Genomic DNA, 288,358 nt, shown 5'->3' on the forward strand with positions numbered 1-288,358 from the left:
TGCACATGTAAAAAACAGGAGTATTTGAAACGCTATAGAACAGTGAGGGTTTAGTGGTGGTATTTTTAAGAGAAAGTGCATGCCAGACACTCTAAATAGTCTATTGGCATCATTCCATGCCGACTCTTGATGTTAAGTTGGGAAGTTCCTTGGAAAGGTATTTTCAGAGCATTTCTGCAGAAGCAGGCAGCTGCCTGGCATGGGGCATAGACTCTGCCAGGCATGGGCTGGCACAGCATGGGGCTGGGAGCTCAGGATGTTGGCAGGATGCCTGCAGGGATGTGGGTGCTGCTAGCCCAAACTCAGGTTAGCTTTTCATCAGGGATCAGCCAAGACTGAAGGCTGGATGTGGATGTGGCAGAAGTGGAAGGCCTGGGGTCTCCAAGGGAGAAATAGGGAGATGGAAAGAACTTGGGGAAGGAGCAGGGGCTTGCAGGGTGTGGAGCTGGAGGATGGTCAGGAGGAGAGCTTGGTGGCTGTCTCAGTTTCAGAGCCCCATGGAAGTTTGTAAACACAGTGTGAGTGTAAGGGCCATGTCTGTCTCTGTGTCCCAGTAAGCTGGTGGAGATCAAGGAGCACCGTGGAACTCTCCACCAACCATGGGCAGCTCTGCAGATGGCTCCCCATCACTGGGCAGGTATCATTGCCCTGACTCCCACTCTACCACCGGAATCCAGATCTGTCCTGCATTCTCCATGGACCCTAAGAGTGCAGACTGTCTGTACTGTAACTTTTACCTCCACAGAGAGTTGCTGTAAATTGATGGACTTAAACTGACTTCAGAGCTTCTGTCTTGGATGAATGTGGCTTTATCCAGACCCCTTTTACTGCAAAATCCTTGGTTTGGTAGCTTACGGATGCCTGTGCCATGCTGCCCTACCAGTTGCATTTGTGCTGGTGAAGGGTCATTCAGTTATTTCCTCTCTGATGGGTGGTAAGTGGCCCTCAGCATCACTGCTCATCTGCTGCAGCCTTGATGGCTCAGGACAGAGCATCAGCCACTTTTTAAGGCTGAGTCTGTAGTGGATACTTCAAATCCAAAGCACATAGTATTATGTGTGTTTGGATAAAGCCTAAATTCCCTTTTTTGTTACAGTGTAAATTGAGAGTAGTATCCACATTGGCTTCAAGGACAGCAGGACGGCTTGAAAAGTTCTCAAAATATAAACATTTCCAGTGACAGCTGTCAATGATTTGTAAGCCATTCTCCATCCACATTGACAACTAGCACATGCATAATAAAATATAAACTTAAGACAAACCATTTTGTACAATTGCTGCTTGCTCAGATGGTCATATTATGTTACCCAGAAATGTAGTCTATTCTGTTGTTTAACTCTGCTCTTGTGTTAACACAAATGACTGCTGTTGCCACCAGTTGGCTAAACTAATGCAGAGCTTGGAAAACACATTTCCTGAGCTAATGGCAGGAACAAATAGCCACAAAAGAGTGAATCATTTACACGTTTCTCCTTTGGGATGCAAAGTCCAGCATAATTACCACAAACACAAAAGATGCTGTACTAGAGTTTTAATTAAAAACAAAAACAAAATAAAAGATACACGATTATTCTGAGTTTGGGAAACAGAAACAAGTTCTATTCTTCTTTGCCACATGGGCTAATAACTGGTTTTAATATACTGCATTTGTGTCACTGAAGCCATTTACCTCAACCTTTTTCAGTAAAAAACTTTAACTTTGATGGAAAAACATTCATAGGCCATTTTATATAGTCTTTCAAGTATTCCTTTGCAGTTTAAAGGGAGTTAAATAAATAAACTAAGTATTTCATGTCATAATTTCATTCATTTAATAAATAAAATTATAATATTCTGCAAAACCCCCAAATTTTACAGTTATATTAAAAATACTGTTTAACCCTGGATTTTGGGCAGAGCATATCCTGGCCAGCTGCCTGAACTTGTGCCTGCACACAGTTTTTAAATCATCTTAATGTCATTTGAGAGCATGTTTTGCAATCACATTAGGGTGAAGGATCACCAGCAAGCTCTGTGGTACCTGCTGAGTAACCCTGATTTTGGATAGGAGGTACATTGCCATTGGATAACCCAGGAAGACCTTGTCTGCACACTCAAACACACCTTAGGGCACTCTCATTAGTGTGTGACATCCACACCTTGGTATCCACCATGTATGATCAGCTGAAGAGGTGCTTTGCTGTTCTTATTCCTTATAACACTCTGACAAGTGGATAGAGTCTTATGTTTCTTTGGACACACACCCCCACACAGGCACACCCTGCCACTCTGAAACTGAAAACCAACCCATTAAATGCAAAGACTATGAGAGCGCCATCAAAGAGGAGCCCAGAAGGGTAGGTAGCTATTTTACTGACAAAAGGTCAAGTAAACTTTGAGTGGGCATAGAGTTATTATACAGCTTTACACATGGGTGAGGTAAAATCCTCTGAACCATCCCTTGAAAGACAGGTCTGCATTCCTAGCACAAGCCCAGATGTTGATAGCCAAGGCAGCCTGAGACTTTTAAAAAACAACAAAAATAAACAAACAAAACAAACAAAAACATTCCCAACAACACAAAGAATCAAAAAACCCACTGCCAAAAACAACCAACCAAAAAAAAAAACAAAACCAAAAACCCAACAACACGCACAAAAACCCAAAAGAAAAAACAAACCTCCCAAAAAATATACAAAAAAACCCCAAAATCCAAGGAAGAGAGGGAGTGACCATGGTCCTTCCTTCCTTCCCCCCCTCCCTTTTGGCTAGAAGTAGAAAGGGCAACATCTGTGATGAATCTGAAGTCCAGGTGGTCCTCTACTGCCTGTAACAGCTCTGACCCTGTAGCAGGAAATGTGCTACCATGGCAGATCTGGCCTGGATCATTTCACATTTAGAAATGTTTATTAGAAATGTTAACACAGTTTGTATGACTATGAGACATCATGTGTCTTAATCAAAAGCTAGATTTTCTGCTTGAATGGAGGACTAGAGCTGTAGGGAAAGTTCCAAGGTGGACTTTTTGCCAAAAAGAGGACAAACCAATTGACTCAAACCAACTACATCTTACAAAAATTTCACTGACGTCAACTAGGTCTTTTCTCTTGGTAAGGACACTGAGGCTGTGACACTTAGGAAAAAAAGTCTCTCCATTAAAAACATGAAAGGAGTTAATTGTATTTTAAGTGAATGAACATTTAGCAAGCTATAGGAAATATAGAGTTAATACATAGTCTTCAGTAGTTGTTTGTTATACTGGAGCGAGATTAAAGTTTCTATGGCATTGATATTCTGAATAAATGGTATCAAATCAATTTGACTAAAGCTATGACAAGGTTTTTTTCTTTCCAGTAACTTAAATATAAATCTTCTTATGAAACATTAGTGAAACAAGGAGGAAATTCACTGTTACTGAGAAGACTTGGTTGCATTTCCTTTTACAGTCATTTCACCTCATTCATATTTAAAGAGTCTCCATAGATAGGATATAGAAATAAACTAAAAGCTTTCAGTATAATTGTGATGAAGTGGGAAGATCCATTGAGAACTGGTAAATCGAGAAAAAGGAAAAGTAATTACAGTGTATTGAGCATCTTCCTTTATTCCCATCCAATTGATTCAAACATTTACAGCATGCCAGAAGCAAAGGAAATGTAATAATTCTGTCATAGCACTGATATTTTCTTTGAGAATATTGAAAAGTACAAAATAGGGCATTTTCCAGTTAGGAGCAAGTTTTTCAGCAAGCTTTATTGATTTTAATTATCATATGGTAGAGCTTTTAAAATATAGTATAACCTACATTTCAGATTTTGAGCACATCCCGGGCTAATTCTCTCTTCAGGCTCTTTACTGCCACAGGTTCTCACAGTAGATGGAGGAACCAGGCTCTCTTCCTGTCCTGCTTCCAGAAGGTTTGGCTGCTGTGTCTAAACAATCCTTATTAGTGTCATAGCTATTACTGAGCTCTTTCAGCACAGTGTAATTGAGCCCATTAGTAATTACAGTTCAACACAAATGTGTCCTCAGGACAGCTACCCTTCCTATAAATCTTTTGGTTAAAATCAGTTTTCAACCATGCTTTCCTGGTGTTGATATATGATCTGTGCTGTTTGAGTACAGGCTCTGGCTGTCTAACTTCAGCTGGAAAGTTGTCTTCCTCAAAGCCTCCTCACACCCTTGTTTTCTGTCAAACGCCCTATTACCTGAGAAATCTTTCATACTGCAACCTGTTTCCTCTGATTTTTGCCATATTTACAGAAAGTTTTATAGTTCCAAAGTGGCTTATCTCATCTTGAACACAATCATTGCCTGATTGCAGGAAAAGAAGTGGCTGATAAGCTGTTTCCTTCCTAACAAAGTACAAATGTTGACAAATGATAATTGAAGTTGTAATTACTGAAGAAAGGATAACTTACTGGAAACCCGAATTTTGCTTTTCATAGAAATGCAGAAGGAAGTACATCTGTTAGAACAGAAACTCCTTTTCTTATAAATCATATACTTTACCATTTAGTGTTGGTTTTTATATTTTGCTTCATTAGTTGCATGCTGTGTTCACCCTCAACAACTTAAATAATAAGTTATACCAGACCTACTTCAGAACTTATAATGAATCATTTTAAGATTTTTTTAAAAAAATATATAACCACAGAAAATTTCTTTCGTTTTTCACTCGTTGCACACAAATAGTGGTATTGTACTGTGATTGCTATCACCAATAAGAAAATGCTTTTCTTTTACTTTTGCACTAACCAGATTTCTTTGAAAATGTCATACAGCTAATCCTCTGATTTTATTCATGAATGTTGGGGGCAAAAAATTTCTGTCTAGGTCAGAAGAAAAGCAGGATCCAATCTTTCCATTTTTAACACTGGGAGCTCTCTTTTTACTAATGTTATAAAATTATTTATAAATAAACATTTAACTTCTCCATATTTGAGTTATCTTCTTCCTTCTGACCAGAACTGTCATGGGCTGCAACTTCCAGTTGGTAGACTGTGTAATCTCTCTTTGCTTGTTTCCACAAAGAATAGTTTATTTAAAACTGACAGAGGGCAGATTTAGGTTAGCTATTAGGAAGAAAATCTTCCCCATGAGGATGGTGAGGCACTGGAACAGGTTGCCCAGAGAAGTTGTGAATGCCTCATCCCTGGAAGTGTTTAAGGCCAGGTTGGATGGGGCTTTGATCAGCCTGGTCTAGTGGAAGGTGTCCCTGCCCATGGCAGAAGACATGGAACTAAATGGTCTTTCGTGTGCCTTCCAACCCAAACCATTCTATGATTCCATGATTATAATTTACTTCAGTCAGACAAGCCAAATAAACTAAACAAAAAACCCACCACCACAACTACAAAAACACAAAACCAACAAAAAATCCCCACAAAAATAAAACACACAAAAAATTTCCTTACAGAAGTTATAATGTGCTGGTATGAACCTTTCCATCTCTCCAATCTCACTTTGTCATCATCCTTAGTCTGGGTCCTTCCTAGGATAGCTCAGCTTATAATCATCTTCTCTCTGTGCCCTTGGATATCCTGCAATTCAGGGCCCTACTGAGAAAGAAAGAAAGAGGAGCATTATTTTAATGGTGATACTGCTTGGGAGTACTCTCCTTGCAGAGGTTCCCAGGAATCTACTGGCAGAGAAGAATTATCACGGGGGGGGTCAGACTTAATTTTTCAGACCATGTATACCCTTTCCTGTTCTTTCTCTTTTCTTTCTTCTTCTTGCAAAACAAGGAGGGCCACTACCCCTTTCCACATCCATGCATAACTACAGCTTTTTGCCCTAACTAGCTGGGATAGATAGGCTGCTGGATAATGCATGTTCTCAGTTCCTAAGAGGTTAAGGCTCAAAACTTCTTTTCTTTTACACCTCCAAGGAGATGAACTATGCAGTTAACCATCTAATAGGTAGAGAACTGCCAATGTTTTTGTAGCTAATATGGGCTATGGCTGTCTGGGAAGGTAGCATGTCCTGTAAAGTTACAGGGCAGATGGGAACCCATAACACTGCATATTAATGTCTCATGAAATTCTATTTCCATAATTCTACAAACACGTGTGTTGAGGTTTGTTTTACAATGCTCTGTGGGTTTCATTCTGTGCCTTCCCCTTTGTTTTACTACTTCTTCTTCCTCAAAACACTCTATTTCTGTACTGGTTTTTGTATAATATACTTGCTATGCACAAGAACTAACTTTGTTGCATTAACCACTTCCCCCCTCATAATTTCTTTTAATTTAAAGAAGGCATTCTTTAGTTAAACCATGTGAAAGTAGAAAACAGAGGACAGAAAATTCAGTCTTTCGTAAGAAGTAGGCAACATAAAGGCTTTGTAAAGAACTTTGGCAAGTATTGTCTTGTAAACCTCAGGCTGCATTATTTTTTCTTCTTCTTTTTCTTTTTTTTCCCCCCTTTTTTGTCAGAAGGAACTTTCTTATTAATCATTAACAGTTCCCAAGGATCCAAGACTGGAAAATAATACTTTACTGTAAGTTTCAATCAAATAAGCACAGTTATAAACTCCTTCAAAGTAACTGAGGGGTACAGATGGAAATGCCGGACTTATGTTATATGCTTTGATAGATGCATTATAAATCCTACTTCCATTATTCTAAGATAAGATTGCTATCCAGTTGCTGTTCCTTGGCTACATTATTTTTTTCCTTATCTCCCTGATTCTATCATAGCATACAGTAAGAAATTTTTTAGTAATGTATCAGATTTCCTGGTAAGATATGGTCCAGCAAATGCTGTTATTATGTTTTTTCTTTTTTTTTTTTTTTTCCATGTAACCTTTTTCCTTTATCACTTTGTCAGTCTTTGCTGTTTGAGCATCTTCACTGAAGCAATGCTGGCTCCAGTTATCTGGAATAGCATATATTATGGAAAAATTAGGTTGGAATTGTTTGATATTTCATTATGGTGTAACTATTTGGGGCAAAACCTTTTTGTGGCACATTCTATTTGTTTTTCATTTCCTTGGACTCTTTTAAAAGAGTCAATTCTTATGTCCAGTGTATTTTTGCTTTGCTGAAAAAGATAATAGGATATTGAGTGAATATTTCGATGAAAACACAAAGGAAAAAAAGGAATGAAAATCAGTTACCAATGCACAAATAGCTTGGGTTCACTTTAAGCTGAAAATTATCTGGAACCCACTTCTGGGAAATGTGCCTTGTGAATATCCCCAGGTGTTCTCCTCACCTGCTGTGAGTGTACACAGCATCTTCAGCCTGAGAACTTGCTGTGCTCTTCCCAGCCCATTCCCATAGTTGTGGCTCAGCAGAGAATATTTCCCCTCTCAGTTTTTCTGGAATAGCCTCTTGTACAATCTCTAGCCAGTCTAAGAGTGTCAAAGTGATACCACATATCTCAGGGGGTTTTAATAGTACATTTTTTCTAAGCAGCATGATTTTGAAATGAGTTAGAGCAGGAATAGATGAGCAGCTGGAGGGTGGGAATGCTCAAATCAGGGACTAACATCAGTCCAAAACAAGGTACATGACTGCACCAGGCAAAACTCCAGCCCAAAAATGTGTCCATGAATCTGCTCCTCAGTTCAGGCTGTGGAGTGAAGAGCAGGAATCCCACAGGCAGCCATGAGCCCACAAGCATTTATTTCCAAATAAGGTTGTTGTTACAGATCTCTTAATTCAGGATCTCACAGAGGCTGCATCCTGCTTTTTAGAAGAGCTAGTTGGGCAGGTGCAGCTCCTCATTATACTGGCGAAACTGCTTTTTTAAACTTTGATTTTATGTTCCTTTTGAAATGCCTATTCTCTGTGCATTTGGAGGTAGCAGCTGTAGCTGGCTGCATAATTTGTTGGAAGTGCCATCTCCTACATGGAAGAGGTTATGAAACATAAACAAAGTAAAGTACCTTATAATAGTGAAGAGAGGCATTTCCAGCTTTCTATTGAAAGAAGGATGTGATAAATCTGTGCCTTGGGTAGTCACTTTTGATATCTGTTAGGCACTCAATCAAAACTCCATAGAGAGATATAAAGATCTCATTTTCTTGGGACCAAGTCAGAAGCATTTATGTAGCCATCAATGGAAATTATTCAGCTGAAAGTTCCTCTCTAAACTGCTTTCCTGGAGACTTTTTGGAACCTTCCCCAGCTCAACTTACAGGAATAGTTCTCTAGAACAAACATCCCGTAAGTATTTTCATAAAACTCAAACAAAACCTTTGTATCATATAAAGATTAGTTTCAGCTGCCAGCACTACATACAACCTTTACCCAAGCTCAGCAGTGTTTGGATTGGGTTTTTCACTGAGGCCCCTAAGAACCGAGGTTCTGCAACCCTGATTCAGTATGAGAACCTTTTACTCATAGCTGCTGTGTTGCTGGCTCCAGACATACTGCCCATCCAGTGGAGCTCTGCTCACTGGGAGTAACAACCCACTGTCATTATTTCATTTCCTCAGATACTTAGAAAATAAAATGCAATTGTCTTATTTTAATCTAAATTTCTGCTGTAGCAGTAAACCAGAAATAATAACTAAAGCCATGACTCAAAAACAAGGGCAAAAATATTTACAAATGCTGATCTTTGTTTCTTTCGTGCCTCTCTGGAAGCCAACCACAAGGAAGGACTTTAGTTGCTAACAGGTCTTCCTTAGGCAGGAGCAGGCAAAGCAGAATACTGAGCGATTTCAATGCGACACGGGGCTCAGAGCTATGAACTTGCTTTGTTCTTGCCACACACAGATGCCACAAAAGGAAGCAACTTTCAGTATGCTAAAGAAAAACCCAAAGAAACATGCATCCAGCGTGCATGTTACAGTAGTTGAAGCACAGTGTTACGCAAACTGCATTAATCTCAGCATCATTATATGTTGAAATGCATTAAGGAACTAACAGAACAGGAGGATCTCAAGCAGTGACATTTTTAATACTTTTTATGTGCAAGCAAGTTTTGCTAGTCATTCTGTAGGGATTAAGGAAAATGGGAAGAGAGGTCAGAAATGCACTAATTTTGAAACCATCCTTACTTTTCCAGTGCAGGCGGAGGCATCTGTACAGCACTGGCAGACAGCAGAAGAAAGAAACAATAGCCATTACTGTACTGTTGTTCAAATATGTAAACTGTCAGTTCCTCCCATTTCACAGTGGCCAGTAGATGACAACAACAGCAGGGAAATCCAGGAACTAGGCAGCCCCAGCAGCTGGTATTAGCTAGAGGTAATATTCCCCCAACAGAGGCTTGTGCTATAGTTTGTGACCCTGTGGCCTCGGCCACCATCAGCCAGCACGCATCCACCTTGGTCCCAGAAAATGTGATTGAACAGTTGTACTGACACAACAGTTTAAAAGAGTGTGCTATGAGGGGGTCACTAAAATATTCTGCTCTAAAAGAACTGCCCCAAACCCCCCATTGACACCAGCACAAGTGGTTGCAGATAGTCTGATTGTATACAGATGGGGACAGGAAAGCCAAAGCTCACTTGGAGCTGAATCAGGTGAGGCAGGTGAAAACCAGCACAAAGGTCTGTCAACAGCAAAAGAAAGACATGAGGAAATGTAGGTCCACTGTGAATGGCAGAAGGGGTCCTGGTGGTGACAAAGGACACAGAAAAAGTCCAAAAAACTAAATATCATCTTCAGTTCTGACTAGTCTTCAGGAATCCCAAGCCTTTGAGACAAGAGCAAGTCTGGAGCAAGGAAGACTTACCCTTGGTGGAGATGGATCAGGTTAGGGAACATTTAACCAAGTAAGGGATGTGATGGGTTTAACATTTAACCAACCCATGGGATGTGATGGGAGGCACACAGGGGTGCTGAGGGTGCTGGCTGATGTCGCTGTGAAACCACTCTTGATTGTCCTTGAAATGTCATGGGGCCTGGGAAAGGTTCCTGAAGAGTGGAAGAAAGCAAATGTTATTCCCGTCTTCAACAAAACTAAGGAGGAGGATCCAGGGAACTGGTCAGCCTCACTTTGATCCCTGGGAAGGTGACAAAGAAACCAATCCTATAAACCATTTGCAGTGAGTATTCAGCATGTATTTACAGAGGGAAATTCATTCTTACTCAATGTGACAGCCTACAATGAGGTGACTAGCTTGACGGATGAGGGGAGAGCAGTGGATGCTGTTTACCTCGCCTTCAGAAAGGCTTTCCACTCTGTCGCTGGTAATATTCTCATAGACAAGCTGACAAACTGTGGGGTAGATATATGGACAAGGAGGTAGATTGGAAACTGGATGGACTACTGGGCCTGGGGATCAGCAACACAAAGTTCAGCTATACGGAGTTCACTAGTGGTGTGTCCCAGGGATTGCTGCTGGGGCCAGTCCTGTATAACATCTTCATTAATGACCTGCGAAGAGTGTACCCTCAGGAGCTTTGCAGATGATAGTAACCTAGGAGGAGTGTCTGATACTCCACATAGTTGGGCTGCCATTCAGATTGGCCTCAGAGGTTGGAGAAATGAAAATAGGAATCTCAACTGTCGCGGAATGGTTGAGGTCAGAAGGGACCTCTGGAGGTCATCTGCTCTGGAGGCTTGGTCTAACTTAATATGCGCTTACCTGCATCCCTTTACAGAAATTTCCCTTATTTAATAAGATGAAGGATATGTTCTGCTAAAAAATCATTTCATCCATTCCTCCTATACTAGTCAGAGACTTTTTCCCGTTATTGATGGTTCACTGTATCTAATTATACCCTTACATTATGCATAATTTAGATGCTATGAACTTTGTGCTATGTTCCTCTTTCTGTCTGCCAGCTTTCTGAATTTGTTCAGTAGCTGCTTTTGAAAGAGCAGGATTATGGCTGCTCTGTGGAAGCAAAACCTGGTCTTAGCAGTGAGTCAGTGAGACCTGCTACTTCAGTGCTATCAGTACCTGCTGGAAAACCAGCTGTCTGGAAAATTACATGCAGGGACATTTCAACCAAGGGCAGATAATGCGTGTGCCAGCACTCCAGTAGTTGCTGATTGGACTCTACAAATGTAGAGTCCAAGGGCAGAGCTGAGACTGGTGTACAGCTCTGGATCTTCGAAATCAGAGTCTAAATGAAAGTCAGCCTCCAATTTAGAATTTCTTAGGTGTAGTAGGTAGCATCTCTGCAATGGACCCTACCACCTATGACATTTCTGAGAAAAGCAATAGATACATTTTATTCCAAAAATGGATCTGGAAGGTTAAACATAAACAGTAAAACCATAATTGCGATTTAGTTCTGAAAGTGCATGAAAAGAGGCAGTTTTTCATGAAGGATATTATTGAAAAGGTATCATAGGTGTGTAACACTCCTCATACTCTTTTTGTTGCTGTTGTCCCTGTGAAGCTGTGTATCAGCATTTAATTCCCTTTGAGTCTGTTGTCCTCTTTATCGGATGATCCTGATGACAACTGAATAAAAGGACTGATTGCTTCAATGGATCAATCCAATAATTGGCAGGATGTATGTGACCCATTTCAAGTAGGGAGTATGGGTGTCCAAAATTATCTTTCTCCTCTGTACACAAAAATATGCATGCAAACTGTACTCTCTGCAGAAACAAAGAGTTGATTAAAAATAAAATTTTAAGTGCCAAAGTTAAAGCAAAAGGTCTTCCACATAACAGTTCTACCCTCCTGTATATCAGTTATTTTTACTGTACATAATTTGAGTGTCTTTGTTGTATATTTAAGGTGGGTCTTATTCTAAGGGCCATATTCTGACAGATTGTTTAAAAAAATATTTTTACAGATCTCAGTAGGAACATTTGATAGGTTAAAAATGATTAAAGCTTTAAATTTATTTGGGTACTGAATTGCTGCTAGTTTGAATGGGAAGTACCAAAATAGCTAAAATGTTCTAGACCTAAGGCATTATTCAACATAAAATTAAATCTTTGAAATTTGGGTCCTGAACTCATTTGCTGATATCTATTACTCTGCCAGAAAAAAAGGTGGAAAGTGGCACTTGCAAATTATATACTATTTTGGTCTTTTGCATAAGTTACTTCCTCATGAATCTTTGTCAAACCCAGAACAATTTCAAAATTGTAGTGTGACTGACTCACTGAGGGAGGGTATGGGAAACAAATTACTCATGTGAATTTTTTTACTAGTGCCCATCTTGTTTCCTAGTCAAGAGACACACAGCGCTGTAAAGAACCTTCAAATGCTTTACAAGAGTGCCTGTAAGTAACACTTTAAGGTTAATATCAAGGAACTTGGGATAGTAATCATGTACTAAGTTAGCTGTTCTAAGGTAAAAGGACTTGCTTTATGTTAATTATTGTCACCTGGAGGGTGTATTCTTAAAGTTCATGAAACAATTTAGTCCTGAGCTCTTCCAAAACTATGACTATGCAAAGTTATTCTGTGTAGGAAAAGGGACTGTGTAGTCTCTCATGTTCCCATCCACCCCTCGCACTGGAATTTTGTGTTTTGTAGAGTTGTTTTTGGCAGTAGGGGAACTACCATTTGGGTTTCCCAAACTGTGCCTCCATTCCTGCTGGTGCTTTAAGGAAAGAATATGCCTGTGAGTTTGTTGCATCACAGCTTTCTAACACAGCCCATAGTGATGTGAGAAAATTTGATTTCTTGTTCTTTGTCCCTTCCATAACTATCCATTTTCTACAGATGCCCATAACACATTTTCCGTGTCTTGCTCTTAGTGCCCAGCTTAGACAAATATAACCTGCTAACAACGAAGGAACAAAGGAAGAGCTTCATCTCACATGGTTTTGGATAGCTTTGTCTGAGTAATCCAGACACTTTTCATAGTTGAGCTAGAGAAAAAGGTCTTCTAGAATGCAATCCATCCTCTGTGGGGGTGGACTTCTAAAACAGGTCTGAAATATGATTCTGGGGGACTGCCCTTTTCTCCTCATTGACATATAGACAGCTCAGATGTGGACATCACAGAATGGCTTGGGTTGGAAGAGCCTTTTAAAGATCATCTTGTCCAACCTCCAGTGCTATAGACATCTGATATTAGATGACATCTAATCAATTTGTAGCATCCTAAAGACTTGTTAATATTACAGTGTTCACAGTTTTCCTGAGCCATCTATTTTCAATACATGAAGAAAAAGAGGTCTCAATCTGTTGCTATTTTTCCTTGTTTGGTTGGGTTTTCCCGTGTATAAATTGTTGTTTTGTTTGCGTTGTTGTGTTATTTAGTATTTCAAGTCCCTATGGATACATATATGATTAGACATTTTAGCCATTGCTTCTGTTTAATGTGTTTAGTACCATTTACTTTTCTTCATCCTGCAGTTAAAAGCAAATAATGTGAACATGAGAAATGATGAGGGGATAGTTACAGTAACATTGATGGATTTTTGGTTGGGCTTTTATTTCTCTGTTGAATGTCCTGCATTGACCAAAGGAAACAATATAAGACTCCCTCCTGTATTTTTCCTCTTACTAAACTGTAGTTCAGCATTGGATTTTTTGACGGTATCCAAAAAAGGGAAGTAATTCTCTTACATTTCAATGTAACTGATCCAGGCTAGAAAAGAAGACTGCTGAAACTGCCAAAAAAGGAAATACTTGTTTTTGTATTCTTATTGTGTGCTTTCGCTTCTTTAATTCCTGTATAAAATCCCAGCAGGATTTATGAGGCAAAGATCATTGAAGCTTTAGCATCAATGGCATATAAGTTTCCAATTTAACCTAAAGTCTCTCTTAATAAGACTTTATTTTTATATATAAGAATCCTGCACAACATGGAGGGCCAAGGACCTGCCAAACTGCCATACTCCTCCTGAGATCATCTGTGCAGAGAAAAGTTGTGTCAGACTTTGTGCAAGGGCACAAAAACTGGATGGTACTACTCAGTCCTAATTCAATGGCTTGTAGTCCTACAGCTTTGTCTGAGTCAGGTCTGTGTCAAAATAGAAAGTAGACTTAGGTATCTGACTCTGTTTATCATGCTTTGTGAAATCAGCTGTGCCTCTATTAAAAAGAAGTTAATTATTTAGTAAATCCCATTCTTTTACTCACTATACACTTTTAGGACCCACCTGCTTCTTCCATTAATATTAAAAATTGGCGAGGTGTTTGCATGGGTGACTAATTCATACACCAGAAGTGTAGGCCTGCTGATCATGTCTAAGCAAGCAGTAGCCTGGGTAGAGAATGTTTCACAGATACTTCCCATAAATGTTAGGCCTTTTGATCTATCGCAGTTGGACCAGATGATCGCTGTTGGCCCCTTCCAACTCAATTATTCTATTCTATTCTATTCTATTCTATTCTATTCTATTCTATTCTATTCTATTCTATTCTATTCTATTCTATTCTAATGTAGCAAGCCATCAGCAGCTGCAGATGTACATATACTGTATAAAAATTACATAGCTCTAGCACAGAGCTCATGGCTGAGCTGGAAAGACATTTTCTAGGGACTCCTGATCTTATGCAGTTATATTCCACTTACTCAAATCTATAGCCACATCTGACATATCACAAGCAGGATCATAAAAGTGCTTTTAAATTGTTCTCTTTTATTTCAAAATGAAAATAGAAAAATACCTCTTAATTATGTTACTTTACCTTCAGTACATCACAAGCCTTAAGAATTATGGCCCGATCTCCTTGCTGAAGAGGCTCTTTTTGAGAATTTGTTTTTATAATTACTGCTGCCAGCATGCCATATGGTAGATTAATACCATGCTTCCAGAGTGGCGTAAGTATTTCCTAGAGAGGGAAACTAAGGCATAGAGAGGTTCTCCTTGGACCTTACAAAAAGTCAGATTCAGAAGCAGAACTAGAGCAAAGAGTTTCCAGCTCCCCTCTGTGGGAGTTTCTCATCATGAGAAACTATGGTGGAAAGAAAGTGGTACTTGAGAGCAAGAAACTGCTTTCCAAGAATAATTCTTTCCTTATGCTACATAAATAATGGTAACAGCCCCCACATTAGTTCATGTTTCAGGACAGAAGAAAATGTACCTTGCTTCAGACTGCAATTGAAATGAAGGTTTTGTTCTTGTCAACCTCCTGTTAGAATTTATAACTGCACCTAACAGCTTCAGGAGAGCTTTTGTGATTTATGTTTTTAAGAAGGATCATTCCAGAAAGCTCTCAAGGTTTACTATTTCTTTAAGCACTGAATTAGCCTCCTTAGTGGAGCCAAAGATTTATTTCTACCTTTGAGCCACAGTGTCATTTTCCTTTCCCAAGCATTCGCAGCTGTTTAAGTGCCTGCTAATACAAGAAGTTTCAGCCTCTACATTTTTTGTATGTTTAGAGTTTTCATCCTTTGAGTGATTCTCCTTTGCTGAATGCTGAATATCTATGCCTGTTGCTGATGTCTTATGTGGGAAAACCTGGGTGTCAGACAAGCCACCGAGATGCACACTTTTATCTGGGAAAGTCTGAGCTCAGAGATGGGCTCTGGAGGGGATGGGAATACTTCCTTCCCAATCTTCAGTGAACATACAGAGACACCTGAGTATCCATGCCACAGGCTTGGAAGTCCACTGGGTCCTTAGAATGTCTTTTCTGCTTTAAAGCTCTGGGTTAGTGCCGGTTAGGGACAAACCTACCGTGTATGTTCTGAGTACTGCAGAGATCTCGTGTAACAGCATTGAGTCTGCCCAGTAAATGGCACTTCTTGATTCTTTTCAAGTTCTGTCCATATTTTGCAAGTCTCCAGCCTCCCAGTCCAGAAGTATGGCTTTTGTTAATTTTAAGGCTTTGTTCTTGACTCTCTCCGATTCTTAGATTCAGTCATGCCAAACTCCCAGTCACATATTGCAGCCATTTACTGAATGCCTATAAGCATTAACCCCAATACACTATACCCATACATAGAAATGCAAAAACTCTGCTTGATAACAACTGCAAAATCGGTGCTGATCAAGAAAACTCAAAATGTGTTATTTTCCCACACGGATGTTTTTGCATAGTATTACAGAAATGCTACCCTTTCTGCATTTTACTCTTTTATGGCTTAAATCAAGAACAGAATGCCAGACATATTCACTGTACAAAGCAATTTTTCTTAGATCTAGAAAGAAGTTGTGGTGGCACATGCTGTTTAGCGACCCAATCTAGGAACTACAAGATTTGCTGACAGGGTTTGCTGGCTGTTAGATCTGGTTCTGCTTGACTCCAGGATCATGAATATCTCCTTTTTGATTATGTTTCCTAAAAATGTGTTTTACGAGAAAGAGGACAAAGCAGACCATCCACATAAGCAGAGGATATCTCATGGCAAAACCACCAATGACAAAACTAGTAGCTAATTACAATGAGTAGAAGGGGAAAATGGTGCCGTGAATGCTAGTAGAATTCATAAAGTTAGTAAAATACAATGTATGTACAAAATCATAGTTTAGTTTCTGGCTATCTGCTGTGTTCAAGCTAAGCAAAATTCAAAGTAATATCTTCAGGAGGTATCTTGTGAAGACAACTGTTCTGTATTGAAGATAAACTTACAGCTGTTTATTTTATTTAATTAACATCTTATTTGTTCTACTATGTTAAAAGGTTGATATGCATATAAATTGAATCTTTGGATAAATAGCACTATTAATATTATACTGTAAAAGAAGAAGGAAAGATGTGAGCACTGGACTGTCTTCAATCAAACTGAATTGAATCACAGAAATATCCTGTAGTTTACATAACGGGCATGTTGGTAGTCAGGTGAGATGGTGACAAACATAAGCTATTAGGGTTAAAAAGGGTTAAAAGTGTATATGACATAAAATTACAGAATGTGTAAGATTGGAAGGAACCATAGTGAGTCATCATCTGGTCCAACCTCTCTGTTGAAGCAGGGTCATCCTAGACACATTGCACAGGACTGCATCCAGATGGTTCTTGAGTATCTCCAGTGAGGGAGACCCCACAACCTCTCTGGGCAATCTGTTCCAGCGTATGGGCACCCACACAGTAAAGAATGAATGATTCCTGAGGCACACTTTCTTCCCTCTGTACTAACCTACCTCCATCTGAAAAAGCAGAGCTTCACTCCCCATCCCCAGGCAGTGTGCACAGGCTGCTTCACCCATTCTTTCCTCCCTGGCAGCTGCTCTGCCTGCTCCCCATGAATCAAGCCATGTTCTCCTTATTGGGGTACCAATGGGAAGTTTCCATGCTTCCCTCTTTCCCTTCCTGGTGCCCCTACAAGGCAGGGAGCACTGGGTGCTACAGGAGACTTGCATCCCTCTCAAACACACACACGCGCACACGTAAATATGAACCATTATGTCTATGTAGCTAATCGAAGTGTGCAAAATACAAAAGAAAAAAGAAAACCATTTAGAGTCATCTCTTTAGTGTTTGTATGTGTGATATCGAGGACAAATATTTGGATTTCACGTGTGGAGGTTCAGTCCCACATAAGTCAAACCTGCATTTTTTGCAGGTGGAGAAGTACAGTTAAAACTGTGAAGCCAGTTAAAAGCACATTATTGTCAATAGCATGATCCTGTAACTAACAGTATTTTTCTTCTTCTTTCCTTTTAGTTTGAGCTATCGCAGTGTCAGCAACAATCAGGAGAAAATGCGAACATTTGCCTCAATAGCCCAGAACACATGGGAAATTTTTATATCTGAAAGGAAGCCTGGCTGGAAGTCTTGGATGAAGCTTTTTGGAGTTTGCTTTGCAGTTGGCTTCCTCTCCAGCTTTCTTTTTTTCCTTGGCATGCACTTCTCCCTGGCACACCACTCTTTGGGTCCCTTACTGATTTCTGGATTCATCTGGATCTTGTTTTCTGTCATGCTCTTCTGTTTCAAGCACCTGCGCTGTTTTAGTGTCCTGTTCCTTTTTTCCTGTGGACTGAAAAATGGCAGGAACGCTCTTATTACTGCTGGCACAGGTGTCATGGTGGCCAACAACATCCAAAATATTTTTCACAACCTAAAGGTTCTGGCAGACACCATAACCTGTCATTTGAAGCATGAGCAATTTGCCTTGATAAAATATTATGTTGAGGCAGTGAAATGGATTTACGAGTCAGCCAAGCTTTCCACTGTACTACCTAAAGATATAGTGATCTTAAAGCATGAATTCACACCATCTTATTCGATTTCAGATGATGCATTAAAACAAGAGCTAAATGACACAAAGCAAGAAATCCAGAGAGTTGCTAACCAGATATATTTTATGCTGACTATACTGCCCTACATAGGCCAGAAAGTGTTGCCGGTCACTGGGATTTTTCTAGTTTCTTTTGGAACTGGCCTTTTTATCAAAAAATTTTTGGGTTCTCACAGTACCAAATTTAAAAATACTTATATCACAAAAGAGTTCATTGCATTTGATGAGCACCAAAAGCAACAGCAAAAACCATGTCTTTTGCCACTTAACAGAAAAGAAAGAAAAGATTATGTGACAATCCCATCTTTCTGCTTCACAAGAAAAGACAGGAAAAAAATACTGTATTTTTTTCTCCCTGTAATTATTCATCTTTGCATCTGGCTTCTGTTTGCTGCAGTAGACTATTTGTTTTATTGGTTAATTATTTCGGTGAATAAATATCTCCAAGAAGTACCGGATCTAGAGATTCAACTCAGCCTCTCTCAGAATGTAAGTACTTATCAGTACTGTACATTTCTTAGTTTAGTGTTGAAAAATTTCCCTTCATCTTCAGCAGCTGCAAGAGCAGACACATAGCCAATGAGCCATCAGCTCTTTCATGGAATATCATTCATTTCAAAAAGGGACATTGCCGTTACAGATACATATGTTGGATAGAACCAGACAGTTTTCTGCACTTTCCAGAGCATCATCAATTTTCTAGAGAATGGTAAATATTAGAAGGACTTTCCTTCTTCCATTTATATATATGAAGAAAACCAGAAGCTTAAAATGGGACACTCGCAATGCTGACATTTGTGAAGCACCACTTTTATAGTCAAAAGTCACTGTGACACTGATGCAATAGATGCCTACCTTTCTTTAGCTGAGTAGTGTGAGGAACTAGTCAGTTGTATGCGTGGTGCATGCACACAAAATAATAGCACATTACTGGAATCTCAAGGTTCATCTAGCAGGAGCAGCAGTGGCATAGAGAATCATAGAGTAATTAGGTTGTAAGGTAAGTCTGGAGGCCATCTAGACCAACCTCTTGCTCAAAACAAGGACAATTTCAGAGGCAGATCAGGTTGCTCAGGGTCTTGTCTGAATGCTCCTAAAGGTGGAGATTCCGCCACTGGAATGTGTGACCCATGTGGTGCTTTTAGTGCAAAGGACAGCTGTCCAGTTCGATAGCTTGCAAGATCAGGCTTAAAACACTTTCTGAAGGTATATAACCCTTTGATACTTTCAAGATAAAAAGGTTTCAAGGAAATGCTTGACTGTTAGTACAATATGGTATATTCTCTTTCTTCTATAATTTTTTCTTACTCAGCATTTTCTGTTACCTCTTAGATCTCATAATAATGAGTATTCATTCCCATTTTTCTCCATCCCCTAAAAACTAATCAGTTTCACAGAGTAAGATTATTAAGGTGAACAATGCAATAGGTGCATTGCTTGAAATCACAAGCATACAGAACAGGATGTACAATATTTGGCAGAGAGATTCTTTGTCACTTTTCCATATGTAACATATTGAACCTCTGAGCTTCTTCAGCCAGGCCACATTTTCTATGACACACTGCTAAACCACTGCAGGTTCAGCTTAGACAGTGTTGTGGCAGATTGGTTGTCCCAGTGTGTCATGGGATGTTCATCTGGTTGGGACTGTGTCATGAAGGGGAGAAGAGATATAGTGCACAGCATCCTCGAGGAAGGAGAGCACTTCCAGCAAATGTGAGCTACAAATGAAACCAGCTGGAATGAAGTCAAGCTGCTGGTGAAATTCTGTCAATATTTTGTATTGTATATCAAAATATCAAACTCTTCCATGGGATAAAAATTAAATTATTGACTAGTTTTACCTTAGCAAAGAACAGAAAAATTTGGTATCTGTATGGCAGTCATAAGCCAAATGTTCACAGATTGTTTCAGTGAAAAAACATCTTTCCTAGGGGACGGAGGCCACAAACTTCTAATTATTACCTTTCTAATTGTTACCTGAACCTTCTTTAAGGAAGGTAGATGTAAAAGCCATTGGATTCACTGTAACTGTGCAATCCGCACACATATAACAAATCAGATCCATCCTGCAGATTTCAGATTCTTGTGCAAAAGCAAAGAGGATTTAATCATCTGGTCAGTCTGTCTAATGTGAAATATGTTGAGGAGATGGATTGTTACATGTGCTAAGGGAGTTTTATACTTCATGTGAACCCTACTGCTGCACAGCAGCTGTGATCTAAGATCAGCAGCCCAGCTTGTGATATGGTTCTGGTCCCCTGGGGGTCCTTGAGAGAGTAAGGGTTCAGAAGAGCTAGCTGATATTAAAAAATCACCTACTCCAATCTCAAGAATTATTCATCCCAACTAAATCAAGCAAAGGCAGTGGGATGCCAGCATGGGTGAGCAAGGAGCTCCTGAAAAAAGCTCAAACATTAAAAAAGAAGCATAGAGGAGGTGAAAGAAGGGACAGCTGTTCCAGGAGGAATATAGATACACTTTCTATTGCAGAAGGATGGGGGCAGGAGAGCCAAAGCTCACCTGGAGCTGAATCAGGTGAGGCAGGTGAAAGGCAGCACAGAGGGCTTCTACAGGTCCATTAGCAGCAAAAGAAAGACATGGGGAAATGTAGGTCCACTGTGAATAGCAGGAGGAGTCCTGATGGCAATAAAAGACACAGAAAAGCCTAAGGCATCTTCTGTTCTTCCTTTACTTGAAATCCCAGGCCTTTGAGATAAAAGCAAATCTGGAGCAAGGAAGACTTACCCTTGGCTGAGAAGGATCAGGTTAGGGAACATTTAACCAAGTAAATGCATGGGACGTGATGGGAAACACCCATGGGTGCTGAGGATGCTGGATGATATCACTGTGAGACCACTCTTGATTGTCTTTGAAATGTCATGGGGCCTGAGAAAGGTTCCTGAAAAGTGGAAGAAAGCAAATGTTATTCCCACCTTCAGCAAGAGTAAGAAGGAGGATTCAGGAAACTACAATTGGGTCAACCTCACCTTGATACCTGGGAAGGTAACAGAATATAATCATGGAAGCCATTTGCATACACGTGAAGGTTAGGGAACATATTAAGAGTATTAAGAATGGATTTATAAAGGCTAAATCTTCTTGACCAATCTAACAACCTATGATACAAACACTGGGTTGCTGGATGAAGGGAGAACAGTGGATACTGATTGTGCATTTATGAAGTTTTCCTGTGCTGGAACACTGGAAGACAACATCCTTATTGACAAACTGATGAAGTGTGGGATAGGTAAATGGAGAGTGATGTGAACTGAAAATTGGCTGACCTGTTGGACTCAAAAGGTTCTGACTAGTGGTACAAAGTCACTTCTGATGTCCTCCAGGAGTAGACATGGGATCCTGTGTTGTTTAACCTCTTCATTAAAGGTCTGCACAGAGGAACAGATTGTAGTCACACAAGCTTGCAGACAATATAAAACTGGGAAGAGTGTCTGAAACACCAGTGGATTATGCTGTCATTCAGGGCGACTTGAAAAGGCTATAGAACTGGGCCAAGAGGAACCTCACAATGTTCAGCAAAGCAACATGCCATGTCTTACAGTCCTTAGAGAGAAATAACTCCATGCACTATACATATTGGGGACTAACTGGCTAAGAGGCGGCCTTGCAGAAAAAGGCCCTGAAAGTTCTGATGGACACCAAGTTGCCCAGAAGTCTGCAATGTGCCCTTATGGCAAAGAAAGTACTGCCTTGGGCTGCATTGGGCAGAGCATTGCCAGCAAGCTCTGGGAGGTGATCCTTCCCTGCTGCTTAGCACTGGTGCAACCCAGTAAAAGAAGGGCATATACTGGAGCGAGAAGTCAAAGAAAGGGTCAAAAAGATGATTAAAGGACTGAAGTATCTGTCACATGATTTGAGGCTGGGGCTGCTCAGTCTGAAGGAGAGGTGGCTCAGGGAGATCTCAGTGTACAAAAATATCTGATGGGGGGTTGGGTGTAAGGAAGAGGAGTCAGACTATGGAAGAATTTCCTCACTGAAAGAGTTGTCAAGAACTGGACCAGGCTGCCCAGGGAAGTAATGGAGTCCCCATCCGTTCGAGAAACAACTTGATGTGACATTTAGTGCTATGGTCTAGTTGATATGCTGGTGTTCGGTCACGTTGGACTCAGTGATCTTGGAGGTCTTTTCCAACCTTAATGATTCTATGATTCTGTGACCCTTCTCATGTGCTGGGAGAAGAGGAAATTGGCAGAAAATAAAGGAAATAATTTTTTTATTTACTCTTCAGGTGATCAAACAATAGAACAAGTTTCTGAGACAGGGTGTGAAGGCTCTGTCCCTGGAGATATTAAAAACCCAATTGAGCACAACCCTAAGCAACCAGTTGTAACCTCACTATTCACTGTGTACTGCTGTGTGTGGTTTTGCCTGTGTTTCTATCCTTCGTACCTTGAGGGCAGCCTCTTATCATGGCCTGCCTTGGGTGTGACCTCAGACAGGGCAAAGAAGGAGCTTAGTCCCACTACCCATGGACATAAGGCCTGAGCCTGACCATGTCATGGGTCTTGTACTATGAATTTGCTCTCTTTGTGTTCACTGTTCACTCCCGTGGAAAGCTGGTTGACTCCTCAAAAACAGAAAATGATGCTATCATCAGACTTTTTCTAGTTCCCCAAGGAAGGCTAGTTACATTAAAATGTAAAATTCAATCTCAACAGATTTGTCATAACAAGCCTCAGGGCTGCTGATCTCAGGGAGTCAAGGAAGCTGGATCAGCAGGACAGACTGAACAACTTCCTGAGATGTTTATTAATTAGCATGAACAACAACGTTCTTTGTGCACTGGTACCCCTCTTTCATATTGAGTCCCTAATGCAGTTGGTTCAGTTTAGGAATAAAAGGTACTGAGATAGATTCGAACAGGGTAATGTTCAGGAAAGTCTAACAGGCTGAAAATGGGTAGCATGCTTTGGGAACCTTATTTTTGCAATGAGCATCTAGTAGAAGTGCCTGGCCTCTGTAGGGTGATTAGAAGAGCTACAAGGCAGAGCTAAACATCTCCCTGACATGGTCAGAAAAGAGGGCTGGGTGACTCAGTGTCCCAGCAGTGTTCCTACAGGCAGAGCAGAAAGTTGCCTGCTGGTATGAAATACTGGTCCCAGCAGCATATCTAATTTACTCTCTCTCATTCAGCATTTCAGTCCACAAGCAGTGAAAGTCATCAGGTCTTCTAAGCAAAGGTACCTACTGGAGGAAGAGAGGTGGCTTTGTTTGCCTGATAACCTTGTGGTCAGAGCACCTGCCTGGGTTGGTGTGGAAACGCTGCTGATCACATGCTGAGACACAACCAAAGGATGGTAACACTCTGCTCTGCAGTTTTACCCTGGAGGAAGGACCCTCCAGCAGAGGATCTGAGCAGGGTCGTGAGAGTCGGAAAATATTAAACCATTATAACCAGATTAGTTAAATATTTCTCTATCAGAGCCACTGAGAAGATAAGTTCTTAACAGTCCAAAATATGTGACAGTCTCCCAAGAGAAATGGTGAAAATACAGTCTGAAACATTTCTAAATAGCTAATAAATATACTGTTTTGAGCACACCATATACAGACGCTAGATGGACTAGATGACTTATGTTCCTTTGTAAATCTGAATGTCCAGTAGCAGAAATATTAAGAAAGGAGGCAATCAGTACCATAATCAACTTTTTTTCCCCCTTTTCTTGTGCAGAGGAATGAGATTATTATTCATATCGCAAAGCATATTGCAAAGACTGATTCTTTCAAGATCCCTTTGTTTAAGCGTGACTGCATCCCTCATCCAGAGCTTGCTCTCTCCACGGCATGGATCCACCTCGGGGTCATCATCTTCTTCTTAATAACTTTTGGATTATTCTCTGGCCTCCTGACCCAACTTAAAATACTTGTGTCAACTTCTTTTTATCCTGATGTTGCAATGAAACGGATACATCATTTGCATGCGAAATTACTCAAGAAAAGAGCAAAAGTACAAGAAAAAACTGTGAAGAACATGTTTGCTAGAAGGGTAAGCCATCAGCTCTAGGGAAAAAATAAATCTTTCTCTTGCAGGGTGGTAGCCAGACCCAGGAAATACTTAAACACTTGTTAACTTCAATTATTTATTAGCACATAATTGACTTTCCCCAGTGGTGTCCTGCTCAGGGGGCAGAGACAAGTTACCTAATACTGAGATTAGATCATCTAATTGTTTTGTTCTGTCGTTCAACACACATGCCTCAGACATGACATCAGTACACGCAAATGACTGTGTGCTGGTAAGAAAATACTTCTCAGTTTCAGAGTTCTCCAGAGAAGAAACGTCATTTTCATGAACATATGAAAAGCACAAAGAGTATTCCTGTGACACAGATAGCAAGTGTTAGGCAGTAAGAGCAGCCTCTAAATGTTGAGAAAGATGTTCACTTAATGCTTAGAAAAACAGAAGGTGATATGTTTCTTTTTAAAACACAATATGATTGCAAATACCATTGGAAAACAGAACTTTTCTGCCTGCAAGAACATTTATCTTGTATCTATATGTATATATAGACTAATGGAAATAACAAACACACATTTACCTATGGCAAGTCCAGATAGATAGCTGCAGATACATATAGTTTGTTTAGGTTTCGTTTTTTTACAGCCTTCAATACTGACTATACAAGATATTAGTGTTTGGGTGATCTCTAACTCAGTAACACTATGATCATATTTCTTTCTTTTCAGGTCAGTTTTTGGTTTCCAATACTCAAGGCAACAGAGGTAGTGAGGAAGAAAGAAAGGAGTGTGGCAAAATGACAACATGGTGTGAAAAAGACCAAGTGAATCTTTGGATATGGCTGAAATGCTTTAGCTCCACAGGGACCCGCATTTTGCACCATCTTTCCTATGGAATGTCAATTTTAAAATGTAAAAATATCAAACTCAAAGGCTGAGCATCAGTATTTTTGAAAAGTGTTAAAAAGAAGCCATTGTAGATACTGTGCAGTTCATCACAGATTGCTCTGGATTACATTAACACTCGTTTTTCAACCTTGGGTTTGCATTATCTGGTACTTTACGAATTCATTCTGTTCTATCTAAAAGCAATCAAACAGTTTGGACCTTTTAGAACTACAGAACCTCTTTGGGTTGAGCTAACAGAAGATGTAATGACAGCAGCAGGTTTGTCTTCTTTACTTTGCCAGAGACTGAAGATAGCAGACACAGCAGAGGCTGTCTATTTCCTTCTGGCATGGACAAGAACCAGGCCTTAGGTGTTTCTGGTAATTTCTATCTATTTCTCAACCCTCAACTGCCACAAATCCTTCAGCCTGGTTCTTTGCCATCCCTAGCTCCCAGTCTCCTACCTAGTCTCCTACCCAGAATTCCTCACTTGGTCTTAGTCTCCTACTTCCACATGTCCATAGACTGTATCACTAATTCAGATTGTACCATGTCTGATGATCATGAGAGAGGTGATGTAACATGTAGAAGCGAGAATGCTCACTCACGAGAGCTAGAATACAGAGGAATCAGGTGGTGTGGGTGCAGATGAGATGGTTTTGAAGTGTAGGAGATATAAGCAAAGGTGAATGTTTCGAATCTTGAAATCTGAGGAAGCTTGCATAAGTGGCAAAAATGGGCTTAATTACATTGCCTAATTCACCATTGCCTTCAGTGAAATAAAACTGAGCCAATACTGAAGTGCGATATTCAGTGCTTCACCTGTTCAACTGACATTGGTGATGTGACCTTCATATGACACAGGAGCAAATATAAAAACCCTAAAGACACAGGAACGACTGACAAAGTACTAGAGATTTAATGTAGAGCTAAATTTAATGTAGAGCTAAAAATCTATCCAGCAGGCAGTGTACTCTTGATTTTCAGCCACAGCCAGTTCCTTTTTTTAGGTTACATAACAGGAAATTCTACTCTGTTCCTCTATAATACATGCGTGGTGGCAGGACAGCCATTGATCAATGTCTCTGTTATCTGAATGAATAAAGACTGACTTAAAACTGTCTAGCAAGTGTCAGAAGTTATTTTCCACCTAAAAAACTGAAAAACACCACGTCTGTTTTTCTTTGGGCCTTCCAAAGCTTCACTCTTCCATGGATACAGGTGGTTCAGGTTGCTGGTGTGACAACAGTTTGTCTCTAGAAAATGGTGCTCAATCAAAGCATTACTGAGGGTTGTGCTGAATGTCTCCGAGAGGCTTGAGTATATCCTTTTTTGCTGAAGTGGGACAGCCCTGGATAGTAGCAGGGTGTCTGTTTGTATCTCAGGTACTACTGTCAAGGACCAGTAGCAAGAAGCATTCTGGCGAAAGACAAGCAATTAGAAGGTTGCCCTAAATTTGGATCTACAGACTAGCTATCCAGGTACTGTTGACAAGAGGATACACTCTTGTCATTGCAGATTAAAGGGGAAGAGTTAAATGTCAGCAAGAACTGAGCATTTTAGTCAGAGTTCTGGCAAGTTCATTGCTGGCAGGAGTTAGATGTGCTCCTTTCAGTCCCAAAGGACAGGCTGGTGAGAAGCCCAAATCTCCTACTGAACACTATGCCCAAAGGTTGGGGCAAGTCTGGATAAAAACACTACTACAAAACACCACCTGCTTCACTTGGCATCAGGAGGCAAAATTTGTTTTAGAGTCTCTTGCCTTTCCTGTTTGATGGTGTTGCCACCCAGCATACCTTTTCTCTCTATTGTTCTGCAAGGAGCAATCAAAAACTTTACAGCCCATGAGAATGGTTTATCAAAATTACTCAGATAACAGTCAATAGTTTAGATGCCTAAATCTGTCAGGACTTTGAATCTTGGAGAATACACTCAGGACAATGTCATGTCTGCACTTTTTTGTTTACTTAAGGAAATTCAGCCTATTCTTCTATGAAGAAGAGCCTTGCAGGATCACAGAACAATGTTGTGTGAATTCTGTGGCTCCCACCACTACCTGACAGGGCAGTTAACTAAGTACTGCTTAGTTTGCCCTTCAAATTGGCAAGACTCATGACAGTGACAAAAGACAATCCTTCTTGGTAAGCTAATTGTAATTCTGTACAATATGTTCAGTTCTGGTAAACATTTTACCTAGATGATTGATCACACTACAAGTGATAGAAGACATGGAAAAACCCAAGGTTTTTCTTGGTCTTAGTCTTTACAGGTAGTACTGGTTTTTAGCCATACCAGGCCCCTCAGACCAGAGGGAAAGGCTGGAGCAAGGAAGACTTACTCCCCATGAAGGATGATATGGCTAGAGAGCAATTAAACAAACAGCTCATACTTAAATCCATACGACATGATTGGAGGTACCCATGGGTGTTGAGGGTGCTGGATGATGTCACTGTGAGGCAACTCTCAATTATCTGTAAAAGGTCATGGTGATCAGGAGAGGTTACTGAGGACTGGAAGAAAACGAATGACCCTCTCACCTTCTAGCTGGGCAAGAAGGAAGATCTTCTAACTAACAGGTTTGTCAGCCTCATCTCAATCTGTGGGAAGGTGATGGAGCAATTTCCCCTGGAAGCTATTTCCAAACATAAGGGCCAGTAAATTGACAGGTATATCACTGAAACACAAGAAAAACGTTTTTACTGTGAGGGTGGTCAAACGCAGGAACAGGATGCCCAGAGAGGTAATGGAATCTCCATCCTTGGAGATACTCAAAGACATGACTTTGAGTAACTCAGAAGAGCAGGGCTGGAGCAAATATCTCTAGAGGTGTCTGACAGCTGCAGCCATTCTGTGATTTAGTAACTTTTACACAAAGCTTTGTAGATAAAATATTGAACATTCACAGTAAAACCTTGTTTTAATTTGTGAATATGCTGTGCCAGCAGCAAGGTGCCACCGGACAAATATTGTTACCATTACACTCATACTAGAGACACATACTTGAGTGGACTAATGCACTCTGTTTGTGTGACCATGCATGTGCATACCTGCGTGCCAGAGATGAGCTGAATGGCAGACAAAGGAGATAAATTTGCTCTTCCCCATCTCCCTCAACCTGGATTATCGGGGAAAGTGGCATATTCTGCACTTTTTTTTAAAAAATTCTAAATCAAATTCACCTTCTATGTCTCAAAGACATTGAGTTTTATCTCAGTGGTAGGAAAATTCTTACCCTTACCTACAGTACTAGTCCTATTTCTTCAGCTGCCCAGTGGTCCTCTTTAGTTGTACAGATGAAAAGGTAGGTCTATCTCTCCCTTGGCATTACACAGAGACATACTTTTCATTCTCTGCAGACCTTTTTGGCTTTTTGTTTTCTCCCATTTTTTTCTGTCTTATGAGCAGGGGAAGTCTGGGGATTTGTTTATCTTCAGCTGTCTCCTCTGCAAGTTGTTCAGCTATTTCTTTGGCCTCTCCATTTACCATAACCCTCAACCTCAGGATTACATTGTTCCTTTTTCTTTAAAAAAAAAAAAAAAGTCTACGAGTTACAAAAAACCCCCAGCATTCCATTCACAATTATTTCTGTTCCTCTTCTTGTCTACCATCTCCTCAGATTTCTTACATTTTATTTTGGCTCTTTTCCTCTGTCTTTGTCATTCATGGTCTTCTTTCCTCTTTTAGTATGTTTTCTTCAGGCCCAATAGAAAATTATTCTCCATACATAAAAGCATGTATTTCTTTTCTTTCTGCTGAACTAAAGGTGCAGTTGAAATTAGGGACTTTATTTATTCATTTGTTCGTATAATAGAAATTTTTAATATCTTTCATGTTACTGGACATTTTCTCTAAATGCCTCTGCAGAATTTGTCAGAAATGCACTCTGCACTCAGAAGAGTCTGAGGAGAAGTCTGAATTTGGGTTTTGACTCATTCCTCCCTCTCCTTCCCTCAGTTCACAGCAGAGCTCAACTTCCTTTTTAAATGTCCTTCACTAGTGCAGAAGCTGTTTGATTTACTGTGAAAAATCCTCCAATTGGATCAAATCTAGTTTGTAAAATTAATGAAAGGCTGACCTAATTGTCTTGTGAAGATAATTCAGAGAGACATGCTAGTGCTCCTGACCCTTCTGGAGCACAATACAAACAAGGACATTTCCTTTCAGCAACCTTGTTTATGGAACTCTCCTTATCACCACTGCATACCCCCAAACCTGGCTGGCTTCACAGCCAAGCTAAAGGCTTCTTTTCCTTCATGCTAGTTTTGTTGCAGCATTTTGTGAGAGCAGCTGGGTGTGCAAAGTCAGAGGATGCTGGATTTACAACTGCTTTCTCCCTGATTCCTGCTCTGTCAATATTATCACACTGACTCACTCTGTTTTCATCACAGTTTAAATAGCTCAGAGGTGCAATTAAAGAAGAAATGAATAAGCAAAGCCTTTCCTCTGTTCGGCTTTACATTGCAAAAGTGAAAAGTAAGGATGAAAAGATCACTCTCTGATGATCATGAAATAAAGCCTGAAAATAGGGATGTTATTGTCGACTTTAGGGGCACAGATTCCAAAACACGTAAACATGTTTCACGGGTGCTGCTGTGCATGAGAGCATCTCCTTCTCGTTTCATACCTGATACATTGTACCTGCCCTGCCCTCCAGTGGCTCAGTACTGCCACATGTCCCAGTACCGCTGCTCTGCAGAGATCCATCCCCTGTACTTTAGGCTGAGGAGAGAAGCACTGCAGATGTAGCTGCACCACAGCCATGAGCTTTCACAGGCAGTGAACTGATAGCTAACAACTGGGCAATAAACACATGCTGTCTATATGAGGCTTTCTCTGGCAAATGATGAGGATGAAAGCAGTATTATGTGTGTAGGGATCAGATCTCCCAAATTCCTTTTCTGCTCCTTCCCCTGGAATCCACATCACCAGAGAGAATGGAGTACTAAAGATCCCAAATTTCTGTCTGGCAGCTGTGGAGAGTGATAAAAATACGGTTAACAGAGTTTTTTCCTTACTGTAACAATGCGTCTGAATCCTTAACCTTTCCAAACAAGAAATAGGAGGAAACCAGTAGGATCCCAAAGGGAAGACTAAGCAAGGAAAGGCTGTTCTGTGTTTTATGCTTGACAAAACAGGTCCTTGCCTCCTCTATATGGACATGTATTGCTCCAGAGAAAAAGGGGTTTAATGCACCAGTGTCACCTCTCAAAGCAATCAGAGATAGTCTACTCCAGCTGAGCGACCAATAGATTAAAAGAACAATCAAAGAAAGCAAACATTTTTCTCAGTAGGCAGTGGAGAAGCCTGAGGATAATGGCTGAATGAGATAATATTCAAACATCTGGGAAACAATTACTGTCTTACTTCCCCATGGAAGGCTCTAGACAACTGTGTGGGTTGCAGAAGTCATCCCTAAGTCACTTTTTCAACCTAGTATGTGGCATCAGTTGTTTTAGCACAACAGTTATAGCACAGACCCATCAAGAACTTGAGAATGTAATGAGCAAGTGATAGCTGGGATGAGGCTGCAGGATGAATTCAGAAGTCTTGTCAGGTTCTAGAGACTGAGGTAGGACTGAAAGACCACTCGTGCTCCTTCCAGTGCTCCAGTTCAGGACCTGTGCTGACACAACTGTAATCCCATTGCATCCCAAACTATATGCCTGCTAAAATAAACCATTCTACTGTATTTGGCTCTGCTGTCATTCACTACTGGTGTTTTGGAATAGGGACCCAGGCGGCCCCAACATTACATCCCTGTGAAGATCCCACCATTACAGCATACCCCATGTAAGTGCAAAAAGAACAAGGACAACAGAGATTTGCAGTCTAACAGTCTCAACTTTAGTAGGAGTGCCTGAATAGCACCACTGAAATGTTTTCAATGTCACACCGTTCCTCAAGGGCTGTTACTTGGCACGGTGTGGCTAAAGGCAGGATTCAGGTACTAGGGCCAGCATGTGTCGAGGCAAAGTGAATATTCATGAATATCACAAACCTGATAGGCTCAATAAATTGTTGCACTAAGGATGTAAAAATACCACAAATGATTTTGTGTAAATCCCAGTTCACAATATACAGGTGATTTCTTTCATGACATCTGCACAATAGTTAAAGAGACATTGGAATTAAAAACATTGGTATTTGTTAAGAACAAAACCAAAGGATAACTCCTACTGGGAGAACTGTCCATAATACAGAGCAGTAAGTACCAACATAGGGATCAGGAATCCTTTGTTAATTATACAGAAAGATGCTTACTCATTTCTAATCCAATAAAAATCAGTAGGAAACCTAAAGACATCATACATTTTTCCATAGACAACACACATTCATACTTTGGAGATTTCAATTTACAAAATGGGTGTTTATATAACTGACAAAACTACTTGCTGCTAGCACACTGTGAAAACACCTGTTTGTAGAAAAATCACTTTGTTCCTTTCATTATCTGGAATCTTTTGTATCATTTTGATCTTAGTAGATATCACAAGAGCCCAAAGGACATTTGAAAGGCTCAGGCATACCCACGGTATCCAAAGGACTGTCATCCTTTACTCTAGGGTATCATTGTCATAACTGAGTCATTTTGGCCTTGAGCAACTGACTTAAGCCAACACTGGATGTTGAACATAAGGCAACAACATATATTCAACCACTTGAGTGATTTCAGGTCCTTGAGTATCCATAATTCTCACAACTGTAAACTTCTACTAATTATATTTACTTGTCTCACAGGTATGTGATGCACTTGCAAGGTTCTAATAATTGTTAAAACCTGAAGTCTCAGATGGAAGACTCCACACAAATATGAATTATTGCTAAAGGTAGAAATGTATCCTTTCTTCTACCCATTTTCCCCCTTACTCTTACCAGATTTCTCCTCTGCTTCCAAGGTGGCAAAAGATTAATTAGAAAGAATGGATTCATGGTTGACTTGCACTCTTGATGAGACAAAACATTAAAAAGACAGGCATCCTTCACACAAGAAAGTTACAGTCCTGAGAGGCAAAGGTGGGCTAGGTGGAAGGCAGCTGCAAAGGAGACAGCTGCACCATTGGTAGATATGCTATGCAGTTTTTATAGTCAAAGGAGACAAAGTCACATTGCAAGAAAACTACCCATCTCATCCCAAAGGAGAACAACTCCAGATAGATTCATCTAACCTGTGTTAGATCTTGATGCAGAGATGAATAAAATTCCGGAAGCACCTCTTTCTCTGTTGATTGCAGAGGGACACTGGACAATAAACTGAGATGCAGAACATAGCAGTACAGAAGTCTATACTGAACAGTGAACTGCTTCCTTATAATAGTCATTGTAATAGCACTGGATTCCTGGTTCTGCTGTTCTGCAACCCCAAAGACAACCTGAGAAACAGGAACCTGTGCTAGATCTTCTGACCATCCCCATGACTATCTTCAATCATCTTAGAGAGAAAATCCACCTTTGTTATTTAGAGACACAAGAACTACCGGCCTAGTAGGACTTTGTTTCTCATACAAACTCATACATCGCTGGATGCCTATGAATATAGTAGGAACCGCAAATCTGCTTTCCACTATCAAATTAAAAGTTATAGTAATTAGCATATGTTTAATGTGTCTGTCTTAAAATATGCAACACTTTCCGTGTCTGTTTGCTCTGTGAGTTGCACAGTACAGGTTATACTTTTTCCACACATAAGACAATAAACTCATTTCTTTTTGTGCTGGTTTTGGTTGGGGTAATTTTCTATGTGGTGGTTGGTATGCGTTGGATTTGTGCTGGAAACAGTGTTGATAATTCAAGGATACTTTTGTTATTGCTGAGCAGTGCTTAGGCTGCTTCAAGGCCTTTTCTGCGTCTTATACTGCCCCATCAGAGAAGGGGTTGGAGATGCACAAAAAGTTGGGAGGGTACACAGCTGGGATAGGTGATCCCAACTGACCCCAGGGATAATCCACACCATGCTCAGGACATAAAGCTGGGGGAAGAAGTAAGGGGGGACATTCAGAGTGCTTTCCTGGGGATGGCTAAACACCTGCCTGCCAGTGGGCAGTGGAGAATGAATTCCTTTTTTGCTTTACTTGTGTGCACAGCTTTTGCTTTACCTATTAAACCAGTTTTGTCTCAAATCACGAGTTGTCTCTCTTTTACTCTTTCAATGCTCTTCCCCATCTCACTGAGGGGGATTGAGCAATTGGCTGTGTGGTACTTAGCTGTCAGCTGGGATTAAACCATGACACTCTCTTAAATATTCTCCAGTGCCAGCTGCTTAAAAAGAACAGCTATTACATATGAAAATGCAACTTTAAACAACATTCAAGTTCTCCAAGACAAAACTTGTCTAGACATGGTAACAGAATCATGCTTCTAAAAACACAATTACGTCTCAAAAGGGAAATCAAATAAATTGAGCAAATGAGATTTTTTTTTCATCAGGAATTCTATCCTACAAACACCCAAAGTATGAGTTACATTGGGAAAAAACTCGCATTTTCAAAAAAAAAAAAGGGTTTTGACATTAATGCATTATGTTTTTGCTCTGGTGATCCCACTTCATAAGCCTTCAAGTGATGGGTGTATGTCTCTCCATAGAGCCAGAACACAAAACAGTATTGTAGGTTTATGAGTATGATTAGCATAGGTTTGCCTAGGGTGCAACAAAGGGAATACTTGAACACACCAAGAAATGCTTTGTGGTGTAGTTGGCAGGGAAAAAATATATAAAGTTCTTTAAAGACAGTGACATGGAGATGTGGCACCAGCTCTAAAATAATGAGTATTCTCCTGAATCAGCATTTCTCTGTACCTGACCCCTTCCAGGAAGGGAAAATTAAAAACTAAAATTCAGCATCTGCTAACAGAATTCACCACATTGTCAAGCACAACAGAGATCTTCCTAACACATGAAAGTAGAGAATTAGGATTCATGTCCTGTGACCCAACAGAGCAATAATTTAGAAAATGCTTAAAGACCATTGTTCATTGCTTTTACTTTACTGGGTAGCTGATACCTTCTAAAGATAAACAGTAAGAAATATCATCCCCAAACTTACTTACTTTTAAGAATGTACAGAGCTGTTGCCACACTATAATTGTAGTTATTATTTTATTATTACTCCATTTTCTAAAAAGAATTTTCCAGTTCTTATAACAAAATTACTTTTACAGAGAAATTGCAATGACAACTTTTATGTAGGAAGCCAAGCATAATGCTTATTGGTTACTGTTGTTTCATCTTGGCTCTTGAGAAGTTGATTGTAGATTGACTGTTGGACCCAGAAGGCACTGCTTTGTTGAGGACAGCAGGGTCATTTTCATTTGCTTTTATCTACAGAGAAAAAAATACAATATGATATAATCTTTCGAAAGAAAATCTCTTCTTTGCAATTTGTCACTCAGAGAGGTAATAATGGAGAAACAGTGCTAGGAGCTAGAAAAAACGATTATTGCTCCCTCACTCTATTGAAGCTTTAGCCTTTAGTCCTCTCTATTAGAAAACCTTTCTCCCTTATGACAGAGAAAACAAATGGGATGCTGCACTCTGTTGCTGCTACTGATGCCCTGGATGAGGTTTAAAGGAATGATACAATGAAATGTGGAAAAGCTAACTTTACCCTCCCACTATAGCAGATTTGTTCCTGTGCCCATATTAATTAACACTAAGAACAGGCTCATTTTATGTGAGGTGCAAGCTGGGGCTTTATATTTGTCTGTTGGAAAATCATCCCTCAAACTAGCTGGTGTCATTGCTGGTACACACACGCACCCAAAACCGCAGCCTGGATTTTGTCATGCTTACTGCCACTCACTGTTCCCCCAAAACATATTAATCAACTCCTCTGCTGTAGCAGAAAACATTAAAGCTGCAGTTGGCATACAGCAACATCATGGCTCAACTGTGCTTGCTGAAGGTCTTACCTAGTTCTTTTACCTCTTCCTGAAGCATTTCCTCTTCTTGTTGAACTGTTAAAGAGTTAAGTGTTGTCACCTAGTCTTTGCCCCCAGCTGCCTTATCCCATCCATATGCTGCACTGTGTTGATCTCTGCTAGGTTCTTCTAGGAGACACTTCAACTCATCAAGGCAACCAAAAACTAACCCAGAAGAAAGAAGCTAGTTGGTTTCTGCTCACTTAGCAAGGAAGTCAGCTCAAAGGTCTGCCGAGCACCAGGGCATATACAGGTGAGAGACTGTCATTAACCGAGTTACACACTGTGAACACTGGAGAGGAGGGAAGGGGAGATGCCAGGTGCTATTGCCTTGTTAGCAGAGATGAGCTTACACTAACTCAGCCAGCCATTAGACCACTGCTGTCATTGACTGCAGCACCACTATTCATGGAATTGTAGAACAGCTTGGCTTGGAAGGAACTTAAAAGATCATCTGGTTCCAACCCACCTGACATGGGAATGGACACCTTCCACTAGACCAGGTTGCTCAGAGTCCCATCTAACTTAGCCTTAAACACTTCCAGGGATGGAACATCCACAAGTTCTCTGGGCAACATGTGCCAGGGCCTCACCAACCTCATGGTAAAGAATTTCTTCCTAATATCTAACCTAAACCTACTCTCTGTGTAAAGCCGTTCTCTCTTGTCCTACTACTACATGCCCTTGTAAAAAAAATCTCTCTCCAGCTCTCTCATAGGCTCCCTTTAGGTACCGAAAGGCTGTTCTAAGGTCTCTCTGGAGCCCTCTCTTTTCATGAAGACAGCTTTTGTCCTTGCAAAACAAATCTATCAGTTTAACCCAAACAGCACATTTGTTGGAGGGTTATTGTCTGTAACACAGGGACACCAACAAATTTCTTTTTTTGCATCAAGTTGTTTTTGTTGGTGGTTCTGGTTTTTTTCTGTAAATTTGCACCCAAACATTCATGCTTTGTTTGTACTCCCGTTTATAACTGAACTCAGGTTTTCTATGGGCCTTTATACCCACGGCTCAGTCTAGCAGTTAAACTCCATCTGTTTCTTTCAGCTTAACTTTTTAAATGATGCTCCAGTCAGAAAGATGCTCTCCATACCTGGACTGCCACACTTTTTCATCAAATTTACAGATACCGGGACAACTCAGCTTCTGAGAGGGCTTATTTCAGACAAGCCTGTCACTGCCTAGGCAGCCTGCTACACTTTTGATTTCTTGAAGTTTCAGAGTAGCATTAAATAAAGTAGTTTTCACTAACCAAAAGATATGGTTACCTGCAAGAGCCAGAACTGGTGAATGAGCACATTATTTTTGCATGATGGATATTCCTGAGACCACGCCTGTATATGGTGCTCTCTTGACAGGAGCAGGCTGACAGACCTGCAATAAAATATTTTAAATTTTTTGTTACTTTGTCTTCCCCTTGAAATTGTTAATTGGACACAATTAAAATAGCAGTCCTATGATGACCCAGGTTTTTATGTAATGCATCCCAATACTTTCACCAAACTTCTCTCTGAAAAAGATCCCTTGCACTGGAATTAAACTGTTCAGTTCTCAGCTTTCATCAGGAGCTGGGTGGTTAGATCTGTTCGACATTGTAACAATGCAATTCTAAATCCATTTTTTTAAAGAAGCAAATGACCGTGTTCCACCTCATTTTGTGGATGCTTCTCTTTGTTAAAGTATTCACATTTTCCAGTGACGATTTTAATACAGGTAAGAGATGTTAATAAATATCAATGAAACAAAGCAAATTCTGCCTTGTGTGGATATTTACCATCCACTATTCCAGTCGCTGGCTACAGGAGGCCGAGCTAGTTGAAAAATCACTTCTGAAGACATGCTGCAATTGATGTTTGGGTTGAGGAAAAATTCTCCTACCTTTGATGGGAAATGGAAACCGCTATGTTAATGGAATTCTTACGAATTGTGTAATTATCAGATTTCTTATAAATTTTAGTTTAGTTTTGATACTAGTTATCTAGTAATTATGTGTATGAACTTGTAGGCAGCTCATTACCTCCTGAGAAATTGTAGTCTTTAGAGGAAAGCCTCATTCAGCCACTTTTGCATGCTCTTCTCAGTCCATAAAGACAATAGCAGAAAGAAAGATACAGAATTATCTTGGAAGCTTTTCACTAGGTCATATCTCACATGGATGTTAATCTGATTCAACTTTTAGATCCTGCAGTGAATTCCACTGATTAGGTACATTTTAAAATTTACTTACTCTGGGTGCTTTTGAAAATCCTATTCACAGTAAGTAACGCTAAGGACACAAAAGCATCATGAATGCTTGCACAGTAAATAGGCACTGAAAATTCAACCTTCAGGTATTTGCAATATTTCTCTTAAAAAAAAATAAATAACAAGAGCTTGAACACAGCTATCTTGCTTGGTCCATCAGTGTGCTTTGTACGTGTTCAGTTTTTAACACACTCTTGCTGTAACACAGCAAAGTGTTTAATATTCTACAGGGTTTAGCTCCAAAGATCCGATCCATGAAAGAATTAGAAAATTATTGATTTCTTCCTTGGTGCAAGACTTCTTGCCACAGATTTTAAGGTTCTCTGATTTTCACTGAAATTAGTGATGAAATGCAGCAGTTGGTCAGATTACTCAGGAGCAAAACTTTGTCCACTTTTATTGCAAGTGGGACATGTCTATTTTAGAAAGTACTGAGGCTTATTTCACGAGTTGTACAGACTACCATAAGAGCAGGAACTAGTCTATGATATTTTTGTGTAGATAAAGAGCAATAAACACTGAGTTCTCTAGTTTCATTTCCTCCCACCTTGGCATATTTTGATTAGTAAGGAAAATTACCATTGAATCCCCAAACCTCTCTTCCCAAGAGCTAGTTATCCTCATGTTGTACAAGGCATTACAGAGATTTATTAGTTTAATTAACCTGCTCCCGCTGCCTGACTCGTTTGTAGACATATGGAGGGAACGGTGGACGGGAGACATATTTGCCTTCTCCTGCTGTGACATTGAAAACTCCACCTTCATAAACCACTTTGCCTCTAGAAACTGTCGCAACTGGGACTCCATGGCAGACCATTCCTTCAAATATATTGAAGTTATTTGCCTGGTGGTGCGTCTTTGCAGATATTGTCCTGCGTTTAGAAAACAATACTCAAAATTACTATGATCCTTGCATTTCACTTCATTATAAGCTTTTGATAAATTTATACAGGAAGAAAATTTAGCAACATTATTAAACTATGACACTGCGCAGTACATCATGAACAGCTTTAAAAATAGGATAGAGAAATAACATTTCATTGAACAGTAATTGCATTTCTAAAGAATAAAGAAGGAGTCAAAAAGACAGAACTTTGCAGCCTTGAAATGCAAAATTTTCCAATAGAAAAGAGATTAGTGGAAAAAAAAATCAGGCTGCAACATTTTCTTTGGATAACATGATTTCATTTTGCCTTGTCAAGCAAATATCTATGCGCAATTCAGTCAATCTGACCTTTTAGCTGGAATGACTTGCAATTTCAAATTTGAAAAGCATGGCTGCAATATTTCATGTGTTGAGACTCACAAATAGCATAAAGAACATTCCACTGGAAAATCAGCAGATGATAATGATTTTTTGGTAACTCTTAGTGTGAGTTGGATTGACTCGATGATTGACAGCTCAAATATTTCAATGCTGCTAAATAATAATGACAACATCACACTTCTACATACCTTTCCTTCAAGGGTATTAAGCAAATTATAGTTTCAGACCTCAACAGTACTCATTTGAGTGATGACATTATTGCTTTTGTATATATAGACCTCATTCTATATGATTACCATTTTTCTATACAACTTCTCCAACCCTAAGTGGGTACATTAAAGGCAGAGTCAGTGCTAGAGCTGACATTAGCATCTGGAGGCGCAGGCTGTGTATACTTCCTTTATTATCTATTCTCCTTACTGAGCTAATGACTGTGTACTGTATCTACAACAGTTCAAACAATTTTGAATTTTAGTTAATTATTTTATTAACTTCCTGTATCCAATCTACAGAGTTTTTCTATATATATAGTTTGGAGAGTTTATATTTTTATTATTTGTCATTTCTGAAAAGAAGAAAGCTTCATGCTTTTGGCTACCAGTCAGACTTTTTCCGGTATAGGTGCTCACACAATCAAAAACTTATCATGCCTATATTATAATACATATATATGGATTCATATTATTCCAGAGACTACATCTTTTGCAAAGGAATTATCAAAGTCAAAAGCAATATGAAATATTAATAGATTAAAGTATTTATCTATTTGGAGAAGAATTTTCTAAAACCTTATTTTGCTTAACAAAATGAGAAAACCACAAAAAAATTCTATATCTTACTTGAATTATAGCAATTTTCAAAAGTTATCACATATTAAATATTTCAAATTATTATTTATACAGAGGAAAAAAAGAATTTGTGGAAGGATACCTAGTTTTCCTTTCATATCATTCTGTTGACCTAAGAGAAATTGGTTTGCTAAAGGCTACATTTAAATCTTATGGCAACTGACTTTTCAAAGGCTGTGTATGTAGAAATACTCTCTATGACCAATCTGCCCATAGGAATAAAAACTTTTCCTTATTCAACACACCTTGGACAGAAAGCTTATGCATGCCTGCTCACCAGTATCAGCATCACCTTGTAGATTCTTAGTGGAAAGAGTTAAACATCTCATTTTCAATTTCAGTCCTATGAATACTGTCAAATAACATTATCCATGGGTGTTATAATAGCCCTACAAGGCTATTATATGTGAACATATGTGAATATGTTCCCATATTCCTCCAGCTTATTGCATTACCCTTATGGGTCCAATTGCTAGAACAGTAAATAAGAACAACTGTAGTATAATTATCTTTATAATTCTCTAGGTATACATCATATCTATTTGCATAATAGCACTGGGACACGAAAAGAAAGATCCAAAAGGTAATTTCAGCAAACAAACATAAAAATAAGTGAGACCCTTCAACTCAACATGTGAGCTGTTTAAATGTTCTAGGGCAGGATCACTAGAGATAAACAGACCTCAGAGATAAGTACATCCTTCATTTAAGGATACAAAATGAATGGAAGTTGGCACATTTAAAAGTAATATCCATTTGTACAGCTAAACCTTACAATATTAAAAGATACATTTCCAGAGCTTGTCTCAACAACAAACCTGGATAGAACTAATTTTTAACTCTTCTGTTGAAACAAGCCTTAGGTCAAGTTGCATTTTCTGGAGATCAAGTTGCCTGCTGGAGATCACCAAAATCTATCTGTGATTTAACCCTTTGACATTATCAATGGGAGGGAAAGTTTCAGGTAGCAAGTGGGCAATCAAATAAAACAGAACTAGACTGTGTGCTTGAGTTTGAAGCCTACAACTCAGCAACCTTATGCAACAAACTGTTTACTGCTGTGTCACCAATTTCAGTAGCAGGCAGCTTAGCAACATGCTAAAGTTTGCTCTCAGCTAATGGCAAGAGCAGTTGTAACCTATTAATAATCCAAAAAATCAAGACTGCCACCATAGTGGAGTACAATTTAACAGCTGTCTCTAGCATCCTAAATGATGTCTGACATAAAGGATTACTCAGTGTGAGAGAGCAGATTCTGACCCCAGGCTTAAAAATATGTATTTTATTTTTTTAAATAAAATTTGTAAAAATCTCTATTTCTGGTTCTAATTTACAGTGGCTCTTGTTTCAAACAACTCCCAAATTGAGACTGAGAACAGAATGATTATTTCATAATTTAAAAGAACATTCTCCTCTAGAAAGAGGATACTGCAAAGACATCAGGTCCTTTATTTTTCCTACTCACATCAGTGTTTCTGTGCAGTTCACTTCAGCAGCTTTTGATATAGCTGGCTTGCAAAGATATTTGAAGCTATTAATATAAATATTGATATTCCTCTAGTACCAAAGAGGAAGACATGCTTCTGAAGTTGTCTTTTTCTCAACAGAGTGCTTCTGTCAAACTAATTTAGAGTCAAAGAGTAATTTAGTCTAACAGTAATTACCAGATTTTCTCTGTGGCTAGTAATACTGTCCTTATTTATACTTTAAGTGATAAAGGGCTTTACAGACACTCCTAGAATATTATAACTAAATAAACTACAAACTGCAGCTTGAAAATTTGGAAAAGAGTAGCAGATTAGACTAATGCAGCAATATGTAGAATGAAATTCAAGACTCTACAGGTAGTAAGCTCAAAAGTTATGACCTAAAGCTTTGTTAAGGAGTTAGAGGTACCAGTTTTCATCTCAACAAACAGCAATGTCTAATGATTTCCCTTCATCCAGGTCCCCCTCCTGCCCAGTTGTAACTCACTATTTAGCATTTCGGTCTCTGACTGAGACATAGAAGTGATCTTCTACCTTTCATAATGCATAGATGATGTAGGAAGCTACATCATCTCTAGAACCTAAACTTTGACTGTCATGAGGATTATGCCTTTATTTTTCAAGATGACACAAGCAAATGAAGAATTTCATTACTTTCAATAGAAACTAAATATATACCTCACCCAGTTTTCTTTAAAATTTCAGGTACTGGAATATGAAGAAAAGCTGTAGATGACAACCCTTAAGGAAGAACAGAGGCTCAATGCCTCAGTAAAGGAGGACACCTATTTTATAATTAATTAAATAATTCATTTAAAACACAGTAATAAAGTCGGCTAAAATTACATGAGTCCATTATTGAAAACAACTGCTTTGTTGACAGTTGCCTTAGAAAAGCAGCTTATATAAGAGTGACTATTTGAGCTGTAAGCAACTTCTCTCAGTGCTTACAGTGCAATAACTCTAAGCTTTTCAGAGCTGGGGGTAGGTGAGAAATGCCAGTTTGCTAAGGGTAGTACCAGCCTTTGCGAGTTGCCTTTTCACACCACTTTCCAATGCCTTTGAACTCTCTCTCCTGTTAACCTGCTTCTCTAAAATCTAGAAAAAAATAAATAGATCTTTCATTTTCTGTGCTTTCTGAGTCATCAGTTATTTATAATGATAATTAAGACTAAGTTTTATTAAAAAGAAAGGCATAGAACAGGGAAAAAAAGACAAAAATAAGAAAGTCTTAAAATCTGTGCGCAAAACCACTGGCTATAAGCCTATATGAGGATTAAAAACTCATTTTCTACTTTATATTAAGGAATTGCAATAACTGCACATGCAAATATATTCAGGTAACTATTTGCAAAGTTGTATTCTTAGCCTCTTAGAAAACACCTTCAATAAACATTGCTTTTGAGTAACCAAATGAATTAAGAATTGTGGATAAAACAACAGATGCAAGAAAATGCAGGAAGTTAATTTTAGGAGCTTCAAGTCAAAGTGATTTATCTGAGGAATAAGATCTTGATTTCACGTGAGCATATCTTCTAAAATTTGTTATTTTAAGGGAGGTAGAGAATGATAACAATTTTATTTTTTTTTAATTATGGTAAGTAACTCATTTGTCAACAAAATTATCAGTCTGGTCCTACCAATCACTCCAAGCTGATATCAAACTGTGGGCAGAAGAAAAACAGCATTGAGAAATTAAGCTTGTAGAAAATCATACAAAGAGAGGAAAACACAGATTAGTCTACTCAATGACTAAAGAAGATCTTGGAGACCAGGGAGAAAAAATCAAAATTATAGAAGAGAAATATAAGAAAGATTTAATTTTTTTTCATAACATTTCTCAGATTCAGTTCCCTAAAGAGAACAACTGACATTTTGGAGACAGCAAGTTACTAGGGAGACGTACATCATGTATTCTCAGAGAGGCTTATCTTGTTACAATTCACAGAACCAGAGAGTCACTGAGGTTAGAAAGCATCTCTGGAGATCATCTATTCCAAACCCTCTGCTCTGATCAGGGTCAGCCAAAGTAGGTTTTTCAGGGCCATGTTAAATCGAGGTTTAAGTGCCTTCAAAGATGGAGATCCACAATCACTTTGGGCAACCTGTGCCAGTGTTTGATCACCCCCACAGCAAAAAAAATATTTCTTATGTTTAAATGGAATTTCCTACATTTTAATTTCTGTCTATTGTTTCTTTCTCTGTGTTTTCTCAGTTTGAGATAGAGGCCTTTGGCAGGAACTCTAATTCTACTGAATTAGTGTACATTCACGCATACACAAAGTTTCACTTGTGCAAAAGAATATGGGACTATTGAAAACGCCAGAACATACTTGAGCTACGCATAGATATTTGTATGCCACAGTATTTCATTTTGCCTCATTGTGACTAGATGCAGTTATCCACACACTCAGTATTCAAAATTATGCTCATTCATCAAAAGACAGTCGCAGAATTATTTATTCTAATCTTTTGCTAACATCTTGGTTTCTTCCTCTCTCATGTTACTAAAAATTACAGGCAGTTGGTTGGTAGAGTGCTTAAATGTTGTAACTCGTCCCTACTTAAGCCTCTGAGGCTGAAGACTTGACTACAAATGAGGCAGACATAGGCTGCAGATTTTGGTTCTGATAAATGCAGAAGATTTATCCATGAACATATCTACATGCAAACAAAGGCACTGAGGAAACATATGCCAGCAGACTGGGGAACTCTGACTTCTCACTGATTCACATCCAGTCGCTATTTCCCCCAAAATGCATAAACACTGGAATCAGGGTAGAAAACACAGCTTCCTATTATTTCATAGCAGGTAGATTACAGAGTAACCTGTCCTTTTCCTTCCTCCTATCCTTACCTCAGGACTCCTGTATCCCTGCTGACCAGGGACCCTGCTCCAGCAGCTGTTTAGTTGGGGTGCAGCCACCACTGCTGTGCTCAGGGCCTGAGCCCATCTCCACCAGCACACGTGAGGCACACACTGGGCCTGCCAAAGAGGGACACTCCAGCAAAGTTGAAAGAGGATGGTGCTACCTGCACAACCAGCTCAGCTTCCTCAGTCAGAAGTATCTAACTTTTCAGCTATATTTAATGGGGGGGAAAAAAACTGGTGAGTGAGGCTTCCCAAACTGCATATTGTTATAATGAAGTGGCTGGACTTAGAAAGTTAAACTCTGTTTGAGACAAGATTTTTATCTTGCCATTTGATCTTGCCTTTGGGGCTTGATCCAGAATTTATTTGCAAGGCTCCAACAGGCTACAGTGAATTTATTGAGCCCTAATATCTGCTGGGGGCTGAACGTCTCTTATGAGATTTTTGGGATCTTCTGCCCCTACTTTACAAGGGATGCTCAGCTCTTTTCACTGCCTGAATTGGGTACTGCAGTATTCAGATTCCTTGCTGAGCATTTCTGAAACAAGCCCTGGAGATTTTGTACTCTTGTTTGCTTTCAAATAGCTAAAGGCATCAGCTATAGAGGACATTGACTTGCTGACAGGTGATATTCCCTTTTCCTTGCTTACTCTGCTCTCTCCTCCTGGAAAAGCCTTTAGAGTTGCTTTTGTTTCACAGACATGGGGCTGTTACATTATTTGTGTGCAGTTGAAAGAAGCCAATGAACAATTCTTGATCAAAGCACAGATTAAAATAAGATGGTACAGGGAGTACGCATTTGCTGCCTACATGCATTTTCCCAAGGAGTTTTCACAGAACAATCCTGTGTGCACAGGCTGTACTTTGGATGCTGAGGGTGTTGAGGTCTGCAAGATGATGTTTGGTGGGACATGGCTTGCAATAAGCCAACAGGTCCGTTTGGTATTTGTGTGATCTTTTATGAATGCAATGAGTATAAGGAAAGTAAGAAATAGACCTCATCTGGCAGGATCCACAACCTGTCTTTTGAAATGCAGTTTCTAACCAACTTGTACATTTAATGTTTCTTACCAATAATGCTTGCTGTCATGTAGACCTGCTAAAACCATTATTTAGATGCTTTTAAATAGAGTAATGAATGTCATAATCGTTCACGTAGTCTTTTCTCTAGAAATTACCAGAAACTGCTACAGAAACAGACCAGTCAGTGAAGCTGACCCTTAAAAGGAAAACCTCAGCTGAAGTGGCAGAGTGCTGGAAGCAGAACCTTGAATTGCAATTGCTCCCAGCTTGTGTAGCTGTCACATTGAATTCACTAGGTTTTTGCAACCTAGAAAGAGAAAATTCTGAATACCCAAATAGCACCCAACATGCTGTTATTGTGCAATGATGTGGGAGGTGAAATGCAGTCAATTTTGTAGGGATACAAGTGTTTGTATTTTGAAGAGATTCACTACCTTTCTGAATTACTCTAGAATTTTCCCTATAGAATTCCTCTGATTGTGATAATATCAGTTCCTCACAGAAATACTCCAGTAATTATCTAATTCTTTAGGCTAGTATCAGTCAGTATTTTAAGACTATAGCAGCACAACATCAAACCAGAACTGGAAAATTACATTTTTCTCTTACAAGATTTAGATTTGCAAACAAGAAAAAAAGGCATGCACAAAAGAGGAAGGACTAAGCAAGAAAGAGGAACAAGTCTATTGTGAAACTGAAAATCACTCCCCAGAGTCAACAAAGCACATGAAGCTGCACCTTGTGTAACATCTTAAATGGCTGAAGTCCATTAGTGAGATCTCTTTTTTTTCTGCTGGGCTGTTTATGCCCTCTTCAGGATTTGTGGTGAAATGAATAGACAAGCACCAGTGAGATTTATTTATACTTACTCATGTAGTTCACACAATTGTACGAAGCCAAATGGATAAACGATGGGAACAGCACCAGATTAGGGGAAAAAAAAAACCCTGTCTGAACATAAAACCAGTTTGCTCAGTAAGAAAATACAGTTTAATGTTAAAAAAAATACTTGCATTAAAACTGCACCTTCACAGCTGCAGTGGGCAAAAAGGTATTTAGAGTACTCAGGAGAGTGAAGAGAAGCAGAAGGAATGTTTGGGAGGCAAAAAAGATAACTACAGGAGCTGACAAAGCACCTTGAGAACATTGTCAGAACTCTGCTATCCTTCTAGATTTATTTGTCCCCAGGCAGAGCAGAAGTGAGGTCAGAAAACAATCCTTCAGGGGTTTTTTTAGTCAGAGTTCATAGCTCCAGTCTCCTGAAATATCTCATTGCTGGTATCTCAAAATATGCTTGCTCAACATGCCAGAGGGCATAATGCACACGAAAATCTCCCTGACCCAGCACTGGGCAGGCCTCTATGTTTATTTGGGTTGTTGAGACTCCTGCAACTTCTTTTGCTGGTGCTGCCAGTTTTTTGTGGGACTTCTGAATAGCAACCTCCACGTGTTCAAACATTGCAGCTTAAGGCAAAGAACACTTTTCTTCACATTCTCACATGTTTTTGGTACTCATTAGTATACTGACATGAGAATTGCTTTATCAAAAATTAAAAAATTAGGAAATTGGTCAAGAAATTTTTGTTTTTGTAAGGTAAATCTAGGATTAGGGTTTTTTTTTAATCTATTTGGCCACCAAAATTAGATATGCCCAGTTAGTTTCAAAACTTTCCTCAACCATGAGCAGAGTCTTCAACTTTTTTTTTCAAAAAATGTGGCTGGAAAGCACCATTGGATGCTCACACTGCTTCCTGAAGTTGACCCCATGACAAAAGCACCAGCCCAGCACATCTCCTGACCTGCTGCTGCTGCTCTGTGCATGAGTGGTCAGAGGTAAGAGTCAGTTGTTAAAGTGCCTGCAGGTTTAAGTTATCCTGCTCAGCGCTGGAACAGTGGAGATGCACTCACACAGCCCACAGGCACCTCAGCTAAGAGGGACAACTCCCCAGGTGCTCTGACTCTGTGACATCCAGCTGCCAGACCATGTCCAGGCAGTTTAAACAAGACCAGAATGGGCACAAGAGCCAGAGCAAAACTCAAGACATGTAATTCCTGAAATATTTATAGTATCCTGAGCAAGGAGCTGGCTGATGCTGTGAATGTACCTTAAGACAGGAATCAGCTATAATGCACAGTACACTGTGTGAATTAAGGCTCTTAGAAAGACACTGTTCTTTCTAGCAAAAATGTACCATGGCATCAAGTCATGCAGGGTGAGACAAAAGGACACCTTTTGTGCATCTGTTCTTGGTGTGACAAACTCTGTTTTAGCAGAATTACTGTGCACACAATCAGAAAACTTAAATAAAAGCATAAGCATGCACAGACTGAGCTTCAGAAATGTTTCCCAGATTTAAATATGTCTGAAGTAGTTGTAAATTCAAACCGCAAGCTTTTAATGGGTCATCCTGCAGCAACACAAGCTCTTCTCCCTGCTCTTTGTAGTGGGAGGAAGACAAACATATTCCAGCACTGAACAGAGTTACTCTAAAATCTCAAAATGATTATTTTTACTCTGAGGATATCAAGCCCTGGTTGCATAATGTACAGACTTTTTAATTTTTGCACTTAGTCAGCAATCTAGGAGAATACTTTTTAATCCATTTGGGGATTAAAGATCTCTCCTTACATACACTATTGTAGGAGACAAAAAACTTATAATTAATTCCTGTGAGGTGCTGTTGAAAGACATCATAACCTCACTGAAAGGCTTGTTGTTTTACAAAGGCTTTGAGATATTTTTTCCTGCAGAAAGGCTGGATAGGGGGAAAATAATTTCCCATACATACCTTGTAGCTTTAGGATCCCAAATTACAATGTCAGCATCAGAACCTACAGCAATTCTCCCCTTTCTTGGGTAAAGGTTAAAGATTTTTGCTGCATTTGTGCTGGTAACAGCTACAAATCTGTTTTCATCCATTTTTCCACTGTACTGTAAAAGAGTACACAAAAACAAACTCATTACTTTTTTAAACAAGGAATGAAAAAACTGTTCCTCTTATTGAAAAAGCTAGAATGAGTGACATCACATCAATTTTTTTTTGATGTCATACTGAAGATTTTAAAAGAAGTAAAAATAACAATTTGTCTCAGATGCCCATACTGCAATGTACTTTCACTGAATACCATAACTTTATCTTACTTTATCCCACAGTAAAGAGGAAAAAAAAAAAAAAGACAACTTTAAAGCCAAATGCTCTGTGGATCCAGTCATATGTCAGCTGAAATCAAATGTTTTAGCTGGCTTTAAATCCATACTCCTGTTCAGTAGTTTCCTCAGGAAACATATCCTAGGTATCTAGGTTTTGGAAAATAGTGAGACAGGATAAAGGAGAGTCTAGATGATGATGAAGAAGAGGCGAGGTACAATGTGTAATATAGGAAAACTGATTTGCAAATTTCTTCAGCAATAACAGAGAGGATAGTACTGTTCAGTAAATGTTGAAATCAAGTAGTATAAGAAACAGATTTGCTGATGTGACACATCAGTAAAATGGAAAATCATAACGGATGTATATGTGTCTTGGGACTGTCCAGTGCTATGTAATTAATTTAATCCAGTCTCCATGACTGCTGTTTGCTTGGAAAGTCAGCTACACTGGCAGTAATACTGTGCACAGTCAGAATGTCTAGGAATCAGAATGTCACAAAAACATGTTTGTATGTCTGTGAGCAGTCATCTGAGAAGAAAAGCATAATGAAAATGCTGAACACTACTCTTCTAAATAATGGTGTGTGAGAAGGGAGGAAGCTCTCAGACAAACATTACACAGCTGTGTAATATTTTACCAGTGAAAAAAGGGAGGATAATACCAATTGAAGAACTTCTTTAAAAATTGTCTTGCCCAACAGGATACACTGTTCAAAAGCCACACTGATGTACATATTCATGTCTCACTTTCCTACAAAGCTAAATTTCAGTTTACGTCGTAAAAAATCACACTAGAGCTATGCCACACCTGAACATAGGCATAAATGTGTGTCCTTTGAATAAAACATCCCAAAAACAATAAACAAGAGAGATCATGGAGCAAATGCTTACCAATGTGTGGGGTAGATAATTCTACTGTGACCAGTGTAATATGCTTCACAGTGCATTATCAACACGACTTCATTACCACAAGAGAACTTAATATTGAATAGAACTAGAGCCTCCAGAACTGAACAGGTTTTTTTTAGCCAGAACAATCATAACACCCAGTATGCAGCAGATCCCTCAATAGATTGCCTCACGTCCCCCAAATCAAACATGGTCCTGAAAAGCACTGAGCATTCTTGTGTTGATGCTGAGAATCTGAAATCAGTGAGATCTGAAAGTGCTCATTTCATCATATCACACAGCTGAGGCACACATTAAAGAAGCATTTCTTAAAACCCAAATTAGAAGTTGAGAGGCACATACCCAGTGAAGAAACTCCTCCAACAGCTAAGTTTGAGAGAGATCAAAGAGGAAAAAATACAGAGCTGATCAAATTGAAACTGTGGGTATCTCTTTCTTTTTATTTTCATTTCATCAGTTGAAAAAAATGCTGCAAGGAATTGTACTGTGCACTACCACGGAAACAATAGCAATGCCTTACTGCTGAATGATAGAAATGATTCTTTAGTGATATATTTTAAGCACCAAGACTCTTCTTCCATCTTCCAGGACCATAAAATGAGAGTTAGTAATGACTCTGTTACAGTCTTCAATAAAATGAGTTAACCTATGATAAACAAACTTGATAAAAATGGACAGATAAAAACTGCTGAGAGATTATATTTTTTTGGAGAAATCGGCTACCTCCAGGTTCTGACATTTTGATATACTTACAACGCCTTTTTCCCATATGACTGACATTCTGTCTTCCACACCATTCACTCCATTAGGGATTTTTGTGAAGTCATCTTTTCCCAGAGCTTTCTGGCACGTGTCAAAGGTGCAATTGTCAGTCCCTGTCGCAGATAGGTCATCACTACAGAGAAACAAAGTTCATTATGAATCAAAGCATGTACCAGACAGTGGCATATAGGAAAGTATCCTTCAAGGAAAAAACAATGTGCCCTGCCAGCCTGTCTTCAGTTCCATCCTCCAAGAGCAGCTCCACAGTAACAGACAGTTCCCCTAAGAAGTTTCCTCTTCAGAAACCCCTTGGAAGAAACCAAGCACCAACACTAACATTTTTACTCTGGATATGTCAAAGGTGTCCCACAAGTGGAGTACTGTTCCACTTTGCCCAGAGCAAGCAGCTTAGTTTCATCCTCATTTTGGGCAGTTTTAGTCTGTGCCACTCCATATGCCCTGTGAAATTACTACAGATCCACACAACAATCACTGAGTGTTCAGACACACCTTCACAGGCTCTTTGGTCAAATTCAACCCTTTTGTGGAGTTAATATTTATTGTTAATGAAATACCAGCAAACCACACATCTTATTAACTGCAGGTGTCTGAAAGATATTTCTTCTTTTACTTCCTTCTGACAGAGATGTTATGAAGTGCATAACTTATATGTACTTTCAGAAGTTAGCAGGCTTATTTTTTGTGCAACATTCAAATTTCAAGTGAAAAAGGCAGCTGACAACAAAACCCAGAAAACTTAGATGTGACCTCACTTTTTACACATTTCCCACTGACTTACAGCCTTACTGTCCTCCTGGGTATGTTGCAATTTTTGCTGCAGTATTAGCAAGGCAAGGTTTATTGAATACAATCACATGGGGACAGAAGGCCACAAGAGTTCAGAGAAATAAAATCTGGAAACTGAAATGTTTTTCTTCTATGGTTTCACCTTCTATTTCTCCTTCCTGATAAGGTAACATTCTGTACTTAGAAGATCTCCAGAGCATCAACCAGCTATTATATAATCCAGACAGAATTTGTTGTGCACTTGGGTATCAGCTGTCACTGTTCATCTGCTTACTTGGCCAGTAAGTTCATGAGGAAACCAGGAGTAGATGGATCAGGTCTCAGTGGAGGTCCCATCACATATGCTGCAGCATGAGCCCAGTCTTTATTCCAGTAGTTGGTGCCATCGGTGCCAAGACTAGCAGCAATAGGCTCCCCATAAACCACCTTTCCTGAAAAATGTAAAGCAATGGGGTCATCGTCAAACAACATAAAAATGCACACCTTGTATTTTTTCTGTTGAGGATCTTTTTGGTGGCAATGAATTTAAATTTGAATGAGTGTTTCAAATTAAACACCATCATATGGAAGGACATAATAAACTAAGCTATAACACAGAATCTTTGTTCTGAATATTCTGCTGGTGATCTTACAGTATATTTCCTTATAAGAACATTGCTTGGGCAAGTTTTTTAATTAAATTGTTGACATATATATTATAATGGGTTCTACACATTGTTTACAAGACATGTGATTGAGATTTCAAAAGGAACACCATCCTCAGTTGCATTAATTATGTTCAAGATTCATATACTTGGTAGCACCTATTTGGTGCTCTGAAATTACTGACAATATAACAATGTAAGTTAATGCATACAACATATAGACTTTGCAAGGTGTTACTTTTAATCGTCAGGCTACAATTGTGCCAGGAAGAACAATATGGCACTAGACATAAACTGAAAAGTATAAAAACATTTCCCAAATAAAAAATCATAAATAATTTAATTTTAAAAGTTATGTCCCAAATTTTAATCTTTAATCCTTTGCTGCACCGTATTTTAGTTTCCTAGGAAGAGGACACCAACCCAGACTGGCTGTTAGCCCTTGGACAGAGTTAACATATTTTAACTATTTTTTCCTCCTGGGTAAAATGAGTTTGAAACTCGTCAGAACAAGATGTTTCACTCCCTGAGGAAGTTGTCCAGCCACTTTGCCGTTCTGTAGCTGGCAGGTGGCAATGCCCCCAACTGCAATGGTCACTACAGAACCAGAGTGAGCTGGGACCTTCCACACCCACTCATAGGCTGCTTGGTTCTGGTTAAAGGCAGCCTGTGCTGGATCCCCACAAGAGTCTTCTCCCTCCCTTGTTTCCTGCAGACTGTGGGCATTTTGCTATGGATCCCAGATTTCACTCCAGGCTCAGTTTTTATTAAAACTATCACTGCATTACCACAGCAAGGCCTCAGCTGGTAATTGCTTGGTAAGACAGCGACCTTTCTCTATCTTTCTGTGCCTAAGTCACACATTCATGGTACTGCTGGAAAGTGACAAAGCAAACCTTTGCAGATTGTACATTGGACTCTCTTTTAGACTTGAAATCATGATTTAGGCAGTGATTTACTGGTTTTGCATCTTATGTTCAGGTCTTAAAGCACTGACTATGAAGCCAGGTGTGGAAGTGATATGACCACTCATTCAATGAGGAGGTTTGAGTCAGATCAGTGTTTTCCTAATGCAGAGCTCCTGCAGGAGATCTTGGCCTTCCCTGGGCAACTCCAAGCACTGTATTTGAGGGCAGGCTGCCACAAATGGAGGTATAGAGAGAAAAATTCTGGTATATGTAATTAATCTATCATATTTACATATTAGACTTTTGGCAGATTTTTTATGATCAAAGCCAGGAGAAAGGGAAGGGGGGGGGAAGTGTGTGTGTGTCTCTCCTACTGCATCTAAACAAGCTGAAGAAACTTCTATTCAAAGTAAACCTGTACTATGAATCATTAGGATATATCTATAAATGATTAAAGTTGAAATGGCAGTAAAAGACTGAGTTTTTAGCTTCCATAAATGATTTTCTTATCTCAGTTTCACAACATCAAAGCGAAAGGAAGTTTCCAATCTCCCCGTTGGATATGCTTAGTTGATTCTAACTCATGTACCACAGCTGATTTCTGCAGTCAGAATTTGACTTGACCAGATTCCTTTGTTCCCATGAGTGGGAAAAGTAGAGTTTTTTCCACAAGTGATTTTGAGTCTGAACATTGTAGTTTCAATAGACTACCTCTGGACAGTTCTGCTGGCTGAGAAATTTCTCACATTTAATTTGGACTGTGACTAGCCAGACTGAAGGATAAAATAATATCAAGACTCTGCTTTAATCCAAATAACAAGGAAATTCCGCACTGAGACTCTTTTAGCTCGATTGGCAACAAGGATATTCTGCATTAAGGTTATTCAAGCTTGACTGACTTCTGCCTATAGGCATAAAAGTAGAGTAATGCAGTAATAAATCGGGTCTTTCCACTTGTTACGTTTTCCTGCATTAAAAAAAAAAAAAATAACTGGAAAGTGTTCTGCTGTTTGGTCTTGCTGACATTTCTGAGATGCTGAGAAATAGCTCTGGATGTGGTGACTTCTTCATCAGATGCCCAAACTGGTTAGCAAGATTTATTTTCACATAGATTACTATATAAAAGAGAACATTCAACTGCAATTTATTTTACCACCTATCAGAACTCACAAAGAGCTACAATATTGATAAACACCAAAAAACATTTAAAAGCTTGAAAATCTGGTCTGTATGTTCTTAGACCAGTAGAAATTTTAGAAGCACTTAAAGTCATATGGGGCAAGGATACTTACTTACAAGCTATGCTCTGAAAGGCGCAGCACTGCAAGGCAGGGTTTATTAAATCAGGCACAGCATTGCACCAGTTAGGCTTTATACAGTCTGGACCTGAGATGTCCTGCATGAGACAGCTAAAAAGTTGGCATTTTCAGTTGCACTCCTGTGCTCAGAATCAGCTTCAGAGTCTGTATACCCTCAAGTATGGAGATGCCCTTCCTCTCACTAAGAGGAGACCTAATCTGTGACTGATGGTAGGAACTGACCTTGTAAATCTAAGCAAACTTCTTGGAATCTGGCCAAGTACATATTTTTGTATGCAGTTTTTAGAAAAGGAAAAACATTTTTAAAGGTCGACTTTTTTAGCAAGATTTTGCTCTCCACTTCTGATCTTCACTAGAAATTCTCACTTCCCTGGCTGTAACAGCACAGCTAAATGAGCAAAGGGATATAATCTTTAATCATTATACTAGATGATCTTTAAGGTCCCTTCCAACACAAACCATTCTGTGATTCCATGGTCTCCAGCCTTTCATGCACTTAAGACTGAAAGCATTTTTTAGGAGGAGACAGTCTAAATCCTCTATCCCTAAATCATATTTGATTAGCCTTCCTTCCTGCATAGGCAGTTCTGGTGGAAGGAACGGGTGACAGGGTCCCATTAAGTTTACCTCACCTAGTCCAAAGAAGAGAAGGAGCTGCACTGCCTGACAAGTGCTCTACAGCCCTCTCTTCTCATTGTAGTGAAGATTTTATACAATAGCAGGATGATGATCCTTTTTGTTTTCCGCTTAAGAGAATAAGATTGTCATGCATACAGATATATCAGACTGCCCTTCTGTAAAAGAATACAGTTCCTCTACCTATTCTATCAGGATTCAAGATCATGTTTCACACACGGATGAAGAAACAGCCCACTGACACAAGCAAGGACAGTTCTCACAGGGAGGTGCTGTCTTTGCCCTCTCAGTGGAGAACTGATGAACCATTGCTTTTACAAACAGTCTGGTAGGGTACCCAAGAAAGAACAGGATGGGGTCAGGAGTTAGCCTGTCCCTCTCCAACATAGTCACAGTGTGGGAATTTTGGATTTCCAGTTGAATATTCAGCAGCTACTACTGACGTACATGAAAAACTTGCTGCTACAATCTGGAGGTTTCCTTCAGTGAGTGGTGTTGCGTGAGATCAGAGCAGACATAGATAGTGAAGTTTGGCATGGAGAGGAGAAGGAAAGACTTTCACTCATCACTCATCTGATTCTCTTGAAGTTTGCTTAATCTAGAATAAGAACTACTATCCCTTTACAGTCTGTATAACTGATTTTAGCCTTTAAGATCTGAACTATAGATCATAGAAGACAACAGAACTATGCCTACTGTGTTTAGCAAGCTCTATCAGGCCTTTGGTCTCTAAAATTATTTCTCATCTTGTGTGTCTAAATGAGAGACAAAGAATTGGGCTCTGACTTACATTTTTGACTAGGAGAATCACCACTCATAGAACTTGAGAAGCAATGCTTCAGTTCTGGTATCACACTGTCACTCAGAAAATAGATTTCACTGACTGAAGACCCTCCTTCTGAGGTCAGTGATGGAATTGGAAAGGGATAGCAATCTTCCTCCAACAAGGGAGGGGATGAATATGCACACACATATTGTTCTTCATATTAAGTGCTTGGAAAGGACCAAGAAAAATGTCACAATTGTAAATAGCAGTGAGCTAGCATCAAGACATGGAGAAATAATCTTGAAAAGATGAATAAACTCTATTAGAGTTATTTTTTTCAAATGCTTGAGAGCCTTCCAGTATTTTAAGAGTTTACACAGTTTTCACATTCCTGTGGTTTTTAATCTGTCCCAGTTGAATGTCTTTCATCAAAATATTTGAGTTTTATTTATGTCATTCATATAATAGTTTGAGAATTTTTTTTTTTTTTTGTCTGGAACTCGTTGTTTTCTACTATCACTTTTCACCGAAGAATGGAAAATAACTTCTATTGAAACCAACAATAATGAACTTCTAATTGCCAAAATTTATACAGATCAGTCTCATTAAAAACTATCATTCTTGTAACTACCTTTATTTACCTTTTGAAATTTCTGTTTTTGAGATTTCTGTTTTCTAAACAATACACTTCTATGCAAATAGATATTAACTATGAAGAAATGTTATATGTTACTGTGCACAAAGGTAAGCATTAATGATTGTGACTACATCAGCCCAGGAAGTTACAAAATACAATTTGCACCACAATAAGCATAAGTTGTCCCAATTTCATCTTCTTACATATCAAAGAATCATATATCTATCATCAGTTATCAAACTGGCACTGCAGGCTATTCTTATAACACATGCTTAACAGTATTTTACAGTATTTACTGTCAGCATAAAATTCTGTACTTGAATAATGTATTATCTTATCCCTTTTGTGTTCACAACCAGTGTTTCATCTTTAAGCTGGGTATTTTAACTGTTGTAACAGCTTCTTGTAGTTAATGTTCACACCATGCCTGTGAACATACAAATAACCATGCACTGATGGATATAATCCACAATCCCAGCAGCACTGTCATCTAGTGGAGGAATCTAATATAGCACAGTACTAAAAAATGTGCTTGTAAAATACATTCTGACGAGTTCTTTTATAAACTTGAATTACTTCTAAGTCTTAGTAGAAGTCATAATTAACACATATTCTGCATAAACATATCCATCTATATTAACACAATGACATCACACTGGCTTTGATTCGCCAAGCTCTCATACTCTACATTTTAATATTAATAATCTATCCCCCCTGTGAAGGCACTATCTAAAGTCAAGAAATAAGGAAAATGAGGTCTGTATGCAATTCATGCTAGGTCAGGTGAAAACAAGCTGTAAATGCAAAAGATGTAAAAATGAAGCAAAAAAGACGTAAAAAGATTATGAGGACAGATATTCCATAAAGTTTTAGGTTTTCCAAATCACGGGCTTCTTTCCTCTTCCTTCCACCTAGATAATGTCTCCTCATAGTGCTGTAGTTCCACAGGCTGCTCTGGATGAACTTACAGATAAGGAGATAAAACATCCTAAACATTTACAGCCTTCAGGCCGCTTCTACTCTGTCCAACAGATGGTCAAAAAGGTCAGGCTCCCTTGACTGACCAGACCTATTTATGAATGCTGCAATGCAAACCTGAGAAACCCTGCACTACAGGCAATTGAGGCTTTCAGGCATTGTCATCATCACCATAACTTCTAAATGACCAGTGAATAGGAGTTGTAGTCATGTCATGGCACTGTCTGTAAAAATATGGTGTGGTCACTGTTGTAGAATGTCTCAACTAAATAGTGGATAAAGTCTTGCAGACTCAATGGGGGGCAATAGCAGAGCATTTATTGCCTTGGACTGGTGACATAATTTCTAATGCAATAATGCTGTCCTGGCCCTCACTTTGACCTGGAAGGTACAGTATGAAGAGAAAACAGTTTGCTCTGGGGAGAAAGGAAAGTCTTAATTCCAGTTGCTGTTATTCCACACTGCTCCCCTTGAGCCCAAGAACACACACACAGTTTCGACATCCCACACTGAGAAATTCACCCATGTTCTGAGGCTTATGGCACTCATGACAAGTAGGACACCAATGCTGTGTTTGGTTTTCCATGACCCCTTCTCCAGTGTCACTGTCCAAGCATAAAAGGATTAGGACTTTTACCTTCTCTTCGTGCATTACTTATCACCCTTGCTGAAGATTTACTCATTACATGGACTACATAAAGGGGGCAGTTTACAGCATTTGCTATGGTAATTGCTCTTTGTGTAGCTTCAGCCTCCACCTCTTCAGGACGAGACAGCTCGTGACCCTCAGGGCCAGTTATTCCCATTGCCAGCATCTTCTTTGCACCCTGAACACCACACAAAAACATGTAAGAGTCAAATAAAGTGTAGCCATGCATTCACGAACGTGCTGCCAGTCAAATGGATTCTAAACCACCCATTGCAGTCAGTTCAAGGAAAAAAAAAACAAGGCAGTTACAATTTTTTCCTAGCTAAATTATTGTTGTTTTATCTGAAATCCAATATATCTCAATAAACGCAGGTCTCAGAATAGCTAAGTAAATTCAGAGAACACACTTCACTAGCTTGCAGGGGTAAATCACCACTTTTGAAAACCCAACTCCTCTCTCAGTATGTGCTCTTAAATGATCACAACCAGTAACTGTGTTACAGTACTAACCCCCACAGGTAAAAAAAGAAAAAAAAAAGAAAAAGGAAAGGTCTTTACTAAACACAAAGATACATATTCAGAGCCTCTGAAAACTCCTAGGTTTTAAGAGGCATAAGATTTTGTCCCTACTATATTTCAGTAGCCCAAGATTTGCTGATTTGAGATTATTTAGCAATAACTTAATTTTCATTTTGGGGTCTGGGGCAGAGTCAAAGCACTGTTGACAAGAATAGTTCAAGTAACTATTCTAGTATAGCCACTATAGTTATAACTGGTATGTAGACCAGGACAGTTATACTCTCAGTGCCTCCACGTAGCACTGACAGTGGTAAGTGTGAAGTGAGGCTAATTACACATAGAGAGATGCTGAGACTTTCATGCCCTGTCAGAGAAACTTTATCCTTACTTCTGGATTTGTTCCTGTTAGATAAGCTGACTATGTTTGGAGAGACCTAGGGTTGGGACCATCTATGTTCCTGACTTCAACGAAAAAAATGTCATATGTGCACCTGTGCAATTAGCTCCCCATTCTCGGCATGGACTTGAGCAACTGCTCCAAGCTCCTTGCAGCAGGAAAAGGCTGCAAATAACTCCTCATCATTGACCATGTATATGTCTTTATAGGCCATAAACATCTTGAAGGAGTTGACTCCTTTGTTTTGAACAAGATGTTTCATTTCTTCCTTCACCTGAAAAACAGTCAGCAATTTTCAGAATACAGCAATTATCTTTTACATGTTAGTAACCTTGTATAAAGAAATTGTAAGTGTGAAGGGTGAGCCTTCACTCACTCATCAAACATATGTTCAGTATAAGCAGCCCAAGTCACATATGTAAAGACTGACTTCTACTATTCTTCTTATAATAAATTAATTCTCAAAGTATATAAATGAGTAGCATGGCAGTGCAGATATTGGAGGCACAAGCAAATAGCATGAAGGGAATGCTTTTTGCAAAAGATACTGAAGCAGAATTTTATTCCAAATAAACCCCCTGATGTTGAAAACACCCAGTCCAATATTACAGTCAATGTATCCAACTCACACAACATATACATTTGTGCAAAACTGATTTTGAAAATTGGATTGTAGTAGGCTTCAGCTTCTGGCAAACAACAGAATGACAGAAAAGATCTCATCTCTTAGAGCTTTGTCCTAACTCTAAACAACACACAGCCTTTTGATATTTTGTTGTCAAACAAAATGGTTCCAAAATGCTAAATGCAAGCCTGTTTTGTTTGTTTGTTTTGTTTTTCCTGGAGAGTGTGTGTGTGTTTGTTTGTTTGTTTGTGGGTTTTGGTTTTTGGTTTTTTTTTTCTTGTATGCAGTCCTTGATAATATGCCCTGCTTCTGCCAGGGTCTATGAAGCCCAGTAAAACATTATGTCCCAAAGAAAGAAAGACACAGATTTTAGTCCAAAGGCTTCTTCCTCAGCTGGTTAGCTGTAACATACATTATGTAACTTTGGCTCTCCCTTCCCAGTAAAATGATGGTGACAGTAATTGACATGAATCTGTAATGCTATTACAATTTCCATGGGATTAATTCCTTTCAAAAAGTACTTTTTTTTTTTTTTTGTTACTTTTCATCTGCTCTTTAATGATAATGATAATGGCCAGTCTTCGCGAGCGAAGATTTTGGGAAAGGTCATTAACCCTTCCAGCCTGCGCAGTGGATTTTTAGGTGAGACACAGCGTGCGCTGAACTGAGCCCACCCTTTAGTCCTGAGGTTCATCTGCCGGGGCCGAGCAAAGCTTGGACAGTGGCAGTGAGGTTCCCAGGATGTAGGTTTGTTTAGAGTGACCTTCTCTTAGGTGGATTGCCTACCAAGGCTGACGAGCTCCACCTGCCCAGGGGGCCGGGAATCGAACCCGGGTTGCAGAGGTGAGAGTCAGGCACTCTAACCACTAGACCACCAGAGCTCTTTAATAATCTGGTTGGATCTGCCCAAGAAAGGAGAGATTTATATAAAACTCAAGGAATTTTTTTTAATTTATCCAGAGAAGGAATAAGAGCATATTTTAAGTGGGAATTATCAAATAAAGGCCCTGCTCTGGCTCAAATATAGAGGTATGTCATTTGTTCTCTTCTTCCCTATTTACTATAAAAAAGGGAAGGCATTGTAAAGAATGTATGCTTTTAATCAATACTTTAAATCCTCAGGAGATGAGAGCTAATCAGAAGGGCATGAAATATTAGTCTTCTTCACCCAGGTCCTTTACAGCTACAAAATATTAGACCTTTCTATTTCTTTCAATCATGGCCTTTAAAAACATTTAAATTCTTAATATAGACCAGAACATTTAATTGATTTACACTTCTCTAGTTTTATTGGATTTTTCAGTACTTCACTGTTCTCTACCAAGGCTGTTTCAAATGCACATTACTCAAACTTCACTGGAATTTATTTTATGTCTTTGCTTTAAGCTAGAAGTTGTGGTCAGCCTATTTTAGCGCTCAGCATACAGAATATCAAAGATGTGTTGTTTGCAGAGTGAAGACTTTGGTACTCTTATTTAAAAATGGAAATGACTTAATATATCTGTGTACTGATGCATAGTTCTCTGAGAATCCAAAGTGATCTTGTAAAACATGGGGCACATTCAGATAGATATCAAGCACCTGAAAAATTAATTAATTCAGTAAAGCTTCCAGGTTATTAGCAAACATTCACTCAACAGGAATGAATGATTCTCCCATATATAAATTCCAAAAAGGTTTTTTAGATAATCTCACATTCAATTTACTATTTTCTCCAGTCCTGCTTTACTTTAAGGGGATGTTACTGCAGTTACCCAGGAATAGAAATCTTCCTTTACAAATGAAGTAAAGTACCATATTTTTCAGATATACCTTATTAAAAAAACCCCAAATACAAACTACCAAGACTCAACAGGAACATAAAATTTCAAGTGTTCAAGTGAAAAAAGGCAAAATTATTGCAGAAACCTCTTTTCCCCTCTGGTCTGCCTAGTCTTGGTCTTGCACAACTGCTACCTTTACCTTTGCACAGTATTATCCAAAAATATAGACTATCTGCAGACTTTCTTTAGTTTTTTAAATATGTGTACTTTTAGAATGGTGTGGGCTATTTCAAATGCTGTTTTTACTCACAAAAATGCTAACCATTACACTGCCAGCAAGCTATATTTAGCACGTGAGGACTAATTCAAAGCAGGTGTGACACCAATTCATGGAATTGATAATCAGCTCTAGTTTCTACCTTGTTGCTCCACCATGTAACCGCCACGTGCAGCGAATAATCACAGCAGACTTTAGGGTCTGCCCAGCTTTTCCATGTATCAAAGGCCTCAGTAAGAGAACAGCCTTTCTGAGGGATGGCAAAGTCGATGATCATAGTGGTCCCTCCTGCTATAGCAGCCTGAAAAGGAGAAAGTCAATATTTAGCAATCAAGAGAATGCAAATTTCCTCCCTCCCTCTCCAACTCCCTGTGCAGCAATTAATCTTGATACACTGGAAAGCCAAAAGCCACTGAAGAGTTTCCCTGAGTGAAGTCTGAACTTGCAAAATGATTGTGGAGATTAATTTCATCTGCTTTGAGAAAGATGTTCTCAAAAGGTATTCAGGAGAATCACAGTGAAATTCTCAGACTGAAAGGAAAAGCTTTTGCACATGTACAAAAACTTATCCTAGATTTGGAGATGAGCCTGTAGCATTCGTGCATCACTGAGTTTCCTTAAGTGTGTGGAATCACAGAGAAAGAAGAGCACCAGAAGACCGAGGTCAACTTGAGAAATGCTTCCTCAGAACCTATATAGGCCATAAAGCAAGCCTGTGTGACAGGGAAGTATTAAAGGGCAGATACACAATCAATAAACCAAAACCAATTCAGTTTGAACATACACTGTGAAAATTCCCAAACTCTTGTCTAACACCAACAGGATTGTAAAAGTGTTTTACAGTTATTTTTATTAGTGGCAGGATATAATTTAGTGAAACTGTATAGCAGATTTTTAAATAGAATGAGGTAGTTACATATTTCATATAAATATTTTCAAGTAATTAAATAAATAACCCCCCTTACTTTATGAATGCATGAGAATAAAAAATTGCTTTTAACTAATAATTTTTTACTCTCCTTAATGGAAAATTGAATTATTACTTTTTTTTTTTTTACTTTGAAGGATTTTTATCAATTACTCAGAGAAATCAGATTCTTGAATAACAGAAATTGATTCAATATAGAAATTACTTTTCTGAAATTTTTGCTCTCTTCCAAATTAGCAAGGGAAGTCCTCTCTATTACTCTGAACAATACTCCTTTGCACAATCACTTCAGATCAAAATATACATAGTTCAAATTCATGCTATATTACTCTTTCTAGATCAATCAGTCTCTTCCCTCCTGCAGTTCAATTAGCACTCAGAAGCAAAACTGTAAATATGTCAACATATTTTGCAAAATGAGAGGTTGGGAGAGTGACATAAGTGTTTGAAAATCTGTGATGAATTCAGTAAAACATTTTCTCCAAGAAAAGTTCTTCAAACTGTCAAATATTTTTCAACAAGACCATCTAATTTGTTAAACAGGATTTAGAATTAAAGAATATTTATAGACTTCAAGAAAAAAAAGATGTCATGGGTTCCACAACTCCACTAAAAATCTTTTATCCCCAATATCTTTTCTCCTCTCTTTGTAAAGAGAGGTGCCTTTACTTATTTAACTGAATGAGTAAATCTTAGCTAATCATTGTAGCATATTTTGCAATAGTTTTAACACAACTCTGTCTCCCTGAATTTCTTGCCAAAATATTTGTCAGATAATGACCTTCAGTGAATAGCTCTGAACGCTTTCCACACTTTGACCTGGATTAAGAAGGTCCACAATATCTAACTAGATATCTGATTACTAAGGTGGCTCTAGAATCTTCTTCTTGTAGGCACCAAAGAGACTATCTGGACACTGTTTTGTATATGTAGTCTCTTTTTCACAGCTTCCCTGTCCAGTATCTCAAAAAGTTATTCAAAAAACAATTACTTTCTGCTTTTTAGCAAACCCCAGTTCTGCTGTGAGAGGAACAGGATATAAAAGCCCTCTAAAGGTGCTGGCTACCAGACAAGCCAAGCAGGGCAATGTGATCCCTTCTGTGAGCAAAGATTTCAACCTTCACAGCAAAGCTTTTAGAAAAGTGCCTTAAAAATTTTGGGGAGCTCTGTATTTTAACTGTATGGAGATGATGCATAATACTGTTAATGTGAGGAATTGATACTCTATTCACATGCAGGGAATATAACGAGATCAGCTAAAAAGCTAAAAAAAAACTCAACATGCCAAGGGTAAAACTGAGAGAAATTAGGTAACTCCAGAAAGTTTATTTGAACTGGACTTGCACTGAGAGACACACTAAGCTCCGAAGAGAATGACAGAAGAAAAGCGTGCATTCCCCTATGCTAACAGAGGAGAAACAACAGATTACCAGAGAAGTGCTCCAATGATGGTGGGGAATTAAACTGTTGCTTCAGTTAATCTTTGCTCAGAAAAGTATAAAGCTTGATGCATGTACCAATGCACGTTGAGGGTAAATGCCTGCCTTTAACACTTTTCACCCTCAGCCAGATTAGTTTCTAAAGGAACCTAAGTAACATACTAGTTGAAGGTGGACCTCTGAGTACTCCAACTTCTTATGACAATATCCTGGTCAAGGGACAGTAACAATTGCCTGTGCTTGATTCACACTCTCCTTTCTCATTTAGAAGTAATACCAAATAACCAGCAGACAGATCTGAGAAAGCCCAAATGCATGCACAGACACACGTATGTGCACCCACCTTGGTTCCAGTATAGAAGTCATCTTTTGACCTGCTACCCATAAAAGGGAACTCCATGTGTGTGTGAGTATCGATGCCCCCAGGGATCACCAGCTTGTTGGTTGCATCCAGCACAATGAGTCCAGTCGAGGGCTCTGGGTTTAAGTTTGGTCCCACCTGCTGCACCACTCCATCTTCCACAAACACATCAGCCACCACGGAGAGGTCATCATTCACGACTTTTCCCCCCTTGATCAAAAGTTTCTGCTGAGTCTGTTTTTGGGGTGGCATGCCAGCCTAGAAGGTGAGAGTGAGGCCTCAATGCAGCAAGTTGCTCTTGCCTGAGAGTATTTCCCTGCCCCCCCTGCTTCCAGAGCACCATTTATCTCCAAATGGCCCTAAACACACACCACAACGTGCTCTTTAAACGGACACTGGAACTGCCCTCAGTGCCCCTGGCTGCTCCACCTCCCACCTCTCCTGTGGCTCAGTGAGCTGGATGGGGGCAGAGCACTGGCATCAGGCCCTTTCTGCTCTGGACTCTGCCCAGGGAAAGCGGAGCCAGGCTTACAGGGGGATCTGGCAGGGTTCTCATGGCACTTGCTCCAGGCTGGCCTATGCACCCGGGGGTTTGCAACATGCTGGGATGCTTTGAAAATGTGGCCCTTCGTTGCCTTGTGATACCCAAAGGTAACCCAAGCTCTTTGCACCTGCATTTGAGGAAACCAAGTGTGCCCTGAGCTCTCCACAGAAGAGGCTGGGGAGCCCAAGGGTGACCTGAGCTCCCTACAGCCATGTCCAGGGAGCCTGAGAGTCCTGCCTGTGCAGAGTGGCTGTCAGAGTGCAGCACTGTGGTGGTTCAAGTGTCACACTTTCCTCAGTCGAGACAGCAGGGTCAACTCTGGGGCCATGGGATTGAGCCACCACCGGAGGACACTGTCCATCAGGAACTGTGCCCGAGTTGTTTCTCAGAATACGATTTGGACACACAGCCCTTAGGATCGAAACAGAACTTCCCCCACCCCAACAACACCACTTGGAGAGCACTCTGGCCTGAGGAGGAAGCCATGGGTGTGTGTCAAGGTCCATGTGAAGATTTTGGTAGCAGATGCCTTGCTCCATCTGCCCCACTAGGCCTGTGCTCCCACACCTCCGGTACCACTGCCTGCACAACTGCCTTTGGCCCCATCCAGCCCTGGCAGCAGCCCCCAGGCTGTGCTGGCCCCTCATGCCTCCCTGCCCCATAGGGGCCCTTCTGAGGGCCAGGAGAAAGGGAAAGTAGGGCCTTCTGCAGTGAGTTTCACACAGGGCTGGTGTGACCTCAGCGAGGAGATGCGCCTTTTGTGTTTCAGGATATAGACCCGGAAAGAGAGGTGGGAAAGTAAAATGAAGATAACTGGAAAATTAGCTAAAAGCTTGGTGCAGAGGAAGAGAAAAGACCTGCTCTGTACCATCTCAGAGACACAGTCTCTATGGAATTTTCCCACTTCCCCCATAACTCTATGTGTGCATACTCAGCAGTGACATTGCTCAAGCGTGTCCCTAAATCTGCTGAGCACCTGCAACTTCATTCCCTCACCTCTTCCAGCTCAGTGGCAACGGCATCAGCAGGCAGAACATTGTCTCTGAGGGCTGTGAGAGAGTGCACATATATGCTACCAAAAAGCCACTTTGACAAATGACATGAGATTTGGAAAAAATTCACCTTCCCATCAGCGTGTCACCTTTGTTCCTTGCCTCATGATGGGTAGGAAAGCAGTACCATATATTTGCCTTTCTATCTGCTCATGCCAAAGTATCTTGTCTTATACCTCACCTCTGTGTGGTGGGACAAAGACCCACTAGGACTCATCACACCACACAGCAACAGCAAAGGTCAAAACTCATTTGGAAAAGCAGAGGAGAGAATGAGCAAAATGCCTCAATGCTACTGAGGCAGCTGTGCAGTGCTGAACAGGCAGGAAATGGCAACGTGCACCTACCATGTCTGCTGCATTTAAAACTGTTAAACAGACAAGGGTCGAGGTACTGTGATGGAAATTCAGGCAGGAACTCTGGCTCGCTAATTGCAATGGCATTGATGAGCCAGGAACAGCTGAGTTTCAACAATATGATTACTCAGATGAAGAGCTGGGGAATAAAGATGCAAGAGGGAAGTCAAAGTAAGAGAGCAATTGCAACCATTAGAGAGTGAGGACAGAAGAGGTCCAGGTGGGCACCAGAATGGGACTATAATCTGAATCTCTGCTGCTGCTAAGGCAGTGAACCCACTTTTCCCAACATGCAGATAGGCACCTGAATAGCTGGGCTGCCAGGGATCTGAACATGTCTCAGGTGCAGAAGTTTCACTTTGTATAAATGAAGTGACCTTTGTTAAGTGAGGAAAGCGGGTAGCGAAGTCAGAGGTTCATTTGATCGTGTGCAGTCATGGGGGGTACAGCAGTCAAGTTCACATGCCTACTTCAATGGATATTTAATGATTTGATGTGGAACAGCCTCAACAAAATTTTCAGTATATGTTGACAAAGAGACTTCACTCTGAAGCTGAAGTTTCGGCACCACCTCACTGCCTAAACTGCCAACCTAAAATAGTCACTTTCCTACCGTTTCTCTCTGGTCAATGAATACTTATTATTTTCTGTGAAAGGAGTTTCTACATGACAGACTTAGTCACCTCCGAGTATGCTCTTGGGCTAGTGGCAGCAGTAAACTGTTCCTGATCAAATCCTTCTGCCAAATTGGGCAGAGGGAGATTTGAAGGCAGGCCAGCCACATCACAGCAGATCATGGTACGTACATACCAGGATATTCAATTCCCTTTTTGTGTATGTTGCACAGGAAAGAGCTGACACGACTTTGATACTTAAATGCATGAAGACTAGCACAGCTCAAAAACCTTCCTATCTGAAACTTCATGCCCAACTCAGATCTGCAGAGCTGCCAACAAATGGGCAATGTAACTGAGTGTCAGGTCTTACAATGCTGTGCCTAGAAAAACTAAATTTATCCCACAGGTGGTTTTGAACACCTGTATTAGCACATAACATTCTGTCTAAGCAGTCCATTTATTTAATCTATTGGCACCAGCAAGATAATCTCACATCAGTTGCATTTCCATATATTTGGTAAATATTTAATATTTCGCAGCTCAGCTATCCCTTGAAAAAATGGCCTGAAATACCACAGGTGGGACAGAAACAATTCTCTTAACACTGTGAGAAGACAACTGGCCCCATATTCTTAATGCTCACTGAATACGTATTGCTGCTGCAACAAGGCTTCTGGCTCCTAATTCACTCCATTTCCATGAGATAAAACTAACATAAAGGATACCAACAATTTTCAGTAATGCTGAATGGATAAAGCACTTGGTTTTGGAGAATTGGTGCAAAGATGTGTCAGCTTGAGGTGAACTCTGGATTTGCAGATGGGAAAGAATAGTTATCTTTTCCCATATTCAGAAAGTCAAAAGGACTGTGAATACTCAAGTAGGCATTTCTCTGCAACTTCTATAAAGAATCCATAATGCCATCTCACCTGGGATTTACTTTCACACTCCTTAGCGTGCATTTAATACTCATTCAATAAAACCAGATGGTCTACACATAACTGCACCTGCAAAGTCTTCATAATTGTGAGACCAGTCAAGGTGCCCCCTGTCAAAACCTCTCAACTATTTTTCAGAACAATCTGGTGCTGACTACTTTCATGATTGATTTGCAGACACAAATGAGTGGTGATTTTTAAAATCTAATCTCTAAAGCCTTCTTCAGCTGTAAATGTTTTCCAAAACTAGAAAGTACACTCTATTTTTTTTCTATTAAAAAACAAGGCTAAAAAAATGTTATGAAAGGAATTCAATCCTGTAGTTTCACATAAGTGGTACAATTATAAATATGCTCCCCTTAGTACAAGTACTGGGCCACATCCAAGATCCTAATGCCAGTCTTTCCTCAAATACATTGGAAGTGATGGTGCAGCCCATTAGCACTCAGTCTCAGGCTCCACATGTGTGACACAAAGGAAGGCAGCCAAAGCTGTGCATGTGCTGAAGACCATCCTACTTTCTAAAGCAAGAGTAGGTAGTAACTGTTCCCTCTCATTTTCATAAGGCCTAGTGCCTCTTCCTCCTTGAACTTGCTCAACACCAATGATGGACCACAGACAGCAGAACCAACAAAGAGAAAAGAATGACCAGGAACCCAGGAGAGGAACATCTAAGGAACCCTAGTATTGTGCTCTTTGTTCTTTTTACTAATCCTTGGCTCAACAAGGGTCAATAAAATGTCCACTTTCTAAATATCTGTGAGGCAGTTCAACTCAGGCATTTAAGTTCTAAGTTTCAGGATGTTCTGTGAAAAAAAAACTCATCATATCTGTCAGTTACTTACTGGTGGACGATATCAAAGAAAGAGTTCATAGGTGGGATTTTTCCAACTCCAAGAAACATAACGACAAAAGCAGAAATCAGCTATGTTTGGAAACAGAACTATAACTGCTGGCCAACATACTAGGCAAAATAAAGCAAAACCGAACATCTCTGTTCCTTGCCATACCACTGCAGAAAAAAAATGTCTGTTTATGACAGTCCTCACTATCCTGTATATTGCTCCAGACTGTTTTTCCTCTGGTGCACCAGAACCACTTCCTCCAACTGTGGCTGTCAAAGGTGGTTGTTAAATAACCACAGGAAAGATGACAAGTTTTAAAAAAATAAATATTACTAATTGTTTTTCCTCAGTTTTATACACCTGGAGAGGTGCTAAAATGTTTTCTTAATTTCTGTTGGCTTACCTTTAGATGCACAACTATTTGATTGCAAAGGTATGAATGCAATTCTACTAAACCATGAGTCAACAATGCTTAGACAAAATCTGAGATTTCTGCTCTGAATTCAGACACCTGCCTCTGGTAGGTAACATCTACAATGTATGCTTATTTTGGGGTCAGTTCCTTGTTCCTTAAAATAATTTTATTCCTTTGTCCTTTACATTTTCCATAAGAAATTATTATTTGTTAGAAAGTGCACAGTGAACCAGAACTCCTTTCTTTCTCCAATACATTCCTGATTTTACATGCCCTACATTCTTGGGATGCCATCCTACAATTGCTTACCTAAAAAAAAATAAAAATAATCCTTTGTGCAATGTAACAGATTATAATTATATTCCTTTAGAGTTTCTAGTCCGTTTTATTACAACCCTTTCATCAGACAAGTACAAAATTCAGTGACTCATCCTTTCATCTTAGTTGGTTTTGCCTCCTGTGTTCCATCCCTTTCTTTCCTGCAGAAGCAGCATACAAGGTAACTGTAATCTGAAAAAAAAAAAAATCTTCCAAATTGAATGCAAGTATTTCAGATTGTATCTTTTCTTTTGTTCTTTGATAGTATGATGCCACTTGCTCACAAGGAGGAATTAATGCTGAAAGCTAAACTCTTCTGCTAGATTTCAGTGTGTGTCTGTGGAAATACCACAAACATTAATTTGTACCTGGATATTCACAACGATTAGCTAAGTTTTGTTAATGCCAAATGCCTTTTCACAAAGCATGACTAGGAATCAGTAACCCAGACTGCTTATAGAGCGACATCTCCCATTAACTCCATCACCGATGTGGGAGTCTTGTCGTTCTGAATTCTCAGATGATACATCAGTTTAGTGAATACTACATTCTCTTCCCTCAAGTTACTATTCACCAGATAGACCACAGTGAGGTACTGAATGTGAGTGGATGCCTGAACCAGACACACTGACTTGAATGTTCTGCTATAAAACTTCTCCATTTCAAGTCCAGTAATTATGGACTTTAATTTACTTTGATGAGGGAAAGCTAACTACAGTAGTGAAATCCCAATGGAGGATAGAAGGGAAAGAGTTGTAACCATCAGACTGCTTACCTCTCCATACTTTCGGTGAGTTGGCAAAGGGACGAGACAGACTCCTCCCTTGTCCTTTCAGAACATATCCCATTTTGGGCAACTGAGCTGTAGCTGATGTCCTCCTGCAGGAGTTCAGTTATCAATTGCTTATTTTCAGAAACCCACAAGGGAAGAAGGAAAGAGATACAGTCAAAAAACCCCTGCAAACCAACAGAACACACTCCACAAAAAGGTTCATCCCAATTACAGGAAGATTAAAGCTGTTGACTTAAGATTTATGGGAAATGTGCAGCACTTCCTCAGGACAACTGTCACAGTCAAACAGCTGCAGGAGAATGAAACATTCACTTTTCAGAAAGGAAGCAAAAACTCATCTCAAAAGTAAAAGTCGTGATTTGATCTGCTGCGAGTCTTTAAAATAAAGACTCACTGACAAAGTATTTGTGTCCTAACTTGAACTGTGACTTTCTCAGACTGAATGCAAGTTTTGACACAAGTTCTTGCTTTGGCATTTGGATGGGAAGTGGAACACATGATACTGTAACTAATTCCAGCATCCTCTCCAGGAACCTGTTTTGAAAGAAGAGTTATCAGCAATACTTGCTGAACTTGTACTGAAAATGGACTTTACTTTGGAAAAAAACCAAACCCTCAGAAACTTAGCCCTAAATGTTTCAGTGCAAATCAAATGACAAAAAAAGTGTGATATGTGAAAAGGAACAACGACAAACTCTTTCCACGCTTAAAAAGCTTTACATGAGGAGAAAACTTGCCTCACAATAACCTGCATTCTTCAAAGCTTTCAGATGAAAGTGATTTATTACAGAAAACAAGGTAATTCCACAGTAAATAATTCTGACTTTTGTTCAAAATGCTCTAGCATTGTAGCACAGCTAAATCAAGAATCAATTAAACAAAACACTAATTCAAGCTCTCCAGAATGAAAAGAAATGGGGTAATAATGACCTATTAGAAGCCTTCATAAAAGCAAACTAAACAAATACAACTCCAACCACTAATACATTACTCAAAGGAAAAAATGATCACTCCTTTTAATATCACCAAGAAAAAAATCACTGCAACAAATTTGCCTCATACAAATATGAATTTTATTTACAATTTTCCAAATTCTCAATCAAATCCAACTTCTCAGTTAAATGTGTAGCATTTCTCCTTTAAAACAAATTAAACATTGTGTTCTTTTTACATCTGCAATATGGAGTCCATAGGTACATGCTATTTGGGGTATCTAATGGAACAAATTTAGATCACTATGTGTGTTTAACGCCAAAGGTATTCTGTGAAGACTTTCTTCAAAATTTATCTGCCTCAGGGACAAGCATTTCTGTATCCAGTTTCTAATGACAACTAGTTAGGAAGGTTTAAAAACCCAGTATTTTATACCAGGACATACCGTTCACATATATTTCAGGGTGCGTTACCATGTTCCTATTGCAAAGTTGCCTGCTCTAAAAGCAATGCTACTGAAATCAGACTAAAAAGATTGCCCACAGATTTAGATATTATTCAATGTGAATAAAAATGGCCATTGATGACTTTTACTCGAGTATGTGTAATTATGGGCCAACCTGTACCTGATCTGGTACCAGTGTGATGTGATCTGTTCTGAAACTTGAAACCGCATGGGTCATTATAATAATAAAATTTTTTACAACTGTATTGCACATAACATTCCTCAAAAGCACAAATCTACATAATTGTGTCCTGAACTCAGAATTTACCTGCTAACTGTCATGAAAAAATCAACCAGATGTTAAAATTGCTTATTTTTCTCATCCCAGTGTCTGTGAATGAAGAGAAGAGGGAGAAGATATGTACACTTTGGAATCCGTTCAATTGTTTGTTTCTTCTGCATGTGATTTGTACTTCAGAGATGAGGATTTAAAAAAATAAAAAGCCAGACAGACCTTGGATTTATCTTTAAAAGTACCTCAGAAACATAACAAAAATTCAATTTAATTTTGATACATATTAAAATTTTAGTCAGTTCTGCCCGACAGCATAACACGACAGAAATGCACAAGACTTTAAACATGCTTTAAAATGACATTCAACAAAGTATTTAAAATTTAATAAATAGCATACAATCACACACAAATACATTTCATACTGGATCTTTAAGCCTACTGAAAACAGACTGGCAAAGAATAAATAAAACAGTAGTTGACATTTTTGTTTTTAAAAGTGTAGTTTCTTGTTGTCACACTAGTAGCCACATATTAACCTGCTTATCACAAAATTGGAAGTTATGAGCTTTTTTTCTCACTGATCTGTTTTGCTCCAACATGTAACATCATAAAAAAATACACTAAAAGGGGTTTATTTTTTTTTTAAACAACCAGTCTGCAACCAAGTAAACCAGTTTTTAAATACAACGAATAAATAGGGAATTAGTAAAGCAAATTCAATTGCAACAAAAATGCAACACCCCAAGAAAAGAGCCATGGAAATATATAGCCATTGCAATATTAGACAATAATAGTACTTAAAGTGATAGTGCTTGTGCACTAAGCTCATTAGAGACCTTAATATGATTTTAGTGCAAATCCCTTGAGTCCAAACAAGCTTTATACCCTACAGTATTAGGGAAAGATCTATTACCAGTTGGAACTTATTCTGTAGTGTATTTGTACATATCAGATGTTTAAAGAACTAACGTATATTGTAATATCTTCGGCCCTTTTTTACTTCAAATCGAAAAGACTAATGACTGGGGATTTTACATACAATTTGGCTGTACCATATTAGACTGCAGTTTAGGAAAGTCAGTGCTATAAAAGCTTTTGCCATCAGTTTATCTATTATGTCTAAATTTCATATATCATTGCATTTTGTACTTCTGAAAGAAAAAGAATGCTCCTGGAGAAAGTTTCTCCTCCCTTTAAATAAGTTCACATTATGATGAAATTTAAGAATATTTAGACAAAGTGTTGTATAAACTTAAAGAAAAGTACATATTTTACATTAACAATCCTTACCAGTACTTAGTATATTAAGTTACAAGTATGTTGGCAATAATACAACAGAGTCAATTCCTAAATGAAAAGAATTCTGTACAAATTCACCTGTTAATATGGGGTTAAACAGGCAGCCAAACGAGTCTTGAGCAGCCGTGTTTCTGGTTTGAACTACAGTACCAGGATAAACTAAATTTGAAACTAACTGGGAAAACTTCGGTTTAAGGAGTAATCTGATTATACTGGATACACACTGTATATTCAGAGCCATTAAAATGTTCACTCTAATAGTTCCATAATGTCATCCAGTATAAGAAAAGTTTAATCAACCACACAGGCTAAAGTAGTTTTAACATACTGTTGTCCTGGATTTTTTAAAACTAAAAACTAGTTTTAACTGTGAAGTACAAAACAATGACAGATATTGCTCCAACTTGTACACAATCTTTCCTAAACAATCCGTACCTAGCAGAGTAATAATGCCTCATCGTCACTAGTTTCATTTTTCACTGTTGCCTCTAAGCAAGTGTCAGGTATCTGGGCAGTGTGTACGATGCCACAGCTCTCACAGGGGCCATCTCGACTGCATGACCTTACACTGTGATGCGTTGCACTGTAAGGCTGTCTAAGCCCTGGTCCTTGATCTGAGCTGAGATCAAGTAGGGGTCTTGAACAGTCATTCACGTCAAAGTCTGATGCTACATCAGAGACTGGAATTAGCATTTCAACATCATCATCCTCTTCTCTTCCACTTACCCCATTATCAAGCTGTCTCAAAGGACTTTGGTTCTGATTCACTGAGCTTGATCTCCCTAAAGTGAAGCGCACCCAGCGCAAGCCTTGAGTCATACGACTGAGTGCGCTCGTGAGCTGGTGACGTGCAGGACTTGTGCTCGGGGGCTCTACACTCGTCACTTCTCTTCCACCATCCGTGTTACTGCCATTGCCACTCTGAGCAGAGGAACTCCCACACGCTCCCACTGTTGCCTCTATTGCTGTTGCAGGAGGGACTTTTTGAGGCAAGGTGGCAGCAACACCACCAACTGCTCCTGCTGTGTCTCTTCTTTCATTTTCTGTGTCTGTATCATCAGATTCAACTGAAAATAAACTTCTGTGAGTATTATTTCTTTCAGTTTCTCTACTAGTACTTTGGTTGGCAACATCATCTCCATCTGCTGAGACCAATGCCAACGATCCAGAATGGCGTGACCTTGCAAAATTAAAAATTCGATTCCAAATATTACTTGATCTGCCAGCAATAGGAAGTCTGATTGAGGTAAATCCAAGCTGAGATCGTACTGCCAGCCTCAGGTTTTCCAGAACTGAAGCCTAAATGGGAAGATAAGCAACAAGCAAGTGTTAATAGTATGTTGGTACTGTTCTAACAAAGAAAGAATGATAATGATTGTGCAAAACAGCCTATAACCACGAAGTAAAATGTAGAGCCTTAGATATTAAAACATGTTGCATCTTTAATAATAAGGATCTGGCAAACATAGCAATATGCTATTTTAAAAATAAAGTCGGCATGACAAAAGTCTAGATTTTCTAGAGAAAAAAATATTATGAACAAGGAAATTAAGTGGAAATACATATGGAAGGGGAATAAAAAAGCAATGAGGTATATATAAGGTACATTTCTGCCCAAAACAAGGATCTTTAAATAACAGCAAAGTGAAAAGCAAGGCACTATAATCAGGATATGGTACAACCACAGACCCAATACAGCAGGCATACAAGATCTGTTACAAATAGTCTTACAAGGAAGGTAAAGTAGTCACTGTAAATTTTAAAGAAAAGCACATAAAAACATGACTCAAAAAGTTTAGGATTTGAAAACAAAATCTTTCAGAAAGATTTAACAGAGATGACTACCTTTCCTTAGCCACTACTATAGGGCTGCCTCAAAGGGACTAAATTAAATATCTTCTCCAGCAGAGCCTTGTAGTTTGATTTTTTTCCCATTTTGGCATAATCAGTTAATTCCGGTTTCAAAATGTTTTAATGCCTCTGTTTAAATAAAATTATCTTATGTGTTCTAAATCATACATTTTCCAAATTCAGTACGTATTTTCCAGCCATTCAGTTATAGAGGAATGCATGCCTGAATTTTCCTCTTTAAAACTTTGTATAACTTTTCAACTGTAAAGTAACACAAACACATTAACACCTTTGACTTGCAGATCCCTTAGTCAAACTTACACAGAAAACACTGCCTCAGCTAAGTAGCTCAATTCTCAAATAGGGTAGAAGATCTGCCATATGCCCACGATTCTAAAGATATTCATGAATGTGTTTAATTACAGGATAATATTCACAATTTTAATGAAGATTACAGCAAAAATAAAGAATATTCTTCAGAACAGCCATTTTCCCCCAATTAAACCCTTAACATATATGCACATATTTCCCTTTGTTTACAAACACTTCAGTTGTCTCATGCTGTCACCATCAGCTCCCTACCACCACCCCTCAGACAATACAACACAGTATCCAAACAATACCTCATGCACAACCTACCTCTTCCCTTCCAATAGTTCACAAGATGGCATTTGAATTCAAGCATATAAATACATGTGTTCAGCAGCCTTACTTTCAAAAGCTACTGAACAGATTGCTACTCATCCTCAAAAATCCAGCTCTGAAGGCGCGTATCAGATTTAGACGGAAAAGCATTACATACAATTTAGAGCACTCAAGATTCCTCTAGATTGAGACTTCAAGAAAACTTGAACTACCTTCAGTCCTACTGAGATTTGCAATCTTAAATGTATATATTGCTCAAAACAAAGTTGAACACAACTTGACTTAACATTGACTCCCCCAATACTTAACTGTATGAAAAACTAGAGTTTTATAATTTATAGAATTCCATTTACATTGCCTTGAGCTTTTACTTTTACTGATGTTCTCAGCTCTGAAAAACCAAATTTTTAAATCGTGCAACTTCACTGGTTAAGTAGAGGTTTTTATCATGGAAGCATCAATGACTCCAGAATGACTTTTTATTACTTTTGAAGATGATGGCATGCTCACTACTACTCCTTATTTTTATGCTAGTTAATTGCCCAGTATAGCTACTTCAGTTTTCAAGGCCACAAGTCTTATCTGAAACACTGGTCTTCATAGTGAGAGTTCAGAAACACTCTTTCATTGTTGAAAACTATTGTATGGGCATCAATATTTTTATGGTGTGTTAAATCATAGTTACAGAGAAAGACAATGAATCTTTTGTTGTGTTTAATTACAAAAGATTGCCATATGATTCCATTATACCGTAATTCTGAAAAATAATTTAAAATATATCCAAAGCAACAGTGGTTAATTCAAAGTCAAACTAAAGAAAATTTTAATAATTGCACAGCTTTTTAACAGATCCAGTACCAAACTCTGACTGCCACTACATGTCCGGATTTTCCAGAAAAATTCTATGAGGAGATTTCATCTTAGTAAAAAACAAGATCTTAGGTCACCTTTGTGAGGTTTCATGATGAAAAATGGATCTGAGCTAGCCAGGTTTTTCCTGCAAATCTTAATTACTACACATGTTCATGTACATCAAACCTGAAGTGTCCCACACAGGGTAGGGATCTGCAGGAGTTTGTTCCAAGTTACCTGTACTAAAGGACTTGCACACCTGGGCATGACAACTGCACTGTCTTAATAGACTTCCTTCAGCCAACCCTTCCTAAAGAGACTCGTGAGCACAGATCCGTCACAAACTGGTGAAGCCTAATTTTGGAGAAGAGGACAGCAAGCCAAATTTGAAAAGTACAGAACCATTTTGAAACAGAAACTTATTGATCTTTATTATAACCACAACTACTCATCCAACAAGAATGAGGGATTCTACGGTGTTCATTTTAGGCATTTATTACTAAGTTTGTGAATGAAGTTTAGTGCTAATTTAGCTCCTGAAAAATCTTTACAGTATCTTCTTTCTGACACATTTGCAAAGCCTCTCATGCAAACTTTTCCTCTCCCGAATCCTCTGTGGCAGATCACAGCTGCTTGTGAACATGTATGCATGAAAGAACATGTAATGGTCTTGTAACTATTTTTCTTACATGTTCAGCAATATCTGCTAACAGTAAACTTTGCTGTATTAATTGCAACACATAATACAAGTTAATCCCAACTCTAATACTGCACAGCAGGATTCTTAGACTAGGACTTTTCTTCTATTTCTCAGAGGAGCTTTGTAACTTTAGTTAATTGAAAATGTCTTTCAAAGTTGTTATGATAGAAACCTCATTCATTAACCAAGTTAAGAATTGTGCTAATCATATATATGAGGATCTGGATGACTAGACACTATTAGTTGCTATTTACCGGCTTTTACTTTGTTACTTGTTCATGTTAATTTTATATGATATTACAGCCTTGCCTTTTCCATCATCTTTTCTATGGGCATGGTTGTACCCAAGCACATGTGGATATCAACTAGCAGTCTGCATTAGAAGTTTTAATTCTTCTTTCACAAATTTCCAAGTGCTATCCTGCAGTCTTAACTTACACAATGTTAATAGAGAACATACAATTAGATCTACCAATCTATTACTTTTCATGCAAGAGGGGTTCTATAGTGTGCATTACTGGCATTCATTATCAGCAGAAAGGCCTGCAAAAAAACCTGAGTGGTGTTACTGTATTGTGATTTTGTCCAATGGCTAATCATTAGTGTAATGTTATTGACTTGAAAGGAAGAAAAGGAAATGCTGTAGAACAAAAGAATGCAGATGAAAGTTAAAAAATCTTTATTTCAGTCTCCTTAAAATTTAAGTCATCTGCCTGCTATTTTGAAAGTTTACCTGATTTGGTGAACAAACAGGAAAATCTTCAACCGGTGGAATTAAACCCTGGGCAATTAATTGTCCATAGGATGGAGGAGCTTCTCTTCTTAACAGCTCAGCCTCGACCCTTGACAAATGAGTTTCAAATGATCTTTCGAAGAGAAAAGAAATTTCAGAATATATAAGACACTGATTTATACATATTTTAAAGATTAAAAGTATATCAGACCATTATAATCTGAAGTAATAAATTTCAGCAGCAGAAGTTTTGCTAATTTAATTGAAATTTAATTGACAAAGAATATACAATATGTCCTTTCAGTCCTATGGGTCTGTCCATGGGTCCCATGTCCCATTGCTATGGGTCTGTCCAGATGAAATAAGAACAAAAAAATCAACCCAAAAATAAATTCCTTAAAAAACAAACAAAAAAACCAGCCCAAAAATACGGGCTAAACATAAAAAGCACCATGAGAGATGTTCACATTATTTTATAAAAACTGAAGAATGCATAATCCTGGTATGAGCTAGTCTACAATAGAAGAAAAGAAACATGCTGTCAAATACAGAACTGAAACATTAATTGCAATTTAATTAATTGCAGTTTGTCCCACACTTTCTTTTTGGTAACAACACCTGAAAGCTTAACCCTCAATAAATCAGAATATATCCTCTTTTCTTCACTGAGAGAGTGGTCAGTCACTGGAACAAGCTCCCCAGGGAACTGGGTCATGGCACCAAGCTCGTCAGGGTTCAACAAGCATCTGGATGATGCTGAGCCACAGGTCTCAGCAAGGTTTAGTTTTAGATGTCCTGCCAGGAGCAGGGAGTCAGATTCTAGGTTCCAACTTGAGATACTCTTATGATTAACTGACCTCTTCTTACTCTCAAAGAAAAAGGAACAATGTCTTTAGAAATCACGCACAACAATGTCTGTATGGTAATAAAACTGCTTCAAGTACAAACAAAAAAGACACAAAACCATTTAATACATTTGAACTCTCAAGACCATCTGTTCTACTTACCTTCGCTCAAACATCCTGAGTGAGTACAATTTACAAGTACATCCCAGTGCAATGACAAGCAGCAATCCACAAATAAGACTCCCAATGACAGCTGCAGTAATCACTCTAGTGGGCACAATGACTGGGCAATTCTCTTCATCGCTGCCATCGCCACAGTCATCTTGAGAATCACAAACCCAGCTCTCAAACACACAGCGGTTATTTTTGCAGTGAAAATTTCCTGGCTGACAGAAGAAACAATTCTTTTCATCCGAACCATTAGGGCAATGGTTCTGGTAGTTGCAGCGATCTGAACGAGGGTAGCAAACACCATTTCGAGAGCAGGGAAACTCATCTCTTTGGCACATGGTGCAGTTGGTTTCATCTCTTCCATTTGGACAGTGCCAGTAGCCATCACAACGTTGCTGCTCTGTGTAGCAACCCCAATTTCCACCGCATGGGATTTCCCAGGGCAAACAGAAGCCATCTACTTGATACGTTGCATTGAATCCTCTTGCAGCATTCACTTTGTCAGCACAAAAATGCACTCTTATCTGTCCTGAGGATGAAACAACTGTGAGGGGAGCATGAGAGTCAAATGCTGTTAGTACACGCAACAGCCTCCGTGGATTCTCCTCTAATCCATCATATATTTTAACATAGTCTCCATAACCTGTACCATCAAGTTTAAAATCAGTGAATCGCAAGATTACTTTGCGATGATCACCAGTGTCTATCAGCCAGGTGCAGTTGCTGCCAGGTGGGTAGAAGTCAGGATAGTTGGGAGAACTGAAAGTACCATAAAAGTATTTTAACCACTGCCCACATGTTGGCACAGCACAGTCTATTTCATCTCCTAGGTCAAGACAATCAATGTTACCATCACATTTTAAAGACTCTGGAAGGCAAGTGTAAAGCTTGGTGAAGCGGGAAAGACACTGGAACTGATTGGAAGCACAAGATTGAAAGGAAGTAGCTGTCGGAGGATTAGCTTTGGCACAGATTTCTTCGTCCGAGTTGTCTCCACATTCATCCATATTATTACATTTCCAGCTTTCTGGAATACACTTCCCATTAGCACAATGAAACTGGTCACAATCACAACTTGGTTCATCAGATTTCCCTGAAAGAAAAAAAAAAATATCTTAAGAGTTTAGCACTTCCATGGTTTGTGTTGCATATGCATTTGCTGCAGCAGGTACTCCAGAATGGTAAACCAGCTACTTGAAGGCTCTGTAAAAAACAGCAACTTTCAGTAAATTTCAGGATAGAACAGTTTTTTCAAGTCGAATTTCCATCAGCAAATCTGCATGAACCTTACCCTTAGCTGCTTCCAGTCAATTAACTTTAATCCAATCAAGGAAACAATGCTCATTTATAGCTATTGAGAAATCTGACTTCTAAAGTGCTAAAAATAAGTGAGAAAAATACTGTTTCTCTTCTCTATCACTCAAAATACAGAAACATTTTGTGCTGCAGTACTGGTAACCTCCTCAAATTCCTTTCCATTAAAAGCTTTCTCTCTTCTGCTTTCATAGGTTTCTATTTGGTACCAAAGAATCTACGGCAAGAGAAAAGCTGACAGTTGAAGATTACATATTACTGCAACCAAAGAGGAACCTCTGGCCTTAAGTCCTCCCACTGTTTGCTCCTGCCTCTCCTCCGGTAACTGAGAGCGCAGCAAATGCAGATACGTGCTTGCCTGAACAAAAAACGGTACTTTAAAAGTTAAGAACCCAGGTAACAGTCCAGAAAATGTGGAGGTGAGGGTTTTGTGGGGTTTTCTGGTATGGTCTCTCTTTTTTTTTTTTTTTTTAATTATTACAGGGAGAAGAAAATGACAAGAGACACCTTTATTGAAGAAAATGTGGTCTACTGGTTACTACCACACTTATAACATCAAAGATATTTTTCAGGCCTTCACTTATTAAAGTTCCAACCATGTGAAACACAGAAACATACCTGAGAACCAACATTTAAGCTGAGTCAAATACCACGGTATCATTTTAAATCACTATTATTGCTAAAAACCACAGTACAGACTGTAAAATTTGCTATAAAACAAACTGTCATGGTCAATCCCCCCAAAAATTTAAGAAACCACCTGCAATGCACATGGTCCTACACAGCAGTGATTCGGAAAATAAATTAGACAAATATATACCCATTCTAAGTAACACTCTACTTGCCATATTTATCATACTCAGAAGTCTATCTAACTAATTTAATCAACTAATTTTAGTCTGATGAAAACATTTCAAATCTCAAACTATGTTAAAAAAAACCTTCCAGGTGCCTAGTAGAAACAGCTAACTTTTTTCTTCCCCAAATCATTCACTCTGCTTATTGCTATCATTGATTCCCACTTTGAATATTCAAGTTGTGCATGGGATCAAAATACCTTAACTAACATATATTTTCCCTAATTTCAATAAACCTTGAAGTGACTACAGGTATTTCCTGTAAAGGGAATTATCCTCCTACATAGAAATACTTCTTGAAAGATGAAACAAAAAGTGAAACCATTAAATTATACTAGGTATCATTTGAAACATACCTGCAAAGTAGGCTAATCTGAAGCCTTTTCTGGAGATGCTATCATCTGAATGAAACCTGATCCAAACATGATCCTGTGAAGAGATGTATGGGGAGGGAATGGAAGAGCCGCATGCTCTGTAGCCTTCAACGTTCTTGTAGCTTCCAATTGTTAACCAGTCTGAGCTGCACCGCCGAGATCCCTGAACATCAAAATCTTGAAAGCTGAAAAACAGAAAAGGTCAAAATTGCTACTGAACTGGATGTTACACAACCGAGCTGATGAATTACTACACATAAAAATGGAAATTAGTTGTATATTTTTTTAGCACGAAATAAAAGAGCAGCTTCTCTATCCCTGTAAGAATAGGACTTAACCTTGTGGTGATACTTTTATATTATGAGGACAACAAGAACCCATTTAGTTAAACAAAATATTGCATACACTACTTAAAGAAGCACAGTTTTTCTACAAAAAACAAACATTAAGTCTTCATATAAAAATAAATTCTGTTATTGAAATTGCTCGTCTGTGTCTCCTTTAATTACTTTTATATATTAGTAAGTGGTTCTGTTTAACCCAAATTCCATCAGAATTTTAGCTGATTCTACACTTATGACAACGATATGATTTGACATTAAAAATACAGTTAAATTGGTCAAAATTATATTTTCAGGTAAGACTTTCTCCCAGTTGCACTACTCAGCTCCCCAAATATTGTATTATGGAATGTCATGGTATGGCTACTATATCAAGACAGGCTGTCATGGTAATGAGGTGTGAAGGGGAGACAATCTGGGCAAAACAGGTCTGTACAGACAACAGAGAAGTTTATCAGAACTGAAATGTGATATGAGTGGAAGACAACAATGTGAAAGGGAAAAGATTAGTTTTATTAAAAATAAACAGTATGAAAAAGTTTAGAAAGTGTTCTAGTAGCTAAACAGTTTTACCCACTTTATATTGCATTTATGCCAGTTGAACATTTAGTAGAAAGATGGTTTAAATTAAGAAGCAATACTTCAAATGAATAACTGATGTCACAGCAAGTCTGTACTGGAAATCGAAGTAAATCTGCAGGTAATGCAGTTTCAAGATCAAGTCTATGAAACGGTATTAACTTGCACCTTGATGCTCAAATAAACCAGTAATGGCGAATGAATCGATAAGAACTTCAATCTACGATACAAATTTTTGACATTACTACTTTAGAAAAGTGACAAGATTTGTGAAACTATGAGGAGCTCCCTGTATCAAAACTCAGCCTTTCCAAAACTGCAGTCATAGCTACTGACTCACTATTTGTCCCTGACATTTTTAAGCACACCATGAGACTTCATAGCAATGAAGCATTACAGAACTTCCTCGACACATTTTTAATGCAAAATTCTTATATTTCAGACACATTGAAAAGAATTCAAATAAATGAGCACACTGAACTTCTTGCTAGGCACCAATTCTCCAGCTGAAAACAAAGGCTACATGGCTGTGTGAGAGCAAATCAGATAACAGGAAAGGCAGAAAACAGACAAAACTGAAATCCTTCACTTACAGGAAGGAAGAGAAAAACAGTATACACAGTTGGCAGCTAAAAATGTCTAGTTAGTACTTCTTTGATCCATGTGGATAAAACAGGAGCACTGTTACCTTATAGTAATGATCTCCCCTGGGTTGGCATGGATGTACCAGCTACAATTAATTCGGGCAGGATACTCAGAGGGCCACCCTGGACTTGTGATTGTTCCACTTGGTGATCGAATTTGTTCTGGAATATCTCCACAAGCTGAAAAATACATATATATTGAAAGCAATTTGATTAATTCCATTTTTTTTAAAGTCAATAGGACAGAAAAAACCTCCAACCAATCAGCACTAATTAGATTATATACCGATTAAAAAAACCCAGCTTCTAAAGGAGTTTGTAATGGAACATGTGAGCCAAAACATGCTTTTCAACATTGCCAGTGCAGCAGTTCTTACTTATATCAATTATTATTACAGATTAAAAAAAACATTATTCTATACAGACTTTCAGAACTTTAATATAAAGTGAAAGATTTTGTATTTCATAATTTTATTTTTGCCCTTCACAAAGATTCAGTTCAATTTAACCATGAACTTAACACCTTAAACTGACAAGTGCATTGAAGGTACAAAATAACTTAAAGCTAAGTTATCAAGTAGCTGAAATTTCCTGTCTTAGGTAGACCCAGTGTTTGACCACCATTTAAATACCTGCCTCCCAGTGGAAATGATCTTCAGACACGATTCCAAATGCTTGAAAGGTAAAGAGCACTTACTGCAGCACACTTCATTTATAAGTATGAAAAGTTAGGTTCATAAGAGATTATTCTCAAGAGAGACTTGTGTTACTACCTTTCTGATTAAGGACTAGAAAGCTTATATTTATAGGTCTAATTATATGCAACTGAAGTAACTCAGCCATTTGTATTCTTTATTATAGAGTAGCTTTCTGCATTGGCCTTAACTCAGCTGCTATTCCTCTTACAGGACTGTTCTCAGCTCTGCTGATTTTATTTCAAGTAATGTATTTACTGAGTTTGTGGTTTTGTTTTCCTAGTTTTTTTCCCCTTAGCAGCCTTATATACAACACCTGTCATATATCCGATTCACAACCTTCAAGGTAGTAGGAAGGCTAGAATACTCTCACTGTAGACCTTCAAATTATGAGGAAGTTTCAGTGGTCAGAAAACACATTAAAAATAATTGCCCTCTGTGTTTTTATTTTTCAATTTTCTTACTGCTAGTCCAAAACCTGCAAGCTCTTAAAGTTTACTGGTAGCACAATCAGTTTACACACAATAGTTTAAACACAAGAACTGTAACAAATGAGGAAGCATTTTCATTATTGTCTAATCACCAAAAGCTTTTAGAATTTCTATTTGATTAAAATAAATCAGAACTGATACAGTAAGCAAACATGATGAAAAATGAACTGCATTTAGAACAGTGCGAAAGTTGTAATAAAGTAATTTGTAAAGAGGATTTTTTTTCTATTTTTACAATCAAGCTTTCAAAATAATTTTGCAATACTATAAAGACCTGAAATTATTGTCTGGCTCTAATACAATAAGAAGTTATACTCTTAAATTACTATTATTATTATTATTATTACTTTAAAATATTTCTGCATGGCATTACAAATACATTTCTAAAAATATGTTTAGAAGTATTAAAAGACAAAAGCGCTGGCAAAATGTCAGAATTTTCTGTGTTAGCTTAAATACAGTAGCAAAAATAAACTCAGTAAGTTTATTGCTTTCCTGTACAGCTGTAAGAGAACATTGCTTTAAATGGTTTTTCACATGCTTCTTTTTAGGGCTTTATTCATGCTGCGAAGTATTAACATTAACTACAGAACATAAGACCTGCCCTTATATCTAGGGACAAAAAAGTCACAAAATACAGAAAGATTGCACTTGAACATGCATCGTTCACTTTCTTTTTAAATTTTGAGCAAACCCTATAGGTGGTGCTCTAAGACCATGATATTTTGGAACACAGCTCCTGTGTAAATGATCTTGTGATACTTTACATTTGTTCAGGCAAGAAACAGAAGGTCAGGAAAGAAAAACTGGTTATTCACTTGTTGAAGTAAAATAGCAGTTTTAACTGTTTCAGGACAAAAATATGCAAAAAACTAGAAGAAGGTATAAAACATTTTGTACCAAGCCTGCAAATGTTGGCAAACATTTCCACATACTACTTGGTTACTACTGAAATAGTGCTCAGCTTAAAATTAGTTACCTGCAGGTGAAATTTATACTACTACAACATTCACCTGATATTAGATATTTACAAACTGACAGACATGATTTTGTTACTGAGAACCTCTAAAGAAGCTTTTAAGTTTGCCTGACAAAGGAAACTTGGCACTAAAATACACAAAAATTATCCATCCAATTATATTCATTCAATTTTAGAGAGTTCACCCCCAAAAACTTAAACATGCTAAAAATGTAAGTACAGCATGTGCCTGTTGAATAGGAACCTCCAAACACTGCTAGCAACTGTAAACTACAATGCAACTGGCTGGGCAAGTTCCTGTGCTGGCACAGCACTCCCAACAACTCTCATCTGCTCAATCCAACCCCTGCAGCAGCACAAACAGTAACTTTAGCGCAAGTTTGAATGGAAGAAATTCTGCACTAAAATCCTGTATAACCAAGGTGATACTTCAAGAACACCATGAAAATTCCCAGTTTTACTCAAATTCAGGATTTTTGTTATCCTTTGTTTGCAGAGCCAGCCATATCCCTATAGTTTCTATATTCTTTTAATAAGATGGCTTTTTCTCTGTTTCCACTAAAGCTCACATTAAAGAGCTGAGGGCAAAATATGACCAGTTGCAGCACCACCCAATATGGGAAGAGAGAAGCAGACCATGGAGGGCATGAAGAAGCAAGAATGATCGCAGGCACAAAACAGGGGAACAACACTGTGCTAATGCTGTAGAAGAGAGGAAAAAAATATGCATATGACAAAGTGTGGGTTGAAAAAAAAAAAAAAATGGACTTGAAAAGGGAATTATAGCTTCCTTAACTTCAGGTTAGCTACATATGCTAAATGCACTTGCATACTTGGCATATATTAATGTAATAAACATCTCTTACTTATAACTCAGGAGACAACAGAAATCTCCCCTTTGCTTAATAAAATGTTAAAAGGTCAAGATGAACTGTGCAGAAGCTGCACTTCAAAAGTGCTCTCATTTTGAGAGAAAATAATTTCTCAGCAAGATTTTTTAAATCAAGGGTAACCTTTTGAAATAGAACAGTTTTAAAGAGAATATACTTGATAAAGATAATAGTGAGCCTTTAAAATCGGTTCCTGTCTCTCTGCCTAACCAGGATGTTTCTCCTAGATCTTTTGGAACTATAATTTAAGATACATTTTATGCATGTGTTTGAAAACATGCAGAATGTGAGCAACATCAAGGACATGGGATTGCAACCAAGGCAGAAGCAGAAGTGAAAGTGAGAAGGTTGCATCGCAGAAAGCAAAGACACCCAGTGATGCGTGTCTCAGAGGTTCTCAAGTCTCATGCTGGTGGCTGTAAGATTTGGAGGGAGAACCTTCTACATGGGTGTTGCCTCTGCCTACATTCCTTTCAATGCCCTTTTATTCTTGAGTACAATTCTGCTCATCCATCTCCTACCTGCTTTAAACTCTTTCCTTTGAGAACCTTTATTTTGCTAACAATCTATTTGCAAATTTGTTTGTTACTTTGCTATTACTCTTCAGTACATTACAATAACGCAATTAGGACTGAAGATGTTTCACATACTATAGTGCAAAATAATGGTCAAAAGAGCTGTGCACATCATTTTCTGGCATATGTGGATTTTCCTGTAGATTTTTAAAAATAGGTACAACAGTTTTTCTTATTTCCTTCTTCCTAAAATTTGTTTACCACCCCACATTACAAAACATTACCATAAACAACCTATGGGATGTTAAATGGTAAACAGAAGAGAGCCAATGAAAACTTTACCAAATTCAATTAGCAAGTTATAACATGCAAATAATTAAGAAACCTATGCAGAAATTCTGTAACAAGATCTAGAGAAGTAAAGTACCTGTAGTAAGTAAGAGTGAACAACATGTCAAGGAAAAAAGTCACTTCAGAAAAGCAGGGAGAGGGAGATTAGGGATTTATCTTCACAGTAATGCCAGAAGATTAGTTGAAAAGATAAAAGAATTAGCTTTCAATGTGAACCACATGATGATAAGGTATGCATTATATTGGACATGGTAAGGACATGAATGCAGCTGGATAAATGATCTGAAGGTGTTTAAAACAGCTTAGAGTAAAAAGAGAATAATATTGTGATAAAGTCTAAACCATGAATAGGGAGGGTAATTATTGCATTGTAACTCTCAGGAGCCACTGAAAGTCTTATTTGCAGAACTACAGGAAAAAGGCATAGGAATCTTTATCTCCGGGGCAAGCCAAAAAGCATTATAAATTAAAGCCCTTTGCTCAGCAATACAGAGACACACTCAGTAAAAAGAAATAGTTTATATATATATATATATATATATAAACAATTGTTAATGAACAACTGTTTACACCAGTGCTGAAATTCTTCAAAAGGGAGAGTGAGAGGGGAGACTGGGGAGATGGAGGAATTGGTTTCGCAGTTGGGACAATTATGGCTCAACATACCTCAAAGGTAAACCTGAAAATATTTCTGAATTTTTCAGATTTTAAAAGCATAAACACTTTTCTCTACACAAGAAACAACATTTCACTATTGCTGCTGGTAGAAAAAGCATGCTAATATATTAGAGTACCTGTAACTTGGAAAATATAATATACAGCAGAAGCATAAATACCAAAGACCACAGAGGTCTGTGCTATTAAAACATAATTTAGGAAGGTATGTCACGTAGTCTTACAGCAGCAGCATGACAGAAAATCTACCATTGAGACAATCATTTCATTTTAAATCCTGTCTCAGTAGCAACTGTCCAAAAAAAATCACTTGCTTGGTTTCAACACCAAGTGAAAGTCGGATTTAGAAAGATTAAAGGCCAGACGTCTTTGGTTCTATTTTACAGAAACTCTGCTTGAAACTGTTCTGCTAAACATAAAGTTGTCCAGGTATACTTGAAAAACATATCATTTACAAGTTCAAAAATATGTTTGGGGCAATGAATTTATTTAAAAGGAACTAAAAAAAAATCATGTAATTCATCCCCATCTTTTATACTTGGGCCATGCACTTAACATTTAAGATGTACATACAAATAGCAGTAAGGAAAATGCCACTGGGTCGGGCTACATGCTTTCTTTGGGTTGTCATTAACAGACCACCCCCAGATCCATTATCTGAAAATTCCCCAGCGAAGAATTTGCACTTTATATTCAGACAGAAACTTTAGAGTGTGATATTTATTTTTTTCCCATCTGGAAAGCTATTTTGGAACGCAGGAACATCAGAGCTACTTTTATATATATTTTCTTTTTTTTTTTTTAAATTTTTGTATTTATTTTTAAATGGATCTTTCCTCTCAGTAGTTAAAGGTCTATCTACCAGCTGCTGTTATCTTGCGTAGAAAGTACGTTGTGTTCTGCTCTTCTTGGCACTGCCTATTCAAGCATGCTGGCCAAAGTACTGGAAGCAGAGTCAAAAATTCCATTCACCTCTTGCCCAGTAGATGCTTTTCTGCCTGTATTGTGACCTGTGACATGACTGTTGCAGTAAACAAAGGGGTGTGAGGTTGTTAAAGCATACCCTGAAAGCTGCATAGCTAGATTTTAGGCTGTGTATCTCATACATTCCAATTCCAGCAACAACTGTTCCAGCAGGGGCAAGTAGCTATGCTGATATTTATTATTTACAGTGTGCCATAAAAGTACTATACATGATACTTGATGCATTACTACTGTTAAAAAGCAACAACATTTTTCATGATGAAGCACAAGAAAGGATATGAAAGGTCTTCTATAATTAGACTTTTAACAGTGTTTGAGTGGCAAACAATGAAAGGGAAATAGAAAGCAGTAGGGTGTAACAGAGACCATCCACCGACTGTACATTTATCCAAAAACTTAACTGTGAGCACAAGTAGAAATATAATGTTTGAAGCAATACTGCAAGCATAACTACAGTGAGATGTGCAAGCTGTTTTCAAAAAGGACAAGTTTGCATTTTGACTCATTTTAGAAGAAGGGTGTGTGAAAATCAGTTTGATTTCTAGGGATTAGTGCCAGCTTTCCTATGGAAAGAATCAGGCTTGTATTCTTCTACCTGCTGAGGAGTGTTTATCTCCCCATTTGCACATATCCTGAGTATCTGTATCATAAAACACACCCAGCAGCTTGGCTGATGCTGCACAACATCTGAAGAACAAAGACTGTACAATGGTCACACAGTCACATCACTAACACAGAGTAGTCCCGACCGCGGCTGCTGCCTGGAAGAGGCCTGAGACCGACTGACTGGAAGAGAACACAGCAACCTTGGAGCAATGTGTGCTGCTTTTATACCACATATTCTCCCAGCATCTCAGTCTCTCAGTTTCATGAGTTCTAAAATTCTTTTTTTTTCTTGTATTAAGGAAACTGTGCAGTCAAGTGTACAGTAGTTTCAGTTACTGCTTCAATCTAATCAGGTGAAATGCATAACTCTTGGATTTATATTATTTGACAGTAGCAATGTCCAAAATTACATTTCAGTAAATTTCATTTCACAAAAACTTTACTGTGGAAAGAAAATATCAATTCAACTTAAACCAACTTTTCTCTTAGTTCAATGTTTGTATGGAAAAATAATTAAGCAGTCCACTTAGAAAGGCATAATCTGTTCATGAGCATGCAGGTATCAGTTTTATCTTATGAGAATTTTTCCATGTTCCAGTTGCTTCATTCCTTATTACATGCTGCAAAAGGCAGTAATAATTTTTATAGCCAAATATCTCTTCATAAGATACCAGGTGGCTTTCAATATTTACTATTTAAGTCATGCATGAAATTTAAACATTACAAAAAATGACTTACCCGTTGACACTCCTGAAATATGCACATTTTCAGAATGTTCTGCAAGAGCACCATTTCCTAAAATTAAACATAATGAATAAGCTAATTTCCAAGATAAAATTTGTAGAAATTCTTCAGATACCTTTTTACAGAACAGAACGAACAAAAATGAAGTTATTTTAATTAATATTAAACATTAAAGGTCTTACATTAATTTAGGATAAAACTTAAAAGAGAAAACGTAGAGAAAAGTTACTATACAATAAAGAAACCTCAAGTATTGCTAGTTTACTAGGAACAATTAAATATACTAGAAAGTTAAGGAACGAGACTTGACAGTGGTAGAGTTTTGCGAAACTATGCATTTTAGATAGTAGACTTGTATGATTGTGCATCAAATGCTATTATATTTTCATGAAGGATTTATTTCAATGCATCTTCCTCATCTTCTCTTGGATCAAGATTTGTAAGTTAATGCTACGCAAATACAGACATGCAGGGGACTACAACCATCTATTTCACAATGAATTGCAGTCTATACCCTTTATCCAGAAAGAGGGCTCAAACACAGCAGGGAACTAGTGACCTTCAACAGTTAACTCCTGTGAGTGTTCAGTAAAACTAGGGACACTTGTGAAGATGAACAACAAGACCCATGTGGTCATGAAGAGTTACAGACAGAAAAGTTACCCCTCCGAATCCAATACTTTGTTCTTCTCCAGAGTAAAAGCAGCCTGCTAAAGCAAATACCTTTACTGATAGGTGGTACATGCGACAGATCAAGTTGTATTTGTGCACATTTCTCCCACTGAAGAGATTTCTCCTCTCCTTTATTCACCACCCTTTCTTTTAACCTTTACAATAAATTTTTAATAAAATCTTTCAGGCATTTCGGGAGGAGAGAGTCACTTGGATAAATAAGCTCCTCCTTTGAATATAGGCAGTGAATCTAAAATATAAAATACATCACTAAGCAAATCTTAAAACCACAACGCTTAATCCCTCAAAGTTTTGTAATATTGAAGATTTGCCATGTCACACAGATTTTCATGCACGTGAAATCAGTTGTTGCACCAGCATTGCAATGTAAGTGTGGTATGTCTGGGTGACAAAAACCTTAAGTACACAAAGAAAACACAAATTCCTTTTATACCAATTTGAAGACTGTTACGAGTTGACCTAGAACATAATACACCTAAGCAACCACAGCTCAGTGCTCCTCTACTGCAGTGGTTAAAAATAAAATGTTTCAGAAATTGCTCCCAGGGTTGACACCAAATGCACAAAGACATAATTTTTTATTTCTTAAAGACACCATACAGTTAAAAACCTGATGATCAGAATTTGTAGAAATACAGCAAGTGTAATTTATTTATTTTTTAAAAAACTAAATTCCTTGGCTCCTGAAAGTGACATGTTTCCCACCCCTTTTTTCAATGTACAAATTTCACTGCAGATATTTACTTATCAGGTTGCTTTGTCTCAATTTAAAAAAAAAAAATCCACACTGTAACAACTCTCCTTAATGTTCAAAAGCCTGAAGTATTTTAAAACAAGAACTATTTCAAATACTGTATTAGGGAGCAACTATTTTCCAATTAAATTATTTTCTAAGTAAAATATACTTCTAAGTTTTAAAAACCTGTTCTCCAAATAATCCCTCCATTTTGCATATCACTGACATGCCAAGGAGTGCTGCCACTCTGATTTCGTGCCTACAGTAAACTCAGCTCCCAATTTACAAAATAAGCATCTTTGCTGCAGTGATTTTAATTGTAACTGATTCCACAGAAGCACATTTCTGATTGTTTTCTATTATTTCCATCAGCATAAAAAAACATTAACAGATTTCAAGACCTTTTGTTTTAACCTAAAAATAGCTTACTGATATTTCATCTTTCAAATACATTAGGGATTATTAACCTTTTTTTTTATTTGCAAAAAGAGGTACTTGCATGTTTATCTATAGTTGTTGTTGAACATTGAAAATTAACAGCATGACAAAAAAGAAGGAACTCACAAACATTTAGAAATATGAAAAAAACCCCAAAACCTCAAGTAACTATGCTGAAGACAGTCAATACCTGGGCACTCCACTGATGCTCCCAGAATCTGAATTCCTGACAAGCCCCCTATGCATTACAACCAGGAAAACAAAAACCTCAGAATACTAATGAAATTAGTTCTGATAAAAATATAGTAAGAAAACATGAAAAATACTGACATAACAATGAAGTGATGGAAATCAAAGCAAAGGAGAGAGAGAGAGACAGAGAGAGAGAAACTATAAATCAGTAATAATGAGAAGCATACTAAAAAGGGAACTCACATCTAAATCTGGTACACACTGACCCAGAATTAGTGGGTTAAGAAAACTTAAGCCAATAAACAAAGATAGAGCACTTGATTATTTTCCATCCAAATATGCCTTACAATCTAGCAATTAATCTCTTGAGATAAAGTGATGTCACATTTATTGTCAACCTAACTTCAGTGATTAGTCAGAAGCAGCACTAATATGTCATGACGAAGCCTGATTTCAGATCCAATACTATAGTATCAAAATAAGGTGGGTTTTTTTTCAAAATTCTTTCCTTCCCAATAATCTTCCATTACATGAAAAATTAATCTGAGAAATCTGTCAGATTATTACTTCCTTTTTTTATTGGAAACTGTCACTGAAACAGAGTGTGTTCAGATGCCGTTTAAGTGTTACTAACTGCTGACAGACACTTTAAGGAATTTTTAAGGCAATGATCCTTATATGATCTCTACAATTATGTCACATATAAAGTGAGACTACTAGAATATCAATATATCAGATAACAGATCAGTAATTTCCATTAAGATATGGGAACATAATTATCTTTGAAATTCCTGTTAGTCTATTTAACACAGCAGAGGATGAGTATGTAAAAAAAATTTCTTAGGTCACCAACAATGTTTAAAGAAATATTTGCTATTGATTTCCATTTCAACACAGTGCTGGAAGACACACAGAGAAGCTCCTGCCTTCCATTCAGCCTGTGAGAAATCAAGATTGTTTTTCTAAAACCAACATCTTCATTCCTTTTTTTCTGTCGACTTCTTAGAAGAGACCACTTGTGTAGTCAGGACTACACCCATCTTCTTCACATCCTTTTATAAATATTTAGCAGAAATAGGCCACTTATTTTAAGTTGTATTAAACCAAGAAATGTTTGTCAACTTTAGCCCTGCACCTTAATATATGGTCAGCAACTGCATGTAAGTTAAATTCAAATGGAAAAGCTCAAGATAAAAACAAGTACTTAATATGCTTTTTCCAAAGAACAAAAAACCCCCAAAGAATGTTTCCTAAATAGAATACAAGATGTATTAAACTACTGGTAATCTATAGATTAAACAAAAGCATGGAAAGTACTTTTAATGGATTTCTATTGATGTGCACATGAGTTTGTTGCCACCACTCATAGTAATACCCCTAAAGGTTATAAAAATATAACCTGCAATATAAAAAACCCAGCCAACTGGTTATGGTCAAAGTTGTTCGTTGATTCTGACAGATGCATCTGTAAAATTTTATTTTACCTTCACAGCACAAAGCTAGTCCTTTTGACCTTCATCATTTTTTTCTATTCCACTCAAATCCCCTGGGTTGCAATGCCACCTCACCTTACGATCAGGCAGAAACAGACAAGTAGTTCCACAGACACTTGAATTAATTCCTTTTGATTCATGCCTCACAACTGGCTGACTACAGAAGAAAACAAGACAACACTAGGTTTGCCTTCAGGTTTTCCAGCAGTTGGGGCATTTCTCCTCTGCAAGTCTATATGAAACAATGGTAAATTCCCCACACCCTGAAAAGTGAGACACTCTCACATCATCAATTCCCAGCAACCTTGTCCAAAGTCCTACACAGAGTCTGCAGAGGCAAACAGAATTACACAGAAGGTAAAACCCATAGCCTTGGAAGGTATTTGACTCAGTAACTACTTCTGAGTTTCATCACAGGCAGGAAATTAAACACAGGCCAGGGGAGTGGGGCTGGCCACAACACTCCAAACAAACAGCAGAGTAAAACACCTAGAAAACATGACATATTTGGAAAAAGCGGCCACCAGGTTCTATGTATTTGAAACCCAGCCAGCAGCAGTGATGCTCAGCCTCAGTGTAGAGGTTACTATAATGCAGTTGCCTTCATTTTAGGATGTGATCCCCTACATCTGTCGTTCCCCACAGCCTATACACCACAGCTCTCTCAAAAATGGAATGAGTATCAGACTCAAAGGATTATCTGCATATAACTTTGGAGCACCAAACTATGCCTACAGTCCTGACACAAGCTTCTCCTTTGAGCTTTACTCAAATTCATGCAGTTTTCAAAAAGGCAAACAGAGCCCCAGGTTCCCATAATGAAGTGTCCCTCTTAGTCAAAATATTCAGATTAAGAAAGGCAAATTCTGCACTCCAGATATATATATGAACTTGAATGCTTCAGACAAAGAACAAGTTTACCTAAATACTGGTATCTGAGATAGCAAATAATAACTCTCAAATGAAGCCTCATTTCGATTTTGACTTGACTAAAATTAGTAATACTAATTTATTACAGTGAAGTGATGAATACTGCAAAAGTACACACAAAAATGTGGTACATGCAACTTTGTCCACTGTGATTGTAAAATTAAATTTTATAACTTCGGTTTGACAAAACATCATATATCTTAGAACTAAGCTAAATCCAGATTGTGTTTTACAGAAAAATTAATTTAAGTGTTAAAATGAAAAATTAAAAGAAAAAATTCACAGTGGCAAAGGCCAGTTTAAGTTACCTTTATTTCTGCTGTTGCACCAAGTAGTTACTGTCCACAAAAAAAGAAACAAAACAAACCAACATGCACACCTATCTCCATTGAAGCTAAATTCTTCTTTATCAAGATTAAGCTTCTGCCATTATCTTTAACAGCTAAATTACAATCCCCCTATAAATAGAACTGTATAAATTGAAGAACTGCTGTAACTGAATGGCTGTGAAGAGAGAGCTTTTGCTACACTACCTTGAGTTAAAAGGTACTGTGGTGCATAATGAATGCTACATAAGCAGACTGGACAGGATATTTTTCTTGCACCACAATTATCAGGGACAAGAGATCAACAACACTTCCTGTATATAATGTGTTTCTAAACACCCTTTATCGCCGTACGTGTGCAACTTGCTTTACTTTAGACAATGTATTTCATGACCAAACTTCCTTTCTTCATCCTACTCCCAAAATTCCTTTGCACTCTGTACCTTATGAAGGGTAAACTTAACTTGTTTACTCTGCCTCTTGTCAGCTGAAGTTACTTTGTAATAATCTTCACCACATTTTGCTTCTAACTGACCAAATGTGGATGATGACACCAAATAAAGGTTACTATATGCTTTCATGAACAATTTGGTGCTGCCTTCCATATTCCCTCACTAAAAAGTGATGGCCTAGTTCAAAAATAACAACAATATCCTTCTTCATCTACAGAAATGGCAGCTGGAAAGATACATGATGCCTCTGCAACATTCCAGGCTTTTTGGGAATGACTTCTTTTGTTACCACATTTTGTCACAGTCCCAGCCCACTTCCTGCAAACACCTAAGCACAGTTGTGCAGAAACAAGCTCCCCCTGAAGATACCACTTTGTCACACTGAACCAGTCTGTGGCAGAAAAGTGGGCTACTGCCCACCCATCATACCTACCTTCAATTCATAGTTGTGATGTTACATGTAGCTCAGAGCAGGGCATGCAGAAGACTAACAGAAAAACAAGTACTACCACCGTCCTTCAGATAAACTAAATGATCTTTAAAGGTTCCCCCCCAACACAAACCACTCTATGGCAAAAACATTTATTCGGTGTGTAACCAAAAATACTGTATTGAATTTACATGTAGGTCACATGCAGTTAATGAGCTAAAAAAATTAGGTAGGAGCCTCGTCAGATCTTTTGGCTCATCAATTACAACTTCATCTCCTGAACACTTATATTTGTTAAACTACTGTACATTTAGAGTTAAATACATTAGCTGCAGCAATTTAATGCTGTAACAACTGCACAGCTACACATCCATAGGTACATGGCCACACTACAGCCAAGCTCTCCTGTTCTGCAGAAGGAGCAGTATACTGAGAGTATGCGACTGAGAAAAACCACTTTCTGTAATCTCAGATGAACATGAGGTTACAAAAGGGACTAGACTTGTTTTTTCCTCATTTATAACCCAGAAGACTCTCAGAGAATATGGTTTCTCCTGTACTTTCTTTTCCATCTGTGCAACGTGTTCTCCAACCACTGCTAAACCGTATGACAGAAATTCAGATTTTGCCCTCCTCAGAAGACAGGAAGAGCTGCAGGTGCACTTCAAATTACAAGAGAAAAGGAACTGAAAGTGGAGCAAACAGTGGAGAAAAAAACCAAACCAACCGCAGTCTAATCATTTGAAACTTACCTTCCCAGAACAGCCTGTGAAATAAAGAGAATTATTGCTACAGGGAATGCTTCAAATTAAGGTGCAGTAGAGCTGCACACAGCCCACTGAAGCCAGGCAATCATTTGCTACATCTCTATATCCAGTAAAAAGGAAAAGCAGCAATATCATTCCCAGATTTCTACAGAAACCAGTCACAGCCTTTACAAGTACCATCATTTTATTATTTTCTGCCTTCTGATGGCTTAGTTTGCCATCACTACATCCCTTCAATTAGAGATATCCACAAAATAAACTTAGTTTATGCACCAATACATATTTAGATCAAGTTCTCAGGATAAGATTCACAATTCACAGGAATCTCATATTTTCCTGTCTTTTTTTATATAGTGTATTGCACTTTGAGAACAAGTTTTTGTCCAATACGCAACTACTGCTACTTCCTTGACAAAAGGCCACACATAATTCATGCGAAAGACAATTAAAAAAGCACCATGAGAAGGGACAGTACTGACTTTTAGGCATTAACCGGTCAATAATCTCCAGTTTAGTTGCAGAATCTTCCCAAGAGTTATTGACAAATTTTGTATTATTTATTTTTACATCAACAGTTTGGCCTTACTAGTTAAGTGCAGCTTTTTTTTTTTTTTCCCTTATTTCCTTAGAGTTAGGTACTGGAGTCATAGGAATTTCAGGTGCTCACTTGTAAATCATCATTACATTGTACAGCAAGATGCAAATTCTCATTTACATAATAGATGGATTAAATAACCATTTCTTTTAACACATACAATACACAGAAACACTGAGAGAAAGCCTTACTGCTGTGCAGACATCAATCAGAATTCTCTACTAAAGGCAAGCAGAGCAACATAGTGACAAGATTTATTCCAAATCCCTAACAGAAGAACATATGCTACAAAAAAAATACAGTAAATATATTTAAAATTTCAAACAGTGAAAGCAAGTGTTCACAGGAAATGAGAAAGTGTTGTATACTCCAATACTACAATGGCATCATTAATTTCTTTAATTAAGAAAAGAATAAAAATGACTAACAGATGAAACTATACTGAAATAGTGGCTTATTTAAATGTTTAATGATACAAAAGCAAGTAATAACCACAAAATTTAACTGTAAAGGCAGATAAAGCACAGAACTTGTTTACAATACCCAATGCTGTTATTTTATGTGGTACCATTTTTCTTTTGGGCCAACTGTGATGTAGCTTTATTTAGTAAACTAAGACAAGAACTAGAGAATCAATTCTGCAATGGAATCATTTTATGTAGGTTTTAGATTTTTATTTTTACCTTTTACGACAACCAGTACCTACCATTTTGTGCTTATACGATTATTTCTTGGGTATAAAATAAAGGGTATGATACTGCTAAAAGTCTGCACTGTATACTTAAAACATGTTGTCCAGCACTGTTTTCTTTAAATCACTCTCTCGTTCTTATAGAGTCCTTTCCTCCTCACGTAGGGACTTTAAATGACATGCAGCTGTATGACACTTTCGAAAAACAGGTCTTTATTCAGTCTTGCTGAATAAAACAGTCATGAAACTTCCAAATCTGCATGCGCTGTATAGAGCCTAAACTCAAAGTTAATCACTACTTGAACGAACAACACACTTTCACATTATTAAAAATAGAAATAGGGTCACAAAGATGATCAGAAGGTTCAAACACCTGCCCTATGAGGAAAGGCTGAGAGAGCTGGGGTTATTCAGCCTAGAGAAGGGAAAGGTCTGGTGTGACCTTATCGCAGCCTTTCAGTGCCTAAAGGGGCTTAGATAAGAGAGCTGGAGAGGGACTTTAGACAAAGGCCTGGAGTGATAGGACAAGGGGTAATAGCTTTAAACCAAGAGAGCAGGTTTAGTTTGGATATCAGGAGGAAACTCTTTACTGTGAGGAACAAGCTTGAAAGAGAAGTTGTGGATGCCCCATTCCTGGAAATGTTCGAGGTCAGGTTGGATGGGGCTTGGAACAACTCAGTCTAGTGGAAGGTTCCCTGCCCATGTCAGGGGGGTTGGAATTATATGATTTTTCAGGTCCTTTCCAACGCAAACCATTCTATGATTTTATAATCCTGGTAACACTGAATTAAAAATCCCCAAAGAAAAATATCCTACTACTCTTACATTGTTTAGTATTGTAACATTACCCCCACACCAAAAAAGTCTGCATTCTTTCTTCAAAAACTGATTATTAAAATGCATACTCTAAAAAAAATCTAAGTTCACTCCATCAGTGAATGCTTTGAATTTGAATATTCAGTGATCAGGTCATTACAGATCTATTAGCTTCTCTAACAAAACATAATACATCCTTTACTCCTGATAACTTTGTGGTGTTAACTTAGGACTTGTCCACGTTAGTCATTTACTTTGGGTAAGGGGTATGCTTTCTGAATCTCCTGATGCTCTCCACTTCCTGTGCTTTGGTTCACATTACGCTGTGGCCTTGAAACCATCAAACTGGATTTCTTTTAGATGATATGCTCCTACTTGTAATGGGTACTCAGTTTTTTGGGCCACACGAGAGCTAGTCCAAGGAAAACCCCTTAGAAACACACACAGCACAAACATACATCTTCAGGGTAACTTGTTTTGCACCACAAATCTGCTCCTGCCAGGCTGTTGGACGTGCCAACGCAGACACCCCAAGCATGCTCTCTGCTCCCCACAGCTCCAGTGCTGCAAGGGAGGCTCCACCTCAACCTCAGGCGTAAGCTCAGCCTCCACAGTCACTCAGTGTGAGCAAGACCAGCTCTCATTCTGGATTCATTAAGCACTGCACATGTTACTCACTAATACTACACCAATGGTGAACGCTGTCACAACACACAAAAGAAAATTTCCAAAATTCCCTATCACCTGAGATGTTAGCATGATGCAAATTTGGCACAGATACTGCCAGACAGATGATGCTGAACTATTGAAATAGAGCCCACAGCACCATCGGGACACATCAAGCAAACATCTGGAAGATGCTGCAGTCTACAACTGAGTCACATTCCTACTCTGTAGCTGTGGCTTCCCGGTCACTTTCCACTCTTCCTTGTCCCTGGAGAATGCTGTCATTAAAATACACAATTTTAAAGTAATAACTAAACTAATTTGACTTCAGAAAAGGATTTTTGTGTGAAAGTAAAAACAATTAAAGTTCCTCAGTTGTAGTTTTAAAGGGCAGGGACAGGAAAGAACCTGACATTAGTTTTTATTCTCAGTCAAAAATTCTACAAACTATTTATAGACAGTTCTAATATACTTGGCAGCAAGCAGTGGAAATTGGAAATCGAGCAGAGACACTGGCTCAGCTTCAACAAGATGCCTGAATTTAAGTACATAAGTAGTTCTATTCATGTCAAATCCTACACTTCTGCCTAGCCAGGTACAAAGGAGGTTACCTTACTGACCATTGCCTGCAAGTTGTACATGTTCTCAGGTGGTAATCTAATAGAGCATTTCAGAATAGACAGAGTAGAAAAACCCAGATTACTAAACCAAATTCGACAGTTCAAACAGTAAATACAGTCTCCTAAATTACAGCAAAAACTCAAGTAACTAAAAAAAAAAAAAGATTAAGGGAAATGAGAAGAAAAATAAGTAGATCAGAAACTAGTGGGGGAAGCCATAGAGACTATACTGCCTATCCATCCTTAAATGTGCTATGTCCTTAATAAGGCTTAGGTGCCTATTCTTAACTGATTAGACTCTATCATTAATTCAAATCTAACAATTTGCCCTCCTATCTGGAAACTTCCACTGCTATATAACTTGAAAAACCCTAAGTTTCTAGTTATTTTAAACAGCTGTGTTTAAAATATTAAAACTCAATACATTTAACAAAAGACTGTTCCAAGCCTTTGTTCAGGGTTCAGCTGCAGTAACTATTCTTTTCTTCTGAAATTCCATTTCGGAATTTCAAACTACGTCACATTTCAGAAGTGCCAGACTAGGGGAAAATTTCCATGTGTGGGCTGCACCGTGCTTATACAGTAGGGGGAAGAGCATTGCAGATTTGATTAATACTCTTCATGCTTTGTACTTTTACCTACCAGTTTCTTTACATCACTGTTGAGTTAAAAAACTGGTTTTGATTTTGCTCCATGCAGGTTTAAATTAATCTTAATTCCTTATAATTATAGGAACAAATGTTCCTATAATTTCACAACAGTCTACACAGAGCTGGTATATTATATTAAAAAAATAAAATCAAACCCCCTAACATCTACAAACAACCAGAAGATTTCATGCCTCTATCACAAGTTAGATGGTAACAGCAGAGCTTCAGGTCATATATCTTTAAAACATAATACTGCTGGTTATCCTATCTAGTGATTTGATTCCATACCATCTTGAAAAAGTGCTAACAGAAAAAACAAAATCATTATTAATAAATAATAACTGCAACCATCATGAATCTATTATAAGCTTGCAGAAATGAAAATATTATCTGCTCTTACCCCATGAATCCCCACCAGGAACCCTCAAAACATCCAAGCTTCTAATTCCTGATGACAGTATGACTCAGACTTACAAGTGACTTTTTTTCCAAAAAAGACTGAAGTAGTGTAGGAGTACTTGATAGTTGAGGGAGAATCACGAGGGTTTTTGAAAAGAAGAAAAACATTGCTCCATTGCTGCACCTTTATTATTGAAACTACATCTCATGTGACCAACAACTCAAAACAGAAGACAAAAACAGTAGTCATGGTAGAAAGAAATAAAGAAGAAAAAAAAATGCCTAAGATACGTCCAGAGAATGGTTTCAAAATGCAGGAAGCTCATCGGATTAATAAAATAAAGTTATAAAATCTATTTAAGTCTTTATTCAGCAGAAGGGTCAAGATGTTACAGTCCAGACAGGGATCAGGAAAGGAGTTTCATACTTCTGATTAAACTAGGGGATTGAGAAATCAAACCATAATTTCCAGATCTGCTATAGTCTTTCTGGAACATTGGCCTGAGCAAACCAGGCAATAGTGGAGTCAACAGAATATACGTGCTGAGCTTCAACTCCACCTTTATGAAGGTAACAACAATAAATTAGAATTAACTGCAACCCATCCCAGCTGCATTCACTGTAGTGACATAACTGAATTGAATGCAAGCAGTTTACTGGGAAAGGCAGTGAATCAACAGTATATTTACAGCACATTTTGCACATACATCAAATATAAAAATCATAAAAGCACTGTATGTTTATTTCATCTAGGAAAAATATTCCCATTTGAAAGATAAAACTGTGTCTTTTTTCCTTCTTACCACTTATTACTAGAAATAAAACTTTGATTTTGACAACTTTTTATACTCTTTAATGTGTTTTGCTTTCTTTCTGATAGAATTAAAAAGCACTGTAGAGTTCCCAAGAAAGCTTGTTTTCTTTAATGCACAAAAAAAGTTCACAGAAACCACAGACCTTGCAAAGACTTATGCAGACTTGTTTATGCAAAGTCTGGCAGCTGGAGTTTTTAGACCCTATGCACCTTCTGACACCGAAACTGAACTTACAGAAAATGTCACGGTGACTGCCCAGCTAACTTCCAGTTCTGCAAGACATAGTCTGAGTCCCTTATTTATGCTCTACTGAACTAAGGTGTAAAAGTAACCTTGCATAGGGTAACTCGGCACACCATCATTCACAAGGACTGGAATAACACACTGAAAAGCACTGCCAAAGGAGGGGAGAGCAATGCACTTTTTTTGTCTGTCCCTTCAACATCTGTAAAACAATGATTTTTGTTAATCTCACACAAACAACCTTATGCTAAATAATTTCATTATTTATTATTAATTACTTGATCAAGTTATAGCAGACAGAAGCAGAGATATCATGAGTTTCAAGGGAGTCAAAACATGTAGATGCTTCCATTCTCACTACTAAAAAGACATTGAATTGTCACAGTTTTTGGCCTACTGTTATTTGTCTGCTTGAAATTTTCAATTGCTATGATAGTAAAGGCTATTAATCAGCTACACAAATTTTCTAGACTTGTCTAAACTATGCTGTTTATTAAATATCCTCAGGACTTAGGAAGAATAAGAGACGAACTTGCTATAACTTGCTGGTCATAATGTATTGCATTCCTCAAAATGCACTGCGAATTGCTATTAGTCGAAAAAGACAGACATTAAAAGAAGACAGATTGCCTGCAAGATTTGAAATCGATTTTACTCAGATTAATAACTTCTTTAAATAAGAAGCAGATCATAAAATTGCTAAAGCATACTCCTGCTTTGAACATGTGTACACACATACCTGCATGGCTATACTCAGCACCCCTGAATTCTGTGTGTGACAGCCTTGATACTTTTATGTTCTTTTGTTCAAATAGATTTGTTTCATCAAATCAAACAAATGAGAAGGGAAATATTCAATAAAATTTATAATTTAGTGAAACTTATTTTCTCTCCCGTGTTTTATGCAAGACCTATGTACACTTTGAGAAACCTCTGCTACAGCTACTGCATTGTTTGGAGTCATTGATGCTAGACAGGAAATTTCAGAGAGCCCCATAGATATTTTAAAGAAGTCTAGAAGAAGTCTATATGTGTTTATATAATTTAAAAAACAATAGACAAACAGGTGCATATTTTTAAGACCCAAACCCTCTCCCTCTCTTTGGAAAGGAGGTCTTTTTTTTTCCCCTTCTCTTCCATGTTATCTGCTGTCAATCTTGTGATTCTTGTCTCACAAAAATAATGCTGGTGCTGTACCTCATGTTAGCATGAGTACACCTGTTTTATTTCAAACATTATGCAGTGTCTTGGAAATAAATTTTCAAAATAAAGTTGTGAAAAATTCGGTCTTCTTTACTTGGCTCATGACACTCAAAATACTACTGCATTGCCTTTTTATTTTTTCATAACAGCTCAAACTAAGCTTTTCTCATGATTATAGCTATATTGGATCAGGAACTGTACAAACAAAAAAACCAACTCTTATTCCTACTCACTACTTTGTAAAAACTGTATATGATACGTTTTTATCAGGTAAAGGACCATAAAAATAAACCATACATAAACCAACTGGAAATCCCAGCCCACCATGTGCCAAAACATAATCAACTGGCAGTGCTTTATATGAACCACAGTAGAGTCAGAAAGCAAATATGATGGCTTCATGTTTCCCATGGACAGAACTACCCAGGTGGCAGGAAGCACAAAAGAAAGAAAGGCTAAACTGGAGTAACGTTAATAAGTGATAAAGCTATCAGTACTAAAGAAACACTGAAGATCAACAGGATAGTAACATCAAGTGAGACAGAACTTTGACTTACAGCTATCCTATAATAACTCATTGTTCCTCACCTTCCCCCTCTCTCCTCCAAATCATTGAGGACAAAGTTCAAAATTCTGAACACGAAGGGGAAAGGTTTTTCTATTTCCCAAAGTGGGAACTTTGTGAAGCATTTGGAAAAGCCTGAATTACATTGATTGTGTTGGAGATAGTTACAGAGACTGGAGAGCTTATGTGAAATCAGTTTTAATACAGTAATTGCAACATAAAGACAGTTAAGACTGCTGCCATCTTTATACGCACTGGAAACAAGTGCACTTCTGGCAGCCAGAATCCTACTTCCCACAGTACTGCAGGGTACTGCAGCCTCTTGCCATAGGGCTTCCCAGTAGTTAGAAAAGATAAACACAATCTTCTATGCTCAGAAACTACAAACATGAGTGTTGGATAGTACTGTGATTCCACAACTGCAAAATACTGCAAAACAAATTAATCCTTTCTGTAGAGCTGAATAAGCATTTGACTTGATGGCCAGTTTAGGCAGCTGCAATTCAGCAGAGTACAGCACAACCTCAAGACAGCCCATAGTATATATAACATTGGTCAAAGAGAATACAACAAAGTTTGCTTCAAAACACATAACTGTGTAATTTCCCTGCTATCAAACTAAATCCCTGAGACACATAAACTAACCCTGGAAAAACTTTAAATGTGTTAAAGTAGACACACAACTAATTTGCTGTATGGATTACAGTTTTGGCTTTTTACAAGGCAAGTATTAGTCACAGAAACTAAGGATCACAATTACTTGAAGATGTCAGTGTACAAAGGCTGTTTGTGTGACCCTAAATACACTTTCCGTGCCTACTCTCAGGAGTCAATAAGAAAAAGTCTCACATTGTATGGACCACAAAATCCCAAGTTTTATTACATTACTGTAGCTCTAAGCATGCAAGAAGAGACATCGTGCAATCTTCAGCTTTTTCTCATTCTTTTATGTAACACAAAATTTGAACTACATCCAGCTTTCCTTCTTAAACGTGCACAGATATTCCTGTCTGACCCTCTGTCAACCACATCCATGTAGTCCTGTATAGCAGAACCATCATTTCAATCGAAGTATTTTGCAAGGAATGGGAAATGTCTATAAAATTCATGATATGTGCTTCATTTGTTTATCTCAGAGTCAAATAAACACGAATTTGGTGTCTCATTGCACTCTGAACCTTCATGTTTTCGATGTACTTTCACTGCAATTCAAAAGAGCAAACAGATTTCCAAGTTAGGTAGTTGAAATGGGCAAATTTACAGAGGTGTGAACTGGTCCACTCACTACTACCCCTTAATGTTACTAACTTAATGAAAAAGCCCTATGGAGATGAATGACAAAGAAATAAGCTTCCTCCTTTTACTGAAACGCGGCCATACCTGGAACCATACCCTCTCCCTCAGCCTCAACACAGCCAGCATGAGCCTGCTGATTTCCAACACCCCTGTCCTCAGGCTTACCCACCTGCCAGTCCAACCAGGAGGTTCACAGACACGTGTTCCACAGACCCTGGGATGTGCACCAAGAAAACACAGAGAGCTTCACACTGCAGTACTTAAACACCTTACCTAACCACCAGGTCCCCCAGGGAGGGAAAAGCTGACAGCTATTAGTTAATGTGTACACGTATACATGCGCGTTCACTCTAGGACAGGCTTCCTATGACAAAAGCACAAACAGGAAGAGAGGTTTAAACATAGTTAAAAGGAATGAACACCTTGGACAAGAGAATGTCATCTAACAGGTATTACCAAAATCCTTATCACCATTTACTCTGACATTCATATTTATAATTACCTTCCAGCATGCTATCCCTAAACCTACACCTTATCTCCACTCTTGCTTTGACACAAGCTCTTCTCATCTATGCCTTTCTTGACCAAAAAAAACATTCTCACTGCATATTTACATGAGTCATAAACTTCCTTCCTGAGAATAGTTTTAAACAACTTTTTTTTTCTTCACTCCAGCTTCCTAAAAAAACTTATTAAATATATGGGATAACATACAAAAACATGTTTTGACTCTTTCTCTGAGGAAATCCCTGCCAAGAATCATTCAGACAAAAACCAGATGAATGAGGGTCAAGTTACAGAGAAACTGCCAACTCCTTTGTCCACCCAGTTGGCAACCCCATACTACAAAAGCCACTTCAGTTGTTTAGTTTGAGTCTATTCACTGTTAACTGGAGATGTGACTACCAATTCAAGCCTTGTTTTTCATGGATTACTCAGCATATGAGCAGTTGTGCACAGCTGTATATTCCCCACAACTTCCAAACACTTTGGACTATTTCTACATTTGGCAAAAGAGTAATAGTCCCAGAAATCCAGTTAATAAGAATTTCAAGAAAAAAAGTTCTACTTGTATTCCAACATAAAGGTTTGATTGTAAATTTCTTGTTACTAAATGTAAGACATTCCACACAGAATACAGTAGTCCATGATAAAAAATGTTCTACCTCTGCTTCCAATAAAAAGGTAGCTTGTCTGAAGGAGGTCTTTAAGTGGCAGCAGTTGATCATCACTAAACCTTTTAAAGCACTCTGCATCCATTCACTTACACAACAGCTGAAATACACAACAGACCGTGTTTCTAAAGAGCAGAAGAGGACTGGCATTTTGGGGATGAGAGGAAATCAGCTGGTAGTAGCATTTGTAAAAACAGACAAGGATAGGAGCTGGAGTTTCAAATAAAGTAGAACAGACACAGTGCTCTTCCAGTTCCACAACAAAAACTCAGTAACTGTGTATTTCCCAGAAGGGTGCTGTTCGCATTTAAATAATTTAGGACCTCTCTTCATTCTCTGTCTTCCCTCCGAGGGCCAGACTAATCTGCCTACACTGAAAATTGAGACTTCTCTGAAGAGCAGTTCAGATCAGTAAGTCACACTCCCGTTGCCTCACTTCCCTTTAATAAGCCTCTTTTCCCAGACTGACTCTGCCTTAAATTAAGCCCAACCAAGACTCCCCACTTCACACTCACACAGAAACAGCATAGGATCAGAAATGTGTAGTAACAAACTCTACTCATGCACAACCATGAAACAGTTATTTATTTTCTCTGCTTCAGTTTCTACCCTGCACAGTATACTGTACAGGAATACTGTCAATGTGAGGGTTTATTAATATATCTTAATAATTAAACCTCAGATAAAGAGTTTTTAGGTGACTACACAAAGAATATTTTAAAACTAAAATATTCATTGAAGGTTTGTTTCCAAGCACGTCACATCAGCAGAGCAAAGTGAATTCAGACACAAGTTAGGTTTATAGTGTTCTTTTGGGATAAGCCTATTTTTAAGAAGAAAGCTCAGCACCAGCCTGGTACACAAGTGCTCTTTTACAAAGATGTCACATGTGAAGTAACAGCCAGCTAGGGAAAGAAACCCAAACAGCAACTGTTTGTTGGGATGGTCAGATTCAACCTGTACACGACTGGGGAAAAAATGGTTCTTTGAAGAAAGGGAGGAAGAATGCTTTAGAAAAATAGCTAAGTGAAAAATATATTATTTTTTATGTTAATACCATTTACCAAACTTGGCAGGCAGTTGTATTCTTTTGGATGTAGCCTCTTTTCAATAAGCATGAAAAGCATTGTTACACTTGGGCATTGATGAAAGCAGATTACATCCCTTACAATTCCTTACTGGCAACTCTGTCTAATGAATAATAATAAGTCACAGTTTAAGGGCATTGGCTTCGCTGTGTGTTGGCTATTTGAGAGAGGAATAGGGTATCACTAGAAGAGGCACAGTCCTAGGAAAGAAGTATAATGGAAGTCCAGAATATTTCATGGTACCAGAGTTTTCCATTCCCCATCTTTCATTAATGGTAGATACCTAAATGACTTTTTAAAATTAGGGAGTACTTTTAAGATGATATACAGAACTGAAAAGCAAGGCTTATTTGTGATAAAGAAGCTATTGTGGAGACAATATACTTGCAAATTTTTATTCTGTTTATACTTCACCACTGATTGTTATGCACTCGACTATTTTCTTGCTCTTCCTTTCTGGATCATCTGCAGAAGTACTCAGAGGCTCAGCACTGACATTACTAGACATACACGGATTCAGTCACTATCAGTGTTGGGGCACAAAAACAATGTGATTTCTCAAGAGATCTGTGTATTCATTCTTGAAGTATTTTAGCCAGTTCAGTTCCCAGAGGGCAACTGTTAGGCTTGCTGTGGCTAAAAGCAACAGTACAGGTGGGATTCCTGTCAGATTTTGTCCTCTCAAAGCAAAACAAACTGTAGAGGTGTTGCAAATAAGAGGTTTCTTTTAAAAAAATAATCATAATCATGCTACAACAGGTAATACACTTCACCCTATACTGCTTCAGAAAGGTTCTAAAGCTCAAATAGGTAAGGGTTTCCTTTTTGAAGAGGAAAACGAGCACATTAGGCTTCAATGCACTAATTCAGCTGTAAAATAAAGGGGAAAAAGTACTGATACAGCAGACATTTCACTCTTAAAAGCCAACCTGGTAACAAAATTCAGCACTTGCTCCTACAGCCTTTTTAAAGGGAGGCAGTGAATTTTAAAATAGCAAAAAATGTGACACGGCATGGTGACAAGTACAAGATCAATGTCAGACATGATGCCTACACGTTCGAATTCCTATTTATCTGCTTTTATATAATGAAGTATATCACTAATTTAAGCACAAATCCTTCCTGTTAAAAGAGCAGATTTCCAGATATAAGGAGAAAAGCAGACCCAGGACAATGGAATCCCATAACCTGCAAAATAAATTCTGATTACATGTCTAAATAAATTAAAATATCATCAGACACTTCAAAAATATATCAAAGTACACAATATTTCAGTAGAGGCATGAAGAAGTTGCTTAATAAGAATCTGATGCCGTGATCCTTACATTCATAGCAATAATTTATAAACCATATTCAAGAACTCGCAAGTTTAAAGCTAGTTCAGACCTCCTTCCCATCAGAGAAACTCTTAAAAAAACCCTGTTTGATGTGATCGTTTTAGCTGGATACCACACACGCCTGAGAAACTGAGCATGTTTATTTCAAATTAGGTGCTTTGAGCACTTTATTGGCTCCCAAATGTGCAGTACGGTCAGCAAGCAAGATCTCAGATTAAAAATTTAAATTCAACTTTATTTTGATCATCAATCCTTTCTGAAAGCTTTTTCGTTTTATGCTGAATTCCTTCATGCCCAACACTTTAAGCAGCTCTATCTAGACTTCATTTCCACCTCCTTTGTAAAGCCACAAGATAGAGACAGTTTGAGAAAACTGATGAAAGAAAGTCAAACGTAGACCTGTTCACTTGATTCTCACATACATCTTCCTGGCTTCCATGTTTTTAATTAACATTTTAAGATATTCATTCAAAAACCAAATTTAGAACACAGGATCTCTTATTCCAGCAAAACTCCTCTCAGGGACCACAAAGGCACCACATACAAGCTCTGCAGTTCCAACTGATAGTGGGGAAAGCAGACTGTGCTCCTCACTCAGGGCAAGAAAATAAAGGTATAGTCCTTCTCCCAAGCCTTACTGATCTTACAGTGTAAAGGCAAAAGGCCTGTACAGGCAGTACTGTCCCACATTTCCACAATGGATGAAGAAAACCAGAGAGCTACCATTGTGGACTTTAAACAAGATAGTAACATTATCACTCAGCTGTGGTATGGATTCTCATTTACATGAGAACTGTGATATCACTGAAGCTTTGTTACAGGGTGCACAGATGACAGACACAACAGATATTTTGAAATAAGGAATTGAAGTGAGACAAACTAGGGAACAGGCACTGGAGACAGCATTAGCTGGATCACCAACAACAGGTCAGTAGTAACTGGGCTCTATAAACATGCACCTCCCAGGCACATCCTGCAATAAAGCTGCTAGAGTGCACAAATGCCAGTATCAGCCAGAAGAGGGATCACAAAAAAGGATGTTTTTGATAAAGCCATACACTGAATCAAAAAGTGTTCTAAGTTCTCCGTTTATCCACTTACTTTGTAAAGCACAGGTAAAATGCAAGACTCTAATGTTTCTGTAACATCCCTCTGCCTGAGAGGAGGGCCAGAGAGCAAGACCTCAAGCAATTTCCAAGCTCTTCCTGCACTCAAACTCCTTTTCTTGCTTGCCTGTAAGAGTAACCTCTTAGACTTTAATATTAGATGTTCACTCAGCCACCATAGCACCTTTAAAATAAAAGGCTGGTTCCCTTCCTCCCTTCTACGTGCACAGCCTCTTAAACAACTGCTCTTGAAGACATCCTGGCCTCCTCTTCCACTCTGAAGAACAGTTCTGCCAGCTTTAGCTGTGAGCATGCCTTAACAAGATGTCTCCATCTTTCCCGCCCTGGCCACCCCAGCTCTCCAGTCTTCATGACTATCTCTAAGCATAGACAATAGCTGTACTTTAGCCATGGAACCATGACCAGTGGGAGGTGCTCTGACAAGGGAAGCCATTTCTACTAATTACACAATCACCCCAATCCATCCCAGTCAGTACTTCCAAATGCATGTTGCTATGATCAAGAGTCATGTGTCCGATGATTTTGTCATTCATCTTCCTGACCTATCAATAGGCATCTCTCTCACATTATTTAAACTGATGTTTAGATCATGGACAGGGCATATATTCTTTTGCCATACTTTTAAAAAAACTAACTGGGAAAAAATTAAATATGTACTCTTCCAAGACCAGTTAAAAATATTTCCATATGGTTTAGACATACATGTTGAGTTAAATCCCTATGCACTCTCCCTGAGCACTTCTTAAGAGCAAATGGAAAATTGTAATTGCTTAGGAATATGAAGAGCAGGCTGAAGCAAATACAACAATATTATGAATAAAGCAGCACATTAACTAGGACTCTAGAATCAATCTCTCTTTGGAAATTACTCTGTTGAGCTCTATGTGCAGGAAAAAAAGGAGGGGAGGGTTAAAGTCTCCACTGAAAACCATGTGATAAGAGGAACCTATATAAGGATTTGTTTACTGCATGTGGCCTATTCACTATCTCAGTCCCAGTAACTGCAATATCCCTAACTGAAGCTTTTATTTGAGATACTCAAAGTACAATTTCATAGAAGGAAAACGCCCCACCAAGGTATACTAATTCATGGGATTCTAACACACTTTGTTAAGTGTAGGAAAAAACGTAATTAACCGGTGTCTTATGAAAATTCATATACAGCTAAAATCTAGAAGTCAGAGTACACGAATATAAGTGTGTGCCTTCCTGCTACAAGGCGCATCAACAAGACTTCCATTTCCTGTTCTAAATTTCTCACCTTCAATTAGTAAAGAGTTCTTTCTAAAGGAGCAGCTCCTTGAATGAGCAGGATCAGTAAATTTTTAAGAAACATTGACTAGAACAAACGTATTTCTTAGTAACACTGTAAAAACTAGAGGAAAAAGAAAATTCTATCTTTTCCATGAAAGAACTATTATCACTATTATTCTGTACTTTCAGAGGGACCTATATGTGTCTCCCGATAGGTGCATACAAAGATGGAGTAATAAACCCAAGTTACAGGACCCTCTAGAAGAGTAATTTTTTTCTTAAATTTTAAACACAAGCAACTTCATTACAGACTTCCTCTACATGTCTAAGTGTGCTCACAGCGCTTGTTAGAGGACCACTCTACTGTTTTCTGGGTCCAACACGCTTTGAAAGTCTGCTCTGGTTACCCACAGTCAGTCCCAGGGGCTTCCCCTTACCAGAGGAAATATCTCAGAGGTCCAGAGGTAGTCATGAATTACACACAATCAGATAGGTCAAACATGCAGTTCACATCCCAATATATAGTTCAAGTGTACTTTCCACTTACAGAGAAACACAACTAGTTCACTTCCTTTGCTTTGCGGAATTTCTATTTTACTAAGGGTGGGCAAGTTCAGCTTTCTTGCACAACAAAAATTTCCATAACCAACTGAAGGTACCTGGGAAAGTACTGAAAACTCACAAGATGCTTAAGTGAAAAGAAAGACCATCTTATGACAACTCAAGGTACTAAACTAAATGGTTTTGTGTGACTCCCTTCCCCCCACTTCTAAATATGGTCTACTTGTAAGCTTTCTTAATTTTGGGGAGGCTCCTACTTTTGCTTGCTAACTTCCTGACTAGTTCCAGAAAGTTGTTCCTCACAAAACAGTTGAGAAAGCTATACATAAATTCCCTCATAACCTAAAATTCAGAGTATCAAATAGAACAGAAGTGAAAAAAAATCTAACAGATAGCTACTAACTAGCCTTGACAAAAAGCCACCATCAAAGTGTTAACAATGTAGCAAAAGTTATAGTACATCCAAATTTAAAGTATCTGTCCAGAGAAATAAGTCTGACCCACAATTGAGATTACCGCTTTTTAAGTATGTGCACGATCTGTCAATTATGCAGAATTTAGTAGTTTTAACTTAGATACAAGAATCAACACTATATATTTCAATGTAAATGTAAAGCTTCCCGTACTGAAGCATCAGTGAAGTAACAACTGCAGCAAAAAAATCAAGTGTAGGAAACAAAAAAGATCATAGTCAGCACAACACAATTCTTCAGACTATGGTATCATACAGTTGGCTATAAATCACTTTGAGCATTTATTTCTAGTGAGGGGATAAACACAAGGAATCAGATCTACAACCAATTTCCATAGTATCAAATGCACTGGTACCCAGCATTTTCTTACAGCCATGTAAACTACAGAGGTTGAATTTTGCTGACCAAAGGACACCTCAGTAACAACCAGTACTGCAAAATGTTACAGCTAGTAATTTTGAAATACATACAAGCCAAAATCATCCCAGGCTGTCAACAAATCCCACTCTTTCAATTACTGCCTAGCTAGATGTCTCAGCTGTTCCAGCATTTAACATAATCATTAACTATCTGGGACAGTATAAATGGAACACTAAAACTAGAAAATGCAGAGACATCTAAGAAAGCAAAACCACACTTTACACTGTACAAATAAAACTCATGAATTTTTAAAAAACTGTAAGGAAATTAGTGAATTATACTCAATGAGCATGGAAATAATGTCTACAACTTGGGAAACTGAGGTATATGGTAAAAGATAAACGATGTGAGAAGGAATGTACCAAAGACATTAAGTTTAAAATTCTGAGATCTGTTAACAAACTATAAGAATGACCATAATTAAAGTTTTAGCCAGGCCAAGTATAAAATGATAATATTTAGGGCTTACTTGAAAATAATACCCATACAGTTTACATCTATTTGAGACTGAAACTGGAGTGACTAAAGTAAACAGATTCACCTGTAGGGCCTTTCCAACACTAACAGAACAGAGCTCTTCCTCTCCTAGCAATGACAGAAACAGATGAAAAAGCCATGCTAATTACACGCTTTGCTCTGATGACAGGAATGGAGTCAGATGGCTTCTGTCCTGATTCTAGTTACAAGTAGGTCTCTGCTCTTCCTATGGATGACAAAGTTCTCATTTAGTGCATAATAACAATCACACCAACTACCTTAGATTCAATTTTCAAATTCAAGGTTGTCTTGGATGTGGGTTTTCTTCTTCTCCCCTCAAAGGAACATTGCTTTGAATATTGTCCACATGATCTCACAGATACTTTGACTACAGACCTAATTGCGGCTCTGAACAGCCAGTTGAATATGCATGTACTTGTACGAGTTGACATATCACCAACTTACATACAGTACAAATTTCTATGGCATTAAAATTAGGACATTTTCACTTCAAGGACTACAAAACTGTTCTAATAAATTAAATGCAGTGGTTTTGCCGACAATATTATTTACAGCTTAGCAAAATAAATCTGTTCACAAAAGTGGCACTAAAGACTGGCATTCAGGAGCTTAAAATACAATAATTTATTAAGCCAAGCCATTCCATTAGGACAGTCTGTTCTGGCTTCAGAGTTCAACTTCTTTAGAAAATTAAATAAACTGCCTGGCAGACCTTATTTGCTTACATGATTCAGGCTATTATTTCAAACAAGGTGAATGGATCCAAAGAACTATTTATTCTTCCTCATCTCATACCATCATTAGCAAACTGACATGCAAGTAAAATTCAGGTCCTGACCAGTGAACTTTTATGACAATTTTACCTATCTTACCTAAAACTAAATGAACAATGAATTATATACATATATGTTCCTGTTATAATCTCAAATAATATCCGTTCTACGGAAACCTGGAATGATTCTAATCCATAACCAAGTGTTTTAAAGCTTATATAAATGTAGTATTTTTTTTAAAAGGGACGAAATAATGACCGTAGCACTGCTGTCTCAGTAGTCCAACATACAACATAGTTTCCACCACAATTTTTGGGAATAATAATTTTCTGACCTCCCGATGTTTCTCAGCCATCAGTCCTTCAAAGGGTACTCACTAAAGCCAAAACAACACTGGAGATAAGGACAATTAACACTGATCTCTATCTGCCCCCACTTCTACCCTTGAACTCTTTTAGTCTCCCTGTCCTACTACTGTAAGTATTTCTCCTTGATGCACCTTTACATCTGGTGAAGCCAGAAGTAGGGAGATTTACCTACTGCCAACTGTAGAGAACTCTGTTAAAGTTTCCTGTAGTCTTCTGTTCAGTGGGAAAGAAATTCAAATTAATTATCAGGGCAACAAGTGCAGTTAAGACTATAAAAAATTTGAATTTCCAGAAACCTGAAGAAGCTAAATGCCCATGCTTCTAGACTCCATTCCAAAGGAAGGTATGTCCTAGTTTTTGCAGTGTGCCACCTCAGAGACTTTTCATAGCTCAACCTGTGCTCTGGAACACCAATCCCTCCCAAACCGGTCCTGAAAATGCTGCATTACAGTACCAGTAAGATATAAACTATTATTCTGCCAAGAGTGAAATAAAAATCAAACAAAAAGGTAACATTAGAAATTCAGTTCTCTAATCTAAACTCATGTTTTAACAAGAAAACAAGTAAGATAACCATCCTTGAAGTATTTAAAAGATGTGTAGATATGTTGTTTAGGGACATGGTTTAGTGACGGACTTAGTAGTGCTAGGATTACAGTTGAACTCAATGATCTTTAAGGTCTTTTCTAACCTACATGATTCTATGATTCCAAGATTCACTTGATTTCCAATTTTTCAATCATGGAACTTTGGTTTGAAAAACACTGCCCTCAAGAACAGGACAAATTTCTCAAATTACATTTTTCCCCCTAAAAAATTACTTTGCAGCACATATGATTCTGTTTTGAACTCAGATAACTGTTAGAGCCTTTGAGACAAGAACAAATATCTTCATATTTGTACCAGTACAAGCTATGCCGGGATTATGTAGAGACATATACAATCAATTATTTCTTGGATATAAAACTCTCAAGCCAACAGGAAGGCCAGAAATATAAAACAAAAAATACCATTACCCAATGCTCTACCAAGCTATAATTCTTGTTAGTCAGTGCTATTCCAATATTTCACTCATCAGTATTCCTCCTTCTCAAATTTTTATAATTATAGTCATCATCAGAAGGAAGGTTTGAAAAATTCACTAACCACAGGGAAACAGAGGAACATTCTCTGGAGAGCTCAATGCCCACATAACAACCTTGGTGAATTTAGTATTTTAATTAGTCGAAAATTCTAGATATTTTAGCTGTGCAACTGCATAATGGAAGGCAACCAGACTGATGCACCATTGCTTTTCCAAGCATGCATTTACCTTGGGCATTGTCTACAGCATTCAAAGTCTTATCATAATGATATCTGCAAGGCTCTGCTCAGGATCAGCATCACAGTCCAGAGCTCTGCTGACAGTAATGTCTTGTTCAGACTCATGCCAATACTAAATTAGTTTAGTTTCAAGAGCTAAAAGCAGTTGTACAGGAAGGTAAAATGTTTTAATGAGGCATAGTTCCCAGTCCCACTTCCTTCTCCCAAAAGAAATAAACAGGAGAAATCAAAATGAAAACTAGGGAAAGGGCAGTACTACACAGTGAATGCTTTTGACGCTCTGGCCTGGGGAGGAGAAAGTTCCTTTCCTTTGAGCAGTGAAACTGGTCAGAACTTCAGACATTTGTAACAAAAAGTGTTAGGAGAAACTAATCCCTCATGAGGATGAGGCAGTATAGCATGCTGACCAAAATCAAAAGCAGCTTGTCTTTCCTGGCAATGGCAATAAAGGATGGCGATGCATTTCTCTGCAAGGCAAAAGAAAATTATAGAGCCTTCTTGGCTGAACTTTGGAAAGTCTTGATTAAAAGTCTATCAAAAATGTTATTCAGCAAGAATTTTATTTGGTTGTTTTTTCTCTGACTAAAGATTGTGCTTATGATTTAAATTTTTATGAGGGAAATACTGGCAATAACACCTAAGTTACAGCATCACAATTTGAAACTATCTACTTAGGTCAGGCTGATGAGGGACATCACAATTATCATTTTGACTTTTTACTTTGATTCAGCAACAAGAATAATAAAGTTAGCACACAGAGTTTGTTAAAAAAAAGTTTGCACAGAAATTAAATTTCTCAAGTACATAAAGTATGCAAACACAAGAAAAGCTTAATATATCCAAATGAGATTTTTGCTACCACTTTTTGCTCTACCATTAGCCAAATCCTTTATAGCTGTGCTTGCAATTTAGCTTTTCACACGAAACTATTTTGCTTCACTTTGTATGCATTTAAAAGACTGGTCAGTACCTTCTGCTGTTCATGCAAGTAGGCCCCCCAAAAATTAAACTTTCCCAGAGTAGCTATTCAGTTGCAGGTAGTGGCATATCTGTAGCTCTGTTTGAAGAAGCCTACCTTACTTTTCTACTCACGTAAATATAAAATGGGAAATGCTCTTACAAATTTCTGTGGTATGTCTACACTTTGGATTGATTAAGCTTGGATTGATTGTTGCAGCACAGGCATGTGCTGGACAAAGCACTTGGCACGGACAAGTCTGAAATATCTTGATGTTCCAGACTCAAGTTTGTTTTCCTAAAGAGTAAAAGAGATTCCAATTTCAGATGCTCAATCACGTGTTAAAAGCAAAGGCATCTACTTCAGCAACTGCTGAAGCAGGGCCCACGTCGCTGTCCTGCTCAGGGCAAGGCACGTACCCAGCGCTGTGCCAAAGGCTACTTCTCCCGCCGGAGGCCCATGGACACAACCCACGCTCGACTTCATAAAACAAACACAACTCCCTGAGAAAACATGAAACGACACTCCTTGTCAAGTATCTGCGTTTTGATCTATCATGTGTTACTGGGCCACCAGCATATTGCAAAAACCAACCTCAGTACGTTGCCTAACACATTTGCACAAATATTTTTCATTAGCAGCTCTGTTTAAAGACGTGTTTATACTCAGGGATGAAATGCCATTCCGGTATGAGCTGCAGACAGGCTGAGCCGAAGCAAAGGTCCCCGGAAGGGCTTCCAGGCCTGTGCTGATGTGTCACAAACTCATCACCCAGCGCCGGCCCCCGGCCCAGACGGGCCGCCCTGCCCCCGACACCAGGCCGGACGTGGAACATCTCCCAAGCATCCAACCCCATTATCCACAGGCAGCGACTACTCGTGACTCAGAGGATTTGGGGCTGGTTTGTTTGCGCGGCCCGGCGCCAACTCCGGAGTTCCCGGCAGCGCACATCTGCGGGAGAGCTGGGCCAAGCCTTGGAACCCCGGCCCCAGTTTTGAGGACTTCCCTGAGATTTCCGCCCGCCCCCACAGCTAATAAATAAATAAATAGATAGATAGGTAGATAACACACAAAAACCTCTAAACCAAACAAAGCAAAGCAAAAAAACCCCCGAGCGAGTCCTGGAGCAGTTAAGCTCGGAGGGGGAAACGGGGCTGTGCGCGGAGAAGGGGAAGTCTGGCGGACCCCAGCGGGGCCCGGCGGCGGTGCCGGGCGGTCCCAGGCCCCCCGCCGAGCCCGGCCGGGAGAAAGGCCGCTTTGTTCCCCCTCCCCGCGGCCGCCTCCCGGCCCACGACACGGAGGCGGGCGGGCGGGCGGCGTCACTGCCCGGTACCTACCACAGCAGGAGGCGACGAGGAGCAGGAGCTGCGCTGACCTCCAAGCCGGGGACCCCTCTGCGCTCCCCCAAGGGGCCATAACACCCGCCCGCAGGGAGGCGGCGCGGAGCCGGACCCGCCACCGCCGCGCCCGCGACACGGAGCCGGAGCTGCTGCCACAGAAGGGGCCGGCGGCGCCTCGCCCCTTCACCCGCCGGAGCGGCCTCCTCGGGGAGCGCTAACGGCGCGCACGGCCCGGCCGCCCGGCTGCCCACGGAGCCATGAGCCGCCGCCGCCGGCCTCGGCCGCCCGCCCCCCGCGCCGCTTCCGCCGCCCGGCTGCGCCCGCCGCGCCTGCGCACTGCCCGCACGAGCGCGTGGGGCCGCTCCCGGCAGCCGCGGGCCGGGGCGGAGCGGGGCCCCCAGACGGCGGGGGCGGGCCCGGGGGCGGGCCCGGCTCCGCTCCGCCCCAGTGCCGCCACAGCACCGCCCTGGCACCGTCACGGCACCATCCCGCAGGTGCCTCCACCTCCTCCGCTGGCGCCGTCTCCGTCTCCTTCCTCTCCGTCGCCGCCAGGTTTCGGCACGGCCCGCCCCGTCCCGGCAGCCGCCACCACCAGCCGGGGCTGGGGACACGTCCAGAGCAGGGAGGGTGGATCTCCCGGCGGAGCAGCCGGAATTTCGGGCTCGCACAGGATAACCGAGTGGGTGTTTCAGTGCCCTGGCTCTCCGCCCCGAGTAGAACTGCCTGAAACCAAACCCAGTCTGTAAAGCACAGAGACACGCTGGCAGCTGGCGGCTGTTGTGCTTCTGATCTCCAAATCTGCGTTTCTGCAGTGAGACTGAAAAATTACCGTGGGAGCGCAAAAGCGTAACTCCTATAGATGGAAAATTATGGACCCCATAGAAATTCCTTGTGACGCTTCCTGTTCAATTACGATGGCTCGTCTTTCACCCCTTAATGGCACCGTTCTCCGGTTGCACAATTATCTATTGTCAAAAGCAAGTGGGATTCACAGCACAACTTCTATATTTAGCTTTAATTTTGCAGTGCCTGTTGCAGACTGTGAGAAGTGTTTATTGCCCCTGTTGTGCTAGAACCATTTGTTTGGAAAAACAGAAGTACTACAGTTCCCTAGAAAAGCAAAAGTTACATTGGTAGGGCACTGTAGCTGCGCCCTGAAAACAGATGTGTTGAATTGGACCAGAGTTCTTGCTCCACAAATGCTGATTGCTATGGGGAGTGCTCTATGCTATTTCTCCTCACTCCTCTCATTTTTTTCATAGAATCATAAAATCATTTCGGTTAGAAAAGACCCTTAAAATCGTTGAGTTCAACAATGCCAAGTCCACTAAACCACGTCCGCAAGAGCCACATCTGTACCTCTTGTAAATACCTCCAGGAACGGTGACTCAACCACTTCCCTGGGCAGCCTGTTCCAGTGGTTGACAATCCTTTCTGTGAGGAAATGTTTCCTAATATCCAATAACCTCCCCTGTCACAACTTGAGGGCATTTCCTTTCACTTGTTGTTCTCTGATTTATCCCACAGTTATTTCCGATGGCCCATCTACTTGGGAAGAAAGATAAGTATACTGGGAGGATGTCTCTTTTGGAAGGGAGTAGAGGTTTATTTAAGGATAAGCATCTGGATGAAGATTCAGCATTTATAATAGTCAGAAAAGAAGGACTGTAAACCAGACAACCATGAATGCTTTCCAGCTCTGGGGAGTTGTAGTCCAGAAACACCCTGTACTAGAGTCACTATCGTTAAGTTTAACAATATTCAATGGATTAGTCTTCAGTAAATTTGTCCAATCACAGTTTGAACCTATGAGGGGTGTGACTGTTCACCTCTCCAAAGCCATGAGTATGCACACAGAATCAGCATTTCAAGGAAGAAGAAAACACAACCTTCATTTATATGTTTGTCATAGGTTGAGATTGGCCCCCCTCTGAGAGTCGGGGGGGGCTCAGAGGTGATTGGGTGCCAGGGCAGTGTTCCCTGGAGAGCCAATCACCATTCATATTGTTCGCTTCTGCTCAAAATCATATATATACAGCACTGGAAGCTGTTGGCAGTCTTGGTGTTGTGCTGTTGGTGTCTACTGCGTGTAGGTGGAGAGGGCCAGGGGGTGGCTGGGCTCCCTCTGCCTCCCCTCCGGGGTGGGGAGAGAGGGGAGCCCTGCAGCCCCCCCAAATCTGCCTGGGCTGGAGTTGGAGGCAGCATTTGGAGTGTGTGCTGGGAAGGAAGAGATTCACAGCACCTGAGGTAAGAGGGAGGAGGCTAAGCCCTCTTTCCCCCTCTCCCCCCGCACCTGCAGTACGCTTGGGACAGTGTATAACTGGACCGAACTCTGCCTGTTGCCAAGGCTAGGGGGCTTTTTCCCCCCTCACTGCATTAAGACTGGTGGGAGGTGGATTTTAAGGCTCAGCATTTAAGCAGAGCCAAGTGGATGGGCTGCTGACGAAACAGCTCGGAGCTAGGGAAAGGAATCCCAGGCAAAATTGGAGATGGACCGAAGAGAGGCTCAAAGGATGTCTCTGCCGTGATCTAAATGGAGGACAGCTGAAAACCCGAGGAGGAATCAACATTCCAGGACGCAGACGCTTGATAAGCTAAACTACACTGCAGCAGCCTATGAACTGAGGTATGAGACTGGGAGAGAGAGATCATACAGCAGAAATGACACAGAACTGAGGAGAAAAAGCTATCTTCTTGGACTTCGTGAGGAGGAAAAACTGCAATAAACAGCTGGAGCTTGGTGAGGGGGGAGCGTTCGGGCCCAGAACACTCCCATGAGAGAGACTGCGTTACATATCAGCCTTGAAAGGCTGCTCCTGGACTAAAGTTAAAGGGAGGAGCTTAAAAGGACTGATAGAAATGTAATATATATATATATATATATAGCTGCTTTTAGTTTGTATAGTATATTTATTTGTGTAAATAAATGTATATACTTCCCCCTTCGCCTATAGAAGCTTCCGGCCTGAAAGTTTCTCTCCAGTGTTAGGATAAATTGTGGGAAGGGGTGGGGAAACCTGGAAATTGGATTTTGGATTTCTAATGTGGCTCAAACTGCCACAACGTTTATACAAATAATTAAAGCTTTCACAACAGCTTAGCCAACAACTTTTTTTCATTTGTTTCTGCTTGCAAGACTAACCGACTTCTTCAGTGAAACCTCAGGCACCCTTTTTTTCACGCACTGGATCCCATTCCTCTTTTTGTTTTTAATTATTAACGATGGGATACTGGAGGAATGCTCAGGAAGTCTTGTCTGTAGCTACTGAGAGAAGCATTACTGGTTATATGAAGACACCACATAGAACCTATGAACACACAGGGACTTCTAACCCTCCAACAGTAATTACACCTGTAATGGAGAGACGTAACATGATTCTCTTTCCATAGATTTTTGTTGCAATACAAAGAAGACAACACTAATTATAATTTCAGATTAAATGCTATTCCAAACAACCCAAATATTTCTATTGGCGAAACTACTTTCAATCACTTGCACAAACAAGTGGTCACCCTTTACCATGTACCCAGGTTGAGTGTTCATGGCAGAGAGCAAAGCATCAACTCCTGGCATCACAGGCTTAATTTCAACATTCTTCTCAAAGACGAGGTGTGAAGGATGATATGCAAAAGAGTCCTGTTTCAGTACTAAATGAGCTTGGCAAGCAAAAGGTGAGATACTGAAGTGATGATCTAAAGAAAAAAAACTCTGCAGGAGCAGTATTTCTGCATATGAGATGAGCTGGATCTTGTAAGTCCAGGGAAGAGAATATGTTAGTAGTCTGGATTAGACACTCAGGATGTCAAGCACCATCTTCTCATGTAACACCCTTAGAAACTTCACCAGATAGAGCAAAGTTTCCTGAGTAAAAAGTTGTGGGTTTTTTTTTTTCTTTATTTTTCTTTTTTTTGTTGTTGTTGTTTATTTGGTTGGGTTTTTTGGTTGATTTTTTTGTTTGTTTTTCTTTTTTTTTGCTGCTCTTGTTGGTCTCTGAGAGCTTTCTTAATCTCTTTAGTGTTTGGGGAGGAGAATATTGTTACTACTATGCCTGAATAGTACATTGTAAATCATATACATAATTTTACATACATGAAATTCTAATCATGACTGCATTTTTTGTTTGGTGGTTTTTCTTTACTCTTATCTGAAGATGACTAATAAAACTTTATTAGTAGGAATCATTTTAAAATGACACAGAAGTGGCGTCTTTCTTTTGTATTTGAAGGCAGATGAAGATAAAACATCCTGAAAATGCACACATGCTTCACCTTGAACCAAACCAAGATTGTTGTAACAGTTTGTTGCTCTTCTGTCTGATGCTCAAGGTTGGCACATGAAGTTACTGAAGCAGCTTCAGCAAGAATTATCAGGCACTCAGTGACAATATCAGCATATGATTTTTTTCCTCCTGTGATATTCCTTTCAGCATTGTTTTCTTTTTAATGATCGGTTGAGTATTATCACTTCAGCTTTACTTCACTGCCTGCTGCACACATTTTCTTCTTGTCATCCTTGCTCTTCTTTTTTTTTCTCTTCCTCATCAGTTCTCCCTTTCATCACTTCAGAGTATGCTGTTAGCAAATGCTACCCACAGATTTAACAACAATTTTATGGCCCATTGTAAAACTAGTCCACATTTCATTCTTTTCTCATTATTTGTGCTCTGACCATGTGTAAAAGGGGAGACAATCTTACAGTGTCTCTCTGATGCCACGTCCTGGATGGAACCTCTGAGAATCATTTTAATACACAATGAGGATAATTTAAGATGTTGAGTAGATCTCAACTAAATAAAGTAACAGCATTTTTCCTTTACCAATCTCATTGTTTTCTGTCCCATAACTTCCCTTCACATGAGGTCATAAGAAATGTTACTATATTCAGTACCAGTATTTAATTTTTGGTGAGACCTCTACCACATCTGAATTTACTTGACCTGTTTTTTTGCAGAAGCCAAGTACTTACTTTATCATAAGAAGGCCATCAGTGGAATTCTAAATATTCTTATTTTGTTATATTAGTTTTCAAAATCAATTATTTATAAACATAAAGCATAAATATAGGCAGCAGAGGAGGTAAATTTCTCTTCTAGACTTGCATTTATTTTGCAGCACAACCTATGAAGACTGGGACAAAAATTACTTGTGCCACCTATTGAGTGATTTATTTTTTTTAATAAACAGTTGTTTGCTCAGCAGTTGTCTAAAGGGTGCTAGTAAACTAGATTTTTGTTCTACAGTAATTTTAATACTAGACCCCAGTTACTTCAAATCTAGAGTACCCTACATAATTTTACTTCAAAATGATGAAAGACAGTAGAAGATGTTGTCAGAAATGTCTGGATCAAGGCCATTGTGCTAAAAATACATAGCATACATCAGAATCTGCTTACATTGTGCTGCTGTACGTATTAGTATTGCTTTTGCATGCTGGAGGAAATATATCAAATGTGGTAAGTCATCATTTATTTCCTTGGTGTTTATTATTAGTATTTTTGTGCGGTCTAGAGGTCAGTCAAGAGTAGGGTCCCATTTCGCTAAGGAGTGTACAAACATAGGACATGCTGTGCATTGTGCAGTGGAAAACAGTCCAAATATAGCTCAGTTAACTGCAAATGGAATATGCCTGGAGACAGTGGCATTGTAGCTGCATCCTTGAAGCTTGCGCCTCCAAACTAATTTTGTAGGGCATATTAGTTTAAGCACCGTGCTCCACCAGCTGCTTCTGGGATTCACGTTAGTTTCTTCAAACTCTGCAGAGCCCTTCCAGTAAGTCACTGCTTTTTTTCCATGCTTTGTCCCCTGAGGACCTATTTGTAGGCAATTTGTAAGCTCTTTGCCTAAATCTAAACAGAATAACTGGTTCCCCAGGAGGAGAAAGGGATTTGTGTACAAACAAGTTTTAAGAAGTGCCTACAAAGTTTGTTACCTCAATTAAAAGTAATTCATATTCAAATGTAATAGTAGTAATTTTTTTAGTCATCCAAATCTGGACTGTCTCAACTCATTTATGTTCATCTGACTGTTCATATTAAATAATGAGTTGTAGTCACAGGCTCAGTAGTTTATCTGACAATAATAGCACTTCTGTCATATGGTACATGAATTGCTATTGCCTAACTTTGTAGTTTTAGACATTTCTGGAAATGGTGCCCAAGATTGTTCATTTATTAAAGTACAATGCTGCTCTTCCAAGGGCAGTCAAACAGAAGTAACTTCAATTTGGAATAAGCCAGGTAACAAAAGCGTGCCCTAATTCAGTCTACAATTACACTGTGTAACATGTGGCTTACATAAGTACCTACAACATGATAACACCACTGGTATTAAAACTGCTTTTGTTCTTTCCTTACTGTTAACTAAAACTGCTTAACCCTTACTGTGGTGATGGGGGCCCAGACGGCAGGCAAAAATCAACAAGTATGGTGATATATTCATTCCTCTGCTTCCTTCCTGAATAACAGCCCCAGAAGTGGCTTAAGAACCGTTATATTAGCAAAATAACCGTTATTTTCCTACAAGATTTACAATGCACTTGATAAACATCAGTGCTTATCTAAAGTGGTTGAACAGTATAAGAGGATAGAAGAGAATCTAAGTCTATAGTCACACTGCATCTCAGAAAAAAATTTAGTCTTTCACTCCAATCATTAGAGACCTATGGCTGCTTTTAGCAGCTGTTCTCTTCCTTTTGGATTTATCTTCTCAGAATTAAAGAACAGCATCTTCTTGTTGATACCTGGAAGAAACTTCTATCACTGAAATTCCTATTTGATTTTTACATATTACTATATAAAACATAATAAACCCATAGGAAAAGCCTGAGTCTGTAAAAACAATGTATTTATATGTGAAGATATTTGTATAAAGCTTTCAAATATTTTTTTATTAATTATCCAATCACAGAAGGAACACAACTGTTCAGGTGATTCATGGATAGAATTAAGAACTAAACTATTATTATATTAATTTTAGAGCAAACCCAAAGACCAAAGGAAAGAGAAAGGCAAAAACCCCTCAATATGCCAAAAGAAAGAAAAAGCCAAGACAAAAGACTTCATGATTGCAAAGAAAACAAAAAAATTTCTTCAATACTAATAGAACATTTCATGAGCAGTTTTCTAAACCTAAGAGGCTAATTAGTTAGTGTGGAAGGAGCTATTAAAAAGCCTACAGGGTTTTCTTTTGTGGATTTTTTTCATTTTTAAAATTAAATTTATTTTTTCTTACACACAATTTTTGAAGCAATTATCTTTTCAAGCTCCATACTGACACTAGTAATATTCTTGATTTTTAATTAGGTTAAATTAGAACCTCCTTTATCTGGCCTGCACATGCACATTATGTCCCCACTGGTCATTAAGGCAGAAACAGCACAAAGTCTGAAGTAGTGAACTAATTCCAAAGTACAGCAGTTGGGAGTTTACTGGAGTGACTAAAGTTTGAAGCAGCAGAATGTACTTTTATAGCAGTAATTATGTTCTGCATGTCGACAGGTCTGGAGGAAAAGGCAACCAATGTAATGTGTTAATATTTTGCCCAAATAGATTTTTTAATCTTGTTGAGTGCAGCTAATCTTTAATCACAGTTCCAGATCATCTATTTGTACTGTGCACCCATAACCTCCAAGGGGAAGACTTTGAGTCAGAGAGAAGGATTCCAGTGACATGAGTCCTCACCAAAGAAAGCTGCTAGAGTGAGTCCAGGGAAGGAGGATGAAGATGATCAGAGGGCTGGAACAACTCTCCTATGAAGACAAGCTGAGAGAGTTGAGGTTGTTTAGTCTGGAGAAGAGAAAGCTCCAGGGTGACCTTAGAGCAGCCTTCCAGTACCCAAATCACAAGAATCATCAAGTGAAACTCTTAAGTGAATGGCCCATACAAGGATGGAACCTGTAACCTTGGTGTTATTAACACCGTGCTCTAACCAACTCCTTCCTTAATGGATGCTAAAACTGATGCCAACAATTCTCCAGGACCAAGAATGAATGCTTTGTTTTTCTTACATGATAGAAATTAGAATATTGCTGTTTTTAAAATTCTTAACAGATTTGTTTGGCTTAGCAATACCTAATGCCATTTCATAGATGTGATTTACGATTTGAAGAAAACTATGGGGTCTAAACTCATAGAGGTGATCATGAGTACTCTGTAGGAAAGCCAATAGCTTTAAAGGGAGGAACCCCTAGAGGAGCTGGATGTTCAAAGGGGGATTATATTACTTCAGTCTTACTTATCCTTTCCATTGTTCCAACCAGTGGAAACTATCCTTCAAAGTCATAATTTGGCTCTTAATGCACGACTGAACTGGATTTGGCAAGAACTCCAGTCTTAAATCCAAAAGCAGTAATGTCTCATAGGTAAAGGTTCATGAGAAGTGTGAGTCAGATAATCTAACTAACTATAGTAAAACCTTAACATAAGCCACAGAATAGTCAGGGTTACAAGAGAGGGCTTCTAAGAACTTCTCTCAAGCTGTTAGATGCAGACACAGCAACTGACAGCTAGTGGCTTGAGCAAAAGCATTCCAAGGCATACTTCGCTTTTCTACCTAAACTTTTGAACATGACAGTTCCTCTGTCAAAGGTCCAAATTTATCGTAGACACATACACACTTGTGTGTGTGTATATATATATACACGCATATATATATTAAAAAAGACACTCAATAAGACTTTGTATATGACTTAACTCATAAAACTTGGCAATACAGTCATATGCTCACCTATGAAAGCTAAGACATAAATCATGTGGTAATATGTCAAGAGTGCCAGGGATTTGCAAAGCTCTGGAAGTCCCCAAGATGAACACAAACTTTTTAGTTCTGAAGTATGTGTAAAATATGCATGTAAATTAGAACTCAAAGCAAATTTAATTTTTTAGTTTGTTTCCATTTACAAAGGTATTTCATAGACCATTCTAGTCTATTCCAACAAAACTGCCTTTATTTGAAATCTAATATACAAACTTTCCCTTATTTGTAGAAGCAAACCTGTATTAAACTGCACAAAAGACAGAGTAAGTGCATTTCAAGACTTTGTGAATACCCCTGAATGTGTACATTAGTAGACTCAAGTAATATAAATTAAAATAAAATTTCCTGAGTTTAATAATTAAGTATTTTAATTGGACTTTGTGTCAGGGTGATATCCTGTAGTGAAGAAAGATGTCTTACATTTTTATTTTAGCATTTGTCCATCTTTTAATAAAATTGCAAGAAAATGTGAAAGGAAGATTAAGATTATGACATTCACATTCTGTCACCTCTTCTTCAGAGAACATACAAGCAGTACATTTTACATCTAGTCATTAGAGCTACAGGAGTAAATTAAAGCCTGAATGTCTCAATCCCATTTGCATCTTTCAGTGCATCTGCCGTGAGTGACAGTGGGAGATCCACAGCAGAAGAGACATCCTCATATTCCCTGTTCCCCTGTATGTATAGAGATCAGTGGGTTACAATTAGCATGATCATTTGGAGAAGCATTTCAATTTACCAAAAATACATGAGACTAGACTCATTGTTTTACATTTTAGTTCTTCACTATGCTGGGCTGTTTTGCACTTCATTTTCCCCTTTCAAGCTTTAGTCCTACTGTGTTATGCTGCTTATTTATTGAAATGAAGTTTTCAATATATTCCTGTCAGCCTTGTAGAAGGCTTTGGCACACTCCAAGTGAGCAGTAGCACAATAAAACTGAAATATTTTTGTGGCAATACTCAGAGACTTTTGAGCTACAGGCTGTATCATGAACTGCAGGAATTAGCATTGTTTCTCAAAGCGAATGAAGCTCCACTAATATCAGATTTTTCTGAAATCACTCTTGCATCAAGCTTCAAATTTTCTGTTTCTGAAAAGTTCAAGCATTTGATGAAGTTTCACTTGTCTGCAAACAGACATCTGGCTTTTTCTCCCCACTGGAAAAAATGTGATAGCAGCTAATAGACAAAGGCTTTTGTTTGTTTGCTACAGAACAGCTGCTCCTAATCTACCTTGGACTCGCACTGCTATTGCAGTATCAAGGAGGATGTAAGCAAACAAACATGAGGACAATGAGATCCTGAAGGGCAGATTTCCAGCACCACAAAACCCAGTAGTAGTGGATTCAGATGCAATCTGATGCAATAGCAATGTACTTCACTGCAGTCATTTATTATATTGTCCTTTAGCTCCAAATGTGCAGAATAGTTTTCTACTGAGTCTGCATAATTGCATTGCAGGAGATATCTGGGACTCCTGGAAATGCTGGCAGCTGGGATCATTTTCATCTGAACTAGCATGTGAGGCTGTTAAAATTCAGAAAGACATTTTGTTATTTTTCACAGTTACTTGTTTATTCATGACTGTTCAGGGCCAAAAGGTAAAGACACAGGCTCTGCCAGTAATAAACCCTCCATCACTATCTGCAATCCTGTCCCTGATGACTGACCTGTGTCACAGAAAGCCAGCTAGCTGACACTGCAGCACCTGTCTCTCATTTTAGTCCACTGTGTGCCCTCCCCCACCTCCTTATTCATCCCAGATCTAGAGCTGGACGGATAAAAATTGAGGGGAAGCCAATATTTCCTTACACTTAATCTGTGTGTCCAGAGACAGTATAGTCTATGGCCATGCTGTTAATCTCTAAATCCCCTACACAGATAAAGTTTTCTAGAGAAGCTGCTGTAGACACCAAGGAGAAGATAAAACTCACTTGGTTGCTTCCTTGGAAGACTTCAACTTCCTAGCCTGAATGTGGACATAAAGTGCAGGAACAAATCCCTGTCTTGGTCTAGTAATTTCTTCCTGTAGGAGGAGATAAAACCTGCTGAAAATAGGGACAGAACTATAAAACTTCATTCTAGCAATCTGAGGCATCAAGAAACCTATCAAGACAAGCTCCAACGCGGCTGCTCTTTGGCTGTTTGCAGCAAACATGCTGGTTTTCCTGGCCAGGCTCAGTACAGACATGGCACTTGTTGCTCTAAAGATTAAAGTGTCCTTGACAAAGGAAAGGTCACTGAAAGCTTCACATATTGCTGCAAATTTTCTGTGGACTCTAAAGCTCTGCTCTTTAGTTACTCATTTCTTGCTCTTCTAACTAGTGGCGCAGAGAAGCGGAACGTATCACATTTATTTCACTTTGCTGACTACTTCAACTACCCATTAAACAGACCTAGACTAAAGTATCACTTTCAGTACAGACAATTCTGCATAGGATAATCCAACCTAGCTGTAAGATCTGCTTAGGCCTGTGACAATTTGTGACATTTAGGCTTTGCCAGGAAAGAAAAAAAAGGAAGGTCAAGAGTAATAGAAGATTGGAGTGCTGCTGACAGGACTTCCATGAGAGCTGGCACAAACTGGCATTAAATCAACAGATAACTTTTTAACTCTGCTCCAGTTATCCTCACTGACCTTGTGAAAAAACAAGGCCTTTCTGAGTCTGAGTTTCAAAGGTAAAGAATGAGGTAATACTCCTTTGCCCACCATTTCCTTTAAACTGGGAAGATTTTGATGGTGGATGTCTCATTGCATAAATGTACAGAGCCCATAGTTCAAGGATTCTGATCTGAGTATGCTACGATGTGTTTAGTAAACTAAATTAAAAAACTGTGTTTGTAAAAGACAATTATAATTCATGAAAGGTACGTTTGGAAATTCAGCAGGCCCTTACTGTAACTCAGCCTATTCATCTGCCTTCTTTTAAAAACACAAGGACAGTGCAAAAGCAAAAGGTGGATCCACGAAGTAGAAATTCACAGAGTAGAGATGTAAAGATAAGGCCTCTGAATTATTTTACTGCAGCCATTAAGTTTCACCAAACATGTGCACCAAACACCTGGAAATCTTTCGAGTAAAATTTATAGCTGCAAATTGCTTGCAAATTAGATTTCATTGGAATATCAAGTCCCTCCACCCCTCCTCTGGCTTTATATTCCTCCTCCAAAAAATGCCCCAAGCCACATAAGGAACGGACAAACATTTTTTATATGCTTATATATACATGCATAATTAATATGTTGAGAGAAAAAGTACTTTAAAGTGCAGTGCATTCACAAGTGAATCAATTTTAGCAATGGATGCACGTACAGCCTATGTTCTGTCTTTGTTCTTGTTCATTACATAGCACTCTCCAAAGAGTAAATGGGTATTTATTCTCCTAGTGTTCTTCTTAGGTGTCTAGCAGACAATATTTCCAGCATCAAATGGTTTATTTTTTAAACCTGTTGCTAATCTGTTCGACAGACTGCTCAAAAGCCATATGTGTGGGGTAGAAACCCCTTGACTAATAATTATAATTAAGTAATGAAGATTATGTCACTATATCTGGTGATCTGGCAGGTAAGGGAATACATGAAGAAACAGAATATATAAAGATGAGCCAGTCTAGAAGATATGCATCCTTGTAGTCTTCAGGGTATTCACTAATAAAATTACTGTATGACTTGTAATTATATTTTGTAAGTTAAGGGAGAGCCAGAATCATGTCTAAGGGATTGGAAATGAAAAGATGGATTAATTTTTTTGTTATATATAAAGAAATGGTAGTAATTACAATTTGCTAAACATATCTCGAACAATAGTAAATTTAATTAAGGTAATAAATAAGAAAATCTATAAGTATCCACATCAGTGAGGACTAATAACAAGTCAAAGAATGCAGATGCAAAGGCATATGACACAATATTTTAGGTCAGAATTTGATCAGATAGCTATTAGAGGCATCTATAAAATCTTGTGAGACTTTAGGAGTCATGGAGAGAGGAGCAATTCCATAATAAAGAGCAACATGAGTTTGAGATTCCTCTCTAGTGAAACACTACAATGACAAACAGTAAAATCCAAACTTGCCTAGTTAAATATAGAGCCTTCATTATAAAAAAGAAAAAATACTTTATTCCAAATTTGACAGTACTTTTCTAGAAAACTTTCTAATTAGCTTGAAATAGTATGGGTGGAATTCTACATGAATTTGAAGTAAACAACAAAAGACCCATGAGCTCCTGTGGGAGCAGACAGTGTTTAGTACTGTTTTATTCAGCATAACATTTTTACACTGCATTTATTGTTGTACTCTGAGTATCTTGGGAGGGACTGTCACCCATGGTTGCTCTGCTGCTCCCTTGGGGCAGAAGTGAATGTGTGCAGGGTGGTGCACTTTTCTCCAGGGGTGAAATGGAAAGATCCTGCCAGATAACTCCAGTGCTTCCTTTTTTCCTATGAAAAAAACTGCAGTGGATGTGTATGCAGGAGGTGAAGTACATCTGGAATCAGGCATGTATGCTGTGTGGCTACTACACAGGGATTTGGCTACTGAAAGGAACTCTGTAATGATGCCAATGTACAGAGGCTGCCAGGAAAAAGGTCTAAGCCCATACCTGTACATCTCCAGCTTGATTGTACATGCTCTTTTACCAAGGTCTGAGCAGTGCTAGCAATGAGCAGCTGCAGGGGTAAGGGAATTTGCAGTCACATTTCACTTTCACAGCATTACACTGCCAGTCATTCATCTGTTGGCTTATCTGACCCATATTTCATCCTCTCCAAAGTAGCTTAACTTCTAAGAATCTTCCTCTGTCCACTTTTAATTCAGAAGAGTAGCTTGTACTGATTATCCTACAGGACCTCTGAGTTTTTCCACAGGTGCAATGACTATCTGTGTTTATTTAGCTTCCTCAGCAAACAGTCCTTTAAAGATTATTGACAAATCAAAAAAAGTCAAGTCAACTGTTGCAGAAATACAAAGTGAACACACAGTGTCTTAATGAGGAAAATACTGTTTGAAACAAGACATCATCAAAGACCAGTAAATTGAAAAAATGAAAAAAATCTGTTTGATAAGCCATTTACCTTTTTATCTAGTCATAATTATTAAAAAAACCCAACCAAAACAACAAACCCAAAATGCTGCTGTAGCTGCTCACTGGTGGAATACAGAAGATAGTACAGTAATCAGGTGATACAAAATTGTGGAAATAAATAATTGCCCATTTCTTAATTTCAGTAGACTCTAATGGTATCCAAATGAAAACTTCTGAAACTATGTCTTTCTAGTAAATATTCAGTTTACATAGTGTACTTAGGGATTATATTGCTAGCTCTACAGAGCGCCTAAATAGCAGATCAGTCATCCTCTATTTTATGCATTTGAAGAGTACTGATAATATATCTGACGTAGCATTTCCTCAAATGCTGTTCTTCATTGATCCGAGTACAAAAAAAGCAGATGTGATTTTTTTTCCAGTGTAACAGGCAACATTTTATAAAAGAATTCAAGGCTAAACAATCAACAAAGTCTCATTACAAATGGAAGAAAATTAAACACCATCATATTTTGTTGTTACAGTTATGAAAACGTTCAGCTTGTGTGTCATGAACTCCCTGTAGGAAAAAGTTGAAGTTTTCCATAACACTGACAAGCAGAAGTCTCTTTGCTCCCCTAGGGAAATTTCACATTCACACTTCCTTTAAACTTTTCAGTATTTTCTTTTAAATGATCCAATTATGCTTTTTATAAATCTGGATGTATAAGTCTTTTGCATAAAATTAAATAGCTCTCACTTTTATTTTGTATATTTTGTATGCTGGGGAATTCAGAGCTGTTAGCAGTGATGGTCCATAACAAAACTTCACCTCTGACACTGGAACATGCACATTTCTTCTCAGACTTGGTATTCATATTCCTTTCTAAATCCACATATGCCAAGGGTCTCCCTTTTCGTTTTGAGGGGATATCTTGTGTAATGTGAGCATAAACATATATGAAGAAATTCAATAAACACATCAACTGGAACATGCAGTATCAAACTTTTCTTTTACTTTCTGCAGGTGCTAGCCATAATATGCACAAAAAGAAAAAAATATTCCCAAGACCAGATGGCAGGATGGCAGGGCCAGAGCATGGCTAAACCACATGGACCAGCAGACAGACTGATAGCAGGTATGTACATCATTGATCCAAGGCCAAAGGGAAGAAGGACAGGAGAGCAGAGCCATCATCCCAAAGACCCATGTTGGCAGCCAAGGAGCATACTGACCTCCTGAAGTAAAACTCACTGGAAAGGACAGCTCGGAAAAAGTGAGGAAGTAAACTGGATGCAGCTGTTTGGTCTTAGTATGTCCACAGAGGCAGGATGCTGTGTAGATTTCTTTGTAAATAAACTGAATTTCTCTAAAGAAAGACCTTATTGTAAAAATCAATTTCCCTTACCAGGAGACTAATTGAGTGCAGCTCTGAATACTGGCTAAGCACTTGAGTAAAAAACCAACAAGATAAAGCTTTGAGCATGGTAGAAAAGTTACTGAAAGAATCTTTTCAAGCCTATTCTGGAACATTACACAACTTATTTCTTCTTCAGCCTTATCCCCAGTGCTCACTGCCACCATTCTCAGAGGTTCCTTTCTTACTGCCAGCATGTGAAAAGCATTAACACTAGAGGTAGTCCCCCTTTCTACAGCAGATTTCTTTCATGCCTCTTCAGGTTACAAAGCAAAGTCCAAATAGAGATGATGTGGGAATCACTCCTAAGAAACAGGAAATTGGCAAATAAATAGGTGGAGGCATAAAGGGAATGCTTATCTCTTACTAAACTTTATTTATCTTTGCATCACTGTGGAAGGCATATACAGGTCCTGACTGTTTTTAAAGGGGAGGTATTCGAAAGCCTGTGTTGGCAGAGGAGGGTGAAGAATTAGGAGGCATTCCAGTTGAGCAGTGGCTGGCTAGGCTCATTATCAACTTACTTCCTCCAGCTCACAAACCATGAATTGTCCCTCCATAGCTAAATGTCATTATGCGAAAGGATAAGACTTGTCTTTTGTAACACCTCAATACACAATTAGCCTGGGGAACTTAGAAGATGCTATGTACATATATGTGTATATGCTTTTATGATAAAGTCCTAAACTCAGAATACATCATTAAGGAAAGATTATTATTCGATAAGTTCCCATGTCCTTGTGCTTTGTGCCAAGATTAAGCAAACTATCGTACAACAGTCAAAAGAGTACAATATCACCTGAATGCACGGAGATTTAATAGGAACAAAAGATCTCCCTCATACAGATGTGAACACTGAGCAACTTCACCAGCTGCAGGGAAATTACTCCCTGTAACTTCAGCAGTTCATGCTTTTAGTGTTTAAATCCATGGATGTGCCTTCAATCTTGAGCCAAGTGTTCAGTAATATAAAACTTCATTTGTGATGTGTATTGTTCATTTGATTACATGTAAGTACATTTTGTTAATGAAAAAATTCCTTTTCTTTAGAATCACATTTTTTCTGTTTTGGGTCATAGGTAAATAAATAACAATGTATGAAAACTCAATAAAAGTAACATTTGCACTGTGAATTATTTTCTTTTTCCTCTTGTTGAAAACATTCCCTCCCTCCCCGCTAGTAACCATAAATCTTTTTCTGTAATGCTCTGTTAGCTTTAATAAGAAGTACAGCATAGTAGCCAGCACTGGCTTTCACTTACTGTAGCTGAATGTTAAGCAGCATTGCAAAATGTTAAGTTGCAAGAAAAAGGAATAGTTTTTTTAAGACTTTGTATTGGGTTTCCATGGCAAGGTTTTGAAAAAGGGAGGGCTACAGGGTAGTCTTCTGCAAGAAGTTGCTAGAAGCTTCCCCCACGTCCAATGGAGTCAATGCCAAGCAGCTCCAAGATGGACCTGCCTTGGCCAAGGCCAAGCTCATCAGTGACAGTGGCAGTGCCTCTGAGGTATTGTATGTAAGAAGGGGAAAAAAACTGTGCAACTACAGACAGAGCCAGAAGGAGCCTGTGACCCCGTGAGACACTCATGTTGGAGCAGGTTTCTGACTGGACCTGTGGCCTCGTGGAAAGAGGAGCCCACACTGGGGAAGGTTTTCTGGCAGGATTTGTGACCCCATGGGGGATCCACACTGGAGCAGTCTGTTCCTGAAGAAATGCAGCCTATGGAAGGGACCCATGCTGGAGCAGTTTGCAAAGAACTGCAGCTTGTGGGAAGGATCCACTTTGGAGAAGTTCATGGAGGACTGTTTCCCATGGAAGGGATCCCACACTGGTGCAGGGAAAGAGTGTAAGGAGACCTCCCCCTGAGGAGGAAACATGGGCAGAGACAATGTGTGGTGAACTGACCACAGCTCCCATTCCCTGTGGGAGATTGAGAATTAACAAAGCTTCTCACCTCCTTCTTCACACGCCAGTAGGAAAATGCTAATTTACTAATAACCTCATCATAGCTGTCTCACATTCCCTTTTCTCTGTTTCACAATTCAGACAGGAACATATGCACTGACACCATGTGTCATTGATGGAAAAATACTTGAGGTTCCTTTCGGCAAAGATTCTGCTCACAAAACTTCATCCAAGAGAGGAAGAAAACTTGCAATATTTAGGCACGAAACCCATATATCAGAATTGCAATCCTTTCTCATATGATCTTGTTGATAATGTTCTGATGCTTTGTGGCTAAGGTTCCTAACTACAGATATCTATAACCTGACTCTTAAAAAACAAAAATTACTTTAGTTCTCTTAACACTGTCAGTGGCAATATGTACTGAGAGGATGTGTTCATACAGTTGGACTGAATTTCCCACAGGAGTTCTAGTCCACAGTCATCCACACTGCCTACATCTTGATCTGTCTGCAAGGAAAAGTCTGGAGGCAGGCAGATAGTTTTCCAGCAACTGCAGGTGGTCACAGCTGATAGGATTCCAGCTTGGATTCCGGTTTGCCTGCCTGCTGCCCCCTGACATACCCTGCCCTCATCCTTGCTCTGTGCCACCAGGCACAAGGCACCATGTGCCCGATGCTGTGTCAGGCACTGCTGCAGTGAGCAGCTCTCACCTTCTCACTTCTGCTGTAACAGCAGCAAAGGTGGTGAGGATCAGCACTGTTTTCCCACAAGCGATGGTTCTATTGCAGTGAATCTGTCTCAGGCCTGGTACACACAGATTAGGAAACCATTTCACTTAGAAATAAAACTCCAATGTGGAACATCCTTATTCCCCTAAAACAAATCTTCAGTCTGGAGCAGCTCATCAGATTTACCCTTGTGTCACATGAAAAGGGGAAATGTCCTCAACCCTTAGTGTGGGGAGTTTTCCTCGACTCTTAATGTTTTATTTGTCTGCCAGCACCCCAGGAAAGCCGAGACCCTTGTACCCAACCAGTCCATGCTGTTATGGGGACCCCTTACTGAACAGTCCTGTTGGATTGGAGGGTGGTTTGACTGACTTATTTAGGGAAATATGCCAACAGCATAAGGGAGACCCCTCAGAGGGTCTTCCCACTTTATTCGAGTATGCTCCCTGCTGCTGGCAACCGTTAGCACCCATGAAGGACTCACACTAATAGTTAACAGAATAACACTCTTTATTAATAGAAAATTGTGACAGCTTAAGGTTTGAGGGTTGCCAGTGATAGTATCTGGCTGCAAAAACATATTCAAAGCAGTATACAGACAAGCTCTAATCCCCAATAAAAGTGTTCAGCGCACATGGAGTCTAGTTCTTACCTAAATAGGCGCCCCTATGGGGGAGAAGACAGGTTCAGCCTGTCAACTGATCCCAGCAGTTACAATGGAGTCTTCCCTAACTTTTCATCCATTCTCAACTTATTTTTATACTGTTCCTTTATGTTTAGTTGGAGCTTGGGTGACTTTAGTCATAAATACCTTTGTTACTGTAAAATTGTCTTGCTGCGCTTTTAAAGATACAGTCAAAAAAAATATAGAGTGCATGCCCAGTGGGGGTGGTCATACCTTGGAGGCAGGTAACTTTGGGATGGAGGTGTGTGTTAATATTACAACTAGGCTATAATGAACCAATTTCATCTGAGGAGAGAGATTTCGCCACAGCTGTCTCAGTGGCAGGACACCTCCCATCTCCCTCAGGTGACACATGCTATGCGGTTTTATCAGCTGTAAAGTACCATCAAGTTCCCCTCCCTGCAAGGATTTCTACAGAGCCTGGCCATGGTGTCTCTACTCTGTTCCACCCTCCATTCCATCCCTCTTAGCAGGTGCTTACTGTTGTATGGGGAATTCGTGGACCTGCCAACCTCATTCCATCCAGGACGTACCAGTTGCATTTTAACCTGTAATTTCCATACCTTCTGTTAGGAATATAACTTCTCAGTTTCCTTTAACTTTTCCCCCAGCCGTCTTTCCATGGTGTTCGCAGACGTCTTTCCACACCTTGCTACCACAAGCCAGTCACGATCATTTACAAAGCAGCTATGACAAAAATAGATCACCCATCCAGTCTATAGTAATTCCCAAGACATAGAGTATTTCTTCCCAAGCCCAGCCTGTGGACAAGACAGTGATACTTTTCCTCACCTCCAGGGTAAGTCAAAGCTAAGTTGGCTAACCCAGCCAGCATCGTGGCATTGCTCTGCAAGCATGCTGGTGCAGGTACACATGCTGTTGGTGAGGGGAGCGAGGCTGAAGGGCAGACAGTGCTGTCTTTAGAGAGGGGACGTGCTCTGTACACCCTTGCTTATGGAGGTATACTGGCAGCCAATGGCCAGACCTGAGTGACTGGGGCTAGGAAGACTCTCCAAAGGACTGCTCCCTCTCCCAGTCTCTTCCACATTTTTGCTGTTCTCCCTTCATACACTCAGCAGTAAAGCAGGCACAGGTGAAGGGGTTATACACTCTACCAGTTGCAGCTGCAGCTCCTCAGACCTCTACTGCAAATCTAGTTCTCATCTATCAGCTGTGTAAATAGGCAGATTTCAAGCCCTGGTAGTTGCAGGCTGTGGTCAACACTCCAGGCTAGACCATGTTTTTCTCTGGTGTGGGTCAATGTGGCATTAAGCAGAGGTACTGTAACCAGAACACACCACTGCTTCACTAGTCTTGAATGCCCATTTTGCTCTCCAAGGACAAATTGAAGGAGCCATGGGTTCTCTGGCCACATAGTTGCAGGTCAAACATGTCAGACAGACAGAGAGACATACAGACAGACAGCAGGGTAGTACCATTAGCATGGTGCCTTCAGAGAGACAGCTGTATCTGCCAGGCACCCCGGTGTTGCACCTGTGGCCAGGAATCTTCTCTAGGCAATTCTCCTGGGACAAGGTCTGCAGAGAAATGAGCCCAGCCTTGACAAAGGACTGTGAGTAGTGATCTGGCAGGACCCTGACTTCTAATGTAGAGTCTGTCCTCCTCTTTTCCAACCTACTGGGAGAAAGAGGAGTAAAGATTTGCTTCTGGGAGACTTCTTCATGGCTCTAAGTACAGGCTCAAACTGGCAGGATAGGGCAATGAAAAATGGGACATGAACATCAGCGCCACTTCTGAGCCTGATCTTTGCCCATTCCTGTAAACTGCCCATTAGAGAAGATGTGTTACAGCTGCCGTGGCCATGCAGCAGCCTCTGTAGGGGAGAGAATGCAAACCCAGGGGATGGGGAGTAACACAGCATCTGGACTTTTTAAGATGTGAAAGAGGAACAGGACACACTAAGCATACATTTTCAGGCCAAGATGGAGAGAGAAGGATAATGAGATTTTTGCCTTTTGGGTACAGGTACCTCAAAAAGGACAGTAAAAAGTACCTGTCTCTGTGGATAGGACTATTCTAAGAGGGACAAATATGTCTTTGCTGTGATATAAAAGACAGAGGTTTTTCTTTTGCTACTCTTTGGCAGAGTTGCCCCGTTTTGCTGAATCGAAAGTATCTGCTCTTTGGTTTTATATGGGAGTCATCTCCTGGTAGGAAAAGAGAATGCTTTCCTCCTCTAAGGTTTTGTGCCCACACTGGACTGTGTTGGATGTGGCAGGGCAAGTGGTCACACTAGTGCATTTTGGTTTCCCTATCTTAAAACTGCAAAGAGCAGATGGGTCCATCCTTGATTGGAAGTTTTGGCCAAATATTTCTTAAACTGTAAGTGCTTACAGAACTGTAAAATACCTTAGGACTGTTCCAAAGTCAAATAACTTTAGTGCCTGCCCACTCATTGCCTGAGCTAAGTGGCCAATAAAGTTGTGGCAATAGCTAAAGAAAAAGATACAGATGCTGACATTTATATGCAGAGAGGAAAACATTCTTTATGCGTCTAATGGTATGCATTTGGTTCTGCTGTCTGTGCACTCAGAAACAAACAAAACAAAAAGGCTAATATATAATGATGGTTGTTCCTGATGTAGAAGTTGAGTATATGGTCCTATCAGCACTGGCAATGTCTCATTAGCCAGTGGCAGTTCTACCCAGGGATGGCTCTCCAGAGCTGATTACTGTGTAGAGAAGGCAGAAGCAGGTTCTTAGGTGGCATAACCTTCATTAATTCCCTTTGATATTGAGGAGAAGAAAAGTGTTGGGGACTAGGAGTAGGCATCATATGGCCTTCCAGTCCCAGGTCTCATATGATTTGTGGTCAGCATGGGAGCATTAGGCAGTGTGGTCATGCAATTGCTTAACAGTCTGGTGAAGGCTAAAATGATATATTAATCATATTTCCCACGTTATCATTTTTATCTGATTATTATTTTTAAAATGCCTACTTTAAATATCTTGGACTGCTGGATCACTGAAGCCAAACAATAACTTTTAAGCAGAGAATGGAATAATTTTATGCAATGAGAAACAAATGATATCACAGCAGGGCTTCTGCTGTGACTGTAATTCAATTTTTCACTGAGCATGATCAGCTCTTCCTTTCTTGGTGAGGAGTGTGATGGACAGGACCTGCCCTTTGCTTTGTGAACAGATGTAGGACTGGTGGCACAAATTGTGTCTGATGTCAACTGCTTTGGCTCACCAAAGATATTAGGACACAGAAATCTGCTAATTACAGAAGTGGTGAATTGTTGCACCAGCAGTCTTTCTTCCAACGTCAGATAGCATGTATCAGTGTCACTACCTCTTGCTAGTTCCCTGCATTATACAGTACTTGTAGATGAAGGCAGCAAAGTTTCCTTTGCCTCAAGCTATGAAATAATTAAATGTGCAAAAATTTAAACCCCTCGGTGCTGGAGTTTGAGAGGTGAAGGCAGTGGAAGGGCCAAAGGTGGGCAGGAGGTGGCTAAGAGGTGGGCAGTCAAGCTGTCTCTTCTCAGTCTCAAAACTCATTCAGCTGTAAATCAGATGACCTTTGTGCTACTTTTCCATTTACTTTTCATGGATAGATTGAGAAAACCCAGTAGCCTAAAGCAAAAGCTTAGCAAGCCAGGCTCTAAGTCAAGGCTTGCTTATCATGACCATTACTCATGATGACTTTCAGCACCTTCTGAAATGGTTTTCTTGTACCCATGTGGTAGGCATTTTCCAACCAGTGGAGAAACTGAAAAACTTGTCCTAAAAAGCATAAAATTCATGAACAGTAATTGAAAGGAAGCAGTTTACAATAGGCTGCATCTTGATGCCTGAGATTGGCAGGAAACGATATAAAATGTGAGAGGCATTGTACATGTAAGCCTTCCTTGTAAACACCATCAATGGGATGATGCAAAAAAAATGTAAGGTAAACAAATAAACTGTTTGAAAGGTTCTAGAAGGGAAACCTCAAACTGATAGGATGAAAAGGGAAGCAGCTGCAGATGGATGCAGAGGTGGCTGCATTTAGTCTGTGCCGGAGGGAAGACATTTAAGGCTCAAGGAGGCCAAGCTGTAGCAAAGCCACCATAGTCAGGATGAGAGATTATGAGTACCTATAAATAAGCTATGATCTAAGAACTGCCTAATAGGATGTGAAGGATGAAGCAACAGCTTGATTCCAATTCAGTTGGAAAACTTTAAGATTCAAGTAATAATTCCAAAATCCACTTTAGAACTGAAGTGCAATGAAGCAATACATTATTAATTTCCCTCTTTTTCTCCATATCTTCTTTCCTCATTGTGCTGCTGCTGTCTGTGAGTTCACCTACAATGCACCCATCTCTTCCAGAAATGATTCTTCTGTTTCCTCTTCTCAGGCTCTTCTTTTCCTTCTGCTTTTTCCTAGTTCCTTGCCATTAATTTCTATCTAGTTTCCTCTCTTCCCTGGCTTAGTCCCATGTCTCTCTTTACCAGCTCAGTCCTAGTAATTGTTTGCAGTTAAAAACCATATGTTAGATTCATCACAGACTACTCTTGGTTTTAAACGAAAATCCTGATTTCAGCAGACTTTTATTGAAATGATGCTAGGAAAATGACACAGGTGGGGAAGGGAATTGGATTCCCATATTTATAGTTGTTAAAACTACATAATCAGTGTTACGACCCGCCCCTGAAGGGTAACTGAGATTCTTGTTAATGGATCCCTTGCGGTGGATTAGAATGAAAAAAACACTGAATGACTGGTGTGTCATTCAACCCTATATGTGTAGGGTTTATTTTTGGTTAATTTGGTTGAAATGGAAAGGAGGTGTGTAGCTGTTTTTATTATTATTATCTATAGTAATATAACTATATAAAGTATAAAGATATCCCACAAGAGGATACATAAAGAAAAGAAAGAAAAATAAAGGGTAAGTGCACATAGTGCAAAGATACCACCACCCATGGATCCAGCAATGAGACAATTGTTGCAATTTCAATGTCCGCTGGTTGAAGGGATGGTTGTAGTCTTGATCTGTCAGGTGGGGGGGAAGCCCGTGAAACACAGATTTCAATAGGTTAATACACATTCAGGTTTATGTGGGAACACCCAGGTACCTCCCCTGGTGAGGGGAGAGTCTTACACTGATGCAATGCTGTGGATCTGTTGCAACACTGTGGATCATGGGCAGTCCTCTGGTGGAAGGCTCCAGAAATGAGTATGGGGACACTTTGAGAGTCTTTGATGGTTTTTGACAATTTCTAAGACATGACAGCTGCCCCTCACATTAGCATAGTTTAGCCAGTTATGCCCCATCAGAAGGGATGAATACCTTCAGGCCTACATGGGAATGTCCTGATACTTCCCTGGAGGGTGGGGAGTTTTACAACTGAGCCTGTTGTGTGAGAGAGGTAATTGGCATGATAAAAAGCATTATCCCACCTAGCAGGATTGCTTCTTATTGGCCTTCTGCCTTATCTGGCTCAAAACCCAGCTTGTTGCTAAACAAATCTTGGTTTGCTGTGGTCATGCTCTGGTGATGAGTGCTCACCTGCTCTGTCTTGTGTGGATCAGAGGTTTCACCACCACACACAGAAACATCTCCTCCTCCCCTTAGGAGGTTGTAGGGTGCAAAGCTGGCCTCAGCAAAGCACCCTCTTGGTTTTGCAAATGGCAGATTGTCTGAGTCATTAACCACTAACATTTCAATGTCTCACACTGAGTAAAGTTCAAAAGAAGTTGAAACTCTGCAGTTAGTTCTGCATCATGCCCTTACATGTGCAGAGTTGTTTCCTCTCTCAGTTACACCTCCAACACTTGGGGTTAAGGTGCTAGAGGACACTGCAGCTCAAAGTTGGGAGGACATTTATGACACCAAGAGACATCTCTTTTAGAGTGACTGACTTTGCCTCCCACAGCACACGGCAAGCTGCAGCACTGCAGTAGAATTTGAGGGTAAATCAGGACACCCTTGGCTGTGAGCAAGGCTACCAAATGTCTGGGGTTTGCATAGACTTGACTTCCAGCTCCCAAAATCTTTCTGCGTGATCATCTGACATTTGAAAGCCCTTTGACAATGAAATTTTTGTTCCTATCATACTTTGTTGTCACAAAGTTACATTGTGCTGATGCTTCTCTTAGTGCTGATATACAGCAAAAACATCATATCCTCTGCATTTGGCAGCATAGATCCTAATCCTGATCCTAAAGACAATAAAAATATTCCCTTGGCCAAAAGACCAAGAGTTGAATGCAGTGGTTAACAAAGAGGAAAACAACAACAGTCCAGTTGTAAACAGTAAATAGGTGTTCCAGTGGCTCAAGGATGACCACAATCTAGTATTTGGATTATCCAATAGTATCAGGCATTGGCACAGCTAATGGCCCTGGTGCAGGGACAACCCTCGAACTCTTCTTAAACTAAATACAGATTGGTAGTCAAAGACTGGTCACTCTGATGACCAGTCACATTTTCATGGATGGTGCAAGTGATAAAAGCATAAAATCCACTGTGCATGCTCCGCACAGTCACAGAACCCCTATGAACATCAAGGAAGGATGAGACAGCCACCCCAGTCTGCCTATGATACAGTGACTACCTGTTTCTGGCACAAGAGGTCACACAGTGACAAGGGGCTGCTACATAGCTGAAGACTATACCATGCATTAATGTGGAGGGGAAACCCTTGTAAATCTAAAATACAGACAGCCAAATGTGTTGGTTTATTTGGTTTGGTCCGGAAGTTTATTGTTTGGGTTGTTGGGGGTTTTTTGGAGGTTTGTTTGTTGTGGTTTTTGTTTTCATTTTTTTTTTGTTTGGTTTTTGTTTTGGTCTGTTTTAGTTTTTGTGGTGGGTTGACCTTGACTGCATGACATGTACCCACCCAGCCTCTCTCTCTCTCCCCCTCCAAGCTGGACAGGGGAGAGAGTAAGATGGAAAACAACTCATGGACTGGGATAAGGTAGTTTATTAAAAGCAGAAGAAAAGCAAAAGCTTGCATGGGCAAAAGTGGTTTATTCTCTACTTCCCATCAGCAACGATGGTAAGCCACTCCCGAGCAGCATGGCTTCAGCACATGTAATGGTTCCCTAGCAGGCAGCCACTGAATGCCTGCCTTCCAGCTCCTTGCCTTGGCTTGTATATCTGAGCTGACATCATATGGTATGGAATATCCCTTTGGCCAGTTTGGGTCAGCTGGCCTAGTTGTGTCCCCTCCCAGAAGGAATGTTACAGTGCTGATACTGTGCTCAGAAGTAGCCAAAACACTGGCGTGTTATCAACACCCTTCTAGCTACCAATGCAAAGCACAGCACTGTGAGGGCTACTGTGGGGAAATGAACTCCAGCTCAGCCAGACGCAATACAGTTTTCAACATATTTTTTTTTTTCAATTTGCATTGCAAGCTGGTTTCTTGGAATTTTTTAGTACCATGACTGTAAGACAACATGTGCCAATACATGTCCTTACACAGTCCTTACTGCTGATAATATAATTCCTACATAAATGCTTCCTCTGGAAAAAGGGGTGATTTTTTCCTCTTGCTTTGTTATGGTCACTTGTGCCGATTGTTAACATTTTTTCAAAACATCTATCTTCTGAGCAATACCTTGTCCTAAACATGACACTGCCAAAAAAGTATGCTTAAATTAGGCACACTATTTTCAAACCTAGTTATTTAAACTTTTATATTTGTAATTGTATAAATAAAACTGTGGTCAGTGAAACTTCTCCCTCGTTCATCAGTTAGCATCAGTAATACTAAGTATCAGTTCTCTAGAAAATTAAGGCTCCATTAAAATCATCTGTCACTAATTAAAAATGCCAATGCTTGTTTTAATGATTTATTTTGATATCTGAATGTTAAAAGCAATGTAAATGAGACATTTGCAGAGCTAATACTTAGTACGTAATGAACACTCAACTGATGTCCATCAGTTTATTTATAATTACCACATGCGTAGTTAGAGTTAAAAATTTAGATTTGCATCTTTATCTTTGCTTTGATAAATTGATTTATAAAAGGCCTGTAGCATAGTATCAGTGTAAAAACATCCTTTGCCCTGAGCTCAGAAAGATTTTTTTTAAACTCTCAAGAGCTTTTGTTGGTTAGCTGTTAGAGCATGTGGGAGGACAGGACCAAATGTACAATTTTGGAGAATACAGCTGCCATTAGTTAAGCACAGAGCATGAATTAAAGTGTCTGTATTGCTGAACGTGTTCAGAGCCTTAAAAAAAAAAAAAAAAAAAGCCTCCATTTTATGTCAGTCAATTTAAATACATTAGTTCTGAGGGTATTTTTGCAATTTATCATCACAAGAAGTCAAGATTTTTTGCTCTTTCATATAGAAAAAACGTTGGATTATGTTATATATTATATATATACATATATATATATGCCATATAAAAGCTATCTTCATGATACATAGAGACTGCGAAACCAGTCAAAGATAATGTGCCTGCACAACCTCTTGCATATTCATTACATGCAGGCTTTTTGAACATATCCTTTCACAGTACTGTCTAGGGAATACTTTAAACCTGTTTTCCCTAGAAAAACATTCCTGTTCTATAGGAACCATAGCAGCATACCATCCTAAAATAAGCTTTTGGCATTTTTACACAGCAGCCCTACAGACCGCGTGTGCTATCGCATTTCTGGCTCTTTGTTGCCTACTCTTTGCTGTGAGCTGTTGCCATCCCCATTTTGCAGGGGGACACTTCCCTTCTTCACTTGCTGTCAGCATGGCCAGTGGATTCAGTCCACTCAGGGCTCTGGTTTCAATTCATCCAGATGACTCAGAACTAGTGGCATGATTATTTTAATTTAAAAAGCTGTGGATGGGGACAGTCAAACAATGAGCAGTTTGGGTAAAATAATATCTCCAGTCAGTACAGCCAGCTTGGAAAAGGGTGGATGTCCACAGCCTCGCTTACACCAGCAAAATAGTATTTTTGCTGGTATGGCTGCTACCAGTTCCCAGGAGAGAATTAAGAACTTGTTCATCTGCTTTCTTTTTTCCCCTTTTTAAACTTCATCTCTCAGTGGAGTCTGGATAAACCAAAAAATGACAGTGAAATACCAAGAGATTTTTAGATCTAGACCTGACATTAGACCTCTGCCTTGAACATCGTCCAAAATTTTGAAAGTGATTACCATATGGATCACAGGTCTTCATGTAATAATCAATCTTTCAAAGAAGCAGTGATTAAGATGTGGATCACTGTTCTGCCTAGGAAATCCTTTTAAAAACCAGAAATCAGCTCCTGAGGCAAAGCTAATGATTTACCTCTGGTACTTGCTTAACTGAAGTTCCAGCTTCGATGTGGTTGTTCAGTTCCCTCTCGTATTGACTCCTGCACACGTCTCCCATGATTACCTCTGTAAAGATATGGTCTCAATAGGCCTTCGGTGTAAGCAGCATCCCAGAAACACTGATGTTCCCATGATTGAAGTTCTCTTAGAAAAATTCTTGGGTCCTGGTTAATATTAGAATCAAAAATCACAAACTTGGAATCACTTTTTTGCTTCAATGACTTGAGCAATTAGCGTTCATAAGAGGAAGGCACACCACAGATCTTTTAATACTTCTAATATTAGTGTTCTTTACAGTCAGTAAGTTCACCTTTCACAATTCTCAGTCATTATATTCACCTCTTCACAAAGAATTATTGAAATTACATAGTATGGTTCTGTAGTTTGATACTTACATTGAGAAGGTAGACAAAACGCCTGTTCTTCCTTCATAACAATTTTTTATTTCAGACGTGCATTAAATACTTGGAATAAATCTTCAGTTCTTCTCTTCTGACCTTGATTGTAAGACAAAAAAAATTATAACAAGCTACTCCTCAGCAACCCATCAAAATAATTTTCAGCTTGGCTGATGTTGGTTGCTCACCTTGAGCGTGTATTTTCACTGTTCTAATAGACACCATATCCACTGGGAATAAAAGCTCTTCTTCAAATAAGACAAAAAAGTCTCATTCAGATTTTCTACAAATTCCCTGACTACCGCAAGAAGTCCTTTCCTCTTGGAAAGCAAATTAGGAGAGCCAGGTCTCCTGCTCCATTCTGCCAACCTTTCAGTCATTTCCGTGAGAGACAGAGAAATTTGATCTCTACAATTTATTAACTTTTTGTTCCTTCTTTGGACTTGGCCAGTAAACTGGGTCAATTAACATAAATGGCAAAAGAGGCTGGACATCTGGGTAATGACACCAAATTCATTTTCCATAAACTTTGAAGTAACCAGATGGCAAATGATTCAAAGTCCTATCTTCAAGAACCAGCTGTATAGTCCATTTACCAGAATAGTGTTAGAAGTCAGCCTTTACAGTAAGAAATTACACCTACAACTTTGCCAATGACCTTGCATAAAAAAATAGAAGTTAAAATAAGAATTGTCACACTACAGGAAATTTATAAGGAGCTTATCTGTAAATTAGGCATAGGCTATCAACAGTTAATTATATAAAGATAGTACTTAGCAAGAAACAGGGTACACATCTTAACTATGCAGGCTGTATATTCAAAACAGATTAATGTTAATTAAATGGTCCATCAAGCTGGAGTGTGCAAAATCGATGAGCACTGACAGCAGTATAATAGAGATAAATCTAAGACACTGTCAACTATAGAAGGAAAAGTTTAGACATTACAAATAAGCCACGACATCCAAATTTTGATTGGGACCTCCTCATAGATTTAGTGTTTATTTTGGGTGGGTTTTAGGGTCATTTCACATTATAGATGGGGACCAACTTTCAATGTTAGTGGCTTTCTGACTAAGTACAAATCATCTCTACCAATCTCACATATTTAGGCTGAATTTCCCTCCCTCCACAGAAGCTAGATGAAACATGACTTTTAGAAAGAGAACTAAATCTCATGCAAAAGCTTTTCGTTGAACATTTACACTAAAGTCAAAGTGACATTTGACTAAGCAACATCCATCACTTGGTAATTTATTTCAGCTCTCTTCGTAGAATATGCAAATTTAATTAGGACATAGCATAACATTGTTCCTAAAGAAGGGATTTTGGTCCTTCTGGAACTCCCTCCCCCTGATCTTTGTATTAGAAATACACTAAAATGACTTCCAGTTCTGAAACAAAGCAAGGTTTTAAATCAAAATGTCATGGAATATTAACTCCATACTTCATGAAGTGCAAGTATTTTACTTGTTTCTATTTAATACCAGTATGACCTAGAAATCTTATCTAACAATCTCATCTCTTTTTCCTCAGAAGACCTTCTTGATAGCAGGATGTCAAAACAAAAAGGGAACAAAGTACAGTTGATAAGCCTCTTCCTATCCAACATCAACTCTTCATGTCAACCCTGTGCCAAGCATAGCACTGTGGCATAAACGGAGACCAGAGCACCCCTTGATCATATATTGATATAGCTACACGACAGAGTGGAGAGAAATAGATTAGCTGTACTTAACATATATTTTTAGTTTCTTTTCTTCCCTTGACACTTTCCAGTCAGGACTCACTTTGAAAAACTGCAGAAATGCACACATCTCACTGAAAGACTTTTTGCTGTCAGCTGTCCAATTCAGGTTCAGAAACCTTCCACTTTGAATAAATGATCACCATGGGAGCATCAGGCAGAGAGGAAGAGAAACCTTCTCTTCAAACATTACAGGCACTAAAATGAATGATGCCTGGTTTCTGCAGCTTGTAAGTGACTTCTGTTTTACTTTTCTAGAAAGGTGCAAGCTCATCTGAAACTTATAAGGCCAGCTCGTTTGTATATCATCCCTCTGCTGTTGATTACCTAGAGGATGAGCTCACCTGACATCTTTTCCTGAGGGCATGTATGGTATCTCCTTCCTCTAATCAATCATCTGTTTTCACACAGTGCAATTATCTCTGAAGGCTGATTTCTACAAGGGCAGTGAGCTCAAAAGTGATTAAGAAGAGTACCCACATCTGTATATGCTTGCACAAAGGCAGCTTTATTTCATTTCCATAATAAGCCAAAACGCAAAGCACTTTTTAGATATTGGTCATTCTATGGAGTTTGCCCCAGTCAAAATTTGTGAGAAACATTAGCTAGCTATTTTCAATTGACTGCTTTGGTCACCAAATAAAATAATAAAAAAAAAAACTTCAAGGAACTCAACTAAATAAAATAATAGAATAGTACAGGAATCAAAGGAGGATTTATGGAGGTACAGCCATATAGAGGAAAAGGAAACAAGTAGTAGCACATCGTAGACAAAAGCCTAAGAAAAGAGCATTTCAGTGACACAGCTTTGCCATCTCTCATCCCGCTCTACTTTGTGCTGGTGCAGCTTCTCCTTTAGTCCTGTGTGCAGTTTTGGGCACCACAATTTAAGAGAGATATAAAGCTATTAGAGAGTGTCCAAAGGACAGCTATGGAGATGGTGAAGGATCTAGAGGGGAAGCTGTTTGGGGAGTGGTCACTTGTTTTGTTCAGTCTAGAGAATAGAAGACTAAGGGAAGACCTCACAGTGGTCTACAGTTTCTCACGAGGTGGAGTGGAGAGGTTTCTTCTATTTGGTGACCAGCAGAAGGACCTCAGGTAATGGCAAGAAGTTCTGCCAGGGGAGGTTTTGATTGGGTATTAAGAAAAGTTTCTTCACCCAAGGATGGTCAGACACTGGAACAGGTTCCCCAGGGAAGTGGTCATGGTGCCAAGCCTGGCAGAGTTTAAGAAGAATTTGAACAATGCTCTTGGGCACATGGTATGATTCTTGGGGTCCTTTGAAGGACCAGGAGTTGGACTTTAATGATACATGTCTGTCCCTTCCAACTCAGGATATTCTATGATTCTATGAACTCCACCATGCATGACAAGTAGTTCCCACATAAAAGCCTGATCTATTTTATGTACCCAACATTTCATGGTGCCACTACTGTCTTTTGAGAACTCCTCTTTATTTATTTTCTTCCTTTTTGGGATCAACTGAGACACCAATAAACATTCATTCAAATGTTTTCTAAGCGGAAATATTTTGATATTACTTTTGTTCCATGAACAGACTGAATACCAAAATATTCTGAGAAATTGAGTTGTTTTGGAAAAAAACCAAAATATACTTTTCCCCAAATCTAAAAGAAACATTTCAATATTTTCATATCAGCATATTTAATTTTCTTGCATTAAAACTAGCCAAAGAAAAGTTTACTGAAGGCCATATGAAGATGTGACAGCCTCTGAGGTTAAAGTGCTTCATGGGACCTGTCATTCTGGAGTCCTCCCTCCTGTTAAAGAGTTAGGCAGCCTTTTCTGCAGTGCATGATTGCCATGACAGTATGCCATAATGCATCATGAAACAGGTGTATAGATAATAAAAAGCTCAGGCCATGGAGTAAGGGAAAGCCAGAAAACATTTGCACAAAGCCATGAAACCATCTGTAACACATAAAAGTTGAACTGAATTAAGAGAAAAAGTTTTAGTGATGTTCAAAATATTTTAATTTAGATCAAATGAATTCCAGACAAGCTCTTTTCTTTAGTTTTCTCCTTAAAATAAAAACTAATAATAATTTTAAAAAGTAGTGCATTAAAAAAGTTATAATCATAACTTCATTGTTTTGAGCAGAAACTTTTGAGTGAGAAATGGCTTTGAGTGAGTCCAAAGGAGGGTCACAAAGATGATCAGTGGGTTGGAGCACCTCTCCTATGAAGACAGGCACAGGGAGCTGTAGTTGTTCAGCCCAGAGAAGAGAAGACTTGGCCTTTGAACAGCCTTCCAGTGCCTAAAGGGGGCTACAAGAGAGCTGGAAAGGGACTTTTTACACACGCATATGATTCATCACCGTTTGACTCATATGAAAGTAAATGTAAAGTAAATTTCTATAGGAAGAGTTTCAGTTAGTTATAATTACCAGGCAAAATGCTGGAAACCTAAACCCATTCTGGGGTGATTTACAAAGACACTGATCCCACACAAAACTCTTAGTTTTCTTTGGAGGTAAGTTTTGTTCTCAGAAATGTTGGCTGTTGTCTGGTAGGGTATAACTTTCTAATCTCTTTCCAAACCAGTTTGAAAGTGTTAATAATGCCCCATAATTTTAAGAATTAATTTCTCTTTCTAAAAGGTAAGAAGATTCAGGTGTCATCCTTTAGGGACCTTTGAAAACATTATTATATTCAGGAAAACTATCCATAATCTTGCACACAGAGAAGAAGCCTTAAAAGGGATTAGAACAAAACAGTGTTCTTTGTCAGTAAGTACATAATTCATTCAATTTAGTTACTGCTAATCTTTTTTCTTTGCTTTTTTAGAACTGACCTGATGTGTCAAATTTACATACATTTCAATAGAAACACATTTTCTACTCACACAGAAAAGATTAGCTACATATAGCATGGTCCTTAAGAGTTCCAAACTGCTTTTAAATCCTACAAAAAAATCCTACAAAGCAATAGTTTAAAAGATCACTGTGCTAAGTGATCTTTTTATATAATTGCTAATAACAACATTAGCACTTTTGCCACAGTATCAATTAATATCATATATTAAAGATAATTTAGAGTTAATGTATCATTAGATCAACAATGTTGATTTCAGAAATTATATATTATGTATATACATTTTAGAAAGATCAGACTATAATAAAATTTGGTTTATAAGTGTCCTTTTCCCTATGCTTATCATTATTAAGCTTTTTAAATGACCCATTCCCCAGTCACAGGGGAATGATAGTAAACCAGCTAATCACATTGAAGGAAGTGTAATCTGTTACATTCTCTGCAGCAACCACTGTACAAAATATCTCTCTAAAAATTAAAAAGAATATAATAAAGAAAAGGCTTTCTCTTAATGAAAGAACAAACAGAAGAGAGATTGGCTGGATTGCCATGTGATTAAAGGCTTGGGATTACAATTATAAAATCTCAAGTCAATTTTTATTTTTACCAATTCATTTCATGTTTCTGTTTCATAAGTCTGCATTTAAGGTCGCAGGATGAGGTACAAAGGAGTTTTGGAATCAATGTGCAGGTACCACTTTGAAGCTAGTCATCCTGGCTGGTTTTTTTATTTTGGACTGAGATGTGCACCTTCTACTCACTCACAGAGGAAAGGATCAGCTGCGTAGAAGAAGTTCAAGAGCTGGAAATTACTTCAAATCTCACAAGGCAGCAAGAAACATTTTCTGTTTGTGTTTTTTTTCCCCCCACGATTCCCCCCATATGCTTTCTTTGCTTGGGTAGATTTCAAGATGGAGGAGTAAGGACGAAACACCCCATGACTACTGACCTTGTGAGAATGGCTGATGTATGTAATTTCCCAGTTCTGTGGGAATTCAACAAACCCCTTCACTACCAGTTGAAAATCATTATGCGCATCCTGTTTTTAGCTCACATGGTATTTGTTTGTGTATTTTATTTTTTTTCCCTGTCTCTTCTTCTTCCCACCAGACTGATTGCAGGCACTGTGGGAAATTCAACTCTTGTTTGATAAATATTAATTTTGTTAAGTTGCAACAAAATCTTCCACATTAAAAGACTAGAATGAACTATGGCCATAATCTTTTTTCTTATAGACAAGACTATAGAATATCCTTGAATAAACAACCACTTAAAACTTTGTAGATCTATTAAAATTATTTAGATTTATTAAAAATAATAAAGGTGGTAGACCAGCTGCAGCATTCATTGGTTAATTGCTTGTCCTCATCATTCAAACAATAACAAAGCAATGACAAAGGAAAGTAAGCCTCCGAGTTTCAATTTCTAGCCTGACTTTTGTCAAGCATTAACTGCTGGGTACCAGTCATATCTCCATCTGCAACACCAAAACCCAGACGTTCATCGGTTTTCCATAACAGGCTATAGTCGGGAAATAAGTCAACCCTTAGCTTTTTCTCTGTCACACTGAAGCAAACAGCACACAGAAATCTCTCAGTCAACGAAAGATTAAAGCATGGTTTCCAAACTCTTTAAGCCCTCATTTAGCATGGGGAAGAACACAGCCCTGAGACAGCTGCATGGCATTTGAGCTGTGTCCTGTGCATCTGGTTCTCCCAGCTCCTGTCTGCTTTCTTCAACCTTTCAAACAAAACTGAGACCAACTCTTCCAAGGTCTCTTCAATTGCATGCACAGGACCTGCATCTACTCTCCCAAATTTCCTATTTCCATTCTCATCTTCCTGCTTTGCCCTGGAAGGGCCCTGGCAGCCAAGGTCCTCCCCACAGAAAGAGCATCTTTTATGTCAGCTTCCCTCAGGATTGTCATAGCACTTCATTTCTAGATGTGAACTGCATCCATCTTGTAGTGGATGCAGGTAGGATACACTGAACTACAGTACACATAAAAGCAGTTGGAAGAAGCTGTGTGGTCAAAAGTTTTACACAGTTACACCCCCAAGGGCTTGTACTGTGTTATTTATAGCTTTCTGCTCCCTCTTATTCTACCCCTTTCCAGTTAACAAATCCTAGGTATACTTGGATAAGTACTTCAAAGCTGTATATTCAGAGAACAGTTACAATAGACAGCAAATATTTACAGTTGCCATGGAAAACAACTATACTCTATGCCATGCTCTGACATTTTAAATCTGTTTTAGTCCTGACAGGCTGAGCAACCAAGGTAATTACATTTAAAATACATCTAACCAGAATCTAGCAGCTATTCTTTCATATACTGCAAAGACATAAAGAAGATGAGATGCAGCATTGATGGTATTAAACTCCGTGATAATTTTAAGGCTAAATGTGCTTCTTCCTTTTTCCATTTACATGTTTGTCCTCCAGATGGGCCTTAAAAGCTTCGTATCATTTGCTTAGTAATTACTGGCTTAACTGACACCCAGTTGCAAACAATAACAATAAAACCCCCAGATCTCTCAAAGGTATTTCAATACTCTTTGTCTTACCAAGGAGTAGTCAATGATCCTGAGGTGCTGGGCTGTCCTTTCCCTGCTCTCACTGGGTGGCACAGCCCTGCCAGCAGCAGCCACCTGTGCTGAGTGGAGCCTTGCTGCCCCTAAGACCAGGCGGAATTTGTCATTAGCTTCCAGAGGCACCAAAATCGTTTCTACGGAACAATCAAAGGGAGGCATGGCTCAGTCAGGTTTCAATTTTTGACATATACCTGAATCTTGCAAGAAAGCAGATTACCCTCATGCAGATGTTCAAGAATTCCAGTAATTGTGGAATTCTACATTTCAGCAGGACCATCTGAAACATCTATACAACTCTTAAATACCCAGTTGTGCAAATGTTTTCCAAAGCTGCAGGATAAAATGATATTACATTAGCTGTCTTGTGTGGCATCTTTTGGTGGCAAGTCATTCATCTATTTTAGGAGGAGAATTTGTAAGTTTAAAATTAATGGTGAAGTGTTGCATTTATCCTCCTGAGAACAAGGTGTTGAAGATGAGTATATTTACTTAGCCTTCTTTGAGAAATAATTAGAAAGCAAACTAATCCCTGAGTTGGCTTTGAGCAAGTATGGACTTTAAGGGCATCTATCTCTGGCTCCAGATCTAGAATTTGGATTTTACATTGAGCCTGTCTCTATTAATAACAGGTCAGAATTATGCAGTCATTAACAAATTAGGAGTTAATTAAATTCCTTCCCCACTAGCCTTAACAGTTAAGTGAAAAGGCGATTGCAAATGCAGTCTAACAATCTTTATAGAAGGGTGAATGGAACAAACATGTCAAATGAGCTAGAATGAATAGTTATAATTATCTAATCATCTGTTGGTTAGTTCTCATTTTCAGATCAAGTACTGCGTTAACTTTTCTACTAGTAATATTATGCAATTCATAACCTAGATCCTCATACTCATTGAAAGACACAGCATATTTTTTTTTTTTAATTTACAACACCATTTGTCTTTACCCATCAAGATCATAATTTTCAGGATTTTCTATCCTCTGTAATGCAGATAAAAACTGGATACACTGCAGTTTAGTAATCCCTAAAGTGCTGTTTTTCAGGCCAAAGAAGCCATGCAGAAAATTTTGTGAGGTCATCAGCAGAAAAGGTTCTGTATTGGAGGAGGATAAAAAAGAGATTTTAATCATGAAGTGTGGAGTTGCAATAGACAGCTTAAGGCTCCTCAGATGCATTAGCAAAATTGAACTTTGTCACTCCAAGGATGGAGGGCCCAGGGCTGTGACCATGGGAAGGGACAGGACCACCATGGGAAGCTTGTGAATGTTCAAAGCTTGCTGGGTTTGCTGCTGTCAGAGAGAAGGACTGGGCACTCCCATGGGACTGGGCTATGCACATGTGCACTCATCCCTGCACAGTAGCTCCACTTCAAATAGTGACTTTCCCAGTTTTGCCACAGGCAGTGTCAGCAGGAGGGGCATAGCCTTCAGCAGTCTGTCATCCTGAGCAAACACCAACTCTGCCACTGCCCATGGCTGGTGGCAGTCTTTAATTATCAAGATATCCCCATGGCAGACAAGTTCCAATGCCTAAAAGCAGTGCATGGTATCACCTTTTCAATGTATAAATAAATATTTTTGCAATCACTGAATAAATGAGCACAATAAAAAAAAATAGGATCATGAAAACCCAATGTAGAATGATCTTTCAAAGGATCATCCTTTGTTGCTTCCCAAGAAAAAACTTGTTTCAAGCAATAAGGGCAGATATTCAGTTTCTACAAATTGCTACATGGTACATTCAGAATTCATTCGAAACCCACAGATCTATGGTAATTTTCATTTTTGAACAAATCACATAGTAGAGCACAATAGAGCATAGTAGAGCTGTAATTATGTTGTGGTGTACATAGATGTCTGGAGCAAGTGGGAGCCATGTTACACAAGTCAACAGGCAGCACCCACTCAGCTTCAAGGCACCACATGTACAGACAGCGTGTGACTACTGGATGAGACCAAATCAGGGCATGATGAAGTTATGTAACAGCAAGAACATGGTTTAGTATCAACTAATCAACATGGTTTAGTATCAGGTGTATATTCTGTATAAAAAAGAAGCCATTAGTAACAGCAAGCACAGTATGAAAGTTACTGCTAGGAAAATAAATATATTTTAGCTGATTTTAGGGTCCTTTTAATTTCCACATTTATTATCAAATTCAATTTCCCTGAATTTGCTCACTCACAGCTATATTTGCTTTCTAAAATAGCTTCCTGAGAATGTCTGGTCCTCTGTTGTCAAATTGGCTGTAGAACCAATAATGGACAGTGTTGGAAGTGGAGTTACATAAAGTTTGTATTGCGTTTGTGTGGCCAGGTTTTGGTAGCAGCTGGGGTACAGGGTGGCTTCTGTGAGAAGCTGCCAGAAGCTTCCCCCACGTCGGACAGAGCCAATGCCAGCCAGCTCCAGGATGAACCCCCCACTGGCCAAGGCTGAGCCTATCAGGAATGATAGCAATGCCTCTGTGACAACATATTTAGGAAGGAAAAAGAGTTATTGCACTGATGAAATTCCAGATAGAGAAGAGTGGAGTGAGAGCATGTGAACAACTCTGCAGACACCAAGGTCAGTGGAGAAGGATGGAGATGGTGCTCCAGTCGCCAGAGCTGAGGTTCCCCTGCAGACCATGGTGAAGCAGCTGTGTCCCTGCAGCCCATGGAGGTCCAAAGGGGTTCAGAGGTCCACCTGCAGCCCATGGAGGAGACCCACACTGGAGCAGGTGGATGCCCGAAGCAGACTGTGATCCTGTGGGAGGCCATGCTGGAGCAGAGTCTTTACAGAGACCTGCTGTCTCATGGAGAGGGGCCCATGCTGGAGTAGGTTTTCCTGGTAGGAATTGTGGTCCTGTGGGGGACCCGTGCTGGAGCAGCCTGTGTCTGAAAGGCTGCATCTCATTTGCAGCAGCTCATGAAGAACTGTTGCCTGTTGGAGGGACCCCACTCTGGAGCAGAGGAAGAACTCCTTTCCCTGAGCAGCAGCAGACACAACCTGGGATGACTGTAACCCCCATTCCCTGTCTCCCTGTGCCACTGCGGGGGAGGAGGTAGAACTCGGGAAGGAGGAAGGGGTGGGGGGGAAGGTAATTTTAAGATTTATTTTCTTGTCATTGTTTATCCAGCTCTGATTTTCTTAGAAATAAATTTAATTAATATCCCCACTTTGCATCTGTTTTGCCCATGACAGTAATTGGTGAGTGATCTCTCATGGTCCTTATCTCAACTCATAAACCTTTCATTATATTTTCTCTTCTCTGTCCAGTTGCAGAGGTAAATGATGGAATGGTTTTGGTGGGTACCTGACATCCAGGTAGGGTCAACCTTCTACACTAAGGTATTTGGGCAGCTAACCTGCTAACTTCAAATATATATATTTGCTGTTTAATCAGCTATGGTTAGTGATATTCAGACTCACTTTCCTTTTTTAAGTTTCAGCTGATCAGAGATGAGAAGCAATCTGTTTTATCAGGACTTGATGAAACCCTATTACCAACAGTGAGGAACAAACAGCCAAAGCTGCAGAAGTCTTGAGCTGACATACATGTCTTCCTGCAAAAATTTCTAAGACTTAAATGTGTTTTGTAAATCATTTGCAAACAGAAACAACTGCAGACTTAAAAGATTATTTATGATGAATGGCTTGATGGCATTTTTTTACCACATCAACTGAAAATAGTTTATTATTTCTAACATTTTAAATAAAATATTTATATTTTTTAAATAGGAAAACACTATGTATTTGTCTTCTACTTATGTCGACTGGAAACATCTCAATCTTTGCACAGAAATAGTTATTAATTAACAACACTAATTTTCCAGACTTGTTCAGACTACACTGTTGATTAAACATCCTCAGGACCCAGTAAGAATAAAAAATGAGCACGTTATGACTTGTCAGTTGCAGAAACATGACTTTCAGCTACCGGGAAAGCCTTTGAGCTACATAAATACTTACCACGTTCCTACAAAACACAAACCTCATGGTGAATTGCCTCTACTTAAAAAAACATGGGCAGCAGAATTGCATGGAACAAGTCATATGCTTGCTTAAATTATAACTTCTTAATAAACAAGAGGAAAAACAGAGATATTGTGAAGCGGTCAACATACATTTGTGCATAGACCTTTCTGCCCACATATTTATGTAAATACAATCAGCATTTGATTTCCACAAGTGTCACTTTTTCCCTTCGTTGTTCTAGTTAATTCCTGCACTACTTTCTAAGATAAATAACCAATAGGAAAAGAAACAAATAACAGAGCAGACAAAGAGTGTCTAATTAAATAAGGTATCTACCTCCTCCCTGGTACTCCATTACATCACACTCCCAGAAAATATTTTCTGAAAATCCATTTGTTCTAGATATCTCCTCCTCTCCAGCTAATACACACAGAGCTTATTCCACTTTGAAAACACTTTAGTCTTACTATTTTAATGTTGGAACATTCATCTGGATCCGTTCACGTAGGTTAGAAATGGCAGATATCCAAGCACAAATCCCTGCAGCACTATGAAGAGTATTCTTGACGGGACAAGAGACCTTTTCTTTTTTTGTGCTAGCCATTTCTTAACCTAAACCTATTACATTTCTTTTTTTGGGTGTTGGTCCTGCACTATGTGCATGAAGACAGAGAAGCTTGTAAGAGATCATTTATAAACTCAGGTGCACTGGACTATAGAATGTTCCTCTGAGCCATTTCCTCTTCACTGCCCTTAGAAATAAAGCTTCATCTCCTTCTTGACTGCTTCCTTCTCTTTGCTACCAAAGAAGTATGGCAATTTTTTGGTCTTTAGTATGGCACACATCAAGGATTGGACTCCATTGTGTTAGAAATGACACAAACAAGGATGAAAAGAAAATCCTTGTTTTAGAAAGCTTGCTGTTCTGAGAATTATATACGCTAAGTTGCAAAACACTAATTAACTAGATCAATATGGCTTTTACTATGGCTTCCATTGCTTTGGTCCTTATGAAAAACAAGGAATAGACTCAGTTTACTAGCAGCCAAGGTGTAATCAGGGAGCAGTGAGTCACAACTGAGGTAAATCTTGTGGTAGCTTTGAAGAAGGCTGTATCAAAATCTGTGGAGACCACAGAAAAAGCAGAAGTATATTTGCAGGGATTGCATGCAATTACCATCAATTAGTCTTCAGATGACAAAGACTGACATAGCTTAAAGACCAGATGATGAACACTCTCAAAGACCCATTCAAACCTATAGGCCTTATAAGCACTTAGCACTAGGACATGGTAATGGAAGGAGAGAGATGGCTGCCTGTTTGTGCAGCTGCTTGCAGTTTGAAAGCCCAAGAAATGGGTTTCCGTTTGCACCAGGACTGATTAAGGAAAGCTCAAGCTGCTCTCTGTAGAGCTGTAACTCAATATATCAGGTTGTCTACCCCCACATCCTGACAGGGTCAGTGGCACAATTAAATCAAGCAACAGCTTTTCTAGCTCATCTCTTCTCCTCTCATTCCATCAAGGCATTTGCCTTCTAGAAGCCACTCAGGCAGGAACACTTACTCCTTGCTGCCCAGCACTTTTGCTACTGCAGGCATAAATCAGAGGCAGCTATTACACTCAGATCTCACGCTCCAGGGCTCCAGTAGCCCAGCCAGGACAGCAAACCAGATGGCCTCCAGGACATCCCACCCAGCTGACTGCCAGGCTCTGTCTTCCTGTCCTGCTGGATCGTCTGCTCCTCTAGCCTCTGCCTTCCCCATTTTATTGCTACCACATGCAGAGAACTGTAACTGCTCAGCTGCTATTTGGAGCAACACATAGTTATTTTCTTGGAGGGGTTTATTTTTTGGTATTGTGTAGCAGGTTGCAGAGCATGACTATAGAGAGGGCAGAAAATGGGGCATAACCAATCCCCATGTGAGGCAACACAAGAAAATGTCCTAGGACAACCCAAAGGAGAAAAGAATTAAATTGGACACACTGGTTTTTGCTGTGTGCCTCAGTACTGCTTTCCTAGGAGGTGATGGTGGCCTACTTGATTGAGAGCCAGAAGTGTGTGTTAATTCTACATCTCTCAACAAAAAAACCCCTTGGAAAATCTTAGTAAAGCAAGCAAACCCCAGTCTTTTTTAAAGGTCTGTTGAAAAGACTGCTTGGCAAAGGCTGTGCAGTGCCTCCACAGTAACTTCATACTGACCCCCACTGTTCACCCACTGCGAGTACAGACATGTCTGGGAGAGCCTGGATTTCCCGTACATGCAGGAAGGTTAATGTACAGCACAGCTGCTTCTTCCCGAAAATGCTAGCAATCACTCCACAGAGCTGTTGCTCAGGATTTGAAGCACACAGCACACAGGCTGGAATACCTGAGAAATTACTATTTGGGTTGCTGCATGCCAGGAAATCTGGGACACCTGAGAAAAGTTTTCAGACAGGAAAAGAATGCATCTGAGATAACCTAACTATGCAGTAACTGTAGTCTAGAAGACAACCTTTTGACCCATCCAGAGAACTCAAGGATCCCTCAGCCTATTGGGAAAGGAGGGTTCAAATCCTTTCAGCTTCCAGCCTTGTCCACATTTCCTGTTTCCACTGCTTGTTTTCTGTGCAATGCCTGCATCCCCAGATTATCCCTGGGATTCACTCACCCGAATTTCTCTGTCTCCCCACATGCACAGGCCTCCTCCATCTTCTCTCTGTGGTGATCCATACTCAACATTTCTGTTCTTTCGGACAAGTGAACATTTTCTGAATTTTTCACTGCATACAGTGCAGTTCCACCTTCCCAAATCACTTTCCCCCCTCCAAATATAAGGAGTTTTATTTCCTCCCCCCTCTCCTCTTTTTTTTTTTTTTTTTTTCCCCCTGATTGTTGCTCCAGTGACCACTGGCTTGGGGTGAGTGTCAGGGACATTTCCATTTTCCTTTGGAAAAAGCTACCCATCTCACAGAAAAACTGTCAGGCAAAAGGTTTTTTAGTCCCTCTGCCTCTCATTATAGTTAAGGTTTGCAAGCGAAGCTAACAATCTCCTGCTTAGAGGACTTCCCCCTTTATTTTTCCTTATGCTTTTTAATAAATACCATTCTCCCTGTAGGATAGTGAGTAGCAAGCTTTAGCTGGGGTAAGCTTCAGCCATCAGGAAGCACAATCAAAACATATTTTTATTTCTCTGGGTTCCTGGAAAATCATGACAGAATGTGACAAACCTTAATCAAAGCAATTTTTAGAAGAGGGCTTTATCCCAGAAACCTTTTACTGAAACTGCACCAAATGTGCCTTGCTGCCCGAGGTGTCCTGGGCTGCCCTGGTGCCCAGGCGGCTGACAACTGTTTCCAGAGCTCTGACCTTTTAGCAAAAGTCTACTGGTGCTGGCATTTTGCCCCAAGATGAGTTGTGATACCAAGGCTGGAGCAAAAGAAGGGAGTGCCTTAAAGGTAAAGAGAAGTCTTTATCTAAAAGTGAAAGGTGTTATCTCATTTTTAGTGACTGGTAGTGACTGGAGGAGCAGCAGTTACACCGGTCTATACTTTCCTTTCTGAAGAGAGGATATAAAACAAACAGAGTGAAAGGATGCCAGTATATGAATATGGCTTCTGAATATAAGCTCAATCATTCCTGGAAATAAATTTTGGATTTTCTTTACCTAATTTCTTATAGGATCAAATCTTCCTCTGTGTTTTGCAGAGAAAAGCTCAGGCTGCTGTCTCTCCAATGTGGAGTTCAGGATTATGTTGCAGTTTGGTGTGTTCAAGGTCATCAATCAGGCAATGATTGAGCCTGTTGGCTCCCCACTAAAAAGAGAGGCTCATGGTGCATAGCAGGTCAGTTTCTTCAAGTAAAGGCCTCTTCTTCAAAAAGATTGCTTGCAACACAAGCAATCCCAAACATTGTCCACACACCAAATTTATCATAAAAGTTCATGTCTGCTTGTCTATTTGTTTCCAGAAGTTTGGATATAATAAATACTATGATGTTAAATCACAATAAAAGAAATTTTTTTTAGTCTTCTTCCAACAGAGCATGTCTGCTCCTTAACTGGAAGCCCACAGGAGGAGAATAGCTCACTGAGCTTCAAATAAAACCAAATGCAGACTGAGAAGACTTGCATTGAGTAAAGAGAAATACAATACATATATGAAAATCAGCAACTCTATTTCCTATTTGAAAATTTTATGTAATAACTCAGTAATATGGCTGATCTTAAAATCAGACATCTGTTTAGACATTACTTAGCACCTTGGCACAGATGTTCTGTGTTTTTTATTACAGCGCTTTAATTAAAGATCATTCATCAGCATTCACTCAGCACAGTTAAGTGCCACTTTGAGTGGAGCTGCACAGGGAATGAGTTCTGCATGCCATTTGTAACAGCAGCTTTAAATCAGGTGGTGATGGCGAATGATTGCCATGAAGCCAGTCACAACCTTTTTGCTACTACTGAGTGGACATTTTAATTCAAATTTTCTGAGACTAGTGTCATATTCCTGACTTGCTCTGTGTCTGACGGCAGAGTTGTATGTTGCCCGTTTTTCAGATGCTAAGCCTGCTCTCCCTCCTGTCTCCGTGAGTGGGACCCAATGAACTTCTAGGCGCCTTCCACCTCAGGATATTCTATGATTCTATGAAAAATAAAATGTAAAAATCCCTCAGAAGTATTTGCAACTTGGAAAGGGAGAAGAGGAAAGCCGTGGTCCCCATCATTTTGAATGAGTGTAGAGCAAGTCACAGACAAAGCTCTGTCTGCTTCTCACTCCTAAAAACCAGAATGGTCAGTGAGATAAATGGTGACAGATACTGGAAAGGACATTTGGTGCATAGTTATGTAAACTTCATGGGTCAGGGAACTTACAGACTACCAAAACCAAATGCTGACATGCAGACTTTTTAACAAGCTTGGAGTAGACAAAGAATACAGCAGTCTGCAGTATTTTGAAGACTTTTTTTCCAGTGTGATTTAGTTAGTAATAACATAGAAACAGAAAAAGATACACATCCAAACACCTGCTAAGGACTAGGGGTGCTATCTAGCATCCAGATACTGTTAGCAACAGTAGTTTTTAAACTGCAAAGTAGAAGCAGTTTCCAAAGCAGAATTCTGAACAGAGACAACTTTAGAAGTAATGAATATCCCTCAGCAGCAACAGAAGGTATCTCAGTGGGCAAATAACATCATGGTCAGCACCTGACCCCAGAAAGAAACAACAAACTGGACAGAAGAGTGTCTGAAAGTTACATGCAGTGGCTTATACAGAATCTTTTTCTACCAGTTTTGATGCCATTATGCTAAGCTTCTGACCCACATTTTTTTTTACTCAATAGGTTTATGTCATTGCAAATGAAAATTCTGAAAATTAATGGATTTATATATATATATATACAGAGAGAGAGAGAGAGAGAGAGAGAGAGAGAAAGAGAGAATGAGTGAGAGAGAGACATATTCAGTTTCACAAAAACAATTTATGGACTGTTATGGAAAAAAAGAAAGAAGAAAAAGGGTTTATTTGGCTTTTTTATTAGAAAATGTAATTTTGGAGCATTGCTGCACAGAGGCATTAATATGTACTTTTGTGCAGAATTCACATGTGTGTAAATAATCTTAGAAAAATTACTGCTGAGAGAATTTTTGTTTGAAAAGTCAGTTTTCATGAGTGAATGAATATAGAGCTGGTTAGGTTCATACTTTAGAGCACAAATTAACTATCTTAAAAGAAACACCACCATGAGTTCGTGCATACAAGGCCTATCAGCCAGACCCTTATGTGTGGGGAGAGAAGACTTTTGCTTGATCAACCTACAGCAAGTCTTCAAAACAGAAGTGTCCAAAAGAGATGTGCAAATATATATAAATGGAACTGTGCCTATATAACAGGAGTCACTGATTCTTGGGGCACCACAGGGGAAGAAAAGCAATAATTGGGATGCAAGACCTATGTTCCGCACATAATAATAGAATCATAGACTCGCAGAATGGTTTGGGTTGGAAGGAACATTTAAAGGTCATCTAGTCCCAAGCCTCCTGCCACAGGCAGGGATACTTGTCATTAGATCAGGCTGCTCAGAGTCCCATCCAACGTGGCCTTGAATGTGTCCAAGAATGGGGCATTTACCACCTCTCTGGGTTACTTGTTCCAGGGTTTCACACCCTCATCGTAAAAAAACCCCACTTCTCTCTTATATGCAATCTAAATCGACCCTTCTTCAGTTTAAAAACCATTACCCCTTGTTCTGTTGCAACAGGCCCTGCTAAAAAGTCTGTCCCCATCTTTCTTACAGTCCCCCTTCAAGTACTGAGAGACCACAGTACTGCTCTTGCTGCGTGGGTCCCACCTGTCCATTTATGTCGTAAATCGTACACCGGCCTGATGAAAACACCACGCTGCCTAAATACCACCGCTTGTTAGAACTGTTCCGTAGGTTATACCTGTAATCCATATTTTTTTTTTATCCTACAGAGGGCTGGATCTGGCAGTCGGAGTCTGTGGGTGTTCCTGGGCACATCCCCCGTGGGTCAGTCCCGCCGGTGATTCCCGCGCAGCAGCGGGGCCCGGGCGGGGCTCAGCGCCGGCGGCACAGCGGCCTCTGGCGGCGACGGAGAAGCCGCAGCTGCTGCCGCCGCTGCCCTGAGCTGGTTTTCTGGCGCTGGGCATTAAAACCTGCTGGCGAACGATTGTCCCCCCGCACCACTGGCTGCGAGCTGCCATAACCCGGCCGGTGCTGCGTGCTGAGGTCTGCTGCTTGCAAACCGAGACGAAGGAACCGGGCAGGAACGCGAGTGCCCGGGTGCTTGGCTCGGGCTCTTCACTAGGAGACCTGTCTCCATCAGGTCTAAAAGTCTCATGGTTTTGTCCTCAGTCCAGCAGTCTATCCCCGTTCAGGTGATTCATGCCAGCCTCCTACTAATTTCATTGTTATAGGCAACAATACCTTGTAAAAACCCTAGCGCTCCCCATCCAGAACTTGGCTGTGTGCAGGCAGGTCCTGCTGGGGTGAGCTCACTGAGCAGGCAAAAACAGGAGAAAGGGAAACAGGGGCTGTGGAAATGAGCCAATTTGCTGAGTGGCCTAGCATCATCAATCAGCTGCCAATCTGCCAACAGGTCACCTCGCGGCTCAGATTAGTGTCCCTTCACTAATGCCAAACAGGTACATCCATATTCATCTGTGAATGAACAGATAAACAATAAAATATGTTCTATGTGTTCTGCCAGAAATCAAGGAAAACTATGTTTTCTCTTTCACTTTTTTTTTTTTGCATTTATCTTACCAAATTCAGGTAATGCCAATAAGTAGATCCATGGATGCTCTGTTTAGTTAGCACTTCGCTTTCATAATTTAAAATTTATTGGACTGTTCAGTAAATATTATTTACATATGCTGGAGCAACCTAGGCTGCAGGAGTGGTCCTTCAGAAGTACATCTTGGAAGCAGATCCTTCAGGTGACAGAGCACATTCTCAGCGAACCAATACCATCAATCTCCATGAAAATCTGTGGCAAGTTCTGGATCAAACCCTTAAGGTATATTTTACAACTAAACTCCTTTTATCATGCCTATTAGCATAGCATCCAGTGGTACTTGAGCTGGAAACAGGGTTACATGATGCTGGAAATGGAATAACTTTTCAGTAAGCATGATATTTTGTCCTTAAGGTACAAACAAATTGAAATCAAAGTGTGAGTAACATGTGAGACTAACACCAGAGGCACACAGACTGTAGAAATGACACAGTAGTAACCCCACAGATTAACTGAATGCCATAAAAGTCATACATCAGACCTACACTGTCAGGATCTAGAACTAGACCACAATCAAAGTTTTATCCCCGATGACAGCCCCCATTTTTGGTGTCTCCTAAACTATTGTGAGAGATCCTCTTTGTTATCTGCTTTGGAAAACAACATCCATGTACCATCCCAGTTCCCAGCCTCAGAGACAGAGGGTATACAGAGCATGCTTCCCACTCCTACACTTTGGTCACAACAACCCCATGGAGTGCTACACGTTTGTGGAAGAGCAGCTGGGAAGTGAGCCAACAGAAAAGGACCTGGGATGACAGTTGCTCAGCATTGGTCAGCAGTGTGCCTGGGTGGCCAAGAAGGCCGATGTCATCCTGGCCTGTATCAGAAATGGTGTGACCAGCAGGACCAGGGCAGTGATTTTCCCTCTGTACTCAGCATCAGTGAGGCCACACCTTGAGTCCTGTGTCCAGTTCTGGGCCCCTCAGTTCAGGAAGGACATTGAGGTGCTGGAGGGTGTCCAGAGAAAGGCAACAGACCTGGGGAAGGGTCTGGAGCGCAAGTCCTATGAGAAGTAGCTGGGGCTGTTTAGCCTGGAGAAAAGGAGGCTCAGGAGTGATTTTATCTCTGTCTACAGCTACCTGAAAAGAGGTTGTAGAGAGATGGGGGTCAGTCTCTTCTTCCAGGCAACTAGCAATAGGATAAGAGGACATAAACTCAAGCTGAGTCAGAGGAGGTTCAGGTTGGACATTAGGATGAATTTCTTCATGAAAAGGGTTACTAGACATTGGAAGGGGCTGCCCAGGGAGGTGGTGGAGTCACCATCCCTGGAAGTGTTCTAAAAATGACTGGACACGGTACTCAGTGCCATGGTCTAGATGACAAGGTAGTGATCAGTCAAAGGTTGATGTCAATAATCTCAACAGCCTTTTCCAAGCTAAATGATTCTGTGATTCTGTAAACATGGCAGTGAAACTTGGTGGAAACTAGAAGAGGAGCTTGGGATATGTCGTATTCAATAACATGCCTTCAGCATGCTGATATCTGCTTTGCCTGTCACAAATTGACTAATAGTAGTTTTTTTCTTGCTTTCTGCCAAGTCACTCCTGATAATCCTGTACACTGTATAGGCTGAATCATACAGGCTGAGTAGTGACACAATAAATAAAATGTGTTTATTTGAATGGTTTCCTATTTCATTTCCAATTTTGTTTCTACAGTAAAGGTTGAATATGCCCAACAGGTCCCTATAAAATCTTTGAAACTTAGAAAAATTCTTCAAAGTTCAAGTTCCTGAAGCTGAAGAGCTTCAGTCAAAGTTGTGCAGCCATACTCTGGATACTTATTCTACCCAAATAATTTTTCCAGAAGTTTCTTTCATATGGCCCTCATTTTCCTGCTGGACTTTTAAAGTTAGTAACAAGTAATTTTTGGTAGTTTCAGCTCATGAGTCTTGTTGTATTTATTCAACAAAGTAAAAGAACTTTTCATCATCCAATTTTGTTAGTGTGTCATAGCTCCAGTCTTGACCTAGTTTGAGAATGTTTTATTTATCAACAGCAGGCTATGCAAACAACCTCCTCTTGGAGGGATCCCAAATACAGGATCAGACCAAGAGGACTCAGCTTCTTGAGGGCATTCCTAGCTCCCCCATTGCTTCCCCTTTTTGTTGTTTTTGTCAGCTACTCCCTACCTCCTAAAGAGTCTTTAAGGCCTCATTTTTCTGTCTTTCTCCCATTCAGAAACATTGCCACAACATGCACTTACAATTAATTTCTCCTTTCTCTTATGAACTATTGCTACAAATCATGCACACAAATCTTGCAACGTTATTGGGAAGTGTCCATGATGGTATGACTAATTTCTCAGCTGAAACTGTAAGCTGGGGCTTTGCATTTTTCTTGTCTTTCAATAAAAATAACCCAGGAAAAGAGACGGTCTGAAGCATCAAGAAAGGAGGAGAAACAGAAACCCTGAAAGTAAGTTGAGCACATATCAGTAGTTTCAAGATCCACACATAATAATAAATTTGTTACACTGGCCTTTTTGGTGCTTTATGGCACTTCTATTTTAGAAAACAGGACAGAAGTATTAAGTGCACGAAAAGCTGGACACAAGTCAGCAATGTGCTCTTGCAGCCCAGAAAACCAACCATATCCTGGGCTGCATCAAATGAAGCGTGACTGACAGACCAAGGCAGATGATTCTGCCCCTTTACTTCATTCTCATAAGACCCCATCCAGAGTACTGTGTCCAGCTGTGGGGATCCCAACTTAAGGAGGACATGGACCTGCTGGAACAAGTCCAGAAAAGGGCCATGAAGTTGATCAGGGGTCTGGAGCACCTCTCCTATGAAGACAAGCTGAGAGAGCTGGTGTTGTTCAGACTGATGAAGACAAGTCTCCAGGTAGACCTTATAGCAGCCTTTCATTACCTAAAGGGGTTTATAAGAAAGATTCAGACAGACTTTTTAGCAGGGCTTGTTGCAATAGGACAAGGGGTAATTGTTTTAAACTGAAGGAGAGTTGATTTACACTATATATAATGAATAAATTTTTTATGATGAGAGTGGTAAAATACTGGCACAGGTTGCCTAGAGAGGTAGTAGATGTTCCATCCCTGAAAACATTCAAGGTCAGATTGGTCTGGGGCTCTGAACAACCTGATATCATATAAGATGTCCCTGCAAGGGCTTTGGACCAGAAAACCTGTAAAGGTCCCTCCTAATACAAACTATTCTTGATTCTGTGATTAAAGCCATCATGTCAAATCATCCATCATCCAAAAGACAAAAAACCCCCCCAAAACCCCAAAGAAAACCCCACAGCTAAAGAAAAAACCTATGTAGAGCCATAGATGGATTTTTACCCTTTTGGTTCTAAAACATAACATGACTCTTCCTGGTTGCATATTGAAAAAAACTAGCATTTATACTGTCTGTCTCTTATTATACCTTTACAAGAAGCTCAGGTAGGTGGGCTTCCAGCAAATTCTGAAAGTACTTGGACATAAACTGTCTGTTTTCAAGATAGCTGTAATATTGTTTCTAATGCCAGGGTAATGCTGTACCAAACAGCCACTGCGTAAGAAAAACGGTATGAAATGTGAGCAAATAGGGATTTCCACTACAGGAGAAGCTATTTCAAGGGCAAACATAAAAGGCTTCAAATGAAGCAAATTGACTCAGGAGAAGTGAAATTCTCCTGTCTGCAGAATGGCATAAGCTTCTCCTAGAGGGCTATGGGGAAGCTATGGGCTAAGCCCCATAGACTCCATGGGGAGGTTCAGGTCAACAACCTGAGACCCTGGGTCAGGCTTGACAGCAGTGGTACCCCAGAGCTCCTTCAGCTCTGAAAAACCACCGAAAGATATTGTGGTTGCTACAAATTCCCACAAGAAAAAGAAGCCATGGCAAGAAATGGGCAGAACTTGGGAGTAAGGGTGGAAAAAAGAGGACAATTCCTACCCTTTCTGACCTCTGCAATCATCCCTAACTGGCCGTGGCTATTTTGACTCAGCTCACTCTGTGGCCTCAGAGCAGGTGCTGCCTTCCTCCTCCCCCAGCATATTTACAGATTGAATTTACTTTATTATTTTCTCATCATGTGCCCACAGTCCACCTTCTGGCCAGCTCTTTGTCTCAACCTTTCCCCCAGCTGTTACCTTCTCAGCATCTCATCAGCATATACTTTCAATTCCCTTTGAGACTATTTCTAGAGGTGTGAAGGAACATAAATTCAGTTTTCTCCCAAATACATTAGAGATTTGACTATTTGCAGCATATTAAAACTGGAGTCATAGAAAGAGGCTTTGAAAAGGTCAAATTCTGTGAATATTCAGTTTCTAACTACATTATATTCAGCTGCACTTAAGCTCTTTTTGTGTTCATTTTGTCAGACTATACTAACAAATGAGTTTGCTGATATTATTTATGGGATAGTAAATCTTATGTGCAACAACATAAAATTCATACTAATGAGCAGAAATCCATCACTGATCTCTATGTTCAGTCAAAACAAAAATAAATATCAGAGACTGCGAATACCAAATTCTTAATAAGTCCTGAAGATACACAGTTTGAGGATTAAATTATTCATAGTTTCCACTGACTTCAAATAACAAGTGCATATGATAAATTTGTAACTCATTTGTGGTTAATTTGTAAAAGGGAAAAGGTAAAAATTGTCATGTATGTGATTCTTGCAGTTTATTTCAAATAATAATATCCTAATTTTAATCATTTTAGACTCTTGAAAGTTTCCTAATGAAGCCCACTTCAATTACTTTCAAGAAGATTTTATCACATTCTGAATTGATTTATACTGATATGATTTCCCTGCAGCCAGTGAACTTAATCTGATTTATTCCTGATGAAGATCTAGCCTGAAACAAGGTACTAGAGATGGCTTGCACAGAAAGTGCCCAGAGCTGGAGGTGCCTGGGGTGGGGGGAGCTCTGGCTGCTAGAGATTGTGCAGTTATTTCCATCATACCCTAAGCTGCTGCTCCTCAGGACATCCAGTGAAAGAAGGGTGTGTGTAATCCCAACATGGCACAGAGGTGACACAGAAAAACTCATTGCACCCTTATTTTAGTTTGAGTATCTGAGAGTCACTGAATGGAAATCTGTAGATTTCTCCACACTCCATCCCTTCAGGTACACCATGAGATCTGGGACTTTTCAGTGAATCCAAGATATCAATCCTGTAATACATCTAATATGAACTAGCAAACAATTTCATCTTATCAGGCACTTAGTGAGGGATGCTTTTTTTTAATAAACTTTTTAATAAAATCTTTGCAGTCTCAGACAATTAATAGAATTAGAAAGAGAGGGGAGAGCAAACAACAAAAAGCAAAACCAGAAAGAGAAATAGAGAAATGACATCCAGGAGGAAAATAACAGAGGAAAAGGAGACAATTAATAACTATAATTAAGTATGACTTGAAGATGTTAATGAATATAGTGGCACTGTGGTCATCAGCAGAAGGCTATAGCATTCAATAGAGAATGTCAGCTTTTGTGATTAAAGTCTCCTGGAAAAGAATTTGTCTTTAGATGTCTGCCCTTGTTCTGCCCTTACATCATCTTGTTTCTTATCCTCAAAGCCCCCAACCATGCTGCCATTCAATTCTTGGGGGGGGGTGGGGGGTTGTCTCTTGTCCTCTTCTATTCTGCACCCTCCCAGCCACATTTCTGCTGCTTTTACCATCCCTGTGGCTTGTGCAGAGGCACAGTTTGCCTAGCCAGGCCTTCTGCACTCAGCAGTCTTGCCTCTCTGTTACTCACAGGTAATATTGAAGGCAGCAGAGGGACAGCTGTAGCACCCTCCTCACTTCAATTCCACGTGAACAGGCCGTCAAAAGAGAGGGCCTTCTCCCATCGCCCAACAGTTACCCCTGTTGGCTGCAACCCTTTCAGAGGCAAAGGTGGGGAAAGCAGTCAGGTACACAGTGCTCCCCATCACTTTGTGCCGGGAAATAATGTGCATCCCTTGGGTATGTCCAGGAGCCACTGCAGACTGTCACACACGTTCTTTGCCTTGGAATTTTTGATTAACAGTAGTTTGTGCTGTAAGCAATCTCAAGAGACTGAAACATCTTTTTAACTACATGCTATATCCCTCCACCCCAATTTAAATGTGTAAAATAAGGAGGGGGCCAGGAGGCAGCAACAGCTGGGGTGGTTTGCCCAGAACAGATCAGTGGTGGTGGTGGAGGCAGAATGCAGTTCTTCTGCCCTCCTCTGTCTTTTTACTGAGATTGTCTCCCAGTAAAGCAAATAATTTATACCCTTGCATATTGCTAAGCTATTACAGCACTGGGCTTTTACTCTGGATCATGAAAGTACCTCAGAAGGTTGAATCAATTCTATTAAATGTCATATCATCAGATGTCTTTTGTGCCAATGCTATCTTCTCTCTCGCTCTCTCCACGCACCCCTGCCAATGACTGATTTCCAAAGTAAGGGAGAGAAAACAAATGAGAAGGGAATAGTAACATTGCTTCTTTAGATACCAATTACTAATGCAGATCTTGGATTTGTCTAATGGATAGAGTTTGGCTTCTAGCAAAGTTAGTGAGTACTACTGCTCTATGTGGGGGAAATCAGGTTGACTGCACAGATCAATGGCTTGACATAAAAGCCTTCTGCATGCAGACTAAACAGAGATCTGTTAAAATGAACCATGTAACCCATGTTCAGTGTGCTGAAACTCTCAGAAACAAACTAGTATTTAAACCAGACTCTCAATATGAATAAATCTCAGTATCTTTAGCTGGAACAGACAGAAAAGATCCAGTGGGTTTCCTAGAAAAATGACAGTCTGCTATTTGGGAGCTGCCAAAGAATGAGGATATTTCCTGTATTGATTGATGCTATAAAATACTCACCCACAACCAATTCAAGGGTACTCCTTCCAAGAACACAATGCTTCTGACTTCAGTGGAAATGAGAGATAAGGAGAAGATCCTTCAGGAAGCCTGGAAAGAGAGAAGCATTGAATTCCAAGGGCAAGTGATAACAATTTCTCCAGACTTCAGCCAAAAGATACAAGAAGGAAGGAATTGGTAGAACTTTAAAAAGCTTATGTATATTTAAAATCCAAGGCTGTCATCTTAACTGGGACTTCTACATGAAAATAAAAATTACATCCTCTGGGATGCAGATTCAGGGAAACAGTTTGTAGCAGATATTGCCCTCATTGTTGCATTGGGCATTCAGATGTTTTAATCCCTTGTGTTTTTCTGGCAGAGCCCAGGTAGTGATTCCCAGCAATGAATGCTCTGTGCAGAGGGTCCCATGGGAATTACAAGCAGCCCAGCAAGTCTACTCCATCACGGGGACTGAGACAGATGGTGCAGCTGCCAAACCTGGCGGGGCCAAACATCTGGTAAATGTGTTGATTTAAAGCAGTTCTCAAGCAGCAGCCGCTGCTGTGGCTGAGACAAACACAGTTCAGAGCTGCTTCCTCATCTGGAGCCTGTGGGGGAGGTGGGATGGTATTGCCACAGCCTTTTCTTGGAAGAGAGTACCAAATGTTTTGGAAGATGAAGAAAAGCAGCCTCCCTTTTGGTTGACCTGTCAGGGATTGCTGAAATCAGAGAGGGAGTCAGCACCATGGAAGGTTAATGCTACCACTATTTCACAATGGTATTTAGATTCCTCTTGGAAGGCTCTGGTCAGGCTTGTATTTTATTTCTTGGCTTTGTCTCTCCCTCTCTCTTTAAAATAAACAGTGTCTGGTTTAAATATAAAACTATATTTCAGCTTCTAACTATTCATAGCCAGAGATGAGTGATGATTTCCTTGGGACACAAAGAGCATATAGGGAGAGTTTACCAGCCCAAAGCTGAGACTACAGCTTTGGTGGCTGCACCCCAGCTAGTTTTAGTCTGGCATTGTGAAGGGCTGCACAAGTTGTTCTCTATTTTTATTTGGAGTCTGAGGCAGCTTTTGTCCTGATTTGTCAATCATTTCATTGGTACCTGGTGACAGCACAGCGCTTAAGGGCCAAATAAATACAACCTTAATGATACCAAATCATCAGATGAAGACTGATGGGAGGGGGCTGAGGAAAAGATTACATACTTGCAAAAAGTGCTGCAGATTTTTTAATCTGCATGGACAGCCCCAGAAAAGGTCATGAGCCTACTACTAAATACTGCTGTCATGCCCAAGAAAGACAGCACACATGAGCTGTGAGGAAATATTAGCCCAAATAGCAAAGCCGTCCCCGCAGATGCAATGGGAGGCAGCTCCACAAATTCACAGGTACTTTTGCAAAGTATACTGCACCACTCTGGAAATGCATTTATTTATAAAAAGAATTAATTTAAGTAGAAAACAAATACTTCCTGTGTGTGTCAAGCCCACAATGTTAGCAAATTGCTGGTGACAATGCTGTCAGTAAAACTGTCCCTGTGTACCTCACAAAAAAAGTCTAAGGGACACAGCATTCTTGGTGATTAGATACTAATGATACTGGAGAATCAATTTATAACTGTAAACCTTGTCAGTTTTTATAGCCAAAAGCTTCTTCTTCACTGAGAAACCCGTATGAAGTTGCCACCCTGCCAACAACTGTGAGATCACTCAGCTTCTGCCAAGCCTTTCTTGGATAAAAACTTTGCAAATGAGGCTTGAGTTTGCCTGTGCCTTTTAGTTGTACAGTCTCCACCACCCTACAGGTCCCTTAATTCTGGGACTTTTGCTTTACTGAAAGAATTAATGCTTGGCATAGTAGGGCTTGGTTTACACCTTAAGAACCGAGGAAATTCTTGCACACTGATAAAATTTGACATGTTTTATCTGTGCCCCACCATCAGAGTACTAATGGGAATCCAAATGTTTTTAGAACTTTTTAACTGCAACACAGTGAGGAGAGATACCCTATCTTCAAATCAGATAATAGCTTCTTTCTTGCTATCTTACCAAACAGCAGCACGTAGTCCTACAAAAAGTATCCCAGCCGAACTACTAATGAGGATGTGTTTACATACCAGACAGGAAGCTATGAGACCTGATTTGGATAATCATAGGAAATGAGGGAAGCAAAGTGTGGTGGAGAAGCAATTCCAGAACTGATCTGAAGAGGAAAGAAATTTGGATATGAAGGCTCCTTTTAAAAGCACCAGGAACACGGATAACATGAATATGAGTGAAAAACATGCAATGACCATTGAGAAAGAGATTATTTCACTGGTACATAGAAGATCATGAGAAAGTTATTAATATTCATTTTATTTGTCAGTTTGCCATTTCTCCATCATTTATGTTAAACAAAATATTTAACAGTTTATGTAAAAGCAGACAAAGGAAAGCTAAGAATTTGTGAATTAAAGGAAGCACACATGCGCTGTATATATTTACATGCAATACACTGCTTTACCCTGAAACAGAACAATGGGAAAACTCAGCAGATTTTGCTTAAATAAATAAAAGAAAATAGAAATTTCTGGAGATATTTATACTTCCAAGAATCCAAGAATGTTGGCGTATAATATAGTATATAATTATATATGAATTTATAATTTTCAAGTTACTCTTTAAAAGGTGTAGTTGATTCTTACTTTGATAAAGAAATAACAGTATTAATAACAGCTGAAAGCAGGTCTCTGATTCTCAGCCCTTGCTCTTTTGAGGGAGGAAGGCACTCCTTTGCCCCATAAAGTGCTTTTCCCTTCTCACCTCCTTTTGCTCTGGTGTTTCTGTCTCTTCAGCTGCTGGGTATTCATCCTCTCTCTTATTCTCCACATTTTACTTTGGTTTTGACATGGTGGATTCCAACCTCCTTCTGCCTCATGAGCTCCAACTGTTCTTTCCTACTTTTACCCTTTACCAGCAACATCTTGCTTTTTTTCCCACAGTGCCCCCAGGCTTGGGAAACGTCTAGGAAATAGTTCCCTTAACACCCATCCCTAAAATGTCTAAAAGAACTGTCTCCTTAACCTTAATTCTTAAAACCCCTTTGCCTTGGTGTCTGCAAGAAAATCTGACATTGTTGAGATGACTGGTATGTGGATAACTGTCTGTCACTTGCAATAATTGTCTTGTTCCTTCAAGCCTGTCTATATCCATCTGACTAATAGGGCACTTGAGGTTCACTCCTGTTCATTCTCTTGCATTGTACAGCTCCTGTGACAAGCCCCTGTGCAGAGCTGGGAGGCACTAACTCAGTATCTCTATATATTGCAGCAGAGGTAAGTGGTTTTTGTGAGTAAGAAAACCCACTCCTGATCTGAAAGTTTAAATATAGAAAGACAGAGTGTTTTATCCTTGCCTTACAGAATATCCACTTGGGTTTAGGAGCCAGCTCAGAGAGCCTTGTTCACTCGCTGAGTTCAGCATGGCTGTAATGTGCTTAGTTACAGTCCTGCTCTTGAAAAATTGATTCCACTTTCAGAAATATTACCAATTCTAGGGGCATTCACTACTGTAAATATAAGAACTATTGCAAAAGCCTGGGAACCAAAATGATCTTAAGTGTCCTTTCCAACCGAAATATTTCTATGATTCTCTGAAATTGTGAAAACCATGGCCAGCTTTCTAAATGTACCCATCAAGTGCTTCAGTTCACATGAAGAGAAGGAGCACAAGACCCAGTTAGCTCCAGCCTCATTTCACCCAGGCTGCTCTAGCCCAGGAATATCTCAGAAGAAGAAATTTTTTTACAAATTTTTGTATTCTTGTTACAAACCTGTTGGAAACCATATTAAACCCCAACATATCTTAGCATCTCAGCCTTTTCTGGTTTGTTTTTAAGTGCAACAGGCATCCCATAATGTTCTTCCTCCTTCTCCTTAATTCTGGCCAGCACTGAGGATATATCAGGACTTCACACCTGAGAGAGACTCTGAGCCATGTAACCAGCAGGGTACCATGCACCCTAAGACCCTTTCATCCAGGACCATAAAATGGAAGAGTGACAACCCTGTGTATCCCTGGATAAAGAAGACTTCGCAGGGCTCTACCTGGCACTCAGGAAGTGTGGGTCAGCGCTTTTGGATCTAGCTGAGCTAGTGCCAGGCTTGAGCAGTCGAGAGGAGTGTGCATCTTTCCTGTGCAATGCTGAGTGAGTCCATGCAGCTGTTTCTTCCCACATTGTAAGCTAAAGGATGCTGGCTGAGATGTATGTCCTGCATATTGTGAAAAAAAATTAAAATCCTATCCATTTTTCTACCCAAATTGTAGGAAACAGAGGAGAACAAGGAACAAGAATGAGGAGAAAAGCGAGAAATTCCTCCCTTCAACTTTAAAGAGCCTTTTAAAAGAAATTTTTAGTGTGTATTATGGGTTTGGATTAAATATTGTTTTTTTTTATTTGCCTGATTTTTGTTCCTGTGTTCATGTCCTTTGCAGGATCAGGTGTGGGAGCATCCCATGCCTATCACACTCTGTGTTAGTCTGGTTATTTCTGTGGAATGGGAATGTGCCAAGCCCAAGCAGTAGCAACAGAATCCAGGTTCTCAAACCATGGTACTTGCTGCTGTGAGCACTCAGCAATTCATTCTGATCTTGCTTTTTATGGTAAAAATTCAAAACATTATGTGCATATGCAATGACAACAACAATAGAAAGCAATTAACAGGAACCCAGTTAGACTTAAAGCTACTCTTCTCAATATAACCCAGTTAAACATCTCCCTAACATAATTTGTTGCTGAAGAGAAGATAGGAGAAAAATACATGAAGTGTCTGTCATATCACTTACTGTACCCCTTAAAGAGTCTCATAATCAGCATGAGGAAGGCAGTATAGGGACATGAATAGAATAGGATAGGACAGAAGTGATTTGTGAAGAAAACCAATCAGTGGCCAAAAAATGAAAGAAATCTTGGGGTTTTTTTGTTTGGTTGGTTGGGTTTTTTTGGTGTTCGGTTTGGCATTTTGTTTCATTGGTGTATTTTGTTTGCTTGAGAGTGTTTTGTTTTGATTTTTTTTGTTTTGTTTTGTTTTGTTTATTAATTTAAAAACCTGCTTTTTAAAAGGATCTGTTAATCTTCCTCTGGACGCTAGATGGGGATCTTGAGTCAGCCATGCCAGAGACTCTTTTATCCTGCTTTTTCTTTATATTAGTCTATTTTATCATTAACAAAGTACATGCAATGCAAGTTTACTCTTCAGGCATTTATATTTTTACTAAGATTTTTTTGGAGGAAGGGTAATCTACAGTAAACAAATATTTACTTTTAAACGTGCAAGTTTAATTAAGGTTCCATTGCATCTTTCAAAACAGAAGGGAACGCATCTGGAACTGTAGAGCACATGCTCCTCTTCGCCCTAATTATTTGTTTAATTCCAATGGCACATTGCAATTGTTTTCTCACTTTTCAGTGTGGGATGCAGTTTACAGTGACAATTGTCGTACTGCTTTGTAGCAGAGATTATGACAAGGGGAGAGACGGCGGAGTCGCTCACTTGCGGCAGTGCTAATGACCCGAGCATTGTTATTTCCTTAAATGGGATCTTTGTGTGCTAACTAAACCTGAGCAATGCGACTGTGAAAGCTGCTTTCCTTCCATCTTCCCAAAATCTCCATATGACTTGTACATATGATAATAAATTAATCTCTCTTGTTAACACGTTGTTGTTTGTTTAGGAAGTACCTCTTTCTTTCATGTGATGTCAAGCTCAATCTTAAAATGTGAATCATATTTTGAGCCATTGTCTCAAATAGTTCCTTTCTTGAAGGATTCTTTCTCTTCCCTTCAGAAAACTGGGCTTTGCAAATTGCTTTGTGAAGAAGAATGTACGGCACCAACCTCAGGCCTTCAGACACTGCTGTGGACTGGCCTTTACTGAAATGAATGTGGCTGTCTCAGCTCATTTCGTAGGGACACGCTAGTCCACGCCATGTAACATGCAGTTTGGGATTAGTGCCAGTTTCTTCCCAGAAAATACCCAGAAAGGAATTAGTGAAAGGACTGAATGACTTCTTGAGGCATCAGTAGAGGCAGAGTATATCCAAGGTGAAATGGGATCATTCCTCAGGCAGCAGAAAGGAGCGAAAGTAAAAAAAAAAGCAACCTTGCAGTGGGCCCGTTGTTCTCAGTGCCTCATGCCATTATTGTTGGAACACTTTGTACTGAAACACGCTGGTGGAGGAATACTTCGTGCTGCAGAGAAACAAGCTGAGCACTGAAACAGTTCTTTTTAAAGGATCAATTTTTAGAATGCATTATAAATAAACAATTGTTTCTTGATATGGAGAATGATTTTATTTGATGGCACACAGTGCTGCTTCTGCAGAGCAGATTGCTCTGCCAGAGCAAAAGGAAAAAATAATATATTAAAGACATGAGATGCATGAAAAATGTCATTAAATAAGTCTTTACTAGCCTTGAAATGGGGATGGTTTGCATAATTGATTAATCGTAAGGGGACATTTTTGGTCACAGAAATTATCATTAGTGGAGCTCCAAAGTTAAATAATCTCTATACTAATAAAAAATGCCATTTTCCCTCAGATCTTTCCAAGATCTCTTCCTTCTTTTAGTCTCTCTTGCTTTTAAAGGCCTTAATAATTGAACGATATTTAACTTGAAGTGTGGGTGATGAAACCATTGCACTCCAGTTTCTCCCCACTGAACAATGAGAGCAGCAGCACCCAAGCAGCACATTTGGGCACAATCCTGCAAACTTGGCCACAGTGCTTCACGTGCCTGCAACAGCAGTTTGCATCTGGGCTTTTCCCTCCAAACTCCAGTCAATTGGAGCTCTCTAGATTTTCTTCTTATAAAATAAAAATATAATCATGCCAAGCAGCATCTTTGTGCACCCTTTTCCACTAAGGTGTTAAAAGGCAACTCTCCTGATTTTTCTGAAAAATTTCCTCTCCTTGTGAAACTGTGGGCTCGACAAACATGCACACATTCTTTGTGAGACAGTTTGTGGTCTTTTAGGATGAATGTCACTGCATCTAATTCATAGATATAATAAGAAGTATTTTTTTATTCCCAAGAATGTAATTAAGGGAAACAGCTTTTGATACACGGTTCTCAGGATTTCCTTCAGCTTGCTTTTTTAAGGCTGTTTTACGTTGAATAAAACAAGGATTGCATGGAGTAAGAATGGGTTAAACAAGGCTTGCCATACCTGATTTCATTAATGAAAAATAAATGGTCTATGGGTCCCAGCCTGATCCCACACCACGAACTGGCAATCTTCTCTACTTCCCATTTACTGTTAATCCTTGAGGAGGTACAAACAGTTGAAAATCACAAGCACAACAAAAACAGGAATTGAGATGTTTGACATCATACAAAAGACTTTCCTATTGGTATTTTGCTATGGATGGTTTCATATGTTTTATTTAAACAGGAAATGATCCTTAAATTGAGACATAAAGTACATTCTTATCACAAATGTCCTGAGGAGATCTCTAATCAAGTGTTGCAATACACTGCAGACAGGAAAATGTGGTCAAAACCTCATTTATTTCTCCATTTTTTTAATGTGAAAATAGGGAAATGTTCATATATCTTAGTAACATATTGTAATGACTTCCAAACATGAACATAAAATTGGTGTAAAGGTAATTCCAGTCTGTAAAACTTTCTGATTTGTGTTTACGTATTTATATACAGAACATATCTGCAAACACAAGCTCACTGCTTGTATATGTACTGAGATAATGAAACAGAATTGAACATTGATACATATGAAAAATATATTGTGTAAATATTTAAAGGATGGAACAGACTTAATTATGAGATAATTTCTATGCATTTAGATATTAATTGTTGTACAAAATTAAGATTTCCTTCATAAGTGATAATAGTCCTATTAATAACTGTATTGCAATGTGAGGAACTGTTTTCTAAATCTCTAGTTATGGTTAACCAAATTCAAAGGTGAGTAGGAGGGTTTTGAAACAAACCAGTTTTTTCATTTCTTACCAGTTTTTTTTAGCAGTGTGGAACCAGACCAATGCAGAGATTTACATTTTTTGAGATTTTGTGGGGCAAATTTATATATGCCTTTGCCATTAATGAACACAAATGGTGATTGCTGAATATATAACTAGTATTTAAAAAAACTCTTACCATTCTCCTACAAATTTGCTTCTATTCTATTGATATTTTATCTCAGAGTTGTATATATTTTTTAATTTCTCGAGATTTATTTCAATATCTCATAGCCATGTAACACAAATGCTTTTAAATATATGTTTTAAAAGATCTCTTTCATAAGCAAGGATTAGCAACTTAGGCAAAAAATTTTTTTGTGTGCTTTTTTCTAAAGTTTTAACAATGGCTGTATTGAAGTTCATCTTTTTCTGCCTCTGTTTTGGTGCTCTGTTTTTCTGCATCAGCCTGCATTGTCTGTTCAGTATTATCAAATATTTGTATGAACAGGAACACATTACAATGTTGCAACGTGCTCAGCCAGTGTGACATATATTTATTTTGTGTTTTACATCTGAGGTTTTGTGGTAATTTAACCTTTAGACCTTCAGCTGAGATGGTAGGAGATCTGCAGAGACATCCATACTTCTGAGTCCACCTGCCACTATGTTTTAATAACAATCCTAATTGCTCCTTGAATGATGTGAATTAATTTTTCCCTAAAGAAGCTGTTCGAAAGATGTATCTTTTCTTCCACTTTACCTTTTCCTTGTGTGGTCCAGCTCAAGAAAGCTTCCCACCTTCTGAATTAAGGCAAGTTTTGAGAAACGTTCTTTAATTCTGACAAGCTCAAGCATTTTTCTGAAACTGGAAATGAATAAATTTGATATTTACATTATGAATGTATTACAAGGTGCATACTATCATGAAATTTAAAAGAATCAAATATTTTAAAACACAGTAGTTATTTTTGTCCAGTCCTGAAAGTAACCAGAGTTCAATGGGTATGAGGGGGGGGAATACTTTCTCTTAAAAATATGAGGTTATCATGGTCTCAGCTGTGTAGAGTACTAAAAATCCGTTGGATAGCAATGACTTTCAGTCACAAAAAACAAGTTTCCTTCAGACTTGTGACCTAGATAAAATGGGAACTATATTCTATTATTACTCCCTAAACTGCCTAGTCATGCATAGCACTTTATCACCTTTCATATCCTAGTGCGTTATAATGTGTTGCTAGATCATATAGCACAGCATACTGCATCCTGACGTGTTATTCCTGCATTTATTATGCTTTATATTTACTGTAACTTTATAAAAGAGATGTTTAGCCTACTGAACTTGTTGCAAACTCTAAGAAAAATAAAAATAGAATAAAACTAACTTTTCCTGAGACAGCCTAATTAAACCCTGAAGAGAATGAAATTTCTCTCCTCAACATGTGGAGCTCCATATAGCAAAACAGGACTGACTCCCATCTACTTCATCATACACATTCTCCCAATGTGCATTAAATGTACATTGACTCAGTCAGTTGTTAATTCAGGAGCCTGAGTAAATTGTACAGTGAAGGAACAGAATAACTCTACATGGAAAGACCAGTGCTGTCCACAACCTACTATGTTACCCTGTTCATAAAAGACCCACGTTATTTCTGGCACAGTTCTGTTCAAGACAGATACTTTTCATGGAAAATCTGTTTCCAGTATTGTGCACATGCCACTATCCCCTCTCTTGTCGTAGTTGAATGCTGACATAAATCTTTTTCTAATAAAATGAACTATTCAAATTTTTTCTTTACTGAATGATGTCTGAAACAGATGTATTTTAATCTGCTGGGCATAGAAAATGAAATTTACATGTCAGTGAGGTCTTTCTGGTTAATAAATGTTTTAAAAGAGAGAAAGCAGGAAGCTAAATATATGTAAAACTGTACTGCTTTGCATACTGTGCTTTTAGCAGCAAATACAATATTCTAATAATAAATTATATCTTATTTATGAGACAAAAAGTATACATATTTTGTGATAACAAATATCATTCCTGTAGGGGTATCATATAAAATGCCGGAAAGAATTCAGATGTCACCAGCAATACCTTCCTTGTACTACTCCCAGTAATTCTTTTTTTTTCATGTCAGAACAGCATCTGTACAAAGCTTTTTGTTTGTTATCTCTGTGTGTGTGCAATTTTGAACTCATTATTTTCCTGTTATTTTTAGCTGTTAACACAGAACCAGTTTTATTACATTACTGCAGTTTTCTCTTACTCTGAGAGAGCTGGACCCAAAGCTCTCTGAGAGAGCTGGAAATCAGCAGAGGGGACCCCATAAGCTGAAGTTGACTTACCCTTGAAGTGGAGATTAAGAGAAAAAGAGTTGGATTCAGTGTCCCCCAGAGATTCAGATGGGTTTCCAAATAATCATGAACACTTCTAAAAATAGCTGAATATGTTGAAGAAATTTTAAATTTCCTACCCCAGTAACGTTATTAATTTTATAGCATTATTTGGGAAGGACATAAAAAGAATAGATATTAAAAAATGAAGCTTTAACCCAATTTACTTTACTGTCTGAACTCTTGCCAAATTTGATAGAGATGCAATGGCAGAGTTAGCCTAAATTTCTTGTACAGAAGACCCACAGACAGCTCCACATGCTTGCTGGGCCGTGTGCCGATACCTTCATTCAGGTCCTTCTCCCTCCCTTCCATCCTCCTTGGTCCCTGCTGCTTTCCTCCCAATAATAATACATAATAATAATAAATAAACTTTAATTACATAATTTAATTAATTAATTAATAATTAAATATAAATATAAAACAACCTTCCTGTGCTCAGTACCCAAGGGATTCATCCTCAGCAAATAAAGTGATAGCTGAGGTGAAATGAATTGTATCTCAAGCAGAACAATGCTATGAGAGAGTTTCTTTTCATCAGTCAGTTGTTGGACAATGAAGGAATTCTCTCTTGAACATACCTCTTCTCCCTTAAAAAATTGGACTTCAGCATCACAATAGAAATCATTTCTTAAGTATCTCAATGAAGAGTTCAGTTGTTATCATACCCTGATTAAAAAGTGCTTGAGTCTATACAAGTTTTCAGCCAGAGAAACTCAGGAATGATGTCCAGGTTCATTTTTTAACAATTAGCAAGCCTGAGCCTCGAACTGACAGATTACTGCCGTTTGGCAGTATCACCAATAGACAGGGAGTTGTGAAATTGTAAGATATTATTGTATTGTTGGTAGCCCGAGTAAATCTAAATCTTTTCAAGTTTTGCTTCAGTGGGTTAATTCCAGGACCTGAATTACAAGTGCAATTTGAATTACATTGCAAAGACTGAACTTACTTCACTTTAGCAAAGTCCTTTTTCTTAAGACTTATGAATTCCAGTTATTTTGAAATCCTGAAATGTTGAAATCTTTTGATACCTTTCTTATTATTTCCAAGACAAGATGGGTAAAGGTTTTCCCTGACTTTCCCTGCCAGCACCTCTTTATTTAGGTGTGTTTCTTTGACTTTACCTTTATTTTGTGGTATCTCAGATGCTGCTACACGCAGTGTACATCTACAGGGTCATTTTATTCTCCCCATCCTAAACATGAGATATTAAAATAGCAGGAAGAACAAAGCTTACCAGAATCAGAAAATAATAAAAAGAAAATAATCCAAATAAATGTTCTGTGTATATTTAGGGCAATTGAAGAGACCTGCAGAAAAACCCAGGGACGATTTCAGTTTGTTTCCACATATTTGTCTGGGAATTTTAAGACACTCAATGGATTCTAGCTAATTAAGTCTCAAAGCTTGATGCTGAGCTATATGAGGCAGGGCAGAGGACATCACCCATTCTGTTGGGGAATGAAGTGAGACGTGATTGCATGATTTACTGGGTACAAAAAATTATTAAATATTGGATTTGTGAATAGATACATATTCCAGTTACAGTTTAACCATTAGGATTGATTTTTTTCACCAAATAACAACAACAGCACTGACAATAGAGAAAAAATATTCTCTAATTAAATGTTTTATAATTTGTTTCATCAGTAGTTTGTTGTTAAAAGAAAGCTGTATGTGACAATTATACATATAATATTTTATTTAGAGCAAAAGGGCTATTATTGAACACTGGCTTGAAACTATAGCTTTTCAGGTTGTTGAAGTATTTATTAGGCATTCTCCACAACAGAAATACTTACTGGATAATTGCTGCAGAAGGCACAAAAATACAGGTTAATAATAGCAGTTCAAAAGCTCAACAATGTTTTTAAGAGAAATAGCTAAATGGGGCTGTGGTCCTGCAGTTGTTTGCAGTAATCAAGGACTTTCAAGAGATAAGTTCTTATTCAGTTTCTAACAACTGTATAGATCTGAATAATGAGGCTGGAAATTGTGCACAAACTGTTCAGGTTTCAGCTTGGTTTCTGACAGCTTCAGTTTTCTCCAGTGTGGTATCAGGATTTTAAAAGTCTCATCAGATAAATTATGTCCATGGAAAGTAACGTTACGTTGTGACGATGCATAATTCTGCATCTCAGCATTTGTCCTGTTAATAAATCAAAAATAATGGGAGATGGAGAAGGTCTATTGCTAGAAACGTTTATTCTTCCGTATCTACCAATTACAATTTTCGCCTCCCAAACTATTTTCCTTAATCCAACTTGAAGAGACTGAAGTGATGGAGCTTCCTACACTTCTCTTTGGAGAGCATTATAAAGCATAATGCACAATAATGTTCAATGTTTTTCATTGAATTATGGTTATATTTAGCTTTTTATGTGAATTCTATAAATCTGATATACAATCTTTTATTTACAAGAACTCATTATTCTGGAAAAATATATGATATTAATATTTCCAACCAGTTATCCTAGTCTCCTTTAAGTATTTTTACTGACATGTATTTCCAATTTATGCTAGGAAAATGTGTCTGAAAAACAACATTTTCGTCAAAATATCTGAGGAGAGTATTTTTACTTCATCCTGTCTCGAGTTGAATTTAAGATTCGGCTGAAGTTGAATTATAGACACAATTGCCTTATGTGACTTTGAAGGTTGTGTGCCCCTGTGGCATTTGGTCTGGTTTTTTCTGTACTTTTCTCTTCAGGTTCTCAGATTTCTCTCATGGTAAATTCCTGACCATTTTGGGATATAATACAAACAGAGGTATCAACAGAAGAAACAGAGATTCAAATTCACCAAAATTTGGTTTATGTTGTTCATAATCCATAATTTTTCAGTATCTATAACTCTATATACACTGTGTTTCATGTTTATGTCCAAATTTGCTTACTCCCCTGGTTTCTTCTTGTTATACGACATGCCTTAAATCTCTAACGGTAGCGCAATGCAGCGACTGATGTACTGCAAGAAATGTCTTCTGCAGACTCTGAAGAATGTATTGCCATTGGCTCATAATTGCATTTAAACACATATTGTTAGATCTCCCTCTGAGGTGTATATATATATATATATATATATATATATATATGTATAAACTATCTACTGTAGCCATATGAATCTGTAAAGCCAGAAGGGGGAGACTCCATGTCCACTGCTTCTGGTGGGATTCAGATTTCCAGAAACCTAATGTGTACCAGATGTGAAAGGAGGGAGGTTCTGACCAGACTGGCGTGTGGCTGACAGCCACATTACATAACTACCCAGAATCAGGGAATGTTCATCACACAGGACACTCTCAGTAGGGGAAGGGAGCAGGAAATGGAAGGTGATTTGAAAACTCAGGATTTAGGGTCCACAGTGCTACACAAATGTTTAATGCCTATAAATATGTCCTGGAGACAGCATCAAGCCATTTTTTGATGTTTCCCTCAACACAAGTAAGATTTTTTTAGAACTTGTTTCAGAATCTGTTTTTGTCATTAAGATTTTAAATCCATGGCTTCTTACTTTGATCTTATTGGTTGACATTAATCCTTATATTTTAACCTTCTTGCTGTTTCAAGGGGTTTTCTAGGGGGAGTATTCCTCAGTTCAAGACATCCATCACTACTTCATCTGAGTAAACAAGGAACCATTCCCAGGAGAAGGCACAGATAGTTCTGTTTTTCCCCAGACAGGGAGGGAGGAAGATTCGATATCAGGCTTAGACACCACTGCCAACATCTGGACACAGCTCTTTTCTTCTGTATTTACTGCATTGCATCCTGGATTTTTGAAACTGGATTTACATATAAGACAATAAGTGAATAAGCTCTCTGAACTGCCCAAACCGCAATTGCTTTGGTTGGCTCCACTCAGAACAGCAGCAGATGGGTGGTTTCGGAAGAGAGAGAGAAAACCCCAATTTTGTGGGCTTTGACTGTTGAATTTTGTATGTGAATGTCACTAAAATTTCACAGCAGGTCATATGCGATCCATGATGCATGTTCTGGTGTAGTCCTGGCAAAAGAGAAATATGGTTGAGGATGGTGACATCTGACTCTGTCGTAGCTGCAGAACAAAAACCTGTATCTGGATTGTTTTTATTTGGGAAACTAGATGTAGAATTTATTTGGGAAACTAGATGTAGAATTCATTTAGCATGACCACATATCTACACATCTCCTTATAAATGTACAGGAAGATACTCTTCCTAAATGTAGTGGTTGTAAGTTTTATGTGTTAGCTACTAGGCTTTCCTTTGCCAGCGTTGCCTCCATGCCAGCAAGACCTTTACCTTGCAGTACTTAATTCAGGATCTGGAAAAAAAGGAGGCCAAATGAAATATCATCAGCTCTACATTTGCAAATTTGCCCAGTTTTGCTCAAATGACTTTCCTGCTTCTTAGTTTGTCTTCCCCTCAGCACAGTAAAAAGAGGATTAAGGCTGTCAGGGCTGTACTTCAGAGGCAGCCCCAGTAAAGCCCCTAAAGAAGAAAAGCGAATGATCATAACCCATCCTCTGGATCCTCTCCAGCATGAGAAAGGATAAACTAATTTTTTTTAACACTTATTAGGTTCCACAGTCAAATAAACAACACATGGCAGTTTCTGGAATTGAAGATAGGAGGTCACTGAGACCTGGAGTTATTAGTGAGGACACTGAACGTTGTCCCAGTGCCCTAGGGAGGTCTTCAGTTGCTGAAACTGATGCCCTTCAGATGCCATGTCAAGGTCTGAAACCTGACTGATTGGTGTCTAAAAATCAAGAGCAGATGCTGCTAGACACTATTTGCTATTTATCATCTCATCCACAATCTTGCCCAGAAATGGGAGGTTTAGCAATCAGACAATACTTGGCAAGAAAATTAATGTCAGAAGAGGATTTATTAAGGACCAAATAAATGCATGCTTGAAAGCTTCTGGCAGTCTGCCTTTTCTTAAGGAAAAATTACCAATAATAGGTGTTTTCCCCTAATTTTCACCATGGGAAACATATTTCTCATCTGTGGAGTGCTTAAGAAATTTTCCTTAGAGGATCTAGGACTTCTGATTGAAATAGGTGAAAACTGACTTAATTGAATTATCTGGTATCTCTATTTCTTTTTGGTACTTTCACAGTGACAAATCCACACCTGGCATTCAAATATAATGACAGCTTTATGCAGCATGAAATAGTACAAGCTTAAACAGTTGGAGGTAATCTTGGCTAATCAGATAGACTAACATACATAATAGTTTAGTGAGTTTTAAGATAGGTTGATATTTGCAGTAGTAAGTCCAGTCAGGACTGGATTTTCATTGGAAGAACACACAACCCAAATGCTGTGGTCCATGCCCTGCAAACTTGCTGTTCATTGTAAGGCCAATGTAATATGCAATAGAAGAAAATGAATGTTAGATGTGCATAATGATAAAGAGGTCACATTCTTTAGTTGATGCCTCATTTGCTGCTTCAGACTTATTTACAATTTCTGGCTCAATGGAGCATAAAAAGATTGAGAGGAAGGTACAAATAAAGTTTGGAAGGCTAGACTTTGCATTCATTAGACTTGATGAAAAAGAAAATTCTTTTTTTTATGTCAAAACTGGGATATCTTTATGTGAGACAGGCAGATGAAATATTTTCTATTAGGTAGTTTGAGTTAATTTTATTTAAAAATAGTAACCCTATTTAGAAATCTACCTATCAAATATAGACTTAGATCATCATTTGGGAGAAGGAAATGCAAATTCTTAAAGTTAATTCCAAGGATCTAAAGTCCCACAGACTTGAGACATGTTTTTTGAAGTTTGCAGTCTTAATGTGTCCTGTTGTTTAGATTAGAATGAACCATAACATTTGGGTGCAGAATGAAATAAGAACTCTAAATTTAAATATCTTTGGGCTTATGTTTTTACTCACATTCCTATATAACGAAATCACGGGCTCAGTCTCACTGAGTTTTAAAGGAGTGAGAAGGATGGGGAGAACAACTTAAAATTAGCGTAAAGACCTCTAAGTTACTTATTAAAAAGACTTTATCTCTGTGCCAAATTCTGTACTTTCTTTGTTTCAACAGTAGCAGTTCTTTCTATTTCCTTTCTTCTGTTATTCCACATTAGGCATCCAAACTTTGTTTTTTCTCATCTAGGTGAAGTTGTATTTCTGGGTATTGCAATAAAGCATGTCTTCTCCAGGTAAAAAATTTGTTAGAATATCTGTATTGGAATTCAAAGACAAAAGCCCCATTACTGCAATTTCTATTCTGAATTCTGAAATGCTGTTACCATTGCTCAGTTTCAAAAGGGTATGTCCGTTGTAACTTTTTACTTAACAAGTCCAATTATTAGTCCTCAAAATAGTCTTTGCCATGACCCACCAAGTGCTCACCAAGAAGTAATGGCTGTAATGGCTCTTCTTAATGTTAGATGTCCTTGCCTTCCCCTAATGTAAACCAAGAAAAGTAAAAATGGATCCAGCCTGCCCTTTCACGTTATGATGGGGGACAAGAAGAACAGACTTGTCTGTATAGTTACAAGAAACAGTTCGAAAAAATAGATGTTAGACAATGGGGCTGGAATCAAGCTAACATATCACAAAATAAGATAGTGGAAGATTTCATCAGTACAGGAGTAAAACATTCTCTTGGAGAAAAAGAAAAGATGCAATTTCCTCAAATAATAATCTACTCATAGTTTCTCCTACAGTGCCTCTTCAGAAGCTCAAGGCTACAATCGCTGCATTACAAAGTAAATTTGAAACAATGATATATTTTTTTTTATGCTACAGGATTTTTTTAAGCCTCCTGGATAAAGTTTCATCAGCTAATAAGGGCTTGATTGTCTCACATTTTCACTTGTTACACAACTATGTAACTTTGTACATTTCATACTTGTACTTTTTTATTCATGCCTCTGTAAGGGCTTCATCTAAAGATCATCACTGGAAAAATTCTGATTAACTTCCACAGGCTTTAGATAAGGGCATAAATGAAAGACGAACTCTCCAAATCCCTGTGCTTCATTATTTCTGTTACAACTATGGCCTTGATCATGCTGCTTCTGACACAGGGCATAAAAAGGACACATCCTCCAAACATTTATTCATATGAAACCAATTTGCAGCAAAAGTATTTTAAAAATAATATCAGACCACAAATATTCCAGATCTATGTATTCATTCATCCATTAAATTAATTTCATTAAATTCATATGGGCGTGGATGAGGATTTTCCTTGGGTTTGTTCTACGCCTACTGAAACACTGGAGAGTCTTGGCTGACATTTCAAGCAAAATACCGAAGATAGGATCATCTTTCTTGATGTTGTATTCTGCCAAATTGCATTTGGATTTCAGAGTAGGTATTTAATTTTTACAAGACACACAGGGAATTAGAAGCATTTTCTACTTATAGAAAGTGACTACAGCTGAAGACATGCAAGTTGTCAATTTATCTCATGCAATGTGTATTGCAGTACATAAATTATGCTCTTCTTGGAGGAAAAGGCCTCTTTTAATCTTAGAAACTAATGTACAAGACTCACAAAACCTTTCCATTATACCTATTTGAGGAGCTGAGTCTACAAATCAATAATAAAAAGCAGATTTCTTATGATAGTCAAATGTAATGGTGAAGAAGGAATTTTGTCGAATCTCCTAAGTATACAGATTCCATAAGTTAAATGTCAAACAACATAAATCCTCCCTGGGCCAGGAAACAGGGAAAAAAAAAGGTTGTGTTTTTATTTTTCTTGTTGATTGTTTTGCTATGTATATATAAATGTATAAATGAATATGCTATAGTTTTCTATGCCATTTTAACACATTTAATTTTATAATTTAAGTGAAGAAGAAAATTTTGTATTTGGGAAGGTATCGTAAGAGGAAATTAATTGAAAGGTAAAGTCATGGCTACTTTTGCTGAGAGATATAAGTAGTTTGAGATGTATCTGCTGGAGGCTGTGAACTGAGCAGAACTCAGCTGAGGAATGTGTGCCTGCTCTGAGGTCTCTTCCCTCAACCCTGTTTGTGATGGGCCTGCTCTTTCATGACAACCTATACAAGGAATTTGTTGTGTTGTCTTCTAAGAGAATATATTTTGGTTTTGTAGCATACTTATTGGTATGGAACAAGTCAGTGGAAACATAGTACAATTCTTTACTTTATTCAGCCTCTGCTGAAGGGTACACCATTATGAGTTTGGCCAGTTCTGGTAACTAATATTCAGTAAAAAAGAACTGCCATAGGGGTTCCTGGGTTGGCGACATTTGGGGACAGCTAGGGAGAAATCAGAAGTAAACTTTACTGAGAAAGTTGGCTGCAGCATTTGATAGTAGGTGAGTTTGTATATAGATTCTCTGAAGTTGCCAAATGGGAACAGAATTTCTTCAGTAATGATAAACACAGAGTGGCTTCTGTTATGGCACATTTGTATTGCTGTGCAAGTGTCTTGCAAGTTTTGAAGCCTTGCACTTCAGTTTTGTTAGCCTGTTGGAAGAAATCTCATTTAACTGGCATTTTTACATCTACATTAATTCTTTTAAAACACTGAAGTGAGTGTTCTACAGCTATGTAAAGAAACGCATTATCAAAGCATTAAGATATGATTAAACTGACATTTTCTTAAGAAAACGAAAGGAGCAGGAAAAAGCCATTCTAAAAGGACTGAGTGCTACATACTCCAGATATTATCTTCAGTGCTTACTCAGGGATCTTTAAAGAAGCTTATTACCAAGTACCCTAAGAAGACAAGTGTGGATGTGTACAGATCAGAGGAATGCAAGTTAATGCACCTGCCAGATTTTACTATCGTACAAAGCATGTCAATCAGCACTCAGACCTTGCGTTTAAAAATGTGTTCCCTCAGATTTTTTTCAGTGCTGTATCTCACATAGCTAGAATTTCCTAGTCAGTAGCCATCCAGTGTTGCAAATGTCATAAATTATGCTACTGACTATATATCACTGAAATGAATGTGAATAGTCCTTCATTAACCTCAGCAATGACTTATACAAATACTAGTAAATATGTTTGCTGCCAATACATATATTTAAATCTTCCTGCTATTCTTGATAAAATAATATTTTTAAAGTAAAAAAAGAAATCAGTTCTAAATATGTTTTCTTTAAGAAAGATAAATTAAAATGCATAGTGAGTTGAACAGATTAGGCAGTTTGTAACACATGAAATTACAGTTGTTGGAAGCACAACTACTTGATAGCTACCTACAGTTCATTTCCCACAGGGCCATTTCAAAAGTCATGAGTCAGTTTTGGGTTGGTCTTCATTAGGAAAAAAATATATTCAGAAACTCCTCCTGAGGGCTGAGAGGTCACTGTCTGAAAATACCTATGTCAGGGGAGGGTCCTAATGTACCAGATCATCGCAGGATGGGTGCAGGCTGCCGGAAATCTGCAGCCATGAAGAAGACAAATGCGGAAGAGAGCCTACAAGAAATAAAAGGTATGAGGACCATAGCACACTGTGTTAATAAGGTCTCCTTTGTTGCTTTGTACAAAAGTCTGGTATCTAAAAAAAAAATTATCCAAATTGGAAGTGGTGTACAAAGGGCTAGCAGTAAGGTGTGGGGTAAAGAAACTCAGAAGAGAAAAAGCTTCCTTGGTGGGTCTACAGTGTTGAGGGAAGTTATGACTACTGCCTATATGGGGTCAGAGAGAGATGCCATATAATCTATCCACCACGGACTGCACAGGAACAAGCAGATCTATAAAAACAGGTAGGTGAAAACGCTGGTGGAAGCAGTAGGGAGTGTCTTGGTCACCCATCAGGACCTTTAGGCTTTGGTTCCCACCAAAACAAGGAGATCGAACCTTTGGAGGTTCTGTAGTCACCTTCACATGCTCATGGTCTTTCACTTGTAGCTCTCACACAGAGTGGAAAGTGTTGAAACTGTGCAGAGGGGCTCAGCACCTTGCAAACCTGTCGCTATTTTAATTAGTTTCAGGATTTAGCCCAAATAATACTTTATCCAGTGAGAACCCAATATTTATTGAGTTAAGATGTCAGGTTGTGGTATTAGATGGAAGTCACTTTATAAAGAAACTAGAATAAACATAAAGTGACTGAAGATATTCAAGTGACACCGTTGTACTGGAAATATAGTCATATAAATAAATGGGCTTTATCAGTTTGCTGGTACCTCCAGCAATGTTGACATTTGCACTCTGCTCTCCTACCTCTGACAGACTTTAGTTCTATTAAAATAATGAATTCTTATGCTGATATTCACCTATTAGCATGAGGCATTTGGAACAAGTCAACACATTTTCAGGGATGAATTTTGGAAGTTTATTAAGATATACAGATTTTAAAAGTGGAAATCTGTACAGATGTCATGTGTTAGAGATGTCTCTTTTTATCAGTCCTCATAAAACATGTCCATATATGCTGTGTTTTCCAGTAGGAAAATGAACCACAAATCCTATTGGGATCACCAGCAGAGTCTGATGTCCAAAGGCAGATATTTTATTTAAATGATCTTATACTGCTCAGTGGGAAATACCATTTTCGTTATGTTTACAAACATGTTAGCATTCATTAAAATGTTTTTTTGCTGCCTGTAGGATATGTATTTTAAAAGACATACTTCTGAAAACTGTAGAGAGCAGAATTTTTTAAGACTGATCATTTGACAGGTCATACTTCACATTGAAACTCCCACTGCAGAGGACTAGAATCCAGGTCTTCAGAATATCTTTAACACCAGAGAATGACTGGATCATGATATACTTCAAAACAGTTTATGCTTTATAACTTTGTAGTTACTTTTGAGGTCAGTGTAGTGGTACCTACCTGGGATATGAGATATTGGAGTATACGTAATCCACAATCTATCCAGTGGTTTCCCCAGCCAGCCCCAAACTCTGCTTGTACTCAGCATCTCAACACCATCACTTCCTTTTCATGCACAACTTCAAATGCAAACAGCTTTGGCACCATCAGCTTTTGTAAAAAATACAGTTAGTCCTTTGATAAACTCTAAATATGTCATGCTCTGAAGACTGTTCAACCTCCCATTTTTTTTGCTATGGGGCAGAGGCACACTTTGTGAAGACAGAGAAATGATTCTAAATGCTCACAAAGGGTAGCATCCCAGTCCCTATTCAAAATTCTGGCCTATTCAAAATTCATTGTCTTCACTTTACCTGGCTTCTAATATAAACCTCTCCCCGCTAAGTGTTCACCAGCTTGGAAGTCAGGAGAATGACGTTGCTGTAATAGGTGTGGTAAAGGAAAGTGGGGAGTGAACAGGAAGAGAAGGCTAAGGCTTATACTGAATGTGAGGGGAAAAACCTTAGCTTGAAGGTTATTTACCTTCAGTCCCTCAGAAAACGTCTCTGAGTACTGATTATTTGTATTGTGTTGCTGCCTGCAGGCACTAATCGCTGCTTTCAATGCAGAGAGGACAGGGTTTACATGCTACAGGGGAACAGAGTGGTCATCTGGCAGCAGCAAGGGAAAGTGCTGAGCTGGGTATGGAGGAAGGTGAAGGCAGCTCAAGGGAGTTCACAGGAAAGAAAAAGAGGCCTTGGAGAAATCCAATGCTTAAGAAAAAATACCTGCCTGAAATCTGACTGAGAATTGCCTTTCTTGATATTTGAAATCAAATCAATGTTTAAACAATAATCCAACTCTGCATAACTTTAGTGGAGTGACATTTTCAGACAAATTTAGTCACAAAATAGAAACTCCCAAGTCGTATGTGAAAACTAGGGACAAGGCTACTGATTTCCAAAATTAGAGTTAGCTGAAGAACAGATTTTGTGCCCAATTAGAATGATATTTTTTGTTTATGGAAAAAATCCAGTTTTTTGCAATTTTTGTAAAATAAAGTTCCTTTTTAATTTTTTTAATGAGGGGACCATGTTCCAAAATTTCATTAACAGACACTGAGATCCTACTCTTTCAATAAATTGGAAATATTTAAGGTATCTTTAAAGCATATTTGTATTTCGAAATTAATATATAAGTATCAAACATTACTTTCCGACTAAAACAGTCACAGCAAAAAAAAAATCTAACTAGGATTATTAAATATTTTAAAACATTTTTAACCAACTCTTTTCATGAAATATTTTTAGTCAAATGAGCATCTGACATGGGCATACTGTCATATTTCTTGTGACCAATTCTGTCTTCATTTGAAAATTTCAAGCCTCAAAAATTGTTATAATTTTAATATATTCTCAAGACGTTGCATCTCCTACTTCAGATAGTTTAAGTACCCAATTTCAGTTGTTGATAAGTCCATTTTTCAAGAAGTGAGTATTCAGTTCTTTGACACTATCATAATAGTGATTGGGGATTTCTTTATAGCAGAGAAATTTTGGGATGATATGCAACTTCTTTTCAGACCTACTCCACAGCTGTTTGTTGAGGCAAGGAGGGAATGATAACAGATAAGGAACAGGGAATGGGGTTGTGTTCCAAATGTGATCCCCTGATATGAGTTTTCCTGTGCATCCCAAAAAGCCAAAAGGTTTCTAACAGAGGCAGGAGGCTGCTTGTGTAACACTGCTGAAATATCTTTTTAAAAAGCTGGAAAGAACACTTGGTGTTCCTCCTCTTCAGGTGCATGAAGGATTGTTAGATATTTCTTTCAGCTTGTAATTGTGGTCCTTTGATCCTCCTGGCAGAAATTGTACATTTTTTTAACAAAATTACTACCACCAGCATTCTCTCAGTGTGGAGAACTTCCACAAGGATTTATTATTTTCATGGTGTAATGCAAAAAGTACTCATTACTATCTCCTGTGACTTTGCCTGAAATTAGGGGTCTTGCAGAATGTTTAAATAAAGGGGAAAATATACAATTTGGGTATTATTTCTTACAAAATTATAAAGAATATTAACTTTCATATACCCACTTCATGAGGGAGGTCAGGTGATATTACCAACATTATTTTTTCTAATATTACACCCTGGGAATGCATGAATTGGCCAGCAAATTAAAATAACTTCTTAGATTTAGAAGGATGCTGAAATTATTTCAATACTTAATTTACTTTGAAAATTAATACTTAATTTCAGTTCATAAATATTGCTCTACTGTATTTCCATTACAGCATGCGGTGCTTTGGATCCAGTTTTATTGGTATATACATTTGAAGAAACCTGTGCTCTTAGGTATAAGATGCATTTCTTAGCACCTGGCAAAGTGTATATGTACTATATTCTACTTGAATATTGCATGTTTTGCAAGTGATTTTCCTGTTGAGTACCTTAAATGTACACCATAGTTTCTTACTCTGCTTATGTAAAATTGATAGCAAACCTTCAAACACAGGTACACCTAGTGACAAATTTTCTATTGTGGTTAAAGAAGTTAGTTATAGGATATAGCTTCCTTTCTTTTTTTTTTTCTTTTTTAATTTTTTAAATTTTTAATTATCCTTCTGGGTTCCTGGACTACAACATATGACCTTCTAACTGTCAGAGGTGTCCAGCTCTACCAAGACCTCAGACCATCCAGTAATTACTCCACAATGCACTGAAAGGCTGTGATTATATACTGAAGATGCTGAAGGTTTTTTAGCCTTAAGGACAAATGGAGGGGTTTGTATAAAGTCCACTTTGCAGATTGCAAATCAGGTAGAAAACAGTTTAAGCAATGGTTAATGGTTAAGCAATGGTTAATACTTGGCCTGCTGTTGGATGATGTTCCTTTGACTGGTTCTATGAAATCCATAATTTCCTCAACTTTCTTTAAATAATCTTGTTTTTTGAAAGGCCTAGTTAATGAGCATGAATAACAATAAATATTCATGACTAGGCAGAACGTTGCATCACTCTTGTTCACTTCACACTAGCAAAAAGGTGGGCTTTTTGGATTGATATAGCCACGAGATAGTGGGAGTTTCCAATTTTGAGGTAGTGGTGGTATGCAGTATCAGAGGCAATCACCATTACAAGAAGACGGTAAGCCTGATTAAGTGCTCCTTGTTTGTGAGTTATTACTCCTAAAAGTAGTTCCAGTTGGATTATCACAGTTGTGGATGTGCAGTTATTCTCAAAGTAAGTTCAGTCTACTCATACAACAGAATTTGTGTGTCAGCCTGTCCAGTGAATACCTTTAACTTCTTCCTGGAACAATTTAAGAATTGATTATTTTATGTAGATAGATTCTTGCAAGATCTTAAATTATTTTGTGTTCTTACCACCAAAATCTATTCCTTATTTAACGGCAAAATTACAAAATTTTTAGAGTAAGCTGCATAATCCAACTTTTATGCAAAACTCTCATATTGCCTGTAATTCTCCTTGATGTAATTCTCCTAATGTAAACTAATGTAATTGCCTGTAATTCTCCTGATGTAAACTCCTTGAAGATGCAAAAATCTTTATATGTGTTACCACCAGTCCAAGATAATAAAAATTTATCCATAATGTGTCAAGCCATAGCTACAAATGGAATATTTTTAATTATTTTATTTGGTCTTCCTATCATTCATTCATGAAATAAATGTCAATGTTTCTCTGTATGAATAAAAGTTTTCTTGATCTCCCTCATACCAAATTCATCAAATTTCCTTCTTGGTTAGTGGAAAACTTCTTAATTGAATTATCTAACAGAAACCCAAAGAAGCTTGTAAATTTAAAACAAAATGACCGCAATCCAAAGCAAAAATCCCACAACTCCATTCTCACCGTAGAGAGAGTCAAGCCATGTGAAAAACATAAATTTAATGTACAACTTGAATAGTACTATAATGTGAATGACAGAAAAAGCTAGGTAAAGGTGGTTGTCTTTTATTTTCACTGTCTGTACAGAATAAAAGTGGATATGCTTTAACGTGTTGCATAACATTTTACAAACCCTAACTAATCTTTGAACAACTCTGATTTATGTACACAGTAACTATTTGCATCCTTCTACTTAGCAGAGAATTAAAAAAGAGATTAGGACCAAGGTTCAGGATGAAGTTGCCTAAAGCTAAGTATTTGATTTTGGCTTTAGGAATCTAAATAAAAATGACCTAGTTTTTAGAGCTGCTGAGCACAAATACCTCCAAATCAATCTTGTGATAGCTATAGCTCTTACATGATGTGGAATCTGTCCACTCTTTGAAGTGACTAACATAGGTTAAAGTGTCTGGTTGATGTGCTTAATTTTGAAAATGTTGGTCTAAGGTGCTTCCCCCAAAACAGGCTAAGCAGTTAATCGAAGAGAGAAGAAATTCTGCCAGAGGGACAGTGATCTCCCAGTCCCATACTGTAGGCAGAAAAACTCCACAGGGCATGGTAGCAGCAAGAGCAACAATTAGTGGGGTTGTCCTTGCCCCTGCATTATCCACTAGAGCTTAATGGACACCTGCACAACACTGTACAACACACAGTGAACCCACCTAGCATCTGGGAACTACCCCTGGCATCAGGAGGCGCGATCTTCAAAATCATCTATATTGCTTCTGAGTTCCAAAGTTGTTTTTTCACAGCACTTTTCTGTGTGGGTACACATCCCAGCTCAGACATAACACAGGTGCCTCTAGGATGAGTGCTGTTGTGCCATGGGGTCCTACTCTTGGGTGTACTTGGTCTCCTGAGTAGAATATATTTAAAGATAGCATCTTTCCTTGATTTTTCTCTACCTAGCTGCAGCCAATTTCAGATTTTCACATGCCACTCATGATTACAGCTGCAGTTTGAAGAAATTTATAACACACATGAGATGAGTAAATATTCATAGGCAGTGTTTCCTTCTTCCACTGACTCTGCTTTTCCATATCCACTCACCATTCTGGTGAGGCAGAATCTAGGTAAGGCATCAATCTTTTGCACATTTGCCTTTTTCAGCAGAACTGTAATTTGCCCATCTTTGCAAGAAACCATTCCCAGTGGCTACTCTAAAAATACAGGCATGTGTGAGGCGATGTTGTGTTTCTCCCACTTCATGGAACACTTAATTGATTGCAAAGCCTACAAGTATGTATCATTTCCAAAACTGATCTTGTTTTACACTGCAGAATGATTTTGCTTTGTTGTGTCGTGGTAATAATATGTGCATTAATAAACACAAAATCAGGCACAGGGATGGACTTGAATAGAAGGCATACAATTTCAGCTTGATAATGATAGGGATGTTCCCACACACATCAGGAACTAAATTGGTTCCAGTGAGTGCTGGAAAGTTTTAATACCATATAAGTGGTATTAAGGGGAGATTGGGTTTTTTCAGCCTGTCCCAAATATGCTGTTCATTTCTAAACACTGCCATCCTCTGCTCTGGTGGAATAGAGGGAAATGAAGGACTTCTGACATGCCAAATGTTACAAGCCTCACATCCTAGTCACCTCTGGCAGTTGGCTTCTTTTGTCTTTATCTACAGGGGACTGCAGCAACATGCTCAGTAATTCCAGGTCTCCTTCTAACCTGCACTTCCTGTTCATTTAATCTTGACTGCTCCTCCCATTGTGGTCCTTACCAAACAGACCCAAAAGAGGAAAACAATCTTCCCAGTCTCTTGACTATATCATCTGTCATCCAGAGAGCTCTGCTCTGCAGAGATGTGTGTCACATCAGTGATGGAGGAAAGAAGATTCTAGATGACCAGGTAGAAATGTAAGACAAGAGGGTCAGCCAGCCTCTTGAGGAAGGATTTAGGAAAGTTATAAGCAAAATCCCAGATTTCCAAAGTCTGCATGACATGGATAAGCAGTTTTTGACTCTATACTGACATAGTCCTACAATTTAGGTACTGCTAAGCAACACTAGAGATCGTGGCACTCTGTCTTTGACACTGCGTTTCATTGCAATCCAGGCAAATGTGTTGGGTACCTTGAGGTTAAGGGGGATGATGCTGCCTGTTCATGTCACATATGTGCAGTTCTCCATATCTCAGAGGCAGGGACCATGAGCACATGCACATGATGTTCACAAACTGCCCAGGGTATTCTTGGAGCTAGGTATTTTAACACAACCTGTGCAAGCAGGGTTGTGACTCATAGCTGTCACTTGAGGGCTCCAGGAGAAGGTTCCACAACTTCCTCTTGTAATTCAGTAATAACAACAGTTAGCACTTCTCCTACTTTACAGTGTGCAGAACACAATATAAGTATTGACTAATTAGCCCCCTTGGATCAGGACAATGTTCATCAAGTCTGCTCAGTAACATACAGTGAGGCTGGGATGTTCACATGAGCGTGAGAGACTTCCCTGCCCAAATCACATGATGTGTCACAGGGAGGTGGACGTTAACTCCCTGAGGTACCCTTGAAAAACCAGGCTTTAATAGATCATGTCTACAGTCAATTTAACATACAATTAAGCATTTGCACAAAGCAAATAGCACCAGAACTGTTGAAAACATAATCCTGCCCCCTTGTTAAAACAGGCTCTGCTGTTTGGCATTATGCAGAATGACTGTCACCACAGCGCTTTGAAGTCACTATCGCTAATACAAACATGTGCAGGTACAAATAATTCAGCAGCAGAACACTGATGTTCTCCAAGTTTCTTATGCCATGTATGATCCTGAAATCTTCAGGATCATATTTTAGTCTATTTATTCTCCACACAAAAGGTACTTTACAAAATCTGCTAAATAGCTGGGCCTACTTACTGGGTCCCAGGAATATGCCCTGCACACATCTCATCAGACACATCTGTTCCTCCGGCTCGTGGCTCCTCTGTTCTCTTTTACCAGCAGCTGGTCTCTGAATGGATGCCGGGGACTGATCTCTTTGCTTTGCTTAGGCTGGGGGATTGTTTCTCTTCTGGTCTGCAGAGATCTGTCAATATTAGCTTAAATGTGGGTTCTTTTCTTCTTGTGAAAAGAAAAGATAATAATTCTTCTTCCTGATGGTGGCTTAGAGCACTTCAGATTATCCCTTGTTATTTCTTTGCAAGAAGAATTGTATATTCTCTTTTCATAAGAATTATAGCAGTTAACAATCCTCTGGCCCAAACTTTGTCCCATGAAGAACTAACATCAATGGGAGTTAGCTATATCCGCTAAGGGTAGTATTAGGATTCTCACAGAAATCTTTAGGTTCAAATAAAACAATCTTCACTGCTGTAACCATAGCAGCTCTCATGTCCTACATAGTACTTTTTAAGGATATCTTGGTCAAACATAGCTTTCAAAGTAAAACATTTTTTTTCTGACTTTAGGCCATGTGATTTTCTATCTATAGGTCTCTGTTCCACAGAGCACCAAATATTCCTTGAATGTCGGGAGTTCTGGAGGATACATAAGGATTTATTTGTTCCAATATCAGTCTGATTTTCCAGATTATTTTGCGGATTGTAATTTAACAATTTAGAAAAAAAAACAAACCAAAACAAGCACCACCCCAGATCAAATCAATTATTAATTATTTGCATTGTGTACTGTCTTTATAAAATTATTTGTTCTTTGTATAATTAGATGCCTAATTTTCATGCTGAAGTCAGGAGGCTGGTTTTTCTCAGCTTCCAATATAGCTAATGAAGACAGAGTGTTTCCTTTAGTGAAAAGTTTAGGCAGCCCAAGTCAAATTCCTGTCAGAAAATTTTACCAAAGAAACCATTGTTGAACCAAAAATTTCCAGTTTAGGCACCTAAAGTACCTTGTTTGGTGCTAGGAGAGCATCTTCCTTCTTTTCTGTTTCCTATGTTTCTGATGGCCGTGGGTCACATACCCCCTTGCCTAGGCAATGTGCCCCACTTGTGTAGACAGAGGAAGCCCCTCCACATGACATACCCTGCCATATAGGTTTGCTTCTGGCCAGAAGCTACTCATGAACTATAAAAGCAATGTGCTTAAGGTAGAGCCAGCACTCCACCAGGCTCTCAACCATGGACTTGCAGCCATGGTTTCCAATATGGAAACCAGACTCCTGGTAAAAAGGACATGGCACATATGATCGTGTTTTTTATCACAACCTCTGTTTGGCCTAATTATCAGATTTTTCACGATTGCAGAAGCACTTTCTACAGAGATTAGTATTTCTGTGGCAGTTTTGAGGACTAATGATGAAGCATCGATCAATACATGTGATTAAAAAAGTGGAGGCACTGGAGTTGTTCTACAGCACTGATTTTATTCAGCTTATCAAAGAAAACAGATTTAATTTGGGTTGAATTGAAATTGATATAGGATACATTGCTAATGAAACTCAGTATTAAGTTTTAATGCAAGTAGGTCACACTGCCAGGGAGAATGGGATAAATACCCATAAAATAAACAGCACAAAACCAGCTTCATCCTTGATTGTTTCACGTATTTTCTAGTTTACAGGACCAGTTGTGCAGTGTGGGAATAAGAAGCCGTTCACTGGGCTGCTGAAACAACTATGGTAGCAGTGGGGAGAAAATAGGCAGCAGGGTCAACTTTTCTTCAAAAATTAGAATAAATTACAAGTCTTTTGAACTGGCTGAAGATCTTGCCTGTCATCAGTATTTTCTCCTTGATCTATCATTTACATTACAGAGTCACGGCAATGGTAAAAATTTCTGTTTGCTTTTTTTGAAATGAAGTATTATTCTATTTTTAGCCTGTGAATATGCCAAATATACTTCTGTCATCTAAGTATGTTATGTAGTAGGCTGTAGCCTGTCCCTTCGATGCATTGATTTTAACATTTGATGATGTTAATACAGTAAGCATTAACAAATATATTAAATCTTTACTGCATAGGCAAGAAAAGTGAAGCCACCTTTCTAAGTTGGAAATATTCCATAAAGCACCTGGTTATAAAGCATCCATAGGGACACTGTGTGCTTAGGCCATTCTGAGAGCTGAATGCTAGATAGCAATGTGCACTCCCTTCCCTCAAAGATCTGTAGCAAAAAAACAGATATGCACGTGTACAGTACTGTTAAAATGAATAGTACCCAAAATGTAACTGCGTTTAATTGTGGAGTGTATATGTCTTACATACATAGGATCACATTCAGATACATGTGCCTTCCACAATGAAAAATGGATTTGCAATTTTCATTTTCCCTAACTATAAATATTTGTATACCACTTAATTTAAAGATTATACAGACAGATATGGTTTTCGATTAATATGCTGTATTTTACACCGTTTACATTCCATTTCAATATGCTTGCCTTTTATAAAATGTATTTCAAGACTCCCTAAAAAAAAAAAAAGAGAAAATAGACACACTTTAAGCAGTTTACAGGAGACAGATCATTATCTCCTACAAAGGAAAGGAAACAGGAAAGCTGTAAATAATAAGTTCTGAATAGGAATGACATAAACAGCCTAATCAATGTCTTCCAGAACTGGCAAGTGACACCTCTTTGTTTTTTGCAAATAAAAACCTTCTTAACATCACAATATAAACCATTATCTCTGCAGGCAAGGTATATTTAGAAATGTACAAAATGTACATTTCCTGCCAGCCACTAGATCAGTAGGTGGAGATCTAAAGTCATGCAAATATTACAGTAAATGCAGGCAACCAATTTCTAATTATTCCATATCAGCAGATTTGTGAGGAATATAATTTATTAAAAAAGAACAGTTTATGATCAGCAGACCTTAGTTATGACTGTTTAGGAATTCAGTGCATTTTGATCTAATCACAAAATCAAAATATTCATGAAACACAATGATATCTCCCCAAAGCAGCCGGGCAGCCATTAATTTTGAAATTCGGGTAATTTATTAACACTTATCTGTAGCTGTAAAAGCTTACCTCTGTGTTTGTAATACGGGTAAAAGTGAAAGCAGTTTTAAAACTGATTCCTAATGATTTATAATGGTTTGCTGTAATTTGAGCCAGAAATTCAATTAAAATGTATGTCTAGTTTTGTTTCAAGATCTTTAGTTAAAAATTCTATTAAAATTCTATTTCCTTCTTGCATTAAATGTATCTGTTATCTGCATATATGGGAAATATAAGAAAATTCTATCATTTATGCCCCAGACTCCACAAATGCCTTTAAAAACATTCATTTTTTATTTTATAATTCTGTCAAGGTACTATTTAGAATTTATATACAGCAGAGGAGGAATAAGTGTGCGTGCTATTTTCTTCTGAAGAAAACCAGCCTCTCTACTGAGTGCTCATGCAAATATTCAAGTGACATTTATCAGTTCATCAAAGAAAGGAAAAACAAATAACACCAAATTATTGGATGTTTTAAAAGCTTAATTACAATACCAAGGGTATAGCTCCTTTCTATATGTGTTCCCATTATAAATCCCTCTTGTAAAGGATATGCAACTTCACTACCAAAATTTCCTTTTGAGATAACACTTCATACTGTTATTTATAAATAATGAGTAGCAAAACTGGCCATTCTCGTGTTTATTTATAGGGGAACAAAAAAAAGAGAACTTATTGCTGATGTTGTGGAATCTAGAGTAAACCAGAAGTGAAGGAGTGAATATTACTCACTTTCCCTCTGTGATCGTCTTATCTCAGAATACTTCAGTACATGTAAAGGTAAAGGACTGAGTTTATAGATGAGCACATCTGTTAATGTTAATGAGAGTGATGTGGCCAGTCCTAATTCTCTGTGTTGGGAACTGATCTTTTGTAATGCCGTTAATCAGTAGCTTCTAGATAAAGTGAAAAACATTCAGGCATCCAAAGAAATGTTCTCTTGTGCAACATACTTACTATTTTCAAATTTAGTTATTCAGCATTTGCCATACTGCAGTATAATTGACTGGGAGTAGTGGTGAATCAGGACCATACACCAGAAAAGTAAGGATGCAGTTCAGTAGACTGTGTGGCACTAGGAAAGCACTGAGAGCTTTCTTCTTCTGTTTGATCTGGTTCAGTAGCAGCTACTGATCCTATGAAAGTGAGTTTTATAGAACTTTGGGACACTTCATAGTCTCTGTGGTAAAGATAAAGCTGAGAGAAAGAAGGTGTAGATCTCTCAGTGTACAATAATTACTACACTGGATTTACAGGAGAAATTATCCACTAAATTACTTCATTGGCTTTAAGACTCAAGTGCTTTTGACTAGAGAGTAAGGCATCTCCGCAAGTGAGGCAGTTCCAAAATGAAAGGATTTAACAGGAAGAAGGAATATATGCTCTGGGAGATATGGATTAACAGAGACAGAGAGGCAACTCACAGAAGGTAATTGCACGATGCAGGTTTTCAGAAGAAGAGCAAAGGATTAACTTTTCTGTCTGCTGTTGATCAAGTGGCAAAGTTAAGGAGGAAGTATTCATGTGTTTTGTTTTACCCAGAAGCAGAAAAGAAAACAACAGCCAGTTGGCACTGGCTAAAAAGAATAGATGGACAGGGTTTCTGAGAATCTTCATTCCCTGGGTGATCTCACCAACACATGGAATGTACCATTGTCACCTTTCTGTCCTTCCAGACGATTGCGCTGAAATCAACGGTTTCTGCCAGATGACATGAATAAGGACTCTCTCCATAAGGTGTGGCTTTACAGAGAAGGTATTTTGGACACAGTCCAGTATGTCTGCCATTCTCTCCTGTGGAGGGCAGTGGTACTCTTAAATAGTAGGTCCAGGCTTTAACAGTGCAATTAATGATCTTGAGATGAAGCAGCAGCCAGAATGTTAACAGTATTATTGTGTACTAACTGAATGAGAGATACTGCAGGAAACAAGAAATGACACAAAGGATCATAGAGAGGTTAGAAATGTGGGCAAAGAATTAACAAAATTACTTTATCTTTCAGAAAAAATACATGATTTTCTAGTTGTTTCACACTTGTATTAACAGTTCACGACAGACAACAGACAACAGACAACAACAGACTTAAGGAGTGGGTGAAACTTGGAGAAACCTGCTATACCAAGAGATATTTAGGGGTGAGAGAACAAGAGACCTTACAGTGAAAGAACAAGATATATCAGAGCGATAGCATCAGAGACCTTGTGGTTATAAGAGATGTAGGAGTGCTAGAAGAAAGCAAACTGGGTGATAAGTGAAATGCACACAGGCATATGGGCCTTGGGATAGAGAAAAGATTCTAAAAGCATTAAATGAAGAAATGTGTTCCTACGGCTAAGCACGTGTATTTCACTACCTGTGGGTGAATTAAGCTTTTACTGCTTTACTGCATTCGGTCAAAATGCTAAGAAGTAATTTAGGGAGACTACTGGGAAGAAGAAATCCAAATGTCTATAGTGTGAAGGGACTGCAAAGGAAATCTTGACTCTCAAACTTAGGGCAGTTAGAAAGTATTTACAAAGGACCTTGGCAGACCTACTTAAGACATGAAAAATCAGCAAGGGTAAACCACTTCTTTTATTGACATCTGGAGAGGAAATTTCTCCCTTACCCCCATTATTCTCTTAAGAGAATTTTCTGTGTCTGACTGGTGAAGGCGTTGCTTTTTCTTCTGCTGGTGTCATCATCTTTCGGCTTGTCTTCCCTCTTGGAACACCTTCATACTTGCTGCTCCCTGACACCAAATCCCACTGAAAGTATTAGGAGTATCTTCCTTCCATTTTGAGGCAGCTGACTGTTTTTTGCAGTTGGCAGAAGGACTGAGATTTTTTATCTGATTAAATATGATCTTTTTCTGCTCTTTAGTTGAAAGACATTTCTAAAATACAAAAATGATACATGAAAAAGAGTGAATGAAAAATGTTATTTTAAAAATAGTGAATAAAAAAAATATCTCAGTTCGGATATTGATTTCCAGACAACTGCTGCTTGTACAATAATTTCAGAACTGAAAACATTTTTACAAATAATAGGTGATCATCTGAATACTTACAAGAAATGAACACCATGTATGAATAAGCATATGATTGACCTGTTCATTTATCTGTTTTCCATTGTTCTTCAAGTTCCATAAAAAAACACAAAATGCCATCAAGAAATGCTGAGAATTGTCCTTTAGGTTGAGTCAGATTCCTCTGAAAAAGGAGTGTGTAACCACCATCTTTAATGGCATGCAGTAAATTTAACAGTTTAGCCCCTTTATATAACTAGCATCCTGCCTTCCAACTAGAAATGTGTTTCTACCCAGAATGTATTTATGAAGTATAAGCACAAAATTTTTCATTAGCTTTTATATACTGAAAATTTTGTGAAGATCAGGAAACAGTCTGAATGCAAGAAAAGAGAAGGAGGAGACCCAAAGCCCATTTCTGCAGGGGCATAATCCCATCTAAGTGGGGTGTGTAATATCCTTCCCTTCACAAGCTCTTGGTTGCTTGTTCATAGTCTGTGTGCTGATTCAGAGACTGAACTAATCTGTTAGAAAAAATTATCACTGTTTTGTTATCATTCATGTCACTGCTCCCTTTACTCAGTCGCCATTGTGAATGGAGTACAAATGGGTGATTCTGGAGGAGACACAAACTGTAATTATGGCAGGTCTGACTTGGAGAGTCTTACACAGTGGCAGGGCTACTTCTGCAGAAACACTGACAGCTTGGTATTGAGAAAATATCTCTGAAAGATCTCTGGGGAAAGGAACTAGCAAAATGGGGCTTAGAGATATAAACAAAAAAATGCTACCTTACAATATTTCTTACAATGTTCAAGGAAATTTGACCTCATATCTTCTTGATAGATAACACCAAAAGTATTATCTATTATCAACTTCTTCCCCCTTCAGCAAAATTTATATGCCCGTGAACTGTGCTGATACATTATTTAGCACTTACAATTGAGCTGGGTGTTTCATACATGTAAAACAATTCCCTCTCCCTTTCTTTATAGCATGTTCCCAAAGAGCTTGCAATGTCATCTCCCAGAGGCCTATGGTGTGGCTCTACATCTCACTGACATTAGTGGGCCAATAGCAAATTCCACCTTACTTCCTGAGCCATCCCTCTGCCAACATGTTAGCACTTAACTCTGTCAGTGCCTGAAACCTGTGGGAAATTGGAACTCTTCACCTGATTAAAGTAGGTTTTTAAGCCTTTGTTTGCATCAGTCTAGTGCATTCAGCCTTCCTTGAAAAAATCAGACAGTACCTCACACATACGAAGAATAAAGAGCTCTCACCTTTGTACTGTTTGATCCCTATTTCTCTCCACCTGATTTCAGTGGGTTTTGGAGCAAACTATGAGGAAAGATAAAGGAGATAAGTGAATGTGCCTTTGATGCTTTCATAAATATGGTTTACATAGGAGAATAGAGGTCTAAAATATTTTTTAGGCAGTCCTTTGGATATCCACACCTCTGAAAGAATACTGCTGACTTCAACTCTGAATTACCCAATATTTTATAAGCATATATATTCTAGTCTCTCTTTACCAGCTGCAGTCACTCTTTTTTTTTTTTTCCCATAAAACAGGAGCATGGCATTATATATCAGAAAACTCTATTGTTTCCTCATAGAACTCTATTGCCTGTGATGTAATGGCATGCCCTTTTACACTGGAGAACATTTTGTATAGTATATTTCCTAATTACTTATGAATTTGCTGCTTTTATTGTTCTATGTCACAGCCTTAACATCCTTTTTAATGCACTTTTGTGTGCAAATTAGAATAGCAAGAGTTAAGAAGTAAGACTTTCTGTACATGGTGGCGGATGTTCAGAGCAATTCAGCATGTCAAGCTGGGGTCAAATGGAAAGGGAATGTCATTACTAAATGGTAACATTTTCTGTGGGTTTTAGAGAAATTCAAATCCTTTTTTAATCTAAATTTATTTTATCTTTTTTTTTCAGGGTTAAGGGTTGGACTTCAAGTTCCTGTCAGACATTTGTATATTAAAATGACTTTACATTTAATTATTTTCTAAACTAACTTTCAAAATAGTTATTCACAGAACTGCCATACCAGAATGCAATCTATTTCACAGGACCTTTTATCCTGACTCACATATATTTTGTATGATATACTTGCCTACTTGTAAGGCATAGATTCACATATCCTCTAATTATTTTTTTAAATCCCATGCCCAGGAAGTGTCTACTGTCATTCTGGAAAAATCTGGGACATAATTCTGTACCCAATATGTGTACGCCTAAATGTTGTTTAAATGTCACTGGTATAATCTGAGTATTTGAGTAATAAATTTAAGCCACAATCTATTACTTCTAAATTAGAACAAAAAAAGGTAAGAGAAAGGGTTTCTGTCTGTGACACTCATGACAGTGGTCAGCTGCCTTATTTTTATTTTTCCCCATTCCTGTATTCAGTGTGCAGTTAAAATTCACATTTTCCTTTATTTCTGCAGTAATGTTGGAATGATTTTGAGATGGAGTAATGTATTCAAAATCATAATGGTTTAGAAAATTACTTTCTATTTTTTAGCTATTACCACAGAGTCTTGTAATGCATTATCATGAAAACCAGAAAAGAAAGGACTAGGCATGACAGGTGTGCTGTAACTTGATCATAACTGTACTAATGTGTGTGGGATTGTGTGGCAGTAGATTATCCCATATATCTTCCCTTTATTGCCTATTTTAGCTAGTCAAGGGCAACTGTCAGCACCAAAACTCTTACTTCTATGCTACCCTTTCATTTTCCTGCCTACCCAGTTTTCCTCTACTTCAGCCACATGCACCTTGCTAACCCATGACCAACAAACAGTGCTAAGGTTCTACAGGACCACCTAAATAGTGTGTGACAATGAGAAAAAAGGGGTTGCTTTCTTGTAGTACAATATCTTGCATCATTACAGACCTTCTGGTTTTTTTCCCACCTTCTCCTGTTCTTGCTTTGAATTCTGATTTCTCAGCAAAGCAAGCCCCAGTGGAGTGCTTATTGACACCTAAGTTATAAAAAATGTGCTGGCCCAAGAAGCAAGGAGTGGGAGAGAGACCTGAACTGAAAAATAATCTTATCTATGGCACTTTATAAGTAAGAATCTTCCTTAGCTCAATAGGATGCTCAGAACGAAGTCCTGAATGCAGGGTCCAACAGAAAACCTAAATAGGTTGAAAAGCCAGTGGCATATACACATGTATTCCCATGTGTACACAGACATTTATGGAGTTAAGTAAGGGTGCACTGCTGATGCAAGCTACTCTGAAATGTGTTTGAAGTTTTTAGAAGAGTTATGTATAGAAAACTCTCCATTACTATCCGTAAATATTTTATTTTATAAAGCTTGCAATATTTAAGATGTATAGCAGCTTGGCCCTGTAAAAATAAATATATTCATCTGGTCGTTTCCCTGTGGGACTTATATTTATTGATAGTTAGCATTTAATTTATCCATATTGTAGAAATTCCTTGTTCTCTTACCAGTAGAAAAAAAACAACAAGTTCATGTTACTGGCATGTTTAAAAATATGTTTAACAAATTAGGTTTTTTGGCTTGCTTTTGCATGTTACAGTTGGAAAAATTTACCTTTTTTGGCATTCTGAGACAGTGACCAAATATAATCAATTGCTTTCAAAATAATTTTTCCATCACTGAAAGGATTTACCAAGTATCAACATTATTTTTAAAATCCTATGAAGGAACAAAAGGCCTTTTATTTCTCTCATTTTAATAACTGGCATTTAAGGAGTGCTTACTAGAAAGATAAATCCCCTGACAGGGGCTTTTTGGAGCCCAGGTGTTTCTTATTGTATGCACCCTGTGTTTCTGCACTTCACATCAGTAGCCCAGATCTGTAGTGAGAAGTGCTGCTTTGATTTCCTGCAAGAACCCCACCTGATACTCAGACTCCAATACTGTGTACAGTATTGCTGAGATGCAGGCAAGAAAAGATGTCAATTTAAAGTCATGAAGATGGTGTCATTCTTTAGCTGAAAACTTCTAGTGAAAAAGAAAACATGGGCCAGATTTTGTACTAATCTTCACAGCTGTAAACTCAAACTGACTCCACTTAAGTGAATTCAGATGTCCATTGCACTAATTCTGCAGTTCCCATTAATTGACACACTCTTCCCATTAATTGATTTCTAGAGTGTAAGTATCAAAGAGAACACAAGAAATTAAACATTCATAAAGAAAATGAAAATTTAATTTTTCTATATTTATACAAATTATTAAATTCTTAATACATTTAAACTGAGGACTGATTCCTCTCCCTTGTTGGTGAATCTAGACACATGGAATATACAGACCTGACTCACTAATAGGAGCCTTTGGGCCTAATTCAATAGTTCCTGTCTAGGAAGGAAAAGTAAGTGTGTTCTTTAAATAGCACAACAGGGCACATTATGCAGGACCTTCCAAGCTTTTCAAATCCCACTGCTACACTGAAGTAGTGAAGCATCTCCCAAGGATCTGTGTGCTATGTGTTGAGAATACTGCTGGTTTAAAGAAAAGGAAGTATCACCAGAAAATTTAAGTTCATCTAGCTCAGAATCCTCCTGCTCTTGGTTGACTATACGTGATATAGAGGGAGGAATGTGGGAGACTAAGGAAGATCAGTTTTCATGATTTAATCAGTCTCCCTGTTACACTGTCTTCTCTCTAGCCACAGAGAGAAACAAGGAGGTAAGTCAGACAGTACTGCACTGAATCACTCTGACATTGCCTGTAACTATTTATTGACTGTAAATGAAAGGGGGACAAACTTTTTGCTTAAATTTCCTTAGGCTTACACTGACTTAAGGTTCCTGTTGATTAGACTCACAAAAAATATGATCATCAGTATAAGCAATGATAGTTTGGGTACACAACTATCATATTGTCTGTATTATGTTATTGGTATATAGGGCTTTATCCAGATTATTCTTGTAGAACAAAAAGGATGGAAACCGCACAGCCTCTCCACAGGTACTGGCAGAATGGTCTTAGATCCCTGAAATTGTCCCTTCTCCAGGCTGGAGCAGCCCAGCTCCACCAGCCTCTACTTACAGGTCAAGTGCTCCAGCCTGTTCAGCTGGAGGTCCTAAGCTGAACTGGTCCAAGTCTGTTGGTGTCCTCCTCACAATGGGTTATCAAAACTGGATGTAGTGTTTCAGATGTCTCGCTAAGCTTCACCTCTTCCTGTATGTTTTGAAAAGAAGTCCTTAGTGAATGTGTAATTGCTTCTCAGTGCATCATCTTCAACAAATATCTGTCTAATCCGTAGTCTTGTTAAAGAAAGTAAAATGAATCATTTGATATTATGGACAAGTAGAAAGTCTTTTGTCTGAATTTAAATCTAGAAATAATTGTTCAATATTAATTTCAAATTAAAAAAGACTAAGCAAACACTATAGTTGTTACATCCCTTCCCTTTTTTTTATTCGTTCACCAATGGAACAGAATTGCTAGGAAACTGTAGAGGTAAGGAACTGGAAAATCTGCTCCATGTGGGTATATTAGAGAAATTACCTGTTCCTTTGCACAGGAAAGAATATGCTTCGTTGGGAGGTTCAGTCCTCTGGTTTAATACTCTGTTTTGTATAGGCAGTTCTTTACACAGGGAAATCTGTGACACCTCTGAAATTCTTTTAGTGTCATTGTGATGTTTTTTACCATTTCTATTATATATTACACTATTTTTGTAGAGAAAATAAAATACCAGCAGTCTATACTAGATGGAAGAAAAAGTTCTGTCTTCAGGAAGAATGCCTAAGAGAAACATTTTGGATCTGGTGGATTATTTTTGAGATATTCTATTAGTCAATTTTTTCTCTGCATTTTATAAGTATTTTTCATGTTTTGAGTAATTTGATTCTATAAATCTATTGTCTTAGCTTTCTCCAGCATATACCACAAGCAAATGTGTTTCATTTTCCAGTAAAGATCATTAATTAAAAAAGAGATACTGAGGTTCTGCAGTAATTGTTATATTTTATGTAAGTGTGCATCACTTCTCCCGTGTCAGAATGCCATTGAAGTCCCAGATATATTTTATAGAAAATTTCTCGTGGTTCTAATTTTTTTATCCTTTACACCAATAATTGCATTATGAGCATGAGTAACAAATTTAGTTATATCAAGTGTATCTAACATAAAGTATTCTATCCCTTTAGTTAAGGGTACTGTATTCAGATCTCCATGAATGGAAATGACCCAACGCTGTATTTGATAAAAAAACTGTATTAGGAAGAGAAAATTGGACTTGAATTGCTTGAAATCTTGAAAGGATTTACAATAATATGAATTAGAAAGATCACCTATAAAATTAACACCGCTTACCTTCCAATTCTTGACATCTGAAGTACTGCAGAAGAGTGGTGAAAAAGTGCTTTGCCTCGTGGAATCAGAATACAAGGTCTTCTCCTGGAGAAGAAAGATAGTGCTTCTTGGTTTAGGTATTTTCCTGAGGCTAAGAGATGGACTCGGTTCTATGGTGCTAAATTTGGCCCAGATTTCTCCAAGTCATGTATTCCATTTACTGCAGTACCTATGGCCAAAATACTCAGCCTCACGGGGGAAATTCCTCCCTGTTGAAAGTTTTCTACAGGGAGTTCTGGATCCTTGACCACATTGATGTGCTGAGCATTAAAGTTATGAAGCTGGGGAAAAGTGAAGGGGACAGGCATTGCTTGAAGCCCTCACTCCTCTGCACTGTTCTTTGCTGGTGATCAGTGAACTGGGCCTCATTTTTCTAGTGAATGACAGGTACAAATACAACCACAGCTATGTAGAAAGCTTAAAATACTTTCTGAAAAGAAATCTGCTGTTATTTCATATTCAAAAATGATGTGATTGAATGAATGCTTCATGCTCCGCTAGCTTATACCTTTATATGAATGGCCCACTGCATAGAGCAGTCTGGAGGATGCATTTGTGAACTGGAATTTCTGAAGATTCAATTTCTGTTGGAGCATTTCATCACATACACTTTTATTTTAAACTTGAAATAATGAGTTGACAGCTACGTTTTTTGAGTTTCTTTATACTTGGTTAGAGCAATTTTGGGCGCTCAGGTCCCTTCATGCGGAGTGAAAGTCCACCACCTGCTTGACAATGAGGGACCTTGTCCTATTCATTACTGTGTTAACATAACAGTGTTTCATGAATGGCTAAGTAGCTCTCTTTTCAACAGCACCATAGCTATGTCGGTACGACACTGATTTCCCTAACATCCACCATTTAATGAAAAGCCACGATCAGCTCTTCTCCCCCCGCCCCCGGGTAGGTGTTACACCACCCCCTCCAGCGCCGGGCTGTCGTGCTGCGGCAGGGGGGAGCCCGCAAGGCAGTAGGAAAGCGACACTATTAGTCAGCTCTGTCTTGACTGACCTTAGCGACCAAGGCTGGAGTTAAAAGCAGGGTAGTTGTGTATAAAGCGAAGTGTTACAGACATGTTAATAGCTTCCTCTCCCCACCCACTGTATCAGCGGAGATGCCACGTTCTCTAGTGCTCCAGTCTTAACCTGCTGGCTTTTGACTTTGCTTTGTATGAAATGAAATCCCAAATTAGAGGTTAGTTTAAAGTTAATTCAGTGTCCTCACAGTAAGGGAAAGTTCAAACAGGTTTCAAGAAAGGCTACAACCGTGCTGTTGTTGAGAGAGGTGTTCTGGAGATAAGGAAGGAGCTGTGGAGTATAAATATATCCCATATTTGTGTGTGTGTATCTATATCTCTATGTGAATATATATCTAAATGGGATTCCTATTCAGACCTACATACATAAAAATTATTTACTAATATGCTGTATATGGTTATATGTGATATATCTCTCTCCCTTTGTATTTGTTCACTCTATATTTTTATTTTCTTTGTGAAGGCTGTGGCATCCCGTTTGCCCTGTCTTCCAACACAGACCGTAATGTAGCATGGAAGAAGCCAAAAGGGACTTTTTCCTTTCTTTTTTAACTAATCCTCCTGTCCAATAATGCTTAGTGTGAAAATCCATAGGTTAAATACTGCCAGGAGAACTTTAATGGTAGCAGGATTTCCTTCTTGTTTATTTACATGCAGTTTAAATGAAGCATTGGGCACCTGGATTTTGAAGGGTACTTGTCACTTAGCTTTGTTTGGAGATGCACACACATTGTGTGCTCTTCTGTTTCTTAGGCAAATGGAAGTAAAACTTAGAAAAAAGAACACTATTGGTCTTATTAAAAATTCCAGATTCTCTTTTTATTCCTGAGGCTGGTTCTTGACTTATGCTGTCACTTAAGTTGTGTTCAGGTGTTGTCACAAATAAAACTACATAACATGAATGAAAATTTTTCTAGGCAGTGCACTGACAATGAAACAGGATAGGTGCCTGTATTTTAGCACTCCAAGCCAGGCTATCACACTGTATTTACCAAGGTGAAGCAGTTCACCTACATCTGGAAGAAGAGTGAACCATCAGAAGAACTGGTAGTGATTAGAGACTGGATTGCAAGTGTATATTTTTCCTTACTTCTTTTCCTCACTTCTTTTCCTCCTTCCTACAAAAATTATAAAGCTCATGACTATCAAGTGGTTCTTGAAAAAAGCCTGAAAATATGATCTTGGTCACACTGCAGGCTCAAAACCTAGAAAGTAAATGAAACAAACCTTGTAAAACACTATAAAGCCCATATTTTAAAGCTGATTTCATGGTTTGGGGGCCTGACTCATGAGTGTTGAGTACTTGGTATCCCTGTGTGCTGATTTACCAAACCAGGGCTATTCTTCCACTGACATCCTCATGGGATCAGTTCAGCTTTCATTGTCATTAACAAATTTCATGTGATAATGCAACCCTCCCCACTTATGCATACTTAGAGCAAAGCAGTACTTAGTTCACATCCTGGCTCACAGCACCCTGACTTTGTTTATGCTTAGATATTTATCTGGACATAGGCAGAACAGTTGATAGTCTCTAAGGTTCAGATCCTGTAGTGAATTCCTTCTATTGATCAAACACCATGATATTGGTCTCAGTTTATGTGGTGATTGCTATCAGCTACAAAATCACAGAATTTTATGGCTGTCTAATTCACTTTAATGAGATATGAGGCTACCAACATAGTGGGCATTGTCTTTTTGTTCATTTTAGCCACTGACTGGTTTACGGTTTGACAAGCAGTCATTTTTCTTCTAAGAAACAAGGTATTTTATTATTTCATATTTTCAAGAGAAATGTGTTTATTTCAGTTTTGCTCATTTTATCCAGCCAGGTGTGTAAACTCATATTATTTATTATTTGAAGAACAAGTTTAGTAAAGATCTTTACTGGGAACATTTGAGCTCTTTAATTTCTGGAACACACAGTACAGTCCACAATGCAGTCATACAAATGACTGTCAAGAAACAGTCTATAGATATATCCCACAATATCCTTTTGTGTGTTTGTGGAATCAATGCTTCATTGTCATGGGAATCAGAGATATATAGGGCTGGAAGGTATCTACAGACATAGGATAATTCATTCCCTATCCTCACTATACATAAAACAAACATGACATATCTCACTTGTTCTTAAAAACCTTCAGTGAAAAAAAATCTGCAATCGGCCTCAGTGAACTATTTCAACCCTTAACTGCCCTTTCAATTGGAAACCTTGTAACCAGAATCTCCTATGCTGCAAATTATATGGCTTTCTTCTTGTACAAATCCCACTCAGGCCCTAAGAATAATTGATCACTGCACTCTTTCTAACAAGCTCTATATATTTGAAGACATTATCGTGCCTCCCTTCAGTCTTCCCTTTTCTAGACTAAACAAATCCAACTCCTTCAACCTTTCCTTGCAGGTCACATTTCCAAAGCTCTTATCATTCCTGTTGCTCTTCTCTGGATTCTCTCTAAATTGTCTATATCTGTTCTGAAGTGTGGTGATCGAAATGGGAAACATTACTCCAGCTGAGGTCTGAGCAATACCCAAGGAGAACAGAACATCAAGAACACCACCTCCAATAGCTTATACACAACATTTCTGACTTCCACTTCAGCTCCAAACTTTTTCACAATAGCAAGACACAGTTTAGTTTATGGCCCGCTATGTTTGTTTGTTTTACATTAATCCTGCTATTCATTCTTTATTTAAAAATCTGCTCATATAACTTCTCTAAGTTTAGTATTCTGCAGGTATATTGACTACTTTTCATGTTCACTTGTTAATGCTTTCTCCAGAACTTGAGGAGTGGTTTGTATTCTGACTGAACTGCCAAAATGCTTTGCAGTTCTTGTTCAGTGTCACTTCGGAAAAATGCCATGTATAAAAAAATGCAGCTGTGTCCTCCATCCCACTACTGAGGTTGTAAGTGGAAACCATGCTAGAACAGAGGCACCAGTAGGGACTCCTCCATGATTTTGTTTGAAATACCCTCCAGTTTGACAGAGAACCTGTACTAATTATTATGTTGCGTGCTGTTTTCCAACTACTTAGTCACACATTTTTCACTGAATCCTCCAGACCACATTTCTCTTGCTTATAAAGAACAGTGTGCAGAACTGTGTTGAAAGACCTGCTGAAGTCAGGATTTGTCAAACCTCCTGCCTTCTGTTAGGCTGTTATCCAGTCATCCTGTCAAAGAAAGAAATTAGATTGATGTGATCTGTTATTGACAAATCTATGCTGGCTGTTTCTTTTCACCTTCTTATCTTTTTGGTTCTTTTATCTGGATTCTTTAATAATTTGTTGGTGTGTCTTTCTGGCTGTCTTTAACTAGACTATAATTCCAAGCTCTTCTGCTTCTGCTTTTTTTAAAAAGAGCTACTATATTTGCCATTCTCAGTCCTCTGGAACCTCTCTTATAATTGATAAAATTTTGGACACAATCGCTGATGGTCCAGAAATTACTTCATGTAGATCTTTACAGCCTGGTGACTGAACACTATTTGGCACTATGAACTTGAGTATATGTAACTTATGTACACAGTGGTTCTTTAACTTGATATAATTAAGATTTTATTGGATTTATTCTCAATATATTGCTATACTATCATATGAATAAGGCATTTTCATGAAAGAAGCATTGTTTTTATGGGGTTTATTTTCTGCCATATTGAAGTATATGTTTGAAAAAATATCTAAAATCTGCTTACATTTTTAAAAGGCCATATGGTACAAGAACTAGTTTAGAAAACCTTTGGCTCCCAGAAGTATGTCTATGCTCAAGTGACAGTAGTGCTCTAAAACTAGACAAAAGAAATAGGATGGGGAAACTAAAAAGAGGAAAGTAATGGAATTGCTGAACTGCGAGGCTGAAAGACACTTCAGGAGATTGTGCAGTATAACCATTTTCAAAGAATGAAGGTCACCAGGGACTAGACAAGTACCAGCTGATAGTTCATACTCAGCTCTTAAAACCTCTAGTTATGTGGTTTCCATCAAAACCCAGTATTTCACAATTCTGATTATTGAATGGTTTTGCTGACAACAACCTATTTTCCCCCACGAAAACTAAGGCAGTTTCATCATGGATATAAATACCTGAAAGGAGGGTGCAAAGATGGAACCAGGCTCTTTTCGGGAATGCCTGGTGGCAGGACAAGAGGCAATGGGCACAAAATGAAAAACAGAAAGGTCTGTCTGAAAAAAGGGAAACACTCTGCTGTGAGGATGTTGTTGTGCAGAGAGATTTTGGAATCTCCCTTCTTAGAGTTATTAAAAAATCACCTACATGTTGTCCTGGACAACTGGCTCTAGATGTCCCTGCTTGAGAAGCTAGGTTGAACCAGATAACCTCTAGAGTTCCCTTCCTATCTCAACCATTCCATGATTCTGTGATCTCATCCTCCTTACAGAAGTCAGGGAGAACATTTGAATATTTCCACATGTATCCACAATTAAGGCTCCTGCAATTGAGTTTTTCTAATCTAAATAAATCCAGATCTTTCACTTTTTCCTTGTACCTGCTGTTTATTTCTAACCATACATAGATTTGGGCTACTAAGAGAGTTTGGTATTAATATTTCTCTTTTTCAGGAAGGCTTTAAACATTGTCATGTGTGTCATGTTCATATACAATGATAATGTATTTGCCATTCACTGCTGACAGAAAAATCTCATCAGAATTGATCAACTAAATATTGGCAAATTGGGAGGTATTTCAAATGAACACATTGGCAGGCCTTTGGCAGGTCTAGATTTATTCAAAATTCTGTGCAGAAGCTTCTCTAGTTCTACCTGTCTTCACGTCAGCTGAGCTGATACCACAAATAGTGGTATAACACATCCCTGGATTTACATTCAAGCAAGGTGAGGAGCAGAGAAGATGCAGTCTTCGATAAGCAATTCACAAAGGAGTTAAAAAAAGTGAGAGGACTTTTAAAAGCAGATGTGAGTGAAAAAAAAAGCTTTTTTTTCATACAGTAAATCTGATGATATGCCTATAATTAAGTCACATAGGTTAAAGGCTTGTTATGCTAGGATTAACATATGGTAAATACATCCATTGAATTACACTGAGATTCATGTGATGATTACATATAAAATTCCATGTAATGAGATATATTTATCATCAAAAGGTCTTTGGCCTTTAAGGAAATGTTACAACAATTATCCTGTGAACGTGAAAAGTCAATAGAGGTATAAATGCATGTCTTAATGCCATTATTGTGACTGGATTAATTTCAACAAGACCAGCCCTGCTGACATTAAGTCATCAAGGGGGAAGCCTAGTGTTACTGATACAGCCTCTCAGCACGCCCTCTCGTCTCTCCTTGCCTGCTTGGACAGACAGGAAGAAATGTTCTCTTCCACTCCATTCTTTTATAACCACAGCTATGAAGTTTCACAATAAATATTGCAAGATACTCAGTCCTACAGATCTTGCAAAGTTCTTTTTTTCTCTTGGATTTCCCAAATCTGACAAAAGCTGTATTTGACAGCAAACTCTGGATTTCAGTGCTCACTATTATGATTCGGAGTAACATATTACTATTAACCAGCAAGTTCAGCCTCACAAACACGAGGGCAAATAAACTGTGGATTAATAACAGAATAATAATCTCCTTCCATCTCTGTGAAAGTGAGATGCAAAAATGAAGATGGGGTAGAATCCATAGGTATACATGTACAAGCAATAGAGAGACACCAGATAGATTCTGACCTTAAGTGTCTTGTCTCAACTAGTTATTTTCTTCCTGTTATATAATGCTCAAGAAAGGAATGTTCTTCTAAAGGTTGATCCTCTGTGTTTATTCGCACCATATTTTGCATAGTGGCATCAAGTGAAATCTTTCTTTCCAATCTCTGTTGCTCAGTATCTACACTGTCCAATCTCAGACAGTCTCTCAGTCACTGGTAATTAGGAACACGTGCATTTGGATGTTCTGAGGAGTTGAACACAAACACTTTATTTGAGAAGATTTAAAGCAGATTTTGAGTAGATGTTCTGCTGTAGATACTGAGAGGGCTTGCATCTTGCTTTCGAGCACAGGAATAGACTTGCATAATTCTTATTTATGAAGTAATTTTTGTTTTAACATCTGTAACAGCAGTGTTACACCACTTGAACATTTTACATCAACAGTAATATTCACCAACGAAGGGGTATAATTATAAAAATCAATAACACTGCTCTTCAGTGGACTGATTACACAAAGGCATTTTTTACTTCTATTTAAGTTTGCAAGATGTTGGGAATTTGACAGAGAGCTAGATGATTATTTACTCATAATTTATCTGTTTCTATTTCTTTAGTAACATTCTACACTGCAGAATCTTATTTTCCACTGTTGTCATGCAAAAGTCAGTGAAAGACAAGAAGAGGAAAATATGTATATGTATCATCACTACTTATTTCATATCCTTAATTTTTCTCCCCAAACTGATTTCTACATTTAATAGGATACCAAGCAACTAAGAATATTGTTCTTGTCTATAAATTGCAAATGAAGTTTAACTATGAGCTCTTGTTTAGAAGTATAAAAATTTACATTGTATTATATTTAAAGGCAGCTGTCTTTTGTGGAATTTTAAAATAGGCTATTTTTTATCAAAGGTTTTCCTTTCATGTCCTTTGATTACTAAGCTATATAAGTTAACCAAAGATAACTAAGCATTAACCCATGTTGCAGTTTTTATCTCCTTTGGCAATCCCATGAGACTTCAGCTAAGTACATTAAATGGAGCATAAATCTTTAAGTTGTTTTCATTAAGTCACATATTTAGAATACATATCCCAGTTTATTTGATCAATTGTAAAATATTAGCTGTTGCAGTGAAGATTTGTGACATCGTTTGCAGCAAGTGAACAAACAGTTCTGCAGAGCACTGAAAATTTTTGCTGGAATGCATGGATAAGTTACAACAATTAGGGTTTGGAACAGCCATTTGAGAGGTTTTTTTCTTTATGTAACTTGCAAATGTATGCTTAAGGCCAGTAATACCAACAGGCAAGCTTTGAAGATAATTCTAATATCGGCTTAATATTCTTGGTTTGCATTTCTATTAATTTTCCCAGTTTTCCAATCTTTTGTTCTTTTTTTTTTTTTTTTTTAAATTATTTATTTATTGGTCAGCCACAAACCCCAAGAAGAACACTAACTGTAAAAGGGCAGGTGTTGGGGATAGAAGTTTTAGTGCATGGTGTGGCTTACCATAGCTTCATAAAAAAATTCAGTACTGATGTCAAAATATGATAAAGAGTAGTTATGGTAAGTATTAATATATTGATTATTTTTTGTTGGTGGATAGTCTGAATATAAGATTTGTATTGAATAATTTATTGAAAGCTTTTCTCCTTGAAATAATATATTGCACTTTCATATTAGTTTTTGTGTAAGACTTTGACATGGTTCTGTGAGCATTAGCACAACATTGTGTTCTATGAGCATTAGCATCATGCATCTCAGTACACAGCAGAAAAAGAGCTATTTTTCCATTTACAGAAAGTGAAGCTCAGGTGCTAAGGCACTATGCAATTTCTTCCAAGTCACAGCCAAGAGTAAAACTAAGCTTCGCGCCAAAATGTATGGACTTCAGACAGAACTGCACTGACATAATCCTTCATATCCTTGTGTCTTTTGTGGCTCTTGTATTTTAAAAGAGGACAGTTTAGCCCCTTGGCTAAATTGCCCGGAGTGGAAAGAGTCTGGTTTAAGCATTTTCCTTATTCGCAATGATCCCAAACGAGTTACTCACGCCTGTGTCCTACTACTTTTATTCACTTTTCTTATGTGAGCATCCCTGTCTGAAATCAGTAACAGAAAATTTCCTACATGAACAAAGGATTCTGCATTTACTTGTTAAATAAGTTTGAAACTGTACTTTTAAGCTCGTGTCTAAAGTATCTTGAATTTCAAACCCTCACTGCTAAGGGAAGAATTATAAGAATACTCACTCGAAAAGTGTTCTTAAACTACAACCTATGTTACTCTTTCAGTACTTCTGACCAGATATGTAGGATGTGTGGATTTGTCAATACACAGTGGTATTACAGAAATTCAGACTAATTGCAGAACTACATGATAATTTGGCAAGAATGGCATATATAGAAAGCAGTGGTCACATTTAAAACATGTAGAAATTGCCATATGGAGATTTTCCATATTTCCTTTACCAATATAATCCTGCACTAATGCTGTTTAGTTTCACAAGTGTTCAAAGAGATTACATGAATGTCCAGTTTTTGTTTTAAAAATTTAACTCTATATTTTCCATGGCTGTTCAGTCAGCAGCTCAAATAGAAGTATTCAAAAATTGAACAGCATATAATAAACTTGACAGCAGCCCTTCATATCCTTTATAAACATTGCTGAAGCTTGATTCTTAGTAGCAACCAATGTGGTAGTTCCAAAGGAAAAGCAGGACATCTACATGCGTCCCAAATCTGTTCGATACGGATTTTACGATAACTACAGAATCTCTACAGCACTGGGATGTCTGCAATTCCTTCTTTGGTAGTACACCTCTTGGTAAATGATTTAGCTACCAGTAACTCGGCAACAAGGGGCTTTAGCTACCAAATATTTTGAATCCTGGTCTGGAATTCTTTGTTTTCTAAAAGACAAACAGTTAAGTAATGCTTCACAAACGCAAGAGTGCTGTGCTTTATGCATTCTAGGGACGATTTTAAAGGCTAGCTTTACTATCAGTAACACACCATTTGGGAATCAGTAACACATTGTTAAAAACTTGTGTACAACAGTCTTTTGTTGGCAGTGAAATACCCCCTTTGTGTTAATATACACTGCAGTTCTGCTTATTTTAAGCATGCTATACATTAAGTAGATATGATAGGTTGGCATTCATTGACAAATTAAGTGAGTTGATTAGAAATCTGAAATCTGCATGGACCTTCATTATGTTTGTCATGAATTGTAGGCCTAAAAAGTGCTTTTCAGATAAAAGACACAAAACATGAAAGTGAAGCAGAGGCTGATAACCCTTTCTGAAGGAAGAGCTATTAGTAAGTCTCATTGCTTAGCCATCTAGTAAACACTTCAATGACTTCTGATTACTATTAACCAACAGAATGATGTTTTCGTCAGAAAAAAAAAAGAGAATTGTGTTTCCCAAGCTGCGCATTTCACTTCAATAGAAAGAGAGTAGCTTGGTAAGCCAACAGTGCAAATATTGTCAAAGTGTAAGAGAGTAAGAAATATTAGTAGATTTCCTTCTATTGAACTACCTGTTTTATCTAAGGCAAGTAAAAAGTTTTGAATAGATACCACAAACTTTGAAATACTTATTTGATCAGATCCAAAGTGGTCATCATATTTTTAGAGTCTGATGTTCATTGAGCCTTCTTAAATCAGCCATTAGGTGAAAATCACATCTCTCATTTACATGCACTTGGTTTAGTATTTTCTGAGATTAAAATGTAGGGGTTTTAACTGCTTAGAATATAACTAAATATATAACAAAGTGATGAAGTGAGGTCCCATATAGACAAGGAGCAGGGAAAAAATTCTTTGCCAACATTCATACCTCGGCTTCTATGGGAGACCTGACAGCATAATTTAGGATTGCATTAAAATGGCTCTAAATTTCATCCAATTGTCTGGAGCTCCAAGATGCTTCCATATAAACAAAGCGTTGCCAAATACAGAAAAAAAAAGCTACCTTTTTTTATCCACACTCTTATGGGAAAAGCTGTGAAAGAGACAACTAGGATTAAGACCTTATATCAGTGTGAGAGCTGAGGAGAAAATACAGAGTTCCTGAGACAATGACAATAGAGAACAGAATCTATGTCCATGTGCATATATAAACACATTCTAGCCCATAAAAGACAAAACTTTTAAGAAAAGGTAATGTGTAGCTAGAAAAACAGGCACACTTTCAGGTGCACAGCCTCTCTTCGAGTCATTCACAAATCTTGCTTCATTTACACTTTTGAAGGCACTTTTGAACATTTATTTTCGAAGGAAGCAGTTGCATCAGTGTTGTCAAAGGCAATGGTTAAAAGAAATGAAGAAACACCAGATAGGTACAGCTTGACTCATTTTATGAGGAAGCAGGACATGAACAAGGTATGTAGAGCACAACAAGCCACATGAAGCCTCGGCATGTTATTACTCTTTTGTTTGAATTAGGGCCTAAGTCTGCACCTATCAAAATGATGTTACTGATTTAACTTCAATCAAATTCACTTGATGGGGAAAATATTTCACATCATATTAGACACATGAAGTTTATCTCTACTGTGTTAGAGTATATCTAATACTCTAGGTACTTTAGCTATTAAAAAAACCCTCTTCATGTTTCGTTACTTCAGCCACACTGTAGTAAACCACAACAATATAGCAAAATACTTGATATGTGGCAAAATTTCCCCCATATTTTTTTAAGGAAATTCAAGTAAAGCCTTACAACATCTATTTCATGGTAGAAATCTTTCATGAACCTGGGAAATACAGTCAGTCCATAAGCATGTCGTACCATGAACATCGTTTTGCACTGTTTCCAGGTAGGCTTGAATAGTTCATCAGAGGAACCAATACATTTATTTGCTAACTAGGTAATCAGGAGCAGGGTTAATCTTTTGTCTAATTCTCTGCTGTCAAAAGGGACAAATGAACAAATCTGTTTTGTGTTTTTTTCAACACTTGCTCACGTTAAAGAAGTGTGGAATACTTCTGGTTTGTTTAATATGTCAATTATTATTGGATGGTCTATGAGGTAGCTCACAGGTCCAAGGTCCTGGGTAGAACCAGTCTTTTCTTTGGTACAGGTAAGTCAACCAGCAGAGCTTCTTCGTAATGAAGACATAATAACAAAGAAATCTGCAAGTGAAACCTTCAGTGACTTTACTGTGTGTTGAACTGTTTTGTATAAGCGTGAAAGTGAATTATCTATTCATTTTAGATTCATAGTGTCCTATGAATTCAGCACAGCTCTTAAAGAAAGGCCAAAGAAATACTGCGTAAAACCAGTGGAGCTTTCAAATGCTTCAAAGAGCATTTGAAACATCAATTGAAATATCATCAAGTGTGCTATAATGTAGCTGTCTGTGATCCTGATGGGTTGTTATTAGCACTGTCATGACTATTATTGCTGTTTTAATTATTTGACCTAATTTTAAATTTTAGGATAAGCCAGGACCTCACTTTTGTAAGTGGTATATAAACACAGACGGTTCCTGCTGCAAAGGCTGACGAAACACAAACTTAGTAAAACCTTCCGTAGTTGTGCCTCAATCATCCTATGAACCCTAGCAACATTCACGTGTGCAGAAAAGGAAGAAAGACTGACTTTCTGTGTTAATCAATAATTGTTATATTTGGTGCGTTTTTTGTGACTAGACAGTGCAAACATAAGCAAGTCCTAACCATATAAAACAAAGTTCTCTGGTTAGTTCTGAGTGTTAGAGAAAAATATCACGTTCTTTTCAGCCTTTGGTATCCAACAAGGGGCCAAGCATTGCCTTGAGCAATTTTGATTCCTCTTTACATCCTCAGTGTTCTTCCAGTTCTGAGGCCTGTGGCCATAGGCCCAATGAAATTCAGAGGCTGGATCTTAATGCCGATAGTTCTGAACAACAAATCTGAGTCATTAAGCACTTGGAGAGGGAGTAAAGCTTTTGTCAAAAGAGGTAAATTCTTGCAAAAAGGGAATTAATGACAAAAGATGAATGAAGGCTGTGAGAAGAGCAGGAAACAGTCCATGTTCTGTTTTCAACTGCATCTTGAGCAGTTTGGGATTATTTATCTGTGTTACATAATTTTCAGATCAGAAAAATTACCCATTTGATTTTTTTTCCCCTTCCAGTATAATATCACGCAAATCCAAACAGTTTTACACAGAGAAATCCTGAATGCTTAAATTTCCACAGTCTATATGTTTTTCTAATTATGGAATATATGTATTTTCATCTATAAACATATTTCTTTTGTAACAAAACTTAAGATTATTTATAGCTTCTATTTTGATTTTATATTTTGATAAAAAGTTAATGTTAATATTAAAACATGCAACAATTCAAAACCAAACTAGGATTACAATCTCTTTTCACAATAATTTTAGAGGCTTCAGCACAAGGAAAATGTAATTATCTTAAATGATCTGCAGAGACCTTTTGGAAAATAAAAGCTTTTTCACATTTCTGTAATAATATTTTTTAAGATATGGATACTGATTTCAGAATCTCTCTTCTACATCTTAGTTTTCCTTTTCTTTTTCTCCTCTTCACATATACTCAGCTCAGCTTAACTTGTACCATTTCATGTCTCTCTCTGCTTTATGATATGATGAATGCAGCCATTCTTCTCTCCCCATCATTACAGCTGGTCTTTGATCCAGTACAGCTAATTTATATTTACCATCTATCATCTACCATCAAAACTTCATTGGAAAAGAGGTGCACCTGGACTGAATGAATTTCTTTTGATGGCGTTTGAGACTATTTTAGGACTTGTGGTTAGGACACCTTTATCCTCTAATGGAGCACAACAGACCATCTTCTAACTCGTGACAGCAACAACTTGGTTTGTTTCGACACATCACAGATGTTTCAGAGTTCCTCAAATATCAGATTTGGATACATTTATTTGTGTATCTAAATCAGAAAGGTTATCTTCATTCCTTAAATTGTGATGTGTTTTGTACACTGACAAATGATACTTGTATTTGTAGCACAATCCTAATCATAAGTAATTGTAAAACTGTAAGGATATAACTACTCGACAAACTGTAGAAAAACAGGATATATTAGGTAACTCTTCCATAACTGAATTGTTACCAGTACCTGAGTTTGTTTGGTTTATCCTATTTAGATATGTCTTCATTATTGCACATTAAGACAATGCACAACATGAAGTTAACACTCTTAAGGTTAGAGAGGTAAGTTAAAATAAATGTACATTTCTTATACTTGTATACCACCATCAAAAGAACTATCACAATTTTTCTTTAGACAATTCATTAGTAAGTGACTCTATTTTACCACAATTTTTTCTTATACTAACAACTGAAAATCTTTCAAAGAGGCAAATCAGGCAGTTTATTTTCTATCAAATGGTTAGATGCAGCTGTGAAGTGTAGGTTGTTTTGTCAATTCCCCCTTATGTGATTTGAAATAGGTGTTGCACCAAGGGGAACTAGTAGTAAATATCTACACACTGCTGATGTAACTTATTCTTAGGGGTGTCAGCTCTATGTTAAGACACCTAAATTCAGGACTCATATGGGCCCTAAAGTGCCTAAGCTCCCCTCATAGTTAATGGGGATCTAATTAATAGACCTTAAATAGTGACTTAACTCATCTAAAGCCAAGATCTACTATGTGTTTAGAAAATGGTCACTTGGGGTTTTTTTGTAAGTTGTTATGTTTTATTACATTTTCCAAGAAAAAAAATGGAGAAGCCAGGTATCCCAGTTCCTGGGAACTCATCACACTGTCCCCAGTCAAAAGACTCTGAAGGTGTCTTTCACTAATAGGGCTTAAGTGAAGAAACCTGACTTGTCTGAAATGTCTGCATTATTCTGGGGAAGTCCCCTGATTCAGGGAAGTCCCTTGTCTCAAAGCTGGAAGGATAGAAGTCTAGAAACTCACAATTCAAATTGAGTACTACAGAGCTTCCACTCTCCTGGCTGTTACAGAGATTCAAGCTTCATCATGAGCCGGGGGTATAGGCAGCTTTAAGTTGTAGACAGCTGGCAGGGCACCTGAAATCTCTCCAGTCCACGTGGCCAAGGCAGTACTGCCCCAGTCACTGAATCTGGCAGATCTGTGTGTGTGCTAACAGCCTGCTCCAGTCTACTGAAATTCTTTTTGTGTATTAATGAGAACTCATCATACTCAACAAACTTTTACAAAGTATGCATTTTTCATAAAAAAGAGATATTAAGACTTTTAGAGGTAAAAGGCTGTAGCTATTCCTTTGGCATCTTCCAGTGCAGGATGCTTGTTCCATGTTACATGATGGAGAACGGCAGTACAATCACACTTTAAAGCTGAGTTCGATGTGAGAAAAACATCTAAACTGATAATTTGAAAGATTGTCTGAGCAGAAAAAAAGAAGACTTCAGGTGGAAAATTCCTGCCAAATTATGTATAGTTCAAATTTGGTGTAGAAGTCTGAAATAGACATTATACAACATACAAGATTTTAAGAGTTGAGGACTTAGCACCTCAGGCAGTAATGTAACAGTGCTCTGACTTATAAGAGAGTCAGTGGCGGATTTACTGTGTGTGCAGGGGAGGTATGCCTTCCTCCCCATTCAGATCCCATTAGTGTGACCTGCCCTAGTTGGAGAAATGATCCCAAGTGTCTCTACAGTCTTCTCCCCACTCTGTCCCCATCACAGCTGCGTCCAGTCACTGGCTCACCATGGGGCTGACGACAGGTTGTTCACTGATAATGACCCACACTTCATAACTCTTTTTTTTCAGTCCTCCCTGATAGATCATCAGTTCCAGCAAACCTGTGCAAGGCACTGACAGAAATGCAAGAAGAAGCACTATTAGCAAAAGCATAGCCAACTCCAAACACCTAGGCAGAGTCAAGACATTCTTATTTTCTCTTTAGAATATAATAAGAACACAGAAATTCACACTTAAGTGTTGATTTTTTTTTTTTCTATCTTTGATTTAGAAGAAAGTCAACAGTAGTTAGGATCATCAGTCTATTGGCCTTGGTCAAGTGAGAGGTTTGCAATAATTTATTAACTTAATCCCTTTTATGTATATCAAGCTAGAAAACAAACACCCATTTCTAAGCATTGTATCTATCTGTTAAACTTTTATTGTAGCCAGAGCACTGTTGTTAATTAAATGCTGTATGGGATTTTAATCCCTATCATTTGCCAGGATGCACACAGGAAGACGGTACCTGAAACAACGCATCACATCAGAGAAATCTGTTGAATCATTTTCTTTATTATGCAGGGAGTGTAAAACTTCTTCACATGGTATTGTGATGTTTTGTATTCACAGTCCCTAGACAGCACAGAGTAGAACAGTCAAAGCATTAGCAACCCCAAGTTTGCAAAAAACCTGAGACTAGTTTAAAAATAACACGATTTAAAAAAAGGATACAGCTAAGGGCTTTTTTTCCCCGACATTGTAATTTTTTTTTTTTTTGTTCTGAGCTTTTTGGTTTCATTTGGGTGAATTTCAAGATTTTTTTTAGACTCTGCGTGTCTGGGAACTCCTTTTTAATGAATGGATTTCTGTTATTTCTTGATTCCAAGAGATGAAGCTCTTAAGGAAAAAAAAAGACTAACAAAAAAACACCAAACCAAAACAAACCCCAAATCAAAACTAAAAAGCACCAAATGAAACAAAACAAAAATACCCCCAAAAACCCAAGAAAGGAGTGAGAGGCATCTGCCTACATTTTATTCACTGCAAGTGACAACTCCTATGCAAAACAAAGACTTTTAATTCAAAATCCCAGGTTTTATTGTTATCTAAACTAGAGTAATTAATAAATTCTTATATAGAGAAAAGCAAAGTAATCAGGTCAAAGTGCACAGAAGTCACAAGCAGGGAAGAAAGCCCTTTACTACAACCCTCTGAGTCCTCACAGGTCTGTCTTTGCTTGCTGCTTGGTTCAGGCCACTCAGAAACTGTCAGCTGGATCACACCAGTTCTACACACCCCTCTTTTTTTGTCCCTGAGCTTTTTCTTTGTCCATCACCTCAAACTGCTAGCTGTGCATTTCTCCCCTGCTCTTCCAGTAGTCCTTCCCAAGACTCCCAAATCCTCTCGATGAGTCCCTTTGCTTTTCGTTCCCACCCACGCCGGATTTCAGAAATAGTTTCTCTGAGAGCCCCTCAGATGCTGAGATAGTGCAATGTTCCCCTCCCTCCAGGGCTCTCCCCTGACCCAGTTGCTCTCCTGTAACCCAGGGACAAATAAAGCAGACACCAATCTGTTATCCCAGTGTTTTGCAAAACCGATTTAACTCTAAAATCAAGCTGGCAATATATACTCTTCATATGTCCTTTATAACCTGCTGTGCTAACCTCTGCGTTGGACCAATGCCTGTTTTCACAGCCTTGGTCCTGATTTCAAGAAGTAGATTGCTGTGTTTTGTGTGTTTATGCAAATATGTATATCACTGTTCTGTTCTTTGCATTGCATATTTTCACATGCATCTCACTATGCATCTAGCTGTATGATATCTGCTAAACTCACAAGCAGTACAGTTTAAGGTTCTGCATGCATAATGTAAATGATAATATTGTGTGTATATATATATACACAGAACAGAAGGAAGTCATTATAGAGGTAAGAACATCATTTTTACATTCATGCTTACTCTGCAGTAATCAAATATATTTACTACTTTATTATGTAAGTTAAATTTAAATATAATCTGCTATTGTATTGCTCTCAGAAACCCAAAGTAGGTAGCAACTCACTTTCCATAAGAAACATGACAATATATGAACAGTTCTCATTCACCTGATTAGATCTGATGTATTGATTTGTAAATGGTCAATAAATGATACTAAATATTTGCCAGATGTGCTAATTAATGAATTATCAGTACTTATGAGTTGTTGAAAAGCCTAATGAGTAATTAGGGGTTTTGTATTCATCTCTCATAACTCCTTTAATAGAGATTCTGAGGATAGTTTATGACATACCTTACATGCTCACACTGTCAACTTATTTTCCATTTTAAAATGAAAATGCCATTTAAAATTTCATCCAAATTAATGGTTAAAGATATCTCTCATCCTTCTCTAAAAACACTATCATCCAAATACAAGTATAAATTAGATACAAAACCGTTTCTGGCAAATGGGGCTGTTATATCCTGATATATTGTCTATGTAGCTAGTTTAGGGCCTTGGAAGTAAATCCTTTGTAGGAGTTTCAAAGTGAAGAGTATAATCCAAATATAAGCTAATAAACTTTGTAAAGAATAAGCCTTTGAAACTCAGGACAAGAAAACTCTCTCACTTCAGGAGAGATGTTTTTCTTTCTGTAACTAAGCAATCACTTAGCTGATATTTGAATCTTAACTTATGTTTCCTGAAGTTGTTCTTTGATCCAATACTGCTCAGTCAAAATCCACTATTGTAAGTTTATATACGGGATAGAAAAGTGACCTCAGAATGTCACACCATGTGTTTCTCATGAGCTGTTAGCGTGCTATTCCCTAGTGATTAGAAATGCCAAGATTCCCCTGTGTCGAATGGTAATATCATGGGACTTGCATTTCTCTGGATCTTTAGCTACTTCATGAATACAATACAGAACAGATTTTTTTTTTTTTCCCAAATAGATGTAAGACTTCTATATCATGAGAATAATGGAATTTTGGGTTAGCACAAAGAAAATAGCTAATTCAAGCTAGTGTTCTGGGATAAGAGCTGGATATTTAGTTAATCATCAGGAAATGCCTATTAACTGAAACTAGATAAATGATACTGCAAAGCACAATGTACCTTTGAAATACTGACTCTGTGTCAAAATGAAAACAGAGGCCTGCAAACCATGAAGCAAATTTTGCTTTCATTCTGTCCTGTTGGTTTAAATACAGTGGCAGCAGGTTTGTCAGAAGTGAATGCTCCACATGCGCAAACACAGTGGTGTGTGTTGCTTGTGGGGACTGTATGTTGGTCATCTGCAACAGATGGGCAGGTGAAATGGGACTGGTAAGAAAAGGAATCAAGATATGGCGAAGAACAATCAAAAAAGACTGGTTTTGGGGCTGGAAGGAATTTTAAAATAAATCCCAGCATTTCAGGTATTAGGGCTTTAGGTGAATTGGCATCTAAGAGAGAGATGAAGGTGGTGGAAGGTGGGTTACAGGTGTTCTTCTTCCTAGTTACAGAGCTGAACTGTAGCCTCAAAGGAGGCTGCCTTTTCTCTGAAAGAAGAAAAGTGCAGTGATTATGTCTATTCCTATAAACTGTGGGGAATGAGATTATACGGGGGTGGAGTGGAAGGAGGAACAGAATGAAGAGATGGGTGAAAGCCTTAGGGTTCCCACACACACACCAGCTAATCTCCCGAGACCACATGTCTTGGAAGAGGAAGAGCTCATGCTATGATGCCTGGGGCTCTTCCACTGCTGAGCTGCACACTCTTCCTGCTGTGACAATAACTCCTTTGGAGGAAATGCTAGGGGGAAGGAGGAAAGGATGAAACTTTGAGCTTTCTGGCATTATCACTAAATATTCACCCTGGACATACTCTGAATGCAAGTGTCCAGTGTTAGTCTTTAAATAGAAATGGAAAAGCAATGACTACTGCGTCAAGACACCAAGGAAAAAACCTTTATTTGACTTTGTGACTTAGTGAGTTCATTTGGAAGAGCTGTCCATTTCCTTTTTCTGCTCTGTCTTAATGCAGAAAGTGCTCTATGGTAAGGGCTTAGTGAATATAGTTGTTTCTGAGTTTCTTACTTAGCTCTGAGCACCTCAGAAAAGTTCAGGAATGACTTTCAATCAGGCATTTTTAAATTGTTTTTAATTTATCTAAAAACTAAGCTAAAGAGTTTAATTAACAGGCTCAGAGTAATAGTTATACCATTTTTCCTCTGCTATCAGCTTTCACTTTTATTTACGATGGGAGTCCCCCTTGTATCTCCTTTCCCACAGGGCCCACTATCACTAATATTTCTGTGATCTGTGAATAAACCAAAATTTAAAGTTAGTACTTACAATCAATGCAAATTAATGATTTCTTAAAAAAATATTTCAATCAGGAAAAGCAGCTTTGTAGTTGAAAATCCCATGCTGGCCTTAGAGTGGGAGTTTTTCCAGCCTCTGCTTAAATCCAAAAAAATACTGCAATCTTCTGGCACAGGCTCACTGTAATGCTTTAAAAACAATTTAGCAACTGTCATTGCTGTAATTACAGTAACTAATTACCATCCTTAGCAAACAAATAGCTTAACATAATACGCAAGCCGAATCAATTTTGAAGAAATGCAAATTCCGAAAGCGAAAAAGGGCATTTTGGCAAACCTGAAAGAGAAGCGGGAAAATAATACACTTTGTTTTATCTGCACATAATTCCCAGGGAATATCATATCATAAATATTTGCATTCAGTTCTTATCAGGACATTTGCATTTGCTTCTTATCAGTCTGCAGGCTGGACTCTGCCAGATAGAAAGTAGAGCTCCACACCATGCACATATTTCTAATGAATCACGTCTCAGACCGAGAGAATATTTTGGCTGGAACTTTATCACCGAGATGAAGAGGTCATTTACTCTCAGAGTCAGTTCATCTTGGAATTGTCTTGAGATTTTGATGTGATTCAACCAGCATTTTTTAAAATGAAAAAACAAACCAACTTTGCATTTTGTTTCTGTAGCAGTTATTAAGTCTGATTGTTTGAGAAGTAATTCCGCTCCCCAAAATCAAAATCATACGTAAACAGGTTTGATTCATATTTCTGTCGTACACTCTGTAATGGACAATGCTGCACATTTTCCAGGGTACAGAAAAAGAATAAAGCAATAACAGACTAAAATGAAGACTAAGAATGAAACAAGCTGCACTTAACAACCATTATCTTGAAATTTAATGCCAAATCCTTTTGTAGTGCGTCAGAAACACATTTGATTAGTGGCAGTTTTCTCAGTAATGAGAGGAAATGTTTATGATGAGAAAACAGTGTCTCTAATGAGCCATCAGATTTCCTTAGCAGTTTCTACAGAAAAAAAAAAAGTCACCTTTTTATTGTAAAAAGTGCATCTCACCTGTAAGAAAAACAAGCACAAAATGTCATAAATCTGAAATTCACATATATTTTACTGTTGCTAGCTTTGAAACACAAAGGGAATATACACCAAGAGCACTGAATTGACTTGACTCTGCATTCAGCGTTCTGCATGCATGGAAGGTTTTGTTTGTTTTAACTTGGAATACAAGTGTGAGTCCATAAACACATTTGGTGATGGTAAAAAAGTAACTCATGACCTCCTATGCCTAAGTATAAAACTGATAACTATTACATTCCATCTGTGAAAATGCAGATTTTGCACATTCATTCAATGGTATAATATTTCCAAATATTTTAATGAAACTTAGTAATTATTTTCTGTGACTTTGGTTCAGTGCCAGAATAGCCCCTTTTTTGTTTGTATTCTCGTAGGCTAATTCAGAATTTAAAACAACTTTTCTCCAAAAGTGTGTACTTTAAAGCCATGCAAGTTGCCACTTTCAGGTTCCTGAACTAGTGCAACAACCAGATCCTCACCAAATGCAAATCGGTATTGTTCAGTGCAGAGTTGCTGTTTAAACCAGCTGACTGTGTGGCACTATTTATTCTCATATAACTTCTGGAAAATCTTGACTAGCGATCAATCTACTATGTGGCATGTTTTTTCTGTTATGTGTTGTAACATAACAAGCAAATTTATCTCCTGGTCACTTAAAGCAGTACAAAACCATTTGAAAATGTATCTATTTTTTTTCTATGTAATGATTACTTAAAGTTAGTTTACCTGATGCCCAAGTATTCCACTTTGATTTATTTGTTGAAACACGCTGTGCAGTTCCTAGTTCATTATAATTCAAATGACTGATACAGCTCATTTGGACCAAGGGAAACATTGCATCAGGAGTGCCAGAATTATCTGAAAACAGCTCCTGAAGTCATACTGATGTTGCCAAACTTGGAATATTTTTGATAATATACTGTGATTGTTACAGACCGAATGCTGTTTTGCCCTTCCTGGTGCAATATTTGGATCTGCATTGCTGTAAGGACTTGACTGCCATTCAGCTGTAAGGAAGAAGACTGAATATGTGCATGAAGCTCTGATGGCTTTGTACAGCTATAGAAATTATCCAGATCTCTTTGGAATGAGCTCCTTAATATTTCACACACACATAAAATGTATATGAAAAGAAAAACCACACCCACAAGATTGTCTCTCTCTAATTTTACTTCTATGAAATTAAATGTGATTTCACTGAAAACTAAAATTTTGTATTTGCTGTAAAAATAGAACAGTTAAGCTTTTGCTTCTGTGTTGCTGAACATATACTACTGCAGTCAGTGATAATTTAGTCATTTTAGCTCATTGAGAACAGTTTTATCCTCATCCATGGCCTTTTTTCTCCTTTTGTCTCATTTTTAATTACGTTCATATTAAAGTAGGACTAACAGTGTAGTGCAAAAGCCATTTTGAACGTGCAGTTGAATTCTGAAACTCCTCTTGTTTAGAAATCATCTCTATGGTTCATGTTTTATCATTTGTTTTTAGCTCTTTCTTTGAGGTGGGAAGGGCTTACAGTTAAGAGCCCATTATCAGAGTGAAGGATGCAGGAAATCCAAAATATTTATGTTTGTTCATGGCACACAGACAAGAAACAGTGCTCAGGAAAAGGGTTTTCTGATTAAGTGATTGAAAACATTCTGGTGTATGTTAATGGCTTCTTCTGTCCAAGAGATAACATCATCTTTAGCCTTATCGCTAAGTTCTTGAACTTATTTTAAACATTCTCCTGTGCTCATCCAATTATATATTATGCTCTTTTGGCATCCCATCTCTTCACTGCAAATCATCTAATTTGTTTGCTTTCTAATTTTTTTGCCAGCAGGTTGGGTGTAAAAAGAAGCATTTAAAAGATACTTGAAGTGAAAAAATGCTTTCCCAAGTGAAATTAATTTACATGGAATTAAACCATACACTTACAGGAAAAGAAAAATTGGTTTTTAAAAGAATAACGCTTGAATTTTAATACCTTGATATCATTCTGGCTGCATGAGCACTCTGAAAAGATAAAGATGAAGCAAGATCTGATCATTATTTAAATGTATGCAGAAGACTCCCAATAAGATAAAATTAGGTAAGATCATGGCAGATCACAATTTTTAAACGCTGAATATATCCTTGTCTTTTCAGCTGTAAGAATCTGTCTAGGATAAGACACTATGAAGGCTTTTGTACCAATCACAGTACCACTAATAGTAACTTATAAGGCACCTTTCATTGTGCAGGATCCCAAGAAGGTTAGCAAACTGTGTCTGCTGCTTCTTCATTAAATTATTTCTGTTTCTTATAAAAGATCTATGTCTATATCAGAGGTACATAGTATTTAGATACTATGCACTGCCTGTATCAGTAAGTGGGGAAGAGAGCTGATCCAGATATTAGGACATAAATATAGGTCTGGGTGTGATCTAGCCCATTTCTGAGGGTACAGCAGATGAACAAAATAAAACGACTTCTCTGGTGAGATGGAGAAGGAGGGAGAGAAAGGGGGTGGGAAAAGACAAGAAAGGAGGGAGAGTACAAGAGAGGGAGGACTGCTTTCCAAGACCTGATTCAAGATTTATTTCTACAGTTTGCTCAGTTTTAAGTACAGAAATCCTTCTTAAGCAGTATCTAAAAATTCAACCCCACCTTTCCTAAGCCCTGGCCAACTGGATGGGTATTTAAATCCCTTCAGAGTGAGCTGGGCATTAAAAGATGTCTGATATTTTCTTGTTTGAAGGAGTAATCACAATCATATTTTACAAAATGCAGGTTGCACCAATGGAGGTTACAGTATTTTAGAAGAAAATGTGAGACAAACTATAGGAAGAGAGCCAGGCTGTGCACACCAGGTGGACAAAGATGCACCGGAGGAGCTCTCACTGAGGGAATGATCAGCAGGATATGAAGCACCCACCCTTTGTCAGCACCTCTTTTTCACTGGTTCTGCTGAGGGTTCTAAGATGTAGATACTATTTACTGTCATTTATTGACTACAAACAAGCAAAAAAAACTTATTCTCTTTTTGTGTATATAAAAAAATTCTAAATCAAGGTCTGTATTTCACATCCCTGTATCTCTGGTCTGTAAGATGAGAATAAAAGACTTCATTCAGATGTTTATTCCTTTGGTAGACAGGGCAGGCAGGGATGGGGAAATGCTGATAAAAAGTTCGAGGTGGTCAGTATTAGAGTTGTATTAGTATTTCTTTACATAGAAATTAATTGACATTTTTAAAAGAATAAAACAATTAAACACATTTTTGATAAATATTACCACTGTTTATCGAATTCTTTATTTAAGTATATATAGTATTCAAATACACACAGAATTACTCTAACACCTCATAAAACTACTTGTTGAACATATTATTTGATGAAAAATGGCAAAATTTCTCAGATAATGTATTCCTTAAGTACTATTTATCCAGCTATAGTACAGATAAGAGATTTCTACTAAAACACGAAGCACTTTAGGATCCTTTTGAATTGAAGGACGTACATAAATATTGAGTTCTGTGGCTAGAAGGGTTTACACCAGTCTAGCTCTGTTGAAATTACAGCAGCTATACCCCTTTCTACTGATGTAAATCTGACCCAGGTTACAAGCATTGCATAGTACATGTTGACTTTTCTTTTACACTAATGAATATATTACATACTTGCCCATTTACCTATCCTTACATTTTTGTCTAACTTCCTATAGGATACCTACGTGAAGCTCTTCCTGTGTCACTGAAATGCTGGCATCCATTGAGGTGAAAGGTAATTTCTGTTTAACAGGAGACAGAAACATAAAGCAAATGTCTAGGACAGGAAGTGAAGCAGAACTAATCCAACTGAAACTCCAGGGGGTTCCAAGCAGACAGAATAATATTTGCAGATGTGATTAAATTATTTGTTAGGAATGATTTTTTTCCCATGATTTTAGGACTTTTTTTTATGTATCTTGTTTTTGCATCATGAACTGTATCATACACTGAGGAAACTATTAACGCAGATATATTTTAGTCATAAATGTTTGCTTTTGTCTTTCTGAGAAAGTTATTACAACCAATATATTTTTTAAGCACTGATGGGGGCTAATCATATAAAATACTTGTCCATAGGGCACAGCTGATCCTCTAAACTTTATGCTATTGCTCTGTATTCCTGAGATATGGTTACTTTTTAAGACCTGCTACCTCAATAAAGGAATACCAAAGGATGAAAAGTGAATGCCAAAACACTGTATTTGTATAAATATTCATGATGAAATTACTCAAAGTCTTGGAAATCATGGACATTACAAATGAAGTGGAAGTTTTCAGCAGGGTCTAAGACAGATATAGTGGCAGAAATAAAGAGTTGCACAGTGTTAGCCACTTACTTTTTTAAACCAGTCTGTTGTATTCATTCAACAACAGCAATTTTCCAAATTGTCCTGGAGGTCTCTTTTCACTCAGCCAGGACTATGCTGCTGGTAAGATGATGCAGGTGAGCACAGGCATCACAAGAGGAGGATGCCTCAGAGCTGTTAGTTTAACCTTGTCTCTCTTGATCGCACAGCAATTTAAGGTAGTTTAATGAAGGGTCGCTGGGCTACTTGACAGTTTACTGCTGCCTCTCCTTGCCTGCATGGACATGAGGCCACCCTGGAAATCACAACTTACTGGCTGTAAGTCGGTTTGGGCTTTATTCCTTTTGGTCAGCAGTCAATGTTGTGATTAAGCAAATGTTCATCTCAAATTCCTAAGTTCTCCTCCTTTTATTGAAACTCTGCGGTTCTGTGAGAAGTTGACAAGGAGGGAAGAAGGTCCTGTGTGTACTGCAGCTTGGTGGGATGGGATTGCTCCTCCTGGACACATGCAAACACTCATTCCCACCCTCCATCCCTAGAAATACCGTTCATGGGCTGCAAGTGCAGACACAAGGGTGAGGGGGTTGAAGGAGCGCAGTGGCTGAGGTGCAGGCATGTGGGCTGGCAGGTTGTCCTTCCCCCAGGAACAGGTTATGTGGCTGGGGCCTTTTTCCTCTCCTGGGCCACTTCCCACCAGCCCTTCCCACCACTGCAGTCCTGCCACATGCTTCACTGTGGACAACCATGGTGAAAATAGAAAAATAGCTTGAGGGTAGAGAAAAACCACTGTTAGGAGTGGTGATGATCACTGGAAAAGTTTCTGGACCTGACAGGTTTTCAAGCGTATGTTTAAACACCAATTCTATACCCCAATTCATGTCCAAACCTTCACTATTAAATGTTCTTTTTGATGCACTATAAAAAAAAGAGAGGGAAAATAGGGTCTCTTTGAATCTGGAAAACATACCAATTGAAATATCATCATGGGCAAGTCCACTCTGCAGACACTAATTGATATTGTCTGAATAAGTGGAAGTGCCTGTCAGAGAATCCTTTCAAACTGCTGACTTGTTTCCCTATCCAGCATACTTAAAATTAGCATGATGTTAGCTTCCCTCTTAGAAACCCTCATATTTTGATTTATGAATGTTTTCAAATTTTTAAGATTCTCAAAAACGTTGTTTCACCTGTAAGTAGAGAGATAGCTTGTTTGGCTAACTGCCTTGAATGAGCGTGTGCCAGGTAATGAATAATGCCATGTTCAATATTCTAAATTTGTGTTCCAAATTCTGAATTCCGAATGAGCTGCATGGAAGTATACTGATAAGTGACTGATTTTTACTGCAAGGATTGTCTTATTTTAAACTTTAAATTTAGTTGCCTTATTTTACTCAAAGGATTTTATGTGGAATGGGATTTAAAGTGATAGTCCATAATATTCCTACATCTTTCTAAGTCTTGGAAGATGCCAAACTGAATAAAGCAGGGATAAATCAGTGCAATATATTTCTGAAAAATAAAAGGACCAAACCCATCTCTGGATGTATCTATCAAGAGTTAAGTCCAAAATGAATTTTGCCCAAGTATTAAAGTACCAAATCTGTTTAAATACTCTCCTGAGACTAGTCAACCTTAAAAAACACTATATTTTAATTTCAGCACTCCTCTCAATTACATTATATAACAAAGCTAGGAAAAAACCCCTAAAGTGAGGAACTCAAGGAAAGCATTTACCAATGGTGGGCTCTGAGATACTTACTATTTTCCAGTCTGGAATATAAGAAAGCATTGTTTTTATTTCTCATTTACATAGCCATGATAACTGCTGACTATTTAACCAGCATTTTTGAAAACTGAGGTTAATAAAATCAGTGTTGACAAAGAGACAAAGGAATTAAGTCTTTTATTAGAAATTTAAAATGAACATGAACTAAATATTTTTGAATATATGACTGAGGTCATCCCTACATAAAGAAATGTGAAATGAAGATAGTTCACATATTTTGTTGGTGCCCTGCTATGGAGATTCTATTTTTTTTAAATTTATTTTAATTAGCACTTCCAGAGCATAATTAGTGTCATATATACAGACATGGAAAACTACTAAAATGGTGCAACTGATAAGCAAAATAATATCAGAAGTCCATTACAATTATCACAATATGTTTTGCTCAGTGTAACAACAATGGAACTGATAATCATTATTTAACTGTGAAGACATAGCTGCCTTAACACTAATAAAATGCAAAATAAAAAACAGCTTGGTTATCGTGGAAAGATTGCATTTAGTCACTCAAATATATACAGACATATAGTAGTGGAAATGATCGACTACAGTAACTACCACTGCATATGGTGATAGCACTTGATTTCACTTGTACAGATCTTTAATGATTCAGGTTTATTAGTAAATTATGATTTACAGAGAGATACCTTTGTTCCTGCTGGTGTTGTCTTAGTCCATTTTATCAGGATATTCTCTATCACAAGAGTGCTCACTGGAGAAGTGTATTTGCTGACTTTTAACATTGGAAAAATGCCCATCATCTTCAACAATACATAAGACTCAATGGTTTATTCATTTACATCTCCTCTTACATGAGGAATGTTTCTATTTCAGTACGATAGGACACATTTTTCACAGTTGTACGTGGAAACATAAAAATGCAATTCAAAAGTAAAAGTACAAAACCACAGATAGGCCAGACTTAGTACACCAGAAAAGTAGTAATACCTGTAAAAAGCTATTACGGAAATTTTAAAAAGTAAATTTGCTGCAGATTTTAGCTCCATAGGCATGGAACTATTAGAATACCATATGCGTTAATCACAACAATTTTACAGCAAGACGTAGAGAGCAGAAAGACTTCTAAGAGACATTTGGTCACCAATCATCCTGACTCAAGACCAAAATCAGAGACTAATTCATAAAATTAATGGCAGAATACTATAGTCTGCAGTAAAAGATGTAATCCATTTTCATAATGCAGAGTGAAACTAGGTCCTGGGCAGACAGTGGATCTACTCTTGTCATAAATTAGTACTCACTGCAAACAAATTAATCGAAATATGGCTTAGTATTGATGCTCTGTTCCAAAAAGGTATGTATTTTGAAAAAAATAGGACACAATTTGGGCAGGTAAATTTTTTTCTCAAAATTTGTTTCAATTCAGATATGCAAGACAGTACTGATTAAATTTTATTTCTTCTGTGTTACTTTATTTCCTAAAAATAGATAGACTTTTGAATTTTCTTCTGCAGGGGCTGTCCTGTTTAGATTAAAGCTCTTTCATGTATATGAGAAGTTTTTTCAGGTGCTTCTATCATGTAAAAAGAAAAAAAATCCAAGGTGCTCTTTTTGAAACTTATATTCTTTTCACTTCCTCAGCTGACACATTGCTTTCTAACGGCATTAAATGCTAAAAACTTTGGTTTTATTTTCTTATCTATTTTTTTATCTCTGTTTCCTTGTCTTTCTCTCCTTGTTTTTCATTACTCTTATGTTGTTTATCAAGATAAGGGGGGGAGAGGGGACACCCAAAACTCTCTATTTCCCAAAAGATTCTTTGTACACTGCATCTTTATAGGAGAATTTCCTTTTTTAGTTCTTGACCTTTAAGAAGAGCTTGTGCCAAGATAGGCTCTGTACATTATCTGAATTCTGTTAAATATGTTTGAAGTTCAGCCCCATGTTAACGATATTCACAGAAGTCTTGGCATCATCTTCAAAGATGTGTAAAACCATATTTTAAAGGTATTTAGGCACCTAGGCATGTTTTTATCTCTAGTTTTAGGTGCCTAAACATGAGTTTATCTGCTGCATTAGCTGATTAAAAAAATGTGTTTATGTGCAGTTAAAAAAATCTGGCCATAAATTTTCAAGTAACTCAAGAAATATTCAGCCAAAACCAGAAAAGGTTCCAGGGGGGAATACATCACAGTATGATTTGGGGAATTTCATGGCTTCTTCAACAGTGTGAATTCAGGACTAGCCTGTAAATCCAGCTTCATATGAACATCAGCATGTTTGTACTGGAGATGATGAAACATCCATCTAGCCTGCTGGCACGTGTCCAAGAGTTGCCAGTATCACACTCAAAAAAACCCCAAACCAAGCAAAGGAACACAGGGCAAGGAGAGAACAGCATTTTTCCTGGCATATCCTGTTACTCTCATCATGGATTAGGGGTTTCCTGAGGCAGAAGCTGCCCATATAACAGGTCCTTAACATGCTGTTAGCACTTACTGGTCACAGTACAGCATTGACTTGAGGTTTGCAAAAAAAAAATAGAGAATCTCCAGAATCTCCTTTGGAGGGGTAACATCTATCTGTTATTCTATTACTGCTATTTAATTTACCTTCAGGGTTATTTTCCCAATATACCTTACATTACATTCATTGAAATTCAATTGCATCAGCGTAGAGTTGCATGGGTCCCTTCTTGTAATCTTTTTCCACTGTCAATGTAACCCTATTCTTTGTTCCCCCTCCAGAGATTAACTTCTCTCTCTGTTCCTACCAGCTTTTCTGGTACAGAAATGGGACTTACCGATCCATAGTGTCAAGTCTCCCCTGGACCCCTCTTTAGAAACTGATGTCACATTTGCTACTCCCATGGTACTGGAACTGAACCAGAGCTAAGCAGTGAGTACCAGATCATAGTTCAGCAACATACTGAGATGTCTTAGAGCTCTTGGGTGAATGCTATCTGTTTTTTTTCCTGTTCATTTTATCCACAGAACCTAAAAACTCTTTAATTTACATTTTGTTTGAGACAGTTCTTATAACTTCACGGAAAGACACCAGTGTTGGACTACCTCTATGCCCCCAAGAGTGAACATTAATGCAAGGAATTCTCTGAGGTTTTCTAGCTGCTAAAGTTTTATTTTCATTGAGCTCCCCTTTTGCATCTTCACCATCTATCCATCAGCTCTACGGATTCTCTGGCACATTTCTGTTTTTTGATGTGTCTAAAGATGGCTTTACTCTTAGTTTTTATGCTGTTAGCAAGTTGTTCCTCAAAATCTTTTTTGGCCTGCCAATGTTTTTTTTTATTTATGGTTTGCATTTAACTTACTGGTGTTTAGATTAGAAAGAATTTGCAGACAAGCTAAATGTTGAGGTTATCCATGGAAGCAGAAGAACTGGATCAGCTTAGGAGTCCACTTTCCTTATTTTGACAGTGGCTAACCCCAGACCCTTCAGAAAAAAAAAAAGTGCAAAAAAAAAAAAAAAAAAAAGGGAAAAGGAACAGTATAAGTTTTCAAAGGACCTACTCTAAGATATTACAATGGTTGAATTTTCCCCTGATACCTAATACTTGTTATATCTAATCCTTCTGTGAATTTGACTCCTTACTTTCACAATATCTAGCAGCAGTGAGTTCCACAAAGTGTTTATTATGGGGGAAAAAACATCTTTTCATTAACTTGAAACTTACTAAATTTCAATATCACTAATTTTTTCTTTCTTTTGTACTGTGGAAAAAATGCATCAGTCAATTCGTATTATTTGCATAGTTCTTTCTGTTCTAGATTGTTTTGAGGGCAAGTTCTTTCATTTTGGAAGGAAAAACAAGAAATTCGATGCAGCCAATATATATTTGATTTACTTGGGAGGGACTTTGACAAACTGGTGGACAGAAGCTTTGTAAAATGAAAAGACTCTAATTTAGTGAACAGAAGAATAGGGAAGTAATCAAAATTAACTTTGAAAAGGAAAATGTCAGTAAACCATGGCTAGGTAAGTTCCTTGGGAAAGAACTCTGCAGAAAAGTGAATTACAGAAGAACTGGCCATTCATAAGAGAAATGAGTTTAAAGATACAGTAGTAAAATGTTGTGAAACATAAGTAATGCAGAAACAACATTGCTGTACCTGGAAATTTTGTGTGCAGTCAAAAAATGAAAAATAAAAAAGGGAGGGAAGGGAAGGTTTGGGAAGGTTTGGGAAGGAAGGGAAGGTAAGGTTTGGGAAGGGAAGGTTTGGGAAGGTTTGGGAAGGTTTGGGAAGGTTTGGGAAGGTTTGGGAAGGGAAGGTTTGGGAAGGTTTGGGAAGGTTTGGGAAGGTTTGGGAAGGGAAGGGAAGCAAGGACTTGCCATAGAGTAGGTAAGACCAGAAAAAAAGGCCAGATAACTCTTTGACAAATGAGATACATTTTCCTAAATTTTTCAACCAACCAGTCAAAACAATCCAGTAGATTGTTATGTTTAGGAACTCCTACAATGCTGAGGAGATGCACAAAGCCAAGGAGTGGAAAACAAAGTACTCAACTCAAAAAAAAAAAGCAAAGAAACCCCAGAAATACAAAAAACTACAATGGACATTGTATACTTAATTTTTTTATATTGAACCTAGTTATTAGCCAACGATGTGTAGGCACATAGAAGATAAACATAGTTTTGTCCAGACAAAATTATCCCAACCCTATCTATGTTCTTTCATTGTCAGAGTGACTTGAATTAAACTGGAAAAGATAATGATGATTTATCATGACATTTGTAAAGATTTTTATGTTGTCATATTACATTCTCAAGAAAATCATATATGAACTAGATTAAATAATTACATTTTAGATGAACAACGGTTTGGAAAACAATACTAAAAGAGAATATATCAATAACACTCTATAAAACTGGATGTCAAATTGAACCATGCACAATATTTTTTATGACTTGGATTAAGAACTGGAAAGCTCAATTGGTGAATGTCAAAAATGTGTGGGAGAATTACTAACACTTTGAAGAATAAAACAAAATAAAAGTTTGAAATCTACAATTAATGATTTTAAATGCAAGTGAAAAAAAGTAGAAAGTGATACAAACAGAAAGCGAAATCAAACACATAAATGCAAAACGGACAGTAACTAGGAAGAATGATGTACTGCAGAAAATATCTTCAGCACCACAGACTGAATGTGAGGCAGAAACATGATGTTGTTTCAAAAAGAAAATCTTAGTCCAAGATGCAGAAAAAGGATTGTTGGATGGGAGGTTTGGGAGGTAATTATTCTGGTCTATCTACTACTGGTGGAATATTTTATCCAGTTTTGGGCACCATGCTTTAAGAAAAACTGAGCTTGGAGAGAGTCCAGGACAGAGTGACAAGAGTGATTAGAGGTTTAGAAAGCATGGTCTATGAAGAAAGGTTGAAAGAATTTGGTTTGTTTAGTCTAGGAGAAAACAGACTGTGAGAGAGACATGGTAGCAACCTTTCAATATGTGAAAGTTTGTTACAAAAAGACTAAAACTACTTGTTCTTCATGACAACTATAGGCAGGTTCATAAATAATTGGAACTCTTTTCTGTAAAAAATATTTGAGTTATGTATTAGGCATGACTTTGTAACTAAGATTCTTAAGCAATGGAGCATCCAAATGAAGAAACTTATGCAATCTCAGTTGATGTTTTTTCATATCTAGTAAACCAAACATTTATATACTTCATGTTAGATCTTCTGTGAGGGCAGGAGTAGTATTAGATGGTCTTCTCACAATCCTGTGTTCCTATGTACCACAGTTCTTTAGTCACTATTTTGTATCTTTTACCAAGAAACATGAATGGAATATGAGCAAACTAGCAAAACCCACTCACTATCTCTTATTACATACTATTTTTATGACTAGACTCTCATTTTTTGCTTATCCTAAAATAGTGAGACACATTTTTTCCCAAAATTATTTTATATTAGTTCTCTCATTACTCTAATAATAGAAATCAGCTGTCAGTAAACCTCTTCTCTACCCACTGCCTTTGATTTAGGATAGGATGACTACAGCAGAACAAAACGGTCCAGTTGAGGATGTGCTGCGTTTTTGTGCAAATGACCTGATATAACTTGTTACGGTAATTGTCTATCCTATTTTTGATTCAATCTTATACATTATTTATTTCTTTGACCATTGTTGACAATGAACTGACTTCTTTTAGGGTGCATGTTCACATAGACTTGCATGGTGCTCTAAACTCCTTATCTGTGTATGTACTGGTTATTCTGAATGATATTGTGTCATCTGAACATTTTGTCGCATTGTTTTTCATCCTTTCTACCCATCATTCTTATATATTAAGAAACAGTCCTAGTTTACATCCTTTAAATTCTCTAATCTTAATCCATTGCCAGGATAAAACTATCCCATTATTTTCACTGCATTTTTATGTTCCACACAACTCAAATGCTTATAAAGTCACTCCATAGTCTTTATTTCGCTTTAACTCCTTATATTGAGGGGTGCACAGTAAAAGGAACTTCACATCTGACTTGTCCACAGTTGAATGTCTGTCATTTAGTGTAAAAGAACAGGATATTAAGAAGGTTATTTTAGATGTCTACTTCAGATGACATGAAGTAGTTGCCTGTTGCACTCCACTGAATACAAAGATAATCTGACTGACTCAGACGTGGAGTTTAAATGTGTTGGCCAGGTGAATTATCCTAAAATTGTAAGGAGATATTTGGACAATCATGCTGTTTCATTGTGGTAGAGAAGTATGCTTTGGAAAACATTACCTGCTAAGACTTCAGAGGCTGAAATTTTTACATCTAGTCACTGCTTTACACACTGTTTGGTGCCATAGACTATCAAATAAATATCAGAAACTTACTTGTGGTGGAATACACAAGAGGACTACAATGGCCTCTTTATACCTATGACAGAGCGTGGACTTTCTCAGTATATGGCACACAAGGAGGGATGAACCATGAAGACCATAATGACATCAAGAGTAGAGTGAACATTAGTCCTGTAAAAACTCTGGGATGATGTCCTGAATGAAGAGACAGACAGCTCCACAGACAAGTTGAAACTATGACCTTCTGCATACCAGAAAGAGATTCCTAGCTGATACACTACATTAAAAAAGGGCTGATGACCATTTCTTGAGTAGAGATAGATTATTCTCAATCAACAGAGAATGGATGCTACACAAAGAAGTAAATCTTGCTGAGAGGTAATACCAGAGGTGGTCTATACTGAGCGCTCTGAGGACACTGAATTCTCTACAAATTGAGCAAGAAAACTAACAACAGCAACAAAACACGGGAAATTAGACTCTGTATTGAATCCTAATGGAATAGAAATATACAATAGCCCAGGTTTGAAGGGATCTCAAAAGACCATCTGGTCCAACCTTTTGTGGGAGCCTAGAAGAGATGACATTTCCATTACAAATGATCCAGGATGTCTACCTATATGACTGGACAGATTTGCTCTTGCATGACAAGAGCCAGGATGAAGTACGTGTTGAGATAGGTAAAGACCAACAAAAATTCTCTTGACTTCCCCAACAAAACTTCTTCATGTATGAGTGCATGGGGAGGTTGAGAAAAGAAAAGATGTAAGTGGATTGACAATGTAATATCACTAGAAGTCCTTTAGTTCCATCATGACTACCCTTGTTTGTGGATTCCCTTACCACCTCGAACACTAACAGGAATCTCACAAAGAAAAAAGAAAGAGACAATTCTGTTTCTGAGCTTACTCATTCTCTGAAAGTCAGTAACGCAAGTGACGAAACTGAAGCTATGATTTAACTATGGTATAGATGGTTTCTAGGAAACTTCTTATAAAGCAGTAAATCTTTGTCCATGTCGTTCACTTGAAAGAAGTCAGCTACTTGAGATAGCTACAGGCAGAGATGTCAGGTTTTAGAAATAAAACCCATGAAAGCTTACAGCCTAGGACCATAGAATTAGTACTGGTTGGGATGAACAGGTCTGGTTAACCTAGATTTTTGCAGTCAATAAGCCTATAAGGATTATTGCATTGTTTTATGTTTAAAACTAAAACCCCAGGATTTTCTCTTCCTAGTTATCACTGGATGCAGAATCATCTCCTTGATGTTGAATCAAAAAACTTTAAAAAATAAAAACAGCTACCATATGTTCATCACTGTGATCTTTTAAAATGTGCACCAGGTACGAGCTGATAAAAGTACTCTTTTCTGAATCCACAGGGAGCCTGAAATTTTATCTGTAAGAGAGATGTAACCAAACTGGTTCATTCAGTTGGATTGTCCATTGTGAAACTTAAAGATAATTGAGGTGTCACATTTTTTAACTATTTAAGTGCTGATCTAGTGGAAGAATGCTTTTGTGACTGTTCCAAAACCCCAGTCCTCTACCGTATTTCATTTGTGCTCTAATTTTTCTTTAGAGATCTTTAAATTCCATCATCTTTCCCTCTCTCAGCCCAAGGCAACTTCTAAAATACACTTCTGAAAATTGTGTGCACATCTCCCAAAATCTACAGCACACTGAAGATGTCTGGTTAGAGTCAGATAAATGAAATGTCCCAATATCAAATGAAGAAAACAATTGCAATATAAACATTTCATTCACATTTCCTAAAGTTTCTGTCTGTTTCCCTTACTTAGCCAAACTGTGACCATCGTAACTGCTGAGCAGTAGCACAGTCTAAAACAAGTGGGATTGTTGAAACCAGGGAGAAGAAGGATGGCTCTGCCATGAGTGGAGGTGCCTGATCCAGACAATGCTGCCTAAATTAGAAGTACACACAAGAATCTGTCATTGTACATCTCAGTAATTGTTCTATGTTCATAACCACAAGCCCCATCTTGGGTTGGGATTTATCTGTGGAAGATGTTACCACACTAAAGAGAGGCTCTCAGTGTAAACTGCAGTACAATGTAGAGGTGTCCAAGATAGCCTGGCTGCCAGAAGCAGTACAGATATGTTTGTGCATAGGCTCAAGGTATCATAGGTACTAGTTATTCCTCCTGTTTAAAGCTAACTCAGTTACCTTTCTAATGCACTGCTGTCTGCAGTAAGACATATCCTTGAAACAGTTCTTATTCCAGGAAAAAATGAGTACTATTAGCATGGTCACATAGGAATCCTATGCTAGAATAAGGAACTGACTCCTTAACTCTCAGACTCCAGTGTTCTAATTAAAAGACCAGACTGCTGCATGCTCTTTGGGGAGTCTGGCTTGATGGTGCACCCAGTACCAGTTTGGCAGCCCACATCCAGGCAGCTTCCTGGTGCCTGGGCACAGGCAGGGCACCTTCCCTTCCCAGCCCCACGTTCCCCAGCCTGATCAAGCAGCAGATGGAGTTCCTCATCTCACTTCCAGGGTCTTGGGCACTATAAGAGTGATTTCCAATCCGGGGTTAAAGGACTAACACATTCAAAGAAAGAGGAATTCTCCTGTCATCTAGCTGAACCTAAATCAGTTATGACACAAGACACACTAATGAAAAAACAAGTAAGGTATATACAAGACCTGAAAGTACAAAATATTCATAAAGCAGGTGTCGAGAAAAGAAGGAAACTATGCTTATTTTAAAGGCTTTTTTCATAGTCTGTTGACAAGTTGACAAGTGGTTTATAGGCTTATTTTACCACATAGCTGTGAACTAGAACACATAAGAACTTTTTGTCCTTATTTTTACAGTCATGGAACAAATTCTTTGTTTGTAGGAAGACACTTTAAAAATCTAATTCCTACGCAGGAAGACACTTGATTTAAAACCTAATTCCTACACCTTTGGTGCATTCATTGTGAAGACTCCCTTCCTTCAGGAACAATTATATGAAAACTAAAGCAGAATGTTCTTGTCAGAAGAGATTTCCACTGTCGTGTTTGTCCTTTAAGTTTCATATGAATCAAGCAATGTAACAATTGTAGCTCATACAGGCAAACTCTGCATTGCCTCTGGTTCAACACCAGGGAAAGATACAAGCAGATTATTTCAGATGAAAAAGAGTTAGGTAGTGCAACCTGTTCATTAAGGGGTGCCTTGCAACAGACTGTCTTTCTTTGGACTCTATTAGAAAAGTTATGCTCTGAAACTACTTCATGTTTACCTGGTATGTCTAAGTCTACTACCACAAGATTCTGTGAAAAATAGGACATTTTTGAAGGGAGGTATTGAACTGATTTTTCTGGAAGATCCATGGATATTAATGTAATTCCCTGGGAAAGCATGAATTTCCTCAAAGTGCTTCTTAATTTCCATATGTACAGTTCTGTATGGCTTCCTTCAATAATGTACTATTGAACAACAGGATAGCAATGGTGTGTAACATGTGCATTGACCCAAAATAGTTTTTGGACTATTAATTCAATCAAAATTCTGAAGTATCTATTGGAACAAATACTTGCTGGGAAATATTCTGAAATGATGTAAAATCAAGAGGATTTCCATGTCTGAATATTTTCATCATGAGAGTCATTAGACTGTGATTCCAAAGCAACATGCACACAAAGCCATTGTAAATCCTTCCTTTCTCTTTGGACCCTACAAGGAACATGCCAAAGCTCTCATCTCATTTATGTTGAGATGAAAAACAATAAACACATGAGAAACAGCTAACTTAAAAAAAAAAGTATATAGTAACACTGTGCCCTATAACAAGTAGATTTTACAAATATACAAAGAGTCTATAATTAAAGACAGAAAAATTTTCACTAGAGTTCAACTTGTTTCTGACTTATGCTGCTTGGCTGAGAAACCTCCCAAATCCTGTCACTTGCCTTGCTGTGTTCACACACTGCAGAAATCACAGTGAACATGCTGCCAAAGCAGATTGTGGTGGTTTCTTTCCTCATCAAACTATAAAACTGTTGCATTTTTCTGCACAAAAATGTTAGAGCTACTTTCAGACTCCCGAAGAAACAGCACATTCCCCCAACTTCCTTTGAATAACATTGTGCCAGAGCATAGTAACGTCTGACTTAGCCCAACGGCCAGCCCCCAAGCCAGGGGAGAAATACAACTTATGAGGCTTTAAAATCCATGGGGTACGATATTCAATAGATCTCCCAGAATATCTATGGGTTAAACAACAAGGTAGGTAGTGGTTTGCCCTGAGGAAAAGGCTAACGGCACAAGTAGCTCCTGCAGTATTTGTCTGCAGTTAAATAGTTTTATTGTAGAGACCAACCTAGAATTGTTTCAGTTTCTACACTAGAGCACTTGAGAATACTGACATTTCAATAAAGTCTTCCATTTCTGCTCTTTATGAGGATTGTCATATCTCTGGTGTAGCATGTTCATCTCTGAAGCATCTTAAGATCAAGCTATAATTGCAAAGTAGACTGTGGTTAGTACATGGGAAAATAGCTCAAGAGAGCCAGCGCTGCGCAGCTCTCTTGTTGCCCCAGGTGTCCACAGCTTGGATGATTCCTTGCTGAGTCTGGTGCGTACCAGGACACTTGAGCTAGCAGCTGGTCTTACTGGTGTGCAATGAGTGAAAGATAACAGACTGAGGGGTGTGTGTGTCACTTTGAGAGCCTGCTTTACAAGACCAGCAGGTGCTTTGAATCTCCAGCCTGTTGCAATAAATATTGGCTGATGGCTGGTTGATTAGCAGTCTGATAGCAACTTCTAATGATCTTTCTACCCTCCAGCATTTTTGAGAAGGTCCATAAATGTAGCTTTGCCTTTTTTTCTATCATGACTTAAAAATGACTTGCAGTGTGTAAAGTAGCAGAGCCTGATACTTCTACCTTCTGGTGGAAGTCCCATGCCAAATTTGATCCACTGCAACACTGAGACACTTTGATGGTGTATTCTGTGCCTTGCAGGAGATGGAAAAAAAATATTTGCCTCCTCTCTAGTTTCTGCAGAGTGATTGATAGCCTGATTAAACCAGGCTGACTCCATTTGGTTACAGAACTGAGGTTTTGCTACTGTGAAAAAAAATCCTGTTACAGTGCTTTGCAGTTTTTTTAGAAAAAATCACATGGATTTAGACAGAAATATCTGCCTCCATGGAGACAGAGAAATGTTCAGCAAGGACAAATGTTAGTTCTTAGTTTGAATATTATTTGCTACTTCCAGAAGTCCAGGAGAGCGAGGTCCTCAAAACACAGAGAACTACATGTACATCCTTTGTGATGATGGCAAAGGCAATACAATTTAGGGAAATAAGATCTACTTCTGGTAGAATGAAACAAATTCATACCTATTTTCAATTTGACTATATGCTAGATCTGTCCTAATAAGAGGCCTATTGAAATGCATAACTGCATATTTGAATAATGAAGCAATCACCTTTTGTTACTGAGTTCAGAATTTGAAGACATAGGTCTGTGTTTCAAGGGGGTTTACGCAGGGATTGGATTAATCAAAAGAAATCATTATACCTAAGCAATAATAAATACCATTTCATTTGAGACTTGGAGGTTAGTAATCATGGAGTGCAGATGACAGATCTCTGGATGAATTAGAAAGAAACTTTTGTTAAATTTCTAGAACCTGTTCACTTTTTTGGAATTTCTCTTCCTTATGTGAAACTACAGAATTGGGGAATGCCTCTGTATTTCCTCACAGGTTTCTATTTTAGTGTCACAGGATCTCTGTTTCTCTTTGCCGTTTACTTTATGCATCCCAAGATTCATTGTAAAAGCATTTTCTCAAACAACATTCATTTTTACTTGCTATCAAAAATCTTACTAACTGTACTTTACTGCAGATGGTACATGAAGTATGCATTTGTTATTGCCTAAGTGAATTGTATGAGTTTTACTGCACTTCAGCAATTATGCCAAGCTGGTGAGTGTAATGTAAATAATCCAGCAATTGTTTTCGTATTGTACCAGTGTCTAAGGTCACTGCCCCAAACACTGAGTCCTAATTTAACAAAGGTTATTTTTTTTTAATAAGGCATACTAATCCCACTGTATTGGTAGCTCTGTCCCTCTTTTGAGTTGAGCTCTGCTATTCCACAAATTGGATGGAAATCTCATTAGTGGAGCTATAATGAGCTGGCAATGAAACCCCTTCAAGCTTGCGTGCCTGTTTGTCTTACTCTTCATCATGAGCCTAAAATGCCCATTAGGATTGCAGTGAAGAACAAGTTTGACTGGAGCTGTGATGCTGACAGAGCCACCAAATAGGCAGAAATCTGTCAAAAACAAAAGAGGCCGTAGGGTATTTAGAGGGCGACTGCACCTGTGTGCTTGTGTATTTGTGCGCTCATTCATCCTGAGGTCAAAACAGGGGTGGCGGGGAAGAGAAGAGGAAAAATGGAGATAGAATAGAGGGATAGAATTAGGGGAAAGGGAGTAAGGAATTTGTTTTATTAGAACTTTTGAGTGTGAGCCGGCAGCATTTTATAGTACCTGAAATTAATTAGATGTCAATGAAAGGAACTTCAAGCAAGCTCTTGCTGTAAAGTGCCACGAATGCCATCATTAATGCCAGAATAGGGCATAGATGGTATGCAGATCCTTTGAATGAAAACTGTTCAAGTATGATCCCAACACAGAAGAAAAGAAGTGGAAACCCTGGTGAAAGCATGACCACTCAAATGACAGATGCTTTTGTTGCCTTCCAGAGAGACAATATTTTAAAAAGTCAACATCCAGGATATTGAATTCTTCAGAGAAACTGAAGTCCTGTTGTGATAGCAGAAGCCTCAAATCTGCCAAGACTAAGGGGAGATTGAGTGAAGTATTCTGAAAGCCCAGTCTATCACAGGTACAGTGAAGTCACACATAGTCTCTGCAATTGACTATCAGCATTTTTTGGTGTGCTGTACATAGTCAGCAAATATTTTAGAAAATCAAGTTGCCAGTAAACAGTTAGAGAGACCCAAGAAGCTTTTACACTGTTATTAAAAAAGCAAAAGGATGCCATTTTGATAAACTCTTGAAACTGTAATCCAGCTACTGCTTTAATGCAGCATTAACCAGGCACGGAATATCAGTCAAAACTCTCACTCTGGTTATCTGTAATATTCAGCCTTAAAGAATTCTTAGATTATTCCATTAGCATTCTCTTAAATGACAAATAAATTAAAAAAATCTTTTTTAAATTAACACCTTTCAAATAAAAAGAGAAAACATAAAGTATTTTAGAAAAGCTCTAGCTAGCAGTTAGCAACATTAAGCCCACCAAATATAAAGGGGAGATAAAACCAGAATGGACTCCTCAGAAAAAAAGTATATTCCATAACATGCACTCTTTAGACTGTGCAACTGTATGTCTTCATTTTCATGCTTTTTACTTTTCATTTATAAATGTGTTTCCTTCTTTGAAATCAGGATTTTTACCCTTTGCTTAAACTAAAATTTGTTAAACTAAAATTTGTTCAAAATGAAGTCAAGAAAATCTGATAGACATACAGCTTTTAATAAATTCTGTGTATCCAAACAATCAAACTTGCATTGCAGTCAGGCTTCTAAGATTTCTATGTCCCAAACTACTTTACCAAATTTTTAAAATGGTGGAAATTACAAGCTAAAACACAGTTAGCATTAAGTGCCAAGGTAAGAAACACGGTCATGTGTCAAACCAAAGTAGGTCAACCTGATGACAGCTATAAAGCACTTTAGGTGGGATTCATTGTACTTAAAATAGACTATCTAAGAGTTAGAAATATAATCCAAGCTAGTCATACAGACTTCTTCTGTGGTCAATAAGGAGATAGGAAATTCCGGAGACTGATTCATCACACTCTGTGATTAAGAACATCAGTCCACTGTCTACAGAGGGAACCTAGATGACAAGCATAAGCTTTGACAAAGATACAGTAGAACATTAAAATGGATAACTGAGTTTGTTACTGCCTCATAACCACCTGCCCAAATTTCTGAAAAATATTTCCACTCTTATGGAAGAAACATCCCAACTACATATTAATCAACTCCTGAAGCACTGTAGCTTTCAAACCTGTATAGGACACAATGGTTCAGTAGCAAATTTGTGTGTGCATCAGGTGTTCTGGCCTTGGGTTGGCTACTCATATCACAGATGTGGAGTTTCCTTCTGCTGCTCAGTTTTTAAACACTGTTCCTCTTTTATTAGAGTCCTCAAAGTAGACATCAGTTTTCAGAGAACTGAAGTTAATAACATTAATATGCCACTTGATATTGGGATATCCCACTTATGATGCTAATTATAAAGTATTACTTATCATGTGTGAAATCTGTTAGATGGAAAGAGAATTAGTGTGCAGGAGTATAGTGGAAATGTTCTGATTTGCACTGCGGACCTTGGAGACTCATTATAACTTACTGGGTTTTGAAACTGACTAAAAAAGCAAAACAAAAAAAAGGGCAATTTGAAGTCTTTCAAATAAGATGCTGTATTTCAAGATGTGTTGGTTTGGAGTATTTTTTCTCACTTAGTTTTAATTATTTATTATAATACTGCATGGACTGTGTCCAGCAAGAATAATGAAGTTGTAAGAAAAGGAAATTTTACTGCAGCACTTCACTTCTGAACATTTCTTAAATTGAAAAAGATGGTGGAAAGTTTATTAATTACGGGTCAGACATATCAATAGTAATAAATTAACTCTTTACCACAAGTTTTGTTACCATAAAATAATGATTCAGTGTGTTGAATCCATATTGATTCCTCACCATAGGGCCTCAATTGTGTACATGCCTCAATGGATGTGAATAGCTCTAACTCTATCTGCAGTAGCTGAACAGTATGTAGGAAGACACAGAACCATGACCAACTGTATCTTTTTCTTCTAGATGAAATAATAACTTCTCAGCTGTATAAGAGACAGAACCATCTGATAATGATGCTGGAGAAGAGAAATGAGAACAGTAGCCACAATTGATCAAATACAGTGTACTGTTGAGATCACTGCTTGTGTTAACAAAATTCACTCTGGCAGGAGCATAGACTAAGTGTGCTGGCACTGAAACATCTGTAGAAGACACATACTGAAGGACCTGAACACTATGATACAAAATTGGAAAAAGCAGAAACAGGACAAGAGATCACATTTGATTTCTCATTCTCTGCTCCACACTAACATTGCTGCACCTCGGCTTTGTGTGCCAGATCCTGTCTGTTTGTGCAAATCCAAACCAACTGCTGAAGTCAATCCCAGTTTTTTGTCTATGAAGACACATTCCACCATGTGAAATGAAGATGAAGATTGCTTTTCACTGAAAACTCTTTACTGGTTGTTTATTAGAAATGCAGCACGTGTGACAACATATGCCCTGTGGGTAAATGAGTTTTTCCACTATGACAGCAACACGACACAGCAGTCATCCCCAAGGAATGTTAGTAAGGGCAGCACTTTAGTAATTTTTTTTTTTATTGACCACTTACAGTCATTTTCATACACTTTTTTTTTTCTTTTAAATCTGAACTATGCTAAGGTCCTCCAAAGTCAGAATTTTTTTTTTTTTTTTTTTTTTTTTTTTTAAGTAGCTAATACTCAGAGCAACTCATTCCATTTTGTCCTGGGTAACTCCATCCTCTTCTGTCATGTAATGGTAACAAGTGTTGTGCTATATGAAGTTGCATTCAGATTTACACACCTTCTTAACTCACAGACAGCGATTCATGGCAGTAGATTTTGCCAACAGAGAACAGACAGTAATTTTAGCATGTTTTTTTTTGGAAAGAAGTAGTTATCACCTTTGAACACTAGGCTGTATAACTTGCAGTCATCACTGGTTTTATGTGTTTATTTTATCCTTGTGATATTCTCTTGTTTATCCTCTAATTTCTTGGAATAATTAAGATGAGAAATTGTTTTTGTTTTTAATTTTTTCATATCACATTCTAATGTATCGGTGGTGTTGTTTATAAATTAGCAATGTTTCACCTCCAGCTAAAACCCTAGATCTTTATGGTCAGAGTGTGTTCAAAATGTGAAAGATGTCAAGGAAAGAAACAGCCAGGTTCCTGGGAACTATACTTACTGATGGAAATGTTCAGATCATTGTTCAAGTTGTTAAGAGGTTGCCTAGGGGTTTTAGGCTGAGTCACAGAAGTTGTTAAAATCATTACTCCTCTGATCGTTCTCCTTCCTGTCCTTTTCAGGGCTCACCTGAAGGCTTATATTCAAAGTGGTTGTGCTGAAATATGGGAACTGTACTTTCCTTTCAGTCTTATGTTAAGCTTACAAGCAGGAAATGTTGATAATGGTAGTGATGATCTTGAAGTCTCTGGAATCTGTTTTTCTGCCTTTTACTGATCTATCCAGATACAAGATCCCAAAGGTTCTTCCCTTTTTTTCTTTCATCTGCCAGTAGATCAGGCTTCTGATCTCATTGTTTGTGATGTCTTGGAGGGAAATATTGGTCACACAGATCATAGTGAAGGGCAATGTTGATGCTATCTGTGGTTTACACATTGTGCCAAATATATTATGACATTATGTTTTATAGCCTTTCACGTGCATTATCCCTCCTCCCTTTGTGTATCAAGAGGCAGTGTGCAACTGGAGCCAGGACTGCAGTGAATGATTTTAACTGAGCTATCTTACCCAGAGAAGTCTTTATTGACATTTTCACATCTCTTCACCCATTTCCTATGTCAGGGCCTTCTGCCTCTAAAACTGATTTTCTTCCCATGATTGGATTTCTTCCCTGCGTTTTCCACAACTACTCCCTTGCTCAATAACTTAAAGCTTGTCAGAGAAACAACTAAACACAAGTTTTTCAGGCTTCTTCCAGCTTTCCTTCTAAGTGTATTTAGTATTTTGGCATCTGTTTTTGAATGTAATACTCTTTACAGAGTAAGTCACTTTTTTTGGTTATTCTTCCAACCGCTTCAGTTCTACTAAAGTAAGTCCCTGCAACGTAAGTCAGGATAGGGTATGAAATTAGTTGTCTTGAAGAGAGGCTTTTTCTGCTAATTTTGTGTTTAAGGAGTCAGTTTTCTCTGAGGGATAACAGTTCAATGGCTTCCTCTGGTGTTAAAAATAAATAATTTCTTGCAACTTGTCTGAGCTGTGTGATTTCTGGAAAGACTTGATGATCTTCATGAAGTTTGGATAATTTTACCTGACCTAGTAATCATTTAAGACTATATGTGGGGTGGTTATTAGTGAAGTTTTGCAAGATGCATTGAATTTCCATTCAAGTTTTCCTTCGAAGGCTGAAAAATAACAAGATGTAAATTATGAAAATTGGGATAATAAAAAGTCCCCCCAGAAAATTCCCCAAGGGTTATGGATTGGGTATAAGTTGCAGTCTTGAAGGATGAACTACTTGATGGCCAGTGCTTTTGTTTTCTATAATTAACACTACTCTGACATGCACCTTAATGATTACTCCTGTGAGAACTGTCTGGAGGTTTGAGCTAATCTTGGGTGCAAATATACAAAATACTGAAGCCAGAAACTATGGATAACATCTGGTCCTGCCATTTTTTTTTCTTAAGGGATCTCTTGACCACTTCTCCTGCTAATTTTAGTTTTTTTTTTTTTTTTTTAGACCTCTGTTCCAGGATCTTTAATCCACCTGGTATTGCTTTTCTGCTTAATAAGATTGTTTGGGATTTTGCTGCACAACTTGATGAACTCTGGAAAGTTTCTAGAGATTCCTCCTAATAAAGTATTTTGTTTGAACACCTTTTCTGTCTGCATGACTTATATTTTCATATCTTTTAGTCTACAGATAAGGAGGGCATGGTTCACTTGCTCAGTGTTGGATAAATGATGAATAATAATAATAACCTGTGTATTACAAATTCAGGTAAATGGGAAAATTTTTTTGTAACACGAAAAAGTTTGAGGTCACTGCAGATTTTTTTATATACTCGAACATTTATAAATTGCTTCATTCCCGAGACTGAATAACCTTATCCACTGGAAATGTGTATTTGTCTGTTGTTAGTGATTTTCCTCTTTCTCCAAATATTTCCTTCATTTTACCTTAACTTATCTCTGGATGATTTTATTCTGGGGTTTGTTCGTTTGTTCACTCATTCTTTGTCAGATATTCTTCTGTAGAAATACTTTTACCTGGACTCCTTTTATTGAAGAAAATATGCTCTTGGGTATAACCCACAGACTGGAAGTTTGGCCATCTCACCAGTTCTACATGGGAATTGATTATGAAAGGTTAAAGGATTAAAACCTCAAGAATGAAGAACAATTATCTATGGATATCTGTGGAATCCTTCAGAGAGTTGGGGTGAACTCAGCGTAGAATTCATTTATTCAGAGAGAGAGAAACCTCAGAACTTTTTGATTCATAGGAGCAAAAAGCAATTGATAAAAAGAGAGTATTAATGTCTGCTTTGATCACTAATGTTTGTGACACCTCGATCATGGCTATAAGATTAGCTATCATCACAGCTAGACGCATCTCCTCCTCATTTATTTCAATAGTCTGCCTGGAAAGATTTGAAATATGGATAGGAAGAAATTTTATGCCACAGGAAAGGGATCACTATTACTTTTCAAAATGAACATGGCCAAGTAGCAAAGGCAAAAGCTGCAGTGATTATTTCCTGAATGTATTTTAATTGGCAATAAATTAAATTTATTTTCCCCAAGTCCAGTCCCATTTTGCCCATGACAATAATTGGTAAGTGATCTTCCTGTCGTTATCTCAACCCACAAGCTTTCTCATCCTATTTTCTTTCACTGACGTGCTGTGGTTTGACTGTCAGCCAAGGTTAACTGACCACATTTCATCATCAGCTGGTTTATTGTCCTTTTTACTGAGGCTCATGCCATAGGTGCATCTTTCCATTCTTATTTGGTGAATGTGGTTTTTAGGAGAATCCCTGACCAGGCCCAAGGTTGACATTGCAGAGAGGTCTCCAAGCATAAAGTCTGGATTCCCCTTGGAGGAAACTCAACAAACAAAGTTCTAAAAGGACTACTCCTGGTATGGTCCAGCCACTAAAGGGTATTCTGACCGGGGAGGCTGGAGCTAGCTCATCCTGAAACATGGCATAGACACTGTACCTGAAAAACTCCTCTTGCTATGAAACAGGAGCCAGACCTAAAAAAGTTAACTGAGACATCTTGGCCTGCTAAGAAACCCCAATACCTGTTTTGCTAGAAGAACATTTTAGGAGCATTGGTTAATATCATATTCTATTCTGCTCACTGGACCAAAGGCCTTATTATAGAAAGAATAGGAGTAGTATACACACAGTAATAAATTAGGTAAACTAGACATTTGAATAAGATCTAGAAGGCCCAGATCCAGGATTTTGCAAGCTTGAAGAATTCAGGTCACCTAACTGAAGAGGTCAAATTGAGGAAGACGTCCATGGTGACCACCAGAGGGATGAAGGCTTGAGGAGAAAACCCCCCCAGTAGAAGACTGTGCATGTCTTTAAAGACTCCGCCCAGAGACTAGCCCACTTATTAATATGTCTGTTAAATGATGTAACCATGTATCTAAAGTGTATAAAATGACTTGATTTTGCACTTTCAAGTCCAGCAAGTTTGTCCAGCTGGAGCTGGTTTGCTCCCAACGTTGAATAAACAAATACCTTGCTGCTTAAAGATGCAAAAGTCTCTGAGCAGTTCTTCATACCGGATTTTTCGGATTCAGCTATACAGATCCATTCCTGTAGTATTACCTGCTAATGTAGACAAAGCCAATGACCTCCTTGAAGATGACTTCCATTAATGCTCAGGATCATTGACTAATTAAGTAAAAGACACGATGAATTTGCTTTGGTGTTTCATAATTTCTGGCTCTACCTGCAGCGCTGGAGGAACAGTCTCTGACCTACAGACTAAATGGAAAAAATTATCTCTCATATTGAGCTACACCCACTGCCCTCCAGACAGGCAATGCTTGCTCCAGATGTTTTCAGGTCATAGACACCTCTCTGAAATGTATCTAAAATACAATTTTTTTTTCAATTTGAAGTGACTAAGATGTGACAGCTCGGTTATGGCCTATGACATGGTGTTTATAGTGGCACACTGCAAACATGATGCATACTACTGGCAAGATGTGAAACAGGCAAGGTTCTTGTACGTGTAAAGCTCACAAATGCAGACTTGGACTTCAGTACAGTCTTCTTTCATTTTAGAGCAAACACCACTCAAGGTCACATGTGAGTTTCACTTCAGAGACAAATAATTGTAAGGAAAATGCCAAGTAGCAATTCAGAGTGCGTGTAGTTTGGACAACCGGTGGAGCAGAACCTGAGAGAAATAAACAGATGAGATGAGAGAAGCCAGTGCACCTTTTGCTGAAGAGCAGACCACACAACAAGAGGAGAGCATGTAGTTTCTACCAAGATGCCAAATGTTGCTAGCTATGCAACATATACGGTTTAGTTTTAGGTAGCCCTGTGAGGAGCAGGGAGTTGGACTCCACTGTCCATACAGGTTCCTTCCAACTCAAGATATTCTATGATTCTACTTTCAGGCTATTCATACTGAGATGAAATTTTGTACATGTATTACATGCATTGTGTTCTCCCTTGGCAAAACTAAATGCTTACCACCAAGGGGATTAAAAGGAGATATCATTATCAGTCCTTTCAAATCTTGCTCATTTTTCTCCTCTTAAGCAAAACAGTCATGTTTTTCATAAGATTTCAATGTTCCCTTCAATGATAATCTTGGTTTAGGCAAAAACAGTCAGAGTAAAGAGAGAGACCTATTGCCACCTTCTGGCATACCTCCAGTGTCCAGGATTTAAACAGAAATTAAACTATAAGAGAAAAAAAATGTCTCCAAAACTGTGTGCCATAACTCTTGCCAAGACCAGCTTTTAAGACTTTAACTGATGACATTTGGGTTCAGACTCAGTGAAGTGGCTCTGAACTTCCTGTTAAACCTGGGCCCTGGGTCTTCATCTCTTTCTGTTAATTAGTCTTAGTCTCTGAAGAATTATGATGTCTTGTGATGCCAGCACAGCTCTGAAAGGTCTAACTTTGTCAGTTATCTCCTGTTTGCAGGGAGTTTATCAGTCCTCCACCACACTCATCTCAGGGAAGGATAGCATCCTTCATCAGAATATTCTGGAAATCACATCCCTCAGTGTCCTGCTATTTGGTTATTTTTAAAGTGTCCAAATGGAAAGAATTAATCACTCATATTTTCACAAGTGTATAAAAAATATTGATTCTTTACTAAGAATATTATTAGGTATTATACCACACATGGTATGAGTGACTCCAGGAACAAAATGTCAGATTCAGGATAGGATTGCCAAGGTGCATGAATAATGCACTGAAGTTCGGAGAAAATTTGCAAAGCAATTATCAGAGGATTAATCATTTTAGTAGAAAGTATATAAAGTGCAGCAGTTGACAGTTGGGTTTTTTTTGTTTGTATAGTTGGTTTCACATGGAATTTTCTTCTTTTGGACAGGGGCAGTGTGGATTTATGGATGTTATTCACTTCAGTGCGAAAGGCTGATATTTTCATTTTCATTATTCAAGTTACACATAATGCTTGCTGTATATACTATGAAGGCTTTTATTTAGCATTAGACATATGCACCAGCCTTAGAGAGCTGAACTTGCTCAATACACAGAACAATTTATTGAAAGAGCCATCAGTGAAACCCTGGTGGTTTGACTATGGTTCTTCCCATCTAAATTGCAAGTTACCCTCATTTTCAGTTGAAGTCATATAAAATTTTTTTTTTCAAGGTCAGAATTTGACCATATTATAAGAAATATATTTATTACTTGTTGTAAAACTAGAACACTAGTATCAATCACTTTTGTGCACAAAGTGAGAAAAATTCAGGTTGTTATATGGATAAAATCAGCCCCAAAGTAATTTCTAGCATTAGCAGTAAAGACAAAGGAACTTTGGAAGCCAATGCCACCATTATTGAGCAATATAAAAAGAAAATTTTTTTCCATGGCACACTCTTACAGAGATATGAGTGGAAATGAGACATAATATAAACTGGACAGTAATCTGGGCTGATAATCTGTCATGTACATAGCCTCTCCTTCCCTGTTTCTTCTACACTGACAATGCAAGAAGTGAATAGGAGTGCGAAGAGAAGGAGAAAGAGCAGGGCCAGATGCTAGCTTGAACCTTCAGGAGTTATTTCAATAGATCTGTTTGTTCAATACAATAAAATAATAAAGCAAGAATATTTGCACTTCTGGCTGAATATGTTTATTAAGATTTGCTGATAAATAGAAAACAAGTGGCCACATAATGGAGGTCATCAACAAAAAATATGGACTCTGCTATATGTTAAAATAAGAGGCTGCATTCTGAGTACAGGATCAAGTTCTATGAAAAAGTTATGTATTGTAATAGATTGAAGGACTATCAGATTGTGTAAAGGCAGTTGCAGCACTGAAATCTGTCTAGTTACATGAAGAGTTCATTTTATCAAGTTTTAGGGGCTACTTTTTTCATTCAGTTTACTGCCCTCCTAAGACCCAATATGTTCTCTGGTGGTATGAGTGAATGAGAAGGAACTATTCCCATTTCCCAAATCTTCGTTCGCGAAGACTAGCCATGAATGATTCCCATTTACACCAGTGGGAAGTTTGCTCACATGATTTTAAAATTTATTTATGTAAATCATATATTTTGTTCTTTGAGCTTGATTATTATACTCTGAAGCTGATTAAGTGAAGTTTGTTTTAATAATTTGCATTTTCTGTAGCATAAAATCAGTGACAATTTTGTCCAATATATATATATATGCCGATTTGTGTTACTTCTGCAAAGCTAAAATGTATACTACTTGAGTATTTTGAATGTACTAAAGTGCTCAAACAGAGCAGGATGCAAGAACTGATCATTGCCCGTGAGCAGTAATTGCTTAGAGGCATTGAAGTATGGCATTTCTAGACAAAATAGGTAATATTTTCAGAGTCTTCTCACAGTTTGTCTTCCTGCTTTAACACATTACATGTTATAATGTAATCTATGAGATAGAAACAATACCAGGAGTCCTAATTAAATTAAAAGTAATTACCCGTTGTGTAGATACGGCTTTCAATTGAGCAGCTGCAAGTTGATATTTTGTCATCCCCAGTTTATCTATATGTTCATGTGTGATTCTTTGTATCAGTTATTAATGACGTTTTCTCAGTAGTCATGAAGTGTTGTGGAAAACAGAAGAGGAAAAGGGTGAATGAAAAGAAGCGTTATAGGAAATTCAGACAGTGAATGAGTAGATTTGCTACTCTAAGTCTTCAGCTGGGATGCTAGTTCCTTGCTCAGTTATTTCCTGCTCTATCTCAGAGTGGTCTGAAAGAAATACCATATCGTACCTTTTTGGTTCCTTCTCTGCCTCTCACTTCTTTTGGAAGCTAGCAGCAAATTTAAAAAACAGAGAATCTGGTAGATTAAGCATAAGGACTTTGTTCGTTCAATTTGTTAAGGCCCTTCTATCCTGCCCTGGAAATGTCAAAATATCCTGCATTGAACACAAACTGAATTTATTTATTTAATATATGGAGAGGAGAGGTTCGGAGAGGTTCGGAGAGGAGAGGGATACAACATCATTCTCCAATTGACAATATTGTGCAGCTGCTTAAGAGTGTACACAGGATGATGTCCATTTGAGTGACTGTTATCTTGCTGGCATACACCTGTTATCAAACAGAAGCAATTATTCCCAATGCAGTCAAATTAAATTTTCATAACTACGAAGCTGTATTTTACCTTGGGGCACTACCTGATGCCCAATTCCTCATTCCTTAATCCTCTATGTTAAATCTAAACAAATCAATGTTTACTAACATTAATATTTTAACATACAGTACTTGCTCTGCCTTCTGACATCTTGGGCTTTTAATAGTAACACGGTGAATGCTTTCTGCAGTGAACATCAAAAGACCTTTTTTTTGTTTTTCATTTTTTTTAACTGGTTTATTTCTTCATGTGCTAACATGCACAAATAGGCATATATTTGTCTGCCAAAAATTCCTAAGTAAATAAGAGAAAACAAATCATTTCACCATTGAACAAGGGTCATATTATGAAAAGACTAAGGGAGCATTAAAAAAAAAACAACAACCTGCTTCGATTTCTGCATTAATCAAGTTAAAAAAATGGGTTCACTTCTCTGTAAAGACCCAATGAATCACTTCTTGGTCACCAGATTTACCAATACAAGTCCATACACCTTTACAAAAGCATCCCTCTGCTAGAGGCTGAAGGCAAGGGCTTCTCAAGCTATAACCAGCACATCTGCTGGTTGTGAAGCTACTTCCCAGATACAGATACAGTGAACCCACAACTGTCCTTGTAATCACAGCCCCCTGATTCCCACCCTGTAGTTCCTTCATATTCCTATTGGACATATTCCAAATACCTAATTATAGTATTAGACTGTATACTCAATACCTGGAACTAGTGTTTGTCTGTATGTGATACAAAGCAAATTAGTGGATAGGAACACAAATCAATTAAAAAATAATTAAAATAGTATTCTATTTCCTTTCCTCTTTCCCTCACTCCCAACTTTACGATTCATTTTGTGATTTTTCTGCCTATATCTGTACCGTAAGTCCCCTTGCATTATTTCTCTGTCCCCAGTGAAGTTTGAAACTCCCTTCAATTTAGTATCAGCAAATGTAATTACAGGCTAGTTACTTTCACTTCCAACTCGTTAATGAAAATGTTAAATGAGACTGGACCTAAAGTGCCTTCCTAGAAATACACCAGATAGTGCTTCCAATTGCTATAATATGATCACTCCCTTCCCAGAAAGACTTTTCAGAAAATATCAAAATCACCTCTTTACTTGGTGGGAGTTTCTGGATAGTCATCCAGATTCCTCCAGGACTAAGTATAATCTCTCTCATCCCCTTGAGTTTCTTGCCAGCACATAAACTAGCAAAGCAAGTCTTGAAAACTGAGATGCTTGGCACACAGCTACTGTTTAAGGGTTTACTGCCTTTGCTGAAGATGAGGAGATAGGGATAGAAAGAAAATTACCTTTATTTAAGTCCTTATAGTACTAGCGCAGATATACCTATGGCTAGGAGTATAAACTTGAAAGTAGAGTTCTGTAGGCTGTGTCCATCAGCAATGAGAGAAGACAAGACAGATAGTATGGAGGATTATAATTACCAAACTAACATCAGCAGTCACATTTTTTCTCCTTTTTTATTATTAGAAAAAGTTAAATCCTGATATCTAGTTCATTCACTGTGTTTTCTGGCACACACTGGATGTTTATATGCCTGCTAGGCTGGAATCCTGATGCTGGAAAAAATAAAGCGTGCTGCAATTTCTAGCTGGCTACTGGGTTCTTCTCTGCACTTAGCTTCAAAGATTTTTTAAAACATATTTTTCTGCACCACGGCTCAGAGCTGCTAAATCCAGAAATTGAAACATTCTGGGAACCAAATCATTTGGGGGCAAATCAAAGCTCTTGGAATGTTGCCCTAGGATTTTGAAGATAACAGTTAATAGTAAAAATGTTCAATATTTTTAAGGAAATCCCAATTATAAAAGTCTGCACCATTCAAATCCATGATTCAGGAGTAGAATGAATGCTGCATGTCTAACAGAGAAGGAAATATCTGCCTGTGTTGTGAAGGTAGGAATCAGTGAACAAAAGGAAACCTCTTGTATTTTGCATCTTTTATGAACCTGTATATACATGCTGTGAACAGTTGCTTGTGAATCCAAAGATGAAGCTTATTTAATCATTCAGGTCAATCTCTGTAATTATTCTCAGAACAATTATAAAATGCTATCCACTTTATGTACCATAAATAAGTGTAAATAAAGTACTGATAGTGTTTTCCAAATGGAAAGAAAAAAGATTAGGGCAGGAAAAGTTTACACGGTGGTGTTACAGCTCGTTTCCCTCCTCTACTGGAATTCCCTAACATTTGAATTGTGTAACGGTATTTTAAAGCACATTTTGGTTGAATTACAAGTTTGCAGAGGTTGTGGTAACACCAATTATATCTACCATAAATATGTGCCCTCTTTGAGAGGGCTGCACAGGACACCGGGACTGAGAGCTGTTCAGGTTGCCTTTCAGGTTAGTTCTCAACGATACCCAGCTCTCTGAACAGCTGTGCAAAGGCCGGTGCCAGCACTGTGGAGCCAGCAGAAAGGAGTAGCTGAGGATAGAGGGAAGGACCTTAATGGTAATGTGAATTTACATCCGACTGTAATGACTATGAAGCTGTGGTCAGAGAAGTAAAACTGACAAACACAGACCTTTAAAACTTTTCCAAATGCTCCCAGTCCCAAAGCTACAATATCCTCAGAAGCTCAAAGATAGCAACTGTGTAGCCTGAAGGCTCTATCTTTTTAGGCAGATTACTGGTGGTCTGTAGTCAAGGTCAATAGAACCATGGGGCAAAACTGATCAAAGAGCTTGAGACATTGAAAAAGCATAGGACTGCAAAGTGCTCTGAGGGGCTCTGCCAACTCGAGTCCCTCTATCACATGGTCATTTATATATTAGAAGCCTTGTATAGAAAATTCCTCAAAGTTTTGTTAAAATGTGAAAAATTATACTTAATTCTCTATAATACACGAAAATTTAAAGTATAGTCACATGAGGACCTGGCTTTAGAGACCATGTGCTATTGAACGTCAGGAGCACTGCATAACAGGCCCCCATGCAGTAAGGGTGCAGAAGCAATAGTGATGCACACATAAGCTCATGTGTGTTAAATAATAGCAGCATGATGTTTTTACATATGGCACTTAAAGACGGTGTGTGGAGAACAGCATGTCTTTACAGTAACTGAATATTTTCCTTATAAAGCAGAAGAGAATATTTCCACCAATCTGGTTTCTTAACACTTACTTTTAAATGACAGACCTCCACATACTTTTCCCCAATACCCTTATTAAATGTATTGTTCCCCTTGTCTGTGGTTTGTTAACTTCAAATAAAGGCTCATACTCAATTATCTAATGTTAGGTACGTGACTGTGGTGTCTAAACTAGGGCTAGAGATGCCCTTGGCATTTTTTGAAGCCAGAGAAGAGGGCTAGATGTTTCCAGAAGATGATATAGGGACTGAATTTCTCCAGTGAATGCAGAGACCTTAGGTTGATTCTAGTTTCACCAGCATTAGTGAAACTCTGCATGAGTTGATATGAACCCTAGTAACAAGGATGGATGTCAGTCATATTTGTCTTCCTGTAAACCTCACAGAGTATCCAAAGACAAATTTTAAAACCTATTTTAGAGTCCTCATTCTGGAGATTGTTTCATTATTTTTCTAGTATCACCTTTCCATAGAAAGTTTTTTTTATTCATCCCAGCAGGAGATAAAAGGTTGTAAAATATATTCTCCATGTAGTTGTGCTTTTCTGTACATCTTGGTATTTGCCTGGAAATAATTTGTATTTTACTGTTCTTTTCACTTGAAATGGAAGAGCAAAGGAGGGAATCTCTTCCTTACCTACAGATATATCTGAGACACCATTAGATGAATTAAATACAGAATTCGAAGCATAAAACCTATACTTTGGCAATGTTATGCCTGTACAAACCTTACAATTAATGTGGGAAGGCATGTGCCACAACACAGCCAGACCCAAGTGGGGATCATGGCTGCCCTCTGTGAGGATATCAACCCAGCATGTCAGGGCATTGTTTGGACAAACTTGTTATGTTGATGTTGACAGCTCACAGGGAGTCCCTCCATGCTCAGGAAATAAGCTAAGTTAGTGCGTTCATTGCCCTGGCTTTGTTGTTTGCTTGCAAGAACTACAGTTATGGAGCATTTGCAGAGCATTGTAGTACAATCTCCTTTCTCAGTACTTTTTTCTTTTCCCCAGCATGTTGACATGGCTCACTTCCTCTTCACACAAGTAATATCTTGGAAGTATGACCAAGTTATTATGAAACAACGAGAGATAGTGGATTGCATGTTCAAAGTTTAGACTGTTCGAAATCTTCCTGACAAGATATTTTCTTTCAGAAAGCAAAAGATTTTACTGATAACAGAACATTACACAGAAAATATCTGGATTTGGTAGACTTTCTACTGGGGGTAAAATAATCTATTCTGGTAAACAGTAGATCTCACATAGTATCACAGTGCTTTTCTGTGTCCTCCAGGTCCTTTCCAGGATTCAGTTTAAATTGGTATAATTCTCTACAGTGTATCATTGTATCCTGAAGTCCAGGTGGCTGTAATATATAAAATCAACTTTAGTGGACTATTTTTTCTGGAATTTACTTCCATACCAAGCCATATCTGTTGCACCATGCTAGGTTAAATGTTGTGTTTGGGTTTTTTTAATAGTCATTACCAGCTCCATATTTTCTAAACGTTTCAAAGATGGTCAAAATGTTTTGGGTTTTTTTTATTGAGATTTTGTTTGATTGGTTGGTTGGTTTTTCTTTGGGTTGGGGTTTTTTTTGGGGGGGAGTGTTTTCTTTTAAATAAAACATGCATGTGAAGATGGATTCCTAAGAAGTCTTTACAGGCTTAACTCAACTCTCTTTGATAAAGATAATATTGAGAGGGTTCCAAATATTTTTCACAATTCCACGTATTATGAAGTGAATCTAAGATGCACTGCAGTACTCATGATTCCCACTCAGTATTACCTACTTTTATTTCTCATCACACTTAACTTTCCTTTGGGAAACAGATTATGGGTTCTTTCTGCCAGTTCACTGTTGTCTTCGATGCTGAAAGATGTGCTAGTGCTACCTATCTAGTGATATGATTGTTGCAAGTTCTGCCTTTTACCTATGTTTTTCCCAGATGACTTATGCTGATAAAATTATCTTCTGATACCAAACAGTCACTGCAGTAGTCCCTTCACTGTTTTGATATTTTTAGAATATCTTCCCTGATTCATGGAATCCCTTAACATATTTTTTGTGAATCAGAAATTATTTCAAGAATACTAGTTTAGGAAGCAATAAAGTCTATAGTTTCATAATATAATATATATAATATATATATGTTGCACTATATAATATGCTCAGCCTTTTCAGAATTGGAACTGTTTATAGGCTCGATGTTTTCAAGCTAAAAAGCAAATAATCTCCAGGCAGTCATTTCAGAAGTTTAAATCATATGCAAGAAAACTTAAACTGGGCATTCAAGACTGGTATCTTCAAAAATGTGTGCTTCTTTCTGGATTCTTGTCACCTATTTGCTACACTGCATTCTCAAACATTGTATACTTTAAATTACATTAGTTAATAATTGCTCCGGATGTGAACAGTGCTTCAAACCTTATTCCAACAAAATCATCAGGTGTTTATCCTATTCAACATTTCAACTTAAATTAAACCATTTCTGGATGTGTCAACTTTAGTAGTTCCAACATCTTAATTCTAGTTCATAATGTGCTCAGAAAGAGACCTGCTCTGTATTTACAACACAGAATGTGCACATGAAGATTAAAATGTGCATGATTTTTCTTCTCATCACAAAACATCCTAATTACTCTTCACTTGAGAGAAAGAAATGATACACAAATTTTCTAACCTCACTGACCAGATTGCTGATGAGACCTCCCTTGCACTCCAGCACTTTTATTATCACATTTATGACATGTTCAGAAGCAAAAACCCAGTGTTATTAGTATAAAAGGAATGATTAATTTTTTTGCAAGTTGAAGTGTTAATATTTAATTGTGACCTTTGTAGAAATACTAAGGTTAAAATGGAAAAGTTAATAAAACTTCTATTTGAAAAAACAACAGATGGCCATGTAGTGCATACAAGCTTAAAATCACTCTTGGGGCTCTATTATGTTCACAAACTGCCTCAGCCATCAATTACTGTGTATGTTGCTGATGAGAGAAAAACTGAACTCCTATTTCATGTAGTGCACCTTAGCTGAGTATCATCTGACATGAAGGGCCATAGACAGCTCTGATTCCTAAACAAATCCCCTGTAGAGAGGCCTGGCATATTAAGTTAAAAGGTATTCTTTTAAGATTACTTTAGGGTTTTTTCCCATGAAAATTTTCATAACAGATTAAAAAGTCATATAATAGTAAAAGAAATACTTTCATTCCATGGAGTATTGCTTCTAAAAATGTGAGAGTGCTGAGCCAACTCATCTTGTGTAAAAATGGAATTGAGATATGTGAGAGCAAATATTCAGTGAAAGAGAAACTTATGTCTGATGCCTTGGAATTCGGGCAGTGAGTACAGTTTCTAAGAACCTGGAGAGGCAAAAGCAGTATACAGCAGAAGGAAAAGTAGCTGGCTGCGAACTGTAGAGAAGAAGACAGAAGCAGACCCAGTGAAAGAAACAGGTGATATAGCTGAGATATGCAGAAAGCAGACACTCTCTTTTATTTTTGTGTCTTCTTTTTAAATAGCTTAATCCTTACTGACTCTGGTTGAATTTTTGACCTAATATGCCCTTCAGAGGAGGACTTTTCCTTTCGGCAAAGGCAGAAAATGCAGGTGGCAAATTGTTATTCTTTATTTCATTTCCTTCTTTTCCTGCAGGCAGATATTTCTAACCTTGTATTATGTTTTCCTTTTTCATTTCCAAAGCTATGCTATGTTTTTTGGGGCAAAAGATAGGAATGAAAAAAGTATTGAAACAAGCCTTTCTAATAATATTTTCACTGCTTTTATTCTTCTGATTCTCTGGTAAATGTCTAAAAGAAGTTATCAAAAAGATGGCATGGAGCTTACTATTAGTACATTTAAATACATTTGCTGAAATTTTACCTTACACTAGAAAGACACATGCAGGAAATGGTGGGTAGCAAAAGTGTTGTTTCTCCATGATGCCTGATATAAAGACTTCATGGAGTTCCTCAAGTTCATACTTAAGGAAATATGATTGTGGATATTTTCCCAAAGGTAAGAATTTAAACCCAGACATAATGATTTGACAGTTCAGTGAAAGGGGCTTGGTCTGACAATGGTGTATGGTGGCAAACATGAAGAGGATGTCAGTAGAGTGTATGTGCACATGTTGGGGTCTGCCATACATCCTCTCAGCCTGTAGCATATGGCAAGGCAGAGGTGGCCTAAGCTAAGCTCTTTTTAGCTTTTTTTTTGTTCAGGTAAAATTTTCTTCTTTGTTTTCTCTCTATGTTGGGAGAACTCCTTTATTTTTATATAGTTTTAACAGTTCCTCTGTTAAAAATGCCTACTGAAAAAACAGATAATAAAGGATAAGCAGGGGCACAGCTTAGGAAAGAAAAGGGGATAAGGAGGGAAGCAGATCATCAGCTAAGCACGAAGGACTCTCTGCAGACAGAGCCATGAGCAGACTCAGTCACTTCCTGAAACTTCCCAAAGGAGATCTTCAGCCCATTCTTAGCTGCCAATGCTCCTGGATGCATCAATGCCTTTGGTTCCAGTTGTAAGGCAACATAGATAATCAAAAGGTAACATTGCAAGTGTCACAGATTAATTATCACTGTATCTGGGGAACATAACATATAGTGAGACTCTAGAGAGATAAAAGATGGGCTGGAAAAATAAAGCAGCAAGAAAAGGAGGTTTGCTAAACTTGTTAAAATTAATCACCAGTACTTCTTACCAATATTACAGGACCAAAAAAGCCTTTCTAATGATCTTGGGGATCTCGGAGACCAACAGTTGATCAGAGTGTGCAGCAAACACTCACAGCAAATGTGCCTGCAGCTGGAAAGCTGAAGAATTTTTTTGCATTTATGTTCACTGTAAAGAGGCTTCAATGCTAGAACCTTCATGGGGAACACCTTAGAGAGTCTGCCTGAAACTAAAATGTCAGAAAATGTGTTGATATGTTGATATTCTGTAATAGATGTGTTGATATTCTATAGTACATATATTCCATAATAATAAAACATCTTGAATTTAAAGTCTTGACCTTTTGTTTACAGTGTATTATTTATCACTTACAACTTCTTCCATGCCTTTGGAACAGAAGGTTGCAAATACGATGTTAATTTTTAAAACAGGTTCCTGAATGCTCTGCAAGTCTTAGATCTGGGCTGAGAAGCCTGTAGAAATTATCATAAAATAAATTAATCAGCAAACAATTTGACCAACATAGACAGAAGTATTGTTATGGCTTTTACATAGGGAACTTATGTCTCAGGTAATCTAGTTGAGAGAGTCATTGAGCATGTGCACAAGGATGAGACAACAGATACAGTGTTCTGAGATTTCAGAGGTTTCACCAATCTTCACCAACATTTTATGTAAAAACCTACTTGTGATCAGTTTAGCAAGAACAGATAAATATCTAGCTCAGATAAATGTCTTCTCAAAAGATAACAAAAGAAAGGTAGGAGTAAATGGTCATTAGAAGAGGAAAATAGTGCACCCTGCAGAGACCTGGGTTAAGGCTTGTCTTATTCAGCATATTCATACAGGATCTAGAAAAGGTGGTAGAGACTGATAAAGCTGGATGATGTTAAATTATTCAGTGTAGTAAAAATGAAAGCTGGCTCTGAAGAGCTGTGGAAGGATCTCACAGTACTGAGTAATCGGGCAGTAAAATGGGAGATGAAATTCAGTGCTAATAAATGCGGAGTAATGTAGCTGGAGAAAAACAAGCTTAGTTTTACAAACACGGTATTGGGCTCTGAGCTGTTACCACATAGTAAAGAAATCCCAAAGTCATAATAGGTAATTCTAAGAAAACATTAGCCTAACACACAGTAGCCATTAAAAGCAAACAAGCAAACAAAAACAAAACAGAAAGCAGGGAATTATTAGGAAAAGACAGGGCACAAACAAAATGTATCAGTAAATTCAAGTATCCTCTGAACAGTGTTGATGCTCATCTCAGTGAGAATAGAGAGATTTGCCTGCATTTAATGTTCTCCTTTTATCTATGTAGATCTGAACACATATCCCCTGTTGTAGTGTCTAGACCTTAGAGAATCAGAAGTGGGTGTGTTTGCAGTACTTCCTTTTGAATTTTTTTCACTTTGCAGGACTGCTTACATGTACATATATATACTTTCAGAGTAGTCTTCGTGTGAATGTAAAAGCCTAGTTCAATGAAAGCAGTGCTGAGATAAGCATCAATGAGAAGGCTCACCAGGATACATGAACTGAGCATGGATGGATTTCAGAAAAGATTTCAGCTGCTGATGATTGAGTGGATTTCAAAGGAAACACGGAAATGAGGCCACATGACTCCAAGGGCAGGTGAAGACGGGATACGAAATGAGAAGATGTTTTATGTGCTGAAACAGCAGCAGAAGTCAATAGAAGCAGCTTGTCTGGTTGTTCGGATGTTGATTTGAGAAGTGTGTTGACAGAGATGGCTTTCAAACAGTCTTTGAAGGGGAGGTGATGCCTCTAATTGAAGGTAGGATGATCTGAATGAAAAAATAGGGAATAAAAAGTATGTAAAACTGTTTACTTGAGCCTAATTATGTATTAGAACAGTGTCCAAATGTTGTCCCTTCTGAATAGCAAACTAGGCTAATGTTTTAAAATAACCAAAGGGTGGGCGATGGTTGAGTTCTGGAGGCCCAGGTGAATATTCTGCTACTTCACCCAGAGAAGGCTGCTTTTAGAGCCTGAGTCCTGCTGACAAAAAAGAGTGGGCAGTAACATCCTCTGGAGAGGTGTATAAGAGGTGAGAGGGGAAAATCAGCCTAAAGCCTGTGCTTTACAGAGACTTTACTCTCAGATGAAAAGAAAATGGTGAGCATGATGAGAAATGAAGAAGTCGTGGACAACAATCAGTGATTATAGAGATTCCAGGATCTGGGATTCCAGCTGTTACATCTTACATTTCCTTTTAAAAAGTACAGTTGTCAAACAGCATCCCTGCTGCAAAATAAAATAAAGAAGTCCAGCTGCAACAATGAGAAGGTTCAAAATCAAATAAAAAACCTGAGTGACAAAAGGAAAATGAAAGTAATTGCCTGGGAAGAAGGGACCTGGAGTGTGGGAAGGGGAGCTTGTCTGGTCACCCAAGCTGCCAGCTTTTCAGTAGAAAGCTGAGGAGGATGACTCTAGGATCGAAGGTAAAGAGAGACTGGCAAGGAACTGGAAGCCTGTCTCATTTTCTTCCTGTTTTGCCAAGAACCTTCTCTCTTTTCCCTTCTTTCTCAAATTTTCAGGTATTTCTACTTCCTCCTCTTCTTACCTTTGTTGATTGCTCTCCTTTCTGGCCTCAGTGCTTTCCTTAGCTTGGCTTCCACTCTCCTACGGCACAGTCCATTAATTTCTGTAATGTTTCTTTCCTTCCTTCTGCAAGTTACTTTCTTTTAGGTCTCTCTTCTGCCCTCCTTCATCTCCCCAACTACTCTTTGCCATGAGATAGGCACAGAAGAAGAGACACCTAGACAGGAAATATAACAAAAAAGCACAGTCTGTGCAAGTTCTTTGGAAACAAATATTTTCAAAACCTGAAGTTGTTTACTGAGTAACCCACCATAGGATGTAAATCTAAATCCTTTCTCATAACGGCTCAAATTAAAGTCTTTGCCTTCAGAGCCATTGTCACTTTTCTTCAGACTTCAGAACAGGTTTGGCAGCCCTGCCTTTTCGTCAGGGAGCTCCTGAGCACTGCCACTTTGGTGCAGGGTTTCCTCTCACAGTTATGAGCAGGTTAAGCCAACAGCTTTAATTTTCTGAAACATAAACAGTAGAATCAGCAATAAACACACATTGACTAACTTAGGCACTTAGGTACTTTGAAGATCTGTGAAAAACCTGTTTTGATGATGGCTTCTGTACAATTACAGTTGTTTCAGAAAAAAAAAGTGGGCTAGTTTTTCCTTTTGAGATAGTCTCTGATTTTTATGATCTCCTAATTAGAGTATGTACAAAAGAATTTCATGTATGTTTACAAAACAAACATTTACGGTACTTGTGTAATTACAAAGTCTGCCATTAAATTAGTGTTTCACGTGTTTGTGTTTTAATTATTAACTGTGACAGAATATAGCTAAAGCAGAAAACATGTAATTTCTATGATAGTAATGGAACAAAATTAGCTGCATATCTTTCTATAAAAAGAAATGGGATTTTCATTTGGATTCTTCACTTGTCTTAGTTGCATTTAGAGCATGCTCCCTCTTCATTGTAGGTGAATATATGGCATTTTATATTTTGGAACCTATTATACTAGAAGTGTTTATTCACGTGTCACGGTTTAACCCCAGCCAGGCGCCAAGTATCATGCAACCACTCACTCACTTCCCCCCACCAGGACTGGGGAGAGAATCAGAAGGGTAAAAGCTGGAAAACTCGTGGGTTGAGATAAAGACAGTTTAATAGGGAAAGCAAAACCCATGCACACAAGCAAAGTAAAACAGATTAATTCACCTAGGCAGGCAGGTGTTCAGCCACCTCCAGGAAAGCAGGGCCCCATCACATGCAATGGTTACATGGGAAGACAAACTTCCAAAAGTCCCCCCTTCTTCCATCTTCACCCCACTTGATACACTGAGCATGATATCACATAGTATGGAATATCTCTTTGGTCAGTTGTGGTGAACTGTCCCAGATGTGTCTCCTCTCAATTTCTCATGCACCCCTAGGCTCCTCTCCATTGTGGTAGCACAAAAAGTAGAAAAGGCCTTGGCTCTGTGTAATCACTGCTCAGCAATGACAAAAACATCTCTATACTATCAATCCTGTGTTCAGCACAAATCCAAAGCACAGCTCCATACCAGCCACCGTGAAGAAAATTGACTCTGCCCGAGCCAAAACCAGCAAACAAGGTAACTTGATGTGGAATGATGTAAAGATTTTCATATAGGTCTTATCTCCTGCTCATCCATACATAATTGTCTGTATATCAGTTTCTCTGTCCTTTTTGTGATGTACAAATAGCCCATTTGTCTACTACTGGCTAATATTCAGTTTTGTACTCATGGGTCCTACACAAGTTTCCTCTTCTCATCTGTGTAGTTTTAGTAATTTCAGAATACACTTCAATATTGATCCTTCTCTTCTGTGTTTTTTTCTTCCCATTTTTTTCTCAGATTTTCACCATTTATATAATTTCTCTTTTATTATTGGTATTGAATTCTGTGATATTAACTAATTTCTCAAGGAAAGAGTGTCTCATCTTGTTGAAATTTTTTTAAAACTTTAATATGGATTGCTGAAGTTAAGGTATTCTAAAAAAAAGTGACTAGTGCTTCTGGAAAATCTAATCTCTAAATATATTTATCTTCCTAATCAGTGTGAAAATGAGGGATTTTGAATTCTTTATTGAGTGACAGTCTAGTAGTCAAGAATTTCTTCACTGAGGGCAGCAAAAAACAATCGGTCACCTGAAAGATATAGGTAAAAATCCAGATTAGCCTTCCTAGTCCTGGTGAAACATTAAATCGTAGAAGCATAGAATCAACCGTGTCGGAAAAGACCTCCGAGATCATCAAGTCCAACCCTTGATCCAACACCACTGTGGTCACTAGACCATGGCACTAAGTGCCATTGTAACACTGTAACTCCCCAGTCTTATATGCAGGGGCCCAACATCGGATTTCACTTAAGTCAGGCAACAGTTTTCCTTTTTTAGCCTCAAAAAAAAAAAAAAAAAAATTGCATGCAAGTTCCTTGTAGGGTTACCCATAGGATGTCACTCACAGAATGGAGGGAAATGTTTCCTCCATTCACTCCCAGAAGCTGCTTCCATCGTCGATGAGTTGGGTGACAGCTGACAAATCTTGAAAATTTTCTGACAGCTTATCTAGTTACATGAGTTGGTCATATTACAGGTGTTCCTTGCAGGCTGGTACAGCCCTGCTCTTGCAGCTTCTAGAGATAGACTAGTCTCAATTTCCATATAGCTTTATTAATTTACTCTAGACATTGAGATTTGATACCTTTGGAAAAGCTGCCTTGACGAACTATTAAAAAAGCCCATAAGCACAAACTCCTGACCGCAGGGAGAGGGCTCATCTTAGGCTTGAGTGGCACATCTTAGGCTGCCCTTTGAAGGCTCACTCTCTTACCCACCTGACACTGACTACAGTTCTCTGAGATGTGTTATCCTCATATACTCTGTGGCCTGCCCTTTTTCCCTGCTATTAGAGATTCCTACAACCTGGATTACCTATGAGCAAAGGAAATGAAGGATGTGAAGAACCTTTTTAGCCTCAGTGGCATCAGGGCAGGAATCGAATGGTAGGCTCCAACAGACACCTCACACCAGAATGCCATGATGCTGAATCCAGAGAGCACATATAGATCACCTGTAGAACTGGTGTGGCCACACACATACTGCAGGTTGCAATTTCTATGTCTTAGGGGCAATTTCTATGTCTTGGAGTTGTTTTCGCCCTGACTTATTTTCTTTAAAAGATACCACATATTATGATTTTATTGGGTCACCTTTTAATTTTATTCAGACTCACAGAAGGAAAATGAAAGAAAAATTTGATGGAAAAGGTCATGTGGTGAAGACTTCCTTGCATGATACATACTTTCAATTCAATAGGACTCTGTACGTATAACAAAGAAACCCGGAATTTCTCAATCCAGTTCCTGCTGAAAGATAGGGTAAAATTGAACTTTCACATAGGCAAACATAATTTCTTCATAGGACCCTCACCCATGTGATCCAAATTGCTTAACACTATTTTCTTTAAATATTAATTTTTCAGGGAAGTGGTTTATACAACCTGTTGCCTTATATTACAACTGATGTACAAAGTTTGTGACTGCAACCCTAAATGTTTTATCACCTGTCAGACATTTCAATGATAATAAAAAGTAACATCCTTTAAATTAATTAGTCATGATTAGGACTTCAAGCCCACAGGCTGCTTCATTATGCAAAAATTATAAGTTAGCTATTTAAATTACCATTAAATTGATTCTTATGTTAATTGATATCTCACAACCCCTGTTTTTAATTCCTATAGGATCTTATTAAGGTTTAATACAAGTAACTAAAATATTTTAACTAATCATTCAAATAAAGAAAATATAGTGAAAAATGATGATAAATAATTTTCTCTGCTTCTGATTTATGCTAAAACCAGGAATTACTCTAATAAAATATATCAGACCACTCATGCAACCATATTAGCACGCAAATTGTTATGATTTTCCATCCTGCTATTCAGCATAAGAAGAAAGTTCCTTCTTTTGCACATGTTCAGCAGAGATTTTCTGAGATATGCAATGGTTTTCACAGATATTGAAAGGCAAAACATGGGTCATGGAATGCAATAAAACCAGTAATGCACAATACTAATAGTGGAGATGGGTATTCAAATTCATGTAAGTCACATTTTAATACTTGCACAGGATACATGTCTTGGATTTTCAAGGGCTCTTTGCCTTGTCTATGGCAAAGGACCAAACTTCTTGGAAAATGTGTAATTTGTTCCTCAAGTTTGGGTCTGCCAACACAATAGTAGAACAGACTTGTTTGTTTCTCCAAACTGTTTCACTTTCTTAGTATTCTGTTAAACCACATTTAAGTTAGCTGAGCTCTGTTTATTGGCCTTTCCCTTATGGTTTCCAGTATTTGTAATGAAATCTCAATCTTCTGGTTAGTTTCTGTCCTGATTATTAGATTTCTGAATAAGAGATAGATAAGAAATAGAGATATAGGGTTATATCCCAGCAGTGTTGCTGTGCTGTCAGTGATTCAAGACAGTATTTCTCGCTTGGTCCTTCCTAAAGAGTTCAGAGCCCCCATGGTGAACAATAGAGGCTAGATATGAAAAGAGATACAAGAACACCCTCAAATAGCCTTGGAATTCTTGTCCATATCACCAGTACCTTCAAACTTTATTCATCCTTCCAGGCATGCAAAAGATGCTTTCAGCATTTTGTTATTGAAGGTACCACTCTGATGGGCTCTGACATAACTCACAATGTATCAGGCACTTTCAATTGACAATCCCTCACAAGGAGAAACAGTCCTAGAACTCCCAGCTGACAGGTGGGGCCCTGGGACATCTTGAGCTGAGAGTTCTGCTCTGCAGAGGTGGCTGACCTCCTCTGAAGAAAGCAAATCCTGTGAGACCAAAGCACTTGGCCAGGTATCTGGGAGTGCATCTTGCAGCATACAGAAAGAGCCAAATATTTAAACACCATCTCTGACAGAATAAATGCAACTTTGATACCAGCCTTTACTTTAAACACTTGATCCTTCATTTGTTGCTACCATGCATAGATAATTAACATTTCTAAATACACCAGAGATTATAAAAATACTAACATAGCCAAACTCTGGAGATTTTGAACTTGGTTTGCAGAGGATACATTTCATCCCTCTCACTACAGCTGTGAAAGGTTAGCCTCCAAAGGCTGCTGAGTCCAAAATCCTCTGAATCACTGCTGGACAATGCAATCCTTGCAATTGGGTGACAATATCTTTCAGCTGACTGCACCCTTCCTGGATTATTTATTCTCAACGGGCATTTTCTATTAATGGGACTTTCACCTCATGTTGTTGTAATGGAGGAAAACCAAAATAATATTTTCCTCTAAAGTACTAAATAGTGGTCTTCAGGCAAAAAGAAAATAGTCCTTCAGATGGTATCAAGGATCGGATATTTAACAGTTTAATGACACCTTTCATACTTCCCATTAGTCTATTAGTGACAGAGAAAAAATCTTGAGTTAACCTGACCGAAGTATCTGTTTTAACCAGATTGCCTTAGATCCCATTGTACTGTTGTGTGTTAATGACTTTTTCTTGAGGAATGATATGTGAATAAATTAATATTACTGTAAGTAACAAGGGTTATTGGAAGACCCTTCTATAAAAGGTCTGCAAAGTAAGATTTGAACAGATAAGAATCAGTCTCTATTATCATAGTGGTATAACCCCTGAAATAATGTTCACTTTTTACCTGTATTTCTTTATTTTATATTTGTTATGATTTGTTATTTTTTTCTACTCATATTCTAAGAATATATTACAAATTATAGCACCACCCAGGGGCATCACGATAATCAGATTGGATAATCACTCGAGTTATAAACTTTCATTTCTGAGTTTTAAAGCTCAGTAGTAAAAAAAAAACAAACAAAAACCCCCAGCAGACTGAAACTTCGCATCCAGAGATTCAGAGATTTAGCTTGGGATTGATATGAAATTTTAAAATTATTTTCCAAAGACAGTAGTTCAGCTGTTTGGGGGTTCTCTATCAAGGTTTTTTTAGTATTTGTGTAAACTGAAAATGTTGCCATGAAAGCAGGAAAATCTGGCAAAGGAAGAAGAGCAACGAGGCGGATGAAGGGACTCGAGCTCAAGTCCTAAGGGGAGAGGCTGAAGGAGCTGGAGTTGTTCAGCCTGGAGAAGAGGAAGCTCAAGGGAAACCTCATCAGTCTCTACAACTCCCTGAAAGGAGGTTGTAGCCAGGTGGGGGTTGGTCTCTTCTCCCAGGCAACTATCAGTAGGACAAGAGGGTATGATCTTAAACTCTGCCAGGGGAGGTTTAGGTTGGATATTAGGAAGAAATTTTTTCCAGAGAGAGTAATCAGACATTGGAAGGTGGTGGATTCACTGTCTCGGGAGGTTTTTAAGATGAGACTGGATGTGGCACTTAGTGCCCTGGTCTAGTAACCACGGCGGTGTTGGACTTGATGATCTCGGAGGTCTTTTCCAACCCAGTTGATTCTATGATTCTATGGTTTAATTACTTTTGGCATTATACATATATAGTTTAAATAGCCAAGATATTTGAGTTGGAATAAGGTTCTCAACACAGGTGTATTCATGTGGATTCTTTTTTAGCATAATCTGTCTAAAACAGCTATTCCATAAAATACATTTTCAGGTACCTACTGCTTAATGTGCTTAAAACTTCCTAAATAGGTTCCCATACTTTCTTCACTGGAAATGAGGCATCTATCAGATTTTGCGGGTATAGCAATAACAAAATCTACAAAAACTTATGGCGAGACTATTGTTAGCTTAGCTTTCATTTTCAAAATGCAGAGATTAACATGAATTTTTAACATGAAGGCAGTGCTTTTCAAGATAGATATCAAAGCTCCTTCTTAGAATCATCACTGAGTCATATAATCAGTAGAATGTATTGAATTGGAAGGGACCTTAAAGATCTAGTTCCAATTTCCCCTCTATAGGCAGGTACACCTTTCACTAGACCAGGTTGCCCATCCAACCTGGCCTCGAACACTGCCAAGGATGGGGCAGCCACATCTTCTCTGGGCAGTGATTCACTACACTCACAGTAAAGAATTCCTCCCTAATATCTAATCTAAACCTACCCTCTTTCAGCCTGAAGCCATGTGCCCTTTCAATGGTCCTTCTCCCCCACCCTACTCCCCCCATGCCCTTTGGTTCATATGTGCTATTGGATGTAGATTTATATACAGAAAGGGATATAAGATCTGCTGTCTTTCCAAAGTCTGATCCTGCTCACATATCTGGATTAGTGGTCCCTACCCCAAGATCAACACAGTCAGCTGGAGATATTATACATTAGATGCTTTCAAAATACTGTTCCTCTCACCTTTATACTGTTCAGTATGGGGTATGCTGTTTTACTCCAGCTGGTTAGTCAGTCATGGGGTTACCTACTTACTACTGGCCAAAGTTAATATTAAAGAGTTCTCTAATGAAGTTATTCAGACCATGGTGAAAAAGATTTCCTCACAAATGGAAATAACTATAAAGGGAAGGCATCTTTTTAAAAAGTGGTATAGAGTCAAATTTCTAATATCTAACAAACAAATGAGTCCAGTGGCTCAGTGGGGTGGAGTTAGTTTTCTTCAGTAGGAAAAGATTTACAAATGGCTTCATGGTGCAGATAATAGTTCTCAAATAAATTAAGTTGTGTCTTCATTAAACAGCATCCTTTGCTTCTTTTTCCCATTTACCTGAAACAGCCATAACTAGGATTAACTGTTGTGTGAGAATATAAAATAGAGAGACAGTCTCTAGAACTGCAGACCCTAAAGCTTTGTAGGGATTTAAAGATTATAACCAACACTTTGACCCAGCAGTAGATGGGTAGCCAGGGAAAAGCACAGAGTATGAGTACAGTGTACCATTCTGATAAAATGAACCATAACATTCAATACCAGATAAAGCTTCCATGGACATTGGCCTCCCAATGTTATGCTGTGTGTCAGCTCTACTCTTCGAAGATATTAATGCGGTAACATTTCCTCAGCATCTGATATCTGGACAATTTAGTTAAATAACCCAACTTCAGCTACCATCTCTGTGCAGATGAATCATATACATGTATCTCTAATGCTCTGTCCTGAAATTGATCTTTGTGTTGAAAAGCTAAACCTTTATATCTCTTCATGGATGTGACTTTCAACTCGAGTGAAACATGACTAAGAAAAATATCCTTTCTGCCCCAGACTTTCCTCTGTTGCTATGAGCAGAAGCACCCTTCTGCCTGCTACTCACACCACTAATGTGGACATGATCTTTGCCTCAGATTTTTAGTTTTCATGCCCAAGCCATGACTCAGTTGTACATATTATGGCATAGGAGCTCTAAAAAACAACAGATGGTGCAGGCAGCCAGGGAAGATCAAGAAAATAGTGAGACAATATTAGTCTTTGTAACAACTATTTTGCAGATCCTTGCAGGAATGGCAGGTTTTCAAGAGAATCCTCTTGAATCTATACAACTCTTCAGTGATCCTCTACCTTTTATCACCTCAAACAAAAAGCCCTACTTGTCTTCACGTACAAGGCTCAGCCGGTGTTGTCCCACTCAGCCCTTATTCAATATCTAAATGTGGATGTTGAGTCCCAGCAGGCCAATTTTCAAGTTTTTGTGCTTACTTCTGTGCTGGATCTCGTGATTAAAAGAAGATGTCATTGAATAACTCTGAAATTGCACATTATGCTCCTTTTGTATCCCAAACATTGTCTTTGTGACACAGTTTTCCTTTTGCTCTGTTTTGTGCAGCCCCAAATACAATGCAGTCCTGGTCCAAAGCTGGAAATGCCAGATGTTTCATCAGCATCAATTTCTCTTAACAGCATTTGAAGTGCCTTTTCGTTGCTGTGACAAAGCATGCAGGATTCAAGAGGTATGAAGATGCAGTTGTGTCAGGCCAGGGCAGTTGAGTGTTTGAGTCCTTCCAAATTGACACAGCAGAAAAGAAACTGTGATTCATGTCCCTGAAAGTGATTGTGCTGAGGTGAAAAGAAAGTAGCTAAAGTCTTTTACTGGACCATTATATCCAACAACTCCTTCCTTCACCCTCTCACCAAAATATGTTTTGATACAAATATCCAGTTTTTGATGACAGACTGGAAACTTTTAGCATTTTTCACTTATTGGTGTGGGTTTGTTTTTTTTTTTTTCTTGACAAAACGATCCTTAGGGGTATGAAAAGTATTTTTAAAATATTTAATTTAATATTTTTCTCTGAATCCAAAAGCAAAGGTGACATGTGGTAAACTAGGATTTTCATGGCAGAGCTCTGTGTACCATGGAAAAGGTGGTAGGGGATGGGAGCCTTTGAACTCTTAAGTCTATTGGAGATGCCCTGGTTCAATCAGGAATTAATTCAGAGAAGTCCTGTGGCCTGCATTATGCAGGAGGTCAGACTAGAGGGTCATAATCATCTCTTTCAGCATAATAGTCCATGAATCTGTAAGACCTACCATCTTTTACGGTTCATTTCTTCTAAGTGCCAATGTTTATTTGTAGCCGTAACATTATTTGGTATAACATATATAGCTGGCAGGGTAAGTTAATGCTAACACTTTTGCTGAAATAGTTCAGTTTTATTTTTCATTAAAAAATCAGAAAATGAGTCATAGATAATGTGATGAAAACTTATTTCAGATGTCATCCTAAAAGAAGCTCTAACTTACTTCTTCTTCATTGGATCTTTTTTCTAGGATAGAAGCTTTTGTTTCTAAAATACTTTAACTGCGTCTAGGAGAGGATCTTGAGCTTTTGCATAGGGTCAGACTACAAGAAATTTCATTTAAATATCATCAGAACTTTAAATACATCTGTCACAGAGCTCTATATTTTTGGCAGTTAGAGGCCACCTTTATTCTATGTAATGATGATGGTTTGACTTCGTTTGATTTTTCTTTTTTAGCCAAATGAATGGTGCATCTTTCTTTAATTGTGATCTTCATCAACCATTTGGCCCAGTAATAGTATGCAAATTGAACTCTTCAAAAATTAATGCTAACATTTATTAAATAATGCATCATACAATAAGTTAATTTGAAATTCTAAGTTGAACTCCCTGCTCATAAGAGAGGGATATTTTTTTTCCCTATGTCATCTTCATAAAATATCTTTATAGTCTTTCTAAATACCTTGGATGTCGTTCTTGGGTTTTGACATATTGATCTCTACTGAGGCTACTCATAAGGAGACATTCTTTCTGTTGCATAGTTTTGAGATCTTCTGTTCTTTGAATTCCATCTATTCCTTCTATTTCCATATAATTATTATTATTTTCTTAGTCTGAACATTTTGGATAAAAATATCAAGGGAATTCAAGTATTTGGTAAAGATGTAAAAGTTCAGAGCACATGATGATGTCAGCAAATCAGCAGTAATTTTGCACCATTACAAAACATGTTTCATTTACCCGGACAGAGTATCACACTCAAGGACACATTGCAACATGTGTAAGGGTGACCACTTCAAGGATTTTTATATGTAGGTATATATGCATATATATAAATGCTTGGGTTTTTTTAGTTATGATTTTAAGGAAAGCAGAATTGGGTCCTGAAAGAAGACCACAATTTATACATCTTCCTTTAGTTTGACAAAAGCAAGTGCAGATTTCCCCATTTGCCTGTGTTTAACCATTCTGAATGGGTTTTGAATACGCCTTTTTCCATGTCTTGGTTGGGGCTTTTCTTTTTTCTCATATATTGAATGCATACATGAGTCTGTTGCTTTCCCCTCATTCATCCACTGGCCATGACCCAAGCAGGTACTGAAACAGAGACTGGTAAAATAACTGAGTAGGCATAAATGCAGCAAAAGGTAGTAAGGTCTGTTCAGTAGGAGAGGGTTTTTGTAAACATAAATCAAGCAAGATAACAAAACCATCCCTTGCTTGGCAATAGGAAAGCCCTGAGCAAGAGGGCAGGCGGGCAAACATGACCTCCCCTTCCCCATCTCTGCAGCAGTCCTCAGCCTTCCCCTGCAGCCCATGTTTGCTCACGAGAGCCAGCTGGGGCATGCTTTAACCTGCTATGCTTCTGCACATTGTTGCATCAAGAGAGCTACATAAAAGTCAGTGTTTGGAGGGAATGCATAAAAAAAAATTAAAATATATATATACTTCCTTTAACATAATATTGTCACTGTGGGGGTGTATTCTCAGTGGAGTGACGAGTTTACATAATTTTTTTGCTTCCAGCATCTTAAGAATGTCTTCATGTTTGTGTTTCAGATGAAGGTGGACCTTCAGGTCAGTCTGTCCTTAAAAAATGGTTTTCCAGTAATGTCTGCAGTTTCCTGAAGTAGCAACTTTGCCAAGCAGCCCACCAGCAGTGGCAGTGTCTACAGGCAGTTGCTTTAAATGGGAGCAGAATAATTATGTATAAGGTGGAAACCTGAAACACCTTCAGCCTGGTTTTATCCTTCTTCCCTCATATGGCCTTGCTGGGCTGAGATAACAGTGCAGCTAATGGATGTCACCAGGAATGTGGAGACGTGAGCTGAAGTTTTGCTTCTGACTTGGGCTGAGGTCTGATTCCATCCAGCACATCAGGAAGCAGACCCTGGCTCTTTGGGCTGAATGTGTGTTGGCTGTCTCACTCCCTCTTGCGCTGCTGCTTTCAGAGACTGAGGAGTCTCATCCGCTTTTTAGCCTGATGCCCTTCTCCACTGGGGAGGTACTTTTGTCTTTTCTGTTTCTGTTGACTAGAAATCACCTTAACAGTTCAAAAGGCCAACTACTTTATGAGTGGAAAAATGTGATCTGTTTCAGTGTGATGGGCTCCTACATGAGCACAAATGACTTGGCAAATTTTGAAGAGAACATGTGGCCTGAATAATCAACAAAAGGAATTCACAAAGGTTTGGCTTGGCTTGCCTAATTTTTTTCTCTGATTTGTCTGTTCTTATAACTGCCACCTGTTCTTTTGTTTGCCTGTAGATCTACAGCTTTTTAAAACTAGAAGAGACATAATGATAATTTAGCTTGACTTTCTGTATAAAATAGAAGCTATAATTTCACTGCTGCCAATGCTTTTGCAACAAAGTGTAGCCTTTAGAAAGACATCAAGTGTAGCATTCTAGGTGATATCACCTCTTTAGGTAAAAACTTCTTGTAGTTGATTATTTCCAGTGTTTAGAACATTATACCAATTCCACTTGGAATTTGGCTGGCTTTACCTGCCATATACTGAATTTTGTTCACTCTTTGAAGGTAGAAAGAGCCCTCTGCAAGCAGAAATATTCTACCTCAGCACTTTCTTATACACTCTGATCAAGTTACTTCTTTCACATTCTCATTGTCAAACTAAAGAGATAAAACTTTATATCTCTCTACAATTAAAGGGAGATCTACATTTTTGGTCATTCATCAAGGTTTGGTGTTCCAGTAACTGTTGCACTAAGCCTGTACCACCTTAGTTCTAAGAATATTCACATATATAGGTATATGAAGAAGTCACCTGGGCACATATTATCAATATTATGCTAGAGTAAAAAATGTGGTTCAGCTTCAAATTCAGTGATACCAAAAACTTCTGAACTTTTTTATTCATATGGGGAAAAGCTGTATCATATCACTCAAGTATTCTTCTTTTAATTATAGTTTCTGCTGCAAAATACCTGCAATTGCAAACATTAAATTGACCTGTGTTAGTAACAATAGATGATGAAAGATGTTGAATCCTACAGGGAATAAATAAAGTCTGCTTTCCACAGGAAAGGATAAGTTTTCAAAGATAACAGCTAAGGTAGTGCAGAATGGAGATCTTTAGCTTCCTTGAGTATACTGCCAGGTGAAACCATACAGGTCGTGGCAGTTCTTAGGAGATTTGTTTTGAGATTCATTTTCATTTCTAATCCAGTGTAGGAGAGTGAGGAGGTCAAACGAATTGAAACAAACCCATGTTTCTATGAAACCATTTCCTGTGAAACTCCACCTGCTACAGACGAAGAAATAGCTTTGATTTAAATCACTTTTAATCAAATCACTAAGTTAAACCTCTCCATCTTCAAAATGAATCCTGCTGAGGGAGCATGTGAGTCCACAGTACCACAAAGAAAAGCAGCAATCTAGTTGGAAAATGTTTCCTATAATTTTGGCAGAATTGCAGACTGCTTTGATTTACAGCAGTATAGACCTATTTACTTTTGTGCAGTGTGTACGTCCATGGTAGTCATTACACTTAATAATTTACTTGGTGGTAGTAAAGAATGTGTACCATCAGACTTAAACCTTTACCAGAAAAACATTTGATGGTAAGCTTTATTGCCCAGTCCATACATGGAACATATATTCACACACAGTTTTAACTCACACATAATCTGATGAAGTTACTGACTTCACCTAATGCTTTCTCAGTAGCAAAGAGTAGCAATTTTGGAAGCAGGAACTCCTTCCTCTTGATTCAGGGAGACAGTGCATAGCCTACTGGGTGATTTAGGTGCCGCCTTTCCCTCTTTCCCTTTTCTTCCTCAGAGAAACTGAATGTAAATTGCTACTTTCTCTATAAGTCTTGCCTGCATTAGATTTCCACTCTGTGCAGCAAATTATAGCACACTACACAAGGAATTCATTTATTTCTCTGCCCAAATTCACTTAGGTATTCCCCATACATTCATTGCAGAATAATTTGCCAAATGATGCATACTTCTCTGTCTTTACTTATCACACACAGCATTGTTTCCTTATGAAGCATCCACCCAAAATTCTCTTCTATGTTATTAGTGAGGAAGAGTGACACTGGCAGCATTTAGTTTGTCTCAGCTTCCTTTCTTCTTTCTTTCCTTCCTTCTTTCCTTCCTTCCTTCCTTCCTTCCTTCCTGGAGGATGAGCTGAAAGTGGCTTGACTATTAAGATTTTAAAAAAATCAAAAATATCTATGAGTTTATAAGTCAGCTTCAAAATTACTGTGTTTTTCCACAAAGATCAATGCTATTCTTTGTGCGTGTGTTACTTGGTATAAGCTGGCATCGTTTGTCTTCTCTTACAGACTTATAAGATTCCTTCAGTCTGGTAAGGAAGAACATATACTGAGTATATGCAATTTTGGTTTTAAATTTTGGACATGTGCTGTACTATCTTTTTCTGTAGTGCAGCAGTAAATTCTTCCTATCACACTGAGACGTAAGCATGTTCCATGTTTCAAGTTTTAATAAAAACATAATTAAAAATGCTTCTTATGCTACAATATATGTATGTAGTACACACTCTCTATTTCTATAGCATACAGTATATAATGAATAATGTGATTACTTTAGATATAATATAAGGCTCCTCAATATGAATATGAATTATGTCCATGCAATGGTTTTGTATATCTATCTTTTATTATGTGGCACAATTTGCTTTATTTTCCTCAGGGTACAGCTTGAGCTCAGTTACCACCTCTGATTTTTGTGTGGATAATAAAATATTTATAGTCCTCAAAATTAGGTGCTGAGACAGTGATTAGTGCGGTATGAATGAGCAACTGAATAGATAAGGGTATGACATTTTGCACATGCATTACCACATACTGAACTTATGCACACAAAATCCCAGTTTGTGTGTATGTACACGCTTGTGATTCCAATTCAGCAGTTGCCTTGTTCTTACCTGTGGTATTCCTCCTGCAGTTTTACCTGGCCACTGTATTCTTCTGTTTGGAAGATATTTGCCCACAGCAGCTCTGTTGTTCAGGATGCAGCTGGGATGCATTTGAGGAGGCTATGATTTTCTTGTCTTCATTCAGATTACAGTGTACTCCTTTCTTAGGTGAATGATATCTTAAAACCCAACAGATCCTGAGGAGCCTGTGGCACTCCAGAAGTGCCTTTGCCAAAATAACCTTCTCCCCTCACTACATCCTCTACTGTGCTTCTGGTGGCTGCCTTTAACTGTAGACAATTTCAGTGTCTTATAGAGCACTTAGAGAGATATGTTTTGGAGACAATTCAGATCAGAAGTCCAGTGTTAAGATAAAGAAACCTTTAAAACCACTCATCTGTATCAATGAAATTTTAGGATGTGAACCTACTTTCCATGCCTTGTAGACATAGTACTGAATTCAGTTCTTGCCTGCTTTCCTTGCTTGATTCAAATCTGTTTATTTAAAGGGGCCACAAAAACAGACACTGCTTTATATAACCCATCATACCAGAAAGGTGTAAGCTTCCTCAGTCCCCAAAGATATTAGATGCAGGCTTACTTCTGCCAGGAAGTACCCTATTGTACATTGGGTTTGATCACAGTAAGCAAGTTATCTGCCTGCACAGAGCCCTTGAGAATATAACCAAATTCTAGGATAATTCATAATCTGTTCAGTATTTTTTATTTGAAACACAATTTCTTCATGCCATTTTCTTGAAAATTGGGTTTTTTTTCTCAAAAGGCTTCTTCAATGAAAAACTGTGTCTTAATAATTACAAAGAAATTACAGATGATCGTACCACACTGTGAGTCTTTGAAAATAGTGGATAATACACCTCAAAAAATTGATTGCATGATACTGACCCAAAGGACTTGCACATTTGCATGTTCCTTTAAAACTAAAATGGTACTGTCCTAAGGTATCCCAGCTACTGCTGCTCACAATTCCACTTCTAGTATTCTCTTTGTGCTTAAAATCATTGTTTTCTCCCTCCCCAGAAGTAACAGAAGCCAGCTTTCCTGTGGCATATACTTGTAATATAATAAACTAGCTGTTAGCAACATGATTAGCTGAAGCTAGATTTATTTTCCCAACCAAGCTGAGAAGATTTGGAAAGGTGAAGCAGCATTGATCAGCAGTGTGTTTTGCCATTGGATATCTAATTTAATATTAGTTAAACTTGATCAACAATTCAAGAGTTTAGGGTCACATTATTAACAGAAAACATCAATCCTTTGGATAATTCAATTAAAAAACATCAATAAAAATCTAATTTCAAAAGTCACTAGTATACCAATATACCATATCCGGCAGACAGAAACTGCTCAGCCACCATTGAATCATTGCCTCTTTTAATAAGTATTCAGAAATTATACTGAGACTTCAAAAGAAATTGTAAGGAATTGTTAGCAGGTTTATTAATGTTTTATGTTTTATTAAAAGTTTGGGTGTACATTTCACAATGAGTAACATCAAAAATCAGACTTTCTGCCTGTAATTTTGCTTCCTCCTGTCTTTCTGCCTTTGGGATTCGCTCTTTTCCTTTCATCAGCTGCCATTTTCAGCAGCATGCAGTAATTTCATGGCTCATTGCAAGCGCTGAAAACCTTTGAAACCACAAATGCTAACCTACCTGGCCTGCAGCCATTTAGGAAGAGATTAATTTAGCAAACAGAAGCAAAACACTTTCTACTTCTAGCCTGTGCATAATTTCACTTCTATCTATATTTATTTTACAGTGAGCAGCGTAATGACAATTTCAGTAATTGCAACTCTGTAAAAATTTGCCTACCTAGCTTATCTCACTATCACAAGACT

General features: G+C 38.3%; 3 protein-coding genes and 1 long non-coding RNA gene across 7 annotated transcripts; 1 reads left to right on the forward strand and 3 right to left on the reverse strand.

Annotated features, from left to right (window-relative positions):
- Positions 1-17,455: 17,455 nt before the first annotated feature.
- On the forward strand, positions 17,456-24,772 carry LOC113986157 (dendrocyte expressed seven transmembrane protein). Its single transcript, XM_027717612.2, has 3 exons — positions 17,456-18,481; positions 23,685-23,999; positions 24,701-24,772. The coding sequence occupies exons 1-3, from the start codon at positions 17,456-17,458 to the stop codon at positions 24,770-24,772; spliced, it is 1,413 nt and encodes a 470-aa protein (XP_027573413.1).
- Positions 24,773-33,910: 9,138 nt separating this feature from the next.
- Positions 33,911-69,111, reverse strand: DPYS (dihydropyrimidinase). Of its 3 annotated transcripts, XM_039387612.1 has the most exons (11): positions 68,851-69,111; positions 62,973-63,248; positions 60,405-60,563; positions 57,692-57,871; positions 56,670-56,859; positions 50,419-50,575; positions 49,329-49,470; positions 47,305-47,447; positions 37,683-37,890; positions 36,043-36,148; positions 33,911-34,175 (listed from the first exon to the last, which is right to left on the reverse strand). In XM_039387612.1, the coding sequence occupies exons 2-10, from the start codon at positions 63,240-63,242 to the stop codon at positions 36,074-36,076; spliced, it is 1,524 nt and encodes a 507-aa protein (XP_039243546.1). In that variant the 5' UTR covers positions 63,243-63,248; positions 68,851-69,111; the 3' UTR covers positions 33,911-34,175; positions 36,043-36,073. The 3 variants fall into 3 exon arrangements, with proteins under 3 accessions (XP_039243546.1, XP_039243547.1, XP_027573331.2); XM_039387613.1 differs by lacking the exon at positions 62,973-63,248 and having other exon boundaries at positions 68,851-69,110; XM_027717530.2 differs by lacking the exon at positions 68,851-69,111 and having other exon boundaries at positions 62,973-63,380.
- An 807-nt stretch (positions 69,112-69,918) lies between these two features.
- Positions 69,919-116,666, reverse strand: LRP12 (LDL receptor related protein 12). Its single transcript, XM_027717514.2, has 7 exons — positions 116,385-116,666; positions 88,671-88,727; positions 81,791-81,926; positions 80,165-80,367; positions 77,629-78,730; positions 76,622-76,754; positions 69,919-73,139 (listed from the first exon to the last, which is right to left on the reverse strand). The coding sequence occupies exons 1-7, from the start codon at positions 116,461-116,463 to the stop codon at positions 72,276-72,278; spliced, it is 2,574 nt and encodes an 857-aa protein (XP_027573315.1). The 5' UTR covers positions 116,464-116,666; the 3' UTR covers positions 69,919-72,275.
- Positions 116,667-203,360: 86,694 nt separating this feature from the next.
- Positions 203,361-215,385, reverse strand: LOC113986091. 2 transcript variants are annotated; one of them, XR_005565920.1, is made up of 6 exons: positions 215,299-215,385; positions 210,135-210,218; positions 208,863-208,994; positions 205,096-205,153; positions 203,855-203,996; positions 203,361-203,680 (listed from the first exon to the last, which is right to left on the reverse strand). It is a non-coding gene; the product is annotated as an uncharacterized LOC113986091 (long non-coding RNA). The 2 variants fall into 2 exon arrangements; XR_003540055.2 differs by lacking the exon at positions 203,855-203,996.
- Positions 215,386-288,358: the final 72,973 nt, after the last annotated feature.

Source organism: Pipra filicauda, unplaced genomic scaffold (assembly GCF_003945595.2).
Source record: "Pipra filicauda isolate LSUMZ 115617 unplaced genomic scaffold, ASM394559v2 scaffold57_size4234018_pilon, whole genome shotgun sequence".
NCBI classification, from domain to species: domain Eukaryota; kingdom Metazoa; phylum Chordata; class Aves; order Passeriformes; family Pipridae; genus Pipra; species Pipra filicauda.

Coding starts and splice junctions, on each gene's coding strand:
- LOC113986157 (XM_027717612.2), top strand. CDS start 17,456: ATGCGAACATTTGCCTCAATAGCCCAGAACACATGGGAAATTTTTATA. Junction 18,482..23,684: donor AACTCAGCCTCTCTCAGAAT/GTAAGTACTTAT, acceptor TTTCTTGTGCAG/AGGAATGAGATTATTATTCA. Junction 24,000..24,700: donor AGAACATGTTTGCTAGAAGG/GTAAGCCATCAG, acceptor CTTTCTTTTCAG/GTCAGTTTTTGGTTTCCAAT.
- DPYS (XM_039387612.1), bottom strand. CDS start 63,242: ATGCCACCCCAAAAACAGACTCAGCAGAAACTTTTGATCAAGGGGGGA. Junction 60,564..62,972: donor ACTTCTATACTGGAACCAAG/GTGGGTGCACAT, acceptor TCTCCTTTTCAG/GCTGCTATAGCAGGAGGGAC. Junction 37,891..47,304: donor TGGGATCCTAAAGCTACAAG/GTATGTATGGGA, acceptor TTCTAAACGCAG/GACAATATCTGCAAAGACGC.
- LRP12 (XM_027717514.2), bottom strand. CDS start 116,463: ATGGCCCCTTGGGGGAGCGCAGAGGGGTCCCCGGCTTGGAGGTCAGCG. Junction 88,728..116,384: donor CCTCGTCGCCTCCTGCTGTG/GTAGGTACCGGG, acceptor GTTTAATTTTAG/GAAATGGTGCTCTTGCAGAA. Junction 80,368..81,790: donor GGGGAGATCATTACTATAAG/GTAACAGTGCTC, acceptor TCTGTTTTTCAG/CTTTCAAGATTTTGATGTTC.